Source organism: Styela clava, chromosome 6 (assembly GCF_964204865.1).
Source record: "Styela clava chromosome 6, kaStyClav1.hap1.2, whole genome shotgun sequence".
NCBI lineage: Eukaryota > Metazoa > Chordata > Ascidiacea > Stolidobranchia > Styelidae > Styela > Styela clava.
Window position 1 is genome coordinate 11,411,349 of NC_135255.1, and position 237,768 is coordinate 11,649,116.

Consider the following 237,768-nt stretch of genomic DNA (forward strand, 5'->3'; position numbering starts at 1 on the left):
GTACCACATGCACTTCTAGTTGGCATGACTCAACAATTTTTGCCTATGCCAGTCCTAACCCCCACCAAAGTATGCGGATAATCGTCCAAAACGCGCAGATGATCGCCCGAAATCGAGCAAGTTATTTCTCTCGTTTTCCAGTCATAATGATCACTATAGGAGAGAGATTGCCGGCGTTAGCGTCTCCTAGCGAGTTCGTTATCGGCGGCGCAGATGCCATTTCAGGCGATCGTAATTATACCTTGGCAAGCCCTATGACGTGTTTGTGACGTCGTATTGACGTAATTTTTGGATGGTATAGTCAGGTGGGGGTTAGGAATAACATATGCAAAATTCATTTTGATACGCCAACTGGAAGAACTTGTGGTAGTAAACTATACTAGACCCGAGTATTACAACTGAAAGATACCGTATGTGTTGAGCCAACACGAAGCAAATTCTTCTTGATTTTGGCGCAGTATCAATTCCATATCATATATTTCACAGAAAAGCGTGCTCAAAACTGCAACAAAAATTAAATACATACCGTATAAGAGACAAACAGAGAACGAGAAACGAACTCGAAGTTGGGTTCGAGCAAGTATACCGGTATGTTATATACATGGGCATATATGGTATATATGGGCTTTGGTTATATACACCTCAATGGTCACATCGTATTGTTAAGTCATAATGGTGTATGCAATTAGGGACATTCATAACCTTTGAACTGTTGCGACTTCTGCATTCGCCGATGCAAAAAGAGGTGACGCCTGCGATTTCTTGCTCTGAGCTTTAACGCGCCTAGGCCTGGCTTGCAACGTTTTTTGTGAATAAAACGCATAGTAATGGTGGATTCATGGAAATATTGTTTTTCAGATGCGTTATGGTATTTTAGTAAAAATAACGTGCACATGTACGATATACCGTAGGCCTCCATTTGTGAATACCTGAACGGGATGTCATTATAGAGAGAGAGAGAGAGAGAAATTTATTGCCACAAAAACAAAATCAACACTAATATAAACATAATACAATAACGAAAATATTCCACAGTAATTGATTATTGCTTTGTGCGGGTCGGTGTGCAAGACCGATTAAAGTCATCTAGGCTCCCGACCCTTGTGTATGTGCTATATATAAGTTCATCATAGGTGTATACAAATGAGATTAAATATAAATATTTAAAAAATAAATACGAGGAAAAAAGGAAACGAGTCGGCAATTCAATGGTATTATGGAAGTTACTAAGGGCAATTTAGGATTTAGAGAGGTCATGTGTTGGTTGAAGCCGGACATGTCCAATGGAAAAATTTTCACGAAAAGCATATTTTTTGTTATTGGACACAGACCGGGATCAAAAATGAATACCAAGGACGAAAAATAATATTATCACAGATTCAGTAATAGACCGAGTGCATGATGTAAAAAATATCATTACTTGTCGATCTTGTTTATCGATCTTTGTCTGTTTGTCTGTCTGTTAGATGCAAGCGATATCTCAAGAAAGCGGGGTTTAATCTCCACCCAATCCAATTTTGCATGTGCGTTCATCATTTCACGGACCAGATGGCTATTGATTTTGGTAGAGTTATGTCGTATAATTAGGGAGCTATTAATTAATTGGTGTTTGGACACACGGTGTCACTATAGAGTCATGAATCGAAACCGCATTTTGATCGATAAGTCTTTGGTCTCCGACCGAGACTCTCGTTTGACACCTTAATTAGTTCACGATATAACAAGGTTATTGAATTAGAAGTGGCTGCCAACATTCTTAAGTATCAATACATACTTTTGAAATAGAATAGTAGTTAATATATGATCCACAGTTGAATATGAACAATTAAATATGCAATTATTATTGCAGTTAATCACTTTTTCACAATATATAAAGATTATTAAATTAATTAACAAATGGGCTACTATCATTTATAAGTATTTATGCATACTTGGAACTAGAATATTAATATATGATCCACAATTAAATATGCAATAACTATGCAGTTCATCAGTAATACCACAATAACTTTCAATGACATAAAAAAGGTAATTACAGTATATTAGGCAGTACTATATGGATCAAGGGAGCAAGATTTTATACTCAATTACATGGAGAAATGAAAATAACAATGAGCCAATCATATTATGACATGTTTAGCAATAATTCAAAAGATAGAAATATCAATAACAATGGCTTTTAAAGTCGAACATAGAAATCATCAAATTGATGCCAATGAAAGAAAAGAGGACAGCAATTTTATGACCTATATACATACATGAGTTGGAAAAAAAGGCTATGACCCTCAGTGTGCAGTGTTTATATGAAACAGTTAAATTTATAGTAATGTAGTAATTTATATAATGCAGTTTTCAACACATATTAATTAATTAAACTACAGATATTAGGACAAGTTAGAATATTTCAGTAGGAAATATTTTTTCAGTTTCTTACTGAAAACATGCACAGAACTTTTTTTAGTTTCAGGTGGAACATTGCCCCAGACCTGTACACCCATATACTTCAAAGATGTTTTGTCCACCTCAGTGGACACTTGTGGAGTAAAGAAAACCTTGTTTCTTTGAGACCTGGTGCAGTAATTGTGCACTTTTTTTAACGGGGTGAAATAATGTTTAAAAACAGAAGGGACAAGGTCATTTTCATACCGATGCATGAACTTTGCTATTTCTAGCGTATGTATATCAGACAGCTGTAGGAATTCATACTGGTAGTAGAGCTGCAAATTAGTTACACGAACTTTCTCTGCAAATGCCATACATCGTAAAACTTTATTTTGCAAAACATGAACTGGCTGTAAGGAAGACCTTGATGCTGAGCCCCAACTTAGCAGACCATATTGCAGACGTGAGTGAAATAGACTAAAATATACTAATTTAAGTGTTTTAGATTTCAAAATATGCCTTAACCTGTAAAATATTCCAAGAGTTTGCGATAATTTCTTGGATAACTCGGCAATATGTGGCTTCCAACTCAGTTCGTCATCAATTGTAATTTCCAAATATTTAATGGATTTTGTTTGTTCTATAATGTTGCTGCCAATGCCAACTCTAAATGTGGAAATACCATGCTTTTTATCACAAAACAACATAAATTTTTGTTTTAGAATAATTTAGGGATAATTTGTTCGCTTTAAGCCAATTATCGACCTTCTGGAGTTCATGATTCACCACAGTTTGGAGTTCTAAACCACAGGATGCTGACCTTAGCAGAGAAGTCTCATCGGCAAATAATGTCGAATGAAAAGTAGATGCCAAAGGTAGATCGTTTATGTAGGATAGAAATAACAGCGGGCCAATCGTGGAACCCTGGGGGACCCCACATTCAATAAGCCCCATTTCAGAGATACAATCCCCATATTGGACATATTGTTTGCGGCCACTTAAATATGATGCAATAAGATGATATGCCTTTCCTCTAATGCCATAATGATATAACTTATCTAGTAAAATTTGGTGGTTAACAGTATCAAAAGCTTTCGCAAGATCCAAAAAGATGGCACATGTGATCTTGTTATTGGCCTTATTTTCTATTATCATTTCTTTGAGCCGTGCTATGGCTAGCTCAGTTGAATAGTTGTTTCGGAAACCAAACTGGGAAAGGCTCAAAGTTCCATGTTCATCGAAATAATATTTGAGACGATGATATAAAAAATTTTCATAAATCTTGGCAATTTGTGATAGCAGGGAGATAGGCCTATAATTATTCGGATCATGCTTAGACCCTTTCTTATGGAGCGGGATCACCTTAGCTATTTTTAGTATATCTGGATACACATGATCTGTAAAACTTTGATTAAAAAGAGAGGATAAAATTGGCGATAAAACAAGCTTGGCGATTTTGAACATTTTCACTGGTATATCATCACTACCTACAGCTTTATTACTATCTAATTTATCTATTTGTTTTTCAATTTCCAGTGGTGTGGTATCACGAAGAAAAAAGGATTCACTGATGCTTGGTCCAAGAGTATGCATGTGGCTGTTCACAGCTGGACTTATTTTTGACGCAAGCATTGGACCAACTCTTAGGAAATGATGATTCAGGGCAGCACAAATGCCAGTACCATCAGAAATTTTCTTACCATCATTTATAATATAAGGTGGTAGTTTGTTAACCTTGGAATAATTACCAATTATTTTGCGAATTTCGGTCCATGTTTTTGCAATATCTTTTTGGTGTTGAGAAAATATGTTTTTATAATATTCCTGTTTGGCTCTTGTGAGAGTCCTACATAACGCATTTCTATACTTCTTGTATTCTTTTATTTTTACTTGACATTTGCTCATGCAGCATCTACTATACATCTTATTTTTGGTTCTGATGGACCTATAAAGATCCATGGTTTAAGCTTAAACTTGCGTTTCTTCAAGTCAGTCTTATATGGAGCATGATTATCAACTACAGATTTGATCACATTAATAAGAGAATCGAATTTTTTGTTTATATCGTAGGATGTTTTATCAACATCTCTTTCTACTACAGAACTCAAATGATCAATAAAGTGTTCAGAGTTAAAATTACTAAAGTCGCGTCTCCTTATTTTAATCTGGGACCTCTGGCATGCTAGATGTATATGAGCCAAACGGATCAGAAATATCATATTTAATTATACTAGTAGTTGTTTTATATTCCATTCTATTAAAATAAAAATGATCTAATAAAGTGGCCGATGAACTAGTGACCCTTGTTGGTTTGTTAATACCACATATAAAACCACAGGAGTGAATTGTATCCATATACTTAGTCACATTATTGTCAACCTGATATTTTATCAGATCAATGTTAAAGTCACCAACAATATATACACAATTCCCCCTAGAGCTAATTAAACTTAAGGACTGTACAAATTTATTTAAAAAATCATCATATTTATATGATGGATGTCTATATATAACAGCAATAATAATGTTTTTAGCATTACAAAATGGTCCAAATTGATCAATTTCGATCCATAAGTCCTCACATTTAATTAAGTTTAAGCTAAGGTCATCTCGCACATGATATTTAATAGATTCAAGAATATATAAGCACACACCTCCTGCTTTAGTACAGGAATCCTTGCGAATAAAATCATAACCCCTAATGGGAACATCTGGAGAAGCCTCTCCCAGTTTGGTTTCAGAAACACCTATTACATCAGGCAAGCTGTTATTACCTGGGCCTATTAGGTATTCAATTTGTATACTATTTTTGTGCAAACTCCTGACATTAAGATGGAGGATAGTCAAACTAGGTTGGCTTTTTGTCATTAATTTTTCCACAACATTATTCGGGTCAATATACTCGCTTCCAATATCCCAATCATGTACATCATTCAAACAGGTTTGTTTTGGTATACTTGTGGTAGGGCAGCATTGGTCCTCCATATCAGCCATTACTGGTAAATTATTAATTAGACATAAACTGCAAAAGTAGGGTGTGCTTAAGTTTCCCAACAAACTTAGCTGCTCATGACTTAGCTTAGAGCACGTAAAGTGAACCCATTCATGGCATATATTGCAAGAAATATAACTAGTTTTATCTGTGACATAAGTATGGCAAACTTTACATTTTTTAACAATTGACATAGTTACATTAGTAGAAGAAAATTACACATGACCTCATAATAATAAGCAAAGTTATCGTACAAAAGATTCATCGGATTCTATCCAAATCATCCTCACTTAAAATTTTTAGACTGTTAGCTGACTCATTTTTACGCACATATACATTGCCCGAGTGTGTCCATATATATTTATACTTGAATTTATCTTTTAGCAAGCGAGCCTCGTTGAAAAGAAACCTTTGCCATTCAGTGAAGCTTTCATTAATAAAAATCTTTTTACCTCCGTTTTCTTTGATGAGGTTAGCCTTTTTTCGAAATATTTCGTTTCTTTTGTCTCGCCTGCAGAATTGTACAATCACTGGAGATTTTTCACCAGCAGCTAGTCTGTGTGGAGTAGAAATATCCTCCTGGCTGAGTTTGACATTAAGCAATTTTGCTACCTCTATCACTTTTTGATTTGTGTTTTCATTCTTTTCAAATGGTAGTCCAGTGATTTCAAGATTTTGGCGCCTACCATATTGTTCAAAATGTTCTTGGCCTTCAGCTACAGTTTCAAGTTCTTCTTCAATAAAAGAAAGACTCTGCTGTAACTTTGCTATTGAAGCTACTTGTTTTGACACTAGTGCCTCAAGTTCCATGACTTTATCCTTATCTTCAGTTCTTCTTTTACTGAAATTAGATTGGGTTGTTTTTATATCATTTAGAGATTAGTTCATGGCATAATTGCTTTTTTCTACAACCCCAATTCTAGCAGAAAGTTGTTCTTGTGTCTGAGCTAGATTGTTTAGGATCGCCTCATGCTTGTTGCACATATTTTCTATTTTTTGGGTTTGCTTGTCCAGATATGAAGGTAGAAGTTCCCCAAGTTTTTTATCCACTGCAGCTTCTATAGAGCTGAGCATTCTTGTTATTAGATGGTCTTCCCTGGATTGAAGTATGTCATTGAGGTTAAATAGGGGCAGTTGGAGCTGTTGCAGGTTCAGAGATGAATTGAGCTCAGATGTTGTGGAGAGCGAAGGATCCTTGCCAGAAGTTGAAAACCTATTGTAGCCTGTTGGTGTTCTGGCCACTGTTTCATTTTCATACAGGAAGCTTTCGTCGAAAACATTATCCTTCTCTTCCATAATCCAAGTCAAATTTATAAACAGAATTGTGTGAAACTTATACTAATGCAGTAATTCTATAACCTGTGAGAACTTAATCAAATAGCGAATAGCGAATAGAGGGTCAACATTATCATTCTCTCATCCTTTGTACTTAATGTTATTCTCAGGGTTGGATCATGTATGGCCAGATATGTCGTCAACAGACAATCAATATATTATAATTGACTCAAAGACGACTTTTCTGGTCAGCATCATCCAATGCTGAGAAACACAAAACACCAGTGGCGGCGCGTGGTCATTTTGACAACCGGGGCAAGCTACTGCGGGACCAAGTCACCCCCATCTACGGGGACAGGATGAGCGCTGTAAGTTCTCCCATCATTTTATGAGTATAAAAACATTCCATCGGTAACAACCAATCGGCAAAAGCGACAATTGTTAACGATAAGAAAGTGTCTTTAAAACCGGTCCAAGTCAAGGGATTAATAAATATAGACATAGTTTATTTTGAAACCTCTTTCAAGATGAAAGGCAATATTTACCCAGATAAATACAATGACATATTAACAGAAACTTCGGGAAAGCAGACAAAATCTAAAATAAGGTTTAAAACGTTACTATGAAGAAAGGAAATGTAATGCAAAGATAAGGACATGCGTCGCTCACTCATAGATATATATGCTGCTAGACTTCTACTGCTTGAACATATATGCAACACGCCGCCGTTTCTTGGGAGCAAAATGCTCAATAACGTCTCTGTGAATGAATAAAACAGCCAAGGAATTTAATCTATCTTGCTTCATTGTGTTTCTGAGGTACGTTTTAATACGCTTCAGCGTGCTGAATGTTCGCTCTGCGTCGGCGGAAGAAATAGGCGTCGTCAAAAAGATGTCCAGAAATTTTGCAGACGCCGCAAAGGTAGTTACTAGAGTGGTATCTATGAGGAACCCACAGAGCGCGCAAGTTGATGTGATGTTCAAAAAAGTTTGATTGGTGTATATACATCGCAATTCATTTTCCAATTTACCCACGTTTATCATGGGGTAAAATTTGGAGACAGTAGCCAACAAATGGATGGGAAATTGACGTGCAAATTTTGAAAATTTTTTGGGGTTCATCAAAGAGAACGCGGCAAGGTGTTCAGTGCGCAGACGATCGCTTATTTGATTCACCAGAATGTCACAGCATTCCTTTGCAGACAAAATCAAACGCTGCGTTGTTTGCCCGCGGCGTAAAGAAGCACTCCATGTGTCGTCGTATTTTATTGTTTCCCGGATACGAGATACAGCATCGCAGAACTCTGAAATACACGACTGCACAGACGCTCCATCCATTAGCCTTGACTGCAATGCGCCGTATAATACATCCACGTGATAGAATATTGTGGAGAAAAAATGAAAACTCACCATCTTCTAGCAGACGCTTTAGACCTGCCGCCTCCCTCACAGAGCGTTCGTCACAAACCGGAGAGCTCTGAATGCCATTGAAACACTCAAGGAGCTCAGACCTAATTTCGGACACGCCCTGCACCACGCGTGATTGGAAGTTCCAACGTGTTGGTGCACAAGGTGGGAGACGGCGGCTACATATCTGGCGAAGGAGGTCAGAGCGCTTCGGCGAAACGGAAAAAAATGAAGAAAACCCCGAAACATTTGCAAAAAATATACGGACGAGAGGGGTATCAACCACATATTTTTAATAACGAGGTTAAATTGGTGTGCATAACAATGTAAAAAATGCGCATGAGGAAAATCTTCTTTTATATAAACTTGAACACCATGTTTCGACCCACTCATGACTGCCGCGCCGTCATAAGTTTGAGCTATCAATTTTGACTTCGCGTTGTAAGGCTGTAACACTTCTTTCAGTACAGCCGATATCCCGCAAGCCGTGCGATCAACGATTGGTACAAAGCTGTGAAATCTCTCGGTAGCTTTACCATTTTCACAAACCGAAAAATCACAGCCAGTTGGGAAACGCACGTGATGTCAGTTGTCTCGTCAGACTGAATCGGAAGGAACTGGCAATTCTCAATTTCCAGAGCCAAATGTTGTAAATAAATTTTATACATCGAGTCGAGCAAATCATTTTGGATATCCTTAGATGTAGGCTTACTATACGTCCCGGTTTAGCCGGAACAGTCCCGGATTTGACAAGCTGTCCCGGCGTCCCGGCCGGTTGACTCAAATGTCCTGGTTTGTCAGCACGGTTTTCATGGGTAAAAAATTCAAATTCATTATTATTACAAATTTCTTTTTAACGGTGACAGCCCATTTACCACTGTTTTGCGACACACTTTGCTAGTTCAGAGAGAGAAATCGCTCTATTGTTATGTCACAATTGGTATATGTTTTTAATGTGTTTTCTGGCGTTAACTGCAATGTCGTTAAGTTGTCGAAATGCCAAAAAGAAAGTACAAGTTTTCTGATGAGTTGAAGAAAGATTTTCCTTATTTGAAGCAAACTGAAGGAGAAAAGGTACACTGTACGCATTGCAGATCTGTTTTTCTATTAGTCAGGGCGGACGTTCAGATGTCAACGATCATATCCAAAGCAGGAAGCACAAAACATTGATGCATCGACTCGACTGACCAATTTTGCCATAACAAATTCGGATGATTCTGTGTCGTTGGCAGCCAACATTTACCTATCACACTGCTATTCATGACCAAAGTTTTGACTGCACCTCTAAATTAATTTCAAATTTTTTTGAGGCTAAATTTGCATTAACTTGTAAATATACACAGTTAGAATTTCTGATGTCCGCTGTCTGATAAGCGGATTCGCTGATTTTGCACGTTTAGCCAGAAATAAATGAGAGTTGGTGCATTGCTCCGCTGTTCTCCTCTGAATTTAATGATGATTACTTCAAGCTCGAATGGCAACAAAACGCAGAAAAGTTGATGCTAAGTGCAAAGGGTTCAATGGCGCTGAAAATATTCAAATGGAATTTTTTGAGATGCAATGAGGAAATAAATCTATATTCTATTCGAGAGATGTATCACTGCTTGATTTTTAATATAAAAAGTATCATCCGTTCAGTTTCAACTTTCTAAAAATATGTGCGGCCCGCCAATGACTCGCAACCCTTAATTTTGGCCCGCGGGCGACAAAAGGTTGCCGATCCCTGCCGTAGATGTTGCAAATATTCTGTCAGAGGTGAAGCTAAATTTGCAGGGAAAAAATTTGTATTTAAAAAGAATGTTTGCGATTTTTACGAGAAATGTCTATCGTATATAGAGCTGCACGATGAAGCCTACAATGGTGCCAGGCCATACATATGGACAAATTTGAAGAGTGAAATAAACTGGATTGAAGTGTTTGGTCTGCAAAATTGATAAATGATATGTTTGGTTAGCTGATCAGGTTTTGAATAGCGATGCACTTTTCGACGAATACTGATAAAGAGATATTTATCTGAGCATGGTTCAAATGCAATTTGACTTACTTTGCCGGTTGAAATTAAGTGGACAGAGATGTTTAACGTTTTTTCTAACAGAAATATTAGCATTTCGAATTTGCAGCAATTTGGTTGATTTTGTTTTTCGGAACATCGGCATCTGTTGAAAGGATTTTTTCCATTGTTAAAAAATTTTGATCCGAAAGCAGGTGCAGAATGCCAGAAGAAAATATAAAACCACTCCGTAACCTGCAAATTTAATGGTGATGTCTCTTGTTATCAGTTTTATGACAAAATCAAAACAAGAATTTTTGAGAAAGGTTCCATCTGCGGACAAATACTTTTGGTCTAAATGAATAATACAAACTATTTTTTTGTGCTTTTTCTAATTCAATGATCAGTAGAGATTTACAGCCGTATATACCCGCAATAGCATGGTAGACGTTCCAATATTATCAAGACTGGCAATCGACCGAATGTTTGCCAAATCGCTCCGTCCCGGTTTTTTGTTTCAGATTTATGGTAAGCCTACTTAGATGTCCCTTTCGAAACAGTTGCGGCATCAAGATGATCTCTCAATACTGTATCTAGGGATGCGGTGTATTCCACCATATCCAAAAATACCCCTCTATTAGAAGAGCCAGCCCGTTCATCGTGCCCACGGAGGGACAGCTCGTGACAACCAATGAACTTCAAAACATCTATCAATCGACCGAGAACATGGCGGTTTTTCTCGACGTTTTGGTTGTGCCGACGAATAGAAACCGCGCGTCCTTCATCCAACTGTGCTGCAATATTAACATTTCCGAATGTTCGGTATTTTACTGCATTGTCCAGATGCTCCATAGAAGATTGATGATCCCTGGCACGCTCGGAAAGATGTTTAAGATCCCTAAAACCAAATTTACACCAACGTGAGTCACGGGCGGTAGCAAAAAGTAGGCAATAAAAACAAAAAAGTGCATTTTTGTCCTCGCTGTAACACAATCATTCGTGTTTTTTTATACCAAGTTTCTGCGCAGAATGTACGCCGACGCTTTCCTCCGTCATGGGATTGTTCCAGTGATCAATTTTTTGGTTGATAAGGCCCAAGACGTTGTACCTCTAATTTTTGTTCCAGCGGCAGCTGCGAAAACGGAGTGCGAAGTAGTGCATCAACCTTATTCATTATGATGTCTAGGGCTAAGAAATGCGAAGCCGGAAAGAAGTGAGGAGCTCAAAAAGAATGTGGAAAATCGAAAGCAAATGGACTAAAGGTCTCTAACTGATTCAAATAGCGAAACAAGCAACAAAAACGAAGGCGAGGAAACTATCAACTCTTCAAGCAAGCAACGAACGAGAAGGAATGCGTGAATATGTCAACACGTTGTTGTAAGAAACGTCGGCATTGTGTCGTATTAATTTCGGGGCTAGCCCGATCGGCCCCGATGATTCAGTAAAAGAAACAGAAAACAAACGAGACAACCGGGGCAAAATCGGCGTCGCCCCGTCGACGTTCGGTGAAGGCTTTGCGAGCGAAAAATGAACCATGTCGGGAGAATATGGCTAGTGCAGACAGTCTGTGCAACCGATATTGAGGTATTTTTCGAATATTTTTTATTATACCGAAAAAACAACCGGGGCATTGCCCCGGTTGGCCCTATTGACGCGCCGCCACTGCAAAACACCATCTTTTAATTTGGACTTCAATTGTTTAATATAAAACAAAGAGAGAGATCTCATCAATGTCATCTCATTTCAGTCACCCGTTATTATTTAATCAAGAATTCACTGATTTTATTTGATTATTTAACATGCGTAACTCCCATACTCTTATACTGATTGTTTAAATATGTATGTAACCGCTTTTCTTGTTATAGTTGAACTATGTATGTCTGAAAAAGTCTGACCTTGGTCAGACGAAACGTTACAGAAATATACTTGTGTTAGTGTGCAGCAAGACTATTGAATCACTTAGGATTTTGTCGAGTGTTTTTAAATTATTGATTTGTGATAAATAGCTATACCTTTTTTGCTACGGCAAAATCCACCACATTTATTGAATATAATTCATGAATATTTCTCCTGGAACCGTTACATTTTTTAATTCCAATTTGTTTTATTATGAGACATTCACATTTTTGTTTCAATTAATACTTTGTAAAAGGGGCTGTTATACTTATAAACACATAAATGCTCAGATCGTAGACAAGGCCATAGCTCCAAACTAAAATATGAATTTTTGCAGACCGCTCGAAACTCACTCTTGAAGAACGATTTGCTGTCCCATGGGGTTGGGGTTTTGGCATGGAAACAAATCTTGAGGGAATTTATGAAGATTTGTTTAAAAAAAACATTTGAAACAGCCATGTAAACTAACAGACCAATATGTTTAACTCAATAGCTTGACAAAAATGTCTGTTAAATATTGAGCACAGGTATAGCACAAAGTATATTTTAAGATATTAATTCATTGGTATTATTTATTGGATCTGTCTCCTATTGAGCGTTTCAATACTTATAATTATTATAATATTATAGCATAATTATTATTTCTAAAATTACCAACAGTATTCAGGTCATTAATAACAGATAAACCGGGAAAATTTTTCTTTATATAGGTTCTTCATGCTAGGATTTTGGAAATATCTGTTTGGAGCAACTGCCAAGTTTTGCAAACCTATTTTGACATATGCAGCAGCACTACTGACATGGCTTCCCTCAAAAACGGAAATTTACTACCTTTTGAAACATCTGGAGACAAAAGACTGCAGTGAATCAGCCAAAATTTCATAAATTATTTTACACACTGGAAGTCTACAACAGGTGATTAGCTCAAGGATTTTTTAACAAAATAAATGCTATACAGCTGCATGCAACACAATTTGTACTTATATTTAGAAAACAACAACATTTCATTGTTTCTCCAGCGTATGAAGGGCTCCAAATACTGTTACCCCTCAATATGTGATATACCACATCAGACCAAACATTTGTCAGACCCCACTTTAAGTGTAAAATAAAAGTCTTCTATATTAATTTTCTATAACATACATATAAATTTTTCGTGGCTTTAAATACTTTTTAGAGTTAGACCATCGGGACTATTTAAAACTAACATTTACCGGCTCCCGATCAGGCCTGCTAGGTGTTTTGGTCTAATTTGTCAATTAAAAATTTCAGACCCCTGAACTCGTAATAGAACTAAACTAAAGAAAAGTAGAATTAAATTATAGCCTAACCCTAACGTGGTACACCTACTACGTTCCGGTGTCCTCATACCTTTGTACGCATATATCAGGAGTGCGGAGACTTGACTGTAATCACATATATCTTAATCTCGTTTTAGCTGCTGTGTTTCTTTGATTGTTTTCGTATTCCATGAGTCCTATTGTCCATTTTGTTGTTATTATTTTGGCTGCAGTACTTTGCGTATACATTTGCTCTAATTTTTGTTAATTTTTTGAATACTTTTTCAAGTAGTGTTGTTACATCTTGACATTCGGTTACATTGTTTAATAGGTATTCGCTTATAAATGATTTGAAAATAGTTTTCTTTTATATCAAGTGTCGGATATTCAGTGATGTGATGTTGGAAAAAAATTTCAGCTGCTTGCATGTATTGAGATAGCCATTTCAATGTTCCTCATAAGCATGTTTCGTTGTGAAATCTTCTTGCAGTCACTTGCGTAAGTGTAATTTTTTTTAACAATTTGAGTTTATGACTAGCTGAAATGCCTTAATGTGATAAATTTTTCTAATAAAATATCCTGCCATGTAATCTAAAATTTTGATTTCTTCGACTGTGAGATTGGTGGTTATTACGCTTTTAGATTTAGTATTATAGGACTGACATCATTATGAACCCTAAAATAAGGACAGGGAAACATAATAATAAGATAACAGTGAATGAAATGTAATAAACAGAATGTATTCGTGCAGTGCGACCCTTATATAATCATTGACTCTTGGAAAAGTTATTTATAAATTGGTTTGATTTAATTTCTCGAGCAGAGCCTTGTATTTCTGGGTTGCATTGTGAGCAGAAATTGCTGCTTTACCTATGGATTCCAGATTATTCTCACATTCACAAAAGCTGCAGTGCGCAAATCACTGACCCGTCGTTTCGTTTGCCGCCGTTGAATTCTTTCTCATAATCATCACGGCAAATGTTTTTACGTTTACTCATTTTATCTGTTATGAAGTTCCAGATCTAAACTAAATTTAAAGTTTAATTTACCAGTATATTCATTCATAAGGACAAAAACAAGGACACACGTCAAAATAAGGATGTTTCTTAGAAATAAGGACAAAAACATTTTTTAGGACAAAGACCTTCAAAATAAGGACGTTATGGCAGCTCTGATTATAGGTCAGGTGGAGAAAAAACGTCTATGAAATGTACAATACTTGAGATGGATGGAGTGAGACGAAAACGCTGTGGTCCTAAGCGTTTTTTTTAAATAAAGTGCAAAATATTTATTTTCGTCACCACTTTACCTACATCGCATCGCATTTTTGATGCCTTGCTTTCTTTCGACAAGTAAGTTGTCACATTCCGCGTCCTTCAGCAAATATTTCGATCAGTCATCAATGAACAGGCCGAGTTTGCGAGCTGTGCGTCGTCGTCGTTAAGCACCTTGTCTGAACCTAACCGACCGTGACGCCCGCCACTTGGAAGAGCAACATCGCCTTTGTTTGTTTATTATACGGCGAGCGGAGCTGGACATCTATTAGTAGTATATATGTACGATCAGAATATTGTATAGTTCCCAATTATTGACTTTTGAACTAGCATTTACCTGCCGTGTTTCTCTGTGAGTTGTGAGTTGTACTTGTCTTTTTTACCGCTAGTCTGTGGAATGTGTTTTGAAACAACTGTTGGCCGCTATCACAGAGTTGTAGTTGGAGCCCTATGCTATATGAACGACAAGCCCATCACACCTCAATAGACTGGTATACAATGATGATTGAAATGATTCTAATGAAACAAGTTATATGGAAAAATTTAGCCTGTATACTTAACAACATTCGAGGTTCAAAGGTAAGATATAACTAACACCACGAGGTGGGCGTTATAAATTATCACGAACTGCAAATATTTCACTCTCTCCAAAATATAGTAGCAAGGCTTCGTTTGGCGCGAAATGCATATAATTATGCCATATGTGAGAAAATCAGATAAGATGTGGTACATATATTTGGACAATGTTTTCCTATTTTTTCGTTCCTTTATTTCATTACTTTTCAACGCCAACTATCCGCAACAGAATTTTCATTAAACCAGCTTGCAATGCAAAATTTTCTTTAAGCTATATCATTATTCATTAAAAACCCATCCTACGCGCAAAAAGAATACCGGATACCGTTAAAACGATGAAATGAACTGACGCGCGACTATACTTTATCATGAACAAGTTTTGTATATTAAGAAGCTATGACTTCCGTTTAATCAATAATCAACATTTCATAACTGTTAACGCGAGGTGAAATCGCTCATTTCTTTGTAGTAGTATGGATCAGTGAAGATTTTCTTTTTGCGCGTAGGATGGGTTTTTAATGGATAAGGTCTATACCGGATACCGTTAAAACGATGAAATGAACTGACGCGCGACTATACTTTATCATTAACAAGTTTTATATATTAAGAAGCTATGACTTCCGTTTAATCAATCATCAACATTTCATAACTGTTAACGCGAGGTGAAATCGCTCATTTCTTTGTAGTAGTATGGATCAGTGAAGATAGTTTCAGCGTTGAATTACTTTAACGTCGTAAATAGTGCTTTCACAATTTGGGGTCATTGTCTGCTGTCATTCGGACAGAAATGAATGAAAGAAATATGTTCGAATTGTTGGGTTGTAATAAACTAATGATATTTCCTCTTTGTGTAATACTAAAATCCCAAGTCTGTTGTAATTTGGAAAATACCTGAGTATACTGATGAAATGTATACAGTATTATTGTTGTCTCACAGGCTTGTCAGCTCAGTCTGTATTTCCCACGGGAGTAGCCATGTCATAGCAACTTGATTACGTCATAGCTAACCTTGATCTTTATGTTATTTAATCTTTTCAATGTGTTCACTCCCCAGTTTTCTTTATATACAAGGATCCATTATTTATTTTGTTTTATGTTTTAAAAAATGACGGCAACGAAATTCATAACCAATATATTATTGGAAACATTAGCATAGGTTTCCTCTGCCAAAAGCTGGTGCGAAATTGCTTTTTGCCATACTAGTTTGATCGGCAGCAGTAGTGCGCTTATTTAGTTACGGAAACGAATGTTACCTTCCGCTTGTTAACCTCTGTGTACATCAGTTTGCGTGTCATTCAGAAATTACTCGGATTAACCAAATTATTAGATACAAGTGATGGACAGGTAATTGATAATTTGCTGAATGAGCATAGTGACCCGGAAATAGAATAAGATTGTCAAGAATGAGACTGAAGTGTCGGTACTCCAGAAGTATGTGCGCCAAGATGGCGGACACCGGAACGTAGTATGTGTATAGGTTAGGGTTAGTCTATAATTTTAGGTACAAATACTACGAGAGTCACTTGGCTAGTCCCTGAACTCGAAATAGAACTAAAATAGAGAAAACTAGAATAAAATTAAGGCCCAACCCTAACCTGGTACACATACTATGTTCCGGTGTCCGCCATCTTGGTGCACATACTTCTGGAGCGCCGAAGTGTCATAGTAAGACGATAATTTTGAATTTTAAAGTTAACAACGTCGATTCATTTTGTCGTTGTGCATGTCTTTTAGTACATGTAGTCCTCTTTACTAAACCAGAATTTTTATAAATTTAATATTTTTATTGATTTGTATTACAATAAAAATCCCGTGGGATGGAATGGGGCTGGCATAAATTACTATTGCATGGAAGTGGGATGGAACAGAAAATATATACCATGGACAAGCCACAGTATTTTATATACAGGGCAGAGATGGAGTCGGGGGTCAGTGTTGCAAACTCTTAGTCCCATAATTTTATTCACTAAGAAATCCAATTTCACATGACTTCCGTCGAGTCGAGATTGCTGTTCTCCTGTACTATCAGTATTCGTCAATTTTTTAATGCGCTGTTCTGATATTCACACTTTATTCAATAAAACCTCAATTTGAAAATCGAAATCACCCAAGTTACCACCACAAAATACCACGTCAATGCAATTTATCAAGTGATAATCGGTGAGTAACTTCGTTCCGTATAATTCATTTCAGCGTCACACTACTATATTCTGAAATCAAACAAATGGACCTAAATAGCAATGAAAGTATATATACCGCTGTTAAAGAAGCACATGCTCGGATTTCCAACCACATAAGGAAGACTCCATTAGAATATTCCGTACATTTGTCAAAGAAAACGGGATGCAACGTTTACCTAAAACTAGGTAGGTATTTTCATGTCTTCAACTTTTTACCTCTTAGTACTGGGATTCACAACACAGCGCACGCGTGCCTAATGTGCCACCCAATAAGGTTGAACGTGGCTCGCGAACGGTTTGGTAAAAAATGTACTTATAATAAATCCTAATAACTCACGAATGTGTATTCAAACATTTCTATCTCGTGACTTTGTTATCTGAAAGTAGGCTGTAAGTAAGTAGCTTTGTCTGGGGTAGCGAGCGGATAGGAACATGATTTCTCTATTTAGACTTGGAGTGAAGTAGCGTAAATAAAGCGCGCTTGTTTCATAATGAATTAATTCGGCGAGTTCATTCACAAATGCTTAGCTCCTGGTTCGATATGAAACATAAACAAACAAGTAATGTTAATGTCTGATTTGGAGACAGTTTGTAACCGCTTCGCATTCATTATTTGTTAGGAAGGTTTGAATTAATAGCAAATTCATGTCCATGTATTTTTTTAGAAAACGAACAAATAACTGGGTCTAATAAAGCACGGGGAGCTTTCAATAAAGTATTATCATTACTGGAAGATCCTGGTCATCAAGGAAAGAGTATAAAATTTTTTGCTGTTTCTTCTTGTGGAAACCACGCTTTAGCAATGGTGAGTTCTGTAGATAAAGACCGAGTCCAAAAAGGAGCTAGTTTGAATCAGGAAGGACAAAAATTAGGGTTTCATATTAGCACTTATATATACACAATTCACTTATGCATATATATACATTACGCTCGTCTCCAGATGCACGCACTAAATCAAACGGGACAGATAGGTGAAGTATACGTCCCTACGTTTGTAAAGAAAAATAAATTGGATGACCTAGAAGCAAGGGGAGCAGACGTTAGAATTCGTGGTGACGACATGGACGACACTGAAATCTTTGCTAGAAAAGAAGCAGAGGTGAGTATACTTATGTATGTACTTATGTGAATAAAAATTCTCAAGAATCCTATTAAGTGTGCCATAAATATACAAAAAACTTCCAAAAAACTTGTTATATCCCGAAGGCAGTATCCAGATTGATTAATTTAATTATTGGACACGAAATGGGCCTATGGATCGTTTTGTTATTTTGTTGTTGTCGACCATCACGTTTCTATTTTGTTTTTTCTTTTTCTACCAGACCAATTGCTTTGAAATTTTTAGAGAATGTTTTGTTAGCAGGTAATTACCTATATTTATTTCAAACATTTTTGTGGGCCTTGTTTTTTGTGTGCGATGAGGTCATCGAACATAAAAATTGCGCACCTTGTGGCGGTTCCGCGTTCGCGATAGTGGTGAGGCGAAGTCGTGAAAACTGCGGTACCGGAGTCGACTGTTACAGATTGCATACCCGTACTACTTCGTTTGGGATTTCGTGTTCATATATTTGGGCATCGTTCCCTTAATTTTTGAATGCCTATCGTTTGTGCGCTGTGACAAACGATAAGGGCGGTGGCAAGGGGTGAGGGGGGATGACCTTTACTACTTTATGAAATTAAATTTACCTCTTTGTTTTATAGACTAGGGAAGGAGTATTCGTTTCAGCTTATGGTGATCCAGAAGTACTTGCAGGACAAGGAACCGTTGGGTATGTAATTTAAACATCAGCAACAGATGGATTGTAAATATATATACAATTGAATTACTAACCTTGTGAGTCTCAGTCATTCATATAACTATTTGTGACGCAAGGTACGGCTGTCGGATATATCGGCTATTTCTGCTACATATATATATTATTAGCTGATAAACCAGGCAATACTGCATACTGAAATTATATTGAGATTGAGACGCTTGTAAGTGCTTAGGAACTGGAGTCGCAACATGGCACCCATTGTGGCCTATGATTTCAGCCTTCAATTTTGTCATCACATCTATACTTACTGTATTATTACTCAGTTTGGAAATTATCTCCGAGTTGAAACACGTCGATGCCATTTTTGTGTCTGTTGGAGGTGGTGGGATAATCGGTGGAATATCATCATATGTGAAACATATTAGTCCACATACTAAGGTAAATGGAAAGATTACACAGCAGTCAACTTGGTCTAAAAAGACTTGTATTAGACATAAAACAAATGTATTAAATTTATCAGGTTATTGGATGTAGCGCAGAAGCTTCAAATTGTATGGAACAATCCATAAAACATGGGAAACCCATCAATATTGTGAGCAAATCTACTTTGGCAGATGGACTTGTCGGTAAAATCTAGTTTATTGATGCTAAATTTTACTAGAGCGTGATGCAAAATCAAATTCAAAATATAAAAATTAGGATTGCTGTCATTATAATCTTATCCTGCATTTACACGTTATATATATATGAAGATTGTCCACGACAATTAAGGACTTTTCGTTCTATAAATTTTGCTGCCAATTTAGAGAATGTCGTCGACCCGCGTTAAATGTTATTTCAAACCTTAAAACTCTATTTTAAGTAATATACTCGAGGGAGTGTTTGTGTCGTTACTTCGAGAGAACCCATGTTTGAACCAGTCAACAATTTATATTCTGACAAAATTGTCTCAGGATATTATTTTTTGTTAGACACATATTGTCACGGACATTAGCATACAAAAATATCTTCGATATTTTTTTTATTCAGGAAATATCGGACTTGATAGTATAACTTTTTCTGTCTGTCAACGCAACGTTGATAGATGGATCACTGTGACGGAAGATGAAATTTACAAAGCCATGTTCATAATGCTAAATGATCATCACAAGGTAAGGTCAACGCTCAAGAAACAAAAAGTAAATCGATATCTGGCAACCCCTTCAGAAAACGTTTTGCCTAATAATCATCACAAGGCAAGGTCAGCGCTCAAGGAACAAAATGTCAATCAATATCTGGCAACCCCTTTAGAAAACGTTTCGCTTAATAATCATCACGAGGCAAGGTCAAGGAACAAAATGACAATCAATATCTGGCAACGACTTTAGAGAACGTTTTGTTTTGTATGTGGCTTGCAATATATGCACTCGGGCTGCCCAATTGCTGTTACAAGTGAATTCAACGATTTTCCTACCAAATCAAGTATATATTTTGTTACGCCACAGTTTTTTTCCAATTTTCTATTCGACTTAAACAATTTTTGACAATTTTTGATATTTTTAAGGTGGCAGAAGGGGCAGCTGGTGTTGCACTTGCTTCTTTCCTGAGAGTTCAAGAAGAATACAAAGGCCAAAACGTTGTTGTTCTGATTTGTGGTGGTTACGTATACGCAGACGATCTGGCAAAAGTGATTGATTACTGCAAATAGAACAAAGCTGCAATCATTGAAATGCTCTAATTATCTTGTGAACCGGAATAGATGTTTTCCTCAGCGACTTTCTTGTTTAATACCGTTTTTTTTTTAATTTAAGTGCATAATGGACAGAATGGCAACGGTGACATAACAATTCAATTTTATCACTTTTATTTTCAGGCATGGTAGTAAACATTACTTCGTTTTGAATTATGTGTGTTATCACTCCACCACTAATAGTAACAACTTGAATCACATAGGTCATAGATTAACATCATATTTTCAACGGGATTTCTGAATAAAACATACTTTCACCTTACTAACTGTTACCGATTTCCCCCCAAAATAAGACCTAGCTTTAATTTAAAAAATGATTTTAATATAAGCCCTTCCCATCAAATATGACCTAGTCGATAGCGCAAATTTTTTTTCTTAGTCGATAGCAAGAGACTAGTTATTCTCTACTTTGGAGTTTTGTTTCTGATAAATGAAAATAAAAGTTATTTTATAAGTGTTATTTTTCGAATAAAAATTGAAATGAGACACTGTCTTAATTTCGAGGTATTTCAATTAGTAATTTTCACAGTTTTCATCTAGTATTTTTACACTTTAAAAAACAACTTTTAATACACAATCACAATAACATTCATTTAATTCGTCAAGTGAATTTTTTTTATATCATATAATGTTCCTCTATCAGTCTATCACATAGTATCTTATAGCACAAACTGCAATTTTAAAACCCATTTCCAGCCCCGTTTTAATTTTCGATATATAATTATCTCGTTAAGAAAAATAAAGTACAACGAAATTTTATATCGTGTGTGTGCCTTGTTTTTATATATCATTTAATACAGCGGTTCCCAAAGGGTGCGCGCGGCGCATTAGTGCGTAGTGACGAGTGGATAGGTACGCCGCGAAAATTGACAGAATATTTAGGATAGTGTAATTATTATAAAAGTTCTTTTGTTCCTTATTTTAAATGTTGTGTATATAAATCAATAAATTGCTTTTATATGTTGTTTACTTCCTGTTACGTAGGGTCTGCATCTAATGTTACGTAACAATAGAGGGATAAACCACTTAGTGCAATTTCGTGAACTGCAGTTCATATATCTACTGAACAGAGTTTAGCGAATATGGGTGATTTTCCCAGCATTTTGAAGGGAAATCGAGCAGAGATGAGAAAGAAGAGTTGACCTTTCGCCATTATTCCTTATGTCTATGTGTTTTAAAACTTTATAATGCATAAAGTACACATTAGCGATAACAAAATTGACTTTTATTTGAAAAACTGGATTTTGTTCGTGTAAGTGCGCCTTGAGTTTTCTTCCGTAATAATTCGGCGCCGCATGAACAAAATGTTTGGGAACCGCTGGCTTAATGAATAAATTAACCATCAATTGTGGGGTGTACCTGTTGTTTTATACAGCTGTCGAATAAGTTCTGAAACAGCAGCTGACAGATTTCAATGCGCTGTTGTTAAAGCTGTATGCAGTGGTGGGATTCCAATTTATTGTCAGCCGGTTCCGTCAATCCGTAATGCTAACCAGTTCGCTGATCTTATAAAAATCCGTGAGACGGTTCTATAGAACCGGTGCTACCCGGCTGAATCCCACCACTGGTTGTATGTTATATGAATGACAATCTCATTATATCTCAATAGAGCAGAAACTGGTATACAATGATGATTGAAATGATTTCTATGATGCAAGTTATATGGAGATATCTCGATTAATTTACACAACATTCAAGATAAAAGTTAAGATTTGACTAATACCGTGAGGTGGGCTTTATAAATTGAGTAGGCAATGCCGAACCGAAAAAATCCAAACCCTTCCAAAATATAGTATAGTTGCCTGTGCAGAACTACGTTTGACGCGAAAGGCATATAAATATGCCATACGTGAGAACATCGGATAGAATGTGGAACAATTATTTGGACAATGTTTTCTATTTGTTTTTATCCCAGTATTCTATCACTTTTCTACACCACCAACCGGCAACAAAATTTCACTAAACCGGCTTGCAATGCGAGCGATATGTATAATCGATATGACTTCCTGGTAATCAATCATAACAACGTTTTCCAGCAGTTGACGCGGGGTGAAGTTGCTCTTTGCATGGTAGTATAAATCAGCGAGAATAGTTTCAGCTTTGATATATTTCAAAACGTCGTGAATAATGCTTTCACAATTTTGGGTTATTGTCTGCTGTTATTAGTACAAAAAGCTTACCCCCCCACTCCCCCTTTTTTATATACAAGTATATATCTATTATTTATTTCGTTTCATGTTTTGAAAAATTACGGCAACGAAATTCATAACCAGTAGAATATTTGAAAAATTAGCACAGGTTTCTTCTGCCAAAAGCTGGTGCAAAATTGTTTTTGGCCATACTAGTTTGATCGGCAACAGTAGTGCGTTGAGTAGGTTACGAAAACGAATGTTACCTCCGCTTGTTAACCTCTGTGTCACATCGAAATTAAGAAAATGATTCAGAAATTACTCGGATTAACTAAATTATTAGAAACAGTTGATGGGAAGGTAATACTAATTAATAATTTGCTGAATGAGCAGAATGACTCAGAAATAGTAAAAGATTGTCAAGAATGATACTGAAGTGCCATAGTAAGACGATACTTCGGAATTTTAAAGTTAACAACGCTATTAACATTTGTCGTTGTGCATGTCTTTTAGTCTTCTTTACTAAACCAGAATTTTTTAAAATTTAAGATTTTGTAATAATTATATGTACCTATGGCTATTTAAATGTGAGCTATTTGAAAGTTCTTGTTTGTCAATATTAAAGATAAAAAAATAGAACATCTCAATTAAAACACAACACTTTATATATGGGGTAGAGACGGAGTTGGGGTCAAACTTAGTCTTATAATTTATTCAATAAAAAATCCAATTTCATGTGACTCCCGGCGAGTCGTGACTGCTGTTCTCCTGTACTGTCAGTATTTGACAATTTCTAATGCGCTCTCCTGATATTCACATTTCATCCAATAAAATATCGGCTTGAAAATACCACGCTGTAGAGTTGACCAATGCAATGACCATTTATCAAATGATAATGGGTGGGTAAAAAACTCCGTTCCGTATAATTCTTTTCAGCGTCACACAACTGTATTCTGAAATCAAACTAATGGACCTAAATAACAATGAAAGTATATATATTGCTGTTAAAGAAGCACATGCTCGAATTTCCAACCATATAAGGTGGACTGCATTAGAATATTCCGTACATTTGTCAAAGAAAACGGGATGCAACGTATACCTAAAACTAGGTAGGTAGTTTCATGCCTTCAACTTTTTACCCATAGTGCAGGGGTGCACAACACAGGACACACGTGCCTAATGTGCCACGCAATAAGCTCGAACGTGGCATGCGAGCGGTTTGGTGAAAAAAACATTTTGGATTTATAATAAATCCTAATAACTTACATATATATATATACATGTATTCAAACATTGCTATCTTGTGACTTTGTTATCTGAAAGTAGGCTGTAAGTAAGTAACTTTGCCTGGAGTAGCGAGCGGTTAGGAACATGATTTTTCTATTCAGCGTGAAGTAGCATAAATAAAGCACGTTTGTTTCATAATAAATCAATTCGGCGAGTTTATTCACGAATGCCTAGATCCTGAATCGATCTGAAACATATACCAACAAAGTAAAATAAACAAAGTAATGTTAATGTCTGATTTGGAGACAGTTTGTTAACCGCTTCGCATTCTTCATTTTCTAGGAAGGTTGGAATTAATAGCAAATTCATGTACATGTAAGTTTTTAGAAAACGAACAAATAACTGGGTCTAATAAAGCAAGAGGAGCTTTCAATAAAGTTTTATCACTACTGGAAGATCCTGGTCATCAAAGAAAAAATATGAAATTTTTTGCTGTTCCTTTTTGTGGAAACCAGGCTTTAGCAATGGTGAGTTCTGTAGTAAATGACAGAATCCAAAAAGGAACTAGTTTGAATCAGAATAGAAAAAAAATTGAAGGAATCACTTATACAATTTACTTATATATATATACATTACGCTCGTCTTAAGATCCACGCACTAAATCAAACGGGACAGATAGGTGAAGTATACTTCCCTACGTCTGTAGGGCAAAACAAAATAGATGACTTAGAATTGAAGGGAGCAGACGTTAGAATTCATGGCGACGACATGGACGACACTGAAATCTTTGCTAGAAAAGAAGCAGAGGTGAGTATAATTATGTGTGTGCTACTCCCAATTTATATCTCTCGTGACCGAACAATAAAGGCGGACGCAAGGGAGGAAAGAAAAACGAGCTTCCCTACTTCGTGAAATTTAATCTAGTCCTTTATTTCGTAGACTAGAGGAGGAGTATTCGTTTCAGCTTATGGTGATCCGGAAGTACTTGCAGGACAAGAAACCGTCGGGTATGTAATGTAAAGGGGAAGTGTAAATATAAATACAATTGAATTACTGACCTTATAATTCTCAATCATTCCTATAACTATTTTTTGACGCAGGTTACGGCTGTCGAATACGTCAGCCATTTCTGTTATATATATTAGTTGATAAACAAGGAAATAATGTATACTGAAATCATAATGGAACTGAGACACGTGCCTAAGAACTGGAGACGCCGATATGGCACTCATTGAGACCTCTGATTTACTGTACTATTTCTCAGTTTGGAGTTATCTCTGAGTTGAAACACGTCGACGCCATTTTTGTGTCCGTTGGGGGTGGAGGGATAATTGGTGGAATATCATCATATGTGAAACATATTAGTCCACATACTAGGGTAAATGGAAAAATTTCACAGCAGTCATCTTGGCCTAATATAACTGTTATTGCACATAAAGCATATGTATTAAATTTACAAAGTTGTTGGATGTAGTATAGAAGCTTCGAATTGTATGGAACAATCGATAAAACATGGAAAACCCATCAATATTGTGAGCAAACCTATCTTGGCAGATGGACTTGCCGGTAAAGCCTAGTTTATGATATTGATGCTATTTTTTACTAGAGCGTGATGTAAAAATAAAATTTAAAATGTATATAAAAATTAAGTTTTCCATCATTATAGTCACGCCATGTAGTATATATTTACATGTTATTTATCTTTTCGCGACAAATTTAGAACTTTCGTTCTATAAATTTTGTTGTCAATTAATAGAGATTGTCATTGACCAGCGGTAAATGTTATTTTAACCCTCTCGAGTCTTGACCGTACTCTTCTTTAGGTATTATATATACTCGAGTAAGCGTTTGTGTCGTTGCTTCGAGGGAAATTATGTTTGACTAATTAAACACGTCAGTATACTAAACGATCGTTTATGTTGTTGTTCTTGTTAGTCATCACTTTCGTCATGATGAAATCGCTTTTCTCTTCGAATACTGGACCAATTGCTTTGAAATTTTCAGTGGTTAAAGATTGATTTTTTTTGCCAGAAGGCTATTACTTTTACTCATTTTGAAAATTCCTGTGGACTTCAAGAGATTCGTTTTTTATGTGTCAGAATAAAAAATAGCGACACCTATTGACGTGCTCATATATTTGAGCACAGCTCTATTGTTTCTATATATACTTAGAAAACTTCACTAACATAACTCCCTCAGGTTTTTTAATCACGGACCCAATAATATCTTCGATATTTTTTCATTCAGAAAATATCGGACTTGATAGTATAACTTTTTCTGTCTGTCAACGCAACGTTGATAGATGGATCACTGTGGCGGAAGATGAAAGGTACAAATCCATGTTCATAATGCTAAATGATCATCACAAGGTAAGGTCAACGTTCAAGGCACAAAATGTCTATCAATATCTGGCAACCCCTTCAGAAAACGTTTTGCTCAATGAGGCTACTTCGTTTTGCTACTTTCATTTTAAAATAAAATTCCTCGTTCAGGCGGTCATCTAAGTTTCATTACCTGATTAGATCATTTGCGATCACAAGGTGTATTCTGTGCGTGAATTGTTTGGTCATAATGGAATTTAAAATCTACCAATCAAAATAGTTCGCTGGTAGGCCGGCTAGCATGTTGGCTTTACCAAAGTAAATCGAGATGAGAGAGAATGGGCTCAATGCCTCGTATGTAATGAGCAATCAATCATTACGTCAACCTAAACTCCAAATCACCATGACAAACACCATCCCCAGGTGAAAGACGTTGACATCGGTTTCTTGGCCACCAAGCGAGTTAGATTTGACAAGAAAGAACCATTGGCCAAGATCGGGTTCCTGTCGGAGCAAACAAAATCTAGAAACCGACTTGATGTTGACAGTAACATTCGTCAGGCTATATCAAAGACGGTGCCTAATATGGGAAAGCTCGTCAGAAAGTCAGTTCCAAGCGCAAGATTCCCGTTGATCGTATACTAAAATGTATGGACTTTCTTGTTTGTGGTTCGTTTTCACATTCAATAGAATGTCGTAAAGGCATAATACAATCCAACACGTGTAGTTTTTTCATTTGGCAAACAGGGGGCGCCTCGAGTACAAAAAACCGCCGGAAGGGGGCCACGAGCCAAAAAAGGTTGGGGACCACTGGCTTAAAGGAACAATATGTCAATCAATATCTGGTAACAGCTTTAGAAAACGTTTTGTTTTGTATGTGGCTTGCAATATATATAGTAAATCTTGGGCTGCCCAATTGCTGTTACAAGTGGATTCAACGATTTTGCAACCAAATCAAGTATATATAATGTTACGCCACAGGTTTTTTTCCAATTTTCTATTCGACTAAAATATTTTTCGATGATTTTAAGGTGGCAGAAAGAGCAGCTGGTGTTGCACTTGCTTCTTTCCTGAAAGTTCAAGAAGAATATATAGGCAAAAACGTAGTTATCCTGATTTGTGGTGGTTATGTTTACGCAGACGATCTGGCAAAAGTGATTGATCACTGCAAATAGAACAAAGCAAATGCTCTGATTCACTTGTAAGCCAGAATGAATGTTTTTCTCATCGACTTTCTTGTTTAATATCGTTTTTTTTTAATTTAAGGGCCTAATGGGCAAAATGCCAATGGTGACGTAACAATTCAATTTTATCAGTTACACAGACGCTTACAGGGGTATTTTCAGGCATGGTAGTGAACATTACTTCGTTTTTAAGAATTTTGCTGGATATTTGGCAGTTTTAAATTGTGTTTCCGAAATCCAAATTTATATTAAATCAATGAACAGGTATTTTGTGTTTTTGATGAGTTTTTTTTTTTGTAGTAATCAAAAATTAGCTATGAAAGACCATGCTAAAATTTGATATCAGTGCTTTGATTATTTTGAATCAAAATGATGGCTGTGAACATCGAATTCTGTTTATAAGTGCAAACCTATTCGGAAATATATATAAAACGTGTTGCAACAGTAAAATATTTGTGGGGCCGGAGAAACATTCAATCAGAGAAACCTTAAAATAGTTTTGTAAGCATCACATATTGCTGTAGCCTATGTAACTTTACCAATACAATATTATTGAATAAGATGTAAATCTCTCTGATCAGAATAGTTTCTCGTAGTGGTGGTGAAAACACATGGTTTCGTGGTTTGTTATCAATATTTCTTTCACCAAATGAACCAGAGATATATGAAAATGCGCGCTTATGTGTCTTGGATAACTTCGACAGCAAAGTAGCCTACGCCTGTAGAGCGATTCTTCGAGATATTGTTAAATATCAGTGGCTACTTATAACTAGCTTTGTTCGAAGCAAAAAGCACGAGTGAGCGTCGTATGGACCTTTCCCCGAGCATCGACTTATTTGTTTACTTCGTGACATTGGCCAATCAGCAAGATGCAAAAAGTGACGTAACAATGCCCCCCTTTTGCATCCGCTCAGACACTTTCTCACTCAGACAGATTTTCAAGCGTGATTGTAAACATTACCTCGTTTTCGCGTTTTTTGAACTCTATTGGTTAGTTTTCAGTTGTGTTTTGGGAACTTGAATAAAAATCAGATAATTCAATGATCACTCTCTGTCTTTCTAGGAGTTTTAATTTAATTGCAGTAATAAAAGTTAGTATAGAAATAGCTGTGATAGACTAGCCTGAAATTCTTTACCGGTCCTTTTAAAAAACAGATTGTTGTATGCGATGAATCATAATAATGGTTTGAAACACATACCCCATTTCGCAGGCGCCAACTCGCAAAAGCACTCTTAAAATAGCCCTGACAATTTTGCAATGGTAAAGTATAGGGAGAATTTTCCGAGGGTCAAAGGTCGGGGAAAGGTCCATTAAATCATTGTACAAAAAAAATATTTGCCTCATTTCAAATTTTGGGCTGGCTACGCTCTTGCGTGACAGATAAATTTCTCAAATTGTGTAGGCCAAAATTCTCTGTATATACATTCTTATATTGTTCTCAAGCACGTATATGCTATATTTATATAACAATTCAAAACTTTAGGAACAAGTTCGCTTTTGTGTCGAACTGATCTGAAATTGGTTTCGTCATTTCAAAAAATGTATGTCACCACCAATGTTCCCTCTAATTTTTTGTAATATGTGTGCGCACTTTTTTGGAAATGACCAATATTTGTGCAAAAACCGATAAAGAAATTTTGGCGTTCTAACCGGGTAATGGTTGGGCCAACAACAAAATTTCTCAACCTGCCAATCGAGAACATTGTTACATTACATCGAAATACGTCTGTGCGCAGTAAATCTATGCGTGTGCGCAGCCTCTGAAAGCTGTGTGCGCGCGCACACCTTAGAGGGAACACTGGTCACCACGTAAGGTGCACATAACAAATAAATTGGTAAATGAATGTGATGTCACCGTATATTGCTAATTTGTAGGCAGTCTCAGACTTGCTAGTCGCCCGTTCACCCTTCAGCGTCCACGTGGATGAATTTACGTTTGAAATCTCTACGTATTTGATTTTATTCGTAGATTTTCACAACACACAGAATACAAATCTTAATCTTCTCCAGACTGAATAGACTATTTTTTAGTTACATTGAAAGGCTTATTACTTATCGATCTTGATCGGTAAGTATGTTGATAGGTATTTGTCTGTCTGTTAGATGCACGCAATATTTCACGAAAGCGAGGTTAAATCTGCTCCAAATTTTGCATGTACATTCATCATATCTCGACCAGAAGCCTATTAATTTTGGACGAATTATGTCGTATAATTAGCGAGTCATTAAATAATTAGTGATGGGACATGCGGTGTTACTATAGAGTCAGAGGGAATGAATGGGGTATTCCCTAACTTTCGACCGATAGGTCTTCGGTCTCCGACCGATATTCTTGTTTACATGTTATTCAAACAACCAATTAATATTGAATACGTGAGTTCGCGTCATAATAGTTCAGTAATAAAAAGTATTTAAATGGACTGTACCAGGTGGAAAGCAAGTAATTATCTATGAAATGAATTTAAATTTGATAATAGCTATGAACAAAACAAGTTGCTTCTGGTGACTTAAATTGTTTCTACGAAAATCATAAATTTGGGAAAATTAACTTTGTTTTCGTAATTTCAACTGAAATCGGGAAAGATCCCAGACGTGTACAGTCGTGGTGAATTTCTTTACATCCATATTGCAACTGACTACCATAATGTCCACTTACCGACCAATCCTCTATGGTCACTGCCACTGCAGCCCGGCATATTTTTTCTTTGGTAGTACAAACAAGGCCCAATATTTGAACTTACAATAATGCTTTTTGATAATCATAAAATTAAAGTGGAAACCTCATAAATTGAGATTAGGATTCATGTTTTAAATTTCGCCAAAATACTCGAGGGACACTATTTGCAATGCTTACTCAACCAGAGTGAGAAATAGGGCATGGAATTTGAAGTCTAGATTTCAAACTGCAATGCCAACATAGTCAAATCTCTATCATTATGCCATGGCATGATATTCAGTAAACCACCAAAAATACTTCGGAGCGCATAATGTTTAAAAACCAAAACTAATTCATGCCCATTACAAAAAGCTTCTTTCTGTTTAGCTGCAAAGGTGATTTATTCTGTCACTGACACTGCATACAGCTGCAATTCATAAGTTATTAATACTATATTTAGAAGAGTGAGGTCTAGCTTTTGTAATATAGATCAACCAAAACATGAACTTCAAAATCAAATGTAATCAAAACCATTCTCATTAAACTTTATATCCAATTAAACTTCTTCTTCCGATTATTTCTCCAACAAAGAACCACATCAAAATCTCTGTGGCAACAAGAGTGTTTTGCCATCCTTGCTAAAAATAGAACAGAAGATTCACATTAATGCGAATCAAAAATGAAGTAGGCTACAGTCTGAGTTAAGTAGGCTATTAGGCTATACCTATTAAAAAAAAAATGGGGTATCAATCGGATCTGGCATGTATTTATTATCACAGGAATGGCCAAAACCGAATATTCCACTATTTCGAATATATTCTGAAAAAATATTTTCGAATATGAAAATAGATATTTTAAATATGGGGCGAGTGCATGTGGAAAATTACATAAATCTCTATATCTTTGTTGATTACATCTAAAACAACATATATATAATGGGGGAACTTGGATATTGTGTATTGAACTGCAGGTCCTTTCTCCTTAGATTACTTTCTACTTCGGATCCGTATGTGGCACTCACCACAAGGATGCTTGAACGAGATAGTATTAAAGTAAAAATAACATGATCTCTTTCAACGAAATAGTATATTTGTGAGCTTTCGTTAAATCATGGTCTAACTTCTTCAAACAATACAAGATATAACTTAATCAAAACAGCAATAAATATAATGCAATGCAATATATATAATGGTCATTGTTTTCACTATGTTTGTTATTAGTAAGGATATCATACATTTCTGTTTATTGCTCCAAAAAATAAAAAGCTCATATTAATTCGATCTTTTGTTATGTGCACGTGTAAATGTAGGCCAGGGAAAATTTATAAAATTGACTCGGGGTCTCATCTCTATTGATTTATTGAGGTATTAAACACAGGCTTGGATAATTCACAAGAATCATCATGACTACATTTTCGCAACATTAAAATAGTAACAAAAAATAACAACATTAGAATGTTTATAAAATTGGAATACCCATTTTCATATCTAGCGACTAGCATAAACTTGTTCAAATACACAATCACCTAATTGTCACTACTTAGGTTTACACGTTTTGATGCTACTTGAATGTAACCCTAACTTTTGTTTCATAATTTCCAACTATCTGCGTGGGCAGGAGACGCCCTGTGATAAAAAAGTCTTGAAAATTTATGCGAGCTCTTATTTTCATCTTAGTAGGTATATCCTAATTATTATATCATCTGGAATTTACACAAAGTTGTGGAAGCTGTGTTGAAACAATTGTACAAAACCTTTCTGGTATTGATTTTTGAATAGCAATTATTGTTATACTGACCTTGACAGACAATTCCATAAATTTTCCAGACATTAAACTTTTTATTCCTTTCTGTGCATCTCCAACTGCTTGACTCATTTCACCAGGGGTTGGAGGACGAAGTTCTACTTTGGCATATTTATAAAATGTTTGCAATTTGGGTCTTGAAAAGCTAACAACCGCTGAAAAAAAAAAAAATTAATTTAAGTTTATTCAACTAACAGAGCCACTGTGGTGACCATTATATTGTTATCATAAGTTTCCCCATTTTTAAATAGCCTATAAAGTTTAGGATGGGATTTACATATTTATCCCGAAGAAAAAAAGGCAATAAGACAACTTAGTCATCTTAACAACAACGGCCTCTTGTTTGGCAAGTCTGGTTAGTGGTTACCAGTCCATGTCGGGTATGGGATTACTTGGCCAGTAGTTTGTTTTTCATATGCAGGGTAGGCTACTACAGTACCAATCATAGGTACTGTGGCAGAGCTTCTCATGCTTGGCAGTGAATACACACAATTTGAGTGTTTAATATGGAATTATACCCAATTTGAAATAAATGTAGAACTAGGAGTAGGCTACTTGTCGTACTAAACTATACTAGACCCAAAACATTGTCTCAATATTGCAATATATTTATATTAACATATTTGTCATCACTCTTATTCCTACGGGCCCTTTGCCAAATCACTATTAGAACACATACTTACCTTTGCTCCAAACGGGAATCTTTGCTGCCAGACCAGCCATCTTTTAATTTGAATAAAACGTAGAACAAAACTCCACAACCAAAAATGAATGGACGTCCAGAACACTGGCAAGGAGAAAAATCAGAGTTCGCAGAGGTTATCGATGCGTGTCGGTGACATAAGGTCACAATTCGCCGCATGGTGTTCAAAGAGCATTTATCTGCCATAATGACATTTTCGTGGCTTCGATGCCTATTTGTGTTTACTTGTGCCTTTAAAACTATTATTTGGATCAATTATCATTTAATCTCACAAAGAGTTCCATTACAGTTATCAAGATTTAGTCTTAGAAAAGCTTTTATAGAAAAATATGTTACGTTCAAAATCACATACTACAGGAATATTAGAGTACCATACACATTTTATGCCACATTGTTTTTAGCACTTCAACTTACGTCGTGTATTTTGTTGTGAAGTTGTCTCGGAATGCAGGAAACATCTTGATATATAATTTTGTGGAGTACTCATTTTGACAAATATTTATCTTTTTTCTGTGCCCATATTTGCAGCGGCCTCATTTGAATTAGTCACTTATTTGAATATCAATAAAGCGTGGTCACATGAAATTGCTAAATACTGATGAGAGTAATAAATAAGTGAAAAAAATGCCCTACTATTTGTAAATATGGTTTTTCCCGTCAACCCATGAGCCTCGATATGTATTTTAAAATACTGAGTTTATATTTGCTCCGGTTGTTGTGACTTCCGCTTCGATAATAGCAGCATTAGCTCCCCCATTATTTTGTGCTTTATCGGTAGTTACCGACGACACACTGCAATGTTTTCAATATAATACTACCATCGATTATTGGACCCGTTTAGTGGACATAACGATCGTTTTGTTGTTATGTTGTTCTTGTTGTTCTTTGACACTTTTGGACATCTAGTCTAGTGGAAATAAAAAAATCCGCTTTTCTCTTTGATCACTGGACCAATTGCTTTGAAATTTTTAGTGGTTAAAGATGAAATTTTTCTCCAGAAAGGTATTACTTTTATCTATTTTAAATATTTCTTTTAGCTCTGTGAGATTTGTTTTTGTTTGCTATAACGTTCTGCGGAAGCATATGCAGGCACTCCTCTTTTTGATCACGTGCCATCGAACGTTGGCGTGACGGCGAAGTCGTTGCAAATCGCTAGGTTTTCGAGGTTACCGGTGAATGGCGGTGATGCTAAAGGTACGGTAGACCGTACTGTACTGCTTCGCATGGTGTGAATATATTTGTAGACTGTGGTCTAGGGCAGGGCTTCCCAAACTTTTGAGCTCGCGGCCCCTTTTAATATTTTTCGCGGCCCTTGTTCACGTTAAAAATGCTAAACAGTACTGTAATAACATTTTTAATATTTTATTGACACAGCTAATTCTCAACTTTTAGTAGGCCTACTCAATAACAAAAACAAGCACCTACACGAAACACGCTGCACGAAAAATACACGAAAAATACGCTGCCTCGAAATAAAACACAATTTTGTCATCGTTAATGTGTACTTTATGCCTTTTGAGGTTTATAAACATGTAGGCCTAATGAATGAGGCAAAAGGTTGACTTTTGTTTCTTATCTCTGCCTGGTTTTCTTTGAAATGCTAAAAAATCACTCATGTTCGATAATCTCGGTTCAGCAAATGAATAAAAAGCAGCCTACGAAATTGCAGCTTTTCTGTTACGCAGCAATATACCGTACGTAACAGAAATTAAACAACATAGAATGGTAAAATGAATTTGAATCATAAACACATCATTTGCAATGATGAGAAAAAATAATACATTCAGAATAAATAAAATATGTGAAATATGCAATCATATATTAGTTAGTATTTAACACAAATAGCCTAATTTTCGAGGCGCACTTAGCAAATCTTACTAAAAAAAATTTAAATTGTTATGCAAGCGCGATGATTCAACCGCGTTTCTAAAAAACGCATTCTAAAAAAAAGCTTAAAAAAAGACTTCGGCGATAGCGCAATTTTTTTTGACCTAGTCCCGTGGTTCACATAGCGCGTCGTTTCAATTTCGATAGGGCAATAGGATAGGGCAAAAATTTGGGATTCGTGAACCTTTCAAACAACCCATATCTTCTACTTTTACTGAAAAAGGTGAGATTAAATGATAAAGTTTAAAGTTAATAAAGTTTTGATAAAGAATATAAAGCTTAATTCTGAAAATTCGGGTTTCTGTAGATAAAGATTATTTTTCCTTGGTTCAAAAAGCGTTGCGCACTCCCATCCCCTTCGCGATTTCGTATTTATATAAAGCAGGCTTTTCTACCAGGGCCCATTAAATGTGATTTCACTGACTGTCGGTGAGTTTTGTTTGATCGTTTATATTAAACTCATTGCAAAAAAGGTGTTTTATTGAAAGGTATAAATACGTTTTTTCACGGGGAGACGCAACTTGAACATATTTTTGGGGGGCGTCAAAATGCAATGAAGTTAGAGAAACACCGAGTCTTAGTTCATAGCAATAAATTTTTGCTACTTTTTACATGGTTAATAATCTTTATGTAGCAGTTTTTTTAATGAAAACGTGCTATTTATAAGTAAATAGAAATCGGTATTCATATTTGGCATAAAAAATCTCGTTATTCTCAAAATCACCCACAAATAAGCCCTAGTGTTATTTTTGAAAGAAAATCGAAGACACCATCTTATTTTCGGGGAAACACGGTATGATGATGTATGTATTCGCTCGTAATCGTAAAATTTTTGTTTTACACTATTTTTAATGATTGTATTTCAAATCAAGAGTCTGAATTGTGTAAATTTGGAGTTCTCTTTGCAGCCCCCTTCGAAGGCCGCGGCCCCTAGTTTGGGAAGCCCTGGTCTAGAGGTACGGTAAAACGTACCTCACTGCTTCGCTTGGTGTGAATATATTTGTAGACTGTAGTCTAAAGGTACGGTAAACCGTACCGGGACCGGTACTGTACTGCTTCGCTTGAAGTGAATATATTTGTAGGCTGTTGTCGAAATTCTTCGCTTGGTGTGAATATATTTGTAGACTGTGGTATCTGCTGTTATAATACCGTGATAAATCGAATGAGTTAGTTTTGCAAAGAAGAAGCGTCTGGCATTACAGGTAGAAGGGGGAATAGGGGGGTGCGCATTTGCAATACGTCGATAATATGTTTGTCAACCAATTTGCAACCACCGTGGTTTGTCTGTTTGATTGCTGTGATGTGGTGCTTTGTTTATAATTTGACGAGTTTTGTTCGAAATAACCGTGTTCTTAAAATATATGACGGTCAGAAATGCAATTAGAAGCCCAGGTAGAGAAGTTCTGATACCGTAACACAGCGCGGTGACACTGAACTAACTCGTAGCTGTCAAAAGCTTGAAAATCCAAACAAATATAAGAGATAAAAAGATGAAACTTGGCAGGTGGGTAGAGTTGTTTTTAACCATCTTTGAAAGTTTTGCGTTTTTACATTTAAACGAGGGGGAATAGCGGGGTGCGCCTTTCCAATACGTCGGTAATGTCTTTGTCAACCAATTTGCGTGACCACCCTGATTTTGTCTGTTTGATTGCTGTGATGTGGTGCTTTGTTTATACAGGTACTGGTAAGTCACCGCATATGAATTTTGGGGAATTGTTCTGCGTGTCCATATATTTGAGCATTGCTCTCTTGTTTTATGGTGCGAACGTTTTGAAGAATTATAGTGTCACCAAACAAGTTTCTGCGTCAGAGCGGCACACCTCCTTAATTTCACTCTGGACCTCCTGAAGTATGCGCACCAAGATGGCGCACAACCTGAACTCAGGTTGTGTACCAGGTTAGGATTCAGGTGCGCATACTTCAGGAGTACCCTCACTCTTCTTTTTTGATTTTTATGCGTATAATGTTTCATTGAACATACGATTTATTGTCATTCATTTTATCATCAACAATAGCTATATATGTAAATATATATATATAAAGTGATGACAAACTATGCAAGATTACACAATTTTATACGTTGTACTTTGTTAATATTTGGCACAATTTATTGCAAATTTTCGGAAAATTTGTGAACATGATTAGCAGTTTGTTAATAGGAAATATTTTGTGAAATATCATATATATTTTAAGACATATTTGTCTTAAGTTCGATTTGCATAAGTAGTCCAGTAATCAATTTCTTTAACAGCAAGATCGCTTCCAATATTCGGAGCATGATCCAGAATCAGATATTTTCCTTTCTTCGAATATTTAGGCCACTCTATTCCCGTACCGGTGGTTTTATTATTCGGATTTCTGCAAATTTAAACGTTTATTTCATTTCAACTATCAAGGTGTGTGATATAAATGGTGACCGTACATTTGAACCCACGTACATTTGAACCCATGCGTATATCCGCGGGTTTAATCTATATGCGGGTGCTAAAACCCATGGGTTAGGGTGAGTATGGGTTCAAATATCCGCAAAACAAAAAAAATTCCATAGGTGCAATAGTATGCAGGTGCAATTGTCATGGGTTCAAATGTACGTGGGTTCAAATGTAATGGAACCGATATAAATATATTTCATTGTTACATTTGAATAATTAGTCTGCAAAGTGTTTTGAGTGTAACGCATTTCGGTTAAAATTAGAATTCTTTTCTTTCTTCAATTAGAAAGAGTAGGGAAATGAGGCACAATTAAACGTCGATTTCAGTCATTAATTAATATTACATACCCATATCTTGCAAAATTGGTTATAAATTTCATACACTTCTGGCTCAATTCTTCCTCTTCCTTGGAAAATACTGCCATGTTGCGGAGGTTTCCGGGAGTAAAAGGCATACCAAGCATCATATAAACGTCATCGCCATGATCACAAAAACACCAAGATGGTTTTCTTGCTTCTTTTGGACCGAAATCATCGTCATGGTGAAAACGGAGTTGAAAAGAACCATAGTAAAAATAAACATCGCTGTTCTCTATAAAAAGAATCGTATTTTTCAAAAAATACCGAAATTATTTGCCTGATATCATTAAAATATTCTTTCATATTTGTAAAAGTGGCAAACAATATGCCCTTTTCACGATACAATAAATATAGTTAATTTCAAAATATTCACCTGCATAAAATGAAGCGGTAGTGACCGCCGGTACAACGAAGATTACATCTCCAATAACCCGCCCAAATAGCTTGAGCAAATTTTTCTCATTATAAAATTCTCTCCATTCTTTTAGATCTCCATCTTTCACCTGAACGAATACTAATAACATACGAAAAGATATAATATATTGTAGCGTACCGGCAGTCTATGAAATAATTATCCAAGTTCAGAATATCTTCCAATATGGTCTGACGTCAAGTTTCCTCTCAATATTCACTTCAAGTCATGCTATTTTATTTATTAATTAACAATCTCAACACAAACAAATACTCCAAACAAAACGACAAGCATACAATAAAGCGACAAGTACCAGGCAGCACAGTGCAAGAAAACTGAATATACACAATAAAAACACTTTTGAACAGTACTGATGATAGCTAATTCTCTGACAACAACCCAAAATACAACGCTAAAATAACTGCAATGGCACTGTACTGAAACAATAATATCAGCCTACTGTCTAGCATAAAAACATCTAACAAATGCCCATCCCGCAGTCACAAAACCACAAACAAACATCCCCGATAATCCATCGGAGACCAGAGGCACTTCCATAGACACTCATGACCAGAATCCAACCGAAAACAACCACACTCAGACAACTGCACCTTGCCAACCACAGCACACGCTAACAGGCACACCTAGAAAAACAGATCCACAGTGTCACAACGTCCCCCAGTGTCTTAGAGTCAGAATATTGTATGTTTACATTTAATTAATATTTCTCAAATTTAAATTGAAACCACTCACAGGAAAGTATAAATATTCCGTAAATTCTTCTTCACTCAGTTCTTTATTTTCAAATTCTTTGCCGTATATGGATGAAGACATGATACCCATTCCTTCCGTGTTATTGCATCCTATCATGTAAGGTACGCGGTCAAAATCGCGATCACGCAAGGATTCTTCCGGGCTTTTCACAAGAAACTTGCCATCAACGCAAGGCAAAAAGAGTAACTCGTCCTGCAAGGTGCAAGAGACGGATAAACTCCATTATTCAGATTAAGTTTGACTTGGCCTAACATTATTTGTTAATAGTAAATGTGTCGCATAGCAACACAACAACACCGGTTTAAATGAAAAAAAAATTATTAGATTAAATTACATATCCAAAATGTTTATGGGCTCGATGTAATTCCGACGCGGGAATGTTTTGAAGAATTTGCAGAAGTGCCGCTTCGTTAGTTTCCTTGATTCCCAAGAATTCCAACAATTTCTTTTTGCCTTCGGCTGGTTTCTTTGCAAAATATACTTGAGTAAACAAAAAAAATATATTAATAAAAAGCGTAACATGCACGTTACACATGCTGTTCAATTGAGACGAATTTTCAAATATTTTGTATTAACAGCGGCCTAAATTTTCACTTCTCCGTCTTCTCTGTCAAAATATGTTTGTCAGTTTTTATACAACGAATCTATATGACTTACAAAACCCTACACATTTGTCACAAAGAATAGAAGTGAGTGACAGACGGAATGCAATTTTGTATTGAGAGAAGCATGGGGGGAAGAATGGAGCCATCACCTCAAACTCACCATGGGAATTGGCCTGACCACTGTGACTGATAGCTCTGTGAAACAATCCGCGAGACATAGGAGAATTCACATGATGGTTAACTGCCATCCCACCAGCGCTCTCGCCAAATATTGTCACATTATCAGGGTTGCCTCCAAAGTATTTGACATTTCGTTGCACCCATCTGTTGAAAGTAACTTGAGGTTCTATTGCTAGTGGCTCAGAACTTTTCACATACATTTTAGGCCGGAATCTAAGGTTAGGATGAACAATTTCAGAGACGAGTATCCACCAATTGGCTCGAATGAATTTGGTTTAAAAAAATTGAGACGAAACATGATAGAATTTTTACGTGGATATAGCGTGGGTTCAACACAAAAATTGAATGAAATATGCAGAAACCCCGTAGAAAATAAAAGCGAATTAACACTCTAACATAAATTAGTTTTACCCACTTTAGCGCCATCATTTGATCCAACAAGCCTGCGTTTCCTGGACACAGCGAGTCTTGACCGAGAGATAAAAATCCAAATACATTCAATCTGTAGTTTGGAATAACCACAACAACATCATTTATTCCAGCCAATGCGCTTCCGTCATACAATTTTTCTGAGCCATCTTGAAAGGATCCACCGTAAAACCATACCATTACCTGAAAAAAATACATTGATCTTTCAATCACTCTGCTTTCGCTTCCACACCGACGTTGTGCTTGCAGATTTGGTCCTTTATGAAAAAATATAAATAAAACTGCGCTTGCAGTTCAATAAATTACAAGTATTTATTTCGTTACCGCAGTCGCTGTAACCAAATATAATAAAATTCATTAAATGTTTGAACAAAAAATATCTACCGGCAGATTAGTATTACGATCCAGTGTTGTTGTATAAATAGTTAAATACAAACAATCTTCATCCATGTCTTCATCTTCACCAGGTGATCTTTTCATTGGAAACTGTTTTTCCTCGGCTTTTGGAAATTCCAGGGGTTGAAATGGAATTTTACTCAAAGTACTGCCATCACGGACTCCCTCCCAAAGATTCGCCCTGAAAAAAATATTTTAAAAAAAATTGACACCAAGACACAATAATACAGTACGCTTCAAATATACTTGAGATTGGACAATTTATTTTATTTTTATATATACCGCAATATTCAAGCCAACAAAGACCTCTTTCTTAAAATCATGTGATGTACCACAGTCTTTCACACTTTACCAGTCCGTGTCGAGCTTGGGGTTTGTCAACCAATTAATCGATCCAGAAGTTATGTCTACCAAATGATCAGTTGAACCACCCTGGCGAGAAGATCAGTAATCTTTTCGCACCTCGTTTGAACTTGTCTAGTCCCTTAGCAAACGAGTTCTTAACGCTTGATCCAGTGCGCCAACCCACACGCCGATTTAGTACTTTTCTTCCTACCGCTAATCCGGCTTTCAGTTGAAAGGCTTTTTGTTTGAAGTCTATGAGCAAATTTGAGTCGTCACAAAAAATGGGTCGTCGTTTGAGTCGACACAAAAACTAAGAACCGTGCGAGTGAAATATACTTTTTTCGGGGTGAACAAAGTCACGAACACTAGAGTCTAGTGTGTTAACAATATCTGTGAAATATGGTTATTTCGTGATATTTAGTGCTTGAGGCACCCGATGTGGAAAATCAATGGTTTGACTAAAGCAGGGGTAGGCAACCTTTTTTCGGTCCGCCTTTCAAGATCAGCTAAATTTGATCACAAAATTCATCCACGTGCCAACCGAAGTTTGTGAAAACATACTACCGACATTTTACAAAAATATATGTCAAGTGCCCTAGAGAAATGATAAAAATTGCTCTAAACAGTGAAATCACAATACAACCAAAATTGAATTTATTCACCGTGAAAACAATGGTTTGCTACTTCCAAAGCAAAACATGAACACCAGTTTTAGGCAGGTATTAAGTTACTTTTCAAGAAAATATCAGTCCGAGTAAGGTTTTCATCACTAGACTCTTATGCTATATCACTGAGAATTCAGTTGGTGCATTACCACTGACAGAAGTTTTACAACGGTTTTATATTTTGTAACATTAGAGGAATACACGACTCACCAGCATAATATGTAGATGAAAACATGGAAAAAATGCAGTTGCAAAGCTTTCTAGGCACGAAAATTGTTCAGAAATGGCATTCCAAGCTCGGCAATAGTTCATTTTCTGCACGTCTCTCTTGTATTTCTTTCTTTAATCACGTTTTTCAATACATACTAACTTAACTCTAAGGTAAATACATTTTTGCTTCCATATTGAGCTACTCTGAAATTCAATCAATTTCATTTCATATTTTTCCAAAAGAAACAAACATCGAGTTTCATCACTTTAATAAAGAGTTTTAAAAGCTTCTTTATCTCAACGGGAAGGAGACCGTTCCCGAGGCCTCGCTCGCGTCCCGGATTGCCGTGATTGAGTGTCAAGTTTGGCACGTGAGCCAGGGGTTTCTCACCCATGGTTTAGTGACTAGTCTAGTGTTGTGTCTAGACAAACCATATAATTTTCACAATGAGTGTCGCAATCACTAAAGATAACAGATTAACTTCATTTTATATTGTCTGTTACAAAAAATTCGGCATGCGAAAAGTTATACAATCTGCTATTCAAAACAAAAAAACACGAGCATGGAATGCACATGAAGCTTAGTTATATAGTTTTTCAATAATTAGCATACTCACATTTGTGGGGCCATAAATCGCAGTTTTCCTGTAGGTGGTTTGGCAAATGGAATATTCCGGTAGCATAATACTTGTTTAGCATTGTCTACTTTCAGCTTTACAATATCACCAGAAACTTTTCCATCTGCGCAATCGGCCACAGGACAATACATCCCGTCTTATCTTATCGATGAAAACTAATTTGTCAATACAGTACTTAACTAACTATGAAAAAACTAGTAATATAGAAAGAAAATAGTAATACTATAATATAGGTGACACTGTTTTTGACAAACGTTACAATCTGATAGACGCCCAGTGCTGTAATATTTGACTGACTATTTTTCCTCGAGCTTTAATATAAATTTGCCTATGCTAAAACTTACGCTACTTTATTCGGGATTCGTAACTCAAAACAAATATCTTTGTGCACCAAAGTTAAATATATAAGTGTACTTGAATGCTGATTGGTTAAAAGGTTCCTGATTTATAATGTTCACGAAGCATACCATTCACGGCTCATTTATTCCATGTTCTTCATCGAGCAATCAATTATGTATTTTCCGATGACGACGTCACCGCGAACTGGAATAGTTCTTGTAATTTAATCTTGTTCCAATCTTGTCGTCCTATATTGGCACTCTTAATCTGCAAGTGACATATTGTCCACATAATGAGCTCCCCAGGCTGCAGTCGCATGCAAAACGCGTGTGTGGTACTCGAATATCTCGTTGCAGTATAACAAATTGTAAACTGCAGGTTACAAGTTAACAACGGCTCGTTTTGCTACCGGCAATACGGCTATTCAAACATCATGTACATCAGTTCATGTATATTTGATAGAGCGATTACCATCACGAGTCAAAATGAAGGCGTAAGTCAACCGTGACGGAATATCAAACTTAAAGTTTGATAGCCGTCGTGCTTCAACAACAAATCATAAGCGATGCGACTGCATTAGGCTGATATTTTATTTAGGTTAGTATTCCCTTGTTTGCACCAATGGATAAAAGTATATCGTTAATTCTAGCTTTATATTTATATGCACATTATAGGTAATGTAATGCGACTGAAACAGAACAACGGCCGGAGGCTAAATCAATTTTCAAGAAACTTGACAAATTACGTGGGAAGAAATGAATCCCTCCCTTGCCAATAGTGCATGTCCCAATAATGAGCAGAAAGCTATAACAAGTGAAATAAGTGACTAAGTGGATTTTTCGACAACTGCAGCTTCATTCCGAATCGCAACTAAATTCCCCCAAAATACGCCTTTCACTTGGCTAAGGTTTAATAATTCATTGTTTGATTTATTTAATAATGCCACAGAAAACTCAACAATTTCCATGCTCTACGGTGCACCTAACGTGGTACTAGAAATGCATATTCTCTTCTAATTTGCTCTGAGTTCATCTAAACGTAAATAGAAAACTTTTGGTACATCCTGATTTTCATACTGCTGAAAATGAGCTTCAACTGTTCCAGTTTTGAAACGTTGATTTAAAGCAGGGTCGTCCAACCCGTTGCCGCTGGCTATATACGTGGCCCGTAGAAGCATTTAGAGTGTCCCGCGCTGTTTTTTTTTCAGAATTGAATAAAATAACATTACAAAATACTATACTTACCAATCTGAAAATTAAAACAAAACTGAAAGCACAACCGAGTTGTTGACAAGCAGGTTCACGCCATGACGACAAAAAATGGCTGTAGCGAATTGGTAAAGTGTGTGCAATTTTACTGCAATAGAATATTGCAAAGAGCATATATATATATTCATTGAATAGTGTGAAGTGTTTTTTTTTCACAACATTTTAGTGACAGATTTTCCATTGTTCAACACGAAATGCTATTTTGCGAAGTGCTTTTTATTTCACTTTTTAAATAAAAAAAAAATAAAAAAAATTGAGTAAAACTCTTTTTCGAGTGATGTAGTATAAGAAGATGTGATACAAACGATTTGTTTATTTTCCTGAAATGCGCTCTGCCAGCCCTTTCAGACGAGTCATGAGTGCTATTTTGAATCGAAACCAACTGGGAAGAGATGCCATAGTCGCTTACACACTTGGTCTTTTACTACTCTATATGACGTTGTCGGAAAACAATCGAAGCCATTCTCCGATTGAGAATTCGTTAAGGAATGTATATTATGTATTGTTCGGGTTGCCAAGGTTTTACTTTCGGAAATAAGAGAGGTTTTTGCAAAAATAGCTTGTCAAGACAGACCATAACTCGTCGTGTTGAAGAGCCTAGGAAATCTATAGCGGAAACTTTAATCGCAATGATGAGTTAATGATAATTTGAAATTACTCGCAGCCATTGTCCCTATTAAGGGTACGACTGGAGGAATTGATTTGTTGGTAGCTGTGATAAAAATGATCAAGCGTCTTGGCTTGTCTTTGGCGAAACTTTTAGGAATAACCACTGATGGCGCCCCATCAATGGTTAGGAAACAACAGTTTTATTATTCTAATAATCGTGAAAGTTTGGTGTGAGGGTATTGTTTGTTTGTTTATTAACCTGTAGTCAGTGTAGCAAAATTAGAACATAACTACCATGATAAGTGGCCCGCGCAATTATTAGCAAACTACATGTGGCCCTTCGACCAAAAAGGTTGGCCGACCCTGATTTGAAGGATCTAAGGATCTATTTAAGGAATGCCTCTACAACTGGTTTGGATATGTTTCACGTTGCCCGTAACTTGATCTGTAGTATGTCTGTTGTATGATAATTCATATTCGTAATTTGGGTCGTAATTTTTATTAATTCTGAGTGAGCCAGATTTGCGCAATATCAAATCAATTCTGCGCGGACAGAGCAATACCCTGTCACCATTTGTGACTATTTATTTAGTTTATTAAACAGAAAACGTATGAACTAAGATGAGCGTGATACTTCCGTCACACCTTCCCTGAGGTCAACAATTTTCGACATAACCCTTCGGCGCAGACTACGATGAACCTCATCGGACGATAAAAATATGGCATATTAGGAGAATCGTAGTCTACGTTTTGTGATCACACATATCCATTGGCTAGTTATTGCGAGGCCAACTGAAGTAGACCTTATTTAAGCCTAAGTCAAAGACAGACGAAGGTAATTCAATGTATGCTCGGACGCTTAGCTGAAAAATACATAGATTTGAAAATAGACGTAATTTAAATTAAACGGTTATGGAATAACAATTTTAAAATTCACAATCTTGTGGAAGCCAGGTTTCAGCCGAAGCGGGAAGGATCAATGGAGGATGGCTGGCTATATTAAGAGGGTGGCCATATACCCATTTTCCATCGCTTTAAAATTTAGTACTCATGCATTTATGCATTACTTTATTGTCAATCTTATTCCAAGATATGTTAGCCAACTTTGAGATACTATTTTAGGTAGATATTGGTATAGGATCTGGTTCAAATCGCATGTGATGAAATCATGGTTAAAGTAATAGTGTTTTACGGGGAATATAATGATAAATACTAAATTATACTTCTATACATGAGCCTTCAACTTACTAGAACGGATAGAGGTCTGCCGTTTTAGATTCCTTATGTATAGAGAAAACGACGAAACATTTTGGCCAAATAGTTGGTAAATGCTCGATAATTGGGCGGCTTTGATAAAATTCACTTTGGTCTGTACGGCGTCTATCAAAACAGAGTTGGTGTTTTTAGTTCATGAATTGTCATGCTAATGTATATAATTTTGTTATTAGCACTCTCCACTCAAACATCTGAATATCCCTATAAATCAATGGTTCCCAACCGAGGGTCCCTGACCCACCAAGGGGGCCTCAGAGCAGTTGGATAAGCGACACCATGCCAGACGCAAAACTGATTTTACTTTTACTAGAAAACGCCCCGTTCTTCCTATTCACTTATCGATCTCGATCGGTAAGTATGTTGATAGGTATTTGTCTGTCTGTTTAATACACGCGATATCTCACGAAAGCGAGGTTGAATCTGCTCCAAATTTTGCATGTGCATTCATCATATATTGGACCAAAAGCCTATTGATTTTGTATGAATAATGTTGTATAATTAGCGAGTTAATAATTAATTAGTGATGGGACACGCGGTGTCTCTATTGAGTCAGAGAAAGGAATCGAAAACGCAGATCAATAAGTCGGTGGTCTCCGCTCGCTATCTAGTTTCATTGATTGATAAGGTTATTTCACAGGGCATTTTCCTTTTGCTGAGCATGGAATATTTGAAAGAGACGGGATTTGGAATCTACCAATCAAAGTAACACTATAAATATATTTGGAATTATAAACAGAGGGTCATGAGTGCTAAAAGCATCCGGTAGAGGGCTACGAGATATAAAAGGTTTGCAACCACTGCTATAAATGATCATGCATACACATGATTGTGGGTCATTACCGACATCGTTGACTTAATTATTAATTTTATTTTATTGAACCTGCATGTCAACTGATTCCAACAAAAAATTTTCTTTACATAAATAACACAATTTTTTGGAATTTTATATGTAGTCCAAATGATTTAAATGCAGAAAAAGTGTTCAAAGAGAAGTTGATAAGAATAGAATATGCAGACTTTTGGATAATTTGCTCAGGTTCGCAAATAAAATGGGTAGGCCTGTGGGCCATTATGCGAGAAGAAAATTGTTGTGCAGGACACTTTATATTGCTTATGTGAACCTAATTTCATGAACATTTGAGGTGAGCTAAGTGCAAAAATTCCAATTGATATATGAAAAATTTTTATTTTAAATTTTTCATACATCAGGACTGAGCTAAATGTAAAAAGTGCATTTGCTTCATGGGAAATTCCCATTTGAAATTTCTGCATATTTCCTGCGTACTTCAAGTGAATCATATTTGACGTGTTCAAGCATCATAACACTATGCGCCGTGCGTGATCGAGCTCGGCCACTGATGATCACAACAATGTTTTTGTCCTAATATTTTCCACACTCCACTATATATATTTCAACAACACGTAAGCAGCGCAAGCACTGCTAACATCGTTTCCATGATTACAATGAACAATTTAGAGAATGAAGAAATGATTTAGTGTATTTTACCCTTCAAGCAGTTAGCTAGCATGGACTCTAGTAGATTACATTACAAACTTATAGGAGTATAAGGTAATAAGAGGAACTGTGGGGAAACTTATAGTAGGCTACCGTGGCACCACGATGCGCCTAGAAGCAGAATCTGAATTATCCATTAAACAAAACAAAAATCATTATCAAGTTTTTCTGATGCTGGAAAAACAAGACATAAATACGCTGAATAAATATATAAAGAGTCTCGCAGTTGATTGTAAGGATTAGTCATAGTTGAAAGAATTTCATGATCTCCGGACCAATCACATGACCTTCTGATCACAGTGAAATACTCACAACGAAACCGACATTATTTCCTTTCAACGCTATAATGTATTGTTAGATGAAAACCCACACGGTTGCAAATTGAAATATGCAAAAATATTTTTGCGCATTTTCCCTTCTATATTTCCAACTTCAATCCAAATGAATACTCACAATTGTTTTGGATTTAATATGGTTTGGTCATAGTTTTCATTCATTCGTACTTTTTGTTGGAGCTTTAATGAAGGTGAAATAACATGTCTCAAATGTACGGTAACGTCGTACAACCAGAGGAGACAAACGAAAACGTGTATGAGGAGTATATACATCCCACCGGCTCATTTGGACCCACAAGACAAGGTAGCAGACAAACCACTGGAATACCTATCTATCTATTGCGTCTAATACATATAACGATTTTCTTCCAATGCCAAATTGATTGTGAAAGTACCATTTGTACCACCAAATATTCCAACATTGTATACTTGTTAGATAAGAGTATGTTAGTGTCTCATTATCAGCATTATACAATAAAGTTCACAAAATATTGCTCCATTTGGTGGTAAACTGACCAACCTACAAATTATGAGTTGATACCACAAACTGTCATTCAAACTTTTGATGCTGTACAATAAAGTTTATAAAGTAAAGCTTTAATTAGGGGTCTAGTGGCCATACAAAGCATTATATTTTGAAACCAGATAACTGTCCCTTAAACTAGTGATAAACTTTTTATAGATGATGCTTGCAAGAAAAATTCAGAAAGAAAAAACCGAAAAATCATTTCCTACAACATTGCCATAACTACAGCTCTCATCTTAACTTTTGGACTAGCAGCATGTGGAATGTTTTTCGCTGTTCAGGTAAATACTTAATGATCTCTTTCGTACAAATACATTTGTGGTTTTAGACTACATTTGACTGACTGAGCAATCTCAGACAATGAGTATATATATATATATGCGTGTTGACATCTAATCTCTTTATTTGTCTTTCTTTCAGAATAATAATAGAATCCAAAAACTAATGGAAGGTAAGTACCCTTCAGTTCAAACTTACTGATTGTCTTCTTTGTACTTAGCCGTATAGATTTGTATACTATTGTAACGTTACTTTAATTAACATCTAGTGAAAAGAAATATTGTAATGCGGTATATTGTTTTCAATAGTCGTCCTAAATGCTACATTTGGTTTGTGATATTAATATAAAAACGGATTTTATTTATCATTTTAATTTATAGAATTGGAAGTGAAAATTGAGAATCTTACGACCAGAGTGATGCACAATCATGAAGGTTTGTTCAATTAGAAAAGAATAGGAAAATGTCAAAACGATTTCAATGTCGCTCATAGCTTGGCCACGACCTTCGAAGAGAAAAAGGGTCGAAAGAGGAAATGTTCATGCATATTGTCATGAACTTTTCACAAACGTTAGTGACGTGAGGACTTGATTCATTGACTCGCTCGAGTTGAACCAATGCCCTTTTCTCCCGATGGTTTGAACTCGAAGTGCCTAGCGCCATCTAAACAAAATGAATTGACTCGAATTTGAAATATTCTAACTACCAGACAGACTTGATCTAAGAATCAAAGATAATTTTGAGTGAGTCATTGAGATGGCAAAATTAAGCGATAACTTGCGATTTATTAAATCGATTATTATTGCTTTGATAAAAAAATTTGAATTCACTGGCCTGTCACAGCAGTGACTAAAACGATTCCATTTTTTTGTGAAATCTCCCATGACACGGACTCGACTTGTGACTCGAAGGAGCAGCGGCTCGAATTGACTGATATTGGAAATCGATTTTTCAACTGTATGGGATTCGAAACCTCGACTTGTATTGTCTTTATTGTCATTTGCGTTTAGCATTTGCCGAAATTAATAATAAGCGTGTATATCTTTTTTAAGTTTTATTCTAGAATCTAGATAGTGATTCCATTTTCAAATTAATAAAAAACGCCCATATTCTTTATTTGAACTTACAGAATTGGAGATGAAAATGGTAACAATGGGAGATCGCATGAGAAATATTGATACTGACTCTAAATTGATCCGCATCAATCATGAAGGTTCGTGTAATAGGAATTATCTCATTTTTATCCATTCGATCAAGTGATTGATGTCTCAATATGACACTTCAATAGAAGTAGGCTTATTTGGTTTTAATACTTTTTTTTTAAATAATATATAAGACATTATTTAGAAACAATTTTTTTACTTTTGTGATGTTCCCGTCAAATATGAATGAATTAGAATGGTGCATATTTTTTATTGGTTACAAATGCTGCATATTTTTCGAGATATCAATATAAAAACGAGCTTTATTTTTTATTTGAATGTATAGAATTGAAAGTGAAAATTGAGAATCTTGCGACCAAAGTGATGAGCAATTTTTTTTATAGATGGATGTACTTTATTTTATTTTATTCAATCTTTAGCCATCTTAGTCAGTGAGGTAGTTGATAGCTCAATACGGAAATTGCTTATGTATTCGTTCGTGATGCACAACGTTCTTTCACGATTGTAAATATATATATATATATGTTATCCGACTCGCAAAATGCGTTTATACTCATGCACAACTAGTCTAGTATGCAAACGTAAAAATATTACGATTAAAATGGTCATGCTTGCAATATTAGTTTCCGAGGAAATGCACGAGATAGCATTTTATTTTAGTTACTAATTATAAACTCTTGAACACATAGTTGCATGATAGCATGATCACAGAGTCTCAACGGAACAACGAGAATATCGGTCAGAGACCGAAGACTTATCGATCGAAAGTTAGGGGATCCCCCGAAACAGCGCTTTTACTCCATAGTGACGCTTTGTGTCCCATCACTAATTAATTATTTACTCGCTAATTATGCGACCTAATTTATCTGAAATCAATAGGCTTCGGGTCCGACGTATGATGAATGCACACGCAAAATCTTGAGCAAATTCAATCTCGCTTTCGTGAGATATCACGTTCATCTAACAGACAGACAGAAAAATACCTATCAACATACTTACCGATTAAAATCGATAAGTAATAAAGAAAAAAACAGCAATGCACCCAATATAAAAACAAACCAAGGTGAATTGAATCCGGGCAGTGGATATCACAAATGCACGCCTTCCTGTACTGTAGTATAAATTCAAATTTATAAGCGCTATGCTAGAATCTGAGATACAAAAACTTGAAAGTACTTCGCCGAGGTTTTTGCCTTTGTGACGTCACAATAGACCTGCGGTAACACTGATGATTCATTATGACAAAACAAATGTGCATGTCATACAAAATCTCTATTTTTATGGGTTTCGGAATTCTTTAAATAAAATCTGAGTTAACAGACAGGTGCGCCGCATTACATAAATACCTACTTTATAAAAAACTCAAAATCGCCAAATATGACTTTCGCCATTCGGTTTTAGTCTGACGCGTTAATCTGTCACAGTAGACTACCGCTACTAGCCGTCACGATGTCCTAAACAAAATATCAGATCTCACAGAAAATTTAGGAACAACTAAAAGTAACAGCCTTTTAGCGAAAACTACAATTAACAACCCCTGAAAGTTTCAAATTGGTTCATTAGTGAATGATAAAAGCAATTTGTTTTATAAGGTAATAATAAGAAGAGGAATAACAAAACGAGCTATATGTCCACTTCGTGTCCAACAATCGTTGTCTTCTTTTGATGCACATTGTTCGTTCATCTTTATGTGTGTGTGCTATACCGCGCATAGCAATCTCCATACGCGTTAGCTCTCCATAATATATCGAACCGATCTTGTTGAATATACAATTAATTCCTGGTTTTCCTGATGACGATGCGCCCAAATTTTAAAATTGTATACCTGTATTGTCCCACGGAATGCTGATCTAGTCTATATGTTTCATAATTTATTTGAAATTGTTTGTACGAACATTCTTTTCTAGATATTTCTTCGCTTAAAGAAATGGTTTCTTCTCTAAATGTTTATATCCATGCCACGAAGCATCAGATAGATCGTTTAGGTGAGATATTCATGTTTTTGAAATTTTCTCAACATATTTAAATATACATTGGTGATTGCTTGAGAAAACATTTAAAGATATACCTTACTAACATTAATCGTCTAATTCTATGTTGCTGACAAATATAATCAAATAAATTATTATATTTAGTAACCGTACGTTTGATGGGAAACAACTCTTATCGCTCTGGTCGTGTTGAAGTTTTTCACACCGGTGAATGGGGGACCATCTGTGATGATGAATGGGGAAAAGAAGAATCAAACGTTGTCTGTCACATGCTAGGTTTCGGAAACGCCTCAATCTACCTTGGTGAAGCGTATTTTGGAGAAGGTAAGGGGAAGATATGGCTCGATGACGTCCAATGCACTGGAAATGAAAGCGACATCACTTATTGCAGACATGAAGGTTGGGGCAATCACGATTGTGATCATTACGAAGATATTTCTGTTGCCTGCGATTCAGTGTCGGAATCATGAAGTACGAGAAAATTATTTACTATATATATACAACATTCTTGATGATTGATACAATCTTAACAAAACTCCTATGTCGAGTCAATGAATAAAATTTCGTTGGAAAATTATTTAACAAAAATTCGCAAGGCAGGTATAATAGCGATTATCTCTTTGAAAAACCCAAAATAGAAAATATTCAATATTCACATTAAAATTTGGGTTTATTTATTTAAAAAAAAATATGTGAATGTGTTAAACTATTATAATTTTATAACAATGGATATTAAACCTACATCCATCTGAAACATTAAACTCGAGAATGCAATTGGTAAAAGTCTGTCAAAGTTTAGAATATGTACGTGAATGAATGTTTGAGTCTTACATAATTTGTGGTTTGCATTCTTTAAACCAGCGTTTCTCAAACTGTGTGCCGCAGATTTTAAAGGGTGCCGAGGAGCTTTTGCGAATTTTAAAAATAAGCTTCTCGCGTTACACATAGGCATGGATGAAACGGGCAAGCTTGTGAGACTTGAGTATCCATAATTACTTAGACTGATAATATTATTGAGTTTGCCTTGTCGTTGTAGTAAGGGGGATTCTTCCGGCATATTTGTATTGTGATGTCATAATGTTTTTGTGAACAAGACATCCGCGTTCAGTTGGGCAACAGGTAAGCAAGTTTGGACGAGTTTTGGCTATCTGCTTACAAATTATATTCAATCATCGGCGCAAAGCCATCCAAATAATCTATCCACCATTTGTATCTCCGTAGCTATTTCTTGCTTTGACTGAAATCAAAAGCAAAAAAGGAGCGACGGAACCTAGGTTTGACTGTTTCTCAAAACAGGCACACGCATCGCATTCAAATTTGCAGAATAACTTGTTTAAGGAAAGCTTTATTATTTCACAAGTGTGCCGCGAGCAAAAAAAGTTTGAAAACCACCTCTCTAAACGATTGACATATTTAGATTTTGTCTGGATATTAATTTTTCTAACAAATTTGTAGTTTGTTATTTGCCGCATCACATATTTTGTTCAAATAAATTTCAGGATAATATTGAAAACTTTACTGTTTTATTCTTGTTTTATATATATATAGGGCCTACCGATATATCGGCCATGTTTTTTACAAATTTCGAACTATCGGTATCGGCTAATTTTACCGATATATATATATCGACCAATCACGTGACTGCCAAAGTGTCAAAATTACGCCGGGAAAGCAGTTTTATCGCTTGTTTAATTGAGAGCGGTTCTGCCTAATACTCTTTTTCTTCGTTACTTCTATTTATCTCTTATCAAAAAGCGGCTTTTGACTGTGTCTTATCCAAAACAGACGTATGACACGGGATTTAACTCTTTGTAAGCGAGTTTGCAAGCGTACTGGTGGCCTTGCAAATTGAAGCGAGAGAAACATGTGAAAGACTTATTTGTGTCAAATAATGTACCTTGATTAATAAAGAAATCTCGCCGTTTCCACTTTCCACAGCTTTGGATTTCCCTTGCGCTTCCGTCGTTCAAAGCGCGATTTAACTTCTTGTATTGATATGTTATAGATGGCTGGTTCTAGCGGTAAAATCAAAGTATGGGAATACTTGGTATGTCATAATGATGGCGTAATTTGTAAAATATGCTTATCATTATCAAGTCAAAAGGTTCCGCCGATTAAAAAAAAACACCAGTAATTTGTAGACCCATCTCAAATCAAAACACAAGAGCAAGTATGATTAGGTCCAAAGCAGAAAAGCATTGGAGCCAATCCAGAAAAACTCAGCCCAACTACATCTGAGACTGTTGAACTGGAGCTATTGAGATTCATAAGCTTCCTGCCCTTACAATAAGTGTTCTTTCTTGCCATGCACAAAATTGCACGAGTTCAACATTTCATTTCTTTTGCAAGAAAATTCCAACAAAATTCTCAGAGTGTTGCTTGTTACTGTAGCCATATTTGTAAGTGAGGAAACATCGATATCGGCTTATCGGCCTACTTTTAGAAAACTATCGGTATCGGTTTAAAAAGGCAGTATCGGTCAGGCCCTAATATATATATATATATATCGTTTTTGTTTTATCGATATTCTGCTTCATAACTTTCTATTTTTGTTGGGACAAAAAGTGCTTCACGTTTAATTAACAAACCAATAGTTTTCTGCTTTTCTACTAGTTACAGATGGAATCATGTTCCAAAAACATTTACGTATTCATTTTTCATTTGAAATTCGAGTATTCTGGGACCGTTTGTCGTAAGTAATGTCGTTCAGAATTTCACAAATATTTGAAAAAAAGTTTCTAAGTTCAGAAATCACAGTTATATGGGTTTCCTAAACATCTGGATATTAAAACTCTAAATTTTGTTCGCCACTTTAATAAAGAGAGAGTAAACTTTTACATGATATCACAGTGAAATTATTGACATTTATTTCAACTTATATTCACTTTAATTCAAATTAAACGTTATCTGTGTAGGAACATAAATTTTGATGTTTTACGAATTTGCAATGGAAATATTAGAGCATTTTATTAAACGTCGGAATACAGTGGTTCAAAAAAATCATAAACTAAGCTTTTTAATCGTTTCCGAATAATATACTATAGGTATTAGCATAGTAGCTTTTCTTTTCATTTGTTTCCGCAAACATATTTATTAGAACATATTATTATATGTTTACGTCTTAAAATTTTGAGAAATCTATTTTCCGTTTTATGTTTTTGTTTTCGAGTTTAATGTGAATCTACAGCAATCTTTGCCGATAAACTTATGCTCACAATTTATATAAATAAAAGTTTGATTGAAAATTTTGAGAATTCAATATACGGAAACAAAAGCAAACTATTTTTTAATAGAAAGTTCATTCAAAGGAATATAGGATTGAACGTTGGGTGAATTATATCAAAGTTAGAATGATATGGGCAATTTTTCAGCCTCATTGCATTATATAAATCAAGGTCTACGTCAAAATATTTATACAAATAATCAAAAAGTCTGGCGCAGTATAATTGGTCCACGCGCCTCATCCTAGATTAGATGAGAATTCTGAGCAGATTTTATCTGTCATCGCCGAACATTAGAATTTAAAGTCAGTGTCAATATGAGTTGATCGTATTATTTTCGGTAAATCGACATAAATCAAATTATCCTGTTCAGAGGCGTTGAGTTTGTGATTCCCCCCCCCTTTTTTTAAGAGTAAAATAGGCATTTTTCCCCATCATACATGGCAATTTTTCGTAACTTCAGACCTCAGAAACTTTCACAAACCGACGTTTTCCGTCCTCCGGCCGAACCCGGTAGCTGTTCCGATCTATTTTATTTCTCGCAAATCCGATATGCTATTCTGGACTTTTATATATAGTCTAAACAAAATCGGCTATGCATTTCTCACGACGTATAAAACATTGGTCTGTTGGACTGCAACAGAGATGGGCCTTATACAAGCAAACATTTGGTTTGAAATCTTGTTCTGGTCTACGTCGTGTTAGTATTGTATTATTGTAAGTATTGATTATGCAACAAAAATTACTCCTATGGTTGTTTGTGATGTTTGGTGTAAAATCACAATTGCCCCAACTCAACTTACCGTTATATTAACAACTCGTGCAGTCTATTTGTGAGGATTAGTCATAGCCAGAAATAAATTCCAACCTTTCGGTCATTTTGAATCACAACAAAATAGTTTGACACAGCGAAACCGACACTATTTCGTTTCCAACGCTGTGATCTATTGTCGGATAAAAGGAAACAAGGTTGCAAATCGCAAATGTTCAAACACACGTGTTTTCACGCATTTAGCACTTCTTGATGGAAGTCAATTAAATCTGACTCGCGTTTTTCACGGAATCTGACTCACGGATTTCCATCAAGTGCTGTTCAAGTTGTGGTGCCCCTGAGCACTGAAGACTTTGGTGCCCCCTTATGTGTAATTGAATTATAAAAACAATAAAACACATAAGTGTATTATTATCAATTAAAAATAATCACAACCAACAGTAAATAAAACAACTTTTACAAACGTTTTTGGGTTTTTCAACTGTTATATATAGCCGATATATATATCGGCAAACACGTAATATCGGACCGATATATCGTCTAATCTCTAATCCTGAGGAAGCGTGACAATAAAGATTCATGCCTCCAGTCTCAACGTGAATCGAAATACCAATGTATACAAGTCGTCACAACTGTAGTTTGAAATTTTATCGGTACCTAGTAGTCTACCTCAGGGTGGTTCAAGGTTGCTAGGTTGAAGGACCGCAAAAACTTTTGAGGAGGTCTCGCGGGCCGCAAGTCGGAGAAAACCCAAAAGTGATCAAAATATCGCGAGTTTACTTACTTTAAATTTAATAAACAACGAGAGTTTACCGTTCTAAACAGACTATTATTATGTTGCATGGGTGGCGTTCTTTTAAAGAAGATATATAAAGCCTTCAGTCATCTTAAAGTTAATTCCTGAGAATTACCGTTGTATTTTGCGCATCTCGCGTTTAATGTCGATTCAAATTATATTCTTTCGTGACGGATATTACTTGAAATCATACCAGACACTGTGTGATGGGCGAGGAAATACGTTTCCGCCGTGTTTTCCTTATGTCAACTTCTTGCGACACTCTTTTTATTACGAATTGTTATATTGAGTAATTTAAAAACTTGCAGCGTGAGCAAGCTTAGTGTCATCGTCAAATACCAACCAAGTCCGTCTAAGGTGGTATTTCGGGACCTAGCTAAAAAAAACTGGATTGCGCTGCGTTAAGTCGGCTCTGCCTTTCGTCACTACTGTCACATGGCCCACGCTTGGAAACAGAGGAGTGTTTTCACTAAAATAGAGGCACAAGGAGATAGAAAAAGGGTCTGAATCTCGGGATTTCAACCCCAGTTGGAATAGCTTATGAAACTTAAAAACGTCCCTCCATTAGATACAAATATGCGCTAAATTGTTCTGTGAGCCGCACGGAATGTATCAGTATGACTGGGTTTGGACCACCCTGGTCTACCTTATCAAAAAACTCCCGACTTCGCTGACCACTAGATTGTTGAAATGCGATCGTGGAACCGCCACATAGTGTAAATAGTTTATTGGTCCAATTGTTGAAGAGAAAACAATTTTTTCTAAAACAAAAATGCAGCAACAAGGAGAATACAAGAAAGAAAAAACAACAACAATTTAAGAAAACGACTCATAGGCCCATTTCGTGTCCAATAAATAAGTTTCAGTGTTTATTTTTATTAAAGGTTAATATGGTACTTGAAGACAAAAAAAGGAAACACTTTGAAGTTTGAGTCGTCTGGTGAACTCGTAATATTTTAATAAACAACAATAAACTATATAAAATTTCTGTGGTGCCCCTCTTTGCTCGGTGCCCTAAGCACGTGCTTATATTGTTTAATGGTTAAACCGGCGCTGCATATACCCATTCTCCACCCGCTTTAAAATTTAGTAATGCATGACTTTATTGTCAATCTTAGTCCAAGATGTGTTGGCCAACTTTAAGATACTATTAGGTGTTGGTATAGATACTAGATGTTGGTATAGGATCTGGTTCAAATCGCATGTGATGAAATTATGGTTACAGTAATAGTGTTTTACGGGGAATATAATAATAAATACTAAATTATACTTCTATACATGGGCCTTTAACTTACTAGAACGGGAAGAGGTCTGCCCTTTTAGATTCCTTATGTATATAGAAAACGACGAAACATTTTGGCCAAATAGTTGATAAATGCTCGATAATTGGGCGGCTTTGATAAAATTCACTTTGGCCTGTACGCCGCCCATCAAAACGGAATTGGTGTTTTTAGTTTATGGATTGTCATGCTAATGTATAGAATTTTGTTATTAGCACTCTCCACTCAAACATCTGAATATCCCTATAAATCAATGGTTCCCAACCGAGGGCCCCTGACCCACCAAGGGGGCCTCAGAGCAGTTGGATAGGAACACCATGCCATACGCAAAAATGATTTTACTTTTACTAGAAAACACCCCATTCTTCCTATTCACTTATCGATCTCGATCGGTAAGTATGTTGATAGGTATTTGTCTGTCTGTTTAATACACGCGATATCTCACGAAAGCGAGGTTGAATCTGCTCCAAATTTAGCATGTCTATTCATCATATATTGGACCAAAAGCCTATCGATTTTGTATGAATAATGTTGTATAATTAGTGAGTTATTAATTAATTAGTGATGGGACACGCGGTGTCTCTATTGAGTCAGAGAAAAGGAATCGAAAACGCAGATCAATAAGTCGGCGGTCTCCGCTCGCTATCTAGTTTCATTGATTGATAAGGTTATTTCACAGGGCATTTTCCTTTTGCTGAGCATGGAATATTTGAAAGAAACGGGATTTGGAATCTACCAATCAAAGTAACACTATAAATACTTTTGGAATTATAAACAGGGGGTCATGAGTGCTAAAAGCCTCCGGTAGAGGGCTACGAGATATAAAAGGTATGCAACCACTGCTATAAATAATCATGCATACACATGATTGTGGGTCATTACCGACATCTTTGACTTAATTATTAATTTTTTTTAATTGAACCTGCATGTCAACTGATTCCGACAAAAAAATTTCTTTACATAAATACCACAATTTTTTGGAATTTTATATGTAGTCCAAATGATTTAATGCAGAAAAAGTTTTCGAAGAGAAGTTGATAAGAATAGAATATGCAGACTTTTGGATAAGTTGCTCAGGTTCGCAAATAAAATGGGTAGGCCTATGGGCCATTATGCGAGAAGAAAATTGTTGTGCAGGACACTTTGTATTGCTTATGTGAACCTAATTTCATGAACATTTGAGCTGAGCTAAGTGCAAAAATCCCAATTGATATATGGAAAATTTTTATTTGAAATTTTTCATACATTCGGACTGCTGAGCTAAATGTAAAAAGTTCATTTGCTTCATGAGGGAATTTCCATTTAAATTTTTAAATATTTCCTGCGTACTTCAAGTGAATCATATTTGACGTGTTCAAGCATCATAACACTATGCGCCGCGCGTGATCGAGCTCGGCCACTGATGATCACAACAATGTTTTTGTCCTAATATTTTCCACACTCCACTATATATATTTCAACAACACGTAAGCAGCGCAAGCACTGCTAACATCGTTTCCATGATTTCAATGAACAATTTAGAGAATGAAGAAATGATTTAGTGTATTTTACCCTTCAAGCAGTTAGCTAGTATGGACTCTAGTAGATTACATTACAAACCTTGTTATAGGAGTATAATGTAATAAGATGAACTGTGAGGAAACTTATAGTAGGCTACCGTGGCACCGCGATGCGCCTAGAAGCAGAATCTGAATCAGAATTATCCATTAAACAAAACAAAAATCATTACTAAGTTTTTCTGATTCTGGAAAAACAAGATTAACATTAATACGTTGAATAAATATATAAAGAGTCTCGCAGTTGATTGTAAGGATTAGTCATAGTTGAAAGAATTTCATGATCTCCGGACCAATCACATGACCTTCTGATCACAGTGAAATACTCACAACGAAACCGACATTATTTCCTTTCAACGCTATAATGTATTGTTAGATGAAAACCCACACGGTTGCAAATTGAAATATGCAAAAATATTTTTGCGCATTTTCCCTTTTATATTTCCAACTTCAATCCAAATGAATATGACTCACAATTGTTTTGGATTTAATATGGTTTGGTCATAGTTTTCATTCATTCGTACTTTTTGTTGGAGCTTCAATGAAGGTGAAATAACATGTCTCAAATGTACGGTAACGTCGTACAACCAGAGGAGACAAACGAAAACGTGTATGAGGAGTATATACATCCCACCGGCTCATTTGGACCCACAAGACAAGGTAGCAGACAAACCACTGGAATACCTATCTATCTATTGCGCGTCTAATACATATAACGCTTTTCTTCCAATGCCAAATTGATTGTGAAAGTACCATTTGTACCACCAAATATTCCAACATTGTATACTTGTTAGATAAGAGTATGTTAGTGTCTCATTATCAGCATTATACAATAAAGTTCACAAAATATTGCTCCATTTGGTGGTAAACTGACCAACCTACAAATTATGAGTTGATACCACAAACTGTCATTCAAACTTTTGATGCTGTACAATAAAGTTTATAAAGTAAAGCTTTAATTAGGGGTCTAGTGGCCATACAAAGCATTATATTTTGAAACCAGATAACTGTCCCTTAAACTAATGATAAACTTTTTATAGATGATGCTTGTAAGAAAAATTCAGAAAGAAAAAAACGAAAAATCATTTGCTACAACATTGCCATAACTACAGCTCTCATCTTAACTTTTGGACTAGCAGCATGTGGAATGTTTTTCGCTGTTCAGGTAAATACTTAATGATCTCTTTCGTACAAATACATTTGTGGTTTTAGACTACATTTGACTGACTGAGCAATCTCAGACAATGAGTATATATATATATATATGCGTGTTGACATCTAATCTCTTTATTTGGCTTTCTTTCAGAATAATAATAGAATCCCAAAACTGATGGAAGGTAAGTACCCTTCAGTTCAAACTTACTGATTGTCTTCTTTGTATTTAGCCGTATATATTTGTATACTATTGTAACGTTACTTTAATTAACATCTAGTGAAAAGAAATATTGTAATGCGGTATATTGTTTTCAATAGTTGTCCTAAATGCTACATTTGGTTTATGATATTAATATAAAAAAGGATTTTATTTATCATTTTAATTTATAGAATTGGAAGTGAAAATTGAGAATCTTACGACCAGAGTGATGCACAATCATAAAGGTTTGTTCAATTAGAAAAGAATAGGAAAATGTCATAACGATTTCAATGTCGCTCATAGCTTGGCCACGACCTTCGAAGAGAAAAAGGGTCGAAAGAGGAAATGCGATTCATGCATATTGTCATAAACTTTTCACAAACGTTAGTGACGTGAGGACTTGATTCATTGACTCGCATGAGTTGAACCAATGCCATCTTCTCCCGATGGTTTGAACTCGAGTGCCTAGCGCCATCTAAACAAAATGAATTGACTCGAATTTGAAATATTCTAGCTACCAGACAGACTTGATCTAAGAATCAAAGATAATTTTGAGTGAGTCATTGAGATGGCAAAATAAAGTGATAACTTGCGATTTAATAATTCGATTATTATTGCTTTGATAAAAAATTTGAATTCACTGGCCTGTAACAGCAGTGACTAAAACGATTCCATTTTTTTGTGAAATCTTCCATGACACGGACTCGACTTGTGACTCGAAGGAGCAGCGGCTCGAATTGATTGATATTGGAAATCGATTTTTCAACTGTATGGGATTCGAAACCTCGATTTGTATTGTCTTTATTGTCATTTGCATTGAGCATTTGCCAAAATTAATAATAAGCGTGTATATCTTTTTTAAGTTTTATTCTCGAATCTAGATAGTGATTCCATTTTCAAAATAATAAAAAACGCCCGTATTCTTTATTTGGACTTACAGAATTGGAGATGAAAATGGTAACAATGGGAGATCGCATGGGAAATATTGATACTGACTCTAAATTGATCCGCATCAATCATGAAGGTTCGTGTAATAGGAATTATCTAATTTTTATCCATTCGATCAAGTGATTGGTGTCTCAATATGACACTTCAATAGAAGTAGGCTTATTTGGTTTTCATACTTTTTTAAAATAATATATAAGACATTATTTAGAAACAATTCTTTTACTTTTGTGATGTTCCCGTCAAATATGAATAAATTAGAATGCATATTTTTTATTGGTTACAAATGCTGTATATTTTTTGAGATATCAATATAAAAACGAGCTTTATTTTTTATTTGAAGGTATAGAATTGAAAGTGAAAATTGAGAATCTTGCGACCAAAGTGATGAGCAATCATGAAGGTTTGTTCAAATTTTCTTTTTTTATAGATGAATGTACTTTATTTTATTTTATTCAATCTTTAGCCATTTTAGTCAATGAGGTAGTTGATAGTTCAATACGAAAATTGCTTATGTATTCGTTCGTGATGCACAACGTTCTTTCACGATTGTAAATATATATATATATGTTATCCGACTCGCAAAATGCGTTTATACTCATGCACAACTAGTCTAGTATGCAAACGTAAAAAGATTACGATTAAAATGGCCATGTTTGCAATATTAGATTCCGAGGAAATGCACGAGATGGCATTTTATTTTAGTTACTAATTATAAACTCTTGAACACATAGTTAGCATGATCACAGAGTCTCAACTGAACAACGAGAATATCGGTCAGAGACCGAAGACTTATCGATCGAAAGTTAGGGGATCCCCCAAAACAGCGCTTTTACTCCATAGTGACGCTTTGTGTCCCATCACTAATTATTTATTTACTCGCTAATTATGCGACCTAATTTATCCGAAATCAATAGGCTTCGGGTCCGACGTATGATGAATGCTCACGCAAAATCTTGAGCAAATTCAATCTCGCTTTCGTGAGATATCACGTTCATCTAACAGACAGACAGAAAAATAACTATCAACATACTTACCGATTAAAATCGATAAGTAATAAAGAATAAAACAGCAATGCGCCCAATATAAAAGCAAACCAAGGTGAATTGAACCCGGGCAGTGGATATCACAAATGCACGCCTTCCTATACTGTAGTATAAATTCAAATTTATAAGCGCTATGCTAGAATCTGAGATACAAAAACTTGAAAGTACTTCGCCGAGGGTTTTTTGCCTTTGTGACGTCACAATAGACCTGCGGTAACACCGATGATTCATTATGACAAAACAAATGTGCATGTCATACAAAATCTCTTAGGTGAGATATTCATGTTTTTGAAGTTTTCTTAACATATTTAAATATACCTTGGTGATTGCTTGAGAAAACATTCAAAGATATACCTTACTAACATTAATCGTCTAATTCTATGTTGCTGACAAATATAATCAAATATATTATTATATTTAGTAACCGTACGTTTGATGGGAAACAACTCTTATCGCTCTGGTCGTGTTGAAGTTTTTCACACCGGTAAATGGGGGACGATCTGTGATGATCATTGGGGACAAGAAGAATCAAACGTTGTCTGTCACATGCTCGGTTTCGGAAACGCTTCAAGATATTATGATCGTGCGCGTTTTGGAAGAGGAAGTGGGAATATATGGCTCGATGACGTCCAATGCACTGGAAATGAAAGCGACATCACTCATTGTCAACATAATGGTTGGGGCTCGGATAATTGTAATCACGGCGAAGATGTTTCCGTTGTCTGCGATTACCTACCGGAATCATAACCGAGATAATATTTTCTATTCACACATTCCTAAAGAAAGACGCAATCTTAACGAAACTACTATGACGAGTGAATAAATAAAATTTCGTTGGAAAATTATTTAACAAAAATTTATAAGACGGTAAAAATAGCGATAATCCGTTTGAAAAAATAAAAGATCATTCAATATTCACATTCAAACGGTTTGTAAATTTGAAAAACTTGCAAATGTGAATAAACTACTATCATTTTATAACAATGAATATTAGACATACATTTAAGTAAGAACTTGAAAAGATTTGAGAATGCTATTGGTAAAGTCTGTCCAAACTTAGAATATGTATATGTTTGCGTTCTTCAAAGATAATTTGTGGGTTGCATTTTTCAAACGATTGACATATTTCAATTTTGTCTGAATAATTATTTTCCTAAAAAATATGCAGTTGTTTTTCGACGGATCACATATTTTCTTCAAATAAATTTTAGACTAGTATTAAAAAATTTACTGTGTCATACAGGAAATTGAATAAAGCATCGTTTTTTTTTAATTGTTATTCTGTTTCATGTTCTTCTGTTATTGTTGGGACAAAAAGCGTTGAATTAACAAAGCAATCCTTTTCTGCTTTTCTACTAGTTACAGATGAAATTGTTTTCCAAGACAATTACGATTATATTTTTAATTTCAAATCTGTGTACTCTAGAGTTGTTTTACTCCAAATTATGCTGTTGAAAAAGAGTTTGATCCCATAGCATTTTTTCTTCGCAAATCAGATATGCTATCCAGGACTGTTATGTGTAGTCTTGAATCTAGAGAGAAGATCGTTTCCGCATTTCTCGCGACGTCGATGGGCCATTATGCAAGCAAACATTGGGTTTCAAATCTTGTTCCGAGCCACGTCGTGTTAAAAGTATTGCTTATGCAAAAAAATTACTCATATGACTGTTAGTGAAGTTTGGTGTAAAATTACAATTGCCGCAACTCGACTCTCCGTTATAGTAACAAGTCTTGCAGTCGATTGTGAGGATTAGTCATAGCCGGAAATCAATTCCAACCTTTCGGTCATTTGGAATCACAATAAAATAGTTTGCCACAGCGAAACCGACACTATTTCGTTTCCAACGTTGTGATCTATTGTCGGATGAAAAGAGACAAGGTTGCAAATTGAGAATGTCCAAACGCATGTTTTTTCACGCATTTAGCACTTCTTGATGGAATTCAAATGAATCTGATTCACGTTTTCCGAAATTCCTATCAAGTGCTGTTCAAGTTTCAATACAGTTTGATCGAGATTTTATTCAGTCGCAATTTTTCTTGAAGCTTTAATGAAAGTGAGATAATAGGTCTCATATGCAAGTAAGATAATATGTCTCAAATGTACGGTAACGTCGAACCACCAGAGGAGACAAACGAAAATTTTTATGAGGATTGTGGAAATCACACCGCATCATCTGGAACCACAAGACAAGGTAGCTGACAGGCTATCATCACAGTATTAGCTCTTACTCGTTAATATAAATAGCTATTTTCTTCAACTATCAAATTGCTCGTGGAATCGTCGCTGGCGCAAATATTTCAACAGAATATATTTGTTAGTTAAAGTATGTTAGTGTCTCATTATAAATGCTATAGAATAAAGTTTACAAAATAAAACTTGAATTAGGGGTCAAGTGACCATTCAAATCATTATATGATACCAGATAACTGTCATCTAAACTATATGATGAACTTTTTATAGATGATGCTTGCAAGAAAAATTCGAAAAGAAAAAACCGAAAAATCATTTGCTACAACATTGCCATAACTACAGCTCTCATATTAACTTTTGGACTAGCAGCATGTGGAATGTTTTTCGCTGTTCAGGTAAATACTTAATGATCTCTTTCGTACAAATACATTTGTGGTTTTAGACTACATTTGACTTACGGAGCAATCTCAGACAATGAGTATATATATATATGCGTGTTGGCATCTAATCTCTTTATTTGTCTTTCTTTCAGAATAATAATAGAATCCAAAAACTAATGGAAGGTAAGTACCCTTCAGTTCAAACTTACTGATTGTCTTCGAACAACTTCGTATTTAGCCGTATAGATTTGTATACTATTGTAACGTTACTTTAATTAACATCTAGTGAAAAGAAATATTGTGATGCGGTATATTGTTTTCAATAGTCGTCCTAAATGCTACATTTGGTTTGGGATATTAATATAAAAACGGATTTTATTTATCATTTTAATTTATAGAATTGGAAGTGAAAATTGAGAATCTTACGACCAGAGTGATGCACAATCATGAAGGTTTGGTCAATTAGAAAAGAATAGGAAAATGTCATAACGATTTCAATGTCACTCATAGCTTGGCCACGACCTTCTAAGAGAAAAAGGGTCAAAAGAGGAAATGCGATTCATGCATATTGTCATGAACTTTTCACAAACGATAGTGACGTGAGGACTTGATTCATTGACTCGCTCGAGTTGAACCAATGCCATTTTCTCCCGATGGTTTGAACTCGAAGTGCCTAGCGCCATCTAAACAAAATGAATTGACTCGAATTTGAAATATTCTAACTACCAGACAGACTTGATCTAAGACTCGAAGATAATTTTGAGTGAGTCATTGAGACGGCAAAATAAAGTGATAACTTGCGATTTAATAATTCGAATATTATTGCTTTGATAAAACATTTGAATTCACTGACCTGTAACAGCAGTGACTAAAACAATTCCATTTTTTTGTGAAATCTTCCATGACACGGACTCGACTTGTGACTCGAAAGAGCAGCGACTCGAATTGACTGATATTGGAAATCGATTTTTCAACTGTATGGGATTCGAAACTTCGATTTGTATTGTCTTCATTGTCATTTTCATTTAGCATTTGCCAAAATTATTAATATGCGTGTATATCTTTTTTAAGTTTTATTCTAGAATCTAGATAGTGATTCCATTTTCAAATTAATAAAAAAACGCCCATATTTTTTGAAAACGAGCTTTATTTTTTATTTGAAGGTATAGAATTGAAAGTGAAAATTGAGAATCTTGCGACCAAAGTGATGAGCAATCATGAAGGTTTGTTCAAATTTTCTTTTTTTTTCATAGATGGATGTACTTACCGATTAAAATCGATAAGTAATAAAGAATAAAACAGCAATGCACCCACTATAAAAGCAAACCAAGGTGAATTGAACCCGGGCAGTGGACATCACAAATGCACGCCTTCCTATAATGTAGTATAAATCCAAATTTATAAGCGCTATGCTAGAATCTGTAATGCAAAAACTTGAAAGTACTTCGCCGATGTTTTTGCCTTTGTGACGTCACAATAGACCTGCTGTAACAATGATAATTCATTATGACAAAACAAATGTGCATGTCATACAGAATCTCTATTTTTATGGGTTTCGGAATTCTTAAAATAAAACTTGAGTTAACAGACAGGTGCGCAGATTACATAAATACCTATTTTATAAAGCACTCAAAATCGCCAAAAATGACTTTCGCCATTCGGTTATTAGTCTGACGCGTTAATTTGTCACAGTAGACTACCGCTACTAGCTGTCACGATGTCTCAAACCAGGGGTGTCAAACTCGTGGGATTTACAAGGGCCGCATTGCATTTTGGGAATTGTGCAAAGGGCCGCAAACAGCTTTTGATATATTTTGATAATGTATACTTAATAGCACATTTTCAGATATGTGTAGTTTGTGACATATATTGTGATGCAATTAAATAGCCGAATAACGTTGATATTTTTCGAAATTTCAAATGGCATTTACATAATAATTTCTTGGTATTTCACTTATTATTGCAAATTCATTTTTACAAAAATCAAAGTTTTTTTTACAACTATCCAAAACATTTTTTAATTTGATAAAAGAATAATACATAATAAAAATCTAAATATATACCCCTAAAATACTAACGAATAAACCCCCGTGTTTTTTTTTATTATATATGTCCTGACGTTTGGCATCTCTTTTGTGCCACCAGCTTACTAATATCGGGCTGAATTGATTTCACAGCATCAACTCTCATTAACGAGCAGGGGTGTAACCAGGAATTTCCAAGGGGAGGGTGTTCTGAAATTTAGGTGTATACGAAATGTCGCACAACCTGAAGATAGTATGTGTGTCAGGTTACGGTTCAGGTTGCGCGTCATCTTAATACAAATACTTTCGGATCACCGAAATTTGTAATTGCCAAGTTTGACAGCAACAGGTGGTCTGGCCGGAGGCCGCAAAACGCGAGTTTCTAAGAGAACTGATGTTCTAAAAATTGCTATGTGTGATACAGAATGTTTTTAGAAATCGAAACTGAATATGTCAGGATTTGCCAGGAATAAGGGCATCAAATAGAAATTGCGGACTGAATGGATGTTTCCCCAAGCATCGACATCCTTGTTTACTTCGGGACATGCAAAGAGTGACGTGTTTTCGCATCCGCTCAGACACTTTCTCGCGCAGACTGATTTTCAGGCGTCGTCGTAAACATTACCTCGTTTTCGCGTTTCTGAAATCTATTTGTTAATTTTTAGTTCTGTTTCGGATATTTAAATGTAAATCAAATAATTCAATGATCACTTTGTCTTCTTAGGAGTTTCAGTTTAAATGCAGTAATAAAAAATTAGTGTAGAAATAGCTGCAATAGACTAGGCTAAAATTCTTCATCGGTACTTTTACAAAACAGATTGTTGAATGCTATGAATCAGAATAATGGTTTGAAGCAAAATACCCCATTTTACAGGCGCCAACTCGCAAAACCACTCTTTAAATAAGCATGGTTAAGTAAAGGAAGAAATTTACGGGGGTCAAAGGTCGGGGAAAGGTCCATAAATCGCCTTATTCAGTCACAATCACGTCGCTTCTACTTGACGCCCCTTGCAACCCCCTTTTTTCGAAAATGCCAATTTCTTCGTGTACATTGCGTTTCATTTAGTTCCTGAAGTGTTTTTTTTTTCAATTATTCTTTGCCAGCTTGAAGTGTATCCATAATTGGGTCAAATTGAAAACAAAAAAATTAATTTTTCAAAACTACTTTCTGTAAATTGTCCTTTTTGTGTGTGAATAATCAATTAGATAAAAAATACTTACAAAACATTACAATTACTTTCTGTAAATTGTCCTTTTCGTGTGTGAATAATCAATTAGATAAAAAATACTTACAAAATATTACAGTTATTGTTAAGCGTTCGAGGGCCGCATAGGAAGTTCTCTGGGGCCGCATGACACCCCTGTCTTAAACAAAATATCAGATCTCACAGAAAATTTAGGAACAACTAAAAGTAACAGCCTTTTAGCGAAAACTACAATTAACAACCCCTGAAAGTTTCAAATTGGTTCATTAGTGAATGATAAAAGCAATTTTTTTTATAAGGTAATAATAATAAGAAGAATAACAAAACGACCTATATGTCCACTTCGGTGACCGTACATTTGAACCCGTGCTTATATCCACGGGTTCAATCTATATGCGGGTGCTAAAACCCATGGGTTAGGGTTAGTATGGGTTTAACTATCCGTGAAACAAAAAAAAAATTCCATAGGTGCAATAGCATACAGGTGCAATTGTCATGGGTTCAAATGTACGTGGGTTCAAATGTAATGGAACCGTCCATTTCGTGTCCAACAATCGTTGTCTTCTTTTGATGCACATTGTTCGTTCATCTTTATGTGTGTGTGCTATACCGCGCATAGCAATCTCCATACGCGTTAGCTCTCCATAATAATTCCAAACAATCTTGTTGAATATACAATTAATTCCTGGTTTTCCTGATGACGATGCGCCCAAATTTCAAATTGTATACCTCTATTGTTGTCATACGGAATGCTGATCTCGTCTATATGTTCCATCATTTATTTGAAATTATTTGTACGAACATTCTTTTCTAGATATTTCTTCGCTGCAAGAAATGGTTTCTTCCATAAATGTTTCTATCCATGCCACGAAGCATCAGATAGATCGTTTAGGTGAGATATTCATGTTTTTAAAATTTACTTAACATATTTAAATATACATTGGTGATTGCTTGAGAAAACATTTAAAGATATACCTTACTAACATTAATCGTCTAATTCTATGTTGCTGACAAATATAATCAAATAAATGATTATATTTAGTAACCGTACGTTTGATGGGAAACAACTCTTATCGCTCTGGTCGTGTTGAAGTTTTTCACACCGGTAAATGGGGGACGATCTGTGATGATCATTGGGGACAAGAAGAATCAAACGTTGTCTGTCACATGCTCGGTTTCGGAAACGCTTCAAGATATTATGATGGTGCGCGTTTTGGAAGAGGAAGTGGGAATATATGGCTCGATGACGTCCAATGCACTGGAAAAGAAAGCGACCTCACTCATTGTCAACATATTGGTTGGGGCTTGAATAATTGTAATCACGGCGAAGATGTTTCTGTTGTCTGCGATTACCTACCGGAATCATAATTACCGAGATAATATTTACTATTCACACATTCCTAAAGAAAGACGCAATCTCAACGGTGAATAAATAAAATTTCGTTGGAAAATTATTTACCAAAAATTTATAAGACAGTAAAAATAGCGATTATCCGTTTGAAAAAATAAAAAATAAAAGATATTCACATATTCACATTCAAAGGGTTTGTATATTTGAAAAACTTGCAAATGTGAATTAACTACTATCATTTTATAACAATGGATATTAAACCTACATTTAAGTAAGAACCTGAAAAGATTTGAGATTGCTATTGGTAAAGTCTGTCGAAACTTAGAATATGTATATGTTTGCGTACTTCAAAGATAATTTGTGGATTGCATTTTTTAAACAATTGACGCATTTAAATTTTGTCTGGATAATAATTTTCCTAAAAAATATGCAGTTTGTTTTTTGACGGATCACATATTTTCTTCAAATAAATTTTAGACTAGTATTGAAAAATTTACTTTTTTATACAGAAAATTGATTTAAGTATCGTTTTTTTTTAATTGTTATTCTGTTTCATGTTTTTCTGTTTTTGTTGGGACAAAAAGCGTTGAATTAACAAAGCAATCCTTTTCTGCTTTTCTACTAGTTACAGATGAAATTGTTTTCCAAGACAATTACGATTATATTTTTAATTTCAAATCTGTGTACTCTAGGGTTGTTTCACTCCAAATTATGCTGTTGAAAAAGAGTTTGATCCCATAGCATGTTTTCTTCGCAAATCAGATATGCCATCCTGGACTTTTATATGTAGTCTTGAATCTAGATAGAAGGTCGTTTCCGCATTTCTTGCGACGTCGATGGGCCATTATGCAAGCAAACATTGGGTTTCAAATCTTGTTCTGAGCCACGTCGTGTTAAAAGTATCGCTTATGAAAAAAAATTATCATATGACTGTTAGTGAAGTTTGGTGTAAAATTACAATTGCCGCAACTCGACTCTCCGTTATACTAACAAGTCTTGCAGTCGATTGTCATAGAGGATTAGTCATAGCCGGAAATCAATTCCAACCTTTCGGTCATTTGGAATCACAATAAAATAGTTTGCCACAGCGAAACCGACACTATTTCGTTTCCAACGTTGTGATCTATTGTCGGATGAAAAGAGACAAGGTTGCAAATTGAGAATGTCCAAACACATGTATTTTCACGCATTTAGCACTTCTTGATGGAATTCAAATGAATCTGATTCACGTTTTCCGAAATTCCTATCAAGTGCTGTTCAAGTTTTAATACAGTTTGATCGAGTTTTTATTCAGTCGCAATTTTTCTTGAAGCTTTAATGAAAGTGATATAATAGGTCTCATATGCAAGTAAGATAATATGTCTCAAATGTACGGTAACGTTGAACCAGCAGAGGAGACAAACGAAAATTTTTATGAGGATTGTGGAAATCACACCGCATCATCTGGAACCACAAGACAAGGTAGCTGACAGGCTATCATCACAGTATTAGCTCTTACTCGTTAATATAAATAGCTATTTTCTTCCACTGTCAAATTCCTTGTGGAATCGTCTCTGGCGCAAATATTTCAACAGAATATATTTGTTAGTTAGTGTCTCATTATAAATGCTATACAATAAAGTTTACAAAATAAAGCCTCAATTGGGGGTCAAGTGACCATTCATATCATTATACATATTATGATACCAGATAACTGTCATCTAAACTATATGATGAACTTTTTATAGATGACGTTTGCAAGAAAAATTCGGAAAGAAAGTATCGAAAAATCAGTTTCTGTGACATTGCCCTAACTATAGCTCTCATCTCAACTTTTGGCCTAGCAGCATGTGGAATGATTTTAGTTGTTCGGGTAAATGATTAACGTACTCTCATCCACTCTGAGTTTATAGTTTCACAGTTATCAATCCTAATCGAAGAAACTAATCTAGTATCAAAGCCTTGAAGTTAATTATCAGAAGTACTTGTAGTATCTAATCTCGTTTAATGCCTCCCTTTCAGAATAATTTCAGAATCCAAAGACTAATGGAAGGTAAGTAACTTAATTTTCAACTTACTTCCTATTTTCGAACAGATTTGTGTTTAGCCATACAGATTTATATACTATTCAGCTGATAGGTACTCTCAGCTCAGTCGATTGCAGATTTTCCGGGAGTAATTTTTGATTACTGCAAATAAGCTTAAAACTCACCGGAAGACAAGAAAGCTATTGAATTATTTTATATAAATTTCAAAGCTAGCGAATCCACTGAAAAACCTGATGTTTACAATAATGTCTAAAAATCTGTGAGAGGAAAAGTGTCTGCGCGACTGAAATTTTTAATTGTCAATCCACCTTTTATATTCCGCTGTCACGGAAATGAACACGGAATTCATTGGTCGAGGAAACATCAACAGTAGTCAACACCGGTAAATGAACATGTGACTTCGGACTATTCACCCAACAATAAGTTCATGCATGTTGTCATAATTCCCACAAACGTTAGTGCCGTAAAGATTCGATTCAAAAACTCGAACTCAAGTCGTTTTGGAAGGTTCAAACTCGAAGTGACTAGGTTTATTTAAACAAAATGAATTGACTCGAAATTGAAATCTGCTAACCACCATAAAGACTTGACCTGAGACTCAAAGATAATTTTGAGTTAGACATTGGAATGGCAAAAAAGTTTTGGCAACTTGCGATTTAAGACGTCAATTGATGTTGCCTGCGTTGGTGAAGACTGAAAATACAATGTCTTATTGATGCGGTAACTAAAAATCAAAAGAAAATATTGTTAGTTCACGATATAAAGATAGTTTGATTTTAAAAATATTGTTGGTATGAATAACGATAAAAGTCTAAGTGTTAAAATTGCTCATATTTAATCTCAGTTTGTTTTTTATAAAAACTAGTTGGGACTAGTACCCAACATTATTCACTAGAAGAATTTGCCACAAAAATAATGTATAATTTTCTGTTTTTCTATTGTATTTTTCAAATCAATACAAAAATACCTATATTCTTTATTTGGACCTACAGAAATGGAGATGAAAATGATAACGATGAAAGACCATATCAGAGAGATTAAAAACAAGACAAATTTAATCCGCATCTATCATGAAGGTTTGTTCAATTAGAAACGTTTTATATTTATTCTTGTCCATCTCGTTCGATAAAGTAATTGATGGCTCAATACAACAATTCAATTTACTGCTATCAGTTATCCATCTATAAGATGTAGGCATACTTGGTTTTCATATTTTTAATTATAATAGATGCGACAATATTTAGAAGCGATTTCCCCTCTCGTGATGCACATAGCTCGTTAATGGGTATGTGCATTCTATTCCCACACAAGAAAAATTCCAGTGCCCAATGAAATTTTGCACCGATCTTGTTAAATATACAATGAAACGGTTAATTCCGGGTTTTCCCTATTAAAGTTGGCGATGCGGCCAAATTTTCAATCGTATCTTTTCTATACCTATTCCTTATATACCATACAGGATGCTTGTCTCTTCTATACGTCATCATTCGTGGCAAATAGTTATGTGTGCAAACATTTTTATTTTAGATTCTTCTTCTTATGTAAAGGATTCTATCGATACTATGCAACTAACTCTGCGTCATATAGAAAGTTTAGGTGAGATACAATTGTCGTTGAAATTTCATGAATGTATAGCCTATTTAAATGTATACATAGGATATTGTTTAAAAAAATAGCATTTAAAGATATGAATATGTATATATGACTAACATTAATTGGCGTTCTCATAGTATGTGCACCAAGATGGCGCACAAGCTGAACCCTAACCGGGTACACATACTATGTTCAGGTTGTGCACCAAGATGGCGCACGTACTACGAGAGCACCCATTAATCACCTACGTTCTTGGTAGATACAATCAAGTATATAATTGTATTCAGAATATCCGATAGCTGTGCGATTGTTCGGAGGAAACAGCACTCAACGTTCAGGTCGTGTTGAAATTCGTTACAACGGTATATGGGGAACGATCTGTGATGATTATTGGGGACAGAAAGAATCAAACGTTGTCTGCCACATGCTTGGTTTCGGAAACGCCTCGAGCTACCACGATGAAGCGTATTTTGGAGAAGGTAATGGGAATATATGGCTCGATGACGTCCAATGCACTGGAATTGAAAGCGACATCACTTATTGTCTACATGTCGGTTGGGGCAATAACAATTGTGGTCATTACGAAGATGTTTCCGTTGTCTGCGAATCTGTACCTGTACCTACTGTATCTGCAGAACAAGAAAATTATTTATTATGGACCACAGTCTAAACCAAACTTCTATGACGAGGCGATAAATAAAATTCGATGGAAAATTATTTAACAATAATTATCAAGCCAGTTATAATAGCAATAATCTGTTTGAAAAACTCAAAATATATTTATTCAATATTCACAACTGATTTGTTGATTAACAAAACTTTGTAAATATGACTGCACTAATATCGTTTTGGAACAATATTAAACCTACTTCTATTTGAGAATGCTATTAGTAAAATTCTGTCAAAGTTAAGTATATCTACATGAATAAATGTTTGCGTCATAGAAAGATAATTTGTGGCTTGCCTTTTTTTAAACAATTTGAATCATGACTAGATAATAATTTTTTTTAAAAATATGCAGTTTGTCTTTTGACGCATTACATATTTTGTTCAAATGAATTTTAGAGTAGCATTAAAAGCTTTACTGTTTTATGCAGGTAGTTGTTTCATGTATCATTTATTTTTAATTGTTATCCTTCTTCATGTTTTTATGTCATTGTTGGGGCAAAACCGTTGAATTAACAAATCAATCGTTTTTTGCTTTTCTACTAGATGGAACCATCTTTCAAAGACAGTTACGTTTATATTTTTCATTTTAAATCGAAATACTCTGGGAGCATTTTACTCCAAATTCTGCTGTTGAATAAAAACCTCACGTGGGTTACCGTCGATGAATTTTCGTCCTAGAGATTTTGCAAAAGCATGTCGGGATGCGTTAGTCCATTACCCTTTTGATGCGCTCGAATTTTCATTTTCTCATTTTTAAAACAATGCAGTCTAGTGTTCGTTCAAAATTTCACAAATATTTGAAAAGAAGCTTTTAAGTTCGGAAATCATAGTTATATATATATGGGTTTCCGGATCATCTGGATATTAGAACTCTAAATTTTGTAAGCTGCAGAAAGTGAATTATTACATGATATCACAGTGAAATTATTGAAATTTACTCCAACTTATAATCACTCCGATTCCAATTAAACGTTATCTGTGTAGGAATATAAATCATGATGTATTGCGAATTTGCAATGAAAATATTAGAGCATTTCATTAAACGTCGGAATACAGTGGTTCGAAAAAATCATAAATTAAGCTTTTTAATCGTTTCCGAATAATATACTGTAGGTATTAGCATAGTAGCTTTTCTTTGCATTTGTTTCCACAAACATATTTATTAGAACATAAATAATATATGTTTACATCCTAAAATTTTGAGGAATCTATTTTTCGTTTTATGTTTTTGTTTACGAGTTTAATGTGAATCTACAGAAATTTTTGCCGATAAACTTATGTTCACAATTTATATAAATAAAAGTTTGATTGAAAATTTTGAGAATTCAATATACGGAAACAAAAGAAAAGTATTTTTTAATAGAAAGTTCGTTCAAAGGAATATAGGATTGAATGTTGGGTGGATTATATCAAAGTTAAAATGATATGAGCAATTTTTCAGCCTCATTGCATTATATAAATCAAGGAAGCAATACCCAGACAGTAGCGAATCGGACTTTTATACAAGAGTCAAAATATTTATACAAATAATCAAAAAGTATACTTGGTCCATTCGCCTCATCCTAGATTAGATGAGAATTCTAAGCAGATTTTATCTGTCAAGGACGAACATTAGAATTTAAATTCAGTGTCGATATTTGTTGATCGTATTATTTTCGGTAAGTGATTCCCCCCTCCACCCCCCTTTTTAAAGAGTAAAAAAGGCATTTTTCCTCATCATACATAGCAATTGTTCGTAACTTCAGACCTCAGAGACTTTCACAAACCGACGTATTCCGTCTTCCGGCCGAACCCGGTAGCTGTTCCGATCTATTTTATTTCTCGCAAATCCGATATGCTATTCTCAATTTTTCTATATATAGTCTAAAAAAATATGCATTTCTCACGACGTATAAAACATTGGTCTGTTGGTCTGCAACAGAGATGGGCCATTATACAAGCAAACATTTGGTTTGAAATCTTGTTCTGGTCTACATCGTGGTAAAAGTATTGATTATGCAACAAAAATTACTCCTATGACTGTTTATGAAGTTTGGTGTAAAATTACAATTGCCCCAACTCAACTTACCGTTATATTAAAAACTCTTGGAGTCGATTTGTGAGAATTAGTCATAGCCAGAAATAAATTCCAACCTTTCGGTCATTTTGAATCACAATAAAATTGTTTGACACAGCGAAACCGACACTATTTCGTTTCCAACGCTGTGATCTATTGTCGGATCAAAGGAAACAAGGTTGCAAATTGCAAATGTTCAAACACACGTGTTCTCACGCATTCAGCACTTCTTGATGGAATTCAAATAAATCTGTCTCACGTTTTTCACGGAATCTGACTCACGGATTTCCATCAAGTGCTGTTCAAGTTATGGTGCCCCTGAGCACTGAAGACTTTGGTGCCCCCTTATGTGTAATTGAATTATAAAAACAATAAAAAAACACATAAGTGTATTTTAATCAATCAAAAATAATCACAACCAACAGTAAATAAAACAACTTTTACAAACATTTCATGGGTTTTTCAACTGTTATATATAGCCGATATATATATCGGCAAACACGCAATATCGGGCCGATATATCGGCTAATCGCTAATCCTGAGGAAGCGTGACAATAAAGATTCATGCCTCCAGTCTCAACGTGAATTGAAATACCAGAGTATACAAGTCACAACTGTAGTTTGAAATTTTACCGGTACCTAGTAGTCTACCTCAGGGTGGTTCAAGGTTGCTAGGTTGAAGGACCGCAAAAACTTTTGAAGAGGTCTCGCGGGCCGCAAGTCGGAGAAAACCCAAAAGTGATCAAAATATCACGAGTTTACTTACTTTAAATTTAATAAACAACGAGAGTTTACCGTTCTAAACAGACTATTATTATGTTGCATGGGTGGAGTTCTTTTAAAGAAGATATATAAAGCCTTCAGTCATCTTAAAGTTAATTCCTGAGAATTACCGTTGTATTTTGCGCATCTCGCGTTTAATGTCGATTCAAATCATATTCTTTCGTGACAGATATTACTCGAAATCATACCAGACACTGTGTGATGGGCGAGGAAATACGTTTCCGCCGTGTTTTCCTTATGTCACCTTCTTGCGACACTCATTTTATTACGAATTGTTACATTGAGTAATTTAAAAACTTGCAGCGTGAGCAAGCTTAGTGTCATCGTCAAATACCAACCAAGTCCGTCTAAGTTGGTATTTCGGGACCTAGCTAAAAAAAAACTGGATTGCGCTGCGTTAAGTCGGCTCTGCCTTTCGTCACTGCTGTCACATGGCCCACGCTTGGAAACAGAGGAGTGTTTTCACTAAAATAGAGGCACAAGGCGATAGAAAAAGGGTTTGAATCTCGGGATTTCAACCCCAGTTGGAATAGCTTATGAAACTTAAAAACGTCCCTCCATTAGATACAAATATGCGCTAAATTGTTCTGTGAGCCGCACGGAATGTATCAGTATGACTGGGTTTGGACCACCCTGGTCTACCTTATCAAAAAACTCCCGACTTCGCTGACCACTAGATTGTTGAAGTGCGATCGTGGAACCGCCACATAGTGTAAATAGTTTATTGGTCCAATTGTTGAAGAGAAAACAATTTTTTCTAAAACAAAAATGCAGCAACAAGGAGAATACAAGAAAGAAAAAACAACAACAATTTAAGAAAACGACTCATAGGCCCATTTCGTGTCCAATAAATAAGTTTCAGTGTTTATTTTTATTAAAGGTTAATATGGTACTTGAAGACAAAAAAAAGGGAACACTTTGAAGTTTGAGTCGTCTGGTGAACTCGTAATATTTTAATAAACAACGATAAACTATATAAAATTTCTGTGGTGCCCCTCTTTGCTTGGTGCCCTAAGCACGTGCTTATATTGTTTAATGGTTAAACCGGCGCTGCATATACCCATTCTTCACCCGCTTTAAAATTTAGTAATGCATGACTTTATTGTCAATCTTAGTCCAAGATGTGTTGGCCAACTTTAAGATACTATTAGGTGTTGGTATAGATACTAGATGTTGGTATAGGATCTGGTTCAAATCGTATGTGATGAAATTATGGTTACAGTAATAGTGTTTTACGGGGAATATAATAATAAATACTAAATTATACTTCTATACATGGGCCTTCAACTTACTAGAACGGGAAGAGGTCTGCCCTTTTAGATTCCTTATGTATATAGAAAACGACGAAACATTTTGGCCAAATAGTTGATAAATGCTCGATAATAGGGCGGCTTTGATAAAATTCACTTTGGCCTGTACGCCGCCCATCAAAACGGAATTGGTGTTTTTAGTTGTCATGCTAATGTATAGAATTTTGTTATTAGCACTCTCCACTCAAACATCTGGATATCCCTATAAATCAATGGTTCCCAACCGAGGGCCCCTGACCCACCAGATGGCCTCAGAGCATTTGGATAAGGGACACCATGCCAGACGCAAAACTGATTTTACTTTTACTAGAAAACGCCCCGTTCTTCCTATTCACTTATCGATCTCGATCGGTAAGTATGTTGATAGGTATTTGTCTGTCTGTTTAATACACGCGATATTTCACGAAAGCGAGGTTGAATCTGCTCCAAATTTTGCATGTGCATTCATCATATATTGGACCAAAAGCCTATTGATTTTGTATGAATAATGTTGTATAATTAGCGAGTTATTAATTAATTAATGATGGGACACGCGGTGTCTCTATTGAGTCAGAGAAAAGGAATCGAAAACGCAGATCAATAAGTCGGTGGTCTCCGCTCGCTATCTAGTTTCATTGATTGATAAGGTTATTTCACAGGGCATTTTCCTTTTGCTGAGCATGGAATATTTGAAAGAAACGGGATTTGGAATCTACCAATCAAAGTAACACTATAAATACTTTTGGAATTATAAATAGAGGGTCATGAGTGCTAAAAGCCTCCGGTAGAGGGCTACGAGATATAAAAGGTTTGCAACCACTGCTATAAATGATCATGCATACACATGATTGTGGGTCATTACCGACATCGTTGACTTAATTATTAATTTTTTTTTTCAATTGAACCTGCATGTCAACTGATTCCGACAAAAAATTTTCTTTACATAAATAACACAATTTTTTAGAATTTTATATGTAGTCCAAATGATTTATTGCAGAAAAAGTTTTCGAAGAGAAGTTGATAAGAATAGAATATGCAGACTTTTGGATAATTTGCTCAGGTTCGCAAATAAAATGGGTAGGCCTATGGGCCATTATGCGAGAAGAAAATTGTTGTGCAGGACACTTTGTATTGCTTATGTGAACCTAATTTCATGAACATTTGAGCTGAGCTAAGTGCAAAAATTCCAATTGACATATGGAAAATTTTTATTTGAAATTCTTCATACATCAGGACTGAGTTAAATGTCAAAAGTGCATTTGCTTCATGGGAAATTTCCATTTGAAATTTCTGCATATTTCGTGCGTACTTCAAGTGAATCATATTTGACGTGTTCAAGCATCATAACACTATGCGCCGTGCGTGATCGAGCTCGGCCACTGATGATCACAACAATGTTTTTGTCCTAATATTTTCCACACTCCACTATATATATTTCAACAACACGTAAGCAGCGCAAGCACTGCTAACATCGTTTCCATGATTTCAATGAACAATTTAGAGAATGAAGAAATGAAAAATGATTTAGTGTATTTTACCCTTCAAGCAGTTAGCTAGCATGGACTCTAGTAGATTACATTACAAACCTTGTTATAGGAGTATAATGTAATAAGAGGAACTGTGAGGAAACTTATAGTAGGCTACCGTGGCACCGCGATGCGCCTAGAAGCAGAATCTGAATCAGAATTATCCATTAAACAAAACACAAATCATTACTAAGTTTTTCTGATGCTGGAAAAACAAGACATAAATACGCCGAATAAATATATAAAGAGTCTCGCAGTTGATTGTAAGGATTAGTCATAGTCGAAAGAATTTCATAACTTTCGGACCAATCACATGACCTTCTGATCACAGCGAAATACTCACAACGAAACCGACATCATTTCCTTTCAACGCTATAATGTATTGTTGGATAAAAACCCACACGGTTGCAAATTGAAATATGCAAAAATATTTTTGCGCATTTTTCCTTTTATATTTCCAACTTCAAATCAAATGAATATGACTCACAATTGTTTTGGACTTAATATAGTTTGGTCATAGTTTTCATTCATTTGTACTTTTTGTTGGAGCTTCAATGAAGGTGAAATAACATGTCTCAAATGTACGGTAACGTCGTACAACCAGAGGAGACAAACGAAAACGTGTATGAGGAGTTTATACATCCCACCGGCTCATCTGGACCCACAAGACAAGGTAGCAGACAAACCACTGACGTAGGCCTACCTATAAATGACGCGTTTGATAAAAATAGCGATTTTCTTCCATTGCCAAATTGGTTGTAAAAGTACCACTGTGGCTGGCGCGAATATTCTAACGTTGTATATTTGTTAGTCAAAGTATGTTCACTATCAATAATATATATTAAAATTTACAAAATATTGCTCCATTTAGTGGTAAACTGACCAATCTTAAAAATTGTGATTTGATAAAAGAAACTTTTGATGAACTACTTATAGATGATTCTTGCAAGAAAAAATCGGAAATAAAGAATCGAAAAATCATTTGCTACAACATCGTCATAACTACGGCTCTCATCTTAACTTTTGGACTAGCAGCATGCGGAATGTTTTTTGTGTTTCAGGTAAATGCTTAACGAACTCTCTCGTCCAATCTGAATTTATAGTTTCAGACTGCTTCAGACTCGGCAATCCTAAACAATGAGTTGGAAAAACTATATTCATTCTGTAGCCTCAAAGTTACTTATCAGTATGACAGTATCTATCTACTATAGTATCTAATCTCTTTATCTGTCTTCGTTTCAGAATAAACACAGAGTCCAAAAACTAATGGTTGGTGAGTACCCTTTACTTCCAACTTGCATATTGTCTTCGAATAACTTCGTATTTAGCCGTATATATATATATATAAATAATTCGAGGACTGGTTGATGATTTCACAATATTTGTAAGTGGCTGATAGGCTATTCTAGGTCAAAGCCAACTCTCTTCCGCTTATGATCCATATTATTGGTTTCTGTTCAACTACAAATTTATAGCTATCTTCAAAATATCTTGTAAGATGCGTGCATATTTCCTGTTCCGCTGTATCGTAATTTGTTCTTGATATTTCTCTAATAGAGTAATACCACTGTTAATATATATTCAGTGTTTATTTCATCTGTCATTGATATACCGACTCACTCTATCTATAATGCTTGTTATTTCATGCTGCACTTATGTTGGCCAACTCATAATGCTAGCCTACCCATATTTTACGGTATGTATTCTAATAACTTATGACGATTTCAGCATCTTACCCAATCACTTTCACACATTCTTCCCTCCTGATATTTATATATATATATATATATATATATATATATATCCAACAACCATCGTTAGCATGCTGCAGTATGAGTAACGCAGTAACGGTTTATTCTGTCGCCGAATTGCACTCTTGCTGCTGTTTCCATGGTAACTTGCACACCGATGCTAGGAGTAGGTTTTTTTTGTGTATCCTGTATCGGGCGTCTTCTGGAAACCCAGGTCGCCTCGACTGTAATTTCTTCCAATAATCCTCTTGCTAATTTTTAGACTTTTTTATGCTATCATTAATTACTGTTAGCTTTTTTTTTCTCGGATGTCGCTGCTCGATAACCAGTCCTGGTTTCTCACGACTCCTTTTCACCCCGACTTATCAGTTTCGCCTCTTTTTTCATTCTGTATTCATTAGTGTACGATATTTCATGTATGATGGATAAAATAAAATACTGATTACTGGTTGGTATAAATAAACATTTAAAGTCCTAGTGTCATAATGGCTTATATTTATTGTAAAGTTGGAACGTGAATTCCAACCCACTCAACGTTGTTGTAGTGGAGTCCTATTTGCACCCGCACCCGCCCTGAAGTATTATGCGCGATCTTCCAGCTCCTAGTAACTGCACAACCAAAGTAGTAAAGATGCAACGAGATCCTTAGAAAACGAACTGTATTCATCAATCGCCACATAAGAGTAAAATGTTGCTACGGCACAGAAACTTAAAGACCAACGATAAAACTAATTTATAACGACACGGATGCACTAGAAATAAGCAATGGAAGAATGATAAAATAACATTCACAATAACAAGCAATAATAGCCAATACTCAATAGGACCTAACCAAGCTAACTTAATATAACAGATTTCACGAAGCCCACACCCCTAATATAAACTATATCCGAGGCAAATCTCAATATTAAACGACACTTTCGCAATCCCACAGTGCCGTATAGAACAAAGTATCAGAAAAGCGTTATCTCAAAACCCGGAGAAAAAGTTTCACTCCCTATGTCTTCATTATGGCCAAATAATGAGTCACTGTCAACAGGAAATCAAGATAATAAAGATAGAACATAATTTGTCCGGGATTGTTAAGATAATAGAGAAATATAAATGGTAAAAAGTGTGAGGCGTGCGAGGTCAAACCTAACATTTATTCTTTACTTTGTTGTTCATAAAATTTAATCGGAACAGAAGTGTTCTCAATAGGGGCTTGAAACTGCAATGACTCATGTTGAGACCTGAATTTAATAAATTGTGGTTCTCGGATATGTGACTTGTCGTCACTCTAGAAATGAGGACTTTGTGGTATACTGTGTTATGGCTCCCATTATTTCATGCATGAGTGACCTTGGTTTTCTGTCTCGCGCTTCTTCTTTTGTTGATGCTTCAGTCGATGACTGCGTGTTTCTGTAATACATTTTGAATATCTACAAACATCGTCTATTCTTCGAGTTCACGACACAACAGACTTGTACCCAACATTATTCATCATTAGCGTTATGCACCATAATGCAGAATCGTGTATCTTTTCAATTTTCATCTTATCATCTTAATTTCATTTTCATCCTAAATAGTGCTTCCATTCTTCAAAGTGATATCTAAAAAAAAACATATTCTTCATTTGGACTTACAGAAATGGAAAGGAAAATGATAACAATGGAAGATCGTATGAGAAAAATTGAAAACGAGACAAACTTGACCCGCATCAATCATGAAAGTTTGTTTAATTAGAAATATTTTATTTTAATTTATCGTCTTCGATGAGGCAAAATGGTGGCTCAATATAACAATTTAATTTTTAAGGTTATCAGTTATTCAAGGTGTAACCTATTTGGTTTTCATGTTTTTTATAAATAAAAGATGGTAAAATATTTAAAAACAATTTTTCCCTCTCCTGATGCACATTGCTGCTGGTTAATATGTGTATTTGTATGCATTCTATCTCTGCATCATGTGGAAAATTTAGGTAAGATACAATTGTCGTCGAAATGTTATAGATGTATTTATTAAATTCACATAGAAAATTGTTTGAATTCACTTCTAACGTACTTATTGTCATCGAACAACTTTCAATTTAGTCGTATAGGTGTGATTCGACTGGCAAATATATTTTTGTACTATTGTACTAATTTGCTACAAAAAAATAATTTAGAATTGTCTTTTTCAATTTTCATCTTAAACAGTGCCTACATACTTCAAATTAACAAAACAAAAAAACATATTTTTTATTTTGAATCACAGAGATGGAGATGAAGATGGTATCAATAAAAGATCATATGAGACACATTGATATCGACACATATTTGATCCGCATCAATCACGGAGGTTTGAGTAATAAGAATTAATTTATTTTTATTTATCTCTTTCGATAAAGAAATTGATGGCTCAATATTATCAGTTATCTATAAGGTGTAGGGGTAATTGGTTTTCATATTTTTATATTTAATAGATGAACCAATATTTGGAAGCAATTTTTCCCTCTCGTGATTGCACATTGCTCGTTAATGTGTATGTCCATTCTATTCCGCATTCTATCCCCTTGTTGAATATACAATCAAACGGTTAATTCAAGGTTTTTCTTATAAACTGACACCAATATGATCAGCATCAATCCTAAACGTTTGTTCCATTAGAAATATTTCATTTTTACTCTTGTTATCTATGAGCTGCAGGCCTATTTGGTCAATCCAACGATCCGTATGTCTGCGCGTGCTATACCGCGTCTAGAAATTTCCATTGCCGTTAGTGTTTTATAATATATCGAACCAATCTTTTTGACATACAATGAAACGGCTAATTCCAGGTTTTCTTATTAAAGTTGACGAGGCGCCTAAATTTTAAATTGCATCCTTGTATACCTATTGTTAATCTACTATACGAAATGCGGGCCTCTTTTATACTTCATCATCCCTGAGAAATTGTTATTTGTGCAAACATTTTTTCAGAGTTTTCTTCTTCTGTGAAGGATTCCATCGAAACTATGAAACAAACTCTGTATCATATAGAAAGTTTAGGTGAGATACAATTGTCGTTGAAATTTTATAAATGTATTTAAATATACATAGGAAATTGTTTGAGAAAATATTCAAAGATATAAATATGTATATATATCTGACTAACATTAATCACCTACGCTGTTGTCAGATATGATCAAGTATGTAATTGTATTCAGAATATCCGATAGCTGTGCGATTGTTAGGAGGAAACAGCACTCAACGTTCAGGTCGTGTTGAAATTCGTTACAACGGTATATGGGGAACGATCTGTGATGATCATTGGGGACAGAAAGAATCAAACGTTGTCTGCCACATGCTTGGTTTCGGAAACGCCTCAAGCTACCATGATGAAGCGTATTTTGGAGAAGGTAATGGGAAGATATGGCTCGATGAAGTCCAATGCACTGGAATTGAAAGCGACATCACTTATTGCAGACATGAAGGTTGGGGCAATCACGATTGTGGACATTACGAAGATGTTTCCGTTGCCTGCGATTCAGTGCCGGAATCATGAAGTACGAGAAAATTATTTACTATATATATACAACATTCTTGATGATTGATACAATCTTAACAAAACTCCTATGTCGAGTCAATAAATAAAATTTCGTTGGAAAATTAAACGATATGGATATTAAACCTACATTCATCTGAAACATTAAACTCGAGAATGCAATTGGTAAAAGTCTGTCAAAGTTTAGAATATGTACGTGAATGAATGTTTGAGTCTTACATAATTTGTGGTTTGCATTCTTTAAACCAGCGTTTCTCAAACTGTGTGCCGCAGATTTTAAAGGGTGTCGAGGAGCTTTTGCGAATTTTAAAAATAAGCTTCTCGCGTTACACATAGGCATGGATGAAACGGGCAAGCTTGTGAGACTTGAGTATCCATAATTACTTAGACTGATAATATTATTGAGTTTGCCTCGTCGTTGTAGTAAGGGGGATTGTTCCGGCATATTTGTATTGTGATGTCATAATGTTTTTGTGAACAAGACATCCGCGTTCAGTTGGGCAACAGGAAAGCAAGTTTGGACGAGTTTTGGCTATCTGCTTACAAATTATATTCAATCATCGGCGCAAAGCCATCCAAATAATCTATCCACCATTTGTATCTCCGTGGCTATTTCTTGCTTTGACTGAAATCAAAAGCAAAAAAGGAGCGATGGAACCTCGGTTTGACTGTTTCTCAAAACAGGCACACGCATCGCATTCAAATTTGCAGAATAACTTGTTTAAGGAAAGCTTTATTTTTTCACAAGTGTGCCGCGAGCAAAAAAAGTTTGAAAACCACCTCTCTAAACGATTGACATATTTAGATTTTGTCTGGATATTGATTTTTCTAACAAATTTGTAGTTTGTTATTTGCCGCATCACATATTTTGTTCAAATAAATTTTAGGATAATATTGTGAACTTTACTGTTTTATTCATGTTTTATATTCATATATATACTAGGGCCCGATCGATATATCGGCCGACCGATATATCGGTCATGTTTTTTACAAATTTCGAACTATCGGTATCGGCTAATTTTACCGATATATATCGACCGATCACGTGACTGCCAAAGTGTCAAAATTACGCCGGGAAAGCAGTTTTATCGCTTGTTTAATTGAGAGCGGTTCTGCCTAATACTCTTTTTCTTCGTTACTTCTATTTATCTCTTATCAAAAAGCGGCTTTTGACTGTGTCTTTTCCAAAACAGACGTATGACACGGGATTTAACTCTTTGTAAGCGAGTTTGCAAGCGTACTGGTGGCCTTGCAAATTGAAGCGAGAGAAACATGTAAAAGACTTATTTGTGTCAAATAATATACCTTGATTAATAAAGAAATCTCGCCGTTTCCACTTTCCACAGCTTTGGATTTCCCTTGCGCTTCCGTCGTTCAAAGCGCGATTTAACTTCTTGTATTAATATGTTATAGATGGCTGGTTCTAGCGGTAAAATCAAAGTATGGGAATACTCGGTGTGTCATAATGATGGCGTAATTTGTAAAATATGCTTATCATTATCAAGTCAAAAGGTTCTGCCGATTGAAAAAAAACACCAGTAATTTGTAGACCCATCTCAAATCAAAACACAAGAGCAAGTATGATTAGGTCCAAAGCAGAAAAGCATTGGAGCCAATCCAGAAAAACTCAGCCCAACTACATCTGAGACTGTTGAACTGGAGCTATTGAGATTTATAAGCTTCCTGCCCTTACAATAAGTGTTCCTTCTTGCCATGCACAAAATTGCATGAATTCAACATTTCATTTCTTTTGCAAGAAAATTCCAACAAAATTCTCAGAGTGTTGCTTGTTACTGTAGCCATATTTGTAAGTGAGGAAACATCGGTATCGGCTTATCGGCCTACTTTTAGAAAACTATCGGTATCGGTTTAAAAAGGCAGTATCGGCAGGCCCTAATATATAAATATGTATATCGTTTTTGTTTTATCGATATTCTGCTTCATAACTTTCTATTTTTGTTGGGACAAAAAGTGCTTCACGTTTAATTAACAAACCAATAGTTTTCTGCTTTTCTACTAGTTACAGATGGAATCATGTTCCAAAAACATTTACGTATTCATCTTTCATTTGAAATTCGAGTATTCTGGGACCGTTTGATAAAAGCATTTTACAACAGCATGGGTGAATGTATCGGTTCATTAACCTATAGTGTCTAGTGTTCGTTCAATATTTTCATGTTCTCAGTTCGAAAATAATGTCGTTCAGAATTTCACAAATATTTAAAAAAAAGTTTCTAAGTTCAGAAATCACAGTTATATGGGTTTCCTAAACATCTGGAATCATGTTCCAAAAACATTTACGTATTCATCTTTCATTTGAAATTCGAGTATTCTGGGACCGTTTGATAAAAGCATTTTACAACAGCATGGGTGAATGTATCGGTTCATTAACCTATAGTGTCTAGTGTTCGTTCAATATTTTCATGTTCTCAGTTCGAAAATAATGTCGTTCAGAATTTCACAAATATTTAAAAAAAAGTTTCTAAGTTCAGAAATCACAGTTATATGGGTTTCCTAAACATCTGGATATTAAAACACTAAATTTTGTTCGCCACTTCAATAAAGAGAGAGTAAACTTTTACATGATATCACAGTGAAATTATTGACATTTATTTCAACTTATATTCACTTTAATTCAAATTAAACGTTATCTTTGTAGGAACATAAATTTTGATGTTTTACGAATTTGCAATGGAAATATTAGAGCATTTTATTAAACGTCGGAATACAGTGGTTCAAAAAAATCATAAACTAAGCTTTTTAATCGTTTCCGAATAATATACTATAGGTATTAGCATAATAGCTTTTCTTTGCATTTGTTTCCGCAAACATATTTATTAGAACATAAATATTATATGTTTACGTCTTAAAATTTTGAGAAATCTATTTTTCGTTTTATGTTTTTGTTTTCTAGTTTAATGTGAATCTACAGCAATCTTTGCCGATAAACTTATGCTCACAATTTATATAAATAAAAGTTTGATTGAAAATTTTGAGAATGCAATATACGGAAACAAAAGCAAAGTATTTTTTAATAGAAAGTTCATTCAAAGGAATATAGGATTGAATGTTGGGTGAATTATATCAAAGTTAGAATGATATGGGCAATTTTTCAGCCTCATTGCATTATATAAATCAAGGTCTACGTCAAAATATTTATACAAATAATCAAAAAGTCTGGCGCAGTATAATTGGTCCATGCGCCTCATCCTAGATTAGATGAGAATTCTGAGCAGATTTTATCTGTCATCGCCGAACATTAGAATTTAAATTCAGTGTCAATATGAGTTGATCGTATTATTTTCGGTAAATCGACATAAATCAAATTATCCTGTTCAGAGGCCTATCCAGGGTTGAGTTTGTGATTCCCCCCCTCCCTCCTTTTTTAAGAGTAAAATAGGCATTTTCCCCAATCATACATGGCAATTTTTCGTAACTTCAGACCTCAGAGACTTTCACAAACCGACGTTTTCCGTCCTCCGGCCGAACCCGGTAGCTGTTCCGATCTATTTTATTTTTCGCTAATCCGATATGTTATCCTGGACTTTTATATATAGTCTGAACGAAATCGGATATGCATTTATCACGACGTATGAAACATTGGTCTGTTGGTCTGCAACAGAGATGGGCCTTATACAAGCAAACATTTGGTTTGAAATCTTGTTCTGGTCTACGTCGTGTTAAAAGTATTGATTATGCAACAAAAATTACTCCTATGATTGTTTGTGATGTTTGGTGTAAAATTACAATTGCCCCAACTCAACTTACCGTTATATTAACAACTCGTGCAGTCTATTTGTGAGGATTAGTCATAGCCGAAAATAAATTCCAACCTTTCGGTCATTTTGAATCACAATGAAATAGTTTGCCACAGCGAAACCGACACTATTTCGTTTCCAACGTTGTAATCTATTGTCGAATGAAAAGAGACGAGGTTGCGAATTGAGAATGTTCAAACACATGTGTTTTTACGCATTTAGCACTTCTTGATGGAATTCAAATAAATCTGATTCACGTTTTCCGAAATTCCTATCAAGTGCTGTTCAAGTTTCAATACAGTTTGGTCGAGGTTTTATTCATTATTTATTCGTATTGTGAGGAGCTTCAATGAAGGTGAAATAATATGTCTCAAATGTACGGTAACGTCGAACCACCAGAGGAGACAAACGAAAATGTTTATGAGGATTATATAAATCACACCGCTTCATCAGGAGCCACAAGACAAGGTAGCAGACAGGCTATCATCACAGTATTAACTCTTACTCGTTAATATAAATAGCGATTTTCTTCCACTGTCAAATTGCTTGTGGAATCGTCGCTGGCGCAAATATTTCAACAGAATATATTTGTTAGTTAAAGTATGTTAGTGTCTCATTATAAATGCTATACGATAAAGTTTACAAAATAAAACTTGAATTAGGGGTCAAGTGACCATTCAAATCATTATACATATTATGATACCAGATAACTGTCATCTAAACTATATATATGATGAACTTTTTATAGATGACGTTTGCAAGAAAAATTCGGAAAGAAAAAATCGAAAAATCATTTGCTACAACATTGCCATAACTACAGCTCTCATATTAACTTTTGGACTAGCAGCATGTGGAATGATTTTCGTTGTTCAGGTAAATACGATCTGTTTCGTACAAAATAAATCTATGATTTCAGACTGCATTTGACTGACGGAGCAATCTCAGACAATGAGCAATGTTTGTTGGCATCTAATCTCTTTATTTTCTTTTTTTCAGAATAATAACAGAATCCAAAATCTAATGGAAGGTAAGTACCCTTTACTTCTAACTTACTGATTGTTTTCGAACAACTTTGTATTAAGACTATAGATTTGTGTACTATTGTGACATTACTTTAACCAACTTTAACATCTAGTGAAAAGAGTGGTATATATATTGTATTTATTAGTCGACTAAAATGCTTATTTGGTTTGTGATATTAATATGGGAACAACTTTTTTATTTATAGAATTGGAAGTGAAAATTGAGAATCTTACGACCAAAGTAATGCGCAATCATGAAGGTGTGTTCAATTAGAAAAATTGGGATTTTTTTTCTTTTTCCGTCCATTTTAGTCAATGCTTTATTGGCTCAAAATGAATATTCCTTAAGTTACGTTTGTGATGCATGTTTGTGAGTGTATGTGTTATTCGACTCGTAGAAATATGTTTGTACTATGGTGCATATAATTCATATTTCATATGAAGAAGTCTTAGCTCCAATTCTTCTTTCTATATTCTGAAAACGTGTATACGTTACGAATAAAATAAAAGTTATGTATGTATGTTCTTCCGTGCAATAAGTTATCAGCAGATTAAGAAAAAATTTTAAACTTCAATGCTATTAATGTGTTTTCGGACTATTTACTCAACAACAAGTTCATGCATATTGCTATAAATTTTTCACAAACGTTAGTGCCGCGAAAACTCGATTCATTGACTCGAACTCAAGTTGTCTTCGAAGGTTCAAACTCGAAGTGACTAGAGTGACTCGAAATTGAAATCTGCTAATCACCATACAGACTTGGCCTGCGACTCAAAGATAATTTTGAGTTAGTCGTTGGAATGGCAAGAAAACTTCGGAAACTTGCGATTTAACACGTCAATTCATGTTGCGGTCATAAAATCTACTCGCTGGCGCTTGCGGCTGCAGTGACATGACAGCTGGAACAATCGGATCAATGACTTGTCTTGACTCGAGGATTAGGGACTAGTACCCAACATTAATCACCATTAGCATTTGCTACAATAATAATATGAAATTGTCTTTTCCAACTTTCATCATAAAAAGTGATTTTATTCTTCAAATTAAAACAAAAAAGCCTTATTCCTAATTTGGACTTACAGAAATGGTAACAATGAAAGATCGTATCAGTGAGATTGAAAACGAGGAAAACTTGATCCGTGTCGATCATAAAGGTTTGTTTGTTCAATATAAATTTTTATTTTATATTTATCTTATTAGATAAGGCAAAATGATGGTTCAATATGACAATTAAATTTTTAATGTTATGTTATCAGTAGGGCTGGGAATGATTAACCGATTTCAGATGGTTAACGGTTACGATTTATTTTAAAATTTGGAAATTTGACAATGATGAATTCAGAATCAGTTTTCGGTCGATTTCGAAAAATATTGTTCACGATTTCATTGCAAAATCGGATATTCAATGTCATACCACAAGTGCGCAGTTGATGCCGTTTTTATTTATATGATATATATCTCGAAGTAAAATTTGCACATCGAACACTGATAACACTGATTTGTCACATAAATGGCGTTTAACAACGGAATCAGGTTTTCTAAAATACTTCCACACGCCCGATACACGCTGCCTATCTATTGCAGCAGAGCAATCATGAAACTATCTCGATTCGTGAATAATTTTAATAAGCGATCCCGGGGATACGAACACGCGAAATTGCTTTATAAGCATTGTGACGTAACGAGCTAAAATTATAAATTATTACGTCAAACGTCACGCATCGGTTAACCGGTTAATTTTACCCGGTTAACGGTTAAAGTGTTTTCCCTGAAATTCCCAGCCCTAGTTATCAGTTATCTATAAGGTGCAACCTATTTGGTTTTCTTGTTCTTATAAATAAAGGATGATACAATATTTAGACAATTGTTCCCTCTCTTGATGCACATTGCTGTTAATATGTGAATTCGTGTTCATTCTATATCTATGCAGCATATAGAAAGTTTAGATGAGATACAATTAACGTTAAAATTTTATGAATGTATTTAAATATACATAAGAAATTGTTTTAAAAAACAGTAAAACATCTGCCAACAACGTAGGCGATCACCTACGTTGTTGGCAGATAAAATCAAGTATGTAATTGCATTCAGAATATCCCATAGCTGTGCGATTGGTCGGAGGAAACAACTCCCAAGGTCGTGTTGAAGTTCTTCACTGTGGCTTATGGGGAACGATCTGTGATGACAACTGGGGACAGGAGGAATCAAACGTTGTCTGTCACATGCTTGGTTTCGGAAACGCTTCAAGGTATTATAGTAATGCACACTTTGGAAGAGGATGTGGAAATATATGGCTCGACGAAGTCCAATGCACTGGAATTGAAAGCGACATCACTTATTGTCGACATAAACCTTGGGGCGATAACGATTGTAGTTCTAGCGAAGATGTTTCCGTTGTCTGCGATTCTGTCCCGTAATCATGGAGCAAGAAAAAATATTTTCTATATAATACAACATTATTAAAGAAAGACACAAACTTAACCAAATTTCTGTAGAAAGTTTGTTCATAAGTAAATTACGTTACAAAAAAGTCTCGAATGAGTTATGAAATCAACGAATAATATGATATTATATTCTGATCCTTTTTGTGAACAGACATTCAATATCTTTACTAATCGTGATATTACCACTTCAAGAAACTTTGAAAATGCGAATTTTAATTTTGTAAATTTATCGCAATTGATATCAACCATAAATCTATTTCTGAACTTGACACATTTGAGAATACAATCGTTCAAGTTCCTGTGCAAGTTAGATATAGGTATACCCAGTGACCAAGCTCACTTTCATTTATCTGGTTTTGTCAATAAGAAAACTTTTCGGTACTGGGCGGAAAGTAACTCTTACAGAGCTACATATAAGACGTAACAGCGCGGTGTGCAGTTGCAAGTTTTGGCGTTTGTGGTCATACTTTTTGAGGAAACGGCGGTTTAAAGATGTCAAAACTCAAGAACCCTAGAGAGAATGCAACGATATTGTTTCAACAAGATGGAGCAAGACCGACCAAAGCCAAAGCCATTGATGCTGGATTGAAAGCTGCCATTTGCAAACAATAACGGGAAATGACTCAGAAGGGAAAACTGTTTAATATGCTTATAAAATTGCAGCTGTATCTTGAAGGCCTTATTTTTAAAAGGTTATATTTTCGAATATTGAAATGTGATAGTTATTCTAGCCTTACCCTGTATAAGAAAACGCATAATAATGGTTTTCATTATTTTAAACGACTGCGGGTGAATATCTTTTTATTTGTAATAAATATGACCTTTTATGCTCCTTTTTGTTCTACGTATAAAATCAGTTTGAAACATGAATGTTATACAGTAAGCGTCAACGTGGATCGTGCTATGGTATTTTTGTTATGGTTCTTGTACGCGTTTTGACTTGACTAAACCAAATACGTGTTATAGTTGTTAAAAATGATCGCACCTTCAGAAAGACATTTGCGTTTATGCCTTTTTTTCGTGATGTATGAGCACTGGGAGACACATTTTAAGCCAGATTTTATTTTGAAAAATAGCGCTATTATGTGAATAGTTGTGATTAAATTACCGGAAGAAACAGATTGATTTTATTTAAAAATAATCCCTCCGTACTATACCTAAATTATATATATATATGCGATGTATATATACGATATCGTATGTTTATGTGTAAATTCCCTCAAAATTCTTAAAAATCTGTTCTTCGTTTTTTGTGTTCTATTGTGTATAAAAACTCACTGAAATCATTGGAAACCTAATATAGAGGAATAAAACAAACTGTTGTTTCAAGAAACATTTCAAATTGTGGGTAACTTTTTTTGGGATGTTTTTTGCAATTTTACAGCACCATTGCATTATCTGGGACGCATATATGGACAGTAGCAAAGAGGAGTTTTAAGAAAAAGATCGACATTAATATAATTGGACACGTTTAGTGGACATAACGATCATTTTGTTGTTATGTTGTTCTTGTTCTTGTTGTTCTTTAACACTTTTTGGACACCTAGTGGAAATATTGAAAAACCGCTTTTCTCTTTGATCACTGGACCAATTGCTTTGAAATTTTTAGTGGTTAAAGATGAAATTTTTCTCCAGAAGGCTATTACTTTTATTTATTTCAAATATTTCTGTTAGCTTTGTGAGATTTGTTTTTGTTTGCTATGACGTCACCGAACGTTCTGCGGACATCGGACGCCATTTTGTGTCCTACTGTACTGGTGCTTGGTGTGAATATAATTTTAGACTGTGATCTGACGGCACGGTAAACCGTACTGCAAACAGACGTGTCCATATATTTGGGCGTAGCTCTCTTGTTTTATATAGGCAATTAAAAACATTGTACTATTCATCTTTGCATAATGACGACATAAAAGTATCTATAGATTAAAATTGAACTGATTAATGGAAAGACTAGTACTTAACAGTCGAGGTATGCCCCATGGTTTGTATTGCGCCCAATCATTATTGACTGAAAACAGGAATTCAAAAAGTGAAATTTGAAAACTTCAGAGAAATAACAATAATTCAGACAAATATAGTGATAGTCAAACCTGTTTTGTAAATTGTTTCCTTTTTTTCATTATAATTTTTTTACTTGGGTTGCATAGTTATTTGAAATAAAATATAAATTGTAATTGACTTGTCTTGTCGTAATTGTACTTCAACATCTGAGTAGTTTTCAATCAATGAATGAGACGATTAATACTAGAGTAGACCTCAATTCAAGGATCGGTTGTTATACCGGTACTGTTTTAACAATGTTGGCCACGTCAATGTATCAACGAGAATATCGGTCGGAGACCGAAGACTTATCGATCGGAGGTTAGGGGATCCCCAAAACAGCGCTCTTACTCCATAGTGACACCGTGTGTCCGAACACTAATTAATTATTAACTTGCCAATTATACTACATAATTCATTGAAAATCAATAGGCTTTTGATCCGAGCTATGATGAATGCACATGCAAAATTTGAAGCAGATTCAACCTCGCTTTCGTGAGATATCGCGTGCATCTAACAGACAGACAAACAAACAAACAGACAAATACCTATCAACATACTTATATCAACTGCTTATAAAGTAATTAGGCTACAGACCTGCTCACGTGTGATTAGTGTTTTTTTCTGATAATTGCTTTTATGAGTGTCTGCACACCGAATTTACCGCCATGGTTTTGCGTTTGTTTGTATATTAAACCACTTATCACCTTTTCCGCAATGCCCAATCTAGCAATCAGTGTAGTTTTTCGTGGCTTGGTTTTTCTTAAAGCTTTCATGGCTTCATGAGTATGACGATCGTCGCAAATTTGTTACATTCCACTCCCCACATTATCTTTGCATGAGGTTGTAGGTATTGGTCATTATCAACGTAATTGTTGAAAGTACAACAGCCCGAAAGTTTAATACTATCGTGTATTTTGTTTGTCAAGTTTGGCCCAAGCCTCATTTAACTGGGCTCGTGTTTTTGTGTGCGTGCTGGTGGGCAGGCACATGAGATACTTCTCATGTTTTAAACTTTTTATAGGTTTTGCTTGCCCTCCAGAATTCTCCATTTTTAATTTATGTTTGTTTTGGAGTTTTCGAAATAAACTATCTATCTATTTCTTATGGAAACCATATATCGTCTGATTCATAAGAACAGTTCTAACCGCAAACAGTCTCAACAACTAATTTAATGTCAATTGTGTTTTCGGCGTGAATCAGAATTACACAGACACGGCAATTAAAAATAACGACAAATAGGAGAAATTCCTTTTTCAGATGTGGAAAATTTATCATGCATGGTCAGTGTTGAAATACGCCGTCTGGAGGCGACGTGGAGTAACCTTTCATGTCTGAAAAAAATACAATTAACAGACGATAATAGAAATATATATACGTATTGCCTTTTGGCTAAATTTTCAACTTAAAATGAGGATACCAACATATATCAAGTGATTATTTTGGGCGTTTATTAATATTAAGCTGAGATATTACATGAAATTAGACAACAGTGACATCACTTCATTCGCTTTTCTAGATTAACTCGGCGATATAGTTGCAGGATAAATAAATACAGCCCGGAAGGGCTAAAGAATGAAATCATAAAAAATGAAAATATATGAAGATCTTAAACGACGTGACAGATCACTTAGTTTTACTCGAGATTAGGCGGTGCGGTACTAGTAATAGAAAGTAAAGGATGAAATAGATGTTTTTGAGAAAGTATATATACTAGGCGTTTTTACACTAGGCAGTCGCGCAAAGTGTTTTGTGTTGTAATTAAATAAGCACAGAATAGTTCTTTGCTATTAAATGAAGTGATATCATTTTGAAAATATGAATCAATAAAATGATAATTACGGTACGATGCGTTCTAAAACTTTTTGGTACTATTTCACCTCTTTTTGTGAATTGTAGTTTGTCATTTAACAACACAGTTTAAAACCTTATGTAAATATGTAAAGAAAAATGATTATATACTTGATAGTCAGAACATGCTGCAGACTTTTATCATGTATTGTAGACCCCTATTGTTCAAGACTTTTCACGTTGTTGTTTATGGAATGAGTGAATTAAAGTCTAGTACTTCAATCCATTTTCTCTTTTCTGAGGGAAATGATTGTTGGATAAAAATATTGAAAACGATTTTAAAGTAAGCATCTCCATTACAAATTATGATAATTTTCTGAGATAGTGTACTTTGTCAAAATGTACCTGGTGGCACTAATTACCACTCACTATAAAACAATGTTTAAAATTACTCCTTACTTTTGATAAATGATACTTTCAAGTCAACTAAGCGCCTCTCGGCAGTAGCGAAGCGTTAGAGAATGAACTTTGCCATTTAAGAGCCACAGATAGTCTGCTATTGCCGTTTGTGTCATAGTTGTTAATATAAGTAGGTTTATTTATTTACTGTGAAATGTCGTAATGCTGTTCACAAGCCAATACAAGTAAATCCAGGGATCATCATAACAAAGGAGCTATTTAAAGACTAAATAATAACAACTGGCTGTTTATAATAAGCTGTCGCAATATAGAATAATATTTTCTTGCCGAAACATTCTCAATTCATAAGTCTTAGCGACATGCTGACAGGTCTGGAAAGGATAAGTCTACATAATAATACGAAAACAGAGAAGAATACATTTATGTATCTATTACAGTCATTCACATTCAGTTATTATTAATTACAAAACTGTTTTTGTGTTTCCCCCAAACAACTTATTATTATAACGTTGGTATATCCTGCTCAAAACGTTACCGATAGGCTACCGGCACTTTGATAAAACCTACCCAATACGTTACATGGATATGTCACGTAAAATGAGTCACTCCAGTCTTGAAATTGACTTTATTTTCACAACAAAATAAAAAATTGTTCTCATCTTTATACTGAAAAATTAATCCGAAGCCTATTTCCCAATTCACTCGAAGTTAGTAAGAACTGAGCGTCTTGTAAAAATAAATCGCTGTTCTTATTGGCATAAAGCCGAGGAAACTTTTCTTTGGTTCTCATTCGTTATCTGCCAGCACGGGCGATAGGTGTTTTCACGCGCCTGGGCAATTTTTTTCCTATTTACCGATCACATCTTTGGCGGTTCCGAAGAGTGAGCACTTCAGTGCTCTTGAAAACATTATATAAGACGCGAGAATTTTTTGTTTTATTAACTCATTGGAGCAGTGCGGTACAGGTGAAGCCTATTTAATCAAATTGATATTTAGCGATGATAGCCTGCATGGCTTTAAATGACGTTGGTCTGGAGTTGTACCCGTCACAATCAAGTCGATAACCAAATTGGACAGACTGACTTCACGCGCGATGCCCCCAACGCTCGGTGGCGTTCGAGAAAGTATCACTTCATCTGCAAAGTCCAGATTTTTCAGACGCGTACAAAAAGACAAAGCACAAGATAGGACGATCCATTACAACGAGTATAATCTCAACGAATTTCAATTATTGCACAGGGAATGTTTACGTTCGGAAAGTCATTACAGAAAGACTCATTATTTCAATGTGGCCGCAATATTGCCGATGTACTCAGCTACCACGAAGACCGCGTTCCTCTACATTTTATTTCTCGTGATAAGCTGCCTAGCCTGTTTTGCGAAGTCAAGTGTTACAGGTGAGCAAATATTGTGATAGCTTTGTGACATAAAATAGGCGCTGAGTGCTGTTTACCAGTGAACAATAGATTTTCATAGCTTCTGTATTACATGTTTTAGGTAACGACGTAACATCAAATGGACGCGGTATCGAGGTGTCACTGCTTGACTATAACCATATATTACTTTCTGAATCAGACGACAAGACTGACGAGAAGACGCCGACAGCACGTCCACAAGTATCGGCAAACGGCAGTAAAATTCTTGGGCTCGAAACAAGTCTCCATGAGTCCCATCCGATCAGTTTAGACGGCTTCAATTTGCTGTGGTTGATCGCCTCGAAGCTTCGCGCTGGTGACAAGCTAATTAGGATTGAAAATGATACAAATATTTTGTCTTTAACAAAATCAAATAAAATTGTTGGTTGGTTGAACAACACCGACTTAGATGAGGTATACCTGGACTCAGCACGGCCACGACATTTTTTACGGTACGGTAAAAAGCTGGCGCCGCTATCTCGACTGATCTCTAAAGGTTCAGACACATCATTTGTTATGCCGCCATTGGTCATGTCGCATTTGTCAGACTATTTGGATGCTGGCCCAAATCATCACACACTTGGCACAAATAGACTACCTGGAAAAAATTTGCATACGTCTTTCGATAGTAAAGACATAGTTCGTATAAACAGATTCATTGTTGGAAATTCAATTGGGTTCGAAATGGAATTTCGAATGGAGGATAATTCCGGAAGTGGGTACGTAAGAATCACCACCACAAGTTCTTATTCAAATTCGAATATTTTTACTTTACACGAAGCAGTAAAAGTACTGTGACATAATAAAGTTGCTTTTTAAATTAAAAACATTTCATATATTAAAATCATGCATATTTCGATGAATCTATTCATTGAAATGCTCTCCGGTTATAATCGTAAACTGACTAAAAAGGAACGTGAAATACTCTCAAATTATACATATTTTACATTGTATTAAGATCTACGTTTTTAATTCAGATACATTATTGCTGGACGGTCATTGAATGGTCAGCCAATTTTCTCCACCGGTAGCCAAGTGAAATCACCAAACGTTACGTCTGATCAGCAATCATGGTTCGGATTGTACGCCCACACGCGCGCTACTTCCTACATACTACGATTGGAATATAGAAATTTTGCATGGGACCGCAAAAAGCAAATACAAATTCGGTTTTCCGATGACTTCCGGAAAGGCGAATGGCAAAAGTAAGTACTACCCGATCAACCACAATTAATGGTCGATGGCTTGAATACCTGTATTTTATAAATACTACATAAGTGTTGAAACGTATTGCAGTGCTCAAAATGGACAGATTGTTTACTGCCGTAATTTGTTTGTTGTAACGATTAAGTTGTAAATTCACATTTTATTACCAGAACCTTGAGTCAAGAAAACAAAACTGCCACTTAGTCCATTTGTCAAATGTAAGGTTGTATTTGGTTACACAATAGGTTGAACAATCAAATCGTGTGCAGACACCGATTGTACAGACTGCACAGATTGTACCTTGACAGCGTTGCCATATAGAGATACACGGTGATACAAAGTTCGATCAAACTGTACTGTGGGTAAAGATGAAATATTTCCAAGGAAGTCCATTTAGATGTTTTGTTTCTTCCGTCATAGTTAGAGAGGTATCTATACCGTAAATAAACGTTTAAATAATTATCGCCTGCGCGCAATATCTGGGGGTTAATTTGGTTTAACACGTACAGTCAAAAAAGTGCACTACACCAATCAATAAGTTAATATTATCGTAAGGAAAGAATTTATTCAAAGAGAAACTAAAGAAAAATGCTGCATTCTTGCAATATTGAAACAGAAATATCTCTAAATTTGCAATACGGGTTCAATGGAGACCTTGATATATTTTAGAATCATCCAAAAATTTTAATATAAAATGGGTTTAAATTTGAACAAAATTTCGAAAATGATTATGAACTGAATAAAATAAAATTAAGCTATCAATATAATGTCGTTTTTATCATTGAGTTCATGCAAACGTACTGTGTTAAATGCACAAGAATTAATGCAATCTAAGAAAAAAGTTAGGCTTGCATCTAGGTTCATTGAAAGTCAGTTCTTTGAGAAAATTTACTTATCTTATACACTTATCCATTTATATATACAAGCAATTTTAGCAGTATATTTGCAAATTATAATTTTATTTTATCGGTTTACATAAATGATAATTATCATTTGTGTAAACTTTTCAAATTAAGTGGCATAGAAAAATCTCTATCAAAATAATCCATGTAAATATTGCGAATAGGACGGCGCGACAATGTGTATTTAACAATGATACATCATATTTATATTCATACATCGTGATGTGGTTCTGCTGGTCGGTTGTCGGTTTTATTGTTCAATATTTGCCATTTATTACTCAATATATTTACTACATCTACTATTAAATGCGATACGTTGTGTTTGAATGATTTGTCATGTTGGAGTTATGCCAAATTCTGGCGGTATTTCAACCCCGCACTGATGATAGATTACATTTGAACGACGACATAATCTCCACAAATAGATGTAGTGGTGTATCAAGAGAAAAAATTAGCTTTGTATTATGACGTCACGTGCGGAGTTTTTTGCGGGCGGAGATTTTTTATGATAATTTGTTTCGTGCAAGATAATTAAAAAAAAAAGGCCGTTGAGCAAAGTCATCGATGTCCAGTAAAATGCCCCAATGTTACTGTACACACCCAGAATTATTGTCGGGCATTACTCGCCAGTGTTTCCTAGTTGAGTCATACTGGCTTAGAGAGTAGTCGAATGAGAGAAATGCTTTACGGTAATGAACATCTAATACTGTCTTTATCACTGAATTCATGAAACTCTATAAATACTCTATAAAGAGACGATTCTTGATATTAACCAAAACTCTCATATATCTTTTTTATCTATGAAGAACACTTCGCTGTTGTGTGTGCATAAAGAATAAAATGGTTGATATAACATAAAAGTATCACAACCTAAAATTATTTTTATTTTGATCAAATCTTTTTTTTCCGATTGAACGATGACGAGACTGCATTGCTGTGAAGCTCAATATGACGGATTGAAATTCTTTCCTATTAGTATAAAATAGTGCTACGTCTCAGTTTACCAATCAAACTTTTAATTCCTTTTAATGCAGAGCAAATATAATCCATTACATTTATCTTAAAATATATCTTATATGACTTTAATCTTTGAAGTGTGGTGGAATTATACGTAAAGGTTTGTAACTGATCGCAAAGGAGCGGTTGCGGAATCCGAATTCTAGGCGCCTGCTTGTTTTCAATTTTTATTTACATCTCACCAATAACAGGTAGAATGCTAATTAATATTTACCGTGGATAAAACGATGACACTTCCCGACTTTGATGCAATTTTTCTGCTTTGGATATTAAATAAATACATTAGGAATAAGAAAAAGGACAGTTCTCCGTTTTCTTGCGCTTTGCGGGCGTACGTAAGTTGCCCCCTTTAATGACTGATGTCTTTCTAAGCCCGTATACGATAGGGAAAAAATGCGAAACATCACCCGACGTGAAAAAGCGTTTCTCCAACAAGCATACGCGGAAAATACGAAGAAATATTGTGGCATAAGCAAAATTAAGGCGTACAAGACATGCCTAAATATTACAATATTAAATACCACAATATCCGCATAACACGCAGATTCGCTCTCCGTACAAGTATTTGTAGACAGAGATACACTTGATTTGATGATGACATAATTGCTTACAGAACAAGGTGGTTCTGACTACGTGTGGCATGACTTCAATTCGGTGGCTGTGGCTTCACTGCACTAATTAAGATCTAAACCAAATCGATACCCTGTAAGAATTTTATAGTTATGGAATCCCTAGACGACCACGTCGGTACCAAACTGTATTGCTTTTCTATCGTTCAGAAAAAAAACTAGTGAGGGACTTTGTACTATCAATTCAACATATTTGTCAAGCTTGTAACGTACATATATACTATATTTGTTAAACATGCTTTAACTGCCATTGACTAATATAATTTACACCTTCTTTCCCTATAATTAACAAACAAATAATTGTTTCCAGTTCATAAGCATGTATGGCTGGAATGTTATTAGGTCGTTATTTCCAATCGCTTATGGTGGTTATCGGATACTATGTAAACAAAACATATTTTATAATTTTTACAATGAATTATACCAAATTATTGTCTCTTTTTTACAATTTTGAAACAATATAAATTGACATTTTAAGTAAGTTCAATCGTTTTGCAGACTTGCGGTCAACATTGACTTCAATGCGAACACAATCAACTATTGGGTGAATTGTTCGACTCGACCAACAGTGCAATTAAGGGCCAATATTTCTCATCCATCATCATTTTACAGCGTTTACAGACTCCTCCAACATCGACGACACAGTAGACTACCAGTAAAGGTATGTGATTTAATACTACATATCCAAACCGCTTTTGCTGAAATAATCACGATCGTGTGCGCGCCGAAGATATGACCACACGTTGGTTTTAAAATCATTCAGTTTCACAAAAACTATTGCTTTCCCGTGCACTTATCACATAATACCACGACATATACGTCACTAATATTGCTTCAGTGACGTCAATATATGTCTGTACGACAATTTCACCTATTTTTTCGAAATACTTCAGCAATGCAACTCAAAAACATATTTTATTGTCCAGTTTAGCCTTTCTCAATTTCTCCACACTTGTACACACACATGAACATTAGTTATAGTACAAAAAATATTTGCATTTTTTTTTTCAGACGGTATATGCCATTCAATTTTAATTCAGACGAAATAGTTTCATCAAAAATCATCATTCATTCCAAATAATATTAATTTTATTTGATTTACAGATGGCGAGGTTCGTTAGTAAAGAGCAAAATAAATAGTAAATAGGTTTTTTGGTATTATCATATAAGAAAGTTCATTACGATATACAATACAGAATATAGCACCAAACTCTGAATTTTTTTTTGTGACATGTCTTGAACAAATTGTAATAACATGGAATTTTAATAAAAAAAATCCACAATCGACTTTTACATGACCTATTACATCGGTGCCAGCCCTAACTACTGCGGGACCTTATACCGAACGGATTTCACAGGGCTGGGTAGACCCAAGGATAATAACTGAAAATTAATATGTTGTAATTAAAAATATTTTTATTTTTATATTTTATGACCTTTTTATATTTATATCACAACTATAGACTTGCCACGGAAACCCACAGCCGACCCTGTCTTGCAGTGAGAGCTATTGAGCACTCAGTGGAATCAGGGTTGGTGTTTGGGCTCCCATACAAAAGATGTACATTGACAAATATGCGCAAAATATACTGTTTTTTCAATATTCAAGTACCCTTAGCCCTTCCTACTCATTAAAGCATGTTTTTTGGTGGTTTTAAACGGTTTTTGTACGTTTTATCATGTTTATGGTGATTTTTGCATATTTTAGGGTGTATTGTGGTGGTTTCTGAAGGTTTTTTATCGTTTCAGCGTGTTTTTTGGTGGAAATACGTTATATTGGATCGCCTCCAACAAAAACGAACGAAATCGAGCACTCTTTCGAAAAAAATTGTAAACGGCTGCTATAAATATTTCTATTGTCAAGATTGATGAAGTCGTTAATTCCTGTTAAGACTCCTTATCTTAAAGCTGAAGTGCTGTCTTTATTGATGATAATTTATACAGGCTTGAATCCAAGTTCAACATGAATTGACCACTTATAATTAGAAATATAAATTATGTCATGATCACAATCAACACTTCAAAATATATACATAGGGCAATTGTGATGAAACAATTGTCGAAAAGTGTCATCGTCACTTGAAAGACTCTGAGACTCGACTTGAGAAAGTCTGGCGTCTCTACTCGAGTGGGGAAGATGTCTTCCGGACACGCTTTTCTCGTTAGCAGCTGTATGCTGTGACCACTTCAGAGTAAATAAACTATCTCTATTGTTCGTTCTATTCTGTAGTTCAATTTAAATCACTTTCACGTACTACTCATTGTTACCAGACAAATACAATTTTTACCGCAAACTTGACAATCGAGTTTGAATCAACTAACTAACGCCAGTCAAGTATGTTTTCTAATATTCACTACCGGGATAAATTTATGTCATAATATGAGCCATAAATAACTCGTAACAATTCTAGATTTTAAGTTTTGAATCAGACTTTGTCAAGATAGATAAATCGTATTCTGATCTGTATTTTTCACTCTAAAATTAGCCACGGTAAAATTTTTGCGTTTTGTTTCTTTACCTATCGTGAGAGTCTTTTGAACGTTGTAATTTAAAAGTCGTGTTCAAGTGCCTGTTTCCGATTGTTTTCAGAGAGCGATTGCGAGTGCTAATTATAACAACCTTTTCATGTCACGTAACATTAAAAACAAAGCAGAATTATTTATATACCAATTCAAATTTTATAACCTTTCCGTAACGTTTTTTTAACGATAGAAAGAAGAAAAGCATTTCTATTTGTTAATGTTCGATGAAAAAGTTCAATTCTTCAACCTATCACTGACTTTTCAATACCCTGTTCCAAATTATTTTATATATTTGTTGAAAACTATATATTTTATTACTGAAATTGGAGTAAGTAGGTATTCCAAGTATTTATGTTTTTGAGAAATGAGCATATACTGTAAAGAAATACCAATAAATTTAATATAATTTTTAGTAACTACATTGATTTTCGGGTGTTTCATGTTTGGGCAACTGATGTGATGTGTATCTCACTGTTTCAAACTTATCTCAATAAATTATTGTAATTTACAAACTAGTCTACATACTATGTTTTTTCACTAATGTTACTGCATTTTTGTTATAGTATGTTGTAGTCATATTTGAATCGGTAGTGTGTATAGTTTTTCCACATCATCAATTCCACCACTTCTTATTATTATTCAGGTGACATTCCGAGCAGTGATTGTAACTGACGGAAACCGCAGGACGGTTCCGAGACATTGTCAACAACAAGGACAAACAGGTAGTCACTAAAATCTTTTCAAATTTAAACGTTTCCAAAAATTTTAAACACGATTGGTACAATGGTAAATCGTGTTTATGATAAACTGTGTATTCTATTAGAAGCAATTTCTTATATTCTTGAAAGTATCAATGATGAAAGAATGAAAAATATTACACTATGATAACAGATGATTTAATTATATATCTATATTTTTATTTATTTTTTCCAATTTGAAAAATGTTTGTAAATGGAATTCTGACTGCCTGCCTAGAACCTTGTCTGGAGCGAAATTACAGAATATCCCAGTTTTTGAAACCAGAACCATGCTAATTCGTTTATTATTTATTATTATGTGTCTTTTGCTACATTGCATTAACGCAGGGTGTGCAATCTTTTATACAAGAAGGCCAGATACATATAACTGGGCGGAGCCGCGGGTCACACCTTTATCAAACATAGGCATTCTAGTAGTTGCAGGCACAAAAATTTTGGTTCTTGATCTTCGTTGTTCGCAAAGGGATTGAAATTCCTCGCACGTATCACATTAAAATAAATTAAAAACTCGTTTCGCGGACCCCACGTCATTTAAAACTGGCACTCCTCCGTGAGACTCACATTTTTTCCTTGTGGCCCGCAGGTTGCACACCTCCGCATTAAAGAATACGATTCAAAACAGTCTAAAATGGCCTACATTTTACTCTGGAAGCAAAATTACTGAATCTATATATATGGTTATCCTGGTTGGGCCGTTTTAGGATAGCATTTCCGCTAATAAGCATAATATATATGTGTGCTATGTACAGAAAATTAGGAATAGAAATGAAGATATAGTCCCAATCGCCAAATTTAATCCTCTGTAAAGTGTGAGATATAATGCACTCTATTTAAGTTAAAAGATGACAGCACATTTGTACCCACGTACATTTGCACCCGTATATCCGCGGGTTCAATCTATATGCGGGTGATAAAATCGATGGGTTAGTATGGGTCGTATGGTGCAAATTTTTATAGGTGCAATAGTATGCAGATGCAATTGTCGTGGGTTCAAATTACGGGTTCAAATGTAATGGAACCTATTAAAATAATCATAATTATTTGATATATGTTAGAATATTCATGCCTAGTGAATATTAATGCAATATGCTTACTGGTACAAGTAAGTACAAGCATCTTCTATTGTGTTAGTGTTTGCTAGTAACTCGAATTTCAGTTCCCGTACATTTTAACCCACGTACATTCGAACCCACGACAATTGCACCTGCATACTATTGAGCCCATGGAGAAATTTGTTTTGCGGATATTTGAACCCATACTAACCCTAACCCATGGGTTTTAGCACCCGCATATAGATTGAACCAGCAGATATACACATGAATTAAAATGTACGTGGGTTCAAATGTACGGTCACCCTGTGTTGCCTGTGGCCTCACAAAATACAATGTTCCATTAATTGACTAACGGATCTGCTACTATTTGTCTAGCCTAGTACATGCAGTGTTTACGGTATAACTTTACGGTCAAACCGGCTAACGGCTGAGTTCATTCCATTTTGTCACATTTAAAAAAAGCTTATTTGGGACAATCAGACAATGGCGGATTCCAGACTACTTTATTGTCCGCATGGTCGTTGGTGCACAAAAGTATTCATACATCTGTGGTATGCCGTTGTATAGATATAAACATTTTAAACCGACAAAATGTAAATTTAGCAGACAATGTATAAAGGGGGTCGTAGGTTAGCAAGTATTTGAGTGAAATACCAAACGGTGGTCCCAATGGCCGTGATTCTGTAATCATCGAATCGTTCATACAAAAAAATCCCGTTACTGAGTGTTCATAGACTTCCGAGATCTTGTCGTGTCCATCACCGTAACATCAATGCAAGGTGACAATTCAAATGTGTCAAAACTTCACTTTTACACTTATGTAATGAAATTAATTCTCTACTTACAAGTAATGACAATATGTACACATAATAGCAAAGTTGAAACACATTCTTGATAGTACTTAGCCTCGGTGATTCCGTCCAATTTACTTGTGAGTTCAGGTCTGAGTACCGGTAGCATATGTCAACCCATATTTGACAAGTGTTACATCTGCCAATAATATGTTGACTTCGAATCCCATTTATTCCTAGTAAATTCCATTAAATTATTCATTTTTACAGCAGTGTATTTGAAATCTAGTAATAATTAAAAATAACGCATTATTTCTACTCGAAGCAAAGCCAGGCGTAGTCACTCAGAAGTGAAGAAGACCGCTCTTCTGGCCAAAGTTACGGTAGACTACTAAAATTCTAACTGATACTGGAACCATACATAATTATTGTCGTACAACACGCGCCACAAATATGTATGAATAAGAAAGGGAAAATCACAAACCCATTATAAGGTGCTTTACGTCGTCGCTCCATATTTAATAAGTAGTCTCTGATATCTAAAAGGATGCTATATTTTTTTTCTTTTGATATATCCCGCATTCGATTGTTTGGAATGAGATTGTTTGAGTCTTAGTACAGATGTGAAATTATTAGTTTCGTGTCATAACCGTCAGTGAAACCTAGCTCAGTTCTTGAGACTGATTCTTTGTTGAAAAGATGCTGAGAATAAAGAAGTATTTGGACCGATGCGTTTCCGTTGATTATCCTGGGAAAGTTTATATTTTCAATTTTCGAAGGAAATTTGATCCTTTGAACATATTTTAGTGACACGTTTTGTCGATCTTTAGTCAACCCCTTTTGTCCTTTCTAATACCGGACAGTATATAAAGTAAAGTCTAATTTAGATTTTTGAATAAGTTTTGCGTATGTTATATATAGTGTATTCATTAAAATCTCAGCAGAGTTATATCAATCTAAAATATAGTATTTTAGGAAATAAAATATGGAAGAAATAAATTAGTCAAAGTAAGTCACTATCTTGGGACGGATGGACATAGTGTTTAGTCAACAATATTGCGGTAAGCGAATACCGTAAACTCTACCTCCCGCATTTTCTGGTGCATTATTTCTTTATCTTGGTTGTTAAAAATAGCAAAAACTTTTAACTGCGTTTGATTGTAATTTAACTCTTGCTCTTTTTGTGGGTTAAACTTCTGACATGTGTGATTGGAAAATAATAATCCTCTTTAGAAAATATAAGTTCGCGTTTAACTAACTTCAGCTGTTTGAATTGTTACTCATTTTCATGATTATTTTTGATAGTGTAATATCAGTACTGTACTGTAAATACTCTGGAAGAAGTTTTATTGTTTGTGCCGCAACAGGTCACTGTACAAAAGATTTGGTTTGAGTTTTTCGTTCTACTGACAATATGAGTAGAATTCTGCTGGGTGAGTGACGCACTGACATTTAACGCTCATGACTCGTACCTCTTTCTTTTTTGCTGATGATTTGGGCCATAAGCTTGATGTAACAATAATTTGGGAAACACCGTTTGGGTCGCGACCCAAAATTGGGTCGGCTGAAAATTTTCTTGGGTCGCTTGTTTTTTCAACAAAAACTCAAACGTTACTAATTTTCTACTGGAATTTATTGTTTATTTTATCTGTGGTATTGAAGTGTTGCTCAAAAAATGATATATCCCTCAATAGTTAGCTTTATATACATTCCCTTAACACGTAAAGAGTGTTAAATATTGCGTAGAAAAACAATGAAATCACACAAAATGCCAGCGGCAATTTGGTAATTATAATATGAAGGCGCCAATTCACGGAGAATTACATTTGATCTTGATCAAATTGTTTATTATGTTACATTATCTGATATCTACGTATTGTATTTTTTCTGAGGTTTTTAGTATTTTGCATTTTTGATACGATAAATCTACCATCGTTTCCGTATACTCAAACACACATCCGACGGTCTGTCAATCATATGTTAACATCTATATAATAAACATTTCCGGGATGCGGATTCGTGAAAAAATCTAAAATGTGCTCATAGTTGGACAACCATGATAAAAATTTATTTCCTTTAATACATATTCAAAGATATGAAAGATATAAATTATGTCGAATGCTAACTTGTGAACTTATTATAGTGTTATTATAATAGTGTATAGGGATAGTTGTAGACCGCGTAGACTAGAAATTCTGTAGGAAGGCCAGGCCAGAAAATGGCATATCGAAACAGCATATAGTCACTATAGTGACTATATGCTGTTTCGATATGCCATTTTCTGGCCTGGCCTTCCTACAGAATTTGTTTAAATTTTGTTGTTCAATATTCCGGATGTATTGTGAGAGTCCTGAAATGTATCCTGACAACTTTGCTTGAGAAATGTTGAATTCACCACACAAAATGCTTTATTTCAATGCATTTCATATTATGCATAAAGAAATAAAATGATGGTACTTTGATTTGAATTGGTAATTGGAATAATTATGAAAATAGTATTTTACCAACAGTGGACATCGAATAGAATAATTTGCTGTATTGTCATTCTGCCAAAAACTGAAAATAAAGCTAGAAAAATCCGAACAACCACCCCGGCAAAACGTCGTAGTTTAGTGTGTTTTCACTGCAATCCGGAGTCGATCGGAGGTTTTATCGGATTTTATGGCCCTGACCACAATTAATTTATTTTATTTGAAAAATTGTCTTTTCCTATTTTGTTAGCCAATAATGCAAATAATCGCCAAAAAATTACAGAAAATTGGTTCAAATATACCGGTATATACAAATATGGTATGCTATTTCTAAAATGGATAGATTGATATAATTATTTACAAAATTGCGGCGTTTTCAGAATTTGTTGTTTAGGATAAACACAGCGTTCAAAGGATCTAATTATGATGTTTATTCAGTTTTCCCGCATTCCATTATTACTGTGAAAACAGGCTTGTTAAATGTATACAAAACATAATTTCACTTCCAAGTTTTACTTTGGAATCGTTTAAAGTAGCTTATTCGTATGAATAATGTTGAATAAATATGTTAGTTTTTTCGCAGTACTGGTAGATTACGGACAACAAACGTCATTCACGTTCTATAAAAAATATCAACTATTTTTGGGTTAAAAGGTATTTCAAAATCCTTCAAGGCTCATTTCAATATAGCGAGAAATACTTCTTAGAATATATATTAGGGTTTGATGTTAAAAATAAAAAATCATCCTTAATTAAAGAATTGAACTATTATTATGTAAGATTATGTTTCAAAAACTAATATACCTAAAGGCCACAGGATTGTAGGCTCAAAATTTTCATCAAGAATTAAGCCAACATATTAACTAATACGTTTGGATTATTTGCATGGCTGTTGATTATGGCTGTTTATCCCAATTGTAATCTGCAATCCCTCCTCTGAACTGAACCATGTGACAGAAGGTTCGATTTTAGAGAAGTTGTAAAAAACGTCACTATGCTAAGACTACATGTTGGTTAGTTAGTGTCGTGGGGCCTCTCCAAAACTTTGTTGGAAATTATGACCAATCAAAGTTAAGAAACACTGCACAATAGTGCATGACGATCAGTGTTTAAAACTTATGCCTTAATTATAAATTTTAGTCATCAAGCTTAATTAACCTAAAGGAGTATTTGACCATATTGAAAATTTCGACAAAAATTTTAATAAGCGTTACCAAGCGTGGCTTGTAGATGAACCGAGTATAGTAGGTGGCATTATGAGGTGAAAAACTCCTTAAGATGCTCAAGGTAAACAAGATGTCACTTCAAGTCTTTCTCAGTTAAAAATCTGTTTATCTAAGGCGTAGAATTGGCCATAGATGGAAACTGGCATTCATAAATACGTTCAAATGTGATGGTTTGTGCAAAGATTTATTAGCGACCGCTTAAAATGACGATTGTTGTTGAGTTGTAAATAATCCGGATAATCTCTGAATTTGAGACCACTTGGATCGATATGGCTTCTTTGGAATGAAGAGTCAGTTGTTTTAAGAAAAATTTCAAGAATGAATTATTTGAACCTAATCAAAGTAACTACAGTTAAGATTTGGCGTTCTGAATTCCATTTGTGATTTTATGAGCGGAATTTTGTGACGGCCTAATGGTCAGATCGTTAGATAGTTTGTTGGCAACGCATAAGCAGGTTAAGAATCTAGTGTTAAAGTCCATGCCCAACCTGAATGTAATAAAATTAGGAGTAAAATTACAAAATAGCAGCTTTTTAGGAATGAGTGGCTTTTAATGAACAGCCGTGTAAAAAGGAATAATAATAATAAACTAAGCCAGCGATTCCCAACATTTTGTTCGTGCGCCACCAAATTATCAGAGAAAAAACTCGCGGCGCACTTGCCCGAAAAAAAAAATGGCTGCCTTCAAATAAAACTCAATTTTGTAATCGTCAATGTGCACTTTATGCTTTTTGAAGTTTGTAAACATGTAGGCCTAAACTGAAGAATAAAGGCAATCTTCTTCTTCATGTCTGCCGGAATTTTCTTTCAAATACTAAAAAATCACTCATGTTCGCTAAACTCGGCTCAGCATATAAAGAAACTGTAGCTAGCAAAATTGCATCAAGTAGTGAACTATCATCCTTGTTACGTAACAATATAGGCAGACATACGTAACAGAATGTGCATACGACATAAAGAGGTCGAATGAATTTATTGATTCATATACACAGCATTTGAAACAATGAAACAGTTATGATAATTACAATATGTAGAATATTTATTCATATAAAAAACACAATTTTGTTAAGTTTTGGGGGCGCATCAGGCGTAAAGCGTAAAACACTGTCGCTGTCCATATTCTATCGGCACCTCATGAATATCTTAATTAGATCGATCACCATTATGTTTATATTTGAACATGGTTGAAAGAAACAATGACTAAAAGTAGCATTCCTATTCGTGAGACACGATCACGAATCTCGATTAAACGAGTTGAAATAAATAAAGTAAAAAAAATCGATCTTCATATGGGTTTCCAGTGGTGGACTTTGTTATGATAAAATTTACAATATTCTTTGGTATGTTTCAACATTTGTGAATCGATATAAAATGGTGTCGTTGATATTGTTGTTGTTGTGGCATGAAAAATCGCTATTCTCCACAATTTGTAGACCAATCAATTTAAAATAGATGGCACCTTAAGATGTGAGAAGTTGCTAGTAGAGTATTTTCTTATGTTTCAAAAATATTTCTGTGACTTACGGGATCGTTTTTTTACATTTTTCTGTTTTTTACAATTCATGGGCACATTCCCATATGACATTCGGTAAAATTATTTAGGATTTGGTTAGAATCTTGATGACTGTACGGTGGTCATGTTAGCCCATCGACCTTCGTGCTTATATATTTGATTGCTGCCCTCTTGTTCTTATGAAAATCTCACTACACACCCATTACGTAATATAAATGCCCATTATTACATCATTTCCCTTTTCCACACACTTGAGCAATTGTAAATTATAATTATTTTCTCGCTCCACTCCACTCTGTTCGGATATTGCTATCATCATCAAAGAATCATCCATTTTGTCTGTTTACACAAAATGACCTATCCCATATCGAGTGTTTAGGCCTACTAACCTAATCAGATACTGTCAAGAAGATCATGGTTGATCAAGTATGTGCCGATTATAAAACGCATCGCCACTGCTCGGTCCACATGTAACCACGGTTATGATTTACTAATTTTGTGACCGGGAAGGTAATTCTAAATAGCATTGACCTCTTCAGTGGCAAGTTTCAGAATCATTGACATTTTGTCGATATCCGTCTCATTTCGAATTGGTTAGCTGATTCATGACTTCCAGAGACTTTGACATATCAGAAACGATCCAAGTTAACAGCTTCATATTAACATGTATTTATATTAAAATTTACTGGATATGGTATATTACTTGAGGTAATATTCTCGGACTAGATTGACTGACTTCATTTCTGTCGCCTGCACCTCCAATATCGGAAGGCGATAAAACAAGAGACGTGGACATAAACAATTGTTGATTATATTCCAAGTCCGAAGTGCTTTTACAAAACTCTTATGGGGTTATCAGACGAATAGCCCATTTCATTGAAATTTGCACATTCTCTTAAAAGCGATAAGAACCTTTGAACACTCCCGAGTTTCGTCGATTTATAAACGCTGCATTCTTCTTAAGTGCACTTCATATTTCAAAAGGTCATTCAGGTGCATCCGGTTCAATATACAATATAATAATTTGCGGTTAAGATAAAGAACTTACCGAGTGCACTAATACATAGAACTTTCATAATTTATTCCAAAAGATCAAGTTGCACTCTTATCCATGATAGGAACCTTGTCGACGTAAAGATACTCGAGTACGCTATCGAGAAAATCCCCTCAATTAACAGATCGACGTAGTGCGTACGGCGGTGGTAACGGAAGTTCAGGACGTCTGTGGTTTTACTGACGTGTTATACTCTAATATTCATATCCGGGGATAGTAGGTACTCAACTGGAGTAGGGTATTTGATGAACAAATTAGGGAGGAACCAAAGTGGTTTTCATTTATTGTATCCTAGACCAGGGCTACTCTACTAGCGGACCGCGGTCCGAATTCGGACCTTTCGAGTATCGGATTTGGATCGCACCTAATTCTTTATTTTGAATCATTAGCCGCACTTTTTAAGTTTTTTTTTTATAAAATGGCTTTTATAGTTTTGAATATATATGAAATGAACTATAATACCATAATAAACAATCTTGATTTGCTAATAATCATTAGCCGGTCGAGGAAGTGCGCGTTGAAGGATGCGGCGGGATGCCGGAATATAATTTCTGGAGAGACCGACACAAATAATTTTGAAGTTTTGTATGTTGATCCTCGGTAAAAATAGTTGAGTAGCCCTGTCCTAGACGATGTATTTGAAATCAAATATTTGATGGAAATTGAAGTGAATCCGCCATTTATTGGGTCAATGCATATAGTACGCGATAGAAACCTGGATTGCAAGTTTTCTTTTACAACATCAGACCACAGCCCGGTCCGAATCCTAAAAAATTATCCATTGAAAGTCGGAAATTATTCCAAATAGTGTTTAAATCCTAATCGACTGTTAAGGTTTATATAGTCTTGAGCGTTGTTAACATTTATATCGATATTTGACAAACTCTTCAAAGTTTAGTTTTGTAGATGGCATTCCAGTGGGTGTTTCTCGTTTTTTAAATTATTTTTAGCATAAAGATATAGTTGTAGCTCGCTTTTACCTTTTATTTTTTTACCTTTGAACTTTTATTTCAGTTTGTACCGGAGGGAAAATCTACATGCAATGCGGTCCAAGTTGCGAACGAACGTGCAGGGGAGCTCAAGATGCTGAAGTGACAGACGACTATTTGCGTACTTGTGCGATAGCATGCATCGCCGGATGTCATTGTCCACCAGGATTTGTTACGCACGCTGGAGTATGCGTCAGACCAGAGCAATGTCCGTGTATGTTTGGATCAACTGCACACGAAATTGGAACAAATGTCACCATCAATAACGAATTATGGTTGGTGAGATAATTTATTTTTCGGGTTGCGATTAGAGAGGGAAAAGCCTGAAGTGAAGAATGAGAAAAAGGGAAGAAAAGCAAGAAATAAAAATGTGAGAAAGGTAAGATGTAGAGAGAAAAAATGAGGAAGATGGGAATTTAATGAAAATATTGTCAGAGATGGAGATAAAATAAAAACTCAGGAAATTGTAAGAATTCGAAACGCCAAAAGTGTAAGTCAAACATAGATTAGTGAGAGTGGGTTTGGCCGAAGCATAGGCTCTCAGGGCCGAGTTTTCATTTCGGGTTAAGAACTTATAAACCGCTATCTGACGTGGTATGTTTACCTAGAAATGACTGAGAATTTTGGTGTTATCTTTAAAGGAAGGCATTACTTTCCGTTCCATAATGAACCTCGCAAGCAATATTCTATAAATAATACTGTTTTATCACCGATCCACTCAGATCAAACGATCTTATGCTCACATATTTGTTTTGCTCCGTATCGCTTCTTGAGAGGTCTAGACCATTTCGAGTTGGTTTTACCAAATCTATACCTGAGCACCCCAAAATTGCTCAAATATTGAATTTCATCGCTCGAGTATGGTTTGAAGATATTCCACTTATTTTATGTATGTTTTATAGATAAACTATGCTTGAAAAAAACAAGTAGTTATTTACTGTTGTTAATCTTTGTTGTGGTAAGAATCGTGACCGCAAGCGGGTTTCTGATATCAAATGTTACTTTTATGAACATCAACAATAGACGTAAAAGTTGTTGGTTTGAAAGTAAAACCCACTGATTTGAATTCCCACGGTTGCAGAATATTTGGAAACAAAGTGAATTAAACGCCAAACGAATCCCCCGTTGTCTATGTTTTTCCAAAGAAAAGGTTTCTGAGCAGCTCGGCCGATACTTTACTTCAATATGAATTTGTATCTCCCGCCCTTTGCTACAATAGACTACACTCATGCATATACAGGATATCCAAAAAATGTCGCCCGGCCCCAAAGCAATAACAATTAAAAATTTTGCCCGATTTAATAGTAATAACAGTTGTAAGTTTAAATAAAGTTTATTTGATGATAAATGAGAACTAAAAACACAATAGGAACTATTAATAAACAAACCCAAGGAAATTTTTACAAAATCGGGCGAATTTTTTTGGACATCCTGTATATCGCTAGATAAGCTATTAATGTTTTTAGACGGTTTTTCACTGTTTTTAAGCGTTTTATCAAGGTTTATAGTGTTTTTAGATGTTTTTTCACTGTTTTTAAGCGTTTAAGCAAGGTTTCTAGTGTTTTAGACGGTTTTTCACTTTGTTCATTCCACCAACTTTCAATGTTCACGACCAATTTTTTAACAAATTTGTTCAAATCGCAGTACCTAGCTCTCAACTAAATTTGCAATCGACAATTGGCGACCTAAGAGCGAAATATGATGAATGTTTCTCCTTATGCAATCCTGCATTGAGTACCTAACTATCTTTTTGACAGTACTTGCATCAAAGGAAAATGGAGTTGTTACGCCCTTCCACAATTCATATACAAACCAGAGAATTTAAACCTGAGCGCTGGTCGTACAGGTCAACTGAATTGCGCAGTTTCTGGAAATCCGTTGCCAAAAATTACTTGGGAAGTTCCTCCTGGAGCAACGTATGATATTGGTGAGAAGACAGTGTTGCATTGCTGATTTGTTGGGTTGTTTTTAATCTGGAAATTTATTTCTAATACTTTTTTCCTAAATGTTACACAAATGAATATGATAGACAGTTGGACTAGTCACCTGCACAAATATCACGAGATACTTATTATCTACTATACTGTTCTATTCAAATCTAAAATTTTATGATTTATAAATTTTGTGATTACACTCAAACGTTGAACATTGTCTATCAAATAACATAGATTATAGAACATTACAGTTGTGTTCTATTATCTGCTTAATCAATCTACTAATGCAGACATTCCTGACAATCTATTTTAAATGGGTACTCCCGTAGTATGTGTACCGGGTAAGGGTTAGGCCATAATTTTATTCCAATTTTCCTTATTTTAGTTCTATTGCGAGTTCGGGGACTGTCTGTGTTAGCCAAGTGAATATGCCCCCTGCCCATCGACTTCGTCCCTTTACACAACTTGATGTAAAGTAGGCAAACAAAATTAGTTACCTTCATATTGGTACACATACTTCTGGAGCGCTTTTAAATGGTAAGGTAGATAGACAAACAATTGGCCTCAGAATGTGATGATATTTGACTATAGATGACTTTCTGAATACGAATTTGTACTTAAAATGTGATTGTCCATTTTTTCAAGTGACAAGAAGCTCTGGAAGAGTGTCAGTCCTCATCCTACGCAATGTAACCGGTAAAGAAGCTGGATTGTATCAATGCAAAGCAAGTTTACCTTCCGGAGTTTGGAATGGAGTCGAGTCTGCAATTGTCCGGATTTTATCGCTTCCGGTTATTACACTACCTCATACAATACCGGTAACAAGGGGGTGAGTATATCGTGTAATTTTGGGAATCTTTTTCTAATAATCTGTGACAGTGGGGTCAACCGTTTTGACAGAGCGGAACCCCAATAGAACATTTCAGAGCCCTGGGGAACCCCTTGTGCAATAATTTAATCGTATTTTGTTTTCTGAATTAAATAAATTTCAAATATATATAGAAGCAAACCTAATATTGACAAAAAAAAGATTTTTAATGAATGGAAAGTCTAACAATTGTGGCTATAGTTGATTATATTTAAGCAATCTGTATAATAATATACTCCCAGAGTTGAATAAACAGTTGCTGAACCCATGCAGGTGTCATAGGGTTCCCTGGAAATCTTGTGGAAAACCACTGTGGTCATACTGAAATAAGGACTTAGAACTGGGGTTTCCAATTAATTATCAGCTGTCAAGCAATGCCTAATGAGGCATACTCATCATCAGCATGGGCGGCAAGCGCAATATTGAAACAGTAACATATCAACAGGCAGGTAGGGGTGTGGTCAACTCATTTTTTCACCGGCGCTGGTTCTGATACTGCCAAGGTTTCTATCGTTCACCACTCGAATCACTCGCTAAAACAAACCGAACTTATCATACTACATTATAAGGCATTACACCACACTTCATCGTCGTGGTAAACAACTCGCGAGATGAATCTTTCTTGTGTGGTTGCGAAGGCGGATGGACGAAATGTCTTATCTAAGCAAGCGGAAGATTGAATAGTGTTGACTAATAGTTAATAATGGTTAGGTAAACATGCCAAACGGAAAAGATTTCTTTACTGCGGTATATTTGCTATTGAAATCTGATTATTGAATATGTGATACAATTCATAAGACCGGAAGAGTGCGAAAAATTTCAACTGTAAACGGAAAGACCAAATAGATCACTTTTCGTATATTTCTGATTTTTTTTATAAACAACAAAATTATGGATAATATGGAATTCAGATTAATCTAATTTCTATTGTGGCCATTGTTCAATTTATTTGTTGGTCTTTTTTATCAACAGATGATTCGGACCTTTCATGGGTCATCGACATTTCCGAATTGAGTTACAGGAATTTACAGGAATAACGGTTATAGGAATACTTGTGAGCACTGTATCATTTTTGGCCTGACTATATCAGTATTGATAGTTGGAAATCTCGGACTCAAACGAACCTCTCTTAGTGGATGATTATCCAGAACCGTGTTTAGAAATATGTATTAATTACTATTTAGAAATAGTTCACATTGGATGTAGTAGTGAGTAGGGCTGAGCATTTCGAATTGAATAGTTAATTATTCCAATTGATTCAGACGAAAATTTCAAATGCCGCCATCTTGTTTTTTGTCCACCGAAGGTCGAAGTGGGTTTCTCATTTTTTTATTGAAGCCCTATTTTAACAATGCAATTCTGACATATGACTCTTTTCTTTCTAGTGAGTTATTGATGAAACAGGTTTCTTGTTGTGTGCGAAAGCTCAGCGAACTGTCTGAAAATGAATTTTGGGTTTCAGTTATTTATAATTTATAAAAAGTAATCAAAGTAGAAATGAAATTGGTGCCAATGATTCAATCAGAGAATTTCAAATTTCTAGGTTCCTAAAAATTAATGGCTGCTTAAGTGCTTGTTTCGATATTACACGAAAAATCAAAGAAGACCTAATAGTGTTTCCGTATTCTTAGAATAATAGCCCAGTGTTCGAAACACAGACCGATTTGTTGTGATTGTGATGTTATAAACAATAAACAATTCGACAGTTTTTCAAAACTTTGTCTCAAACGGACAGGATGATCCGTTCGTGTTTTTTTTATAACAACAGTGGTGTTAATTAGTGAAATACGAGCAAAATTCAAATCTCTTATTTTAGCAAGGTTATCGAGCCTATATTACCACTTCGTTATAACTGCAAACAACGCAATATAACATTGATATATTTCTTAATCAACGTGTCTCACTAATCCTGATAAAGACCACCCACGCAGTAATGCACTGTTCTGTTAACCTCAGGCTGTCAAAATGAAGTTATTTTTCCCAACTTGAAGCGTTTTCATATTTAGCATGGTCAAGCTTAATTCGGGTGTATGTTACAGCAACTTAATATGTTTCATACTTGATTGCTTTTTTTCTTGAAAAAGAAAGATTGATTGGTTTTGGTTTGGCTACGTGGAACTTCTGTACTTTTCTCACTGATATTTCAAAGACTTAAATAAGTTCTGAACTTTAATCTACAAGACAGATTAATAAAGATTAGAATAAACAATGCTGTTTACAATATTGCATGCATACTCAGCGCTGAGTATTTTTTAACGTTCGCAAAATATACCCTTTTATTTAAAAAAAAAAATGACGAGTTTTTTGCCGAAGTCGAAATTACATGTAAAAGTAATGCTAAATATTAAAATTGAATGGCAAGACTGGTTTACTCAGTTTAAAAATAACAATGTCAGACTATGAATGGCTGTATATTGCTATATGAAAAAAAATTCGAATTTTAGCTTTAAAACAATATGAAAATATGGACATGTGAGTACTGTGTTTATTAGAATTCACCCAAAGCAAGAAGATCTCGTACACTCACTCAGAAGTGAAAGAGGCCTAGCTCTGAACAAAGTCGCGGGCGACCACTGGAATGCTACGAGCTACTAAATCTATTTACCCAGATTTGTGTCTGATACCGATTGACTGTTACGTATATAGCTTAGTTTTTTCAACGTCGTATTTTGAACTTACTTTGAGCAAACTCACATGGCACTTAGCTTTGTACTGACACGTGATTTAGGGAGACCTATCGAAGCATTTGACTGCGTTTGTTCCAGTGCCTTTCACGCCACCTTCGTTATATGTACAAGCTTCCTTCAAAGGAGTTTCAATTAAATTTGTGTTGTCAAGTAAAGAATTTTTCATAAAAGAATCAGCAAATGCGGAACCGTGCGAGAAAAAATGTTTAAAGATAGCACAATGTGTTTAGACATCGTTAATATCCACAATTCAATTTTTATACTATTTGCTGTCATACAGAGCAAACACCCTCACTGTATCAATCAACGAATATTCATTTCGGTGAGATATATTAATTATTTGACATAAAATGTACATATGGATCGTTTTGTTATTATGTTGTTGTTGTTGTTAAAATTCTTTTTATTGTTATTATGATAAAATCGTTTTCTCATCAACTACTGGACCAATTGATATGACATTTTTAGTGGTTGGAGACTGTATTTTTGACATAAAGCTATTACCTCTATTTATTTTAAAAATTTCTGAACGCCATCAAAAATTGCGCATCTTGTGGCGGTTCCGCGTTCATGTCAAGTCGTGAAGACTGCGGTACCAATACTACGTTGTTTTGGCCTTCTTGTCCATATATTTATATATTGAGTGTCCCTTGGAACTTCAAGTGATTTACCGTAACTCGACTGGGAGATGAATATCCTTTACCCATGAGCGAGTGCGCGTGATCCAGGATAAATGTTTTATTTCACATGTTTTTGCATCCATTTGTAGATGTGCGTTTCTATAATTTGCAATGTCTCGACTTTCAGGGCGCCGTAGCATAAAATGTCGGGGTCGAACCACGGTTACCATATTTTTACAAGTTAAATATTTTAATTGATTAATCATGTATACAGAAAAGACAACAATCATTCTCAAACCAAACCGAGTAAATATGTGCGGCCAATTTGCAACTTATGTAGATTCTTATTACCAAGGGGGCGTTTCGAATCGAATATTTAAATAGGATCGAATAGTAAATTATTCGAATCGGTCAAACGGAAATTACGAATCACCGCCATCTTGTTTATTTTTTACCCGCCAATCGCTCATTTTTTATTGAAGCCATAATTTTAAAATGAAATCCTGACTTTTTCTTTCTTCAAATCAATCTTTCAAGTGCTAGAGATTCGACTCAAAAAATATTCGATTCGATTCTGAAATATCATTCGAAAATGCCCAGCGCCAATTATTATGGATGGGGCATACATGATCAGGTACAAACGCATTGCGAAATACTAAAATAGCGTGTATATTTTTTTGTATTTTTCAAATTATTTCTTGTCCCATCAACTTAAATCAAATCCCATCCCATCAAATTTAAATTATATGTTTAGCAAGTCACGAAAATATGAATTTTCAATCATAATTCTGTTGTAAAAAACTTCCCATATAAGGAGATCAAAATCATGTGACAGCGGCTTAACGCTTTCTGTCCAGGTCGGATTCGAAACGATTATAATGAGCAATGAGTGGTAAATTAAATGGGAAAATTTGGTAAATGTTAAACAGAACGAGGTTTTCGTACCATACATATCATATAGCTTGATTTCAATTCAATGACACTGGCATTTTAGTAACAAGAATCATTTTTATGACAGTATAGCAACCAATCTTACTTATATGAATAGCGATGAATTTGTTTTTAATCTGCAGTGGTTGTTATTAATTATCATGTTTAATTACTTGGAAGATTTATCTGGATAATGTCTAATTATAAAGACGTCATAGCCTCGACCAATATGGTCAAAAGATCAATTGATGTTTATTTGTGTGTTTGCATTGAAATATACAATATAATCCAAAGCTTAGTAAAAAAAAGCGCTAACGCAGATTCGTCAAATCTTTACAACTTTCCCGGTGGTATGGAATCGCGTATACAGAAGGACTAATACGACGTTCGCGCTATTACCCTTTTCAATGTTTCATATCATTATCGAAAGCCGTGTTTAATGATGCAAAATTTCACCATAGTCTAAAAATTCTCAGGTGGGAAGGCGCTGTCGTTCAATCTTCAAAAAGTTTGGTAATCTACTGCCACCAATACAAATAAGTGAAGTTATTTCTTACAATAATACACCTGGGATGACGATAAAAAGAACTAAAAAATACACACCATGGTTAACGTTCGGTATCATTTTTCTGATACATCACCTGAAGAATAATTGGATTTCTAAAACAGCATTCCCTCAAATATCGTAGACATTGAAAACCTGTAAAAAATATTTCCCATATTCTTTCCATGAAGCGCAATTTTAAAAAAAATTACCATTTTTTCGCAGTGCAAACTTCACATATCATTGCTAAATTGCCATCATGCCCATGTCTTACGTTCCATAAGATTTCTTGTCGGTATGCTACACAGACGCTACATGATGTAAACAAAATTGAAAAAAAAGTCAAAAGCTTTATTGCTTTATTGGAAAATGGCTTATAAACGGCTATTAATATATCAAAAGAAATTTTGCTTTCTATGTTAACAATATTTGTACAGATACCAAGCAAATTCTGCGATAACTAAGGCTGTGATGAATGACTGTACATCACACTTACACAATGATTACCGTGGTTTTATAGCAATAAAATCTGTAGTCAATAGAATATACTGTAAAGTGTTCTTTTCAAGTACTTTCTCTACTTCATTTCGTATCTACAACATTGGTATACGTGCGCAAATATGGGAAGTTGATGTTTCGCCAGAATTGTACATTCAATATTGAGTAATTAAGTTTCATTGATGAATATTTTCTTGTATCAGTCAAATTTTCCCACAATCTAAAATTCATTGAAATCGAATAGGCTAATAACAAAATTTCGATTGAATTTTTATGGCGTCATATGCAACGAAATGACGTCACAAATTCCACCAATATCTAGTTTGGTCCAATGAAATATCGATTGTATTGTATAACACATCATTGAATCGACGGTGTATATTGACTTACAATAATTGTGTACCATTTGGGTTTAATTAGTCGCTTTGGGCGGTCGATTTGTTCAATTTATTTTGGTACGTTCTACTAGGAGGCCTATTTATATATTCTCTCCATGAATGTCTGATATACGAGGTTTCCTGACATTGTGTTTGTTACTTGACCAAAATTGTCGGTGGCCCAAATTAGTAACAAGCTTTAAATACGGTTCAACTAATTTCACAGTTAAAAATATTTCAAAAATCATTACAATATTTAGTACACTCAGTATACTCACTTAATAACAGTGTGTTAATCTTATATATATCATGTTTTTTTTTTTATTAGGTGAACGATATACCGGATGACCATAAAAAACAGAACCCAGGCCATTTGGAACATATTATAAAATTTTGTGCTTAGCGTTCAAGATTACCGAATTTTTTAGGTACAATCATTCGCAAACACAAGTTCAAGTGTTAAATAAATGTTTTTCATTTTCAAGTAATCAGGCAATTTAAATTGTTTGTTTTGGCGTCACCCTGAACAATAATTAAGATCGAATTCAGAGAAAAATGAAAATTAATATTTTAACAGAAAAATTTGAACAATTTTTTGATTCTTCAACAAATCACATTATAGCAAGTAACTGTGGGTGTTGTACTAATGATAATACGACAAAGCAAACCAAACACCTTGGACAATACCGCCAATATTATATAGATATTGCCCGTTGGGCAATTCAATCTGGCCGTCTAATGCTGCCACAACTGAACTAAAATCAATTTTTGATGTCTTAGCTATTGAATAGCACAAGAATTTCTTAAGATTGTGATTAAATTTAGTTATGGCACGAGGTCTATTGTTTTCCATTTAAGCTTTTGCAACACTGTAAAATATTGTTCATAAAATGTAACTTTTTACCTCTCACTTACATGGCCCGGCAGTCTAGGTGGGCCAAATTTTTTGGCCCCTGGTTCAAAAACCTCGACCACCCTGAGTCGAATATACACAAACTCTGTCACAATTCTTTTTTGTATTCAAAATCTTAGTACTATTCCATGCTTCAACAAAATCAAGTATTGAAATTAACAAGTTAAAAATGGCTACCGTGACTTACGTATGTATACCTTAACAGTGACTCACATTTTTTCGACAATAACCAGGAAACCATTTAATACAGAAAGTATAGTGAATCAAAAATACTAATTATTATTAATTTGAACTGGGTGTGAGGTCGAAATTGTTGATTTGTTTCAATTGCATCTGAATTTGCAATTAAAAAGCTTTTATTGATTTCTTGATTCGCGAATTTTGTTGAAAAAAACTAGGAATACGGAAAAGTACAAGTTTTTTTCATAAATATTGCATCAGAAAACTATCAAAAACCAAATTTGGGATGGGATACGTTATTTAAATGTGGTAGAGAATAATAGGAATCGGGATTTTTATCACTATATTGCATTGACGAGATTAGCGTCTGAATTCAATTGCATATACGAAAAACTAAATATATGAGCACGAATGTCGCGATTTATAGAGCCTCTTTAATCAAAAAAACAGAAAAAGTTTGGGTGGTACATCGGAATCCGGGGAAAATTGAAAAGAAATAACAGTAATCGCATTTTGGTGACTTGTTTCATCTTAGATTACTGAAAAATTTAACCAATTCGTCTCTTTCCAACACCGACCCTTTGAATGTACATGTACACTGTAAGACTATAAGAGGCGTTATTAAATACAGCGGAATTTCATGACCGCATGACTAAAGTACGCCAAACCAGTTTATTGACCTCGAGTTTGGGGTTCATTCGTGATTCTGAAATGACAGATCACTTATTGTCAGTTTCAATTTTCTGGTGATTAATAACACCAGGTTACATGCAAAGGTGTCTTAATTCGTTACCCACGTTAACAATGAAGATCGTTTCTTTTTTTATTTATGTGTTGTTGTAAACAAATTTGCTTGAAGATTAATCGGTCAATATCGTTTTAACAATTTCGATCTCCCAAGTTGTCTAACTATAAGCAGTGTCGAGTATAATTACTAGAATTTAACTGTAATTCAACTTAGCGAACACGTTACGTAATCTGATAATTAGTGACGCTGTTGGGTGGTGTTGATAGGGGGCAGCTAAGGGCGAAAATGAAACTGTTATAGGTTTTATGCATAAACAATATAATACCGTGTAATTGAACTCAATGGAATTGTAATTCACCCATTTTCTGTTCAATATATAGCAATTCTTTGTGGGAATCATTTTGAGCAAATAACTAACTGATACGATGATTGGTACATAGAAGTTTTAATATAAAATATTTAGGGAACAGGGTGACTAAAAAGAAGCCCAGGCCTTTTACTGAAACTTTTAGTTACAATCATTCACAAATAAAAGTTCCAATTTTATAAATTCCCTTCATTTTTGTAGCTCTATGTTTTGGATTACCATGTATTATTGATAATTATGAAGAACATCTCGCGCAAACAATATTAAACTGTCCAAATCGTGTTCAGGATTTTCAATTTTTAGTCATTCCCACAATCAACCGGGCCATCATTTATATAAATTCCTATTGCAAAAGCATCGTTCCGGTTGCATTTCTAACAAAACGTAACGTTATATTTAGATACCCGGTCTTGGCAATTGACTGCAGTGTCACTGGATTACCAAAACCAAGACTGTGGTGGAAGCGAAACGACGAACAAGTTATACCTGGAGACAGAATACAAATATACAGACCTTCACAAGGAGTACTCCGACTCAAGCTCCAAAATGTGAGTGTAAAAAAAACCTATGAAATTTTTTCTGTTATATATATCCGAACATTTCCTCACCCACAGTGTTTCCCTGTACTGTAAAATACTACTTGCTATAGATGTAGAGCTTATTATGAATGCTTTCATACCGCTTCAGTAAGAGCGTACACAACTTAACAATTTATATACTACTGGACATGAAATGAACTTATAAATGAATTTATTTATCCATATTGTTGTTGTAAAAAATCGACATTCTTCGCAAATAATCGACGATCTCAAATATTCGGTATACCTAGAGATGGAAAGAATGTTATTGCTTTTACTTTATTTTTTCAATTTTTCCTGAGTCCTATGTGAATTGCTACGACGATGGAGCTTGATTTTCAATTTTGCTTCGAGACTTTTGAAATACCAGATAGCTGCTTTCAGTATGAGCTATTAAGGTTACCGGTACTGTCTACTGTGGTTAGTCATTGAACTTTTGCGCCCATATATTTAACCATAGGTCTTTTGTTATTTGTGATTAGTACACTATTAGCAAGTCTTACAAATTAAAACCTTTGTCAATTGCCATTAAAATAAAACATCTTAGGGCGACTGATGATTCGATTAAGGTAAACCTTTTCTGGAGCGATAAGACAATTTGACAGTAATCACCAGATCACAGATCAACTGAATAGTTAGTCAAAATGCCAGTAATATAATTGTTTTTGACAAGCATAACGAAATAGACAAAATACATCTTAATTAGCCATTTTTCAGATGAATATAGAAGTGCATATTTGTCCGGTTTATGTGTTAAATCACGTACCCGAGTAATTAAATTAAAACTACCGTCGACCGTAAAATTGTTTGTCAAATTTAACATACATACTGTACTAGACATATTCGGGTCGAATTCTAAACTATACCTGTTACTCATGTTTCATGCTTGCTTTAGTGAGAATTCTTCAAAGTCAATTCTCGACATTCTTCTTGTCACAATGAGTCGAGACGTTAGTCACGATTTTATCGAAAGTTTCAAAACAGAAGCGTTAATCGCCACCACACCTCACATTCTAATGCAAATTTAGTCTCAATGATGAGTTAATATAAAAAATATATATAAAATGCTGTACGAAAGAGTCTATAAACAGAGTAAGACAAGTCTTTTTCAAACCCCGAGATGGTGGACATGGGATTTGCACTCAAGATTTTCCCTGCGATGGCATCATAGTTAAGACTAACCATTTAAACCAGTAAGCCACGCGCCAACGAATAATACTTATAGGCTGTCATTGACATGTGATGTGTGGCAGGAAGCACAGATTATCACCATAGATTAGTTGTTCAAACGTTTATATTGGAGACGCTATTGTCGAGCATTACTTCCGACTATAGGGATTGGATTCACATGCGGGGATTCTATTGAACGACCGAGATTCGCACATATTTAAACATATTTAATTGAAGAAATTGTTTGCCTTAAAAGATTCTCTCTTGCCTTGCCTTAAAAAATTTCTGCGCTACTAACTGCTTTGAAGCATGTTATAGGTAACTTGATTCAAAAGTTCGGGTTTAGAATTCAGATTTGATTTATTTAGCCACAGGGGTCACTGCCCGATAATCAGCTTTGGTTTCCCGCGGCTTCAATTCCTCGAGAAAACTGTATGCTTACTTTTTTTACTCGCATTTTGCATACGACTAACTTTTATTGGTTGGAAAAAATAAACTTAACTTGACTTAAAATTGTTGGTCGCAGAATAAGCACCGACACATTAAGGTGGACTTACAGTTCGAATGCACAACCGTTGATTCAGGAAAATCCCATTCTAAATAGTTGGATTTCATATAATTTGTATAATATCTTTTAATTATATTGTATCAAATTAATTTAGTTTTATTGTTTTAGCGTTTTACCCATTGTTATGATATTTCGAAATTTCAATCGAGTCAGCCCCATTTTACCAAAGTTTTAATTCTTTTTCCCGCATCACTAATTTAACGATCATCACATACGATTCATTCGAAACCGAATTGTTCTAGAAAATTTTCTCACATACAAAATAACTGAAGAGTTAACGGCTTCTTGAACTTATTTATTTTCAGGTTCAAGTCGCAGACGCAGGGGAATGGGCATGTCATGCTCGTAACGCCGCAGGATATACGCGTCGCGCTGTAAGAATCTTAGTCCGTCTGCCGGAACCAAACAGCATGGCTTTTTACCGGAAACCAGTGGACCAGTATGTCAAAAGAGGACATACAGCTATTTTTAACTGCGAGGTATTTTAATTTTTTATTACAATTTATTTTAAGAAGATAATATGTTATTTGTCGTGTTCTTCACACTTCTATTCAAATGGAAAATTGATTTACATGAGGTGGTATTCATGATCAAATAAACAATCGTGCTAGATTGCATTTGATAAAGCTATAATAGACGATTCTTTTGCGGTCAGTATTCATTTTAATACAACTGACAAAAATACGGCACACAATGAGAATGTATGATTTTAAAACGTACTATACCAATTCTGTGACGTCGGATCTCGTGGCGAATAGAAAAGGAAAGTATGACGTCATAGACACTTCGATATGACGTCATAATACCATTTTCAACGGATTAACGGAGGAAAATATATTTCAATCTCACTCTCCTCCATACTCTTGTGCACTAAGCTTGATTGCCAATTTTATCAAACAATCCATGTATGTAGGCATGTATAGGTAAACGGGCTAACATAGCAGATTCTGGAAAAAAACTGTTGAACGCATGTAAAAAAATCATACCAATGAAAGATACGATTTTTCATTTACAACCGAGAGATAGAGTAAAGCTTATAAAACTTATAATAAGCTTATCAAGCAAAAGGCACGGCTTTTTCTTTAGGATTTCAATGGAATGCTGTCATGGAAATATGTGACCATTGCACTTTGCAGATTTATATATCTGTTTCGTGACGGCATCTATGGCCACCACCACGCCCACCAGCATTCAGTTACTTGACTAATGCCATTGAGTCTATTGCTGGCATACACCGTATTTCACGGACCATAAGACGTATCCAAAAAAAATATTTTTTCAAAAGTCGATCGTGTGCCTTAAAAGTCGGTGGGTCTAAAAAGTTTGGATTAGGTAGTGCTTTGTGTTTTATTGGTTCTCCCTTAGTATGTGTACCAGGTTAGGGTTAGACCATAATTTTATTCCAATTTTCCCTATTTAAGTGCTATTACGAGTCGGGGAATGTTTATGTTAGCCAAGTGAATATATATACCTCCTGACGATCGGCTTGCCTCCCTTTACACAACAAATTCGTATCTTCAATTTGGTACACATACTTCTGGATCGCCTTTCATTTGCTACTCTGAAAACCAGTAATTGTACCAGTTGCGTCTTATTGGCCACTGGAGCAATTCATTGGACAAAACAACAATCTTAGTAATTTGTTGACTGTGCGCCCTATATGCGCCTTACGGTCTGTAATATACTGTAGTGTAGACAATAGACATCATCTCAAGATCGAACAAACACAAAAATACTTTCATTTTGTACAAGATGATATTTATTTTCAAGTAATTACAAACCACATGTATAAATATATGATCCATTTGTAAGGCTTCTAAGTTTTATGCCTGGTTCATCTTGTTCATAGATAGCACCTTAAAGAGACAATCGACAATCTATTACATCTTTTCAGCAAAGATAGTTTATTTTGATACTATTTCGCACGCGAATACAAGGTTTTTCATGTTTTGTATGAAGTTTCTGAAAGACTATAATAACATAATTTGACAAGAGTGGACACGCTGACTTTGCTTGATTGAATTTTGCTCAAAATGAAAGAGACGTATTCCAAGCTATCTCACGGTGTGGTAAATTAATCTCCTTCAAAATTGTGGAAATTTACCCCCTAACAATTACCGTAAAGTTTATTCCGTTATAAAAGAAGTAATCAAAACATTCACTATATCCCTATAAAAATTCTGATTGTTCACTAATATTTTTTGTATTACTTTATAAGTAGTAATGTCCCAGCTGTTGTTGCTTTGTGGAAAAAAATATCGGAAAATATTTGCATTATTCAAACTCTTGTGGATTCTGTAACTTGCTATATTGAGACTTACACTAATGCTACGTTTCCCAACTGGGAATAGACTCTTTCCAGGGGCGAATTTTGTTTTAAATTTGCTGTAGTGTTAGTAATATTCTTTAGTTGTTTATTATTACCATAATACTTATTTGTGCTATCGATTGGGTTTCTACAAGACCAACTACTTTTCCGTTTTCTATGCTTTTGCGTCGGTGGATCCGTATGCATATAATGCAAGGATGCTGTAGCAAGAGTGAAGATAACTATCCTGAGTAATTCAATAAATAGATAGGCTAGTCAGAGCCAAATTAAAGCCAAAATCACCTGTCAGCAACAATCCAGGTTTTTTTAAATGTGGAAGACAGTCATGCAGTACCTGCGAACATTCTGATGAAACGAAAGTAGCGACAAACAAACAAAAAACTATTCAACTAAAAATTACTCAAAAAATAACGTGCAATACGGAAAACGTCGTCTACTTGATAAGCTGTAAAAAATGTGGCATGCAGTACATTGGCGAAACAGGGAGGCATCTGAAATATCGTATTTCAGAACACATTAGAAGTATAAAATCAAAAAACAGAGACCTGGTCGTCGGTGCTCACTTCAACCAACCTGGACATTCACTGAAAGACTTTAATGTAATTGGAATTGAAAAACTGTTTCAAGACCATATTTACCGAAAAACTAAAGAATCATATTTCATTCACCTACTTGGAACGCATGAACCATTGGGAATGAACATTAAAGAAGTTTAGGGCATTTAGGAACATTTTATACACCGTATATTTTCGTAATTTTACCGAATTTTGTATTATTATATTTTTTTTTTATTTACTTTTTATTTTCCCCCATGTATTTTTTTAGTGCAGGTAATTAAAATACAATCACCAATTTATTTATCTTTCAAATCCCATTGTTGTGATTTGTTATGTTGCCATGACACCCATTTTATGAATGTGCATGAAACTTTCATGTGTTTTTTAATTTTAAATATTTATACTTAGTGTTGTTAATTAAATTTTCAATCACCACCTACATGAGTTCGTTAACTCACATTGTTATGATATTGTTTTGTTGCCATGGCACCCATTGTATAAATATGCTTGCAATTGCTGTTCTTGCTTTAGTTGAAATATGTATGTCTGAGGAAGTTTGACCGTGGTCAGACGAAACGTTACAGAAATATATTTGTGTTAGTGTGCAGCAAGACTATTTATTGAAATACTTATTTGTGCACGCATTAAAAACTACTTAAACTGTATAAAAACCACAGGCCGAGTTGCGCATAACACTAGCGAAGGAGGAATAAAGGCTGCTACTGTTAAATTTAGATAGAATTTAGGACACGCCTTTCCAGCCCCGCCCCGTTTTGTAGTAGAAAACAATTTATTTGACAAACTAAACTTTCGTTTAGATACTGGAACATCATTCTATGAATCTTAATATTACCTGGTTGAAGGACGGCGTTCGTGTTGATATCGGTGAAAAACGAAAAGTTGTAAAACGTTATCGTCTTGTTATTCGTCAAGTTCGAGATGAAGATGCAGGAGTGTATATGTGTATTGTAACAGTGCGAAGAGGTGGAAGAGAACTCAAAGCAAAAGCTGAACTAATGATAAAAGGTATGTACACGTTTTTCGTAGAACTACATCAATATACCGGAATAAGATTCTGAACTTACAGTCAGTCTTTGTTGGAAGCTTCGCTACAATGCTCAAAATCGTTCCTACTATGCTACCCCCTGAATGTAGGGCTGGGCATTTCGAATCAAATTTTTGAGTCGAATAGTGAGTTATTCGAATCGGTTCGGACGGGAATTTAAGTCGCCGCCATCTTGTTTTTTTTTTGTCCGCCCGCAGGTCGAGATGAATCTCTCATTTTTTTATTTATTTATGTCGAATTTTTAAAATTAAATTCCAACTTTACCTTTTTTCTTCCGAGTGAGTTATTGTTGAAATTAAGTTCCTTATTGTTTGTGAACACTCAGCGAACTGCCTGAATGATAGATTACGTGTTTTGACTTATTTTTGTGTCTGAAAACCCCAATAAAACAGTCAATACAACTACATATCGTCGAGGTATTCGAGATTCGATTCGAAAATAATATTCAGTTTGATTCTGAAATCATCTGATATTCGAAAATGTCGATCCTGATGGCTAAATGAGATGATTCGTGAGTTTGGCTCGACCTTGAGATTCGTCGGAATATAAATACTACGTCCATACTATATGGTGTTATGGTTATAGCTATACAGAACACAAAAGAAAAAATATTTTAGTACGAGTTTACCTTACCCTAAACTGTTCATTTAATGAAGCGTTCTCAGGAATTGACAGGAATTACCGTAACGTCTTCTGTTGAAATTTGAAAAAAAACGAACCCCCATATTACTAGAAAAATAGTTAGATAGTCAATCCCCATCATCATGTACTGGACATTTGAAAACGATGTAGTAGTTGACGGGAAATGTAGTTGTTGTTGTCTCAACTACATCAGAACTAATAATGCAGATAGAACTAATAAACAATGCTAACGACAACAACAAGCTTTAAGCACTGAAAATTTCCAAGCGATTGATCCAGTAGTTCAAGAGAAAAGCGAATTTTTTCACGGCAACAACATAATAACAAAACTGTCCATAGATCCACTTCGTGACCATTGATGTAAATGGAACGGAATGAGAATACATTGGAGGATGGACTTTTGTCATCAGTCGTGGTTAAATGTTAATAAAAACAGTTTTATTATAAAACATTTGGAAATTTGTTGCCAATGATTGTAAAAATTGGGTTAGACATGTCGAATGCATTACGAAAAGAGATTGATGGTAACGTTAGAATACATGTAAATATACTACTTCTTCATCTGGGCATAAGCTATTGAATTAAATTTTTGGAAAGTATCAAACTGTATTTAAGTATCAAAATATTATATAGTTTCTATTTACATCAGGCAATTTTTGGTCGTAGATTACAGAAATTGGTCGTTTGACTAGACTGTTTACTATTTCTGAACTTGGGTAAAAAGTAAATAAAAACTTACAGTAATTTTTTTAATAATTTTTTGCGCGTGTGTGCCTTGCTTTTTAAAAAGCGTCGTTAGTTACCTCAAACAACAATGAAAAACAAATATTCTGTCTGGCTGTCAGACAAACACATTAAACAATGAATGTTATCTTTATACCACAATAGATTAAGATTATCGCAAATTTTTTCCACAACAATAAAGCCATCGTCTTATGATGCGTAATTGCTATTTATAATACAGAATGTCATGCATATGCGGCAAGAATGATAATCTGGCGTAAAGAAATGCCTAGAAAAGAAAGTTACGATTTTTGGCGTACAATATATTTCTTGTTTTCTATTATCCAATTAACTATGGTTGTAGCGTGGTTTTATGTGAACATGCATAAGCCATTAAAGACGACATGTGGTTCAAAAATTTTTAATCATGGCTTAATAATTAAAATATCTTCAAAAAACAATGAATTTTTTTGTCTTTTTTCACAATAATGTATTCAAATCTTCTTCGGAACAGGACAAACTAGTATAACCACAATCTGATTTGACTACAAGGATTGGAATATTAAAAAAATAGACAAGGATGATATACAAGAATAAGTTCAGATTAACAGGTTTTACAGTGATCCTACCAATACCACAACACTTCCAAAACACAAGTCTTTTTGTTTCCATACATACAGGAATAGTTGTGCTAAGGTTATTTTTGAGATATAAAAAGGTGTTTGTTTAAAATGTTGATTGACGTTAAAATGTTGTTGGTGTTCCTATGGTGAGCGTAATGTACTTTGAAATGGTTGTGAAAGTTTCTTGAATGAAACTAGAATATTGTCATGGTTTTATTATTAATATTATTAAGTGTTATTTATTATTGTGAGCGACAAAAAACAGTATAGTTCGATTATTTTAGGATTATTAGCTTTGTTGGATTAACTTTTTTAAAAAATATTTTATGAGCAAAAAATAAATCAAATATACAAAGCGCAACAAAAAATAGAGAAAAAGAATCCCCGTACGTCAGAACATAACAATTTTCTTTTATTATTCTAATTTATTATGGCATTACGGAATATTACAAAATAATAAATTTGTTTAAAAATAATTTTTGAAGAAAAGAATTATTTTCCCTAGAAAGACATGACTAAATAGTTATCAAGTTGTATATTTTCTTAGAAAAGACAAGATATTAAATTGAATACACAGGTATATAAAATCTTAAGTTTCTCTTAATTAGAAGTATACTTGCGATTTTATGACGCGCTGATACCTATTTATCACCCTGATACTATCTCCTTCAAATATTATTTTAACTGTTGCACGCTGATACAAAGCAATATTAAAACAAAGAAAAGTGTTTATCAGACGATGTCATAGGAATTGGTATTAAATACTGGGAACATCTTAAAATGTAAAAATATATAAAAATTCGAAAAAATCAAAGTTATCAAAAATGCATCAGACTAGAAAACTTTGTTGGAAGATCACGTGAAGAAGTATTATCTAGATTCTAGAGATTCATATCAGGTGATAAACTACAATTGTGGCGGACTCATTTGTATCACAATAAGTTAATTTATAGGTCAGCTTTCAAAATGGAGAAAATTTAGATGAAACCGTCAATTCTTCACACTTGTGTACAATCCGGGTTACAAATGAATCATTTGATTAAAAACCACAAAGCATATAATAACGAAAGTTCGACTCGCTCCAATATTTTTCTTTGTCTAATTTTGTGGCATTCGAATATGTAGTGAGTTTTTGCACCCTGAAACCTGCTCGTATTTAAACTCAAAAATTTTGATTTTGAGTTCCAAACTCTGTTGGTATGATGTACCACAACTAATATTTTTATTATTCAAACTGTTGGTAAGTTGCATCCTATTAGTCATAATAATCGCCATCATCCTATCTTACTAGAAAATAGATATATTTCTATATTATCTTCGACAAACTATGGAGAACGAATGAGTCTCTGAAGAAGCCCTTTACACATTTACCACGGTGAAAATGATGTTTCTTGTCCATACTAATTTTGTGGGGAATGTTGGGAGAACTGTGTAATTTGAGCTTTCTTCGCGAGCAAGCCTTTTTCCTATAATGCCACTCATAATCATATTATAGAGTGTAATAATGTTCAAAAATCTATTTTGAGCATAGATATTATTTATTGGATGGTATAAGTAAAGCAAGATAATTGTTAAAGCAACATATTTCTGAATGATTGGCAATACAAATGGGTTGCACAATTACTATACTCAAATAAAAGTATTTTTTTTATTTTGAAACTGCTTAGCTTCCCCCATTTTTGTATCACATTTTTACAATGTAATTTCTCATATGGCAAATACCATTTTACCTTATAAATAATAAGCAATGCTATTTATCACTCTAAAAGTGAAAATTGTTCTGATCAAAAATGGGCAATTATAATAAACTTGTTGACATTAGTCGAAGTCACTAAATTTGATACTATTTTTTTAATATGTGCTTTATTTATACTCTTTATATACTATATTATATACACTTTATTTATTTTTAACGAAACATTTGCTGCATTTCTATCTGTTACCTCCCAATCGATATTCCGTATACTTAATTATTATAACACGTTATTTGGGCAAAATATCACAGCTAATTCTGTTATTAATCTCGTTATGGTAAAAATGTGGGTTGCACATATAATAGACCGTTTCATGTTGATACCATAACATGAACTTGGGTGATGAAGCAGTGTGCAAACAATTAGTCAGTCTATAAAATGTCATTTGGTAAGATGTATGGCAATATTTAAAGTGTCAAATTTCACAAGAACGTTTTTTCTCTTTTAAAAACATGTCGAATATTTTAAGCCATACTTAATCCAAATCAATTTAATTTTGCTGAAAAATAATCCGCAGAAAATGAAATAACAAACTCAATTTCTGGTATAGAATACTGTTCAAAATAATATACAATTTTTATTTGATTTCATAGTGATTAAACCGATGTCTAAATTTGCTAAAACCAGAATTCAAAATGTACAAAAAAAAAAAACCAACTGTAAAAAACTAATTGTATAATGGGGGTATAATAAATACCTGCTGTATTGTAAATGAAATCAGCTGGTAAAATTGCAGAATGTCTTATCAAGATAATACCTATTTACGACAGCGCAATTATACTATAAATTGTTAGAGCGTATTACGAAATATACTTTTATTATTAAATTGCAAATAACGAGCTTCCAGAGTGTGTAATATTTCATGGCTGAACTTATAACATTTGAATGGTGATATACTGTGTAGTTGGTGATAAATATATTTAAATGTACTGCACCAATGTACTCATCCGTACCATCGTCCCTATGGTTTTAGGCTAATGGCAGCCCTGTCTATCGGTAAGCCGTCTTTTAATTGCGCGGCAAAGTCGTGGCCCATGAAAGGGGGTATGTAAGAGACATTCTCTCATGAAGCATCCAATATCAGATACTGGATCTCACCTGATACAGTCAAGTAGGGTAAAGTGCTCGTATAGAATCATCTGTCAAACGATTAAATTTTTATCTAGTAGTTCATGAACTTTTAAAAACATAACATTGACGAATTTTAATCCTTTAAAAACACATTAACGTGTTTCAATTCTCACACACGAAGCTTTGTTTTTAAATTGTAGAAATTTCGACTCTGAGTAATATGATAGATTATAACCATACTTCGGATAGTAAATGACATAATAAGCACTATTCAAATAGGTTCAAAATTTAAAATCATTAAAAGAGTTTACATGGATTTTCAAAATTGTCAAGAAGTGATCAATGTCTAACAATATCAAGTTAAATATACTTTAAACAGCAACATACCGTCTGTTAAATAATTTCCATACGTAAGGAGAAATTCGTATTTGACTATACGTTATACTTATACAAACTACATAATCTTACGAACAGTTTGAGCTTGAAAACTTTGTGTTAATGGACTTTGATGACTTCCAACGTATCGTTACCACCCTGATAAGATTTCGTCAACCAAACTCGCCTTTTCTATTTCAAGAACCAATTTTGTTGTGCTATTTCAGAATGTTCTTGAAAATCGTGCAATCTTAGTATGAATTCAATTAATAATAGTTGGGCTAAAATAAGAGAAATTTTTATGTAAAAACCGTTTTGACTGTCAAAGGGTTTAACACAGCAGATGAGAGTGAGACTCAACTTTGTATGGAATTGTTAGGTTGAACCTTTTCTAAAAATGGTCGTTCGTTCCACTCATCTTCAACGTGACTTATAACTTTAGGCTAAAAAATCTGAAAAACAAAGCGGGATCATTCGTGAATGGTACGTGTGCTGTCAAGATATATTTCCTATTATTCTCGTACAATTGTATACGTCTTATTTTGGTCTTTTAATTTACTTATATTATTATAATACTCAAGGTCAAATGTTGCCGTGGTCAGACTGGTCTTCGTGCAGTGCGTCGTGCAATGAAGGATTCATGTTCAAAAAACGAACATGCACAGGAATTCCTGCAAACGATAGAACATGCCACGGAAAACTTGTGCATATCAAGAAATGCAGCACTCAAGTTTGTCCAGGTAATTTTGTTTGAGGTATATAACAAAATTTCAAAATTTTTCAGCAACTCCATTAAATAAAAATTGCATGATGCATTCTATCTTAGTAAAACATTTTTTGCATATTTCTATTTTTCGTTGAATGACCGATGGACAATTCTCACTCCATGCCCGTCTCTTGAAATCTAAACTACTTTTCAGTTAGCGGAAGAAGAATTCGGCTCGTCCATCTTTCCAAAGTGCAAATTTACATAAGTTTACCTCCAATATGATGACTGTTTGTTTAAAATAGATATAAAAAAAAATGAGAAAACTCACCACAAACTTCTAATGTGAGCTTGTTATTTGAAGATCATTAGAAATGTGAAGAAAAGTTCCGTTTTGAGACTCTATATCCTAAAAGGCTCTTGTTTGAAATATATTCACTGAAAGCGTCCTTTCTTAAAGGGATTTCCCCAAGTAAGGCGTATGAAAAAAATAAGCATAGGTTCTCTGGGATAAAAATGTGAACTCGAATTGCAATGCGAAAATGACGTATTATCGCAAACTTTAGTAATATGAATTATGTTGTAAAATTAACGTTGACAAAATTTACTTTTTTGTATTTTGAAGTGACTCGTGACTTTTTCATACGCGCCTTGCCACGCGATTTAAATTGTTTCAAATGAATAAATTTTATGCATTTATTCTTCAAGCTCTTTTATAATACTCAGGTATATGCTCAGCAGTAGGGGATCCACATTATACTACATTTGACGGAAGACGATTCAATTTTCATGGAGATTGTGGATATGTTTTATCACATGATGCAAGCGGAAACGAATTCAAAGTAAGCCAGGCATAATAGCACTGCTGTTAGGTTGAAATAACAGTCCACCATATTGAATAAATAGCCGATCGGGTACCAAGATACAATCTTCAATCTGGAGCAGGATTCTGAGGAAAACATGATATTTTCCTTTACATTTCATAATATGAAATCAAAATAGCAAAATAAAACTATTCGTCATTGTGATCTAGTCTAGTGTGCAAAAGACAACAAAACAAGCTCGACTTTTTAAACCATGTTACATGCATAGCATAATATGTTGTTCATATGGACAAATCATATTATTTACCGTACTTCGAAGAATTAGGTTATCAGTTGATCAAATCTAATAGAACGTTTGACACTGTTATTCGGTCGTATCTCACAGAGGTTTTACAAAGGCCACGTCCTATAAATCTTTAAATTCAAGGTTCCTTCATCCATATTAGACAGCGTCCAAGCTGAGACCACTCGTAAATACCAAAATTGGCAGGCTTAACTCGAAGGCGTACACAAATTCTAGTCAAACCATCAGAACGGTAAAGGATTTTACAATCACAATTATTATAGGTCCTTCTCTACAACGGAAGATGTGGACCTCGTTTAAGCTGCCTCAACAGTGTGACCATAATTTTATCTCTAACGGGATTAGCAGCTGTTGTCGATATCCAACGTGGTGGATCGGTGACTGTGAACAGTGCTCATGTCACTCTGCCGTATACAATTGCTGGCGATTCACTTACTATTGACAAGGTAAACTGAAAGGTAAAATATGTAGAAATATAAGTGATGTGAGATCGGTTAAACGGAAATAAAAAAAAATAACAGTAACTTTATTGCCCGATATCTCATGTATGACGGTATAGGATTGTACATTGCATATTAGATCATTTCCGCCGTAGGATGTAGCCTACTGGTATACAGCAAAACACTTTAAGACATAAGAGCAATGCCCAATTATACGGACACGCAAGACAAAACAAATCTTCTAGATTACCGGTAGCCTACCTCCAGCTCAACAAAAAACTCCCGTCTTCGAGTTCTTTACATTTCACAATAACTCACCGTACCTAGTCTACATCAATCTACTTATCGGTATCAAATAATTTCCGACTCTCGCGTAGCACATGTTTTCAAAATTAGAACGGAAGATAGCCGTTACGTTGCTCATAAAAACGTGTTCCAACGAATGAAAAATAAAACAGCGTATTTTAGATATAAATATTTTAGAAATATATATCAGATCTCATGGGGTTCTTAGGAAATTCAGAAACGAAGAAAAGTAATAGTCCCCTACCGACAACAACAATCTTTAACCACTGGAAATGTCAAATAAATTGGTCCAGAAAGTGAAGAGAAAATCGATTTATTCATAACAACAATAATATAACGAGAATATCGGTCGGAGACCGAAGATTTATCGATCGAAGGTCAGAGGATCCCCAAAACAGCGCTCTTACTTCATAGTGACACTGTGTGTCCCATCACTAATTAATTATTAACTCGCTAATTATACGACATAATTCATCGAAAATCAATAGGCTTCTGATTCGAGCTATGATTAATGCACATGCAAAATTAGGAGCAGATTCAACCTCGTTTTCGTGAGATATCGCGTGCATCTAACAGACAGACAGACATACAGCCAGACAGACAAATACCTATCAACATACTTACCGATTGAAATCGATAAGTAAAAAGTACTACATCCGACAAGATCACCAGCAACAATACGAAAACGATCCGTATATATGTACACTTTAAGTCCAAAAAACAGTATAGTACTTTACGGCTCCACCGCGACATCCGGAGGTTGAGCATTTTCATATCTTCGATTGATGCGAAAATCATCTGCTAACTATAATGCAATATGAGAATTAGACAATTTTGGGAGATTCGTTTATTTATTTGTGTTACTATACTTTAAAAAACATTCTCGCCTACCGTGTACTGTATATCGTCAACTTTTTCGTATCTTCATAAATCTCCCGTTCTGTTACACAATTCAGCTAAATAAATAAATTGTTTACTGCGTTATATAACAAATGTTCAAATTCAGTTTCTAAATTGTTTTTCAAATTACTTGAATTCTGAGTTTTTTCGAAAACTGTTTGAAAACAATTCACATATCTTTAACCGTTTAAATATTTTCACACAGATTGGTTTGTACATTGTTTTAACTGCTGGGAATGATTTTGAGTTAAAATGGGCTCTACCGCATCGCCTCTACCTCACGATAGGTCCCAAATACTTCGGTCGCACACAAGGATTTTGCGGGAATTACAATGGGGATCCAACGGACGATAATATTTTAAGATCCGGTCGACCTGTGAGTTCAGATCTCGAATTTGGACTCAATTGGTCTCTGTCCGAAGGCACAATTGATTACAGGTTGGCGAATTTAATGTTTTCCATTTTTATTATTTCCTATGTGCATGTTAAGACTACTAATACATCCATATAATGAACACTACCATCTAGAAGCAGCATAGATTCATTTTATTGTATTTTTATGGGATGTATCAAGTAATCAGAGTCCAGTGTGTCCTTAGGAACAAGATGGCGCACAACCTCAACCCTAACCTGATAAACATACTATTTTCAGGTTGTGCGCCATCTTGGTGCACATACTCCAGAAGCTCCCAAAAAAAGTACATAGATAATCAGTTGAATGCCCTTGTTCATCAAAATAGGCCAAAATTATTAGGCTTCAGTTGCGACACCGAGTCATGCCTCAACAAAATACCAGAAGTACGACGCTGAGGCTTATATGAAATATTGCTATCCTTAACTACACTGCCTTATTTAAACAAGGAGCAATACCCAAATATTGGGCACGAAGACAAAAGATCATATATAAAAAAAAAAACTATAAATTACAATAGAAACGTAAAATTTTAGGTAAAATATCAGACAGTTTTGCAAAATAGTCCATGTACACGCTTCGTGTCAACAAAATTATATTTTATTTTTTTTATTTTGGATTCCTGAACAAAATATAACATTACAACTCAATTTCAATTGTAACTAAATTTTTCTGTTGTATATTTCACAGCTGCTCTGTATTTCGACAACTTTCTCGTCCGTGCGACCGGGATAAATACTTGAGGGAAACAGCAATTGGAGCTTGTAGCTTTCTATTAGACCAGTCTTCATTTGGTCCTTGTCATAAAAAAGTGCTACCGGGACCATACATAGAATCATGCAAGTTCGACGTGTGTAGCACTTCAATTAAAGTTAGTCTCCTTTTACAGAATAATTTACCAAGCATGGATCAGAGATGAAGCGTGTCGTCGAGGTACGCTTCATCTCTAGCCCATGCTTGGCAAAGTACTATAAAATTCGACTTCAGTTTACATTTTTTTTTATTTCTAACAGAGAACGAGTATATATTTCTGTGTTGCATTATCAGCATACGCAGACGAATGCCTTAGAAAAGGAGTTATATTGAATTGGAGAACGGAAGATATTTGCAGTAAGTGTAATTTGCTATTATATTTACAGTTCTTTGTCACAATGGTCGGATATCTAGCTTGTAACAGTTTATTTTACGACTAATTGGCCAATCTAAATCTGAGAGAAAAAGTATTCAGCACATATAGTGGATTTCAAGACAAAATGACGGATGTTAAAATTTGAAAAAAAAAATTATTTGAAGCTGGTTTACTAATCAAAGTTTGAAGCAATTTATAGTACCAGAGTATTTTAATAAAAAGTTGAGAAGGTATTTGAAAATATACAGTATGTTATCTTCATTTTTCAAACAAATCATTTTTTTCTTGTTCCGTCTTTTTGGGTATATTCCTCGTTATTACATAATCACTGTTCCGCATTTGATTTGGCCCACCGAAGTGTTTTGTCCGACCCACTTATGTCTACTGAAATTACGACTATAGTTTTATGGGTATAAATTCCCGTTGAAAATTTCCAAAAAACACGTCATAATGACCCCGATTGTTACATTGTGCTTATTATTATACAAACGTTAGCTGCTGGACTAGCTTTATTTTTAAGCCTCCGGCCCAGTAACCAAGTCTATTACCTGCTGTAACTTGCCCACTCAGAAAAGTAATTGCACATCCCTCCTATACTCGAATACCAGCCTATTCTACCTCCCAAACCTCTTAATTAAAACAATTAATTCTTCTTACAGAGGAGCATTGTTCATCCGGCAACGTTTACAAAGAATGTGGGCCGAGATGTGTTCGATATTGTCCCGGCGTTATAAACGATTCCGGAAAAATATGCGCCTCTAATGAGAGATGTGTAAGCGGATGCCACTGTCCCGACGAGATGGTTTTACACGAAGGAAAATGTATAAACTTTGAACAATGCCCGTGTGTTGACGCTGGTACACAATTTGCAAACGGTACAAGTCACAACAGAAATTGCGAGAAATGGTATGAAAATACTAATAATTATGTAGAATTGTAGATACTAAATAGGCTATTCAGTATTGTTGGAATTCATGTATTCAACATAGCTCTAAAAAAGACTCTAGACAAGGGTTTAGATAGGATTACCGAAACATAGTACGAAAAAATGTAGATAGGCTATGATTCAGTATTGTTCAAATTTGTGTCTTTAACATGGCTCCGAACAAGTTTTCAGACAAGAAGTCTAGGAAATCAGTTCATAGAGAACTGCTGTATTTTTGAGACGAATTGAATCTTGCGGTTTGGAATATAACCTGCTTTTTCATTACATCCTGTTTAAGATGTACAAAAAGAAAATTTAAAATATAAAATTAACTATTGAAAATGAGACAACGTAATGCAATTTACTTTACTATGTTGCTGTATTTTGTTTGACTGCACTTATCTGAATCAAGCAAAATATCTATACGATCGTAATTCTGAGGTAATGTATATCAGGAGTGTGCAACAGGCAATCAGCGGGTCACAACCTGGCCAGCCAAGCCTTTTAATGTGTCCCTCAGATTTTTCCACATCAAGCATAAAATCCTAATTCGACAGTTTATGTTTGCTTACGCCTTACATGGATAAAATACATAATTTTTTTGCGCTTGTCGTTAAATCTTCCGCTATTTTGCCCGGTGCATTTATTACTGCGAGCCTAAGTATGTTCTCTTCTCTTGCCTTTCGCGCTAAATTTTTTGTGTGGCCCTGCTAAATGTCTGAATTTGGTTATATGGCCACCGACAAAAAATGTTTCACAACCTGATTTAGATATTGCTTTTCATTTTTTGGGTGACAAAAGAGCCGCTGTTGAATATTTTTTTACAATACAATACAATACTAAATTTTCTCTTAATCGTAAGCTTTTATTTTCCAGCATTTGCTACAATGGACAATGGAAATGTTCTTTCAATAAAGATTTATGTGAATTTCCCTCCTCGCTCATTCGTACACCAGTATCGCAGGTAAAAAAAATATTTTACGATCCATATTTATTCTTCAGTGTACATTATCAACTATAACTTCCATTATTTTCCTGCAGATTGTACCATCGGGGTACTCTGTGTCATTTTGTTGTGAAGCTGCTGGGATACCAACCCCAACTGTTGAGTGGTTCAGAGATGGACGTTTAATACCTCCTCAAACTGAGTCCGAAGATGACCCAAAATCTAGCGGCCCTGTCATATACGGACACTCAAAGGCTTATTTGACGATGAAAAATATAAGCAAAATAGAGGAAGGGATTTATACTTGCAAGGCTTCTAATTTATTAGGATCACAAATGTCGGATCCGGCTGTATTGAGAGTAGTAGGTAAGTGGAACTTATCAGTGGCCGTGATGGCAAGCAAACTTCTGTAACAGTTCTTCAAAAGCAAAAACGCAAAACAAGCATATACCCTTTTTGGCGCTCCAGAAGTTTGTGTACCAATATGGTACTAGGTAACTAATTTTGAACTCGTAAAAGAACTAAAATACGGTAAAAAGGAAAAAGTTATGCTCTAACCCTAACCTGGTACACACGATAGTACCCCTTTTTTGCATGAACTATCGAAGATTAATTTTTTTATGAGACGTTCTCAAGTCCCCAGTTTGAACAAAATGTTGTAAAGCTGCCACTAATACATAAGATTTTTTTTTTTTTTTGCATTCAAAAATACTCATATATTTTACAGAACCATGGACTGCGACATGCAATCCAATACCCAGCAGAAGAACCCTGAATTTGCCAGATGGGTGCTATGTAGCCAGATCCCGAGGTATTAAAATTATTTCTTCTTCTCGTGATATGATAGAAACGTTTTATTTAATTAAAGCCGATATTAGAATTCTTTTTACAATTCAGGCTAGGTCTTATTTTCGGGGAAACACGGTACTTCTTGTATTACCAAGCCTCCTCTTGTCTCATAATATGTAAGTAGGAAATGAGGAAATTAATTAATTCTCTGTTATTAAAATTTTAGAAGACACACTCAACGTTGGGCAATGCATTGGTCTTCCCTGCTTTTACGATAATCCAGAATTAGAAGACAGCCACAGAAGATCATCAAGAAAATGCGGAAGAACAAGACAATGTTGTCGCCCCTCTGTGACGTCACCAGTAACAGTCAACTGTAGTCATATGTTGTATTCCGCTTCATTTGTCGTCACTACAGTACAGAAGTGTGCCTGCTCGTCATGTGAAGACAGGGTTACCGTTGTAGAGGGGGCATTGAAAACTGCTATAACGGGTATATTCTTTTTTATGGCGTTTCATCTTCGCTTTGAGCTATGCTTTGGGAAAGCAGCGCTTTTTTCAATTTATTTTTAGAGTTTCAATGAATCCGATGTAATTTGACGTGGGAGATATATTGTGTAAATTCTAGTACTCCCGTAGTATGTGTGCCAGGTTAGGGTTAGGCCATAATTTTATTCCGATTTTCCTTATACTAGTTCTATTACGAGTTTGGCGATTGTCTGTGATAGCCAAGTGAATACACCCCCTGGTGATCAGTCCCGTTACACAACTTTATGTAAAGTAGGCGAACAAAATCAGTTACCTACATATTGGTACACATACATTATGGGCGCCTAAAATTTTTCTTTTCCCGTTTCATTGCTATTTTAATCTGAACAGAAAAAGGATATTTTAAGCGTTTTGACTATTATGCTAACATAGGAAGATATATATACATAGATAAAAACGAAAACACGGTGAATGCAATAAAAGATGTGCTTCTGTAGCGAGTAATCCGTTATTGTGAATTCACTCCAAAATGACGCTTGCGAGCATAGGATATCGAATACATAGGATAAAGTTTAATAAATAACAAATAGAAGTTTTTATAACATTTCAACCTTCATCCCTTTATTTTCAGGCGAACTACTTCGACACGTCAAAATCATGCACCAACTCAGAGTAGTAGGTTACACATCAAGTACTGGATCGTTTCGTATATCATTTGCCTCTTTGCCTGAAGATATTCGTTACGTAACTCTTACCTTTGATGACGTCATATTTAAAAGATTTCCTTCTACAGTCAAAAATTTACCCGTTATTTTTGGTGACGTCACAATCCACACCGTCCAAGTGAATGGAAGATCGTACAGAAAACGGTTTGACGCTAGTTTGGGACTTAAATATATGTTCAGGTACGGGGAAATTATTAAAGACATGAAACATTATTTTAGAGGCTAAGACCCCAAGAAGTGAATGTCTATTATTTTTTTCGAGTACAAGGAGGTTTGGTCCAGTCTAACCCTGACATGGGCAAAATAAGGCCCGCGGACTAAACCCGGCCCGTTGGCTAATTCAATTTTGCCCGCCTGATGCTGCCACAACCAAACTAAAACCAAATTTTGATGTTTTAGCTAAAAAAAAATAGCTCAAGGAATTAGTTGACATTGTGATTAAATTTAGTTTTGCCACGAGGCCTTGTTTTCCAGCTCGCATAAAACGATAAGTCTAGGCTAGCTTTATAAACCAGGCCACGGTATAACACAAGACATTCAATTGTTTTACTCACTTCAAAAAATTATTCATGGCGGTCATAAACGTAGGGAACCGCTAAGTTAGATAGTCTATCACTCTATCATAATAAAATCTTCCAATCGGCCTCAAAATATCCTGTTGATCTCTGCCGCGTAACATGTTCTTCATGCACACATATTACATATATATACTTAAAATTGTACCCACTCCCAGATACACTGTATGGATCATTTGTGCGATCCATCGTGTCATGTTCTTTTTAATGGAAAATGAAACCAACCATCTAATTTCAGCAGTGCAAATCTACTTTACGATTAGTGTAGGCTAGGATTCACATATTTATACCGAAGGAGAGAAAGCCGATAAAACGACTTAATCGTATGGCGTACCACGGCCTTTCGCTGGTTACCAGTACATGTTGTGTATGGGATTGGTTATCAAAGTATTTGTTACAGATGCACGAACTCGTGATGTGAACGAAGACGTAACCGACCAGCGGTAACGTGAACAAATCCGGTCCGAGTCCGGTAATCCTATTGCACATATTTATCCCCAACGGGATTCAAACATGCGAACCCAGGTAGCGTAATCTGAGATGCTGCGTCTATTCCTACGCTTACCACGATGCGCCACACCTCCGGGTAGTAACTAGTTTGCGCATTTTCAACCCACTTATTTAATACTAAACTAAGTATGTTCATGTTTATTAGCAGAAGTCCGTCATCCAGTAAAAGCGAAAGACTACGTCTCATTATTCCACCGAGTTCCTTGATATTACAACGAGCTCAAGACCCGTTTATCGGACAAGTAGATGCTGTTATCAGTATCGTACGAAGAGATTATAAAATTGACGAACGAAAACTTCATACCGTTCCAGGAAATTTTGTTGGATTGAATCTGCAAGGATCGAAAAAGATTATACTACCTTCGTGTAAGTGCATTTGTAATGGCTCCCTTTTATCCCGTCTTTACTATTCAACATTGTATTTAGTGTAGGACTTCATATATTAGTCTATGAAAGCCTATGGAATGATTCATTCATATGCCAATCGCGACCTACCAGTCAGTTATTTGATATGTGTATAGAAGTCGTTAACCAGTTATCATGTCGTCGGAGTAAAGGTTCAAATTTGTTTGATGAGGTTGGTCTGGCTTGCAGTGAGTAGCTAAAACTGCCATACAAACTTGTCAAATCAAATATATATCAAAACATATGCAGGAATCTTGCTCCTCTAACTATTGACCCGCACTTGTACCGCGCTGGTTTACACTCCATTCTTCATTTTTATAGTTATACATTAAAAATATTACAGATATATTATCGGTTTCTTTGTACAATCGATTTGGACGAGCATTGGAACTTCTACCAAAAAAGCCAGCCACCTTCCTTGTAAATACGATTGCTTTTGGAGAGAGAATTGAACCCTGGAAATTAGACGATTTGACTGGTCTATGGAGAGAAAGAGACACAAAAGTTGAAATTGAACCTGCTTTCAACAAGCGAGGAGAAAAAGTGGGTACCACATACTATTACTAACCGTATCCTACAGAATTGCAGTTCTAGTTAGCGGGAGTACGTCTTTGCGTAGCCTATTTTAAGGAATGAAGTTCCATTCCAATACAGTATCCTACTTACAATATGACTAAGGATAGAAGAAAGCAAATTTTCGTGTGATATTTATCTCCTTTTAAACTGTCTTAATGTTGAATGAACTGATTTAGTAGATGCAAAGTTAAAATAGGAATATATATATATGACCTATCGACATTAGAATGGTCTTTCCCAAAACTATATTGGACCTGACAAGATAGGATTTCCATATTTATTCAGTGGTAGTGGAAGGCCGATATGACGGTTAATCATATGGCGTACCACGGCCTCCCATCCGGTTACCAGGCCATATCGAGAATGAGACTAGTTATTCAGTTATTTGTTTTCAGATGCGTGGGCTTGGTGGTAGAGAAAGCCGTAAGCCGTCGGTTACGTTAACCGCCCCACGGCAGCGAAAAGCCTAGCAATCATTATACGGGATTCGTATCACGGGTGGGATAGCAAGCGTATTCCTAACGATTAACACGGTACGCCATACCGCCGAGCCACTGTCATACATATACCATACGTAGTTTATGATTTTTCTAGCAGATAGCTATTACGCTTTGGTGTGAATAAACAACACCCAAAATAGTATGAAAAGTTGTAACTAGTTTAATGGATTGGGACTGGGCTAAACGGGATTGAATTTTTCAAATTGAAATTATATTTATCATAATGCGTTACAGGTCCTGCAACTTTCAGCAAAAATTCCACGACTGGATACTCCATGGGCTTTGAGCGACAGTGAGCCGCCATGTTTTGTGCGAGTACGCGTGCTCGATAACAACAACAACACCGTTTCTGGAGTTCGTGTCATCATGAAGACGACGGACGAACTTCCTGAGAGTTTTCGAAACGGACGGCGGTCGCTGGATGGAGGTATAGCGCAAATGCAAACTCTGGTTGAGGGTCTGACCAGAGCAACAGACACAAATGGAATATGCTTGCCTGTTGGTTGCAAGAAAATTGGTTATATTACGGCCTGGAAGCAGGGAAACGATTTGTCGATGCTTGCACCAGATGTTCCACACAGAGAAATGGGCCGCGTCACAAGCTCTTTGCCACATTTATATGGGATTTCAAGTGTTGTGGTACAAACCTCTGATCATTTTAGTCTCAATTATTTAGCCGAGTTTGACCAAGAACGTGAACCGCCATCCGCATTATATTTTCGTCAAGAAGAAGATTGTAGAAACACCGCTCCTGACAAACGAACTTACGTCTTTCGCGATAGAGACATGTTACGAGAGAGTGATTTTCGAGCCGCTTCTAGAGCCGGGGACAGAATCAAAGCTGTTGCCCCTGGAGACGGACGTTTACGTCACAGTTCCTCCAAAACAAGAACTTTTTGTCATGTTAAAGTATCTGTGACAATTTCTGATCAAGCAACACTTTATCGGGCTGTTCCTATGGTAGTGGAGGCAGTTGCGTTTCGTCATCAAAATGGCTCACGAGAAATGACTATTTTAGGCTGGAGTAAAGCAAATTTCAGAACTCCGACATTCAGGTGAGCTTGTAGTGTAATAATCAAAAGAAAGGACTCTTGTTCGGCCTCCGGGGCTGTTTTAAAATATGTTGACATATTTTTTATAAAAATTTCAAAGTCTTCGAAAATATAAATGCCCAATTGCATTTTTTTCACATTTATGACAGACAAGGAAAATCATGCATGTAAGAACGCGTACTTCACAAGGGGATGCGTCTTCTCGTTCAGTTGTAAAGTGGTGTATATGCACGCACAACTATATTGCTGTCACAGACTTGATTAAGTTTCCAGATATAAACAGTAACAGTCATTGACACTTTTATATAACACTATAACAGAGTGACATAGACGTATTTGTTCTGTATTTTACCCTAAATTGCACAATAAATGTTGCCGTATACTCTTTATCAAAGCGTTACATCATTCATATTCTCGAAAAACGTCTTTATATTTATTATTTATTTTTGACGTGTTACTCCTGAGAAACCCTGAAGTACTAAAACCCCCACAGTAGGAGAAATTCATTTTACAATAAATACTATTTACTTTCCTAACTATCGAAATTACGCCTGTTATGTAGTTTACCATAAATTAAGCTATAAGTATCGCAGGGCACTCTTTATCAAAACCTAGGGGTTTCGAGGAGCAATATATCTGATCAATTAAGCTCCCAATAACACCAAATCACTTGTACCTCATCATATATGTTCGGAATTGCAATACACAAACTCATGCGAGTTGAATATATTGGTTTCGTTGCATTTTCGGCACCATTTTGCGTATAATGACCGTTGGGTCAAATTGCAGAATTTGAATAATCACGTTCGTGTCAAACGAGGTAAATAATAACGCTTTACCTTTTCCAGGAGACCGACATATGGATATGCGGGAGGCCGGAGAAGATATCGCGCAAGAGCAAGGAAAGCAACCGAAGAAATTTGCGTCGAATATTTATGCGGAGAGGAAGAACCAACTGATTTTGTTTACATTACCGTAAAGCCTGAACCTGACAAAAACACGGGTAGGCGGGAAAGTCGTCATCGACCAATTGCGTGCGAGTTTATAAAGGGCGTAAACTTTTCTGATTTAACTAGCGGAGTTAGACTGCAAGTTCGTCCAGATAAAGACAGTACAACTCGAATGTCTTTTCCTAAGGGAGGGTATATTTCGTTACCTCCTCGAAAAGCAAGTCGAAGAAAAACTACTTCATCAATATCTTCCATGCCCGAAATAGCCTTTCCTGCAAAATCATTCATAGAATCAAAAAATAAATGTGAGGCTTCGCGGGGCGACCGATTTCTATCTGCATGGGTAAAATGTTCGTAGCTTATAAATATCACGGTGAAATAGAGCAAAGTCATCGTGCGAAAGAGAGGCATGCAAAAGAAATGGTGACCGCAAGATGGTGTAAGAGAGAACAAAGATTCTATGGCGAGAGGTTTTTACGAAGGATCTGGTGGTCATGGCAAGAGCAAAAACTCGGCCTGTATTTACCCGGTGTTGCTAAAGTAACTACAACAAAACAGTGAACCAAAGATCTGAAATGTCGCTCGCGAACGAAAGCGTGATTAAAAATGTTTATTAGCGGTACTTGCCTAACGCAACCAGTGTTATATTGTGCTTTTCTTATTATATTTTTTAAGCTATCGCATTTCCAATCGCTTTTGATTTTCTGGGAGTGCGGGGTTGCTTCTTTTGCTGGCTGTTTTTCGTTTTTGTATCAAGTAAATTTTATTTAAATTTCTCTCCTTCTTGAGGATCATCGGTAGATGTAACAAACATCATTCTGCATACACAATATCTATACATATAAGAAATCGAGAGCCTCTCCTTCTATGTACACTACGCTAGAAAACAGTAAATTATGTTATTCATGAAATTACTTTGACAAAACGTTCAGCATACATGCCTGAAGTTGAGCCAATAATGCATGCGCACAGTAATGTGTAGAATTTAGATTTCATAACTGTAAGAAAGTTTGTTTTGCATTTTGTAAAATCAAAAGTCAGGAAGAGAGCATTATAGCCGAATTTTTAACGAATATATGTGTTCCGAAACTTGCAAAAATTAGGCTTTCTGCTGCAATTACAAAACTGTAGTACAACACCATAAGCTATTCTTATTTACTTTCAAACTCCCTGAAACGTCTATCGTTCGAAAAATAGTCCCTCAAACAACTAGTCTCCTCATTCAACATTCGAGCTAAACTGCTGTAACAACACGCTATGATTCAGCTTTTAGCTTTAAAAGTCCAAAGTTGTCTTTCCTGCCTAATTATACCCAACAGTCGTAAAATTCTCTACCCATACCACAAATTCTATAAAATGAATCATATCGAACCGACTTAAACAGTATTACACTCTTTGTAAAGACATTTACCACTGCTTTCAAACCTTTCCATTATTTCTTTAGTGTATTTTTGATCCGACATTCCTCGAATTACTGCATTACTGCCCGAATTTTTATTATACATCTTTTTTACTTTATATCATTGTTCTCCAGTTCACTTTCCTATTCTTTAAATTGTATAACTATTTGTTGTTAGCATATGTATGTTTTACAGCTTGTTCTATTGCAAAACAAAGTTATTGTGGCAGTATTTTTGTGTATTTTGATAGCAAAAGATGAAGACATAGTACTTCTGTAATATGCATGTAATAGTACAGTACCACTGAGGCATATGGATTTCTATCTAGCAAATTGCAAATAGAAGTTTCAAACATAACTAGACATCCTGGGATAGCACATGAACCGCAGTACTGAATTTTGAATACGGAACAAAACTGAATTTGTCTCACTGTTCAAGGCAAAAGATTTCACTAATAAGTACAATGAATGTAGGTAGTAACATATATCCCAAAATCCACTCCTTCCTTACCGAGGAAGTATATCATCAGCAAACAATTTAAAAAAATCAGTTCTCCAAGGCAACATTAAAATATACTTCAACTACACCAACAACAAATGTTATGTTTTCTTTCTTTCCAAGAAGATTTGAACTGCAGCATACAAAAACTTACTTCTTTTCTGTGTATATATTTCAATAGCTTTGGATGGAAAATAGGGCTGTGCTTATGATAGCGAAATTCATGAGAAAGGTGATTAGAAACCACGCCCACAAAACCTAATTTGGAAACCCTGCGGAGTATGCAAGCGCCAAGTGGCATACCTGTGATTTAATGGCCTGTTTGCGAACAAAACCATACAAAAATGTTAGATTCTTTCTCAGGTAATTTTCATTCCAATCAGTAAATATCACATGGTCGTGCTAATCCTTGGCAATTCCCAATTGGCAATTTGTTTATTACATCAACAAAGCATGTTATCAAAATAAGAGTCTGGTGCTACACCTCAAGTCCATCAGCCGCAAGTTCAGTGAACTACCATTACATCAAAAGACATAGGATTTCCTTGAAGTCAATTCTGGGAATCCTCTGTTTCTGATTTCTGTTCAGTTGGTTTCTCTTCTGAATCCTTTTCCGATTTCTCTTCAGCTTCGGATTGGTCAGCTTTTTCTGTTGTACTTTTAGGTTCGGTGTCAGGTTCCTCATCTTCATTTGTTTCAGCTTTATTATCGGCCTTTGAAAAACGAGAAACTCAATTTTCAACCATGAACCAAATTAGTCGCGATAATTCAGACCCAAAATGGCGATGCTCAAATATCCCTGAAGGTTAGATGGCTAATATGGCCACCATAACGTCATCAAAATGCCAGGTTCTGAAAATTTGAATTACATTGGTCCATTGTATTCGAAGAAAAGCAACAACAACCCCAACTGGAATAACAATTTTGCGAAACGAACTAAACTGGTAGACCTGGTTTTTTAAACCAACAATAAAATATGTTTTAATCCATATTAGGAACTGTAAATTTTCCCCAACATCGTATCATGCTCTAATATGCCTACTGAATGGAATTCAGCATTTGATAAGGTGGATCGGAAATCTAATATTGATACAAATGCAAATGTAGGGAATAGTCAAGGACTAATTCCACAAAAGTTTGAAGGCGGAATTCTCTAAACTACCACAAAATCATGTCAGATTGAGAGACACAAACATAATATCACAGTAATCACCAATACATTGTTAGTATTATACTCAGCTTAAGTGTATAAGATTAAAAACTTTAAAATGCAAACAACCTTCGATTCATTTGCAATTGATTCCTCAACTTCCATTGTTTCTTCCTCTTTATCTTTCTCCTCTTTTGTGATTGAAGATGATTCTGTTTTAGATTCTGATTCTTCGATCTGGATAAAAATTGAAATAATTCTGATTAACATGCCCTATGCATAGGTTCAAATCTTGTGGGGAAAAGTTACTGTATGTGGGAAAGAATTGTTGACTCCTCGTTGTCATAAGGTGGTTCACACTTCGGCTGGTTGGTTACTTTACCACTTTCTCCCTACATAACTTATAAACTGTATATATATATATACTGCATCACACTGAAAACTGAATCACATTCATCTGTCTGTATAATGATATATGTGGTGATATTCGAACCCTTGTTATACAAATTACTATTTCCGACATGCTGTTCTGATAAATGATGAAATACAATTTTTCTTGAACAAAGTGAAATTATAGTTATTTATTTATAATATTTACATTAAACTTAAATTTACTTTTAATATTTACCTTGTCTGGTGTTTCCTTCTTATCAGTAGATTCTGTAATTTCCTCACTACTTTTTTTTTCCAGTTCCGTTGTACTTCCAGTTTTTTCCTTTTGTTCTTCTTTTTTCTAAAATTGAATTTGAATTAAAATTTTTCTACAATCAGTAAGCACTTTAGTAGAAGTACCCGAACAAGGCCCTGTAAGGTAGTCACTGTTATTTAATGATGAGTAAGGGGCTACTCTATTTTTGAAAGTTTCAGAGTATTCCTGGTTGAGCATCGCCTATCAAATTCATTACCGTGGGTGAGGTGAGGGCATGGGAGATTTCTGTTTCCAGGGAAAGCACTTCCGAAATAAAACTTACAGATTCCTCTGCTTTTTCTTTTGCGATTTTCTCTTTTCTAGCTTCTTCTAATTGTTTTTGTTGGGCAGCAGCATTTTGTTGTTTTTGTTTGTATTCTTTATAGTATTCTTGTGGTGTAATTCCACGTAACTGTAAATTAATATTAACAACTAGTAAAATATAATTATTATCTTAAAGACAAATGATGAAACGACCCGTGGAGAAGTGCCAATTTTGAAGTGTGTACAGCATGTGAAACAAGTTTTCAATTTAACTTAACCTGGTACGCGCGAGTAATTCATATCCCCCTGCATTGCAAAGCCTAAACCTGGGTCCTATTCAGTGTTCCCTCTGAGGTGTGCGCGTGTGCGCGCGCACACAGCTTTCAGAGGCTGCGCACACGCATAGATTTACTGCGCACAGACGTATTTCGATGTAATGTAACAATGTGCTCGGTTAGCAGGTTGAGAAAGTTTGTTGTTGGCCCACTTATTACCCGGTTAGAACGCCAAAATTTCTTCCTTGGTTTTTGCACAAATATTAGTCATTTCCAAAAAGTGCGCACACACCCAAATTTCTGCGCACACATACTACAAAAAATTAGAGGGAACATTGGTCCTATTTATTATCTATGCCTATGACGTTACAATGCCCTAACAGCTAGCTTGTGCAAAGCAAACAATGCATTCCATAGTAACCAAATTTTTTGTGCCGAATTATCCGATTCCACCCAGTTATTTGTATCTGGCTCTCCTGCATTGACAGTTGCACACCCCTGGTTTAATATAATCTAACGAAGCATAATTCGAAGATACCGGTGTGCAAACAAATATGTGAATATAACCGAAAAACAGAAATCAAGTCAGCATAACAAGATTTTTTCATATTTACTATCAAAAATATTTTACATAACAATCATCTCAACATGCCGTCAAGTTACATTGTGATGAAACAGAAACACGGCCTCACTAACTCCATCCATTGGAAGCAAAGAGATCATTCAAACTTACCCTTTTCATTTCCTTGCCAAATTCTTTAGCTTGATCAATCCACTTTCTCTTCTTTATGATGTGTGATTCTTCAAGATGAACAAGTTCAGTCTCAAGTTTTTTCTACAAAAATGAGAAAGTTCCGATAAAAAATATCCCCCAAAAACCGCAAAAACAAAATGTCAAATTAAACAGGACACATAAAAAACAGGGATGGCAAAAACTCCAAAAATTAAGAATGTAGAACATTGAATATGATTAATTAATTCAGATTAGATTCGTATATTCGATTCACATCTGTGGTAGAAAAATACAATTTTTATTGTCCTACAAAAATATAAATAAATCTGATTACAGGAATATAGGCAGGCAAATCATAGGCTTAATGATTATTTTTCTTTTTTTAATGTTTGCTGTAACATGATCAGATCCTTATCTATTTGAGCTATTATGATTTTTCATCAGTGTACCACAAAGGCAAGGGTCGACAATATTCTGAATAAAATATTCCAAGAATGTTCAAGAGTTTTGCTGCACACTAACACAGAAGTATTCTGTATCGTTTCAACCGTTATATAGTTCAAGGGTTATAGTTAAATAATCATTATTAAAATATAAATATTGAACTTGATAATGCAGAATATTTATCCCATCATTGTGTCAATGTTTAATATAGTTGGGACGAACATTGTTTCATTAATTTTCTATTTTCACAGCATCAATCTGAAATGCTGAAAACGACAAACTTTTCCAAATTATCCCCAAAACCAAGAATTTCCTATACCGATATAACCAATTTCTAATGGATTCGAAATCTTTAAACCACACTTTTTTTATATGACTATTATTTCACGCCTTTATTACTAATCAACATACTTGATGTAGCTCTAATGATTGCACTTGATTTTTCAAAACATTTAGTCTTTGTGATGTCACCACAACGCAAGTACTAGGTACATGTACTGCTTCACCCAATATATCGTTGACTAATCGATGGTTACGTTGGAATCTAGCAGCTGCAACATGCTTCACAGAGTAGCACATATCTGAATCCTCTGCAATGAAAAGTAGTATTTGCTAGGTTACTAATGGGTGGATAGCTCTTGTTAATAAGGAAAAAAACAGCGCTGCGCTTAGGAGGTTCTGGGGACATTGGGGACAGTTATAGATCTTATGACACACGCTGTTTGTTTGCACAAACTAGCTAATAGGATGTTGGTATGAGCTTTGTAATGCAAAGGAATTGTAATTACTCGTACATTAAATTAAAAACTCGTTACGCATTCAAAATTGGCACTTCTCCGCAAGCGGCACAATTTTTCCTTGTGGGCCGCATATGATCTATGGGCCACAGGTTGCACACTCTTAGCGTACACCAAAACTTTGATCTAAATTTAATTTTCCATAGAGTTTATCGCTGACTTAGTTTGAATTTTTTTCCCCAATCAAACCATAATTCCATAAATAAACCTTCATCACTGATCCAAGTAATTGTATTTGACATAAAAATAATTCTTACTTACCAACAGTTTCATCAATAGGTTCAATGCTCATATAAGCATCGTCTTTGTCTGCTAATCCTTCAGTAGCAGCCATGATTGCTTCAGCTGAAAATTTGAAAAATCAGACAAATATTAAATTTTTGAGAGGTGATGTGCATAAGATTTGTATTTATATAGAGAAGAGAAAGGCGGTGCATAAGATTTGTATTTATATAGAGAAGAGAAAGGCGATATGACACTGACAACTTAATCAAACGGTGAAAAATGACCTATCGTCGGGAAATCAGTCTATGTTGGGTAGGGTAATAGGGTGATTATGGCACCAGATTTGGCTCTTAATGCTCCATCCAGACATGAGTGATATTTAATAACAGCAATTGCGGTTATTGAAACTATGAAAAATGGAAAACGGGCCATGTTTTATATCTCATAGGACTTATATAGTTGGTCTGAACTAAAGTAGCATATCTAGTTACGACATTATAATAATTGAATGAAATACTTCACACAAACCTCTAGATTTAGCTTGTAGATATGTTTGATATTCTGGTGATAATTGATATGCCTTCAACAGTTCAACATGTTCCACCTGTAATTGAAACATTTATTTAAAATGCATTATAGTTAGGTGGTATGGCTCATCGTGCTAAGCGTTAGGAATACGCTCGCCACCGCACCTCTGATTACTCTGCGTGGATTCGCAGGTTCGAATCCCATGCGGTGATGGCTATGTGCGAGAGGATTGCTGGACTCCTCACCGCCGTAGGGTGGTTCACGTAACCGCATCAAGTCCATTCTTCTGAAAATAAATAAATAACTGATCCCATGACTAGTGAGGGAGGAATAAAAAGTTCCAAAATAGGCAAAGGGAGGAATTTAAAGGAAAAAGGTTGGGAACTATTGAATTCTGAATACCATGAAACTGCATTTGAGCTACCAAAAACTTCAGAGGTCAAAGGTTAGAGCTCAGAGTAAAAAAAATAAAGCGACAAAGTCCCTGTGGTTTCGAATCAGCTTTCTGGCCTTGCATTTCCAGTTTATATAAAGAACCAACTTTTGCAATTTCATATTCATCCATATATTGTTGTCGCTCAGTTGCTGGTAATTCTCTCCACATTTGTCCAATTATTTTTCCAACCTCCCACAATTTTAAATCTTGATTTTTATTCTGATTTGCTCTCACATCATCCCACACCTGAATTGTAAAAATGAGAAGTAAAATAGATTGAAATTCAATGTTAGTGTTCATATAAATAAAAATGAAATTTCTGTATGCTTTAAGAGTTATATGGAGCTTTGTCCCCAATGATTTGAGAGTTCACTCAAGAACTAAATGAGTAATAATCTACTACCTTTCTGCTATATCTCATGTAAGGCATCAACGGCTTTTCAGGTGCTTTTGGTGGCTTCGGCAATGCACGCTAACAATAAAAAAATTAACACAATTAATATAAATTTTGATACGAAGACCGATATAATAGTATTTCTCAAAACCATAAAAATGGATAAAACTTCCAATGAGTCACAAAAATATTACTGTAAAATTAAGATTACTACAATACCTACGAAGCAATTTAAAATACACTAAATAAGTGTAAGTCCAGTTTTTTTGTAGTAAAACGATAGGTGTTCAACATATCACAGTAAACAACATACCCCAACAGATCCATGTCTCTTTCCCCCAGTTTGTGACAGATTTCCAATCAATAGTCTAGTATTAGCAGGATGGCTGTAGTAGTTTTGAAAATATTGATTCGAACCAGCAGTCTGAAAAGTACACAAATATTGTTATAAAATATAAATCTACTTAACAGATACATTTTATACTCAGTTGAAAATGCGGTAGGCTTTGATTGCAACGAAATGGTGTCTTTCATACTTGAAAACAAAATATATTGCCAATATCCAAAACTATATTTCAAGCATTGTATGAAATTTTCTGATTTATCCGTAGGAGTGAAGCAAGTAAATAAGACAGCTTCATTATATGGCAATTCACTATAATTTTTCGACCTGTTATGCATTTAATTGGATGACGGAGAAAATTAAGTACTTTAGCAACTCTATTATACATGCCTATTCTCAAACATGATTTCAACCTATGAACCACCACAGGGAAATCAATAATCATGTAGCAACTGACATGTACCACTTTTCTTGCACTCTGTACAATGCACTAATCACAGAACGCTCATGGTACATAGTTTGGGAGGAAAGCAGGGAAAACAAGTACTGTGGTATAACCCTATCTTATTTGTCCTATGTGAAATGGTAATCAATCATATACGGTAGTAACCAGGGATCTATTAAAAACTGCATGCTAAGAGCAACTTGTTTCTTACACAAACGGTCAAGCAGTAGACAAGGGTTGACACTGATCAACACAACAAAAAGTAATGTTAAAAAAATAAGAAAACAACAATACTATGCTTACAGCTGCTGCAATGTTAGGTAAGATGTGACTTTGTGCTGATGGCATTCCTATATTTTCACTTGAAGCAGCAGTAGTGATTCTTGTGCTTCTTCCTGCAAATAGATAATATAGTTGAGGTTCAAAGCTGTACAAGACAAAAATCATCAACCAATACATATCGTGGTAGATCAGCCAACTCTCAATCAGGTGACACACCATGGAAATCAGTCTGAATCTATTTCAAATCTTCTTATTAGAGTAGAATAATTTTTGAAATAAATAACATTATCTTAATCTAACATATATGTAACATTTTTTTTTCATTTCATATATTTACAATTGCATATAAGGCTTTCAAAACATGATCACCATGTTTAACTTACTTGACATTGTAAATGGTTGAGAGATGACACAATTCAATTAAATATTACCTATTATCAGATAGCAGAAAAATTTATCTACAAAAATAAAATGTGCATATGAAAGTTTATATTACTAAGAATACCCACAACGTAGATATATTAGAAATCTATCATGAAAGAAGTATTCTGTTTACCAATAATTATGGATAAACATACCAATGCCAACTACCAATAGTCAGAATTCAAAATTCAAAAACTGCTATTATTTCGGATTATTGAACACCAAAATTTACATATCTATTTACATATACCAGAAGTATAGATGGCATGACATATATTGTTGATGTTTTGGAATTCGGGGTGTCCGTAGTATCAATTTCAAAGATAGGATAAAACCAACTGGATTACAGACAAAAACTTATGTGCCCATGGAAATACAAAATATCAAAATATAAGCAGCTTTTCAATCAAAATAAATACAACATTGAGAAAAAAAGCATTATTCTGAATGTTGACAAGTATGAAGAAAACAAGCAAAACACTTTGCGAATTTTCAGCCATGTCACGTTATTGAATATAAAAGTCAAATTCATTTATTAACCTATTTCAGAAATCAAGGTTTCCTTATGTTTCCAAAAAGTATTAGTTAATGTGAAAATGTCAATTCAAAAATATATAAAATTTTAAATCTCAAATACTTTTCCCCATGTAGCTCACAAATTGTGCAATGCAAGAAAGCAGAATTTAGTGTTTCATAATAAAGCATAAACTCGAGCCGAAATGCTTTGATAATACAAAAATTGGATTTAAAAATCAACTGAAAACAATGATGTTTATCACAGCAATTCGTTAGAATACAAGAAAAGACCTCCTTCATTAAATTTTATTACATCAACAATACATTGTACACAATTGTCATAAATTTATACCCTTGGTGAATAGACATAAATTAGAGAGAACTTCATACAAATATTTACACTTGATAGGAACGTGAACATTTTTAATAGAATAGTATTTGTTTTGACTAATGACAAGATTCATAATTTCAGGATTTTATATTAATTGCATCATTCTGAACTCATTCTAAAACAAAATGGACTTCTGATTATCTTTTTGCCATGATATGCCTCTGTAAAATTTATACAATAATATTTCAATTTACAACTCTTTTGAATGGTCTAGCACCCGGAGTTCGCACTCTTGCGATTGGTTTCTGAGATTCTTTAGCAGAATTAGTCCGACTTCTAGGATTTGTATTTCCGATTCTTTTACCACTAGGTGGATGTGGAGATATTTTTCTTATAGGACTTTTAATACTTGGTAAATCTGCACGAGTAATTCGAGTATCTTTCTCCAACTGACGAATTTCTTGCTCAGAAAAACCAACATTTTTATCTGGAATTGGGCTTTCTGGTATAGAAGTAAAATAATCAAAATCATCTTTAAGTTTCACTTCTCCGTTACCTATAGCAGTCGAAAATTTATGCAGCGATTCGGTTATTTCTGTGGTAAGTTTATCATAAAAAGCCGGTTTATTATGAGTGTCTTCATCAATATTTTTAGGTTTTTCATTTTGAGATTCCTCCTCATCGTCACTCAATTCTTCTTCGTCGTCACTCTCATCTTCATCCGAGCTGATGGAGCAATCAACCGATTTTTCATTGAGAAATTTTAAATTTGGCAGTTTGTCACAGATGCTTCCAACATGATGAGATGCTTCTATACATCTATTTCCAGTCAAATTTAATATTATCAAACTATTTGGCAATTGTTCAGTAACTAAATTTTCGATACAATTATCGCTTAAATCAAGAAATCCCAAATTTGCCAAGTCTTTTACTCCTTTCACTTCATTGATCCGATTCTCAGCCAGAGTTAAAAATCGCAAATTAATTAAAATGGAAAAGTTAACCATTTCCTGTATGTGATTACATTGTAAATAAAGATTGGTAATGCAAGGCAGAAAGTCCAGCAAAGGAACAGAAGTCAATCTTTCTCTATCTAATCTAACATGAGTAAGATCAGACAGCTTTTCAACTAATGCATCGACATCAGTGTCGTTTTCTATTTTCAGAGTTTTCAAATTTCTTCGCACTACCAGGCCAACAATATCCAACGTATGATTTGACATTGTAGATTTTGATGTTCAATTATCATCCATTATAATGTCAAAGATATAAATCCTGTTCACAAAACATTTCAATCTTGAAAAATCTCATCTTCGTCAAATGTGTAGTATTTTAACTGAATCATTCTATTTTGTAATCTTAAACAATAGACACAAAAAATTAGACAACATAGCGCAAAATATACTGGTATATCATATCTGGTTCAATATTTTGATAGCTTTTGTTTGATCAAAAGTTTGGATTTATATTTCCAAAATACATTAAATCCCATTTATATGATACTAGAAACAACATTCGAATATGCTATTAAGTATACCGGTACATATGGCATATTTGTCTATAAGAGAAACAAGACAAAAATGAGCCTAACTTACGAGGATAAATTTCACACTTGATACAACTAAAATCAAACAAAACTTGGTCATACATTGAAAAGAATTGTAATACCAAAAATTGGAGGAACATTTTTGAAAAGGTTTGTTGTTCGTTTTAAATCCTTTTAATTACAATATAATCTTAATATAACAATATGAAATTCCTCAGTTCAGCATTAATAAGTTGGACCAGAGTTATACAAATATTTTCAGTCAACAAAAAAAATATATTTCAAGAGATTAGGCTAGCTTGATGGTGTCAAAAGTGAGCTAATTGTGTTTTCAACTTCTTTAGACGATTGGTTTGCCAGCGATGCACTATATTCCACTCCAAATGGATGACGAGCATAGACTTTCGGTTCTATGTTGCTACATTCTCGGATAAGGATTGGGAAACCAGGATTTTCTTTCTTGATTGCGACATATCTATTCTCTACAAAATCTCGAACTCCTTGACTGGATGATGACTTCTGACATAAATGTATTCGAAGTTCACGAATGTGCTTTGACAAATTAACAAGTTGCTTTGCCGCCATCTTTTATTCTTCTTTGGATCCCCTTGAACCTGCTCGTATATATTACTGTATTAGTATTGCAGAAGCAATAATAAAAAATAAATATAAAAAAATGACAGTTTTTTATATGATATTTCCACACTATTCACACCGAACAAGGCCCTGCATAAGCAGCTATTGCAGTATTGATAGGTCTGTAGGTGGGAAGCTGCTATTTTCAGAAAACAAAACGAACTAGCCTCTTAGCTAGTCTATGTATGAGTAGGACTCTGCCGTGAACCACGCTATGGCATTGAGGAGCCCCGCAATCTCCTTGCACATAATAAAATGAATTTACGGCTGCAGGGTGCTTTATCAAAAAACATTCGTCTGTCTGTCTGGAGTTGTGCACTCGCGCATCTTTACTCGCGCAGCGTTACTGGACTGGCGTTACCCAAAGTGACTATAACTAACTATTTATAGTCACTTTGGCGTTACCGTGCCGGTAGTGCTCTGACTCAAATCAAACTCCAAATAAATACTATATAATATATCTGAATAAATATATAAATCTGACAAAAATATCTGAATATTCGAGAAAACATTTTGCGATACAGCTTTGTCTGAAAGAAAATATGCGAACGCTTTGCGCAAACTGATTCATGTGTGAATGCAGTTTCTCGAGAACAGCATTTGCGAGAACAAATTTTCGCGTAAACGTATTTTTCAAAAATGTAATTTTGTGACAAAATATTGAAATCTCGGACAACCTACTTTTCCGAGACTGTAAATTTATGCAAACGAATTTTGCAGAATTGCAGTTCCGACATCGTGACACTGGACAGAAGTTTGTTCTCGCAAAGCTAGGTTCTCCACATCCTTTTTTTCGTGCATCATACAGTGAAAGAAGATCTCTGAATAAACTAGAAAAATAACCGAAAATAGAGATGAATTAACGATATATAGTATGATCAAAATTTATCTAATAATTATCTTGCCTGCAGCAAACATCAATAACAAAACCAAGAAGCGTGTTGCAAATGTCGTGTTCAGAAATTTTACTTGAAACAAAATGCGATCAGAATTATTACATTCCAACTCTCTATATTCAATACGCCAGCTCATTAAATACCGTAGGAGATGAGATTTTAAAAAATTGGTAATTATAGATATTAAGAGAAAACGACACCTCTCCTGTTTCTACTAAAGTAGGATAGGACCTATCTCATTTGACTCTGAAATTTAATTTGAAAAAGTGGTGCGGGTGCGTGAGCATGACCATGTGCTTTAGCGGGAAGGTTTTGCCGATAAGAAATGATAAATGTTCGATATTCATTATGGAATTTATTATGTCTTATCTGTATGTAATGATTTATATTATTATAAATAAAATTACATTTATTATAAAAAAATGGTATTGCAGCGTTACGGTACGGTATTGGTTATCTCCAAACAGTTAGGTACGGTACAGGTAGCATGTGTCGGCTGTCGCATTGTATTTCTGTACCGGTATTTTGGATATAAGATGCGATAGGTTAGGTACAACAGTACAATGCAAGGGTATATGACATTTGAGTTGTGTTATAGAAAAAATCACGGTATCTTACTAGCATATTCATATATTTGAATATCATGATAATGGTACGGTACATTTTATAGTTTCAGCAGTTTTGTTCTGTATTTTCAAAGCATCCATTGGGTTTCACAATGCGATATAAACAGTAAGTCAGTAACACAGTAATAGCGTTTTATATTCACCCATTGTTTACACTGTTATGACATTGAATTTGTGAAAATTCATTCAAAATAAATTTTTGAATTAAAAAACAATTGGAATATTTTTATGATCATATATATTTATATAGCTTCAATACTTAAAATATATCGAAAATATAAAAAGTGAAACATTGCATACAGATATATGTTGTAGGTCGGGGGTCGGCAACCTTTTGTCGCTCGCGGGCCAAAATTAAAGGTTGCAAGTCATTGGTGGGCCGCACATATTTTTAGAAAGTTAATATCCGAACGGATAGCCGATTAATCACATTTTTCACACAGATCAAGAGTTAAAGTTTGAGCAGCGCACAAAGACTGATCATTTGAATATTTTCTGCGCCAATGAACCATTCGCACTCAGCATCAACTTTACTGCGTTTTGTTGCCATTTGTCTGATTATAATTAAATTGTAGGCTCATCAAACGAGTAATCGTGAATTATATATTTGTTAGGATATAATATAATTTAGTCTCAAAATAAATTATGTTAGGTAAAGAATATAATCGTCAAAACAGCTGTTTTGTTACTATAAATATAATTTAGTGAAGCGTCGCGGGCCGGATTATATTGCCTCGCGGGCCGTAGGTTGCCGACCCCTGTTGTAGGCTATCTCATTCAATTCATTGATAGTAATGCTATGGCCATTTACTTTTTTCATATGTATTCAGTACTTCGGTCCTCGAGTGTAATGATTGAGAGAAATATTGTTTCTGTGGAAAAATAGGTTGGCATCATGTTATTAGTTATAATAAAACCCAACGAAAACATTTAAAACCTCAATAACTACTCGATCTTCGTTTAATAAGCTATAAATTAATCCACTGGTTTCCGTGTAGTTCACAAGTCAGGTACCGGTACTTGAATGTGAATCATGGGAAAATCTTTTACTACTGGAAAGTACATTAACCATCATACTGCCATAAGATGTGGCAAGGTTCAGTAACATGATTGCATGCTCATAAACTCTTTCACTCAGAAATAAGCTGAGTGATAACAATTGTCAGTTTGTGTTGTTGCTAGTAGTGGGATTCAGCCGGTTTGCACCTGTTCTATAGAACCGTCTCACAGAATTTTATGAGTTCAGCGAACCGGTTAGCATTACTGAAAAAAAACATGACTTTTTGTAACAGAACCGGCTGATAATATGACATTTGTGTGATGGAACCGGCTGACAAAAAATTTGAATTCCACTACTGGTTGTTGCCTAATCTTGAATCTAGGTATTAATCTAATTTTGTGGATTTTTTAATTAATGCATTGCTATTGCTAATTAATTCGACTTTCATCTTGACACCTGGCAGCATGATCACCACCAATCACAGAATCAACTGATCAATTTTTCAGTGAACAATTGAATAAATACCGAAAATTCCCGATTGTCTGCTTGTGTCTATAATACTTTTTAATTCTGTCTCTATAAAAACAGTTTATAGTAAATTGATAGATGAATTTTCATAAGGACTGCCACCATGAACAGTTTCTTCAAATTAGGGAGAAGGCTAACTAACTGTTCTCGTGAAATTAGTGTATTTTCAACCTCACAACCAAATGGAACAAATCATGCTTGGCATAAAGCCGTCTCAGAAGCTGAGAAAATTGTTGGATTTCCGACGTCTTTTCTAAGTTTAAGAGCTTTATTGAGTGACGAGTTTGGTGGACTTGCATTACACCTAAGAAAACTGATAAGCACCAAACATCCTTTACTAAATACAGCAAGAGGCATCATGTTCGATTCTAAAAATTATTTACAAACAAGAGGATTGGTTGTGTTACTTATTTCAAAAGCAGCTGGAATCACAGATATAGAAAGTGATTTTACCTCAACAGAGATTTACGAAAAACAACGTGCTTTGGCTGAAGTTACTGAACTAATTCATGTTGCATTCCTCGTCCATAGAGGCATTGTGGATGTGAATCAGATTGTTGGGAATGTAAGTAAAACAGATATTGACTTTGGTAACAAACTTGCAGTATTAGGAGGTGATTTCTTACTTGCTAATGCATGTACTGGCTTAGCAAAACTGCAAAACACTCAAGTTGTAGATCTCATGTCAACATCGATTAAAGATATATCAAGTTCACTTGTAATTCTACCAGAAAGTGATTCAGTTTGTGATGTCGAAATGCTTTCGGGACTTCCTATGAACGAAAATAGCTGGAAAGAGACAGTTCACCTTTCAGCTGGAAGTTTATTATCGAATGCCTGTCGCTCAGCGATGTTGCTTGCATCGTCAGATGTTAAACTTCTCGAATCTGCGGAAAAGTTTGCGCATCATCTTGTACTCGCTCAACAAGCTCGACACGATTCTTTGAGATTTGATACATTAGAAGCCTTGGAACAAAAACCTAATTTTTGTTGCCTTTGTTCACTGCCTGTAGTATTACTAGCAGAACAAAATGGTGGACTCGAATGGATAAAAAAATTTACTATTGATGAAGGTTTAAAGAATGTTAAAATAGATGTTGAAAAATTATTCCACACTGTAAAAAATGATCCAAATGCTTTGCAACAATCACATAAATTGTGCGCAAATCATGTTGATAAGGCTTTAAATTATTTGCATGTATTTCCCCAAAGCGAGTCTAAGGATGCTTTAGTCAATATACTATTTTCTGTTAAGGAATAGAATAAAACTGTATAGAATATAAGCATTGGTATGAAGCGATTGTTTGAATTATGTCATCGTTATTCCTTTCTTATACGGAAATCACACCAGACGATTGTGATAAGAAGCGATAATATTTTCACGACAATATGGCAAAATAATTCTGATTATCACCAAAACGAAAGTTCCACAAATGACACAAACACCCATGACCATGAAGAAACAAAAAAGTTTTCGGATTTATCTACCAATTGGTGGGATATAAACGGTCCAATGAGAGCACTGCATTCAATGAATAAAGTACGAGTACCTTTCATAAGAGATTGTTTGATCTATGAAGGATATGGAAATGGAGAAATATATACAGACAAACCTTTGAAAGGTATTGATATACTTGATGTTGGATGTGGCGGTGGTATTCTTACTGAGCCTTTAGCAAGATTAGGAGCCGACGTTGTAGGAATAGATGCATCAGAAGAACTGATTGAAATTGCGAAAAAACATAGGCTTCCAGAACTAGAAAACTTGCAATATCTCAATGCATTGGTGGAGGATATAGCTTTAGTGGGATCTTTAAAATTTGATGCTGTTGTGGCGTCAGAAGTTATCGAACATGTTTCAAATCCACATTCATTCATACAAACTTGCTCGAGTGTACTCAAACCAAAAGGGTCCATGGTGATCAGTACTATAAATAAAACTTTACAATCATATCTTCTTGCCGTCAACTTCGCTGAGCGAGTTTTGCAAGTTGTACCCCGAGGTGCTCATGACTGGAATAAATTCATAGCGCCAGAAGAAGTTATCGAATATTTAGATCATTGTGATTGCTCTTTTAGAAAAATTCATGGTATGCTATATAACCCGTTTTGTGATGATTGGTCGTTTGTTAGTAGTACCAATATGAATTATATTATTCATGCTGTTAAAAGACAAGATATTGACAATGACCAAGATAATGATATAGATTGAGTAAAATAAATTTCTTGGTCTTACAATAATGATTAATAATTCTGGTTTTTCGTTGTTCATTTTCTTTTATATCAAATGATTTGATATACTTTTGGTAAAAAATGGAAATGAATCGTACACTATTTCATCACAGTGGAACCAAATGAGAGCTTGTCACATTTCAAGATTTTGGGAAATCACATTTTCGTAAATTATAGATCTATGCAGCCAAACCCAAAAAGGATGTGAAACATTCACTAAAACTAAAACAGGTAGAGCTTTAATACCCAGACCAAAAACATGGACCATGGTCCATAATGACAGAATCCCAAAAAGGCAATTTGTAAAAAATGTGATATAAGCTACTTTGGTTTTACAGTGGTGAATTTTTCTAATGTCTAACTTAATAAGGCCTAATTTTACTTCAAAGTTCAAAATGGTATATTTCTGTGTACTACCTTCTATTAATAACAAGCTATGTAATGTTCTGAAATAGAGAATTCAGAGTTGATATACAAGCATGATTGTATGTAACATATCTGTTATTAAAAAGTAGAATCATAAAATTTTATTTTCGCATTCACAAATACTCAATATTCTTTGGCTTAATCTGCATCTTGAACAAAATGTCATGGCATCCAATTTCTATTGTTTTTTACAGATAATTATCACCACCTTATTAATAGTTTATATACTATTGTGAATATATGCTTCTATAGTAGGAAGAATTTTTATCATTTCAAAGAAGATCAACCTCATACATATTCAGCCAGAATTCAAAGGATTGTATCTTGATAATTCAGTTGTATCGAAGTAGACTCTTATCAGCCAAGAAAAAAACGTATGACTTTTTTGACTGATCCAATTTTGGCAGAAACAAAATCAGAAATTTTATCTATTAACTCTACACTCCTACATAGATGCTGATAGAAAAGGCCGATAGAAATCATATTTTAGTAAATGACTATAATCATGGGTTGAAATACAGTCATTCTGGGACAATTTTAAGACCCCGATGGATGCCATAATATAAGCGTCCGTTCAGTCGAGGGCAATCAATAAACTGATTTAGTCACTTAGACTCATTTTTTTCAAAAACCATCTCAACTCAATTTAAAGAATGATTCAATAGGGTGGTTTGACCACACAGATGAAGTCCTACTCAGTATCTCAACTTGAGTGGTAGCAAAATGATATCTATTCCAGTTAATTAAGATAGGTAAAATGTTACCCTAAGAAGCATATGTTATCCTTTCATAAGATATTTATCCAACCAATATGAAATGATTTTTCTCGGTAAAGATTGAGAAATCATGTTTGTAAAGTAGACTGTGTTTTTATTTCAGTACTTGAGTGTCAAATCCTGATTGCGTTTACTCAGTGTTATTGAAAAATGTTGCGATCTTGGATAGGACTCTTAGGTAGGCCTAAGGTGATCACATCTCAACTGTTGAAAAAGTCAAGATACTTATCAACGGCAGCAAATGATGAACTTGTTGTCCAACAACTTGATGGTGATGACGAAGGAATTGTTGTTCTCGGTTTAAATCGACCTAAAGCAAAGAATTCATTCAGCAAAAGTTTGAGTCAAAAACTGACTCAAGCGATCGAGGACTTACAGTACGAGGAAAAATTGAGAGTGCTTATCATTAGAAGCATGATCCCTGGCATATTCTGCGCTGGAGCTGATTTAAAAGAGAGGGCGACAATGCCACAAAGTGAAGTTGGTCCATTTGTATCTCGTCTTCGAAGATTATTATTCGACATGCAGAACTTTGCAACACCAACCATTGCTGCAATAGATGGCGCTGCTCTCGGAGGTGGTTTAGAAATGAGCTTAGGATTCGACATGCGTATTGCTTCTAATAATGCTTCATTGGGTCTTGTGGAGACCAAACTTGCTATCATTCCAGGAGCTGGTGGAACGCAAAATCTCACACGACTTATCGGAGCGAGTATGGCAAAGGAAATGATTTTTACAGGAAGAGTCGTAAAGGGAGAAGAAGCAAAAACCCTTGGTATTGTGAATCATGTTGTCAAGCAAAATGAAAACGGTGATGCTGCGTACTTGAAATCCCTTGATTTAGCTCGTGAAATTCTTCCTCAAGGACCAGTAGCATTGCGTATGGCAAAACGAGCAATAAATTGTGGCTCGGAAATAGATATTTCTAATGCACTTGCCTTTGAGCAAGCTTGTTATGCACAAGTGATCCCAACCAAAGACAGAATTGAAGGGCTCACAGCGTTTAGAGAAAAAAGGAAGCCAAAATATACAGGAAGTTAAAAAATTCTCGTAATCACCACATTTATTATTTTATTTAATTATTCGATCAATATCCTATTGTTTGATTGCCATGCATGTGCCATAGGTGTGCATTCCACCACACTTTGCCAGCAGCAAGTTTTGACTTGTTACTCTTACTTTTTGCCAAACCATTCTAGTCTAAAATCATTATTAGATTAATGTTGTACTTGATGCTGAAAACATGCAATTCGCCATAATAGGAGTCCTCACATTGAAAGTTCATTGTAATCATGTCATTTTTATTACCCCTCGTTTTTGAAGCGCATTTGACTGAAATTGTTATCTCAAGCATAGACTTCTATTGTTGACATTTTGACTCCAGCCCAGTAAAATTCCAAGGTATTCACCAGCTGTATTTTGTTAAGATTGTCTTAATTAAGAAATCTTACTTACTTCATGCTTTATGATTTTCTTTTAGAAATTTTACTTTGATTATCACTGTTTAACTGAAGGTTTAAGCTTCAGACTCTCAATTCCGTAGAATTAAAAATTTCAACTCCAACTGACATGAATAAAATCTTGCACTATCTGACTCCACAGTCGACCACATATTGAATTAGAAAAGTCCTGATACCGGGGACAATTTTTGTGTTAAAATTTTGAGATAGATTTTATATGAATCTTGTTAGAAGTGGAATGGTTCTGCTATCCTAATTTATTGTTTTGAAGCATAGATTATGTGTATTAGAGGTGAAGTTTGTACTGTCAAATTTCATTCCATTTGAGTATATATTTTTTTTCTGATTGCTCATGACAAAATGAAAATCGTGACACTTTGTTGAAAACTAGGTATGCGTTTGTCAGAAATTACTGTTGTCATAATAAATATTATTATTATTGGCAAACTAGTTTCCGCCTTTGAAAAATTATTTTGAATATTTATTCAATTTTAAAGCTTGAGCATTACTAAATCAATATTTAATAAATAATGATATGTACTAAATCATTATGTAACCATGTGTTTTCTATATGATGCTGTGAATTTAAATATTATATTATTTACAAATTCGAACAATATTTTTAAATGACTGAGAAAAATTGATAATTTTGGTTGATTAATTTACTCATCTTAAATTATTCTCTATGATTTAGCAGAATTATGTGGCGCCTAGTTTACCGTTTAAAAATAAGCAAAAGTGAAAATTATTTGGGCAGAGTTCTACCTTCTGGATCAGGTGTTTTACAATCAGTAAATCAAGATAGATATTATCATGGAAATAGGAAATTCATGAAAGTGAGATCAAAGCATAAATCAAGGAATCTTTTTGCACCCGTGGAAAACGTTCACGCCGTTCGCAGGGGTGAAAGATTCAATAGAAGATACACTGATAAATATGGAGTCAGATCTGATAAATTTGTCCCACCTCATAAATTACCTGCCCCACGCTGGAATTGGGATTATGACTTGACCAAAAAATCTGCATCAACATTGCACGGTGTTCACTCTGATAATGTTGTTAAATTCAATCAAGATATTGTAGATAATAACCCACTCAAAGATAAACAATGGGAATTGGGAACGTGGGAACCCTGGTCGAAAAGATGTGGTGCTGTTGGGATTAAGCTAGGCGTACAATACATGTGGCTAAAAAATGGTACCTGTGTTTCTTCAACGCTCATTCAAATATTAGATTGTCATGTTATTAAATATTTTTCAAAAGAAGAATACAATGGAAGAATTGCTGCTGCACTTATTGGTGCAAAAAATGCTAGTCCATTCTACAGAGGAGAGAAATATCACCAATTCTGTTTAGACGCTGGTGTACCAGTCAAGGAAAAATGTTTTCGCTTTCTCATTACTGAAAATGCCCGTCTAAAACCAGGAACACCTATTTATGCAACTCATTTTAGAGTTGGCCAAAGTGTAGATCTTTTAGCTAAGTCTATTGGTTATGGTTTTGCGGGAGTTATGCAACGTTGGCATATGAAAGGAGGCCCTGCGTCACATGGAGCTACAAAATGGCATAGAAGAATAGGATCACTTGCAGATCGTTCTGGACGCGTTGTGAAAGGCAGGAGAATGCCAGGGCAACTTGGTGGCACATATGAAACAGCGTATGGTCGAAGAATTTTCAGAATCAACACAAGATATAATGTTCTTTATGTGAAAGGAAGAATCCCAGGGCATATTAATACATTTGTTAAAATTTCGGACACTTGTAATAAAAAATTACAACCTCGAAATGAAGATGAAGTGTTAAAACATATTGGTCCATTTCCAACTTATCAACCTGAATTAGTTGATGAAGAATTACCAGAAAACATTTATGATGATTCTGTTTTTGATTTTGATAATCCATCTATCGTGTTAAGGGAAGATTCTTGATTGTGATTTATTTGCTTTATTATCGATATCACAGAAAAATTGAATCGCTTTTACTTGGTAATTTTTGGTAAAAAAGTTTTATCCCCCTGATAAGATTTTTCTGTAATGTTATACAAATTTATCTTCGAAGAATTTGATGTTGCGAACAGTAGAAAGTAATTTTCAAAATTGCATTTAAATTTGATCACTTCATTTCAAATTTGAAAAAAGCAAATAATTCGAGTATGCGACTCATTTTCCCATCATAAGTAGCAATTTGTAATAAAAATCATAAGCTGTTTTGTGTAATGGTACGCTTCTCTTTTTTTGGCCTAATGTTATATTTAAAAATCGTACATTGAATTGTATAGCTCAATCGCTTGACAGACAAGGTCCAAACGTTTTGATAAATATTATTGTGGGCATGTGATTCGTAATTTTAACCTATAACTTTTTATAAGATAGGGGCCCAATTCAATTTTAACACTATCAAAATCTATTTCAAAAACATTTAAAACTCTAAAATTCAAATTTGTCGCTCCCAGTTTTGCAGTGAGACTTATTAACAATGATTAGGCATTACCATAAAACAATCATCTTGTGAATGACAATAATTTTGCGTCGCTTCATTTTTCTTTTCAAACTTTGAACCTTTTTTGTATTTCAGCTCTGCATCATGTCAGTAATCATAGAAACAACGATAGGTGATATTACTGTTGACTTATTTCTTAAAGAGCGTCCCCGAACTTGCCTCAATTTTCTGAAACTATGCAAAACAAAATATTATAACTACTGCGTATTTCATTCTGTACAAAGGAATTTTGTTGCACAGACTGGAGATCCAACAGGTACAGAATATTAATAGCAAAGGTTTGCTACCAGGCTTATAGTACCGTAATATGTGTCGTGCACAATTGGTAAAAAGCAGTGGAATTGCCTAAACTATATCCGGTAGTTTGCTTCTTAACAGTTATGCATGTATCACAAGATATGTTGATGATTTCTCTGTTATTGTTTGTTTCCCCTCATCTGTTATTTTACATTTATATATTAAGAATAAGGGCTGTTGTATTGAAGTAAGCCTAGTTTCACTGGATACACATTTTCAAATTTTTTAAGAGTCGAAAATCTGAATTCGTCGGAATTGCAGGCTTTCAGAGGTGCTAGAATAAATCAAACTTCCAAGCTTGCATACGCCAAAGTTTTTGTTAAAATATTTGGCTCTGCTAAGAATGCTGTTTTACGATTTGAATTGTATCATTATTGATTAGAATACCTGTACTTCCTGAATGAAAGTGATGTGGTAGCCACGTTTACGATCTAAAAAATAAATGTGTCATATTTTCAAAATATTTGCAGGTGCTGGTAGAGGAGGAGAATCTATATTTCAGTCACTTTATGGAGATCAAGCAAGATATTTTGATGCTGAAGTAACTCCCAAGATAAAACACCGAAATATTGGTATGAAGTAGACAATATAAATAAACAAAGTTAATTCGTTGGAATATGATTTTTTGTTAATAATTGATTGATGTTAGGGAAAAAATTTTCTAATTAGTTATTTAAAATCCATTTCATTTTTAAAGAGTAACGGCATAAATACTTTGTATTGCAGGTACAATTTCAATGGTCAATGATGGAAATGGACAACACGGTTCACAGTTTCTAATAACTCTTGGTGAAAATCTGGATTATTTAGATGGTGTCCATACTGTGTTTGGAGAAGTTGCTGAAGGTAGATATGACAAGCAATAAAGTATATCAGAATTTACTTTTCATTCGAAAATGTCTTTCTAAGTATTTTTTATTTTATGATAGACCAAAAATTAGTTGGGGAACATTTGACAGAATAATGTTTATCTAAATTAGTATGAATTAATAAATTTAGTTTCTACGTATTCACAATTGTCTTGAAGAATTTTGTTTGTGGAACAGACCCATTTTATAATTGAAAAGAATATTTTGGAATGTATTCGGAATACTAAATTATTCTGCCCGACTTGTTTCTAGAATTTGATGTAATGGGTGTTTTCCAGTTTTAGAAGCTTCAAGCAAACTTTTCATTATATAATAACGTAATTATTGTAAGATTATGAATAATGTTTGTTACCTTGTTTTTATACAGGATTTGATGTTTTAACTAAACTAAATGAAGCATTTTGTGACAAAGAAAATCGTCCCTATAAAGATATACGAATCACACATACAGTTATATTAGACGATCCGCTGGATGACCCGCCTGGTAATGATTTATTGCATCGCTACTATTGATTTTACTACACCCCTAATTCATTATAAATACTAATAAACGTATCATTTTTGATAGAAAATATGGTACCTAAATGAAAGTTTTATTTACGAAATTATAACTTTCTCAAATCATCCGCTTCTCAATTTTATAGACAAAAAATTTTGTTTCAATTTCAAAGGGATTTTGTTGAAATTTATATTAAATATAAGATTAATAAGTAATAGGGACGTCTGAATTCTCTCACATATAATTAGATATCAGTGGCTGCTTGTACAGTGCCTTGTTCAGAGTGGAAGGCAGAATAGGTATCGTATAATAAAATTCATGCAGTCAAGTCCTACATTTTGGTGTGAGGGCATAAATTTTTTTAATAATTTTTATTTTGAATTGAATTGTTTATTGTTATCTACACTTAACTACAACCTCATAGTAGCCTAGTGGTTTTTAATCAGGGACCTGTGAGTTTACTTTCCAATCCGAGAGACTATATTATTACATATGTATATTGTTTCAATATACCAAATCAAACACATGGTATAATATAATCTTATAATAAGTGTTTTACTAGTGTTCACTGGCATATTTTATGTTAACGAAGATAACATATCGATCGTATCATATAATATATGTATAATCAGTTGCAGAGGGGTTACTTGAGCCTCTGGAGTCGTGAATTTTTATTGGGGTTTCGCTTCACCAAAATAGTTGAAAACCACTGCCAACCAGTTACAGTGTTCGTAAAGTTTCTTGGATTGAGAAAAAGTTTTTATTTTTAATTTTCTCACAGGTTTGATTATTCCTGATCGTTCCCCTGAGCCGACGAAAGAACAACTTGAGAGTTTGTTGAGGATCGGAGCAGATGAAGAAATTGATGATACAAAAGGATTGACTGAAGGGGAATTAGCGGAACGCGAGGGAAAAGTTGAGGCAGAACATCAAGCACAGGTCACAAGAACTATTTTATTTCCATCATGTTTATGATAGAAATTTCAGTATCGAGGAAGGATATTAAGACAGTTCCTGTCGTCACAATCACATATTCGCGTGTAGTTGGTATTGGAACAGCTGGCTTGTTATTTTTCCTCATGCGCAGTCTCTAAATTATATGAACATAGAAAAAAATGACATCCATGCAAGTACTTGGTTAGGCAACATTCAACATTGTAGAATTTGCTTTATCTGTAACGTAGAAATGGTATCGTCAATTCTAAATTACTTCACTAAGGACTAATTTTTATGCCCTCCCTTATCCAAAATAAAATATGTTTCTGATGTTTTGATATTTTTGTATTTTTGAAGGTTTTAGAAATCATAGGAGATTTACCAGACAAAGATGTCAAACCTCCAGATAATGTTTTATTTATTTGTAAACTCAATCCTGTTACAACAGATGAAGATTTAGAAATAATATTCTCAAGGTATAATATTCAGCAATAGTGAACTATCTTTTCAAATTAAAGAAAAAAACAATCCCATGAATATTCCTGTGAAAATATCTGTTGACTCTTTTCAAAGTAAAAGTTTTTAGTATAAAATTAGGCAGTGTTACATGGAGTTATAAATTTTTTAATCCAAAAGGTGACTGGCGACACCAATCAATTTTTATAGCTGTAATGGTTGCCTTTGGCATCATGGACTACTATTGTGTTCTTAAATTTAATTAACGATATTCCCATGCATTAGACTATTTTATAGGTTATTTATTAAGTTTAATTCTTTAATCTACTATAGCTCACATGTGTGGCTCCTCCAGAGGTTCTGCAAGTTTACACTCAAATCCGAGAGTCGATATGAATATTGTTTAAAAATGTAATCAAATGCCCATTATCTTTGCCGCCATTATCAAACTTTTGAGACCATCTTATTACGCTTGCTCGTACATTTCTACTTACAGCCTTGCAAGTTTTGGCCATGAAAACCACTGGCCAGAGCCTCATTCAAAGTTTGCAAATTCTTTTATCCACTGTGTTCTGTTTTGATATGATCATTATACCGATTAAATCTTTACGGTAATCTGTTTTTAGATTTGGTAAAATTCTGTCTTGTGAAATAATAAGAGATTTCAAGACAAGTGAATCACTACAATATGCTTTTATTGAATTCGACAAACCTGATGAATGTGAGAAAGCTTACCTGAAAATGGATAATGTATTAATTGACGATCGAAGAATCCATGTCGATTTCAGTCAGTCAGTTTCAAAGATACAATACAGAAGAAGTGTAAGTTTTATTCATCACATATTTAACGAAACCAACACTTTTGTGACCAGGGGTGTGGATTCTAAGTGAAAACTTCATACTTTTACTGGTGATCACAAAACGCATTTCTTTTGTATCATACATACAACCTTCGTAGCTTGAGGCACTTTTTGGAGACCCTCAACGGCCTCAAGACTCATCATGAAAACCATGATTTCCGGCCTCTGGCATGACCCCCTAGCTCTTACTCGGCAATCAGCAATTTTGGAACCCCCATTTGAAAATTCATGATCAAGTTCACTAAGCGATTTTAAGGGTCTATTAAGGAAAGGTTGCATAAGCCAAAGTTTTTGTCACAAAAATTTGAGCTGGAGTCTTTAAGTCGAACATTTTTACGCCGGGAGTCGTGAGTAGGAATCAATTTTTCTTAATTGTGAATTAATTTTTTTAATTTCAATTATGAATTTTCCTGGATTCCGCAGCCCTGTTCGTAACAAGATTATTTCATTTCATGCCAATCAAAAATCATGCAGTACTTCTGAACCCTACATTATTTATTGTCATATACTCAAAGAAGATTATGTATAGTTTATGGAGTATGATATGTGATCATTTCTTTCTAGGCTATTTATAATGCACAAGGTAAAACCTTTATTAATGTGAACTGTCTGTAAGTACTTGCCTGATATTTATATGTCCTCGGTAGCCAGTTTAGTTGATTACCCAGAAATACATTGGGCTGTTGTTTCTTCATAAGTACCTTTGAAACTGGATTTGCAATTGTATGTCAGGCCCAAAAAGATGCATTGCCAAAATAACACATTATCTTAATAATAACCTCAAATATTGTTTTAGAATGATCCAAAACTTGACACAAATGCAAAGAGAGATAAGGTATCGCATGAAAATTCATCACCAGAGCGAAAACACAAAAAGGAACATAAGAAAAGAGAACGAATTGAAAAGCAACGTGGACAAAATAAAAACTATAGATCGGATGGAAGTTCTGATAATGAAGTTCGATGCGGAAAGCATCGCAAACGGCGATCACATAGTCCACATACAAAATCATCCAAGTCTGTGAAGAAACATACCAGGTCACCTTCACCCAGAAAGAGTGAAAAACATTCAAAATATGAAAAAGATAATTATTCAAGACATCGGCATGATGATTCAGGTTATAAAAAGTCAAAACATAGGAAAAAGCACAGCAGCAAATACGATTGACATATTATTGAATCTGGGTAATTACCTCTCTTACTTGGCAGATTACAATGCCCAATGCAATCAGATGAAGGATATAGGCAGATAAAGTCATTGGGTCCATGTTTTGGATAGCATAGCATAAATAATTGAATTGTGGAGTAAATTATATATTGGAAATTTTGGAATCTAGGGTAGAGCTGGGTATGAAATATGAAGCATTTTGTGGAATGAACCTATTATTATGTCGGGTTAGTAAAGTTGGGCATCCCATTGTTAAAGCAATTTTTGCAATATGTTTTACCTCGTTCCATGATATTTTTACAAGCATTCAATAAAGTTTATCACTTACGGGAATATGGTAATAACTAACTACTGAGGCAGCATTCCATGTAAGGGATATCTTGTGTGCTTGAAGAAAAACGGGAATGCTTAAAGATGATAGGAACTTTTTTATTTGACGAAGAGAGCGTATTGGATCCGTATATCGTCTTTTAAAATAGCACGGCCGAATGCGTTACTGCACAATCTTGGAGAGTAACAATAATGTCTATTTTCATGTCAAACTTCCATAGGGTACATTTTAGGAAATGACACCTTTCACCTTCAGACCATACTATTCAACAGTAAAACGTCATAGGCTTGAGAAGCAATTTATTGCAGTGACAGAAGTAAAAATTGAAGAATGAAAAAGAGAATACTGTACAATAGGTAGTGCTTTCATGGTTGACTGGTGCAGCATTACTTGTGATATACGATTAAAATTCTGGTGTAAATAAATTTTATAAGAAAGATATAACATACACATTGTCCCGCTTGCGAGATTGGTGAGAAATAATATTAACAATTATATTATGGTGTAATGTCAGTTAACTATTGAAGCTTCATAGAATTATAATATTCCTACAAAAAGCCAACAATAACAGAATAGAATTAGTGACTTAACATTTTTTGAACCACAAACGACACAAAATATAATATAAACCAAACTATTCAATCATCTATGAAAAATATGTTTCCAACAGATCATTGCACACTATGTGACATGTGGAGTTTCGTATTTTTCAAAGAAATATTGTTATCTATCGAATCTCGCAAGTCTTCTCCTGCGAAGTTCTTCTTGATGCGAGTCTTCTGACTGAATATTCCACCCATAAGGTGGAGCAGTTGATTCAAAATGATCAGGTGGGGCTGTTGGATGCACATACCCAGGACCGTCTAAATCTGGATATATCCGGTTGTGTCCAGTTCGCATGCTTTCCTCCATTGCTTTTCTAATTTGTTCACTCTCATCCATACCACCTGTATATCTGTCATAGTCATTATCATCGGCCCCACGTGTTGTCCCTGAATGATACCTGTATGTAGGCTGGCGACTCCTATTTGATATCATACGAAATGGACTAACTGGCAGTTCCATGATCCATTTCAATGGTCCTTTTACATATGCAAGTCCAACAAGAATACCAGCAAGATGGCCAGTAAATGAGGCATTGGGTACAATTAACTGAATCAGTACCAGCTCAAACCAGCATGCATATCTAGAATTAACTGGAATGAAACCCATGAGTCGTTCCGTGCCAGTTGGCGCCATGTAAGTAGTGACAACTTTGACAGCAAAAACTACTCCAGAAAATCCAATAGCACATTGATGAAGATATGACATGTCGCTAAGAAGATATGCCAACGCATAATTCAAATAGAGCAATATCAAATTTGTACATATAGTAAATACTCCGATCATGTATAAAAACCAAGCAGAACCAACAATGCGTTCCAAGTATAATCCTTTATATAAAAATGATATCATGTTGAAATACAAATGCCAGTCATCACCATGGAAAAATGCACCTTTCAGCAGTCTAGAATAGTCACGAGCATACCAGACTTCTCTCACACTGATACAAACACTTTGCCATGTGAAATCTGGTATGTACATCAAATGAATGATAACATTTAGTGCAACGGTTGCGAGAGTTGTTGGAGGAATTCTGAATGAGAAAGAAGGTATTTTAGCCAATAAAAAAAATATTATTCTTTTAAATAATTTCACTAAGTATAGAAAATTACAAATATGGAGGATGTAATTTCCAATATTTAGCTTATGCTGTAAATATTATATTATGTCCAGTCGAGAAATTGACATATATTCAAAGAAAGAGGTATAATATCACCAGGCAAACTAATATCTGGATATTCTCCAATAAACATGTCGCCAAGTTTGAAAAGACAATTATTATGTAAAAACAGTATTTATTACCTGTCCATTCCAATTTGAAATAACTGGAAAATCAATAGTAACACGCCCATTTGAGAACGTCCATGTGATCTTCTACCAAACATGTTTAATCCTAATGTCAGATGGTGAAATGATAAAAGTCTACGATAGAGTTTTCTATTTTTCAGGTGATGTACACTAATCTTTCAATCTTTGATAAATCCGTAGCACTGTACCCGGTACTTGAAGCAGTTCTTTCTCGAGTACTTTGATCCGTCAGCTCTGTATGTAGCAACACGAATTCAGTTCTGTTCTGTATATTCGAACTTATAGCTCAATTTATACCAATAGTAATCCACTTCTCAACCCTCTGGTGCAATGCATTAAACTTTAATTTGAGAGACGTGTCCTTACGATTTTGATGAAGTTTGTTCCACTCACAGTGACTTTGGTTCCACTTTATTTGTTTTTCAATTAGGGGAATTCCCGGGAATGTTCTGCACGGAGTCAATATAAAATTAAAATATATTGAAATACGACTTGTTTTGCACTGATCAAACGGGTTTACCTAGTATGTATTTACGGTTTACCATACAACAAACTAATTTTTTATTCAGATAAACTGTAAATAAATACTAATACAGGCACATGGATTTGAATGAAAAAAGGCATTAAGAGGCATTAACTCTAGACTCGTGCAAGTTTGTAAAAAAAACGACACCAGGAGATTAGATTATTTTTAAAGTCTCTGACAGCAGTCTTTAAGTGCTACTCATTTAGAATAGGATAAAAACTCCCTATTTATCCCGGAGAGTGGGAAGTCGATAAAATGGTTTATTTATAGGGCGACTCTATCTGACGTCTCGTTTGGTATCTGCATGTCGGGTGTTGAATAGTTAAACAGTTGTTTAAGATGCATAACTTTGCGAACAAGAGTGACGACAGAGTAGCCATTACTGTACCAATATTCATGACCTTTTACCGATGATGCCAGCGGCCCAGCACTGTTTTTCTGCTGTTTGAGGGGACGCTCGTTGCGCTTTGTACTTGCTTTTGACCGTTTGAATAGTTCGGTGTGTGTTAGCGCTTCCTTAAGTCTTTTTTTAATTATAGATTGAATACAGACTAGCTTGTGTATCTTTTGTACATACTTGAGCTGCTTTGATATACAGAATATTTTCACAAAAATCTACTTTAACGGTGATGATACTGGATGCATAGGTAATGCATTTTCTCATTGCACTAGAGTACGCCAAAGCACCATCTGCCTGATATTTGGGAGGTAAACTTGTCACAGGAGACGGGTTACTTACCTCGGAGCTAAGAAATGAAGTACTTTGCAGGGTAAGCGTAATAAACTACAAAAGAATAGAATTATATGGAGGGTGAAAGCAGCTTTGTGGAAAAGGAAATTTCACTCTTGAATAAATACCAATCATATCTTAACAAGAATGTTACAGTTGGAAATTAGGAAAAAGAATGAGCCGCCTAGTGTTTGGGACTCTGCAAAAATATTCATTTATTATTATGAATTATTAGTATATTTTAACACTATTTAAGATCAAAATTCAGCAATAACTTTCAATCAATCAATCATCATTTATTCGTCAACACAATTTAAACATGGTATGATTTATGAAAAAATATTACAAATACAAGTGGAAACTAACTTAAATTGTGTGACAGGAGTCGCGAGGGACCTCAAGAGGTCTTCAGGCAGCGACACCTAAAACGCTTGTTGATTCAGGTTAATAGCTTAAAAAGTTAATGAAACACCAAAACATTTCAAAATAAATATTTTTCAACCTTATTTTATTTTAAAATTGGTCCTCACCAAACTAAGCATTGATTTATGGTTTACTTCCTAAGTGCCCTTAATCTTAATTTTAATTACATTTATTTAACCATCATTTTCGTAGATGCAATGATAACTTTTTTAAATCACATCTGAAATGAGCCTCACTGATATTTGTGGTTCTAATTTTTCCATCATTACTTCTACGGCTAAATGCAAATTAAATGTTTAGGCATTTTTACGTCATACTTGATTTGAGATTTCAAATTTATTTATCAAATTTATTTCTTGCCATTGTTGTAAACTGCTTGTCTGAAGAAGTCTGACTCTGGTCGGACGAAACGGTACAAAAATACATTTGTGTTAGTGTGCAGCTGGACTCTTTAATAGGATAGAATAGTCATGTTTATTCCAGCTGCAGTATCTTTGCAGCCCTATACGCATACGGATCCACTAGCATAAAGGCATAGAGAAAAGATAGGAAGTTAGTCTCGCGCAACCCAACTCACTTCTAAACGGAAATATATTACGCCACGCATATCTCATTATGACACTGGGACACATTATTCCGGTTACCAGTATAGTCTGGATAATTTCCCTCTGTGTATATATTTGGTTTTCTAATAAATGCTTGTGATAAATTTCATATGATTTGGTGGAAAGTAATACATATGGTGGAAACAGATTAAAATGTGAACTAAAAGGAACCACAATTGAAAAACGGGATATCATATTCTCAGCACAAAGATTCAACGATATTAAGGCAACACACACATTCAATAGCCAAGCTACGAGGACCATAGTCCCGGGTGCCGAGCGGCTTCGATTCAGGCATAAATACGCGTTCTGCGAACCAATGGGACAGGTTGTTGTGAGTAATTAGTCGCCAAAGCGTTGTTGAAAATCTGTTGATTAAGTACGAATTTAATCCTCACAGTTTTCGTCAGTTACCGTGGCGCAAACGTAGCGTAGGCATATGGTAATACATAGTTCTGAGGTTCGAATCCCCCAGGTAGGTGTAAGGAAATGTAGTAGATGAACGCAAGTGGGAAATGTAGATAATAGTAGAAAGAAAATAGCAAAAGGGATCCAGGAAGCCAAGCATCAGACAGATGACCAGGCCTGAATGATAGAGGAACATGATATGAACGAAGTAGTGAGAATCCAGAGAGCCTGTGGCAAGCATAGATCGAAGGTTCCCAATCCCCCAAGGTAGGTGCAAGGAGATGTAGTAAGATGAACGCGGGTGGGAAATAGATAATACTAAGAAGAGGCCAGAAGAGAGCAAGATCGACAGATGGAAGGTAATATGGATAATAATAATAGATGGACGCGAGACCATGCCTGAATGATAGAGGAACATGATATGAGCGATGGACGGAGCTCATAGGGAAAACAACCAAATAAATCAAAGAGCGAGAGCGCTCCAGAAGGTTGGGACAAAGGACAACCGGGCCTGGAAAACAACCAAATCAAAGAGCTTCAGAAGGTTGGCACAGAAGACAACCGGCTCTGCTGGATACTATTAAAAGGAGCCAGGAATGGAGGGAATGAGTAAGAAACAACAAGGGATTCGAAGAGCAGGATGTAAAATAGGGGAAGCAGGTTATATGAACGAATGAAGTGAGTGGGCGGGCCTCTGGATAGGGAAGAAAAAGAGTCCACAAAATAAGAGAAAATCTCTGGATAGGGAAGAAAAAGAGTCCACAAAATAAGAGAAAATTATTTATTATACGAGAACAAAAGAGAGGAAAAAAACACAAATGAGCAGGAAGGAAAATGTGACAATTAGATGAACAAATGAGACAAAAATCGAGTCAGAGAGCGCGATCTGGGGGCAAGGAAAATGTGACAATTAGATGAACAAATGAGACAAAAATCGAGTCAGAGAGCGCGATCTGGGGGCAAGGAAAATGTGATAATTATTATATGAACAAATGAGTAGCGAGTGAGCCTGGAAGTAAAACGAAACAACGGGTACGAAATTGTCTCCAGGAGAGAGGAAATATGAGTAAGAAACAACGAGGATTCTTCTAAAGAGCAATTAAGGGAAAAAGCTGAACAAAAGAGAGAAAGGCCGGAAAGCCCTGCAGAAGAGCAGTTAAGGGAGGGGGGAAGGAGGAAGAAGAAACACAAATGAGCGGGCGAAAGAAAAAGGTAAGGCCGGGCACCGCAGGAGGACAGTAAGAGGTCAGAAACACAAATGAACGGGCGGAAAAAAAGAGAGTTAGAGGGCCCGGGGGCAAGGAAAATGTGCCAAAAGCCATCCTGTGGCTGAGAAGCGTGTTCTGCAAAAAAGCAGAGGATATATCATCGCGGATGAAGAGTGACGAACACTCCGGCGAGATTGTGAAGGATTTGAATCGTAGGCCAAGAGGATCTGGAGAATACAAAAAGGAAGAAGTTATAAAAGAAGTTGAAACAACATGCGCGCACGTTCAGCCAACACAAGCCTTCAAAAATGACATGGTGAGGCGCTAGCTAATTCAACTCATTTTTAAGCTTGTTATGTTTAAGAAGTTCAAATATTTTTTTGTGAGAGGTTTCTTCAGTTTGAATACGATACCGGGATGAACAACAACAATCGGGTGTGGAGTCTACGGCGGTGGCGAGTCCAGCAATTCTCTGGCACATACTTATCGCTCGAATAGATGCCGGCCCACGAATGGTAATCGTAGGTGCGATATGTCATGTGACATTTTCTATGCAATGTCAGCTTAAATACGCCATTAAAATATATAATTGTCCATAATTTATACATCATTTTGTGAAAATTAAATTTCTCTATCATCATTTGGATAAAACATTGATACATACGTGGTGAGTGGGAAATCCCAAAACACCCACTTTGATCTTTTTATGTCCAATCTTTGTATTTAAGAATAAAAGCAATGTCGTCAAGCGCATTCATAACCATCAGCTCCAGCACGATTCACCACTCCCGTACAAATTATTCAAGAATACATATCGATGTCTTTTTATACAGATACCTATTTCATAAATTTTCGGAATGGAAAAAATATGGGATATCACGAGAGTGCGGGCGGGAGTCTGAGCCAGTCTAGTTCGGAGCGAATGACGAATTGAATTTGAAAATGAATCTTGTAAGCCAAGTCCGTCGAGACGAATGACAACTCCGGCGAATACGCCTCAATTGTCTTATGGATGTATGGCCAAGACATGCACGGTTAATTGATTTTGAATGTAAAGTTAAATTTGTAGACAGCTAGGCTACCGGTACGGTAATTTTTGAAATAATGCAGTGAATGGAAAACGAATAAAAGTAAAACGTTTAGAAAACCGCCAGACAGGCGGTAACGGAGACGACATTCAGACGCTTTAACTTCACAAAACTGGAAAAGGAAGACAGGCAAGATAATTACAAATTAGACAATAACGGTAGGATAGGATAGGATTTACATATTTATCCTTGGGGAGAGGAAAGCCGATAAGACGGCTTATCCATATGGCGAACCACGGTCTCTCGTCCGGTTACGGTACCAGTACCATTCCAAGTCGGGTATGGGATTAGTTATACCGGTATTGTTTGTTTTCGGAAGCATGGACTTGGTGGTGGAGGAATTACGTGAACCACCCAACGACGGCGAGGAGTCCAGCAATCCTCTCGCACATAACCATCCCTGCATGGGATTCGAACCTGCGAACCCATACAGAGTACGGTAATTAGAGGTGCAGTGGCAAGCGTATTCCTAACGCTTAGCCCGTTGAGCCACACCGCCTACCCTAAAAAAATTACCCGAATAAATTGTAGTCTACACTAACATTTGATAATGTTTTCTGTTTTCAGCTATATGGTTGTATGCAGTGGTGGGATTCAAATTTTTTGTCAGCTATCACACAAATGTCATATTTTTCAGCCGGTTCTGTTACAAAAAGTCATGTTTTTTTTCAGTAATGCTAACTGGTTCGCTGATCTCATAAAATTCTGTGAGACGGTTCTATAGAACCGGTGCGACTTGGGCACTTGGCTGATGGCTGAATCCCACTACTGGCTGTATCGGTAGGCTATATATATAGATAGATAGATATGGCAATTACTGAATTTTTAAATATGGTACCATATACCAGTACAGCACACTATCCAAATTCCAAGAATTTCCCTCCATTTGGCTCAATAAAACAAACACTCTTATGTGTCTCACAAACGAGGGGCGTCTGGAACCACGTCAGGTGCTTCATATCGCGCCATGCTTTTCTCAATAATAATCTAAATTAATCGCGGCCGTCACATGACCAAAATTGCCGTTTTTTGCTAAAAACTCTCGAATGCTACGATAAAAATAAGGTCATATTGTTGCCTCCCAGTCATGTACCGAAAACATCTGTTTATTTGATATTTATATATGTATGCATATATTGTTTTCTTGGTTGGAAAAAATTAACTAAACTCTCTCTGTTCAATACACAAACCATTACAGCATTAGGGTACTGTATATAGTGAATAGGAATATTAGGAATAGTGAGTTTTCATTTAAATATTGTTTTCTAGAGTACATAGGAGTGTAAAAGCTTTATCATTACTTATCGATCTTAAGATCGGTAAGTATGTTGATAGGTATTTGTCTGTTTGTTTGTCTGTCTGACTGTTAGATACACGCGATATCTCAGGAAAGCGAGGTTGAATCTGCTTCAAATTTTGCATGTGCATTCATCATATCTCGGATCAGAAGCCTATTGATTTTGGATGAAATATGTCGTATAATTAGCAATTAATAATTAATTAGTGATGGGACACGCTATGGAATAAGAGCGGATCAATCGGAACCGTAGTTTCTGTTTTGGGGGATCCCCTAACTTTCGAGCGATAAGTCTTCGGTCTCCGACCGATATTCTCGTTGTATAGGTTGTTTTAAAATACTACATAATTGAATTAGCCGAATCCGGGGAGTTTTTCTTTTCGTACATAACTTTAGCTACATAACTTCAATTACATATTTCTAGTACAAATAATTAACGATAAAAACAAGAAATATATATCATTCATTCATTCCACTATTTCTCAAGCTTTATCAGTCTATTTTTATACATAAAATTGCTTACCACGCTTGCCTATTTAATCTTTATAGTAAGGGTGCTTAGCGCAATTTATCTAACGGTGTTGACACCACAGAAATAGGAATAATTTGGTTAACATATAACCCTCATTTATGATGTCATAAAATAATTTCATTTTTTCGCATATTTAACGCTTTAAAAGTTGAAATAACATTCACAAAATTTGATACTTACAGCATCTTTCAATTGCAAAAAAGTATTTTGCTGATCAATATGAGTCAAATCACTGAATGGCTAATTGCATATACCTGAATGATAATTTATGACCCTTGATAGTATTTTTGAATTAGAATTGTACACATCCTGTCAACTGCTAAAAAACAAAAAGCATAAAATATACCATAAAAGTGTATCATATTTGGAATCCCTGAACGAAAAACCTTCATCTCACAAATTTCCATGTACCATAATAGTTTCCTAGTAAAGAGTTGTTTAATAACTCTCTCTATCATCTATTTTACATTCCTGATAAGCATTTTTAAACTAGATTTTAAAGTATATATAAAGTAATTATATATGCTGTATTGCGGGACATATTCACTGGTAATTTTATCAATTATAATATTTTTAATTAATTGCAATTTAATGTATTTTTAATTATAATAAGTAATCATATTTTCATAATTATTTATTAATTAATGTAGGGTATTTAAATCATTTTTAGCTTTTGACTATCTAGTATTGTAATAAACATGAATACTATTTAAAATTGAATATTTTGATCTTTATCAAATGTACAATTTTATTTCCGCATATATTACATTAATTTAATTCCAAACTACTATAAACATTAAAAGCTCTTTTTACTTCTATGTACCAGAACCCAAATAAATATTTAACTTTTCTTAACCTTTTAACTATCCTGGTTAAAAATTCATTTTTGCTGTTTTATACAATATACTCAATATATATATATATATGTCGTAACATTGGAATGGTTAATATCATAGTACACTAAACAAAATTGATATAATATAATTTGTAAATTGATAGTTTTACAATCTCATGAAGTGGTGACATACCTGTGTGGCACATTTGCTAATAATAAAAATCATTTTACATCTGTCTACATGTGAGGCTTCGTTGCCCGAAATAAAAGAAAACATGTTAAAATAGGCAAATTTACTGTGATATTCAAAGTTGTCTTTAGAAGTTTAGATTTGTCGTTTTAAATTGGTATTTACAACAATGTAGACGCCGGAGAAAGCTATTAGTGACCCTGTTTGAGGTCATGAGTTCTTGTCTGATCTACCTTTATTTACTAGGACAAAATTTGAAATTTTGGTTGGTATATTATTCATAATGTAGTATATAATTCGACAATTACATGGAATTTATTGATCATAGCTCGCTTTTTATATGTCATTTGTCTTAGCTGATTCATTCTGTGTTTATGTTGTAAATATTGTTAACCCAAAAAGATTATGATAGAGTACTTATGTTGTATATTTTTTCTCTTGCGGTGACAAAATATATATTTTAAAAGCAAAAGGATCAGTTGATATGTGTATGAAATATGAATGTTCGATTTTTTGTTGTTTCCATTATTTGGCTGCCTTCAATGTTTCAGGTTTATTTACAATTTTAATTTATATTATGTCGGAGGACGAGCTTTTTGTCTACCATTATATATTTAATATGAACTTTTGAGATAAAATTGTTTAATTTTTATGAAAGTACCGGGTAGCTTATTTAACCCTGGTGTTTTTATCTTGAAATGGATTTTTGCTTTATTGGTTCAAAAATTTTCACTCGACATTTTATTAGTTTATGAATGAAGCAATTTTTCACTTGATGTCGCAATTTTCGTTTCTTATCCCCTCTTTTCATCAGATATGAGAAATCCTACTAAAAATGAATTTCAAACAAATATTATACTTGCAAAATGACATTAGGATAATGTTACTACCGAGTCATGTTCCTATATGGATGAAATTAGTTTACAAAGTCATTGATTACTGACTAGTATTTATAATATAATTAATTTATTTTAATTAATCCTATTCGACTATACTGTTGATTGGGAGCATCATTGTAGATGTAATGTATTTCATTATTCGGTTCATCTATCGATCTAAAACTATTTTTTCACTGATCAACAGTCTCTGCTTTTTTCAAAAATTATTTATTTGTATTAAGATATTTCTTTACTTAAAGATGTTTGTGTGTGTTGTTGTTGAATGTTTTGGTTCTATTGAGTCAGTCCATAAACTTATTAGTGAGAAATATACATGGCTGTAAACCAGCCTGTAATACAATATAAAATAACACCACTAACAATTACCATCAAAACAATGCTTGTTCTATTCACCCATATCAATTGTTGATGGACTGGTATAGTGGTATGTATTGTTTTGTTGTCAATTGATTCATTATTAATCATTACCCGAACAATCACATGTCACTTCTTTCATACTATTTTATTTCATACTATTTTATTTAACTATTCTAGCTGTCTTTCCGATTGGTATCGAACATTTATAACAAGTGACCTATGTAATTGTTAGTGGCTACATTGGTCTCTTTCCCGCCCACCACAGTATAATAAAACAAGAACTGGTATTGAACATTAAGTAAAAGAATACTGTTACTATAAACTTGTATGATAAAAATGATATTTTCAGAGATTTTGCTTTGATTATTGGATGAAATTTTTTTAATGAAAAAAGTGATTTTAAGTTAGAAAATCAAAGATGTGATGAAGATAAATAACATGCACATTTTTGATATTGTTGACCATTTTCGGAATTCTGACCTTAATTAGACAAAGCTAAATTAAAATTTTGCAAGAGTGTGATGCAAGACTTTTAATTTAAATTTAAACAAATGTAATGTATGTTGCAACTCTCAAATCAATAGTTATGTACTGTCTGGCATTATTTGTCACATGCTTAGATAATGGTTCTGGATTTTTTGTCATTCGAAATTGACTTTAAATACATATGTTGAGAATGATGAATTTATGACGATGTTCAGTTCATGGTTAACACTTGTAATTTCTCCCATCTAATGACGTAGGATGTCAAACCACATGACTGCAGTTAATCATAGGCTTATGAAACTGGGAATTTAGACGAAAAATTAGTTTTGTAGAACAGACAAATGATAGGGAACTTGAACATGGTGATATATTGTCTTGTAATATTCAGTTTCGTAATGTATCATATGAATATTACCGTATATTTATTTTAGCAATTGGGGATTTTCATATTCGAATTAGTCGGGTAGTTTTGGAAATGTTCTTCCCTCAGGTTTTCGGATACTTTTCTAATACGGTATATGGTGAAATTAATGTGTACATTGATGCGGCATTTACCATATATGTGCTGATATCTATAGGTGATAATGTTTGAAGTGTAAACACTGTCATGCTATATTTGTTTTTCTCGGGCCTTATTTACTCGACAAATCTTCCTTTAAATGGGCACGGAGGTCTTAGATAACATCAGGTTTAAAGTCCTTATCTTTCATATACATATAGTAACTATATTTAGTATGAAGCGGTTGTGTAATTGTCGTTTTGTCCTTCAAAAGATTTTAATATTGAGTACCGGGGGAGATTTTCGACACTCGAATGCGATAGTTACCGTATATATTCATATATATAACTCCAGTTGTTGAATATTTAACCACTTTAATCTGAGAGATTACATGTATGAGATGGACTATTATGATATGTTTTGATGATACCTGAATTTTAATTTGATCTCTGTGAAACATCGCAAATGAATGTATTATTATAATAAATATGAAAATGGCATGATATTGTTTATTAACGATATTTATAATACATGGTAATAGCGTGTTATGGGATTCACCCCAAAGAAAAAAGAAATTTGACAAATGGAATTTTTTTTTCATCTGAATTCTATCAATTGACAAATCTGCCGTAACATTTTTTTTTCTATAGGCATTTTCCATATCTATTGTGTGATCAGGAAAAATGTAAGAAATCTCGAGTTCTCAGAAATCAGTAAAGAATGAATTGCTAATATTTTTTCTCGCTTGTAAATACTTTATAACTTTTAAAGGAATTCTATTTGTTGTCTATTTTTTGTACTTTAAAAAGATATTACAACACTTTTTCCAGTTTCTTTGTTCTAGTTTCGGAACGAAATTTAGGCAGTATAGTAGGCTTGGCAGCTCTTTTGTTATGGTAGCTAAATTACTAGGTATATATAATAAGTACTCTCAACTTCTGTTAAGGGTAGTCTGAGAGGATCGACTTCTATTTGTCTTTGTCACAAATTTTGTTTTCACTCCCGTGTGAATGGGTTTGCTGAAATTGTTTTTCGGTAGCCTGATATATACATTGTTATTGTTTAGTAGCTAATTTGTTTATGTGTCACTGTAAAGTATAATTTGTATCAGGCGTAGATATGGGTAGTAGATACTTGAAATTGTAGTTTATAATTCTGGACCTAATATAATTAAATGACCGAAACCCTAATGAATTATTTATTTTTATTATTGTATTTTATCGATGTGTAGCATTGTTCAGTATATTTTATTTCGTGCTGTAATTATAGCATTTTATCATATCAACATTATTAAATATTATTTTAATAGTAAATACTTAGTACAATAATTCATAGAACATTATCAGCAGTAATATATAGATATTAGAGCAGTGGTTCTCAACCGGGGGCCGGTGGCCCCCTAAGGGGGCCACGGAGCAGTTTGAGAGGGGCCATGACACAAGGCTAATAATTGATTATAGAGCGACATTTCCTTTTAATAAAATAAAATTTCCCGTTCAGGCGTTTATCGCAGTTTCATTACCTGAATAAGTTATTTGCCATCACAGCGTGTTTTCAATTTCTTGAGCGTGAATTGTTTGATCACAATGAAATTTGGAATCCACCAATCAAAATAGTATACCAGTAGGCTGTCTGACTTGCAGACTGACAGTTCCACTAGACTGCGAGATAAACTTTGCTATCGTATTATAGACACAAAAACCCAGTTGTAAATTCTTAATGCCAAAAATACAAGAATGGAACGACAGTTAAGTTGGCTTTACCAAAGTAAATCGAGATGACAGAAAATGTGCTCAATGCTCGCATTGCTCGTATGTAATGAGCAATAAATTTTTACGTTCATTTAAACTCCAAAACCATCGTGACAAAAATCATCCACCGGTGGAAGAAGTGGGCATCGGTTTCTTTGCTGCCAACCAAGTTAGATTTGACACTGACAGGAAAGCAATATTGGACAAGTTCGGGTTTCTGTTGGAGGAAAAGCCTGGTTACGGTTTTTCTGATATTAATACCATCAACACAAAATGCTTTTGCATTCCATAATAGGTCGTAAAAACAATACAATCCAACACGTTCAGTATTTTGGAATGGCGAACAGGGGGGCCACGATTGCAAAGGGGCGGCGGAAGGGGGCCACGAGCCATAAAAGGTTGGGAACCACTGTATTAGAGTGTTCTATAAAGTCAGGTGGCATACTTCTGACTTTGTTTTATTGGTTTTTTTATTGTGCAATAAGTGGTATTATTTAGTTTACTGAGGTCTAATAAAATTATTTTACAGATGTTGTAATAGTATTTACGTTTATTCTATTAAATGCTGCGTACATTCCATGATGAAAGAAAATGCAGAAAGTTTATTTGAAAAGTTTTTAAAAGCATCAACATGTAAAGAAACTCTTCAAACATTCCATTTGTTATGTGCTGAGGTTAAAGTTCAATACCCACCACCTCGTAATGCTGCTTATGACCACATCACATTTTACACAAGATTGAAACAAATCTTGGGGTCTCATTGGAAAGCGCAATCATTGTTCACCAAACTTGATAAAAAATTCAACGATGATGTTAATTTTGAAATACGCAAAAGTTCTCGTGAAAGAGATCGGGCAGCAAGAAATTTCAATGTTCTCATTGTGGGAGCAGGTCCGTGCGGTCTTAGAACTGCTATATTCACAACACTGCTTGGTGCAAAAACAATAGTCATTGAGAAAAGAGACTCGTTTTCAAGAAACAATGTTTTACATTTGTGGCCTTTTACCATTGAAGACCTGAAGGCTCTTGGCGCGAAAAAATTTAATGGTCGTTTTTGCTCTGGTGCAATAGACCATGTATCAATTCGTCAGTTACAGCTTATTCTCATGAAAGCTGCTTTGATTTTTGGTGTTGAAATTCATGTAAATACAAGTTTCTGTGATGTCATAGCGCCAAATATAGAAGGTTCAACCACATGGAAAGCCAAAATTGAGCCAAGTTCAAGTTCAGTTTCAGACTTTGATTTTCATATGGTTGTTGGAGCAGATGGACGCAAGAATACGCTCAAAGGTTTTACAAAAAAGGAGTTCCGAGGATCTTTAGCTATTGGAATCACTGTAAATTTTATCAATAAAAAGACAAGTGAAGAAGCGAGAGTTTCTGAAATAAGCGGAATAAATTTCATTTACAGACAAGAATTCTTTCGGGAATTGAATAGATTGCATAATATTGATCTTGAAAATATTGTCTATTACAAGGATGATACTCATTACTTTGTCATGACGGCTCGTAAAAAGAGCTTACTCGAAAGAGGAGTATTTAGAGAATGCCTGGATGAGGCTTATCATCTTGTACATAGCAATAACATTGATCAAAGTGCTTTGTTACAATATGCATTAGATGCTGTAAATTTTTCCACCGAGAACAAATTGCCTGATTTAGAAGTTGCCATAAATCATTATGGCCTCCCTGATATCGCACTTTTTGATTTTACACGCATGAAATCATCTGTAAATGCTTCTATGTTCAGAGAAGTCAACGGAGCAAAACTTTTACAAGCCTTAGTGGGGGATGGTTTGATGGAACCATTTTGGCCAAAAGGTACTGGTATTGCCAAAGGTTTTTTGGCAGCTTTTGATACATCATGGATGTTACGACAGTGGGCTTTAGGGAAAAACCAACAATCTGATAACTCATTCGAATTGTCGTTACTTGCGGAAAGAGAAGGACTGTATCGTGTTCTCGCACAAATAGAAAGCAACCAACTTGTTCAAAAGTATTCACTATTTTCCATTGATCCAAGAACAAGATACCAGTTTGTACCCAGAAAAGTTCCTGTTGGGAAAATAAAAGCATTTTATTTGTCTGGCGACAAAGGTGCAGAACCCCTAGTTGACACAGATACCGTTGATTCTGCTATAGTCCCCCGAGGACTCACTCGAAATGTATCATTCGTAAAATCGAATAAACTACAGCAATGGTGTGAAAGGGTGCTTCGTGAATCTGGCTCATCTTTGACTGTGACCAATATGAGTTCTTCATGGAGAGATGGTCATGTTCTCTGTTCGATCATTAATTACTATAGACCTGATGTTCTTGATTTAGCTGATTTGCGAGAAGAAGATGCAGAATTCAATAATCAACTGGCTTTTGATATTGCTGAAGAACACCTTGGTATCACTCCTATCATGTCTGGAAAAGAGATCGCTGAATGTGAAGTTGTTGATGATCTTTTGATGGTTACTTATATATCACAGTTCTATGAAATTTTGAAGAGTGAAGTACCGGTGAAACCTGTTAAAAGGGTTTCAGATATAATAGCAACACCACCGGAGGAAAGTTTGCCTCCCAAAATGAAAAAGAAGTCACCTCTTGGTCTTCTTGTTAGATTTTCACACCAGATTAAAAGAAAATCAGCGCATCGTGGATCTTCGAAAGAATATGAAGTGGATAGAAAAGACAAAGAGAAATCAAAAAAGAGAAAGAAAATGGATAAAGATGCAAGTGTGGCTAATTCTGATTCACAAGTGGTTTTGACTAAGGCTACATTGCCAACTATTGTAGATGAAGACAAAGAAAATACTGTAGTTATGAGAGACAAGTCGAAAGATTCACCAACACCCGGTGTCCGTAAAAACACATCAAACCGAATCAGTGCGCTTGGTGCTCAATTGATATCACAGTTGGAACAAAATTCTGATGTTCCTCCTCAAAGAACTACCACTAGCACACAAAAAGTATTAAAAAGCCAATCAAGCAGTGTTTGTTACTTTTGTGGAAAAACTGTTTATATCGTAGAGAGATTGAGCGTCGAAGGATTATTTTTTCACAGAGAATGCTTCAAGTGCTCTCACTGCCAAACACCTTTACGTTCCATGAATTATAAACGGGATCCTGATAGTGGGAAGTTTTATTGTAGTGTCCATTACTTTGAGAATGCGGAATATCTCAAAACAGGACAGCAATCTACATCTGAGGAAGCCGCAGCATCACACCAATCTATTAAATCCCCAGTGATTCATGTTGAAGAAACAGAGGAGATCGACTTACTCGCGATGGGTGACCTTTCTCCAAATAGACCTGATAATTTGAATCTATCTGTTCCCACAATAGAGAATGGTCAAGTTATTATGCGACGAGATCTCACTCCAAAGCGAGGAGACATGGCTAAAATTGCTCTTACCTTGTCACCAGTTCCGATTAAGGTGGAAGAAGAGTTCTTATATCAACATAACATGAGATGTAGTATTAATTCAGATAACGAAAGTGACAGTTTTTCTTCGGAATCTGAAGCTGAAGAATTAGATGAAATTGCGATCGGTTTAAGGGACCACTCACCACAAGAAATGTTTTCAGAGTATTATAACAAGCCAAAATCTGTGGATGCAAATAAAATTACGGAAGAAACTACTAGAACCACAGACGGAAGTACGCTGTTGTCGTCAGAAAGTGATGGAGATGAAGATATCAGTTCATTATCTAGTACATCTGCTGATGATACGAGAGAAAACAAAATCATAAAAGAAGAAGATGAGAAAGATAGTGTTTCTTTATCTATATCTTCACCTGACGAAGATGAATATGATCACACTCAGCAAATAGAAAATAACAAGAAATTGGCGAAACAAAGGACTTTATCTTCATTGTCATCTGACGAAAATGAAATTGAAATTGAAATTTTGAAAATTGCTGAAGAAAAACCGATGAAAACACAAAATACAATTTCATCTTCATCTAGTGAGGCTGAAGTTGATCAACCACATGAATTAGAAGATAATGAAGCACAAGCTAGCGCATCTGAAAATCTAGATAACGCTAGCACAGGTGAAAAAATGGATGAAAATGCAATGCCTGAATTTGAAGCTGATGTGGTGCGAACAAAATCTCTGTCAACATCATCTAGCGACCCCCAAGAGGAGACAGTGGAATTTCCGAGTAAACATGCCCAAAAAGATGATTCACCAATGGAAGATGCAATGTCAACATCATCCTCTGAACCTGAAGAAGTCGAAATTGAACAAGATACTTCATTTGGTACAAATTTTAGAAAAAGTACAATTCTACCTGTTGCAACTAGTTCTGCGAATAACGATACTAGTGTATGGGTCTCTAATCTTGAAACAGGTGATGTTTCGAACGCCGAGAGAGTAGAAAAAGTTTTCGAGCCCGAAATTCAGCAAGTAGTTGTAGAAGATGTGATCATGTCGGATGATATAATGTCTTCTCCGAAACTCGTCGGTATAGTTGAAACTGATGGTCCCCGAAATGATCTAACAGTTGCTTCAACTCCCAAACAGTCTAGTTTAGATAATGATGTGTTTTTTACTCCATGTGCTGATCGCACAGGAAATGAGAGCTTTTACACTGTAAAATCTGATCAGACTTCAAGTCAGAATATTTCTTTTGACATGGACACTAGCGACGCGACACTTGACACCACTGTAACCTCTGACACTGTGGGTGACTCAGTTATCACAGACTCTCCTTTATCAACTTCATCTAGATCAGGTTCTGGTAGAAAATTACCGGAAACCCCAAAAGGTACTGTTCGAAGAATATTACCAGTTATTCCAAAAATTCAACATTTAGAAGCTTTGTCACCGACCGGTGACGTTTCACCACGGCAGCGAGAACGAATCGAAATGAAACTGAAAAAACATGAAGATCGTGTGATGGAAAGAATTAGAAAAATGAAGCTTGGTGTAAATGAAGGAAAGCATGATACTTCCTTTTCTAATGATACAAAGGTACATAGAGAAAAGAAGGCAGCTGAGCGAGATGACTTCGTAAATCATGTTCCGATGCTATTGCAGAAACGCAATAATGATTTAATGAAGAAAAAACATAAGCGTGGAAAACCTGACCACGAACATAAAAAAGCTTTGTTTGCTTTTGGGCAAAAGAAAAAGGCTATGAAAGAGAAAAAAGATATTCCAGCTCCTAAAATTATGAGCCCTACACATCGTTCTTCACAAAGGCGTAATTTATCTTCTTACACACGAGAAGAACTTGAGGAAAGAGTGTCTCATCGTGTACGCATCGCTGCACAGCGACAAGCAAAGGAAGCTGAAAGAAAAAGAATGGCTAGAGCTCTCATCATTCAAAGTCAGCTTCAAGAAATTGATGAAAGACGTAAACAGTTAGAAGAGAGAGGAGTGAAACTAGAAAAATTACTTCGCGATGAGAAAAGCCAAGCTCGTCAGCGAGAGAGTTCACTTCACATGCATGAGTGGTTTAAACTTGTGCAAGAAAAAAATGGGCTTTTGCGTCGAGAGAATGAGGTAATGATATCACAGAGGGAGTTACAACTCGAAGACAAGCAAAGTCGCTTACAACAGGTTTTGCGAGAAAGAATGTCTATCGATGATTCAAAGAAATCGACTGAAGAATTAGCTAAGGAAAAAGAAATTCTTTCTGAAATGATGGAAATTGTCGACCAACGTAATCAATTAGTAGGTTTAATGGATGAACAAAGAGTCCAAGGAGCAGAAGAAAATGCAGACATAGAGCAAGTATTATTACACAAATTTTTAGAAACCACTCCCAGCCCAATATGACTACATGAAACCATTCTTCTTGTATTATCATGCGTTATCACTTTTCTAATCCTTGGCTTTATGTTTACATTTGTTCATCATATTCACAATTCTCACTACTCATAAATAACATATAGTTGGTGATGTTTGGTATCGGTTACTGTTGTATTTCTAATGATTTTTAATGACATATCATGATTTAATTTAACATCTCCCCTTGATAATAATCTTGCAACGATTTTTCAGAATTTTCACAGCGTAAAAAGTTTTACAAGCATTTACCCACATGGACTGAAATTCGAAACTTTTTGCGTTCAAATTTGATGTTCTTGTATAATTTTTGAACATAACGGTATTCCAATCATTAATATATCTAAAATCATTGCCAGGAAATTCAAAATTATATATATGGAGGTTGCAAATTTACACCTTTGTTTGAATCCCAACTATCTAGCTGGTTTTTATATAATTCAATTTCGATTTCATAACTCAATTCATGGTGTATTCCAAAAATATAACCTTACAGCATACTGAAAGTATTTTATTTTCAAATTCAACTAAACATTGTGACATCATAGATCATCATATGTCAATTTCATTCCAGTGCCATTTGACAAATTTTCGAGACCAAACAATTGAATAATTCTTCACATATATGTATAAAAATATCTGAATCTCTTTTTTTTTTCAAATACTTGTATATTCTTGAATTCTAATATGGTATTCCTCTTTTGAAGGAAACAAGCTAGCTAAATATTCAAGTTAATAGTTAACATTTTTTTTCTCTTTGTATGCACCTGCTGCACTCTTTTTTGCCTTCACTTTTTTCGAGTATTTTTTTAGCATAATAAACTGTAATAATCCGCATAAACACTTTAACCCAGCATGGGAAAACGTATTTTCATGTTGCAATCTGACTGTCGGAGACCATATTTTGAATCATTATTTATTATGAAAATTAGTTGTAGTAATGTATACCATTTACTCCAATACTGCCCATCTACCCAACCTCAATTACAATAAAAAAGTATAAAGCATTTGAAGTCCTAATTCATTTTTGTTCCTAGCAAAATAAGTTTGTTTTTCAAGTTGGAGAAAATATATTTTTATGTGGTGTTGTTGAATATTATTTGCCTTTTATCTTGCCATTATTGCCTAAATCGTATTTAAATTAAGAATAAGACTCAGCCATAAAGGATGTAATTAATCACATGATTAATTGTAATTATGGCCAGCTAATTAGTAATATGTGTATCAAATATGATTTATGGAATTAGTAACCGCCCTCACATTCCTTTCTCACAAAATTTTTTTGATTAACTCAATCTAATTATCCAACTTAGTGTTATCAGCACGAATTTATTAATGTTGATACATGAAATCAAAAAAACACAGTAATATTGATGATTGAGCGCTTGATTGTTATTCTTATTTCTTTTTTTATGTAAAATGCTACATTTTTATCCTTATATTATTGTAGTACGAAATATTGTGCACAGTACTGTATGTTTTATAATGCGAAGTTGCCTTTTCACTTTACACGAGTTAAAATAAATTCATCCTAAGCCCTATTGATACAACTGCTCTAGGTACGTAGACTTGCTGCCCCCAAATTCATTGTGATTCTTTCAAAAAATCATTCCTTACTTAATGCATACTTTGACAAAAAATGCACTATTGAATAGTACTATGTGTAAGTTTTAATCGTATTAATTATGTTTAATATACAAGGGTATTTCGTATTTTTAGACTCCGAAATTTGATTCTAGGGTAACTTAACATTCATTCTATTTTTGTCCTTTGGCAGGTTCCAAAAGTTGAATCACCCCCTCAACCTTGCATGTAAACTGTCTTATTTCGATGTGACATGAATTAAATATGAAAAAAGAGAGATTGACTAGACTTCAATTCGCAATTTGCTATGTGGTCAATTACATTTGTCATGTTCATGAACCTTCTTGCTTCAAATTAAAGTCGGAGAAGTGAATTTACCCATGTTAAGAATCTCTGATTTAGACGAATGCGTACAAGTATTATGGCCCTATATTAAAACATTATATTTTAGTATTTGGTACAACCAAAAGTACTGCCGGTATCTCCTATATTGTGAACAAATTCCTGATTCTAGATTAATGGAATGTCCCGTATTGTAAGTAACTGAGATAGGCCAAAACAAACACTTCTGCTTTACTTGAACCATCCCTCATAAATTTCAATTAGCATTGCTATATACCACTTTCAAATATTTGCATCAAATTTAGTTTCATTGTCTTCAAAATTGTGACTTTTATAAAAGCTCAAATATTTTATTCTGAATTGTATAGTACAATACAACATTTTGCAGTATTGGTACAATTTGCAGCATTGTGAATGATTCTACAATCGATTGCACATTATTATTTTGTTGTTTGTGATGCTTATATATGCTGCTTGAAGGTGTGCAAAATTGTATTTCTTGATATTTTCAATAATGGCAATGTTTATTTTGGAATGACTGTCTATATTGCAATTTCATGCCCATTTGATCAACGTAAAAGTTGAGCCATTTTTCATCCGTTGAATATCAGCCTAGTCATATGCTAGAGCAGTGGTGGGCCCAACATTCTCAGTGCCACAAACCCTTTTGATGGCTTATCCGAAAGTTTTTGGGAACCACTGGCATGGGGGTGGGCCAATTCAGTTAACATGTTGCTTTGTAGATAAACTAATGGTTGCACTCGATTCAGTTTTGTTCCATAATTTTATTTGCCATTAATAGTTTCATCATATATAAATATCAGTCGCCAGTATTTCATTTATTAATACCATAAATATTGTGATATATACTGCTTTATTCTTTTGCTCATTTAAAATTTTTCCTGTCCCGCTCGGAAATATTGTAGACTGTATTCTTTGCTTTTTTGACTTCTTCAAATGTTATATTATTGTATTTTACCGATTCGATGGTCCAATCAAAATGTAGGCTACATGGTGTTTTAAAAAATAATGGTTACCCTAAAATAAAACAAATATCAGTGCCAAATTTGACGATTTTTTAGTGTAGAAATGTTTGATATTTTGAAAGCCAGTTAAAAACCTATACAAAGATGATTTAATTTTGCGAATAACTTTCAATTTTTATTTCCTAATGTATGGGATGTCAGAAAGGCCTCATATTTGTACATGTTGGGTCGTTGATATCTTTTGCCCTCCAGCCATAATCTGTCTCAATATCTGATCTGCATCATATTAATATGCTTCAGACAACCTGTTTACCGTCAAAGGTATGCTAATGTGCCGTACTGATGGACCATTCAGATATTAGATTACATATTTTAGTACTTACTTTACCGTTATATGTAACGCTGCTTTACTTGGCAATGGTTCCTGATATGAACTTGTATCCTCTATCTCTATATGTCTACACCAAGAACGTGATGCCACATAATTATCATTCCAAGCGATGCCCGATAAAATATAAACATGGGTATATCTTGATCATACTGGTTTAAACCAGCTGATTTTTCTTAACAAATTATTTTCGTTATTAAAATTTAGTTTGGTTTCCGTTGTGTAATGTCATGTGTAAGTGACTACATTTTTTCAAGCAGATGTAATTTCAAAGAGTGGATAACCTTTTCTCAATCATATTACAAAAATTAGACCAAAGCATTTGGGCAAAAATTCGTTATATTCCTGCTAAATTGAAACACAATCATCTTTTTCGTATACCGGTAACAAATGTCTGACACTCCAAAAATTCAGACAACATATATACATAATTCAGATGGTACTTTGCTTGACTTATTAGATCTTCACAGACTTGTATGTAATTTTATACTTCAGCCCTGCCGATATCACAGAATTTTTAATGTCAGTAATCACTAAATTATTTAAGATAATCACTTAACCAAAGAAGAGATGGCTGTGTCTTTGATTAAAAGATATATCTTTGGCGTTTGCAAATTTAAGAAATTGTCAGAAAAATTATAATCGAGTATTCCATCTGTTTTTGTATTCGATAGCAAATTACATTGTAATAAATTTATGATCTACTTTCCAATGGGACGACTTGTTAACATGGTTATTCCGGTTACCAAAAAAATTAATTTACTCCTTAAGTGATGGCTAGGATGCCCTTGTTTGTGTGCATCGCCTATGAGCCGAATATGTTACCGTCTTGTAGTTATTTTTTTCACTATTATCGATGTAAAAAAGCTTGTCTATATGTTCTTATTGTACAATACGGAGTCAAGCCAACATTTTCATATTTTGATTAAAAAATCCATTGCTCAGCTGCGTAATCGTTTTTGGCTGCATTGTGATAGTTTTTCAATCATACACTGTGCTTTATTTACTTGATTGTATTATTGTTATTTTACCATTGTTTCATTTTACAATTGCTAATGTGCCATTTACGTATTGAAATCTTATGAACAATGCTTATAGATTTGTAGTAATCACATGGGGAACATGTTTTCCTATCTGTACACGGCCGAATATTGACCGTGTATTGCTGCTTCTTTTGGGTGAGGTCTATCCATGATTTATGATCGGTGGAGTGATAGGTTTTTCTCGTTAATTCATTAACAAGAGCAATGTGCGTTCCATACTATTACAAGTATATAATACTCAACAGCGAAAAATAAATCTTTGTATATGATTTGATATTACATGTACAACACCAAATCTCTAGTGATGATTTCAACGAGTGGCCTGAGCATCAGTTTAGAAAGTGATCGTGATTTTCTTTCGTGTCGCTGTAATTAGCCGAAAACTAGTGCTTTTTTTGATTTAATGTCTTTTGCGGCAAAATGTTTGCACCTGCTCCGGTAGTCATGAGGCCAATCTCATTCCAAAGTTCATGTATCTTACTCTAGCCTAGAACATTGAATAACAACCTGCGCCCACCTCACTTCGCAGTAGGCCTATACATCTGCGGATCTTTTATAGAAGGCCCCCGCCGAAAAACATACCCATCACCGCTCTAAATACAGAATAATTACTCATTAAGGATTAGGCATGATTTGATTTCCCAGCGCGATCGGCAGTACTTAAAAACGTGACGACGCGCAATTACCTAAAACGTGGCAAGCTCAAACTGTAGTAGGCCTGCTTAAAACGTGACGGGTTATTTTTCTCAAATCTCACATTTTAATGGCGTTTTTTTACACGAAAAGAACATGACCTGCATTTGAGATGACAATAGTAAGAATAGAATGAACGTTCCGGATTCGCGGTTGGTGGAGACACTTACCAAAAGTGAAACTGATAAATTCCAGCATTTATTTTGCAACTTTTTGTGGGATCTACTGGATTCGTTTTCCACTTTAACATTTTGTGTAGTGACGTCAACAAAATAAAAAAGTACCTGTAGCTGTTCCACGACCGCATGTCACCGAATTTCGTTCTAACTTTAAGCGGAAGTTATTTGTAGGGTACGGTAGACCAGGGCTACTCAACTGGCGGCCCGAATCCGGATCTTTCGAGTATTGGATTTGGACCGCACCTAATTATTTATTTTGGATCATTAGCCCCACTTTTTAAGTTTCCTATTATAAAATGACCTTTTAGTTTTGAATATACATAGAAAGAACTATAACACCATAATAAACAATCTTGTTTAGTTAATAATCATTAGTCGACCGAGGAAGTGCGCGTTTAAGGATGCCGAAATATAATTAAAGGAAAGGCCGGACCCAAATAATTTTGAAGTATTGTATGCGGATCCTCGGTAAAAATAGTTGAGTAGCCCAGCGGTAGACTACGATACCGGTATTGTAAAAGATTTCGTTTAATATTTCAGTTCACGTTGAGACTGGAAGCATGAATCATTATCGTCACAGGATCTGAAAAAACGGGAACAGTCCGGGTACCGTTACCAATTTATCGGGCAGGTACTGGTTAGTTATCGCAGTTGTTCCATAGTTCCACCTTTTTCAGGATATGATTTTCGTGAGCATTGCTCCCTTATTCAGTTATATTTTGACGACATATCAATCTTGCGTTGGGCAGATAAGGATATTAAGCGGAAATTTTGTTTGTCAGAATACCCGTTTGTCTTCGCGTTTATGGCTTTGGGGTAGTTTCAATTGTATTTAAGCATGTATAAGATTTCAATATGGAATCTGACATATGTTTGTCGGTTTCATTTCACAGTCAATGTTGTAAATATTTTTTATATAAATATATATTTTCACCATACAAGATTATACAAACACAAGATTTGACTGGCACAATAAACAGTCATGGCACATATTGGAAAGATCGCTGGACCTAGGTCAAATATTATACAAAATATACATACAAAATTGATTAATGATACACCATAATTCACAATAAAATACAAAGGTAAAACCCAGTCGAAGAGTGACTGCACGTTCACACTTTGGTGACGTCATCCATCGATGAATGGCGCCGCATAGACGCTCTTTCGTTCATACTCGCATAAATGTCAGACTGGGACATCCTTTCTAACCACCCCATATAAATATCAAATTTACACAATTTTTCATTGGTTATCCATTACTCGCCTTGCCCGGCGTTTTGGGTTGGGTTTGTGGCTTTAAAAGTTCAGTGGATACTCTGAATAGCATTGTCAATACTGAAATAAAATTTCGAGTCTTTCGGCCGTTGAATTTTTCAACCAATTTAAAATGAACACACTTAAGCTAAGATCGAATCCCGTAAGCATATCGACTGTTTGATTCAATCGAAGGATCTTGAGTGTCAGATTTTAAATCCGAATGCAACTTCGAGTATTCGCCTTTTTTAAGTTTATTTTCCGAATCGCTTTCTGAACAACTTGACCCTATACCGTGATCTGACAACGTTTTCGAAGACTGATGTAATACGTGATTAACGACATCTTGGATCCAGGCATTGTCAGATTTGTTTTCTTCTTTTTCAATGAATTCACTTGACATGTTGCTAACTGCATCCGATTTCCATTCTCGTCTAGTCCCAGCTTTTGCGATACGATTCTGGGCAGGCTTATGGTCTGTACGCCAATTTCTGCGCTGTTTTGGCTGGTGTGGCTTCGATTTAGTTTCATATGCCAGAAGACAAACCTATGTATAAAAATCAGTATGAACAGAATATATTTATATATATATATATTTGTATATTCAGAGAAATTTGCACTGCCTTTGCGACAAGTCGCATAACATAACAGGCAGATGCTTTATAAAATTATTGCAAACCTTTTCTATTCCATGTGACTTCCTTGAATTCGTCAAAAATCGACAGGCGGCCATCGCAGATTCGCTCCTTTCGTATTCGATAACAGCATTTACTTTTGTCCACAACGTTTTGTCGTTGCGTTTCTCCAAATGCTCTAAAATTTCTCCCGGACACTTGAAATGAAAATATTTTCTGTTGCGTTAAAGTGTAATAAATGCGTTTACATAATATATGCCTTGTAATATAAGTTTGTATTTAGTGTTTCTACAAATTTCAATTAGAGGTTGATTGGTTTTCATAAAAACAGTCTTCCATATTTGTTCTATTTTTACTTAAATTCTCATTTATATTTCTAAATTCACTCAATTTTTGAAACATCATTTCCAGCATTGATATTGCTCCATGTAGACTACATATTTTATTACCGCGCATACCGAAAGCATCATTCTTTCATAAATAAACATGCAATAACTCACGTCTTTCCCAGGTCTGATGAGACGAACAGAAGACATGTCTCCGCACTTGTAAAATACATTCATAACAGCCTCAATTTTTGCTAACCTTTCCGGAATTCCAATAACAAGAACACTGTTCTGGGGTTGAAATCTATATCAAAATAAATCGATGATTAGTGGCAATTTTTTGAGGAGGCATGAAGCTAATTGAAAATGAAAATATTTGTTAAATTTGATCTTGCCCGCCTTATTTTGGATATTTACATTACAAAACAATTCATTTAATTCATTATTTACGTTCCATCTACGTATTTTCAACTTGTTTTATGAATAAAACATACTTTCGTCTTTGAGAACCACTGAAATAAACCCTAAAATAACAAGGGGTAAACGTAACACGTGCATGTAGCTTACGTAGTGTTGTCATACATACATTTTCTGAAACGAAACAATCTGATGTTGGGGAGTTTTATACAGAATGAACTATTCCTTGAAATTTTGAGTTCCATTTCTGGTTCTGATACATATATATATATATATGTGATGGCAATATACGACACATGTCAGGACTTGTGTATCAGGCGCCGTTTTTAAAATGATAATCTCACCTTCTCAAATCGCATGGTACTTCAAGAATTCTCTTGACTTTCGTTCCTGCATCATTTACCCGAAGTGCTTTAGATTTTCTTAAGCAGTACGCGGTAATTCGGGGATCTTTAACAAGTTTTCGAATCTGCAATACACAAAGATTATATTAATCCTATAATTGGGGGACCAACTTAGCCTAAAGGCAAACGACTCCATGTAAATAGGAAGAAATGTATTTTTGCACCAGTATGTTCTGAGAAGCACGAAAAGTATAGGCCTACTACTGTCAAACAGTATAGTCACACATTTGTGCCGTAACCTTGAACGCTAGTATCTTGTGAATTATACCTATGAGCTACTTGAAATAGTAAAGGGACAAGTGGCATTAACCTAATCGCCTTTCACTAATGAAATTATGAAAATTGTATCACATCGTGGCGATTTTTACAAGATCACTACGGTGCCATATTGTGGCAGAATATGATAATGTATAAATGGCTTGCTTTATTGTTCTGAAGTTTGGTCAATTTGAGAAATGTAGGTAACACACACAAAAAAAAGTAACACACCCCTCGTAATTTCGAATACATAAACATAAGATCACAGAAACCCAGTTTTCATAAACGTTTTCTACCGATACGTATACATTTCTTTTAGTTCCCTAAGATATCATGTTAAACTAATTTTTTCTATTTACCTTTTTAAAATTAGTTATGAGCTTCATGCTGAGATAACCTTCTTTCTTCCTTCGTATTTGTCGTAAAAAATAAGCATCTCTTGACAAGTAATCATCGGAAAAATAGTATTCAGCCTAGAACATTTTAAAACGGAAATAAAATTATCGAAATGTTTACAATGGTAATAAAATTGAATTGCAACCTATAATGATTAAATTTATTATTGATATTCGGACATCCAGAAGTATGTGCACCAAGATGACGCACAACCTGAAAATAGTATGGGTACCAGGTTATGGTTCAGGTTGTGCGCCATCTTGGTGAACATACTTTGGGAGCGCCTGATATTTTTGAGCAGTGATGTTTGCTACTCTCTCATATGCCAGCAACTGCTAGGAAAAGAAAATGTCGGATGAAATCGAGTTAGTATTTACATTTATAAATAATATTTTTTAATCAATTTTTTATATTATATATACATATTTATGTCTGGTCTACGCTATTTACTAAATATGGGAGGCCACGGCGGTGAAACAAAAATAACCATAATTTTGTATGATGAGGATTAGAACTTTAAGTAGTTAATGAAAACATCCACATACAATGGCGACAAAAACGATTAAAGATTGTGCCACGCGTTTATAATTAGGAAAACAAATCACCTACTCATTGAGTACAATTAACTGTTAGTTATATCTCTAACAGATCATAAATAGAAGAGAAAGTACGATATTTATATGTATTCCAAGCACATGTGACAATTTGTTTATTGAGCTCTCAGGTGTCACAAATTGATTAGGGCATTTACAAGACTGATGGCATTGTGTGATAAATCAGGGATTTACTTTGAATAAACGATGTATTTGCTAATTGCTGTTAAATAATGTAACGAAAACGCAATACGCCATAAATCTGTCGGAGCATGTAAAATTCCCAGAAATTTTAGCTGTCATTATTTTGCCAATGTCATTTCAACACCTTCAGATAATTGAACCGAATAAATCCTAAAGCTTTATTTATATTGTCGCAATATCCCTGTTTGTCTTTCATTTCTTCCATTATCGAATCCCACTCATAAATCACTGTCATTGAATTTTGAATCAGTCATATAGAAGCCGTTCTGTAACCAATTCACACAAATCCTTGAAGTTTACTCACCTGATGAATTATAGCAAGTTGTTGTGCTATACCTGGAAGTTCCCAAGGTAGTAATGTTGAGTCGATGGGAATATCACCTAAAAGAAAAATATACCGGTATATACATATAAACTTCAGATAGGAAATAGATTTAAGGCGATTAGTTCCCGTTATTTTGCACCATAGTCTTTGTTTGAATTACATTTTTTCCCTATAGCAAACAATTTTATTGCTGATGGTAAATCTCTTTCTCTCTCCATAATGTTTTTTAACGATTGCAAAAAATGATCCTATTGAGACAATTTTGTCAGCAACAAGTCGAACAATGAAAAGAGTCGATCCTACCTTGTGAGTTATCCAACGAAACGTTGGAGAATTCCGGCACTGAATTATTTCCATTCGACTCAACATTGGATTCGTCATCGTAGTCAAAGTACGATCTTTCGGAAACTGCTATACCGGAATCGCAAGATAAAAGTCGTTCGTCTTTGTCAGTGATCGAAAAGGAGGATTTAAATAACGCGGCCAAGTCAGCAGCTTCATTGCCGAAGCGTGAAATATTTTGCGATACTGTACTACTTTTATTGCAATTTTTTCGTTCATTTCCCCATTTCGATACAACATGCCTACAATGCCCGGACCTTTGCCCTTGGAAATCCTCATAACTTTGTCCAATCCGACCAATGAAATGCCCGGGATAGCTTTGCTGTGATGGGGCAACCCGTAAACAGTCTGGCGCAATCATATTTCAGTTTAGCACTTGCGCAAATTCACGGTCAATGCCGCTTCGGCGCTGATTCTAGTTCCGGGTCTGAACTGAACTGTATCGTCGACGCGTAATCATTTGTATATGTATCTTTATAGAGTCAGCTCATTCCACATTTAGAACGCTGTTTATCGAATTCGCTAATACATAAACCGTCGTTCATTGTCAGTGCCACGCAGGTGCTTACGGCGATGATTTAGAAACGGTCGTCTCGGCAATTAACCTCTTTGCGGAGGGAAGAATAGCATTTCTACTTGAAATTCGAGCGTTTAGAAGCGACTCCCGTTGTAAATTAATAATAGCATTTTAGTAATGTTATATGGTGGTAATACAACAAAGTGCATTTACCAATGAAATAATATTGAAGTGAAAGCACTTTGCATTAGAAATTATAAATGTGTAATAAATAATAATATAGAATAGAACTTGAGCAAAATTAAATTATATTTTAAAATATATATACTCCATAAAGTTTACGACCTTCAAACATATATGCAAATTAAAAGCGTGTATTATAAATGTGCTTTAGTTGTGTTTATTTATTTTCTAATAAATAAGCAGTTTATTAATAAATCTTTTTCGTTTTTTTAATGATGATATTGGAAGAAATACCTTTAAGAACTTCAGATACCAAGCCCAGGCTTCCTCGGCAATTTGCACTTTTCCAGGAACCTATCCAACAAGTAAAACAATGCACAAATATTTGTTGATATTTTTACGGTACGGGTACATTTTACAACGGGAAAGTTACGGGTACATGCAACGAGCTGTAAGAAATTACTCTTAAAACTTCCAAATTGGCCCAAATAATTAATTATATTACCAACCGTTTCTACCAGTGGCTTGATTTAAAGCAGAAGTCTCCAACTTAAAATGTCATGAGCTACTTTTTGAACTTTATTGCGATACGGGCCGCAAACCAAGAAATTAGGTCCAAATTGATACATAAAAAATAACAAAAGAAATTAATATGTATTAGTTAAAATTACACTTGAATCTTACACCAAACAAAACATGAAACATATTCATTTACTTGTGCTGGATATTTGGCACCGTTTTGTAGCGGTTTAAACTGACAAGAGTCGAGAGACGCGACGTATTATGATTAACAAAAACAACAGTTTTCTGGTTTTATAGAGCGATGTTAAGATGAACATTTTTAACTATACTGAATAGGCTTGCACGTAATTCACGGATTTACGGAATTACGGAATTATTTCGAGTTACGGAAGCGAAGTTACGAATTACGTAAAGTCGTAATTATTGGTGGAGCGCTTTCGCGATTGAAACGAGCTCTCTTCAGAGCAGTCAATTCCGTCGATTGTAAAAAATTAAAGTTTAATAAGTAGAAGAAGTTAGAGTTCCGGTATTCGCAGCCGTTTTTCTCTCTCTTGTTACGCAGATGGAGAAGGCATAACGCGTTGCCATTTACTAACCTATTATCAACTTATCTAGCATGGCAAATGTACATATTGAGCGTAGATATGGGATAGAATTGTGTTGAGACCGATGGACGCCAACACGCCTGGTTTCAACTTCTTCGGGTGAAATGAGTAAAGAATGTAAGAGATCAACTAACCAAACATGGTCTAATTATAAATGCCGTGATAAATAATGTCGCGCTTATCAAACAGCAATATGATGACGGAAGAGAAATTGCGTAATGAACCAACGCAACTTAGTCTTTTCGGCATCGGTAAAGCGATTCAGACGGCAGAGAAACAACAAAAAGACGGGATTTCCCATGTTTATTCTGCGCGAGATCCATTTTCTATTACAAAATCTTGATACTCTGTTACCGGTTTTATCGTTATATATCTGTCCGGACTTGGCCTTTTTTCACAATGCCTCGCACTATTTCGGCCAAATATGTCTTTACAAAATCTTTAAGTCTTTACCAAATGCGGCAACTTATTTTGATTTATCGTCGACTCAAATACCACCGGCACTCGACCAAACTTGTGTCAATCTTAGCAGATAGGATTGTCGACTTGAGTTAGAAAAGTAAACTAATATTTTCGTGAGTGCAAAATAAATGTCACAAAATGCATTGTTTTGCGATATAACTTTGTATTTTCGGAGAAGGCATGTCATATAAGTACGGTATTTAAATTATGCGCAAATAATTAATATTTGATCTAAATTTATCGCAAATAATGTTATAACATTTAGGCCGCGAAATGATTTAATGTAAAATGAAGCATGGTAATCGGAATATCGTCAATAAGTCGGCATCAATAATTATTATAAAATGCTAACTAGGTAGTAAAGTCGGATATTGTAAAAAAACGGTACAATAACAAGTCTTCGTCGCGAGGCAAGCGCAAGTATAATCAAACGAGAGAATACGCTCGTCGTTGATTTATAAATTAGAAACCCGGAATTTTTATTTAATACGAAACTCGTATTAATACGTTAATACGATTTTAAAAAAGTCAACTATCGTTTCATAAATATATTACCACTTACCAGTGTTGGTAATGATGAAATTGATCGCATAAAATTGGGTGATAAGGTTGATAAAGGAAAATCAAAGCTAACACAAAAGATAAAAATCAGAATAAAATTAATTTGAATTCACTCCTTGATATTTGTATTTAGCGTCTGTCGCCGGCGTGTAGTACTGGCGGAAATATGAAAACCAAACTGTCTCAACTGTCGATGTCCCATTCGGAATAGAAGTGGATTAAATTGGTCGTTATGATAGGTTTAAAAGTGTGAAAAAAAATATCGCAATTACGGGGTCATTACGTAATCGATTTGGCCGTAATTACGGAATTGATTTTTGTCAATTACGTGCAAGCCTAATACTGAATATAACAAATTTGCGTGAATACAAATTTGTTTCGCCATTATTGAAATGAAAGGCATTTTAGGTACGATTCTCATTAAAACTGAAAGACATGTGCTGGGAAATTTTTCGTGTAGAGTAGAGCGATTAATGCACGAAAACATTGCGGACACTGGACAGGACAAGTACACAATTTTCATTTGCGTTATATCTCCATCCAAAAACAAAATTTGATTTATTTTATAGTATATTCTGCAATTTTTCATTCACTCTGAAAGCTAATTTGTCTATGTCGCTATATCCATCCACAGTGAGAAGTATTTAGCCTGGTTTAGATCACACATTGCCACAGTTATATATTCAGGGCTGCCATAACGTCCTTATTTATAAGATTTGTCCTTATTTTGAAGGTTTTTGTCTTAGAAAATATTTTTGTCTTTTTTTCTGAGAAACGTCCTTATTTTGTTATGTGTCCCTATTTTTGTCCTTATTTGTTGGGTAGAGGTTCTAATACCAGGCACTTCGATTGGTCAATTCGAATCATTGATTCGCTAGAAATGATATTTTACAACCTCATTGATTGCTACGCGCATTTATTACGTAATAACAGCAAATTAATTGGCACAATGACAAAACAATAGACCGGCCAAAATCAGTTCGTGTAACTTGAATCAAAATACAGCTGGAGCAAATCCTTTCTAGCGCAAGGTATGATTAGACACGGGTCGCACTGGCATGAATACATTTTGTTTATTACATTCAATTCTTCGTTATTCTATCATTATGTTTCCCTGATGTCCTTATTTTTGGGTTCATATTGATGGCAGCCCTGGTTATATTATTGGACATGAAATATACATATGGATAGTTTTGTTATTATTATGTTGTTGTTCAATTTGATAATATTTTTAGTTTTGCAATTACAAAAAAAGTTGTTTCTGATTTCACCAATGACATTAATTTCATTGATTTCACATATTTACGATTTCACTCAAACAACCCGTGCGTGGCCTGATGCGTCAGTGGTAAATGTTCCCGACTTCACGTGAACACATGATTAGTGACGTCAGAGCAAAACAAAACATCTTTGTGTTGGTGTCCTGCTGTTTTTTGTCGCGGTTAGTTCTGCAGCCTGACAGTCACGTAGTTATTTTGCATTTTTTGTATTTCTTTTCTATGGGTCAGTAAATTTGTTGAATTCATTAACTTTTCGTTGCATTTTGTGCCAGACAAAAACAGGTTTCAAAATATCTGATAAAGCATACAGGTAGACTACCGGTACCGTAGATCTGTACATTCTGAAGCCGAAGGCAGGTTCGTCTGTCTGTCTGTTCGTGTCCAACGCCGCTTCAACCGGTGTTTAGACTATGGCGGAGTCTCAAGATTATCAGGTAGTCTACTAGTGATAAATTAAATTTTTTAATTTACTACCATAGTCAGATAGTACACTCAATTCCGCAAAACCAATAACTTAGCGATTACTGGATTGCGAGAAAAATCTGAGATATTTGCCCAAATACAGAAATACCGCTAATGTTGGTACCGGTATGGTTTGTTAATTACTGTATTAAAAAGCACAAACAGACAAAAGGGTGAAATTGGCCCAAATGCAGGAATTCGCATTTTTGGTAAGAAATTATATTTCCATAAACTATTTTATGTTCATTGTTTTCAGGATGTCTACGAACAGGGTGGTGTATTCATAAATGCTAAAGAGGATGAACAAAATGGGGGAGACATATTGCTTGGTGGAACTTTATATATAACAGAAATGGTATGTCAGTACGTTGAAAAATTTGTATCAACATAATTCTGTAATTACTGTACTAATTTATTTTATTTTTGTACATAACTTGTATTTTATTTTTACTACGATTGAATTTTCTTATTTAGCAAAATTTAAAATATTGAACAGTTCGATTTGTTTTCGCAATACTGTTATATCTGTCCTTAACTCAAAATTTATTTATTTTCGTTTAAGAACAATAAAAGATATATCAAGTGGATTGTCTATCATGAACCAGATAAAAACAATTCTGAAAAAGACGATACTTATACATTAGATGGAGAATCAAGTTCTGTCTTGCATTCTCATTCCAGAGATGAGTAAGTTATTTTCCTACCTATTCTGATAAATGGTGTATAACATGTAAATGCTTATTTATTAAAAAGTTGTCAATAATTTTGATGTGTTATGATGGAGATCTTACTTTTTCTATATGCAACAAAATCTGTTTCAACAAAAAATAGTTTGATTGTTTGTATTTTTGTGATGTAACTTTTAAATTCTACATACTTTGTAATTTTCTTATATGTAACATTTTATTGTAAGCTTCGGTATACTTTAGGATTTTCATATTTTCGACTTTGAATATTCATGTTCAATCAAAGGTTGAATGCTCTACGAATTTCACATATTGGACTTATATAAGCCATTCCAAATATTCTTAATTGCGTGATTATGCATAAAACTCTTTTAGAATCAAATTGGTTCCATATTGTGACATAGTCGCAAATTATATTGAAATTAAAAAAAATTCTTTGTCGTTGAGTGCAATGGAATTTCATGCCTTTGGAATGGAAATATTAAACCACAATCTATAACGTGATTGTATATTTTTTATATTCATCCATAAATGTTTCGAATTTCATTATTTTTATAAATTAAATGGTAGCTGAATATTGTCGGTTGTAAATAATGTATACTGTTCCATAATTGAATAAGCCAAAGTATTGATGCAGAATACCTAAAATATTATCATTCAGATATTGAAAAACTCTAAATAGTTCAAATTTCTAATTTTTTCCTAAATTATTCCAGTAGTCTGAGCTCTGTAAACGAGTACCAACCAATTGATCCTGACTGGACACTTATAAACAATGGTGGTCAAACAGTCGCATTTTTAAAAGTTGACAAAGATGGAAAGAAAATGCAACGAGGTTCTCTATCATCAGAAGCAGAAGCTGATGAAGAAGCTGCCAAATATAATATTTCTGTGGAAATAGCTGAATTAGATTTAATGAAAAGGTAGAATTATTTTGTGGTTACCAGGAAGCGATGACTTTTAAGAAAATTTTTTAAAATTATGCTTATGTTCAAAAATAAAATTACTGTATTGAATTATTGAATCAAATCGAAGTTACAGAAAACCACTACCATTTTGAACTTTTTATAAAATAATATCTATGTTTGAAAATGGAGTTTCAAATAAATTCTAAATTATATAACATAAACTAGGAACAAATAGAAGTCAATATATATTTGATATACTTCCTCCATTTCGGAAATCCAGGATGGTTTGATAAATAATAATCTGTTTTCTTCATTTTTACCGTGTTTAGGAAATAAATGAAGACATTTTTAATAGACTTCAGAAAGTGTTCAAAATTTTTCCCAAATACTTCCCAAAAATCTATGCTTTGACATATTGAATTATAACTAATTTCAAATCCATTCAATTATATTATTCGTTTTGAATTGAGCATTGTAGGATAGCCTACCGGTACTTTAATTGGTGATTTTTTTATTCTTACATTGTAAAATTCAATGTTGTGCTAGTTAATAAAGGTATTACAGGTTTAAAATATCAGGATTGAATACCATGTCAATCACCGCACGTCTGTTATGAAGATGTGAATAAGATAACTGAATGTGAATAAGAAAAAATTATTAAAATTGTGTGAAATTGTCATGGAAATCTTGCTGATAGCATTTATAATATCAGAAGAGAATAGCAAAATACAAGTATGCGCCATTGTGGAATGTACCTGTTGTATACAGGGTGTCCAATAAGTTTCGCCCGATTATAAAGTCTTTATAATCAAATGTTATTTTTTTTTTAATTTTAAAAAAGATTTATAGTCGACCTGTTTCTAATTGGATGTTATAGATGTTAAATGTTGTAGTCTCCATTTATCATACAACCAAATTTATTCAAATTTGCAGTAGGTAATGCTATGAAATCGGGCGAAACTTTTTGGACACCCTGACCCTGTATATTAACTGGTTTATTCAGAGGGGACATTCTGGAAATTCCAACATGCCAACATTCCAACATGCCCCCAACTTTGCATTTGTTCTCATTACTTTAGATCAAAAAGAGGATTGGGTTGGCCAAACGTCACACTTTGGCGTAAAGATGGTTCTGTTCTACCCACGTTTCATTTCCATGACAAAGGTTGCAAGAAATTTATCAAAACTTTGAAGATGTATGCTTATGCTATGCCGTGAGTGTTTTCAATGATTTTAAAATATTAATTGTTTTGAATAAGGATAAGGATACAAATTTTTTTACAATCAACTGAAATTGTGCAATATAAATTATATTCTTCTATCGATTGGTGATCGCTTTTGTCGCGGTGTATTTGTATGCATTTAATGCAAGGGCGCTGTAGCAAAAGTACTTTTGTGTTAGTTCACAGCAAGACTCTTGAATCACTTTTGTTCATTTATTTTGTATTCAACTTTTCTGGCCAAATCCTGTGTGCTACCAGTGCCAGTCTTGTCATCTGTGATGTTAATAAAACTGAATGAGCAATAGATCAAATTACCATTTTATGTATTTTTAAAGTATACAAAAATATCTATATATATCTTAAGATTTCCCAAAGATCCTTATACATTCCGATTGACTCAACATGATGATAATGCACTTACTCGTTCATTTGATGAACTTCAATTGTTTGGAAGTTCTCCTGCTGCCAATAATGACACGTCACGACTTTTCAAGGTAATAATAAATTAAATAAATTTCAAAAACTGTAAATGATTTAATTAAGCCTGTAATTAAATGGTGTGGCAGGTGGTGTCAAGCGTTAGGAATACGCTCGCCACTGTACCTTTGATTACACTGCGTAGGTTCGCAGGTTCGAATCCTGTGGGGATAATTATATGTAATAGGATTGCTGGACTCCTTGCCACCGTAAGGTGGTTCACGTAGCTGCATGTACTGGTAACGGGACGAGAGGCCGTGGTTGGGGTTATTTAGCAGATTTTGGGGTTGCATCAAATTTGCATCCAAAATATCAGAAAAAGAATAGCAAAATAGAAGTACGCGCCATTGTGGCGTGTACCTGTTGTATATATTAACTGGTTTTATTCAGAGGGCACATCCTGAAAATTGTCAAAGAGGTCATTGTTGCCAACCAATATTATTTTTTTGGAAGCCTTAAAAATTCAATCCAGATAGACACATGCCAGTGGCCAAATTTTGAATATTTTAATAAGTATAAACCCTGCTTGACCGATCATTTCAGGACTCGTCAGATTTTGCACTTCGTTCGTTCTCGAGAGTTACAAATTTCTTGCAAAACATTATGGTTCCATCGGAACATTCCAGTAATAGACCAGCAAAGGAGACTGCACAAGTTGTAAGTGAGGATTTGATAGAAACAATTGGAACGAGCCGAATTCAAATTCAACCTGACGAAACACAAACAAACGGCTTTGAAGTTATAACATGTGTAAGTGTGTTGATTTTTTTTAATATTGTTGCACAAAATTAATTTACTAATATAAAATCACAATCAAATTTCTCAAAATCTTGAATTGAGAAAGCTGCACTTGTCAGCCATGAGCTAGTTTTTAAAATTTTGACATGGTTTCAGTAACTTTGAAGATTTCGTGAAAAAAAAACGAGCATGCCGCAAAACTGCATTAAAAAAGGTGGAAAATTTGGAGGGAGAGGTATGGCCCCTTAACAAGATTCCAAAAAAAATTCTTACAAATACGTTTGCCATCGCCTCCCAACAATCAAATAAAATGATAAAGTGGTGATAAATTGTGTACCGGGTTTTGGATCGCGACCCATAGGTTTAGAAACACTGCAATAAACAACATCAGCGATGTACTTAGGTGCGGGCTGGTTGTATATAGCCTCTGAAAAGTGAAACAAGAACAGCTGTATTCCAGATCGGGGCTTCACAAACTAGGGGCCGTGGCCCTTAAAGGGGCCGCGAAACGAATTCTAAGGGCCGCGAAGAGAACACCAATTTTACACAAAGTACTATAGCTATTGCACTCTTTCACTCTTGATTTAAAATACAATTATTAAAAATAGTGTAAAACGATAATTTCACGATTTCGAGTGAATATACATCATCATACCGTGTTTTCCCGAAAATAAGACATTGTCTTCAATTTTCTTCCGAACACTGGGGCTCATTTTGGGGGGATGTAGAGAATAACGAGATTTTTTTAATATACAAAATATGAATACCGAAATATATAAATAATATGATTTAATATGATACCAATTTAGAAGCACATTTTCATTTAAAATAGCTGCTACATATAGATTATTAATCATTTAAAAAGTAGATTTCTTCCTATCGACTAGGACTCAGTGGTTTTCGAACTTTATTGTATTGCGACGCCCTCCAGAAATAGGTGCTTGCTCAAGTTGCGACTTCCCGTGAAACGTACCGTACGTATTGATTTGATACATTTCAATATAGTACCTTTTTTGCAATGAGTTTTATATAAACGAACAAACAAAATCTAACAACAGTCAGTGAAATCACATTTGTTGGGCCATGGTAGAAAAGCCTGCTTTATATAAATACGAAATCGCAAAGGAGATGGGGTGCGCAACGCTTTTTAAACCAAGGAAAAATAATCGGTTTCTACAGAAAATCGAATTTTCAAAATTAGGTTTAGGTGAACAAATTGCGCTAATGACGAAGTCTTTTTTCAAGGCGAGTGGTTGAATTAAAATCATTTTCAAAATTTAGGCTTGGACTTATTTTGGGGGAAACACGGTAGAATCATCGCGCTTGCATAACAATGCATATGCTGATCGTTTGACCCGATTTGCGTGCTTGCATAACAATGCCGGCTTTAAGCGCTAAGCTAACGGTTCCGGAAAGCGATTTGCTCAGTGCGCCTCGAAACATTACATATTATATTTATTCCAAATGTTTTATTGTTTCTCATTAAAGCAAATGAAATGTATATGAAGCAAATTCATTTTACCGTTCTATATTATTTACTTTCTGTTATGCTGTAACGTAACAGGTAAACCCTAATGCTGCAATTTCGTTGGCCGCAGTTTATTCATTTGCTGAACCGAGTTTATCGAACATGAGTGAGTTTTAAGCATTTTAAAGAAAAGCTAGGCAGAGTTAGGCCTACATGTTTTATAAACCTCAAAAGGCACAAAGTACATATTAACGATGACAAACTTGTGTTTTATTTTGCAGCAGCATATTTTTTTAGTGGAGGTGCGCCATTAGTTTTTTCCATGATGATTTGGTGCCGCTGCAAACTGCTGCTTTATGCTAAGTTTGATCAATAAGAGTGAACAATTCCGGAGTATGACCAGGTTGTCGGTGGGCAGACATCGTAATTTATCATTAGGCCTGCATAAACAAACATTGCACCACGGCTGAACTTGCTATGCAGCAAGAAGGATTCGCACCCATTACATTAAATAATCTAAGACAGATGTTTTTGTTGTTGAGTAGCCCTATTAAAAGTTGAGAATTAGCTGTGTCAATAAAATATCAAATTTTTTGAACTGTTTAGCATTATTCGCGTGAACAATGGCCGCGAAAAATTTTAATTCATTAAAAGGGGCCGCGAGCTCAAAAGTTTGGGAAGCCCTGTTCTAGATTATATTGACTCTGGTGTGCCGTAAAATCATATAATACTTTTCTTCAAAAGTAGTATAAATTTAATGACGGCTGTGCCCTTATATGACAGCAGTTTTCTAAAGGTTTCATATTCAATTTAGGCACAATTGGGTCCACGATCAGAACAACCAAGAGGACTCCCAGTCACGAACGCATTATTGGAAACCCATAAAGATGAGGAAGGAAGGATACATAGAGTCGATGAATTGATGTGGGCGATATTTCATGGAGTAAGTTATGATTATTTGAACTTGTTTTTATTTTGAGTATAACTCCCAGTATGTAATTGGTAGCAAGGAGTGGAGCCGAAGAAAGTTTACAAATGACTTCCGACTTGGGTTAAGAAAATTTATAAACTTCGAATCAGACCCCCAACTAAGGGGTTGTAAAAAATTTCTAGGGAATTCCCTAGGAGTCTAGGGAATGGAACCTCGTTGAAAATTATCATTTTATACATATTTTTAAGGGCATTGATCCAACTCTACGGAAGGAATTATGGAAATATATGCTGAAGTATTATGATTGGAATATGACAAAACAAGAGTTAGCTGACAGAAGAAGAGCTAAAGAGTATGTAGAATTTAAAGAATCCTATTTTTGATCAACCATTTTCATTCACTAACTTTTTTAAAATTGCTATCACTATTTTAGGGCTTAAATATTGGCATCCTTCTGGGGTTTAAAGCCTATTTAAACATTCTTCTATGAAAGGTGATTGATTCAAGTTACTGTGTCAGTATCCATTCTTTGTTCTACCTACTTATAAGTGATTCATTTTTAAGGAATGTTTTTTTCCGTGATGATGGTTTTCCTGACAACTAAAATTTGTTTTGTAGGGATGATTACTACAGAATGAAAATGCAATGGAAATCGATTGACGAAGATCAACAAAAAAGATTTGCTTTACTCAGGTGAGAATTCGTTATGTGATAACTGATAATAAAATTGTTATTAACGTTCATTGAACTGTTATTATCGTGAAATAATAATTTTTTATTACAGAGAGAGAAAAAATCTCGTAGAGAAAGATGTCATAAGAACGGATCGTACAAGAATGTTCTATAAAGAAGATGGAAATTTGAGTTTGAAATTGCTTTTCGATATTCTGATGACATACTGCATGCATAATTTTGATCTTGGTAAATATTTCATTACGTAAAAGTAGAATAGAATAAGAATTTCGGTACTCCCGTAGTATATGAACTGAGATGACGGACGCCGGAACGTATTATGTGTACCAGGTTAGGGTTAGGCCATATTTCATTCCAATTTTCCCTATTTTAATTCTATTACGAGTTCGGGGACATGCCAAGTGACCTCCGTAGTATTTGTACCTCAAATTATGGCCTAACACTAAACTGGTACACATCCTATGGTGGCCATCCATTGGTAGAATCAGTTTTGCTTGTGGCATTGTGGCCCGTTCCAATTGCTCTGTGGCCCTTCTTGGGAAGCCACATGCCTCCGATTGGGAACCGCTGCTATAGCGACTTATTACCTAGCAATGCCTGCTCATGCAGAGCCTTGTTCGAAGCGAAGAGTGTATAAATTGTCGTATTTTCAAAAATTTGAAATATTGTGAGCCACAAATAGGTGTGAATATCCGATTTGTTTTGGATATCCCTGCCTGTAAGAAATCTCTCAGTAAGAGTAATCTCTTTTACTTCATATTATATGTTCTATTGGCAGGTTATGTTCAAGGCATGAGTGATCTTCTGTCACCTTTATTAGAAGTTTTGGAAAATGAAGTTGATGCTTTCTGGTGTTTTGTTGGATACATGGATCTTGTGGTAAATTTACAAATTTATTCATCTAGTGTCGAGATAACCTACATGTCAACTGTTAAGTAATAATTTGAACGATGGGTATTGGAGATGATCGCTCGACTTCTTGCTGTCATAGGGTTGTTCATATAACCTTTAGTTGATTACGGCTTCCTCTACCATCACGTCCATGCATCTGAAACAAATAACCAGTTAACTGATCCCATACCTGACATGGACTGATAACCGGTCAAGAGGCCGTGGTTCGCCATATGGTTAAGCCATCCCATCAGCTTTCTTCTCCCCTGGATAAATATGTAAATTCCATTCTGGTTAATATTGCAAATTGACTGTCCATCAATTTAGGTTTTTGATGAAGTTATAAACTATAATATCACTTGTCATTGCATTGATGTTAATGATTTATTAATTGTAGTAAATACGTCCTAAGGTGAGTCATGATGACATAGTTTTCTATTCATGTAACTTGTTCTGAGTCATATGAATAGCATAAAACCAGGTGGTGAATTAGGTGATGATTATTTCTAATATGAGTTCTAATTTTGATTAACAAATTCTATTTTTGCAACTTTGTTTTAATTCTGGGCATATCAAACTGACTTATTTCCTATGACTGAATGACTTGCTTGTGAAGAGCATTGTTCATAGCGAAAATATCAAACACAAAAACTAATTTCTCAAATTTATATTAATCCAGCATCATAACTTCGAAGCCAATCAAGCTGGAATGAAAAGGCAACTTGGTGAATTGAGGGTTCTACTCCAGTTCATGGAACCTCAATTATGGGATCATTTGGATGAAAAAGAATCAGCTAATGTGTATTTCTGTTTCCGATGGCTTCTGATACATTTCAAACGTGAATTCTCATATGAAGATATACAACCATTGTGGGAGGTATTGCAAATTTTTTTTTAGAATATAATAAATTTCAAAAGTTAGTTTTCTTTATTATTTGCAATGCTTCTGTTAAATTCTAGCTGATAAATAATAAACAAACAATTGCTTCATAAAAAACGTCAATGTGCTTTGTGCAACTAATGGTAGGCATATCAAAGATGTTCTAAAAAAACCTAAATAAACAATGAATAAAATAAAACAAATCTGGGTAAGATGTATTGAGAATTATACTTTATAAACACCCTTTGTGCTTGCGGTGTGCTGCAACACACCGCAAGTATAATTTTCGATCCATTTCTTACTTGCCTTTCTCTATGCAGCTTTGGGTATATAATTTGTAATAATTCTCACTAGATTCACAGTCCCAGTTTTTTCACAAGAACAATAAACTAGTTATCACCGCCCTTGTTGCGCAAGATCTAATATGTTGATAGAAATTTGGGATTTACGAAGTATAAACACCGTTGTAAAGGTGTTCACAACCTAAATAATAGATCTTGCTGACAGAAAAATATGCAATTTCAACAATTTGCAATTGCACGCGTTATTAGCGACTCTTTCATTCTTTCGAAAATTTCAGAAGGGGGGTGGCTACCTTCCTCTGGCTGCATCATGTGTGCAGGTAGGACAAGCAGTGTTATTATTCAGTATGCTTCCTCGGCCTTGAGATAAAAGTGCACTTTCTTATATCATCTGTAAAATATTACCAATATAAAAAACCTTTATTAGCATATTTAAATAATCCTTTTCAGGTTCTATGGAGCGGTCTACCCTGTTGTAATTTCCATCTTCTGATATGTGTTGCAATATTGGAAACTGAAAAACATAATCTCATGAAGGAAGAATGTGGCTTCACAGAAATACTAAAAGTAGGTTTAGTTACATTATGTAAATTTGTTCGGCTGTCGGTTTTTCCAACGCTGTGTTAAGCTGTTTTAAATGGAATGCAACACAGAGTGTCATTTTGATTAATTAAAAATAAAATAATAATTTCTGACATCGATTGGGTTTCTGCAGGATTAACTACAGTATTTTAACGGAAATAAGGCGCACTTTAAATCCCTTTTTTGGCCCCAAAATCCACTGTGCATCTTAAGCCGTAATGTATTGGTTAGGTAGTGCCGTTGCGTCTTATAGCCCGGTGCGCCTCATGTATGAATAAAAACCCAATCTATGCAATTTATTGACAGTGTGCCTTATGGTCCGTAAGATACAGTACTTATCCTTCTTCTTTGCATTTGTGCCGGCAGAATCATATGCATATAATGCAAGGATGCTGTAACAAGAGTAAAGATAATTATTCTGAGTGTGATGCAAGAGTCTTGCTGCACATTAGCATAAATTGGTTTTCGTAATGTTTTGTAGGACAAGCTTAGACTAGCTCGTGAATTATGTAGGCTATGTCTGAGGAAGTATGACCTTGGTCAGACGAAATGTTATGGAAATACATTTGTGGTAATATACAGCAAGATTCTTTGAATCACCTTATATGTAATTTATCGGATTTCGAAAAACTAATGAAAATGAAGAAACTACAACAAGGACTACAACTTTTATTTTTTTTTATTGAGGTCTGAGGTGACACAACCACATAAAATGTGAAGTTAGAATTAGGGAAGTCATTCCACCTTTTTTAAACCACCAACTGATTCTTGCCTTCTTATTCTAGAGTTGTAAAAAATAATATTGTTTTTATGTGTAACTGTATGCAATATTCAATTTTTTTGTGTGTTTCTGATTCTAAAATGACATGGTGGAAAAGTCAAATTATTAGTACCCTATTACACTAGCAAATAATAAGTGACTCCTAGCAATAAATACAGTTTTATACTGTCTCAATTTAAGAAGTCAGAGTGACATTTATGTTGTTTGCACTGTGCCATGTCTTTTATAGTCCAGTACAGGAATGTGGCACAGGCGGCCCGCAGGCCATTTATGGTGGCCCTTGTCAACACTCAGATTTTACTCCAAGCATAACATCCTAATCTGAGAGTTTATGTCTAAAAAGGTACTCACATAGGTAAAATACATAAAGTTTCTTGCTTTTGTAGCTGCGTTAATTCTTTTGTCGCTTTTCCCTCAGCCTTTATTACTGTAAGGCTAAGCGATAGCCACATTCCTTATTTTTTGTATGGCCCAGTTAGAGGTTTGAAGATGGTTATATGGCCCATGGACAAAAAATGTTCACACTCCTGGTATAGTATTTTTAACCAAACTTTAACGATTCAGCATTGTCGCTTCCCTTTGTTTCCCAGTTTGCGTACCCCTGGTTAAAAAAAATCTCGGTTTTGCCGTTAATTTTTTAGGCAATCAGTATATTTCACAACTTATTTATTTCTATTTTTTCAGCATATCAATGAATTGGCTGGCAACATAAATTTGGATGAGACTCTGCGTAAAGCATATGGAATTTATGAACAGCTCTCTGCCTGTAAACAAGATCTTCCGGATTCAGTCAAATTCATATTGGGATTTAATGAATGATAAAAACCGAACAATTTGCTTGGTGAATTTTTATGCTGGGTGAAATATAATTATATGAGCTGCCAACCTGCCATATTACTAAAATGACAGAGATGTTTTTTTATAAATCTCAATAGCTATTTATCTGAGTATGGAATGAAATTGTATCGCTTTATACGCCCAATGCTTGAAATATTCGTAATTGGAAAGCTTTTACGTTATTGAACACATTATGTTGGATAATTGTAGTAAAATGGAAAGTTTTTTACTGATGACTTGTGAATGTTGATGCAGATAAACTTTTTCTTCTGATCTTATATAAATGAATCATTATGGGACTATTAGGTAGGGATGTTACGGAGCGAAACTGGGGACTTGACTCATTTTTAAAGGTTGGCCTGAGGTCGGCTGAAAGTTCACATTTACAATAAATCAGAAATGTGACGAATTGGATTGGACTATTGTGAATTTTTTTATCTTTTCAAATTGATACTTTAAAATTATTATTATGGTAATATTTTGATCCTAAAAATATAATCTTGGAATATTGTAGAGGAAGTTTACAAATACTAGTACAACATCATTGTCAAGCAGATAACTTCATATGAATACAAGTTTTTGGACAAACGAAATATACCAGTTTAATATCCCCTTGCACATGACACTCTATTGTTGAAACGAATTTTTGATGATAGTTTTGCATCGTGCAGGCGTTCATTAATTATTGCGGCTCATCAATAGCATCATACAATTTTTGTTTATATTATTTTTTCACATCACATTTTATTCCAATAATATAGTTACGTCTTATGTGTGCAGAAAAACGGAAAAGTATGTAACTTCAGTTTAATCTGAATTCCTGGTAGTTTGAAAATCTCATTCAATATATGTACCATTCTCCTTGGTCATCTTTCTTTTTCATTAAAGTCTATTTTTAGTTTATGAATTATTCTGTTTGTATTTTATTATGAAGTCTAATCCAAACTAGAAATGACAATGTAGCCGGTGGTGTATCCCGGATTCTAGTTTGAATATGTATGATCAAATAGATGGCATTTACATATTGAAAACATTGTTTATCTATTGTGTACTGTAAATTTTTGGTTCATCATGCCATAAATGAGCAATGTCATTATGGAATTGAAGCAAATTGGTAACAATTTGAAATTTCAATTTAGAAATGCACACTATTATGTTAAAATAAGAGTTTATATCTTTTTCGCTAATTGCGTTTACTTCCAACATTATCCTACAAAATGTTGTCAAATCTAATAAAATATTCTCGAAATTGCTTTTCATTGAAAATGCATTTTTTTTAACTGTGTGTGATAAAAATTTATTAAGATTCCCAATTTTTGTTTTATTCTTTTTTTGTATGTAAATATGCCACTGGATTGTAGAGTTAATAGGCGGAAGAGTTCTGTTTTGACTCTTAACATAAGGTAATTACAGTATCAGTATTGAGTGTTTTATTATTACTTGTTTTTCTTGTTAAAAATAGATTCCCTCAAATCAATAAAAAAAAAATTATCTTTTTTCGAAATTGTTTAAAAAAGCATGGTTAAATTAATTCTTTTTGCTTTTTTAATTTTCAAGAATTTGTTTAATTAATTAAAAATGTGATTGGGGCAAAATACTTCATGTTCAATCGTCTCGTCATTGCACTGAATTCACTTTATTTGTGGTGAAAATATGAGTTATATTATACAGTATATAGAATTTGTGGTGGATGTACAGGGTTTTTATAAATTCCTAAATTAAATTAGGTAAAAGAACGTTGATGCACTTCGTGCAACTAATGTTGGACTTAAAAGGTGTATTAAAATAAATCGAATAAACACTAATTAAAATAAAACAAACCTGGCTAAGATATATTGAGAACTGACTTTACAACAAAATTTTCTGGCAACAGGACTTCATGAACACCCTGTATATCACTTAGAAATAATGTTTGCAAGCTCCGTTATTATAACTATTCCATGTTATCGATATGTTAGCTTTGTTCCCATGTTTTTATAGAATTCGTATTAGTTAGTTGTGATTGTATGACTTATTAAGTTGTGATACCTGCTTGTAATTTAAATAGGTATTAACATTATATTGTGCAATACCTAATGTATGTGTATAAAAGTCTGCAATTGCGTTTTTATTTTGTTTACAAAATCGACAGTAAACAATTAAGGCTTCATTAGATTCATTATCGGGCCAACTACAAAAAGAGAAAAACAGTAGAGTGCATATTTTGATGTCATTTTGAATTTTAAAACGCATGTAAATGCTATCGTCATCGAAGAAAAATTCTGACTTTGGTTAATTGAATCAATCAAAAATTCATTCCATTCAATCGAAAACTTCTGACAGAATCCCAAACTTCAGACAATTTATGGTAGATGTGGGAAATAGTTAATAAAAGTGCTACGTTTTGGTAATTTTATTGGTCGTGAAATGCTGCGAAACAAATATTTCAATCTCTCATTTTGTAAAATAAATCACCAGACTTTTTATTTGTGACATGTATTTTTGTGGTGTGGTGTGACTGGTAAGTCGAGTGGGCCTCAACTCTATAATAAAGATCAATATAGTATACAGAATTTCTCCCGGGTAGAGGAAAGTTAAGAAGGCTCGATAATATGCACAACCACGGCCTCTCGCCCGGCCGTCAATCCAAGTCGGGATGTAACGTAAGGGAAATATTTTTGCAAATAATTATCTCCCATGCATAGTAATCAGAAATGTGACGGCGGGCGTATTCGTAACGCGCAACGATACACCAACCGTCTTTCCTACCTTTGAAGTCCTCGTCGAGGGGAAGCTTTTGTGCCCGTCCTTATAACTCCTGGTGCGATACCTTGCATTTTTGACTCGATATGGCAAGTTATATAACAAGGTTTGCAATTTGAAATGATAATATGTCTACACGAAGAGATCTGCAATGGCCACGAAGTTGGCTTGGTTCACTGCGGTCGTATTTCAAACTCGTTGCAGTCAAAATTGCGAATTCAAAGCAGTATGACTCTCATACTTGCAATAGTGATAGATTTTCTCAAGGATTCCGATTTATATGTCGGACTGTCGCGCAGCTGTCAGACAGTGTTGTAGTGTAGGACGAAAAATGCTGTTGATTGAGTCTAGACAGTGGAGTATTTGGTTGTACTAAGTACAATAAAAGTAATTCGCTGTTCTGATTAAAATTGTACTTTGGATATTACCTGTGGAATATAACAACCGCGAGAAAAACAATGGACTACTCCGCCGCTGTATCCGGACAGAACGAACTGCAGGGAAATAGACCACGTTCGGTGGCTGCTGAGGTGAGCAGAGATATTGACATAAATACGTTTATTGAGATACTCACTAACTCTGTAACAACAAAAGATTACATGCAAGAGCTAACCGCCTTGTATGAGACTAGGCCCAAGCTTTGGGTACTATCTTTTAGACAAATTGATGAAAATAATATTGACAAGTCCAAACGGGACGAGTTTTTAAAAAACAATACAAATATATTGAGGGTAGGGGATGTTAATATCCAATTCTTGCCGCCGAAGAAACCACCAACACGCATCAGTATTAAGGACGTACCGGACGAAATCAAACAACAACAAGTAATCGACGCACTAATTAAGACAAATTGCGGGAAAATTAAAAACATAATCAAACTCTACCATCGAGGAACGACGCTATTTAACGGATACGTTGCAGCCTGGCTCTATGATTTTGATCAAACCAAATTTCCGCCCTTTTTGGACATTGATGGAGCGCGGTACAAGACTTATCTACCGACAGAACTCTACACGCCAAAATGCATCAATTGCCTAGAATCGGGTCACACGGCTCGCAGCTGTAGAAAAATGAAGCGATGCCGCGTGTGCGGGAAGGAGGGCCACATAAGTTTCAACTGCCCAGAAAAGAAAAATGACCCCCAGCATTCTATAAGATCTTGGCTCAAAACTAATACTACAAATAAGCCGCAAACAAATAGGAATAAGCGCCAAATAAAGGCCAAAGTATCGCCCTTCAAAAACGCCAACAGTCGCTTCGCCAAAAAAGAACGTCACACCAAGTGTCGAATACACCGAAACCAACTCGCGGAGCAGCTCTGAAACCGAGCTCATAGACCTGGAAAGTAAAGAGACCAAAGACTGGTCACTCAGCCCTGACATCAGTGAGCAATCCTTTCGCCTAAGTCCACCACCCCCAGCAATACCGCGCCGGCCCAAACTTAAGACAACCTCTACCATAGGGAACACTCCATTCCATCCTCCAAAGATCGGAGGTCATTTCCCACTGGTGATTCCAGAACTAGACTCGGCCACATCTTACGATCCGGTATTCTCAGACACCCCTCAGACGTCGTCTGCCCCGGCCTGCCTGGGCTCACAAATACCGGAAAGAAAAAATACGAAAGACCAGGACCCCCAGACAAATCACTCGACGAGCCAAGTAAATAAAAGGGACAGGAGCCTAACAGACTCCTCCCCCTCATATACCTCTTTAAAACAACCTTCGGCTAAAAAAGGCAAATAGCCTAAACAGTATCTGCACACCTTGACAAATTAGAGTCCAAACTAAACCATACAAATGAGTGAAATAAAAATAATGTCGTTAAATGTAAATGGGCTTAACCACAACAGAACCAAACTAGGCCAATTTGTAGTGCACGAAAAACCGGATCTACTCTGCCTGCAAGAAGTGAACAAAATTAAATATAGCATAGCAAAAGAGTGGGCTGAGAAACTTGGATATAGCATTTACCTCAACACACTCACTGCGCAAGACCCTGAACAAAAATCTTTTAGGAAAGGGACCGCTATAATGATCAGGAACACCTTGGATAAAGACGCAAAATATTCTATTCGCATTAAATATAGATCTTGCAGTATCGCAATAGATATCGACGGAATGGATGTGGAATTTGTAAATGTCTATGCCCCAGCCCAAAGCGGCGCACTCAAAACAGAATTCTGGTCGTAGGGGATTTCAATATGATCCTAGATAGCCGAGACGCCTTGAATTCGAACGCTAGATGGCACACGGCTGCTGGGAACATTTTTAATGCCTACATAACTAAATATAAAATATCCGATTCCTTTCGCCAGCGCCACCAAAACAAACAAATTTATACCTATATATCAAATACAAAACGACAAGCCAGACGAATTGACAGAATTTATAATTCGCGAGAAATAGATCCTTTAATTACGCATGTAGGGCACACTATCAACACAGTGGCAGATCATGCTCTCTGCCCACTTATTAAGCTTAGGACTCTGAAAAAATCAAGGTGGGGCAAGGGAATGTGGCGAAACAACACCTCGTTATATAGAGAACAAGAGTTTTTGGAACTAATTAAAAACACATACAACAGGGCCGTCATCAACTTGGAAAGGTTCGAAACGATTCAGGATTGGTGGGATAGTTTCAAATCGAGTACAAGAAAACAAACCATAGCTTACTCGATAAAAAGAACAAAACAAAACAATAGAACCGAAAAAACGATAAGACAAAACATAGATAACATATTAACCAAGGGCAAAAACACTGACTTAAGAAAACTCGAGAAACTCCAAGCAGAGCTCAACATACTTTTGGAAAAAAAAATTGAATACAAAGCAATCTTGGCGGGAATTGAAGATCAAGAAGAAGGGGAAAAGCCATCAAAGTACTTCTACAATAAAATGAAAATGCGCACCAAGCAAATAACAATGGATGCTATCCAAAACGCAACGGGAAATCAAGCCACCACAGAGGATGAGATAACAACAGCAGTAGAAGATTTTTACAGCGATCTTTGGGGCAAAAAGTGCGATACTGACAACACCTACCAGCACCACTATCTTGACCAGATGGAAACTACCCAACTCACCCAAAATCAAAATGAGCAGATTGAAAAACTGGCAAATGAAGACGAGATCCTTTCTGCAATCAAGGACATGAAGAATAACAAAGCCCCTGGCCCAGACGGGTTAAGTAAAGAATTCTACATAACCTTCTGGAGTACCATCAAAGAAAAGCTGACAATCATAGTAAACAACATCCTAAGCTTTGGTTGTTTTCCGTGTAGTTCCAAATATGCCCGGGTGAAACTAATCTACAAAAAAAAAAGGAAACAAGAACTTACTTACAAATTGGCGACCTATATCAAACCTTAATTTCGACTACAAACTGGTTGCAAGACTTTTAGCAAAACGACTGTAAACCCCGCTCACCACACTGATTAGCCACGCGCAAAAAAGCACCCTCCCAGGGCGAACCATGTTTGATGCGCATTATAATCTAGAAGCGGTCTCCCGCTATTGCAAAACAAAGCAAATTCCTGGATACCTAATCATGATAGATAACCTAAAAGCTTTCGACAGAGTAGACCATAACTTCCTATTCAAAGTCCTGCACAAAATTGGACTCCGTCCCAAAATAATTAACGTAATAAAAAATATGTACATGGACATATACAACATTATCGATATCAATGGTAAAATGAGCTACCCTATTAAAATTAATAGAGGTATTCGGCAAGGTTGCCCGCTCAGCATGCTCTTATACATTTTGAACGCGGAACCCCTGATTCGATCGATCCAACTTAATCCCGACATACATGGCATCAAACTTGGAAAATTTACACACAAACTGGACCAATTTGCCGACGACGCCACATACGCAGTACGAGACATAACGTCGATTAAACAAATTTTTTCTGAACTCCAAAAGTACGAAAAAGCAGCGGGTCAAAAAATAAATATAGATAAAACTCAAATACTAAGCCTCACTTTGGGCGCAGAACGACAACTTCTAAAATCCCCGCACAAGGAATACCACAAGGAAACGGCAAAAATACTAGGTATTTACTACGGGAAAGGACGTGAAACTCACACATGGAACGAAGCACTCGTAAAAATAACCAGGAAACTCAATTTTCTAAAAACACGAAAACTCACCTGGATTGGAAAACTTATGGTCCTAAATTCTGCAATAATGTCCCAAATTATATTCCACGCAAGATTTATAGAAATACCGCCAGTACACCTTAATAAAATACAACAGCAAATCGCCAACTTCATTTGGTTTCCTGAAAAAATCGTGGCCATCAAAAGAAGTACTTTACAACGTCCATGGCTAGAAGGCGGCATAAATATGCCACACGTCAAAACGAAAATATTGGCATGTATAGCTGAGAGAACAATAGCGTTAAAGAATATAGACTCACCACAACAATTTTGGCACCAAGAGGCAATATACGCACTAGGCTCCAAAATCAAAACAGTCAACCAAAACCTATACACAAATTCGACTCCCCACCTTCCTTTCGTCCCCCAAATTTGGAAGAAATACCTAGAACCGACCAAAAATTTCGACCTTACAAAACAACAATGGGCTACCTTAAAACATAAGGAGATATACGCAAAACTTTTGCACAACCCGGAAAATGAGTCACCTCTACCTCCTGGAATAGACTGGAGCGACGTCCACGCTACGCAAAAATCCTTAAAGAATAAATTAACAAACAAGGAAAGAATATGTTCATACAGAATAGTGACGGACGGATACATCTTCGGAAACAAAGCCCGCATAATATCGATACTCCGGGACATAAATGGAAAACAAAAGCTATTAAACTGCAAGTTCTGTGGAAGCCGCCAAGACAATACAAAACACATATTCCTACACTGCACATATATTACTCGACACATCACTAGAATCGTTGAAAAACTAAACCTGGCACTTAAAACACCAGCCCAAATATCCAAAGAAATATATTTTATAACCACTACACCGTGTCCAATCAGATCATCACCACGAAACTATTCCTATTATTCAAAGAAATAACCATCAACCACAAAATCAAATTAGACATAGAGAATAAGATGGTTGATCCAAATGAAGACAAAATTATCCAAAAAACAATTCTAAAATGGTTGGAATTTATTGAACAATTGGATCATAAGTTCCCTCACACCTACACATCAGACCTGAATCCAAACTGGAAGGAAATACTCGCTGGGTACGACTATTAAAAAAAAAAACAATAGCCAAACCAGAACAAATACAACCAAAGTTTTTATTGTGCTCCCCATAACGGGTAGCATACTTCTGAGAAAGACCATCTAGCGATTCCACGGATATGATGAATCGGAAGCTTCGCGGTGGATGTCATGCTGTGTACGTATTACGCGCCTCACCGTATGTACGGAAGCCGAGGGTGGCGGAAGTTGAGCTGTGTTAAGCATGGCATTGACGGAAGCCCTGGGCAGACGTCCTGCTATTTGGCACATAGCATGTACTGATGCTCGGGGCCGAAAGTGTTTGCCTTGCAATACATGGCGGATACGGAAGCCGCCTTATGTGTATGACCGCTGCTTAAGCAGTGGCATGCTTATGAAGCGTGATACCGATATGACTCGGATATGACGTGTCTTTAAGACGCTGATCCGAGACTGGAAAAACTCTGATCCGTATAAAAAAAAAAAAAAAAGTGATAGAAAGAGGATTTCTTGAAACTAAAGGTATTGAATCTAAGTTAACTGGATATTAAATAGGCCTACATAGCTTAGGTTTTGTTAAAATATTCTACCTTCTCGGGACTGAAATTGTTGCCGACTGAACAGATTCTGCTGGTTTCAGACTGATCGATGAATTGTGTACACCACGCGAAAATGTACTACCGAAGCCTGACCAATAAGCACGCAACGGTAAACTATGCTGCAATGTCACGTTTAAAATAATTACGAATTTATTTAAAACGTTTTCTGCAGCCAGTTTCAAGATCGCAATCCACCTGCAGGCTCATCTATTATTCATGTAAATTGATTTATGTGCTTCGATCGATGACTTATCTTTCCAAAATCGAATTTTCCAGATTGCATCGTGCAATGAACGTGAATTACAGGTGAATAGAGTTCAAACATAGATATAGTAAAGATTGGATAATGCATAAACATTTCAACAGCATGATAGGAGCACACTTGTTTTATTACTGCGATGTCAACCAGACCACAGGTTTATTAGGACAAAGCTGTTGGTTTTTTTTTTTTTTTTTTTTCATTTAAAATAAATACCAAGTAACTTGGAGTTGATATCCTTTTTCACTTTTATCAAAACAACGAGATCCAAATTTTAACCGACAACACCCGGTGACTAAAAGCAATGACACACATAGGATAGCCATTTTATTCTATGAGAGAGACGAATATGCACCAAATCAAAAACAAGTTTCCTTGCGTGGTTGAAATTTAAAACAGTTCTTCGCATTTTTATTTTAGCGACTTATTATCCATTACTTATTTGGATCTATATCTAGAGTGAATGTTCAGTAGAATATACGAAGATGTCAGCAAAAAGCAAAAATAATATATATCACATAAACCTACGTCACTTGACACTGAACGTTTTAGCACATCTATATTCAAATATCAACACGAGTCGCTGTACATCCAACATAGAGACAGTCCATTATATACAAATTACACAGTGACCAGAAATGGAGATAATCGAATACTACTGTTCTTGCTATTTTCCATTGACGAGTTTTCCATCTATTTTGTCATAAAGGCAAACTAAGCATCCGCCGCAATATTTTAGGACGCAATCAACTTCGTCCGTAAGCTTGCCCTCCTCTTCTAAAACTTTACAGGCGTCTGGATTAGTACACATAGGCACGGGTACATCGGGAGGACAGAGCGGTTCATTCTCTTCCATTGACTTTAAAGCTGTGGAAAAATTATAGCAATTCCATGGTTAATCATGTTTTAGAGTTGGTTAGAAATAGCCTGTTTCTAAATTTAAAAATATTAATAAATAAAATACTTACGTTTACAGTATAACGAATAAGGAGACCATTCTTCAGAGTAAGTAATTCCCAAAACTAACGCCAACAAGAAAATACGAATACTTAGCCACATAGCCGTATTTGCTCTAAAGCTTGTTGTACCTTGTGCCTGATCAATATCCGTACCCGCTGTCTATCGACGAGTTTTCTTTTTATCAGAGACGGATAAATTTGCTCGCTTGATTAATCGACCTGAGCGAAAAAAAGACAAGATTGGATCGAGCGTTTCTCGCGCCGTCGATAAAAAAGGAACGATTTCGAGTGACAACAGTGACGTAGGTTGTGCCTCAACACCAATATCGGAAATGCAATACGCTTAAAAGCAGTTTGACGCATCGCGAATTGCGTATGCGTCATTACTGGCCACTAACATATCAGCGAAACGCTGGAGAAACCTTGCTCTAAAATACACAATTTCATACAATAGTGTTTTAACTGTACGGATTGTCTCTTCTTGATTAATACGCGAAAGGAAGTATCGTACATCACATGTTGTTAAGTAGCATCTTTGACACCAAAATGCACTGAATAAAATCGACAAGAGAGGCAATATTTCAATGTGAATATCAGTACATGTATAACACAATCAAATAAATAATCTCCAACGAAATACTTTCAATATGACAAATTTACGTAAAGTTTACAAAATTTAGAATAACGCTAAAATTGACCCAACATTTGAACAGGATCTGCCACTGGGGCTCAAATAATATTTTGAGCATGGATGAATAGTTCAAGCATTTATCATTCTATCCAATTAAACAGGGATATCACTCAAAAACTTCATCAGTTTTCTAACGAAATACTTTTAATATGCATGATTGAATAATAATTCACTCATCTATCTATTAAGAATTTGAGCAGAACCCTATCAATATTCCATTACTTTTAATATATCGAATTATCGTGAATTCTACAAATATTCGAAAAACAAAATTTGAACAAAATCCGTTTTTGAGGCTGCTCAAAAATACTTCGATTATGGGTGAATGAATAGTTTAAATATGTTTTCAATCAAATAAAGATATTGGCCAAAATCTATATTCTTATTCGGAAGTAAGCCTACATGCGTAATTGACAGCAGGTACTTTGAAATATCCGTGAGTTTTAACCAGACCAAACCGGTAAAATCCCGTTTTATTTGCTTAGCAGTTTTTACTTTGGCTGACTGGAAAGCCAGAAAATTTTTTTGGACACCAAACAGCCATATGGATCGCTATTACATTTATGTATTTATAAAATATCTGTGAGCTTTATTGGATCCATTTTTTACTTAAAAGTTTAGTGTTGACGTCATCAAAATTACCAATCGCGCCCCTTGCCATGGTTCCGTGATAACATCACGGGGATCTGGTAGAAAGTGTATCGTTATTGCAAGAGATTTGATATATACTACTTCGTGTATCTGAGCATTGTATTTTCAGAGTAATTGGTATCTTAGGTAGGCTTAACATACGTCCCGCTTTAGACGGGACAATCCCGCTCTTTAGCATCTTGCCCCGCCGTCCGGACAAGTCAGCAAAAAGTTCTGCCTTGGCGTTGAGCATAATACACGAACATGTTCTCGCTACTGTTGTTGCTGTGTAGCGTAACGCAAGCCTACTTACTGAAGGGAAATGCGTTATTTTGTTTGTTTTATTGTTTCCCGCTAACCTTGTTAGCGAACGTATCACATGTAAAATCAATTCTTATTTGTACTGTTCGAACGTTCACGTGAATGTAACATTGAACAACGTCTTTTTGAAAGTGTTATCTACAGAAAAGCATGCTTGGGCGAATAAGTAAATCTCAATGCTTGAAAACGGCAGACTATTTTATTATTCTTTGTTCCTTTTGCTGTACATAAAAAATCTAAATTTGAATCATGTGTATCGTTTGCGTCTATTCCTTTTTATTTTTCGAACTGAGCCCGATATTTAGACAGAGAATATACGCATGAACTCTCGATGACAATATGGTCAATGAAGACAGCTGGGATGGCTTTAAATGTAGGCCTATGTAGTAAAATCGGAAACTGAATCACAGCAAATCGGAAACAGAATCACAGCAAAAGCGTGTCTTTGGAAGCGTCCCACTTTGAAGTCAAAATAATATCGTAACCCTAATCTTAGGTCATGTCATAACATATGGACATTGCAGTTACGTGAACCATCCTACGGCGGCGAGGAGTGCAGTAATCCCCTCGCACACATATATATCCACATAGATTCGTTTCATTTGCTACGAGAACATGACGTCATAGAGTAATGTGGCAACCACTATTGTGGTGGGGAGCAAATTTTTGCCCACGATCTATTTTTAAGGATTTCATTCCGGATCGTAATTTTGGAGACGTTAAATTTTGCCCATTCTCAACCACGAATTTGTCACTCTCGCTCTTAGAAATGTTGCGTTGATCGATAGGACTGAACGTTGATTCGTAAGACCGAACATTCTAGAAAAATGGTTTTCAAACTTTTTGGGCCGCGTCCCCTTTTAAAAATTTGTCAAGTCTCGCACCCCACCTCAAAAATAACTAGTTAACAATAAGCTACAAATAACAGATATGGTAAGACGAAAATAGGCTATGTTTTATTCAACGAACACGTTAAAAATACGTGGATGGAACGTAAATATTAAAAAAATAAGGGAATCCAAATATCCATAATAGAGCGGGCAAGATCAAATCTAACAAATATTTTTATTTTTAAATCATCCTTCCACGTTGGTTAGGCACATAAATTGATACGGCAGAGGATGGGGGTCCGTCAGAATTAAAATTCACATGAAGCGGTCTGTGGCCCGAAAAGTTTGGGAAACCCTGCATTAGACAACTGTCATTTGACTCTTTGGTGAATTATTGCATTCGTTGTATAATGTATATTATTATCTAACTTCATGACATTTAGGTAATGATGTTATTTTTTACAGATCGATTGTTTTGCAAGCATCAAAGTGACCGTCACAATCTAAATGCGGTTCTTCGCTAGAGCACTAATTCCGATCTCCGTCACAGAACGTGGAACTATAGACTTGAAAACACTGATCAGAACTATTACCACAGTCGAACTCTCTCTGAAATGTGTGATCAGTGCCGCCTCAGACCGATTCTGAGACTCTTGGGCCAGACTATCAAGACGCCATAACTCTGAAACTTGATATACTCAGACAATAATGTCGGTGCAATAATCTCGGTGCATTTAGACCTGACATGGGCAAACTACGGCCCGCGGACCAAATCCGGCCCATTTTGTAATTTAATCGGGCCCGCCTGATGCTGCCACAACCAAACTAAAATCAAATTTTGATGTTTAGCTACAAATAGCTCAAGGAATTTGTTGAGATTGCGATTAAATTCATGTTTGACATGACGCTCATTGTCTTCCACTTTTGTTTTTCTAACATTGTAAATATTGTTCATAAAATGTAACTTTTTACGTCACACTTACATGGCCCGCTAGTCTAGATGGGCAAAATCTTTGGCCCCTGTTCAAAAAGCTTTGCCCAACTCTGATTAGACTATTAACTGTGATTCGAAATGAATCCGTAATGAACTATCTTGCCACACGTGTTAGACCGTGGTAAAATGCTCGAATGTGCATAACCGTAAAAAGAACACAAAAAAGGAAGTATAATAATCGTGATAAATAATGTGTGAACGTTGAAATGCCTAAAAAACGTGCTATTATCGGCTAAGGCCTGAAATGTATTAAAGCGAACAGTTTTTTCTGAGAACTTGTGATAGCATTAATATCATGTGAAATTTAATTCGTGTCATTTTTAAATTTTATTTCCAAGCAAAATTATTCGTCTATTCTTTTTTTTAATTGCTGTGGGATTGGGGTGGGCTTTTTGCACATAGTTGGATGCAGAGTTGGAAGTCACTAAAGCATCCAGCTCCCGTGTATGGTTTACAGCAATTTTATTTCTGTATCGATTTGTATTAACATTCAAAATATGAAGGTTAAAAACATCGGCTACATAGACTCAATATAGTAATATAACTCCTGCAGTTTGCATCCGTACAATCCGATTTCTTGAAATTTCGGACACCTTCGCATTAGCGAACTTCTATATTTATTTTGTTCTGCTCTGTTTCTGAAGATTCATATTTTTGTGCCAATGTACGCCTGCGTATTATTTCTAGGAGTCTGTTGTCAATATTATCGTTTTTTTTCAAATACTGTTAGCGCAGCTGATTATGTAATTGCTCTTAAAATAAATCCTTTTTGCTGATAAAATTTTACTTTTTTGACGAATTGTGTAAGCTTGCTTGGTTACCTTTTTCCATTTCAAATTGATTTGACTTAGAAATACCGATATCAAATAATATTTATGCAAGACCCGTGGATTTTCTGAGAGTCTGAATAGGTTGATTACTGCCTTTAATAAAACTACTGAAGATAAGATTATATTTTTTTATTGTAATAGTTTGGTTTCATCTGGGTTGTGCACGACAGTAGCACATGAACGTCTCTCCGAGCAGGTTTTTCGACACGATAGATAATGAAGAATTTCAGTCGACAAATAATAGAGTATTGGCTGGCTTAAGTTTAATGAAAATATAAATAAATATTAAT

The 237,768-nt window shown here is 35.0% G+C and overlaps 18 protein-coding genes and 2 long non-coding RNA genes across 24 annotated transcripts; 12 read left to right on the plus strand and 8 right to left on the minus strand.

Moving 5' to 3' along the window:
• Positions 1-2,710: 2,710 nt before the first annotated feature.
• Positions 2,711-4,233, plus strand: LOC120347694 (uncharacterized). Of its 2 annotated transcripts, none has more exons than XR_013476734.1 (2): positions 2,711-2,845; positions 3,919-4,233. It is a non-coding gene; the product is annotated as an uncharacterized LOC120347694 (long non-coding RNA). The 2 variants fall into 2 exon arrangements; XR_005570125.2 differs by lacking the exon at positions 2,711-2,845 and adding an exon at positions 3,126-3,257.
• Positions 4,234-5,635: 1,402 nt separating this feature from the next.
• Positions 5,636-6,184, minus strand: LOC144424485 (uncharacterized). Its single transcript, XM_078113833.1, has one exon. The coding sequence runs from the start codon at positions 6,182-6,184 to the stop codon at positions 5,636-5,638; it is 549 nt and encodes a 182-aa protein (XP_077969959.1).
• A 9,965-nt stretch (positions 6,185-16,149) lies between these two features.
• On the plus strand, positions 16,150-21,702 carry LOC120331496 (L-threonine ammonia-lyase-like). Its single transcript, XM_039398587.2, has 9 exons — positions 16,150-16,415; positions 17,265-17,437; positions 17,917-18,056; positions 18,192-18,350; positions 18,953-19,020; positions 19,332-19,446; positions 19,529-19,634; positions 20,038-20,159; positions 20,552-21,702. Exons 1-9 carry the CDS (start codon positions 16,408-16,410, stop codon positions 20,693-20,695), a joined length of 1,035 nt encoding a protein of 344 aa, XP_039254521.1. The 5' UTR covers positions 16,150-16,407; the 3' UTR covers positions 20,696-21,702.
• A 2,131-nt stretch (positions 21,703-23,833) lies between these two features.
• LOC120331495 (L-threonine ammonia-lyase-like) lies at positions 23,834-27,589 on the plus strand. The gene is made up of 7 exons (XM_078113836.1): positions 23,834-23,975; positions 24,481-24,620; positions 24,742-24,900; positions 25,358-25,471; positions 25,850-25,868; positions 26,341-26,462; positions 27,446-27,589. The coding sequence occupies exons 1-7, from the start codon at positions 23,834-23,836 to the stop codon at positions 27,587-27,589; spliced, it is 840 nt and encodes a 279-aa protein (XP_077969962.1).
• Positions 27,590-30,692: 3,103 nt separating this feature from the next.
• Positions 30,693-32,902, minus strand: LOC120331511 (ATP synthase F(0) complex subunit g, mitochondrial-like). The gene is made up of 3 exons (XM_039398603.2): positions 32,742-32,902; positions 32,053-32,213; positions 30,693-30,893 (listed from the first exon to the last, which is right to left on the minus strand). The coding sequence occupies exons 1-3, from the start codon at positions 32,779-32,781 to the stop codon at positions 30,795-30,797; spliced, it is 300 nt and encodes a 99-aa protein (XP_039254537.2). The 5' UTR covers positions 32,782-32,902; the 3' UTR covers positions 30,693-30,794.
• A 3,814-nt stretch (positions 32,903-36,716) lies between these two features.
• LOC120331481 (pyrethroid hydrolase Ces2e-like) lies at positions 36,717-42,301 on the minus strand. 2 transcript variants are annotated; one of them, XM_039398565.2, is made up of 9 exons: positions 42,074-42,301; positions 40,225-40,417; positions 39,827-40,023; positions 39,392-39,555; positions 38,961-39,106; positions 38,606-38,818; positions 37,814-37,943; positions 37,429-37,672; positions 36,717-37,006 (listed from the first exon to the last, which is right to left on the minus strand). In XM_039398565.2, exons 1-9 carry the CDS (start codon positions 42,223-42,225, stop codon positions 36,853-36,855), a joined length of 1,593 nt encoding a protein of 530 aa, XP_039254499.2. In that variant the 5' UTR covers positions 42,226-42,301; the 3' UTR covers positions 36,717-36,852. The 2 variants fall into 2 exon arrangements, with proteins under 2 accessions (XP_039254499.2, XP_039254500.2); XM_039398566.2 differs by lacking the exon at positions 42,074-42,301 and adding an exon at positions 41,457-42,044.
• A 5,283-nt stretch (positions 42,302-47,584) lies between these two features.
• On the plus strand, positions 47,585-93,451 carry LOC120331336 (scavenger receptor cysteine-rich type 1 protein M130-like). The gene is made up of 39 exons (XM_078113837.1): positions 47,585-47,740; positions 48,119-48,243; positions 48,383-48,413; positions 48,622-48,675; positions 49,370-49,453; positions 51,311-51,388; positions 51,539-51,862; positions 60,060-60,184; positions 60,326-60,356; positions 60,565-60,618; positions 61,314-61,397; positions 61,662-61,721; positions 62,786-63,109; positions 64,826-64,950; positions 65,088-65,118; positions 65,334-65,387; positions 66,099-66,158; positions 68,979-69,056; positions 69,207-69,517; positions 70,851-70,976; positions 71,517-71,547; positions 72,535-72,618; positions 73,070-73,138; positions 73,423-73,799; positions 80,065-80,131; positions 80,395-80,519; positions 80,701-80,731; positions 82,837-82,920; positions 83,445-83,534; positions 84,149-84,217; positions 84,376-84,698; positions 86,127-86,251; positions 88,156-88,205; positions 88,925-88,939; positions 89,220-89,344; positions 89,468-89,498; positions 89,700-89,753; positions 90,577-90,648; positions 91,586-93,451. Exons 1-39 carry the CDS (start codon positions 47,638-47,640, stop codon positions 91,909-91,911), a joined length of 4,410 nt encoding a protein of 1,469 aa, XP_077969963.1. The 5' UTR covers positions 47,585-47,637; the 3' UTR covers positions 91,912-93,451.
• A 3,556-nt stretch (positions 93,452-97,007) lies between these two features.
• LOC120330683 (uncharacterized) lies at positions 97,008-150,951 on the plus strand. Of its 2 annotated transcripts, none has more exons than XM_039397567.2 (27): positions 97,008-97,586; positions 97,687-98,323; positions 98,582-98,809; positions 101,857-102,019; positions 104,525-104,603; positions 113,761-114,010; positions 115,493-115,662; positions 116,315-116,498; positions 124,802-124,949; positions 127,023-127,196; positions 130,422-130,629; positions 136,439-136,597; positions 137,290-137,405; positions 137,955-138,137; positions 139,543-139,775; positions 140,440-140,620; positions 140,763-140,859; positions 141,538-141,784; positions 142,680-142,767; positions 142,845-143,115; positions 143,477-143,560; positions 143,765-144,031; positions 144,659-144,932; positions 145,983-146,203; positions 146,586-146,785; positions 147,553-148,373; positions 149,219-150,951. In XM_039397567.2, exons 1-27 carry the CDS (start codon positions 97,283-97,285, stop codon positions 149,676-149,678), a joined length of 6,447 nt encoding a protein of 2,148 aa, XP_039253501.2. In that variant the 5' UTR covers positions 97,008-97,282; the 3' UTR covers positions 149,679-150,951. The 2 variants fall into 2 exon arrangements, with proteins under 2 accessions (XP_039253501.2, XP_039253502.2); XM_039397568.2 differs by having other exon boundaries at positions 145,986-146,203.
• Positions 150,952-151,615: 664 nt separating this feature from the next.
• On the minus strand, positions 151,616-158,686 carry LOC120330684 (SWI/SNF-related matrix-associated actin-dependent regulator of chromatin subfamily E member 1-like). The gene is made up of 13 exons (XM_039397570.2): positions 158,606-158,686; positions 158,244-158,335; positions 157,466-157,576; positions 157,162-157,230; positions 156,864-157,004; positions 156,323-156,398; positions 155,831-155,914; positions 155,184-155,362; positions 154,329-154,430; positions 153,340-153,468; positions 152,997-153,101; positions 152,498-152,605; positions 151,616-151,931 (listed from the first exon to the last, which is right to left on the minus strand). Exons 1-13 carry the CDS (start codon positions 158,610-158,612, stop codon positions 151,770-151,772), a joined length of 1,365 nt encoding a protein of 454 aa, XP_039253504.2. The 5' UTR covers positions 158,613-158,686; the 3' UTR covers positions 151,616-151,769.
• A 3-nt stretch (positions 158,687-158,689) lies between these two features.
• LOC120330685 (leucine-rich repeat-containing protein 46-like) lies at positions 158,690-161,337 on the minus strand. The gene has a single exon (XM_039397571.2). The coding sequence runs from the start codon at positions 160,713-160,715 to the stop codon at positions 159,738-159,740; it is 978 nt and encodes a 325-aa protein (XP_039253505.2). The 5' UTR covers positions 160,716-161,337; the 3' UTR covers positions 158,690-159,737.
• A 3,417-nt stretch (positions 161,338-164,754) lies between these two features.
• LOC120331878 (all trans-polyprenyl-diphosphate synthase PDSS2-like) lies at positions 164,755-165,985 on the plus strand. Its single transcript, XM_039399045.2, has one exon. It carries the CDS (start codon positions 164,828-164,830, stop codon positions 165,983-165,985), a length of 1,158 nt encoding a protein of 385 aa, XP_039254979.2. The 5' UTR covers positions 164,755-164,827.
• Positions 165,986-166,015: 30 nt separating this feature from the next.
• On the plus strand, positions 166,016-167,580 carry LOC120331881 (ubiquinone biosynthesis O-methyltransferase-like). Its single transcript, XM_039399047.2, has one exon. It carries the CDS (start codon positions 166,016-166,018, stop codon positions 166,934-166,936), a length of 921 nt encoding a protein of 306 aa, XP_039254981.2. The 3' UTR covers positions 166,937-167,580.
• Positions 167,581-167,610: 30 nt separating this feature from the next.
• On the plus strand, positions 167,611-170,317 carry LOC120331882 (methylglutaconyl-CoA hydratase, mitochondrial-like). Its single transcript, XM_039399048.2, has 2 exons — positions 167,611-167,756; positions 168,262-170,317. Exon 2 carries the CDS (start codon positions 168,309-168,311, stop codon positions 169,197-169,199), a length of 891 nt encoding a protein of 296 aa, XP_039254982.2. The 5' UTR covers positions 167,611-167,756; positions 168,262-168,308; the 3' UTR covers positions 169,200-170,317.
• LOC120331877 (large ribosomal subunit protein uL3m-like) lies at positions 170,317-172,192 on the plus strand. The gene has a single exon (XM_039399044.2). The coding sequence runs from the start codon at positions 170,320-170,322 to the stop codon at positions 171,544-171,546; it is 1,227 nt and encodes a 408-aa protein (XP_039254978.2). The 5' UTR covers positions 170,317-170,319; the 3' UTR covers positions 171,547-172,192.
• LOC120331876 (peptidyl-prolyl cis-trans isomerase-like 4) lies at positions 172,192-177,535 on the plus strand. Its single transcript, XM_039399043.2, has 8 exons — positions 172,192-172,373; positions 172,885-172,986; positions 173,141-173,260; positions 173,651-173,767; positions 174,564-174,721; positions 175,076-175,194; positions 175,801-175,996; positions 176,831-177,535. Exons 1-8 carry the CDS (start codon positions 172,202-172,204, stop codon positions 177,200-177,202), a joined length of 1,356 nt encoding a protein of 451 aa, XP_039254977.2. The 5' UTR covers positions 172,192-172,201; the 3' UTR covers positions 177,203-177,535.
• A 280-nt stretch (positions 177,536-177,815) lies between these two features.
• LOC120331880 (rhomboid-related protein 4-like) lies at positions 177,816-179,970 on the minus strand. Its single transcript, XM_039399046.2, has 2 exons — positions 179,439-179,970; positions 177,816-179,169 (listed from the first exon to the last, which is right to left on the minus strand). Exons 1-2 carry the CDS (start codon positions 179,519-179,521, stop codon positions 178,257-178,259), a joined length of 996 nt encoding a protein of 331 aa, XP_039254980.1. The 5' UTR covers positions 179,522-179,970; the 3' UTR covers positions 177,816-178,256.
• Positions 179,971-191,811: 11,841 nt separating this feature from the next.
• LOC120331928 (F-actin-monooxygenase MICAL3-like) lies at positions 191,812-201,702 on the plus strand. Its single transcript, XM_039399108.2, has one exon. It carries the CDS (start codon positions 191,857-191,859, stop codon positions 197,053-197,055), a length of 5,199 nt encoding a protein of 1,732 aa, XP_039255042.2. The 5' UTR covers positions 191,812-191,856; the 3' UTR covers positions 197,056-201,702.
• A 1,483-nt stretch (positions 201,703-203,185) lies between these two features.
• Positions 203,186-207,898, minus strand: LOC120331869 (uncharacterized). The gene is made up of 7 exons (XM_039399034.2): positions 207,398-207,898; positions 207,074-207,150; positions 205,936-206,049; positions 205,259-205,383; positions 204,672-204,801; positions 204,216-204,368; positions 203,186-204,083 (listed from the first exon to the last, which is right to left on the minus strand). The coding sequence occupies exons 1-7, from the start codon at positions 207,795-207,797 to the stop codon at positions 203,685-203,687; spliced, it is 1,398 nt and encodes a 465-aa protein (XP_039254968.2). The 5' UTR covers positions 207,798-207,898; the 3' UTR covers positions 203,186-203,684.
• Positions 207,899-211,817: 3,919 nt separating this feature from the next.
• LOC120330742 (TBC1 domain family member 17-like) lies at positions 211,818-225,890 on the plus strand. Of its 2 annotated transcripts, none has more exons than XM_039397650.2 (15): positions 211,818-212,000; positions 212,285-212,383; positions 212,591-212,715; positions 213,434-213,637; positions 214,702-214,836; positions 215,210-215,339; positions 215,866-216,072; positions 218,343-218,471; positions 218,708-218,811; positions 219,078-219,152; positions 219,244-219,380; positions 219,931-220,031; positions 220,723-220,920; positions 221,676-221,792; positions 223,273-225,890. In XM_039397650.2, exons 1-15 carry the CDS (start codon positions 211,977-211,979, stop codon positions 223,405-223,407), a joined length of 1,920 nt encoding a protein of 639 aa, XP_039253584.2. In that variant the 5' UTR covers positions 211,818-211,976; the 3' UTR covers positions 223,408-225,890. The 2 variants fall into 2 exon arrangements, with proteins under 2 accessions (XP_039253584.2, XP_039253583.2); XM_039397649.2 differs by having other exon boundaries at positions 211,819-212,000; positions 213,431-213,637.
• A 6,643-nt stretch (positions 225,891-232,533) lies between these two features.
• Positions 232,534-233,549, minus strand: LOC120330743 (uncharacterized). Its single transcript, XR_005567883.2, has 2 exons — positions 233,192-233,549; positions 232,534-233,090 (listed from the first exon to the last, which is right to left on the minus strand). It is a non-coding gene; the product is annotated as an uncharacterized LOC120330743 (long non-coding RNA).
• Between the last annotated feature and the right edge of the window lie 4,219 nt (positions 233,550-237,768).

Bases quoted from the DNA above. Each gene is read 5' to 3' on its own strand.
- LOC144424485 (XM_078113833.1), bottom strand. From the start codon at position 6,184: ATGGAACTTGAGGCACTAGTGTCAAAACAAGTAGCTTCAATAGCAAAG.
- LOC120331496 (XM_039398587.2), top strand. The intron at 18,057-18,191 runs GTGAGTTCTGTA...GCTCGTCTCCAG, and splicing joins GAAACCACGCTTTAGCAATG to ATGCACGCACTAAATCAAAC. The intron at 19,021-19,331 runs GTATGTAATTTA...ATTATTACTCAG, and splicing joins GCAGGACAAGGAACCGTTGG to TTTGGAAATTATCTCCGAGT.
- LOC120331495 (XM_078113836.1), top strand. From the start codon at position 23,834: ATGGACCTAAATAACAATGAAAGTATATATATTGCTGTTAAAGAAGCA. The intron at 23,976-24,480 runs GTAGGTAGTTTC...GTAAGTTTTTAG, and splicing joins CAACGTATACCTAAAACTAG to AAAACGAACAAATAACTGGG. The intron at 24,621-24,741 runs GTGAGTTCTGTA...GCTCGTCTTAAG, and splicing joins GAAACCAGGCTTTAGCAATG to ATCCACGCACTAAATCAAAC.
- LOC120331511 (XM_039398603.2), bottom strand. From the start codon at position 32,781: ATGGCTGGTCTGGCAGCAAAGATTCCCGTTTGGAGCAAAG. The intron at 32,214-32,741 runs GTAAGTATGTGT...TTTTTTTTTCAG, and splicing joins GATTCCCGTTTGGAGCAAAG to CGGTTGTTAGCTTTTCAAGA. The intron at 30,894-32,052 runs GTCAGTATAACA...TTCTATTTTTAG, and splicing joins TTATGGAATTGTCTGTCAAG to CAAGGATGGCAAAACACTCT.
- LOC120331481 (XM_039398565.2), bottom strand. From the start codon at position 42,225: ATGTATTGTCCTGTGGCCGATTGCGCAGATGGAAAAGTTTCTGGTGAT. The intron at 37,944-38,605 runs GTGAGTGGTTTC...GTATTCGTTCAG, and splicing joins CGGAATATTTATACTTTCCT to GTGAAAGATGGAGATCTAAA. The intron at 37,673-37,813 runs GTGAATATTTTG...TTCTTTTTATAG, and splicing joins TACCGCTTCATTTTATGCAG to AGAACAGCGATGTTTATTTT.
- LOC120331336 (XM_078113837.1), top strand. From the start codon at position 47,638: ATGTCTCAAATGTACGGTAACGTCGTACAACCAGAGGAGACAAACGAA. The intron at 69,518-70,850 runs CTACCGGAATCA...GTGATATAATAG, and splicing joins TTTCTGTTGTCTGCGATTAC to GTCTCATATGCAAGTAAGAT. The intron at 82,921-83,444 runs GTTTGTTTAATT...TTTGAATCACAG, and splicing joins GACCCGCATCAATCATGAAA to AGATGGAGATGAAGATGGTA.
- LOC120330683 (XM_039397567.2), top strand. From the start codon at position 97,283: ATGCCCCCAACGCTCGGTGGCGTTCGAGAAAGTATCACTTCATCTGCA. The intron at 102,020-104,524 runs GTATGTGATTTA...ATTATTATTCAG, and splicing joins ACAGTAGACTACCAGTAAAG to GTGACATTCCGAGCAGTGAT. The intron at 142,768-142,844 runs GTAAAAAAAATA...ATTTTCCTGCAG, and splicing joins TTCGTACACCAGTATCGCAG to ATTGTACCATCGGGGTACTC.
- LOC120330684 (XM_039397570.2), bottom strand. The intron at 157,005-157,161 runs GTAGTAGATTAT...TTTACAATTCAG, and splicing joins ACATGAGATATAGCAGAAAG to GTGTGGGATGATGTGAGAGC. The intron at 151,932-152,497 runs GTTGTTTGCATT...CGTTTTTCAAAG, and splicing joins CAATTGCAAATGAATCGAAG to GCCGATAATAAAGCTGAAAC.
- LOC120330685 (XM_039397571.2), bottom strand. From the start codon at position 160,715: ATGTCAAATCATACGTTGGATATTGTTGGCCTGGTAGTGCGAAGAAAT.
- LOC120331878 (XM_039399045.2), top strand. From the start codon at position 164,828: ATGAACAGTTTCTTCAAATTAGGGAGAAGGCTAACTAACTGTTCTCGT.
- LOC120331881 (XM_039399047.2), top strand. From the start codon at position 166,016: ATGAAGCGATTGTTTGAATTATGTCATCGTTATTCCTTTCTTATACGG.
- LOC120331882 (XM_039399048.2), top strand. From the start codon at position 168,309: ATGTTGCGATCTTGGATAGGACTCTTAGGTAGGCCTAAGGTGATCACA.
- LOC120331877 (XM_039399044.2), top strand. From the start codon at position 170,320: ATGTGGCGCCTAGTTTACCGTTTAAAAATAAGCAAAAGTGAAAATTAT.
- LOC120331876 (XM_039399043.2), top strand. From the start codon at position 172,202: ATGTCAGTAATCATAGAAACAACGATAGGTGATATTACTGTTGACTTA. The intron at 173,261-173,650 runs GTAGATATGACA...GTTTTTATACAG, and splicing joins GTTTGGAGAAGTTGCTGAAG to GATTTGATGTTTTAACTAAA. The intron at 175,997-176,830 runs GTAAGTTTTATT...ATATTGTTTTAG, and splicing joins AGATACAATACAGAAGAAGT to AATGATCCAAAACTTGACAC.
- LOC120331880 (XM_039399046.2), bottom strand. From the start codon at position 179,521: ATGTTTGGTAGAAGATCACATGGACGTTCTCAAATGGGCGTGTTACTA. The intron at 179,170-179,438 runs GTAATAAATACT...TTTCTCATTCAG, and splicing joins TTTCAAATTGGAATGGACAG to AATTCCTCCAACAACTCTCG.
- LOC120331928 (XM_039399108.2), top strand. From the start codon at position 191,857: ATGATGAAAGAAAATGCAGAAAGTTTATTTGAAAAGTTTTTAAAAGCA.
- LOC120331869 (XM_039399034.2), bottom strand. From the start codon at position 207,797: ATGATTGCGCCAGACTGTTTACGGGTTGCCCCATCACAGCAAAGCTAT. The intron at 205,384-205,935 runs GTAAATAGAAAA...TGTGTATTGCAG, and splicing joins TCATAACTAATTTTAAAAAG to ATTCGAAAACTTGTTAAAGA. The intron at 204,084-204,215 runs GTTTGCAATAAT...TTTTATACATAG, and splicing joins AGTCACATGGAATAGAAAAG to GTTTGTCTTCTGGCATATGA.
- LOC120330742 (XM_039397649.2), top strand. From the start codon at position 211,977: ATGGCGGAGTCTCAAGATTATCAG. The intron at 214,837-215,209 runs GTGAGTGTTTTC...ATATATCTTAAG, and splicing joins ATGTATGCTTATGCTATGCC to ATTTCCCAAAGATCCTTATA. The intron at 218,472-218,707 runs GTAAGTTATGAT...CATATTTTTAAG, and splicing joins TGTGGGCGATATTTCATGGA to GGCATTGATCCAACTCTACG.